This window comes from Astatotilapia calliptera, chromosome 8, assembly GCF_900246225.1.
Source record: "Astatotilapia calliptera chromosome 8, fAstCal1.2, whole genome shotgun sequence".
Classification (NCBI taxonomy): Eukaryota; Metazoa; Chordata; class Actinopteri; order Cichliformes; family Cichlidae; genus Astatotilapia; species Astatotilapia calliptera.
Window position 1 is genome coordinate 11211979 of NC_039309.1, and position 236168 is coordinate 11448146.

General features: G+C 39.8%; 15 protein-coding genes across 27 annotated transcripts; 7 read left to right on the forward strand and 8 right to left on the reverse strand.

Moving 5' to 3' along the window:
- Positions 1–24083: 24083 nt before the first annotated feature.
- On the reverse strand, positions 24084–28838 carry fbxl15 (F-box and leucine-rich repeat protein 15). 2 transcript variants are annotated; one of them, XM_026178621.1, is made up of 5 exons: positions 28683–28838; positions 28190–28349; positions 27597–28099; positions 27270–27473; positions 24084–27141 (listed from the first exon to the last, which is right to left on the reverse strand). In XM_026178621.1, exons 1-4 carry the CDS (start codon positions 28706–28708, stop codon positions 27284–27286), a joined length of 879 nt encoding a protein of 292 aa, XP_026034406.1. In that variant the 5' UTR covers positions 28709–28838; the 3' UTR covers positions 24084–27141; positions 27270–27283. The 2 variants fall into 2 exon arrangements, with proteins under 2 accessions (XP_026034406.1, XP_026034405.1); XM_026178620.1 differs by having other exon boundaries at positions 28190–28352.
- A 1182-nt stretch (positions 28839–30020) lies between these two features.
- gpx9 (glutathione peroxidase 9) lies at positions 30021–31693 on the forward strand. The gene is made up of 5 exons (XM_026178488.1): positions 30021–30223; positions 30313–30406; positions 30915–31045; positions 31190–31320; positions 31398–31693. Exons 1-5 carry the CDS (start codon positions 30092–30094, stop codon positions 31453–31455), a joined length of 546 nt encoding a protein of 181 aa, XP_026034273.1. The 5' UTR covers positions 30021–30091; the 3' UTR covers positions 31456–31693.
- A 606-nt stretch (positions 31694–32299) lies between these two features.
- Positions 32300–38452, forward strand: ndufb8 (NADH:ubiquinone oxidoreductase subunit B8). The gene is made up of 5 exons (XM_026178487.1): positions 32300–32445; positions 32687–32813; positions 32985–33084; positions 37148–37303; positions 38287–38452. Exons 1-5 carry the CDS (start codon positions 32313–32315, stop codon positions 38377–38379), a joined length of 609 nt encoding a protein of 202 aa, XP_026034272.1. The 5' UTR covers positions 32300–32312; the 3' UTR covers positions 38380–38452.
- A 190-nt stretch (positions 38453–38642) lies between these two features.
- On the forward strand, positions 38643–51077 carry sec31b (SEC31 homolog B, COPII coat complex component). 2 transcript variants are annotated; one of them, XM_026178485.1, is made up of 25 exons: positions 38643–38814; positions 39447–39679; positions 40242–40437; positions 40539–40634; positions 41303–41443; positions 41708–41950; positions 42533–42694; positions 43098–43250; positions 43344–43574; positions 43669–43743; positions 43862–43954; positions 44038–44146; positions 44234–44412; positions 44508–44634; positions 44744–44889; positions 45071–45244; positions 45354–45506; positions 45592–45787; positions 45880–46266; positions 46414–46452; positions 47090–47148; positions 47510–47635; positions 47720–47839; positions 47964–48035; positions 49629–51077. In XM_026178485.1, exons 2-25 carry the CDS (start codon positions 39477–39479, stop codon positions 49806–49808), a joined length of 3660 nt encoding a protein of 1219 aa, XP_026034270.1. In that variant the 5' UTR covers positions 38643–38814; positions 39447–39476; the 3' UTR covers positions 49809–51077. The 2 variants fall into 2 exon arrangements, with proteins under 2 accessions (XP_026034270.1, XP_026034271.1); XM_026178486.1 differs by lacking the exon at positions 46414–46452 and having other exon boundaries at positions 38644–38814.
- Positions 51078–56982: 5905 nt separating this feature from the next.
- scd (stearoyl-CoA desaturase (delta-9-desaturase)) lies at positions 56983–65058 on the reverse strand. The gene is made up of 6 exons (XM_026178489.1): positions 64981–65058; positions 64454–64712; positions 63473–63603; positions 63114–63319; positions 62531–62763; positions 56983–59820 (listed from the first exon to the last, which is right to left on the reverse strand). The coding sequence occupies exons 2-6, from the start codon at positions 64689–64691 to the stop codon at positions 59630–59632; spliced, it is 999 nt and encodes a 332-aa protein (XP_026034274.1). The 5' UTR covers positions 64692–64712; positions 64981–65058; the 3' UTR covers positions 56983–59629.
- Positions 65059–65891: 833 nt separating this feature from the next.
- On the forward strand, positions 65892–73646 carry dnajb12b (DnaJ heat shock protein family (Hsp40) member B12b). The gene is made up of 9 exons (XM_026178490.1): positions 65892–66241; positions 69507–69684; positions 69796–69941; positions 70029–70202; positions 70318–70388; positions 70540–70649; positions 71110–71282; positions 71401–71542; positions 71946–73646. Exons 1-8 carry the CDS (start codon positions 66097–66099, stop codon positions 71520–71522), a joined length of 1119 nt encoding a protein of 372 aa, XP_026034275.1. The 5' UTR covers positions 65892–66096; the 3' UTR covers positions 71523–71542; positions 71946–73646.
- A 599-nt stretch (positions 73647–74245) lies between these two features.
- Positions 74246–76081, reverse strand: ddit4 (DNA-damage-inducible transcript 4). The gene is made up of 3 exons (XM_026178496.1): positions 75916–76081; positions 75461–75677; positions 74246–75369 (listed from the first exon to the last, which is right to left on the reverse strand). Exons 2-3 carry the CDS (start codon positions 75636–75638, stop codon positions 74870–74872), a joined length of 678 nt encoding a protein of 225 aa, XP_026034281.1. The 5' UTR covers positions 75639–75677; positions 75916–76081; the 3' UTR covers positions 74246–74869.
- A 1394-nt stretch (positions 76082–77475) lies between these two features.
- On the reverse strand, positions 77476–80215 carry anapc16 (anaphase promoting complex subunit 16). Its single transcript, XM_026178497.1, has 4 exons — positions 80131–80215; positions 79690–79843; positions 78506–78580; positions 77476–78086 (listed from the first exon to the last, which is right to left on the reverse strand). Exons 2-4 carry the CDS (start codon positions 79829–79831, stop codon positions 77977–77979), a joined length of 327 nt encoding a protein of 108 aa, XP_026034282.1. The 5' UTR covers positions 79832–79843; positions 80131–80215; the 3' UTR covers positions 77476–77976.
- ascc1 (activating signal cointegrator 1 complex subunit 1) lies at positions 79884–95941 on the forward strand. 4 transcript variants are annotated; one of them, XM_026178495.1, is made up of 11 exons: positions 79884–79964; positions 80534–80686; positions 80806–80908; positions 81033–81130; positions 81226–81404; positions 81518–81651; positions 83387–83506; positions 83617–83741; positions 84361–84434; positions 86658–86802; positions 95080–95941. In XM_026178495.1, exons 2-10 carry the CDS (start codon positions 80572–80574, stop codon positions 86772–86774), a joined length of 1065 nt encoding a protein of 354 aa, XP_026034280.1. In that variant the 5' UTR covers positions 79884–79964; positions 80534–80571; the 3' UTR covers positions 86775–86802; positions 95080–95941. The 4 variants fall into 4 exon arrangements, with proteins under 4 accessions (XP_026034280.1, XP_026034279.1, XP_026034276.1 ...); XM_026178494.1 differs by lacking the exon at positions 79884–79964 and adding an exon at positions 80232–80308 and having other exon boundaries at positions 95080–95293; XM_026178491.1 differs by lacking the exons at positions 79884–79964; positions 95080–95941 and adding an exon at positions 87662–89317 and having other exon boundaries at positions 80315–80686.
- A 2463-nt stretch (positions 95942–98404) lies between these two features.
- Positions 98405–146417, forward strand: LOC113028322 (testican-2). Its single transcript, XM_026178498.1, has 11 exons — positions 98405–98688; positions 117491–117499; positions 122060–122105; positions 133680–133794; positions 137499–137607; positions 138060–138174; positions 138899–139018; positions 139122–139340; positions 141530–141592; positions 142520–142657; positions 144336–146417. The coding sequence occupies exons 1-11, from the start codon at positions 98512–98514 to the stop codon at positions 144479–144481; spliced, it is 1257 nt and encodes a 418-aa protein (XP_026034283.1). The 5' UTR covers positions 98405–98511; the 3' UTR covers positions 144482–146417.
- Positions 146418–147619: 1202 nt separating this feature from the next.
- sar1aa (secretion associated, Ras related GTPase 1Aa) lies at positions 147620–156821 on the reverse strand. The gene is made up of 7 exons (XM_026178499.1): positions 156741–156821; positions 152655–152727; positions 151804–151923; positions 151134–151199; positions 150061–150164; positions 149824–149955; positions 147620–149730 (listed from the first exon to the last, which is right to left on the reverse strand). The coding sequence occupies exons 2-7, from the start codon at positions 152710–152712 to the stop codon at positions 149614–149616; spliced, it is 597 nt and encodes a 198-aa protein (XP_026034284.1). The 5' UTR covers positions 152713–152727; positions 156741–156821; the 3' UTR covers positions 147620–149613.
- A 773-nt stretch (positions 156822–157594) lies between these two features.
- ppa1a (inorganic pyrophosphatase 1a) lies at positions 157595–161404 on the reverse strand. Its single transcript, XM_026177612.1, has 12 exons — positions 161068–161404; positions 160859–160985; positions 160602–160666; positions 160209–160262; positions 159951–160070; positions 159779–159865; positions 159570–159696; positions 159333–159460; positions 159077–159162; positions 158523–158592; positions 158175–158214; positions 157595–158095 (listed from the first exon to the last, which is right to left on the reverse strand). The coding sequence occupies exons 2-12, from the start codon at positions 160917–160919 to the stop codon at positions 158067–158069; spliced, it is 867 nt and encodes a 288-aa protein (XP_026033397.1). The 5' UTR covers positions 160920–160985; positions 161068–161404; the 3' UTR covers positions 157595–158066.
- Positions 161405–163095: 1691 nt separating this feature from the next.
- On the reverse strand, positions 163096–166853 carry lrrc20 (leucine rich repeat containing 20). 3 transcript variants are annotated; one of them, XM_026177611.1, is made up of 5 exons: positions 166787–166853; positions 164275–164363; positions 163870–164019; positions 163571–163738; positions 163096–163480 (listed from the first exon to the last, which is right to left on the reverse strand). In XM_026177611.1, exons 2-5 carry the CDS (start codon positions 164342–164344, stop codon positions 163344–163346), a joined length of 525 nt encoding a protein of 174 aa, XP_026033396.1. In that variant the 5' UTR covers positions 164345–164363; positions 166787–166853; the 3' UTR covers positions 163096–163343. The 3 variants fall into 3 exon arrangements, with proteins under 3 accessions (XP_026033396.1, XP_026033395.1, XP_026033393.1); XM_026177610.1 differs by lacking the exon at positions 166787–166853 and adding an exon at positions 166369–166559; XM_026177608.1 differs by lacking the exon at positions 166787–166853 and adding an exon at positions 166235–166559.
- Positions 166854–167653: 800 nt separating this feature from the next.
- Positions 167654–171776, reverse strand: ndr2 (nodal-related 2). Its single transcript, XM_026177710.1, has 3 exons — positions 171512–171776; positions 169274–170016; positions 167654–167850 (listed from the first exon to the last, which is right to left on the reverse strand). The coding sequence occupies exons 1-3, from the start codon at positions 171774–171776 to the stop codon at positions 167698–167700; spliced, it is 1161 nt and encodes a 386-aa protein (XP_026033495.1). The 3' UTR covers positions 167654–167697.
- Positions 171777–172756: 980 nt separating this feature from the next.
- On the forward strand, positions 172757–230757 carry pald1a (phosphatase domain containing paladin 1a). Of its 6 annotated transcripts, none has more exons than XM_026178502.1 (21): positions 172757–172954; positions 177094–177137; positions 182970–183167; positions 183370–183472; positions 184433–184612; positions 185027–185191; positions 185278–185438; positions 186037–186112; positions 186904–187058; positions 187154–187250; positions 187437–187541; positions 187885–187980; positions 188065–188199; positions 189085–189201; positions 189541–189720; positions 189864–190061; positions 190373–190513; positions 190606–190677; positions 197857–197997; positions 214963–215118; positions 228968–230757. In XM_026178502.1, exons 1-21 carry the CDS (start codon positions 172952–172954, stop codon positions 229115–229117), a joined length of 2673 nt encoding a protein of 890 aa, XP_026034287.1. In that variant the 5' UTR covers positions 172757–172951; the 3' UTR covers positions 229118–230757. The 6 variants fall into 6 exon arrangements, with proteins under 6 accessions (XP_026034287.1, XP_026034288.1, XP_026034290.1 ...); XM_026178503.1 differs by having other exon boundaries at positions 182973–183167; XM_026178505.1 differs by lacking the exon at positions 177094–177137.
- Positions 230758–236168: the final 5411 nt, after the last annotated feature.

The window sequence follows — 236168 nt, forward strand, 5'->3', positions numbered from 1 at the left end:
GGGACCACTGTCTACTCTACGATTATTATATCCAACCTGTTAACATTTAATACTGTATTGATAGAACCAACTGATTCTGCAGCAGAGCATCCCCAGTCCCTGAGCTCCTGCTGCTGCACCCACAGATATGTACAGCAAGCACTGATACCTTTTTAGTCGGTGGGATTCCCTTGTGATCACCTTTACTAAATATCTACAACCAATCTGATTATATCCTGTTATTGTTTTTGTTCTTTTTTCAATGTTGAAATTAAAATCTAGTAGCAGCCTTCTCATTTCTTTGTGTTTTGTGCTGTTTTACAGGCCCACAGAGGAGGACGGCTCCGAGGCAGATGAGGGACGGGTCCCAGGACGGTCCATCGGCGGTGGAGCTGGCCATCCTGGAGTCCCTGAAGAGGCCACACCAGTCTCCAATGGAGCATTTCCTCCTCAGCCTTGTTCCTGCTCTGGAGAGCAGCTGGTCCTTTTTATTCCTGTCTCTCTGTAAATTCTTATATTTTATATATTTATGTTTAATGTTTTTCTGTTTGAGACTTTTAATATTATTTCAAATAAATGTTTATAATGACTAATGTCTCAGTTCTACTACACAGCAAATGTTGGCACACAACTTGACACATGTAGAATTTATTTCATATTATACTAATGACAAAATATACTGATACAGTGGGATGCAGAAGTTTGGGCAACCTTGTTAATAGACATCATTTTCCTGTATAAATCGTTGGTTGTTACAATAAAAAATGTCAGTTAAATATCATACAGGAGACACACACAGTGATATTTGAGAAGTGAAAAGAAGTTTACTGGATTTACAGAAAGTGTGCAATAATTGTTTAAACAAAATCAAGCAGGTGCATCAATTTGGGCACCACAAAAAAGAAATGAAATGAATATTTAGTGTATATCAATGTGTGTGTCTCCTATATGATATATGGGGTGCCTTTGTCTGGATGTGCTTCCCATCCAGAGCTGCACAGCACAGAGGAAAGTTCCAGCGCTCCTGGAATCCCTCTGTGATGGAGCGCCAGTCTCCAGGTGAAGGCACAGCCATGAAGTCGTCCACTAGACAGTCCCAGATGGACGTCGCTGCCTGGGGGGTGATCTGGCTCACCGTGGACACACCGACTCTGAAACTGAACGCGATGGTCCTGAAGGAGTCCCCGGTGACAAGGAACCTGGACAAAATTGTTCAAAATCAGTATTATGTGTACTGCAGTTACAAAATACATTATTCAAATTCCAAAATACTTTTGTGATGTCAGATATAAATCACAAAACTTAAATCTTACATAAAACATTTTGTAATTATAAGGATAATTACAAAATGTATATTAGATAATATCTAAAACAGTTGTGTTTTGTTTTAACTTTAACATATCATAATTTGATTGGTAGCAACTTTCACTACAGTGAGCCAATCACTCATAATTCCTAAACATGTCAATCAGGTAGGAATGAAGTGAGACATTAATAGAAATAAAGAGTTGTGTGTTGACATGTAGCCCTTTCCTTGCTTAAATCATTAATATTTTTGAGAAATTAATCTGTGATAAGACAGCTTATCAAGATAGAACCATGTAACTAGAGATGAACCAAACTGTTCAGTTTTATCTAACTCTGTTTTAATAAAGGCTGTGACCCCTGCTATAGAGTCTGACAGCTGCAGGGATTATATACAAATATTCAACTATCCCAGAATTAAACCAGGTCTAAATAAAAAGGAGTGAGTATCACTACAAGGTTAACTCAGTGGTGCTAATGCTACAGTTTGATATCAGCAAACACCGAGCGCATACATTGATGTGACACCACAGCCATGCTATCATTCAAACACTGATAACAGCATAAATCGAATTAAATCGGGACTTGATGAGAGCTTCTGAGTATCACTAGAAATATTATAAACAGTCGTCTTTGTACCACAGTTTGCTTTCAGTAAACACCGAGAGCATTCACTGTTAGCATAGCACATCCATGTTAGCAGTGTATAACTGGATGGATTAGCATATTAGCACAGATATCAATAAAGGACTACCGTATTAAATAGTTTTACTAACCTCAGGCAGACGGACAGGCGCTCTGCAGGTGGGATTGAGCGCCTGTAGTTGGTGTTTAAGCGGGCGATGCTGGGACCGACGAGGGAAAGCAGGTCCTCAAACTGGCCGACGGTGATAGCGCTGGAATCGGCCGTCATCCAGGCGCAGCTCCTGGAGCAAGTGGTGAAACTCACCAAACTGCTCATGCCTCTGGAGGACCTGATGGACCCAGGTACGGCGAGGACGTCTTTTACGCCGCTGCTCTGCTCTCCACAGTACATAGAGAAGGGAGACTCTCTCTTCAAGCGCTAGCTCGATAGCTGCCATCTTGCAAAGATACCAGTCTGGCACAACTCCCTCCCACATTCCTCCCACATTTCCGGTTCACGCGCGTCAAAATATCATATTTTGACGCGCGATGGATTTTTCTTGGACACGCGTTGAGACGCGAATGTACACGCGTCAAATTAGGGGCGTTTGGGGCGTTTTATTCGCGTCCATCGCGTTCGGTGTGAACACAGCGTTAAAGGCCGGTCCGTGAAAATATTGTCGGGCATAAACCGTCCGTGGCGCAAAAAAGGTTGGAGACCGCTGATTAAGAGGACCCGAGGGAAGCTCAGAAAGCTAAGCAGAAGTTATTTGGAGAGGAGAGTGACTGCCGTTGGTTGAAAAGAGAGGTAAAAAAAACTTCAGTGGTGTTGCACACTATTTTATATTATTTTTTAAAGTCATTGTTAACCCTTTAGATCCGGTCAGAGCAGCACGCTCCGTTTTGCATAACTATTTTTAAATCCCTGTAGAACCTGGACGTGTAAGCTAGCGCAATAATTTGTTTTGCATATGAAACCGGAGGAGTTGTACTTACATCTGATTCCATCAGCTTGTCCTCGGTCACGGTTTCCTTCCACATATAGCTTTGCAAAAACTGCATAAAAAGCGCTTGCAGGAACAAAAACATAATATTCCAGAAACACGCTTTGTCGATCCGATCAGCTGTTCGTAACACTTCCCACAGTTAAACAGACATCAGCGCGAACTGTCACATGTCCGCCATTTCCTGCCCGAAACCGGAAGTGACGTCATTTTCGCGGAAATTGTAGTTTTTTTACTTGTAGGCCTTAAAAGCCTATACTGGTCATGTTTGACTTTTCTGAATAGTTTCTGGGATGCTTAGAACTCGAATTGCACTGCTGGAAATAGTTTATTTTGATGCACCTGCTGTTTTCTTTGCAAATTTGCATCATAGGATTGTTTTTTCGTTTTTCCTGCAGTATATAAAAATTGATGTATCTCCAAAATAAAACTATGAAGACACTCAAAATAAATTTCCTGTTGTAAACTATTTTTTGCAACTTTTTTGTATTTAAAGTTTTGAAGGATAAGCCTCTTAAATTTCTCCAAGTAGAAATATATGCAAAAAAAACAAAAATGATTTTCAATTTTTTTTGTAGTTTATTGCACTTTTTTGCAATTAATGTAGTTACTATGGACTTAATGCATACATATTATTAAAATATGGGCTATAATAGTTGTATAGCAACTTGAAATGCTCCCACAAATGGCACTACAACATGTAAAAATATAATATAAGCTCTGGCGGACTTGGTTCTATGGTAGGTCTTAAAGGGTTAAATAAATATCGTCAAATAATCGAGATCTCAATTTCAGTGAAAATAATCGTGATTATCATTTTTGCCATAATCGAGCAGCCCTACTGTGCACTACCAAAACATTCAAAATCTGCCTGCCTCTTTTTAAAATTATTACTCCTTTATCATTATTCTTATTATTATTATTAGAAGTCTTTTCCTTAGCCTCACTGGATCGTACCAAAGTTCAGCTATTTTTTCAGCACAAAATATGTTGACTGATCCAAAATGTGATAGGTCCAGCGGTAAGTGTTTGCAGCAGCAATAACAGCCATTAAAAAGTATAAAAATTAGTAAAACTATAAAGATGTGCATGTTTATTTATGCATAAATATGGCCTCTATTTATACAAAAACTATATATGCATCCGTTAGAGAATTCTCTACAGGGTTGAAATGCAAAGCAACAAGCAACTTGCTTAAATAAAGGACTTATAATATCTAGTGTAAAATAACTGAAAACAATTTTGAATTCAGTAACAATCACTAGATAAGTAACACATGACCATTTTTCAATCTTCAGTTTGTCAACACATTGTTTAAAGAAACTATTACAGAAAATATTCTTCAGGCACAGTAGCTTAACGTCATACTGCTTGTTGTTCTTCTGTTTCCTGTCAATCAATTTTGTATTGATATTTATTACTAACAATCTTAGGAAATATCACTTCATCAATACATTTATTTGCACTGCACTGTTGTTTAAAAATGACATCGCGAGACTGTGAAGCAAACAATTTCTCATACTCCATTTCAAGCCAGCTTATAGGAGCCCATTCTAGGAAATTTTCCAGTTGCAAAGCCGAGCTGAGCACTGTTAAGCACCCGAGCGCACCCCGAGCCATTTTCCATTTGCAATAAACCCCGTTTGAAACGGGGCAGAACAACAGAAAAGTTGACTTGTTAACACTGGGAAAAGGAGGAGGACTTGTATGGTCTCAAATGAGCAGTCTGGGGCATTTTCACGCACACTGAGGGGTGGACAGGCAGGGAGGAGGAGGAGGGATGGATTTCCATAGCAACAGTCAAGTCCCCAGCTGTCATGTTTGGGCTGAGATAGGTGCTGTGAGCACAGGGACCACTTAACCCCAGCCGCACTTCAACTTAGGAAGTTAAAATGCTGCTGAGTGTCTGTGCTGTGCCTCACTTAAAATGCAAACTCTATACCCTGGGGAAGATAAGGGGATGCTTCTGAATTAACCCGGGGATACAGGAGCTATGCAGAAAGCCTGCTCTGAAATAATTAACCATCAATGTTTTTGGATGTCACTGAATTATGTGCAAAGAAAACACTGACAGTGAGAGCATCCAGAGAGGCACACAAACACAACGAGTTGCCGGTTTATCGCCGCATCTCACCTGAAATATTTTCACTGGTTAACAATAAAAGAACTGGGATCTATTGTTTAGTAACCCATGTAACCATACTGTCAAAAGTAACAACCTGAGGAGAATATTCCACAGCTGTGAAACATCTTCAAAGGTTTGTATATTTTCTATCTGAAAAGATGTTTTTTGTTAAATTTGATGACATACATCCCATCCTATGCTCACGAATACTAATTCAGTTTTTATTGCAGCTTTTGCTTAAACACTGTAAAAATATGCAGGAGTGGGATAGCTCTAGTCTACTGACCTGTGCTATCAAAATAAAAGCCCTGAAAATCATTTAAATACAATATTCACTTTGAAAATACTTTAGTTCTTATCATTTTTCAACTGTCCACATATTGGATTTAGGCTTTTGATGCTCAAATACACCTAAAGTGAATTGATGTCATGTCTGACACTACAAACCTTTGCTTTGGGAGACAATATTAGCATATAATGTGGGACTTTTTATGTGATCAAACCGACCATTGTAAAGGCACCAGCCTGAGAGGCAGTGAAATATAGATATATCTGATTTCTTTTAAATGTATTTTATCTGAGGCATTTTTTTCAGTAAAGAAAAATTGCTGACATGACATTTATTTAAAATCTTTCAGCCACTAAATAATCATTTATTTCAAATGTCTTACACGTGTAATGTGTTTTTCTTTAAATATGCATCAAGGTTGAATCCATCCCAACTGGCTGACATTTAGATGTGAGATTTGTACCATACATTTCAAATAAATCTGATGAACGTATTCCCAAAAGTCTCTTAATCAAAACAAATGAGTCTTAACACTTTATAGTCAATCTGGACATTCATTTTTGAAGAACAAAGAATTCTTTGACTTTCTGTAGTCTTTAAAGATATGTAACACATTTTGGTTACATTATCAGCTGGATAGTCTGCTGTCTGTTTCACACACACATTCTTCCTTCCAGCTAGTTGCAAACTGTACTGATGGCTGGTTAGAACCTCTTGTTGTTGCTTTATTTGTCAGATTTACCCATTTGTAAAACCTCCCGCAAAAGTCTGGAGATGTGGTGGTTTCATAAATCACAGGTCATTCATTCCAGGGATGAAAAATTAAGAGAGAGAAGAAATGCCACCAATTTTGAGATCTATTTTGCCTTGTTTATCCCAACTGTACATGTGGTGAACTATAAAGTATATGACTTGTTTAAAATAATACTACTAAGGATTAAACTTAAGCATAATTAAGGGTGTGCCTGCTGTTAGTGGTAGCTGGGTGTCGTTCTTTCTTTCTGAATGGTTGGTTGCACTAGAATTTGCTGTTTAGTTTCTCTGGTAGGGGCAACATGCTTTCTTTTTGAAGATGAGAAGATTTTTAGACGGTGGTACAAGGCTTTAAATTAGTAGTCCGAAAAACCAATGACATTATATACATCATTTAGGACTGCTGTATTCGGACGGATGTTTTTCAGTCACTGTTTGGTTAAGCTAGCAATGCTACTCAGAATTAGGGGATGACAATAGTTTGGGCTACAATTTCAAAATTTCTGACATTAAGGGACTGACAAAAATAGCAACTTTGTTAGGTACACCTGATCTGCTGTTCACTAGCAACCATCTTTAAGGTTTACAGAGAATCATCTTTAAAAGACAAAATATCAAGGAAGCAGCAGTTCTCTCTGAAAAAATGCCTTGTAGATGCTACAGGTCAGAGGAGAGTGGCCAGGCCATTTCAAGGTGATAAAAAGGCAGCAGTAACTCAAAGAACCGCTCATATTAACCAAGATGTGCAGAACAGCATCTCTAAAGACACCGAGCCTTGACGCAAGTGAGCTACAGCAACAGAAGAACATTCCTGTCAGCTTAGAATGGGAAACTGAGACTATGATTCACACTAGCTAAGCATCATTGGACAAAAGCAGATTGGAAAAACATTGCCTGGTCAGATGAATCTCAATTTCTGCTGTGACTTTTGGATTGCAAGACTAGAATTTGGCATAAATCAGAAAGCATGGATCTGTTCTGCCTTGCATCAACAGCTGTTGTAATAGTGTCAAGGACATTGCCACACTTCTGTGCTCCTTAGCACCAACTAAGCATTGATAAAATGCCATTATATACATCATTTAGGACTGCTGTATTCGGACGGATGTTTTTCAGTCACTGTTTGGTTAAGCTAGCAATGCTACTCAGAATTAGGGGATGACAATAGTTTGGGCTACAATTTCAAAATTTCTGACATTAAGGGACTGACAAAAATAGCAACTAAGCATTGATAAAATGCCGTAACTTACCTGAGTATAGTTGTTGACCATGCCCATCCCTTCATGGCCACAGTGTACCAGTCTATCCTCTGATAGCTGCTTCAAGCAAGATAATGTGCCCAATGACAAAACTCAAATCATCTCAAACTGGTTTCTTGAACATGACAGAGAGTTAACTGTGCTCAAATGGCTCCACTGTCACCAGATCTCAATGCAGTAGAGCACCTTTGGGATGTGGTGGAAGGGGAGATCAATCTGCAGCAACTGCGTGATGCTGTCATGTTAGCATGGACTCTGAGGAATGTTTTCAGCATCTTGTTGAATCTATGTCATAAAGAATTAAGGCAGTTATGAAGGTAAAAGAGTGCATACTCAAATCAGTAGGATGTTCCTCTATGTTGGGGAAAAATGTTAAAGTGTTATTGCTTGAACATATGAAAGGGATGGCTATTTGTCATAGTAGCCTATCATAGCAGGCTGCAGCATCATGGAGACGGAAACAATAAAACATTTGTGGTTGATAAAGAACAGAACCTGAAAGATTAGAAAAGTAAATTAGCTTAAGATAAAGGCTGAACAGGGAGAAACTGCTTGTCTGGTATGTTCATCTGAAAGAGATGTATGGAACCAGGCTAGCTGTTTTCTGTCTCTTTGCTAACCAAATTTAGCTAGCAGTATTGTGAGACATGAAGGTGATATTAATCTTCCTTTTTATTAAATAATTTAATATGATTACTTTATATCTTATTTTATACCTTCGCTAAATCTTAAATTAAACTTGACTAAAGAGCTAAGTAGAGAGAGATTGTAACATATTACCACCAGGATGACATGTTGAATACAGCATATTAGCTAAATAAGTAAAACCTAGATAAATAGGCAATATCAGCTTCCTCCAAACCCACTGGGAAAAGTGATTTTTCTTTAAACAGAAGTGGCTATAGTTTGAACAGCCAGTTGTCTCTACATCCTCCATGTAACAGATATTGCTCGCGACAGCCCAGACAAAATGTCCCTGTTGTTTTGCAAGGGAAAATGTGGCATTGTCTCCGGATGGCGGTCCCCTTCTGGGTGTGAATGGCCATCTAATCAAGCTCTCCCTTTCACTGCAGCTGGTTTACAGCGAGCAGTGGGCTGACCTCTGAGGGGTCTCCCCCCCACCTCCCTGTCCTCTGGGACCCTTCAACAAGCTTTAGAGGCCAAATGAGGTGTAAGTCTATTAAAAGGGAGTTTGTGTGTAGATCACAGTCCCTCTGGGGGTGGGAGCCTTTGCCTTGTCATTCAGGTGCGGCTAATTTCCTTCTGCTCCACACGCAGACGTGAGGTCTGCCTGTAGTCCTCATCGGACTCAGACGAGACCCGCTGCTAGAATTTCAAATGACAGCATCTTGGAGAGGCAGCAGGTGATTTATTAAAACAGAACAGTGAAACAAAGAGACATCACCATAATGTTATGGATTAACAAAGAATACACTGCGACTCCACAGTGTTCACAATCCAATTCATTTATGAGACTCATAATGGCAGCTCAAATATCACTCTATGCAAATGAGATGGAAGAACAAACTGTAACTTTTTTTTTGCTCGTTTGTTTAAAAAAAGGATAGATTTGGGTGGAAATCACAAGTGATAAACATTTAATCTTTTTCAGAGCCAGAGAAAAAAAAATACTAAAGGAGCTGACAAGGGAAAAAGAAAAAGTAGGAACAAAGCCACCAGCAATGCTTGAGTGCCTGCAAGATAAAATTTGTGGCAAATTGGTTGGAACTGAGGGGTGTGAGAATAACATGATCTTCTTACCAATCAGGATCCTATAAAGAGATCTGCCTATCTCATCTTCTGCTGAGATACTTTCACCCTTGCAACCCCAAACCACAGTCACAGCTGAGTGCAGTAACGTAATACTTGACAGTTACAGTGAAATCAGGACAGTGATATCATTTTCCTTGTGTCGCCTCCATATACCAGCATGCTACATTTGAAATGACACACAAACCGTGAGGTTAAAGCGCTGACTTTTAGCTACAGTTTCAGTGGATTTACATGTGTTGCATATACTGTAGGGGTTGTGGTCTCGTCCAAGGAGTTATTGTGGTGAAAGAGCAAATTGTTACCACGCCAACTCACATGACTCGGTCCAGCTGATCAGTGGTTCAGCTTCACAAGATCACAGAGTGAAGACAACCATCACCCACGTTAAACATCTGCTGACGTGTATGTGCTGAAAACCTTACGCAAAAAGGTCTTACAGCAGATATTAAACTAAAAGACATGTTTACGTTCATGTAGCAGCTACATCACTTTGACAAATTCACGCAGGGTGAATATTTTAGCCATGTGTTTGTGGAGTTTCAGGAATCTGCAGTCCTTCACCCAATGGTCTCAAAACATGTATTTTTAAATGATATGATAATCAGTTTGACTTAGGATCAAATGCGCAGGTTTACAGAGCCAACACAAGAGCCAAAGACTTAGTTCACCTCTGGAAAACTGGAAGAATTTCTTCTATAAAGTTAGAGTTAATCTTCATTTCTCATGCCTTACATTAGCTCATGAACATGCCAATCACACCAACAGAACTTAAGCAGAAAGAATTAAGGTTCATAATCAGATATCCACTTTATGTATGTGAAGAAAATTACACTGTACTGCACTTTATATAAAAAGTGCCCACTAGACTTGAGAGCTCAAACATGAATCCTTAAACATATTCATGCCACCTCCACAAGAGGCCAATCTGATATTCGGTTGAGAAAGAGCTTTTCTGAATCAAGCATTGACAGTGTTTGTCAGAGGGGACCAGGGTCAGCTGAGCAGCATTAACCTCTGGAAGACCATCTCTGTGAAGTGCATTAGTCACATAGAGGAGGAGGAGGGATATCCTGTAATAGATTATTGACCAGCGGGCAGCGGCCTGGCAGCACCATGTGGTCCTAGCCAGCTACTGACCTCTTCATCACAGATGGAGCAGCCCACCTGCAGTCCAGAGCATGCAGACGCACAATGCACACACATTGATTCCCACAGCACCATACCCCCAGCGACTAATGACAAACACACAAGTAATATTCGCTGTTTGGTTGCAAAACAGTTAGCAGGACAAGGAACCTGAGGGGTATGAAACTATATTCATTCATAGCTATAAAATGGAAGTCCTTGGCTCATCAAATTGAAAGTGGTGGAGAAACAACAATTGCTTCCATGAACTTAGACTACCTAATTAAAGGCAGGCAATTTCTCTCCGAGAGTCACACTCAGGATCTTTAATTGAAATCAAAATGAGTATCGCTGGAACACAGAGGGCAGGCTGGAGCACAAATGGGGGTGGGGATGGACACATCCTTTGCCGTTTTACTGGTCTTGCTGTCAGCTCATGTGACTTTATATTTGATTTGCTGATTGCCAAAAAATAGATTATGAAGTAAGCTTTGATTTCCCCATGGTTTGGACTTTTAACACCCCATGATATGGTTTGTTATAGCAACCCCCCACCCTCCTCCCTAAAAAAAACAAAAAACAAACAAACTAGAGAATAAAACAAATCAGAAGATAAACTGACTTAACCCAGAAAGACAAGCGCATCTCCATCTATTGCCGATATCATCTGTGCTCTGTTTCCCTTTGGCTCAGCCTCACTTTTTTTTAAATTGTTTGATAATTCATCTCCGAGCTCTAATTTACCCCCCGTCGTCAGCACTGTATGTTCGACCATTGTGTGAAACATTCAGCTGATTTTAAAATGAGCTTGTAGCATATAAAGTCTTTCTTCCAGGGAAAGCACCTATTTATGGACATGTTTGCTTGTTTTTCATCAACATTAACCCTTTGGGCAAGTAACGTCCGTATGCTGTCTTTTCAAGAGCAGGCCCAGGAACGTCCTTGGGCAGGAAGTCACACTGTTTTCGTTAGTCTGGTTCCTCAGTGATTCCTGCGGTGAAAATACAAGATAATTAATTGTGTTTTCAGTATCGGAATATGTGACCTATAGTATGGAACTTGTGTTATATCTCTGTGAAAAAATTACCTTGCCATTAGATGACATTTTAAGGTCATTTTACCCTGTAATCACATTTCACCATAGCACTACAATGTGCTGATCTTCTTTATTCATGTTAGAAGAAGGATAGGTTGTAGCTAATCCTTGCGGTTTATTGTTTCAAAAGAACAATAAAGCTGATGATAATGAATGAAAATACTGAAAACACTGATTTCTAAGATCCTAACCGCAAACCCAAGGAGTCTGAATAGGACTAAATTTGCATACTTAGTCATTTTATTAGTGTTTTATTCCGGCAATACACTTGGGTTATTGTAATTTTATATTAGTATATAATAAGAAGTATAGTTAGCTTAGTGTCACACAGTGAGAACTGGGGGAAAATGCTAGCTTGGCTCTGTTTAGAGTATAACAACCACATATAAAATGTTAATCAGTGGGCTATAAAGCTACTGGTAGGCTGTTAGAAGAAGCTAGGCACACTATTTCACCCTGTATTCATTGTTTGTGCTTAGCTAAGATAATTAGCTGCTGACTGTATCCTAATAGTATTTAACAGTCCTCTTATTTAACATGTGACATTAAAGCAAATATCTGTTACAGAATAGTAAAAGTGAAAGTAAAATATTAGGTTCTTGGTGTGGTCAAAGACCAAATATATAAAATAATTAGCTCTATTAAGCATTAGAAAACACAAACACCCACACAGTGAAGCAGGATTGAGAATACGGGGGCTATCAGAGCTGTACACATTACATTGACTGGTGGAGGTCTTCACTGTTTAAGTGGAGCTGCCTGCTGAGGTTTTCCTCCTCGGCTGCAGGCCTATAAGAGAGGTAAGTGGCGGTGATGAGACACTGTCCCCTGTGCCTCCTTCAGCTGCCATTCCCTTTAAATTGAAACAGAGTCCTGCAAATAAATGCTACATTCTGAGCAGGGAGATCGCCTCAAAGTTGCATTTCATATAAGCACCCATTGGGGAATTGGTCCCAGCACAGTCTGCTTTATTCGCTTTGCTTTTTGTTATTTATATGATGAAGGAACAGGGCTACATCAGGGTCATTCAGTCTTCATTTATCTTTATATGCTGTGTTCTGAGGCAAACTACTAAAGCCAGGCTGCCTATAGCAGTGAATTGTGCACCATGACTCCTTTGGTTCTGAATATTACGGACAATCTGATGCTTTCACCTCTTGTTATCAAAATGCATTAGTTTTACCCCTGTTCATTAGCTTTAAATCGTATCTCTCTTTAAGATTAATTGAAGCTGGAATAAAAGAAGATGGGTCCCAAGAGTGGCCCACTGTTTGTTATTCATGTTGGCCTGAAAACGGCAACAGTAAATCCTCCAAGTTGTTGTTAAGCTGGCTGTATTACCATATGTGTGCCATTTCCATGGAGTGACAGACCCCCCTGGATCAAATGGGGACTATTGATCCTGCAGCACTCCATTTCAAGTTAATTGTGCTTGAAATGAGGTGCACACACTCGAGCATACCTGCATTGGGAAGGCTTTATTTATTTATATTTGTGAAGGAACACGTGTCAGAAAAACAGCAAATATTCAATTCACGTCTTATTCAATTTTGCTCAAAAAGCCAGTTGTGCTGAAGTATGCTCAGAAGGTGGTTGAACCAGATTGAATCAGACTTTGATCCTCAATAAGGCCAGAGTTACATATGACTACAGGCTGCTGTGGAACATGTTTAAGCAATACGATGCAGGGACTGACCGAAATAATACCAGCAGAGTAATGATTTAACATCATCAGAGGAAAACAGCCTCATTAGTTTGTCACTTTCTCCCTTGTCTTTCCTCCCAACGCCTTTCAGCTTTAGAGGCTCTTTTCCCGGCTGGAGACTGAAGTAAACATGGCTGTAATATTTCAGTAAGGGTCAGGTTATATCTGGCCTCCCCCTGACCCCTATTCCCTCCAACACTAACAAAGTGGGCTTTAAGGTAACCAGGCATGAAAAGCCAAGCAAAGAGGCTAGAAATGCTGGAGTTCCTTAGCAGATGTCCTGCTCAGCCATCAGTGTGATCATGTGCCAGATTACGACTCTGAATACACACCGCAGCCGTCAAATCATTTACCCGAGTGCAGCAGCTGAAAGACTGAAAGTGGGAATTTAAACTGAAAAGAAGACGCAGGGGGTTAAATGCTTCAAATATAATCAAATCTGAAACAGATCAGATCTCACCCTAAACATATTCTCATGATGTGTTATATAAGCCCAATAAGAAAAAAGCTCCACGTCCTGCTGTGTAAATCACAGCAAATTCAGTAATAAAAGACTGTACTGAAAGGAAAACATATTGTGAAATGAAATGAACTGGTGGTTAAAGGTGGACTGATCATTTACAGGTTAAGGTAGCTGTGGGTGTAATTCCATATTTTCTACAACACTGGCAGCCACAGCCTCACTGACTGTCAATGGATGATATCACTGCTGCCTCCACCAGCCCCAGGGGCTCTGCATGGGGAAACAGCACAGCACCATTTATAGAACAAACCCCTCCCTCGGTTTGTTTATGAGCCTATTCTTTTATAATAGTATATATAAATAAGTGAAACTGTGTAATGGATCGCATTAAACAGGCAGGCATATTGAGGCAGGATTTAATTTGCATGCCAGATTAGCTTGCTATTGGTTGGGGCAGTGCCGTAGGGCAGTCTATTCATTAATAGGATCTAGTCTCTTCAAATCCATTAAGTCAATTGAACCCATACATAATCTGATTTCAGAGGCACCATGTAAATGTTAGTGATACGCCTGTTCCAGGACAGGCCTTTGCACTCCCTTAGGTGAAGTGGTGTGTTGGTATTTGTAGGAGTGAGAGGGTGAAAAGAAGACCAAAATCCACACAAAGTATAACATGTGTTGCTACCATATAATAATGGTATCCTAGCACAAAGCAGCACACAGGTGATAAAACACAAGAACTTTTTTATTTTTTATTCACTTCTGCTACTGTGAATGGGGGGGGGGGGACACACTGCTAACAGTGCTACAGACCAGCCAGGACCAGCATAAGAAAGAGGCTGCTTCTCCCATATAATCTAAGATAACATCAACAGTCAGTCCAGACTCATTGCAAAAATACAGTGCTTAACAAATTTATTAGACCACCAAAAAATGTAAGTTTTATGCCACAGCTGCCCTGAATAAACAGTATTGGTAATTACCAGAATAACTTATGTTTCTGTAATGGTTAATCCACCAGTAATATCTTTAGACAAAATGATATTTTTAATGCTAAAAATTGCTTTCTGACCAAAAAGTAGAAAAAATAGTAAAATGCATTATTATTTTCTGATCAGGATGCCAAATTAGAGTTATTTACTTCTATCTATCTATATGTATACAGTTCAAATTTTGGTTTAAAAAAAAAATGTGAATTTATTTTATTTTTGCCTGATAAATACCAATATTACTTTAGTTATCAACAGGTTTTTTTATTTCTAGAATATTTCTGCTTCTTGTTGCAGGTGGTCTAATAAAATTGTTAAGCACTGTAACTTTGTCTGTTATTAGGGCTCATAAGAGATTATGTCAGTAGCACACTAGGCACACACTAGGTCATTTCAGATCACAGAGTATGTGTTGTCTTACAAACAGCCCGATTCTGTTACAGCAAGAGACGTCACATGTAACAAATTTTGTTGGCGCTGTACCAAATTTTTGGATTTCCTGAAGAAAAAAACTAAGGCAGCTGAGCAAAAAAATAACTGAAACCACCTAATGCATATGCTCTGGTGTAGAAAGCACAAGGCAAACGCTTTTTGTATCTTGAACTCTGCAACCACAGACCATCAGAGGCAGTGACTCCCAGCCACGTTAACAAACTCACGGGTGATGCAAGGGGGGTCAAGATGACCTAAATCCTTGTTTGTGAGGCTGGCTGGTCAGAACTGAGGAGGGGAACACTGCTGGAGGCACTCAGAAGACAAGCCTCGACATAGTCCAGGTCATGCCTGAGTGACCCGACTAGCCCCAGATTTACACACTGTACACACCCCAGCATCTGGGCCAACAGGGAGCTGCGCATGCACGTGCACGCGCACACACACACACACACGGACCCAACACACTGATACACATGCAGACTGTAGACGTGTAGAGAGGACAGGGACTCACCATTGGGAAATCTATACAGCTTATAATTGGGGGAGGCTACAGAAGGAAGAAAAGAACCATAACAAATCTACACAAGGGTGCATGAGGCTAAATAGACTTGAATGTCTAAAAGTAGACTCAAAAACTGGAGTGATTTCAGGAGAGGGTAAATATATATTTGAAGGCGGGTTATGAAAATGATCTAAATATATCCAATCCATCAAATGTGACACTTACATTGTCTCCAATCTTTTTCTTGGCATTGCTTCTCAGCTTGTTATAATTCCATTTTCTTAATTGTCATACAAAGAAAAAAGTAGCAAAAGTAACTAGTTATAGGTATATAGTGCAACATTTTAAATGAAGACTATGAGACAGTTAAATATCCCTCACCTGAAGACTCAAAGACTTCATTTACAGTCCTTAAACTGTACCACAGTGATTTCTGTGTCAGAGGATTTGTCACCGCTGCTGTGAGGTCTTCCTGCTTTTGAAAACACACAATGGGGGAAAAATTAAATCCCTGGAGGAGGATTTAGGCACTTATATAACTCCCCAATTATAAAGTTTTTTTTTTTTTTCTTTACGAAGCCTCAGTGCCCTCCCTTCTGTTTATATGACTCACAAATATCTAATACTGAACTGTGTATAATGCCAGTATGCCCACATGACTGCAGAAAAGGCTCTTTCGCTTTCTGCCCGACTGAGTCAGGCATAATGGGAGCCTTGAAAAGCTGCAAGCTTAAACCAGCACAGTCTTGACAAAGCCTTGGTGGCTTGCTGGGAGGCTGTGCATCCTAGGAAGTTGCCAAAAAACTAATTTTCAAGAGCACTCAGCATGGTCTTAAAGCTATCTAATGGAACCACACCCCTACTGGACGTTAAATACTTCACTCCTGCATGGGCAATTTGCTGACAATGATGAAGGAAATCACCATGTCGGCTATTAACATTTAAAAGAAAAAAACATAAGAAGCAATGCAAATAACAGTGTCTAACACCTCTAACAAATGCTACATGACCAAAAGTATGTGGACATCTTAATATTACACTGAGATCCATCCATTCCTTTTCCTCTGCTTATCCAATTTATGATTGTGGTGGTCTAGAGCCTATCCTAGCTGTCACCCGGTGAGGGACATGGTGCACCCTGGACAGGTCACCAGTGTGGAAGAGGGCTGATATTAAACCCATATTTGATTGGTAAACTTGTTAAACTTGGATTAAGAAGATTTTGGAAACAGGCTGCAGATATTTTTCACTCACTAAGCTACAAGGGTTTCAGCAAGGTCTGTTACTGATGTCTGGCTCTTAGTCAATGTCCCAGTTCAGACTGAAGATGCTGAATAAGATTGAGGTCTTTTTACGCTTACCATTTTGAATTTATCATCTCAGTCTCTGGTTTTACACTATCTAACACAACATAGTGTCAGTTTTGTAACTTTTGCTCTTTATCTGAGTCAGAAAGAATTACAAAGCAGGTTATGATAAATCAGTGGCTACTATATGAGCCCGCACTGTTTCTCAGTTTATCAGTCAGATCCACCCATCGTTTGTCCAGTTTCAAAACACCCAGACTAAAAAGGCCAAAACACTCAGCTTGAAGCTCCATGATGGGACTTCACTTGCTACTTAAGGCTCTAATACAACATCCTAATGTGATTTAACCAAAGAGGGTTATCATGTTAGATTGTTTTTCATATATATTAGGATACATGAAGTGGTTATTGCATCTTATTATGTCTTGTATTTCACTCAAAAAAGTATTTTTAGAGTGATTGCAAAAAGCAGCTTGTTTCTGAATCGAGTTCAATTTATTTCTAGATATATACAAAGCTTACTGAGAAACATCCCTATTACCCACAAGCCCACCTCACCCCCACCGAAAAAAATGAAGAAAAGGAAAGCCCTGAACAGTGAAAATGAAGGTTCAATTCTGCTGGTCACTCCGAATATGGATGTATGTCGCTACAGTTACAGGCAGAAACAAAGCTAATACAAGTTAGAGTCAGAAATAATCCCAGCCTAAATAAAACCATCAAATAAAACCTTGAAAATTAAAATCATCTTGTCCGCAGATAGAGCTCAGTTGACGAAATTCATACATGATCTAAACTTTTGTTCGACGCAGGCCTGGTCAATGTGATTCATGTGTGAGCATATTGTCAAAGAAGAATATTTAGTATTTTTCTTCCTTTTTTTAAGGACTTACTTTTTGATAAACCACAGTAACACTAAGTCATCGAGCAGTCCAGGCCCCCTCTCAACCTTCAACCTGCTGGCTCAAACCTCCCTTTGCCCTCTTCTTATATTTCAAGTCACCTTGATGTACCTGTTTTCTTGTCTGTGGGTGGTCCGGCTGGTACTAAAACAAATTCCCTTCCCCCCACGCTGGCAGATCTCAGCATAGAGTACCTGTTTATCCGATTTCAGGAAACGGCTAAAGCTGCCTGCTTGTTGTGCAGTTTATGTCTCTGGTATGAGAGGCAGGAACGGATCAAGGGTGGGCACATGGGTGGAGGGGATCATTCAGCAAAAAAAGTCCCCTGGCCAGGCCTCTGGACCACCTAACCTGTGGCTTCTATTCCTGACCCTATAATGTGTGTGTGGGAGGGGGGATATTACCATTTCGCAGACAGTGCTTCCCCATATTCCCTGACCCCACAGAGACATTACAGTGGGCAAATATAAAGCAGGGCTTCATGAAGCCTGAGCTTATCTGGGCTCTAAAAGTATGTGAGACATGCCTGGGAACAAAAGGCCGTCTCTCAGCCTGGGAGCAGGCCAAGGGGATCTCTTTCAGCAGCCACAGATTGCCCTGTGTTTTCTTAATTGACAGACCCAGGCCACATTTGATAGAAATGACATGCAGCTGGCAGGCAGTCCTGGCCGTCCAGGTAGACCACCTTTCAGCAGGAAAATTGTCCTCAATCTACTTCATAAAGATGTTCGATGGAGGTCTCTCAGGCTGCGTCCTAAACATATTGTGCTGTGGTAGGTTCACCTCACTGTGGCTTACACCTGCGTGGGAAAACTTGGTTGCTTCAGAAAGTGGGGTCAAATTCCTGTCTGCATGTACTCCACTAATGGGCTCGGGGGCAAAATATTAAAAAGCATGTAAAAGTCAATTTTTTAATTATAAAGTGACCAACAGTGGCAGCGATTGTCTATTCTTATTCTAAACATCCACATTTTTAAAAATCCTTTTTACTCTATTACATGCATGTTTACTACATAACCAGATTCATTCTGGTATATGTCATGTTATAGCTACTTTTGCCACATAAATTCAAACTGTCTAATCTATACTTTGCTTTGTTTTAGTTTGTATCGTCCCATCCTACTTTAGCATCCCAAGACGTTTTATTCAGCATTATTTGTTTTTGTTATTACTTGCACTTTGTGGATCCTAAACAACATTTTGTTGGACGGTTGTGTAGTAAAGCTACTTCTTACTGCAACTAAATGCTGGATTACAGTGGATGTATGAGAATACTTGAAGCTAAATGTTCCCCTTTTTCCAGTCTAAGGAAAGCATGTCCTCAGCTGGCCAGAAACAGTAGTGCACCCTTTCCCTTTTTTAGACCTGTCAGTCAAGCCTTAAGGATGGAGCTGTTCTTTAGCTTTGTTTTCATATTTAACTTTCAACTTATACTAAAAGGTCAAGCAATTTTTGAGCTATTTTGTTGGGAATTTTGGGGGAGGAAACTTATTATTCTTCAAAATGAACATAAAAAACATCCGGCAAAGACATAAGTCTTGCACTTCTAAATAAATTAATTTCATAGTACAAAAATTGACTTTTAAAGGATGAAACATTCTTCTTAAAAGGTACAGTACTTACTTGATTAACTTAATTATTATTATTACTTAATTATTTACTTGCTTCTTGGTATTATCTTACAGTCTTATTATTTATTACTTGTAAAATATTAGTTGTGTCTCTTTGATTCACTGTTTTTGCCACCTATTTGGTCAGGATCAGTCAAAAAAAAATACATTTTTAAATCTCAGTGATGCTTTCCTGGTGAAATATAGGTTATAAAAAAAGATTCATCATTAAACTACAATCTCATAAGTACAGTACATAATACAGTATTTACCTAAACCTAAACAATCCATATTTATGCAGTGAAATATTATGAGATAAAGTCGACACGGGTATCGTCCTTTTAATTGTATAAGGATCCCAGAAGTCTAAACCTAGATTTTTCATCCAGTTGTGGAAGGTTTTCTCCATGAGGTTTCATAGTAATTGGCTGTGTTAATTGCTGGTTGTCGGACTTGGAATTTAATGAGTATGGTTATTTTTTATTGTACACAGGTGAGTGAGTGGTTTCATTTAATGTCTGACTGATGTCTTCCTTTGTTCTCTGGGCTTTCTTGAAAATTAAATTTACCTTAGCAAGACTGGCAGTTTAAAAGTTCAAAACACGCACTGATATTTTTAGTCTGTGTATGCGTATTATACATTCACATCAACAGATGGAGTTAAATAGACCTCAACAGTTCTGAAAACTGCAACCACAGTGATATGCCAGTAATGGCTAAACGACAAACAGAAAATGTCACAATGTCTTTGTCGCCGCACATATTGTCAAAGTCTCCTGTGTACATTTAGAAGCTGGGAACCCCAAACTCCTGTACTCCACTGAGAATAAAACTGAGCCATATGGCCTCCATGTCTCAAGCCCCCATGATCCACCCAGGCTGATTTCCCATCCGGTGTAGAAAAAAGGATTTCAGGGTGCCAAACAGTGTTGGTCCCCCGTGGATATTATTGGGCCATGGAAGATAAGGAACTACCCATCCCAGACAGCCAGTTTCCATCAGCAGATAAGAGCTGAACCTCCACTGATGCACTACAGGCCTGGTGTGCTGTGACTTTAATCTTACAGCATTCATCCAGTATTTTCTTAGCAGCTCATTATGAATATTGTTTGCAAATCAATCTATTAATAGTGCTTATATAAAAAAAATTTCCTATCCTCTTTTACTACTTGAAGCCATATTCTTTCATTTATTAATGACACGCTGTCTTCACTTAAATATTAGACTAGAAAAGTTTAAGTATTTTATGTTCAAATTCAGTTGCTAAAGAGATTTTTACAGCTAAACTTTAATACTTTAAAACTATTAAAATATATATATTGGCATTTATAATCATATCAACTAGATAATTTTGTGTTAAAGTAATTTATTGCCTTGTCCAAGAGTAATTGTTTTCGTCAATCCTAGATGACAACAATATCTCCTCATCTTAAATTTGATACTTTAAGGACAGAGATATGAAAACCTAATCTCCTTTCTAGCATACGTTTCCTTCAGTCCTACTCTTGGATTATTATTTTTTTTTAATCTAAGAGGCCCGACAAAGGGAATTTTTAGGAGAGATGGGTCACAACTTCCCTCCCCTACTCCTACAGATGCTGGTTGGTTAATGAAGTAACAACAAATTGGGCCGCACACTAATTTGGAGTGGCGTTTCTTGGCCCCTCTTGGCCCATAGAGATGTGTTTCATTTTCTTTTATCAGTGATTCAGTCATGTGGATTTACGCATGGACGCCTCTGTCTCCCCTGATCGCTGTGCTAATGGAAACTTCGTTAATGTCATTAATCTACGGGCCGAGGCATGTACTAAACACATATTTTGCTGTTTGTGCTCCATTTGTCAAATAATGCTAAGAGCCTCCTTTATAGAGAATGAAGCAAGGCAAGAGAAATGAGACAGAGGATGCAAGCACTGTGAGATGCCATGGTGATATTTTGCTCTCTTTTTTTAAAAAATAGTCCATGTAGCATTAATCTAATTATTCCTTCCAACGTGTTGACAATATCAAGCTACAAATTATCATATTCACTCAATTCTGTACAAATTACACACACGCTGGTGGTCTGCACAATTCAAATCTCTAACCTTTGTGAAGTGTATTTAAGTTACCTTTTTAAAGTCAGATCTTTGTCTCCCTCCACAAGAAAAGATGAGCGAGCCTCCAGCATCTTTCAGCGTCCACTAGGCATAACAAGATGTGACCTGTGATTACGCCAGAATGCTGAACTCTGATCTCTGTTGCCTGAAGGACACAAGTTCAACACAGTTACTTACAATTTAGCAGCTCAGATTAGTCAGAGGGCAAAATGCTCCTGCCAAGATGAATCCTCATCATGCATACTGTATTCTCTATTAGGGAAATCAGTGTGTTTATAGTGCAGCCAAATTGAGCGAAGCTTTAAAAAAAGGCCTCAGTCCAAAGAGAGGGATAGGTGGGATAAATATCACATGTAAAGCCCAAGAAGTGGCTTTCTTATCGGTTAGATTTAGCTGATAGTGTGCAGGAAAGTAGTGAACTTCATATATATAAATAAAGAAGAAGAAGAAGAAAGAACAAACATACTGACAATGTCAGGTTCACTGTTTCTGAGCACATGTGGGCTTTGATGAGTGGTTATAAAGCTGAATTTGAGCTCAGATGGAAGAGTTGCTGGGTTAAGTCAGATGAACTTGACTGGTAGGTTGCACGAATTACCAATCAGAAAGACAAAGCCTGGAACAAAGATCCCTTACAACATTTACAGTATTTAGTTACAGCAGAGGTCACTGATACAACGAATATTTATTCTCATTATCTGTTATATTTAGATTTTATACTCATTTACTATTTATTTACTGTTTCAGTCTTAATAGTAGTTCCCATGTTTGATCAGTTTCTCCAACCACACAACAAAAAATTTTACATTTGCATTGTATGAAGCAAAACAATTTGCACATTTTTTAGCTGGACTATAACAAATATAATTAATCTAGTGCAAAACTGTTGTCCTTAAAATCTAAATCTAAACTATATATAGTTTGCCACAATCACTCATTTTACAACACAGCACCACAAATGCTGACTGTATAAATCTAATCCCAAACACTAACAGCCCACATTCTCCAGGCAAGTAGTAAATCGCTGTGAGTCACGCTCGCCGGGATGCTCTATTCATTGAAGAAAATGGCAAAAATGTCTTAATGAAGAGATAAACTATGTGAGTTCTAACTAGATGACCATGTGCTTCCTGTCCAGTCTGCAGCAAGGAGTGCAGCAATTAAGCAGATGCTAATGGGTCTGACAGGTCTGAGTCCAAGGAAAGCTTCAAATGTCGCTTCAATTGGATGGTGCACTGAAGACGTCTTGTGTGGCACCGTCATTCACTCCGCTCAAAGGCTGAAAATTCAACAGTGCCTAGCTTGATTCTCCACACTACAGTCTTTTTTTTCCATTAGTCTCACATCCATGCCACACATATGAACTCTGAAGACCTGGTGATTTCATCGGGATGTTTCACAAGTACATCAACACCTTCAAACTCTTCCTAAAATGAGCCGCGCAGATTCTAACATACATGTTTATTCATGCTGAATTTTTAAATCCAACATTATTTCCTGCTTGGTTGATCGACATTTTGATGGCTACGCTCACAAAGGCACTTTAATGTTGTCATTAGTTATGCTTCTCTGGTGGCCAAAAGATGGATCCTTAAGTCCCAGGATCCAATAAGGTTGTATATGAATGGTTGGAGGAGATAAACTACATCAAATAAATGAAAGAAGACGAAGGGAAAAGGCCTGTTAATTAAAAATATGAAAATGAACAAAATCTCTGACACAGTATTGGTCCCATCTGAACAGCTACAGTAATTCTCTCTTCACCTCATATGAACTTCATTTAATTAACAGAGGGCTGAAAAGTATCCTAAACCAATTTCTGATTTCTTGAGCAGGATCTGGTTTTCATTCACGCTGCAGATGAAAATAATATTCTGCATTCAAGTAAATAACTACAAATATTCCTGGATACATTTAAATGAACTTTTATTACTCAGTTGACTGATGCTGTGAGTGGATTTTTTCACTTGTTCTTCCCAATTCATACGTGATTTAGCTTAAGTATTTAACTCAATGCTTTGGGGATAGAGCACAAATGGGAAACATTAGTATAATGTCAACAGACGCATGCATAAAAGTACAGTGTAAAACATTGTGAATTCATAGAGTAAATGTCTGTTACAGGCTAATGAGGCTCAAATTGCAATAACAGTGATATTGTTTCTTTTACAAACATTAATTTAAAGAACAATTAATTAAGTAACTCAACTTTTTACAGACATCATCTGTTGTTTTAAAACTTGTTTTACTTTCTAGGATTGCTGATTTGTATACATATTTACTTGTTTTTAATCACTCCTTACAGTGAGCATTTAGAATTTGGGTAATGTTCATGCCACTAGATGTATGTGTAGAAGGATGGATGTGTGTTGCTACAGTAGTGAATTCTTTTTTTTATTTTTTCTGAGTGATACTTCCTTACCAGGAAATCGTTTGCGCCAAGGATATGATTGTCTCCAGATCCTTCAGCAAAAGGAAAACAAAGACTGGATCTTTGTCATTTTAATGTACTGTAAAAACAAGACAATCAATAAAAATTGTATACTGTGGCTAATTTGTCTGTTTGCAGAAGGAAGCAAATAATAAGAATCTGGATTATTGTAAATGAATGGTTCCTGTCATTTCTGTCAGTGTCAGAGAAAACATAAGGATGAAAGTAATTCCTGATTATACTAGTATGAAAGCGGGATTAGTTTGTGTTTCCAGATTTCCCTTACACAGAAAAATCAGAGACAAATATAAGAGAAGATGACAGCTTTAATTGGTCTGTTCCAGTGAAAACATCTTGACATGGCACAGTTGGAACGGCACAGGTGTAAATAATACAATTAATGGTGACTGGATTGCGTTTAGCTGCTTCACTCTCAGGTTAAAGGGATTTTGTATGGCGGCTTCCGACAAAGTCAAGATCAAATAATGGAAACAGAGAAGTCCTGAAAGTGCATTTCAAATATGCAAAAGCAGGTGTGACTTCAAAATTTGGCTTAATTAGTTAGTCCCTGGCAATATTAGAGAGCAATTTGAATATTTAGAATCAGATTCAGGGTGAAAAGATTGCAGTGCTCAGTCTGACAGACTCGAATCTATCTCCTGGGCCCAAGATTTTTTTATTATGTGGCTATTAAAACTTTTAATAACTATCTAAACTGGCACTGGCCATCTAGAACATGATTTTGTTTTGCAAAACGAAATAAACCATAACTAGAGATTCTGAGAACTGAGCCATCAATAATACCCGTACATCTATGTTTTCTGCAATAGCATTTAATAATGTCTGCTGTGAGGAAGGCCTCTGTTTAATCCTTGTTAGTTAATCAGCTGCCACAGCAAATATAAATGAAACTCAGGTATTCTAGTAACAGGTAAGTTACTATGTCAGCAAGGACTTTAAAAGCAGCCAGAGATTAAAGATGGATTTATTCTTTGTATTAATAAGTACAATATATTAGCCAATGCCAAAGGCTAAAACTGCAGCAGAATGAACCAACTTCACTCCTGTGCCTTGGTATAAAATGATCAGTTGCTAGTGATCAATAATTTAGACAAGTGCCAGATTATTGACAGGAAGACAAAATATGTTTGGCTGCCTATGTTTGAAAAATCCCCCCACACACTCAATCATTAGAACTGAAATTGCTCCGCGGTATATGATATCGCAGCAATGTTTCTTTCCCCCCCTGCAGATCAATGCTAATTGAGGTCCTACATGATGAATGTAGTCTGAAATGTTTTTAACCCACTGACTGCTGAGCAGCAACAAACATAAGCAACTGCTGGGCTAAGTTAAGGCTGAAGGTGGGTATTTTGTCCTATTTGCATATATCAGGATACTTCATCTGTTCTGCAGGAGAAGTAGTCTTAACTCAAAATCTTGCTGAAAGAAATTCTCTCTCTGTTTGCCTAAATCTGGATGTTTACACCACCATATGCAACATGAATTGAAATTTCAAGATTTACCTTATAACTAATGACACAGTGAAGCCTCCGCTGAGGGACAGCGATACAATATGATGATCAGCACAGCCAACAGAAGGATGCCGGTCGATCCCTGAAGCCCTTCAAAAGCAACTCTCTTGGTGCAAATTCAGCTTGTGGACAGCACACAGCAGATGGGGTAAACCATGCCATCAAGTGGAAAATAGACCTGTTGTGTTGTCACGGAGACAAGATACAAGATACAACAGTCTGCCAATTGGACCACCAGAGGAAACTGTAAGGGGGATTTTTAACAAGTAGCAGTAGCAACAATATGAAGCCTTTATTCTTAACTTTATATTCACTGAGTCAAAGAGCCTGTTTCGGTTTAAGACAGACTTACCTGTCAAACACAGTTTCTGCTAAATTTGAAAAAGATAGAACTGGTGTTTTTCCTGTACTATTGATGCTGTAGTGGGAAATTTAACACCATGCGCTTTTTCTCTCATTTCATGTTCTGTAGTGTAAAAGTCAAGCAAAGAGGATTAAACTGACAAATATCCTGACTCACTGCTGCCACCTTGTGCCGGTGAAGGGAAGAGGCCAAGCCACTTTGCAGTCATAAAATTTTGTAGCGATGCCATTCACAGTACGGAATAACATATATATGAGCTCATCTACACTGATTTGAAAAAAATACATAAATAAAATGTGGGCCTGGGCATTTTCCCTTTATCTTAAACAAGATATATTTTCGTTATTTTAGCGTCTGATCCCACAAAATGTAATTCAGATAGTTTCAGCTCACTTTATTTAATATAATTATAAATTATTCACATCAGTGGCAGGAAAGCAGCACTTTTTCCCTACATGTAAAGAAGGAAAAAACGAAACTATCCTAGTACTATCCTGATTTCTTTTCTTTTTTCATAAAAAGAAGCACTTGCACCAAACAGGTATTTTCAAATTTATAGGAGGCGGTAAGGGCGTAAACAGACAACTCCATCACAGCAAAGTCAAGTGTCATTTTTGGCAGTATTTCACAATTTAATAGTACTTCCATAATTCATAGGCCAACAACATGTCAACAGGTCATTTTTACAAAAGCCATTTAAGGGATTTAATGGGAAATAGTCATAATAAATTCTTATACTTATTCAAAAGCTATGTATTTATTAATATTATGAATTAAAGGGGAACTTCACCCACATCACAGAAAAAAAAAAAAATTCTACTCATTACACTGTACATGTAACCATGCAATTCATCTCAGCTTTCACTGGGAAATTGTTGACAACAGTGAGATTTTACAGATGATCCTGAGGAGCCAGGATCATTTCTGGAAGACGTTAAGTAAGCACCGGAAACAAAACTGCATCCACTTTCCTTGTTTGTTGGTGGCAGCAGAAGACGCAGAAGTGGAGATAATAAAATCGGAATAAACAAAACAAATATTTACACAATTAAGTGGTAAGTGCGAGTATGCTTTTTGTGCGATTTGGTTGAAATGAACCTTTAAGCTGGCACACACATGCAAAATGAGATGTTTAATTGAACTCAAACATTTTTTTTTAATGTTTCCAAATGAAACATAAGGTGACAGGTTGGTAAAAAAAAGAAAAATTCCACTGTACCTTGTTTATACATTATACCCATCACACCAAATGATTAAGTAATAGTGCAGTGGTTTCTTTTGTACACGAGGCAGCAGTTCTTAAAAGTACATGGCTTACTTTACTGATGATATTTTCAAGTCCTTCTTAAACATGTATCATTAATCACATTCCACAAAAGCTTGAGTGCAACACATTCGTGTGTTCTTTAACTTTCTCAGAGCAACACATGCCCATGTGATGCAGATGAAAGTGAGATATGAAGACACCTGTAACACAATAACAGGTTGAAATCAGTCAGTCTTATCTGTTATTATATTTATATAAGTTATATAAAGATGATTGGAAGGTATATATATATATATATAATTGTGTATATAAGGCCGATTGTATCTACCTTCTATCAACTTGTTATATCTGGAGATTGATGAATGGTGCAAATCCTAGCACATCCTGCAGAAGTACAAGTGCCCTCTGTAAGGGCGGCTCAACATCAATCACTACATTGCGCTTCCGTAAAGGATCGAGGCTAGACTCTGTCACATTGTGGCAGTGATTCACCTTCAGCGACTGCAGCTTTGGGCAATACTCTGCAAGAGTCCTGTGAGCACAGCATGCAGAAGATTTTATGGAAGGGTGAACAAGTGAGCTAGTTGATAACAAAGCGTGGGAAGGAACAGCTCAAAGTCAGTTAGACTACTCTTTAAAATAAGATATCGCATACCTGATGGACTGGTTCCTGACCCGCAGGCAACCTGTCAGGTCCAGCTGCTCCAGACCCCTGCAGTTCTTGGCCACCTCCTCCACTGACTCATCAGTGATGTTGGCATTGACTGCCAGCGATAGAGACCTCAAATTTGAACACTTCTTGGCCAGGTAGCAGATGGCATCGTCCTTCAGCTGGCGACAGGCGGTGAGGTCGATCGACTGCAGCCCCCCGCAGTGGTCAGCCAGGCTGCGCAGGGACAGGCTGTCCACCCATTCGCAGTGTGCCAGGCCAAGGTGTTGCAGGTGCATGCAGCTCAAGGACACAGCCACCAGGGAGTGGCGGGTGAGACATGCACACCCGCTCATGTCCACCCTTTGCAGATGTTGGTTCTGGCCAATAACTGGCAGCAGTTCCTTATCGGACACCCAGTCTGAACAATTCTGCAGTGACAAGTTCTGCAGAACTTTATTGTCTTTTAACATGGAGCAAAATGCTTCCCTGGGAATGCATGGTGAGGTCTGTAAATATGACATAAGAAGAAAGAGGGCAGCCTCCTTTATGAGCATGTAATGCAGCTGGAAATCACGTCATTTCTTATCAGCACTTACCGGGGACAGATGAAAGGTCCTGCAGTTGGATAGGTACACCTTAATGAGGTTGTGGAACTGCTTGCTCACCCTCTGGAGGCTGACAAGGTGTTGCAGCGGTAAATAGCACAAAATATGTGGAACAAGTACATCCTCCCAGGGCAAGTCCAAAAGATGGCATCTGCTGAGGAGCAAACCTTGTTACAGATGAACTTTGATACTTCGGCGTGCTGATGCAAAGCAGTTTAACGGAATTATAAACACAGTTACATTTCAGCAAGCGCTTTGACAGGGAGACAGAACAGCAATTAACATTAGCAATAGATAACGATATGGCAGCTTTGTCAAGGAGATGGGTAGTTTATAGAAAGTTAGCAGCAATCAATAAATGGGAGCAGCCATCTACATTTCAGCGACTTGGAAGCTATCGCTGTTAGCCGCGAAGCTAGCATGCCGGGGCCACGAATCCAGACCGTTTTATACGCAAAATAAATCCCCTCTGAAAAGCACTTACGTTCGCATCTTAGCTTCTTCATCCATTATGAACCCGTTATGTTACAGTACGTTTCCACGAACATATCATTCTTCCCATGGATGACAAAATAAAATAGTTTCCTTTAGCATCTTCTAAAGCAATCAAGGTGTAACCTAAGCCTGATGGTGCATTAACGGACAGTCAGAAGGATATAGATCAATTTAACAAGAGGCTCACCAAGTGTCGCCGAGTGATGTAAATTTACACGTCAAAGAAGGAAGTAGTAACTTACGGGGGAAACATTCAAACTCTTATAGCAACTTAGAGCTATTGCTTTTCTATGAATTTGTATTTGATTTTTAATTCATTCGTTTAATGAATCTAAAGAGACCCAGTTCTGCACGGTTGCGCTGTGTTGTTAACTAAAGTAACAACTAAAACACCATCCTATCAGAGACTGTATTTTTTAAACGTATTTACAGTGTGCTGCACTAGAATGCCCGAGAATTAACATCTTAGCTTTGATATAGTCGTGGCTTTGTGGTTTACAGGGAGAACTTGAACTCAGCAGTTGTAATTTTCCGGGTTGACGTCAATGGTAATATTCAAAACAATTTATAGATTGATTTGCCATAACTGTAATAAATGAAAACTTGTTATTGATTTTTCAAGATCTCTGGATCTTCTTACAATCAAATATTTAGCTCATTTCATGCGCATTTCTTAAAAATATTATATTGATTTTTTCCCCAGTTTAATACAGTACCTCGAAGTAAGTTACAAAGTAACATTTATGAAGAGATTATCAACAAAAGAAAAATAATGTACTCACTTCAAACACAAAAGAAATAACTTCCATCTTGTAATTGTACAACTCTATACAAATTTGAATTTGAAACAAATCCATGCACAAAAAACTATATCTAAAACCTGTCCTGGCACAGAATGTAGAACTAGTTGTTGAAAAAGTTGTTGAAAAAGTACAAATAAAAGTAATAGATCAATTCAGCCATGAGAACTTGCGCACCCCTGTTAATTTTAACCCTGTTACCATATCATACAATAATCAAAAATTGTTTTGTTAGCCCACAGGGGCTTACTTTATTAGCTTTGTTGTAGTTTGAAATATCATATGCATACTGTTTTTAAGCAAAGATTTTCAGATAATTACTGCTAAAAGCAAAGATCCATATTTATGTTTAATATGTACTTTCCTGGTTGCAGTTGGCTGCCTATTACTTGTTACAACCACATGTTTGGTATACAAGTGTTGAACAATTAACCATGTTGCCTGCTCACCTCTGGCCAGAAGAACAATGAAGTCAGTCATGCTGAACAATTGCTGACCCATGAGTTGTGTTTCAGTGGATGAGACGAGCCAACAGGCTAGTTGAGTGAATACTCACTCTTGACCGACTGCAGTCACATAGACAAGCTAAAGAACAAGCATGGCAAATAAATCAGTCTATGATTTCTCTTCTGAGACCCTGCATGGACAGCCGGTTCCACTCAGTAGCTACAGAGGTAAAGTGCTTCTCATCGTCAACGTTGCAACATTCTGAGGGTCAACAATAGAGGAGGTAATATTCTGCAAGAGTTGACTGATTACTGTCAGACCACATTAACTCGTTATATTGAAGGCGAATGATTTTATGCCTTGTTCTCCCAGTACCACCGACTGAATGCACTCATGGAAATGTTTGGCCACCTCAATTTCACTGTCTTAGGATTCCCCTGCAACCAGTTTGGTCTCCAATCACCTGGTAAGGTGGATAATAGGGACCTGTATTGTTTTGTTATGGGAGCTTTGCATGCCACACTTCAAAACAAACCAGATTTTTTTTTATCTTTAATTTCTGATTGATTGCCCCTCGCAAACAGAAGGTTTGAACAGCATGAGACTCTGCAGAGCTTGTTCTTGAAATGACCATATTAAGGACATTCCCTGTCTTTCATATGATACAGAGCACACAATAGAATAAAAAAAACTTTGTAAAAGTTTTATTTAAAACAACGGCCATATTAACTTGAAGCAATGAGCAACTATACTACTACTATTATCCATCATTGTAACGATATAGAAGTTAAAAGTCTGCTTATAATACATTAATCTATTTGTACTTAAGGAATCTAAAAACTCTTTCCACCATATACAAGCTCTATTAGATGCACTGTGGATACTTTAATTAACAAGTTATTTTAAAGACAAGGTTTTGAATACACACGTGCAAAAAACAGAAGTATTAACTTTTTTTACGCTTGTCTGTGCAGAGGTGAATCATGAAATGCTCAATATTTTGAAGTATGTCAGACCTGGTGGGGGCTTTGTGCCAAAGTTTCCCGTCTTCAGCAAGGTTGAAGTGAATGGTTTAAACGAAGATCCTCTTTTCACCTTTCTGAAGGTACATTGAGTTTTATTGGAGGCTGGAAGTTATAAGTTCACTGAATGGATTTATTACCCATATAGTTTATTTTTTTCCTATCAGCGCTGCAGGTGCTTAACCCTGAAAAACTCAGATACCATGTCATTCCCTGTTTCACCACAGGAATCTTTGCCATTTGTCAACCCTGTTATTGGAGACATAAAGAAATTCTACTGGTCTCCGATCAAAGTCAATGACATTCGCTGGAATTTTGAGAAGTTTCTCATAACTGCAAATGGCATGCCCTTCAAAAGGTAAAGCCATAGACCATGAGTTAAACCCTTCATGTGATTTCAATTTTACTAAGTTCAGCATTTTCCCTTTGCTACAGGTATGAACTTCACTGTCCCATTGTGCAAGTGGAAAAAGACATAGCAGAACTTCTCTGATGGATTGTTTCAATATGTCGCTGGTGGCAGAGTGACGATCCCCCAGTAAATGCACAAGTGCACCTGAGCTGGATCTGATGGGAAGAGGAACGTGTCTTGGAGCTTCAGTGCATTCACTTTGAGAACAAGTTCCCTTCTGCCACTTAATGCGTTTTCATGTCACTGCCACGTTATTCTTTAATGTGATGGTGTCTGCTATTAAAAAAACAGATGTAAATAAAACACTATATGAAAAATATGCACATGGTTATTGTTACTTTAGTTTGCCAATAGAATTTCAGTATTATTTCTACATTTAACATATATTACATTACTAGACTGTCAATACAGATGAATCACTGTATAGAATTTATTAAAACTGCGATAGATAAGCAACTTGTCCAGGTGGTACCCGCTTTTCACCCTATGACTGCTGGAAAATGGAAATGGATGAATGGATGGAGTTTTGTTCTTTGTTGTTATGACTCCCCCACTTTTTTATTTGATGGAACTTCTAATACTCAAAAACACCGGTTTTGTGAGGTCTAAAAACAAATAGTTTGAATGTAGCTTAGTACGTTTTAAATTGTATTAAATCTTCATATATGTTTTTATGTATAAAACAGTTTTAATCTGGTAATGACCAGAGAAAACAATATTCTTTATCATTGGTGTATAATAATGAACTAACATAAAATCAAAATACTTAAAACTGTGTATAAATATAATGTTTTAATATATGTGCTGAAGCACTTTGCATCAGTGGTATTAGTGTGTTACTTTTCAAGTGCACTGGGAGTGCACGGTTATTTACCTTTATTTACAAATTGTGAGTACGGAATTTTTCCTTCTGCCGAACCGTACTTGAAATCTTGCGCATGCGCACTTCAGAGTATGTCGAACAGCAGCAGCCAGTAAACATGGCTGGTGTTGGTTTCCGACGGTGGGCCCAGGCTCTGTCTAAGGGAAAGGGGTCTGGTATTTCAGCCCTTTTGTCGGGATGTAGAGCAGGTTAGTTGTGTCTTAGTCTGGTAGTACTGTACAATGAATTTCTCTGGAGGTGTATATCAGGGTTTAACGTTTTTAGCCTCCTATGGACGTAACCTTGACATGCTAAGGTTGGCTTAGGCTAGCTTGGCGGCTGCTCTTCTATGAGGGTGCAGGCAGACAAAATAAAATTCTCATATTTCCTTTTTTGAGCCTGCGAGCTTTGACTGCCGCGATTTCACGTATGCATTTATTGCTCTTTCAGCCTCCGGCTTGTCAAAGGATAGCCTGCCTGGGCCATATCCGAAGACCCCGGAGGAAAGAGCTGCAGCTGCAAAGAAGTACAACATGAGGGTTGAGGACTATGAACCATATCCCGACAATGGAGAGGGGTGAGCTTTAATTTTAACAAGTCTCATGATTGTTGTTGTAACTGCTTTTGCCGGTACTGCTAATGTAGACGGCGAAAATGACTGTCCAGTCCATTCATTCTTATAACATTAAGTCACAAACAAACTGTAAGATTTCAAAGAAAATAATGAGCAATTACTGTGTTTTTGTAGCTTTGGTGATTATCCAAAACTGCCAGAAAGATCTCAGCAAGAGAGAGACCCCTGGTACCAATGGGACCACCCTGACCTGAGGAGAAACTGGGGAGAGCCGGTAAGATACCGACTGACATTAAAAGCTATTGTTGTCCTTTTTCTGAATAAATCATGAGTATAATGATGATGGTTCATACAGCAGTTGATTATTTGAAATGCATTGCAGTAGTAATTATGCAGTTTTACCTGAATAATTGTGTCTAGGTTGTCTGAGTGGAACACAAGTATGTTGCTTTAGGTATTTATGCACCAATAGTGCTTGCATGTGTAGTCAAGCCCCCAAAACACATTTCAAAACAGAAAAAACCCTGTCTTTTATTTATGATGTTGTCATTACTGAATTGTATTGTTTTTAAAATTAAAACTATATATCCATTAAATGTAAGATTTAACAAACTTGTCCATATAGAATATTTCTTTCAGATATTTAGGCTGCAATCACACTAATATTTTCTAGCATGAGTTCAGATTTTTTTTTTGTTAATACTAACATGAAATATAATTGAGTGAGGTAATAGATGTGGGTGTCTCTCTCATTATGTCTAAAAGTCTTAGTTTATGCCCACCATAGGCCTTTTCCAGGAAGCAGGTTAAACAAACTCTAGTCTAGTCTAGTCTCTGGTGATTAACTCTGAGATTGACAGGTCTGGGTTGTCAGTTCCAGAACAGCTGATCAGACTTAGTTCAGTCAACTAATTCTGAGTTTAGCACGTGTATGAGTAGACAAAGAAAGAAAGACATCATCGGTGTAGCTCTGGGGCCTGTTCTTCGTACCTCGCTAAGTAAGTTAGCTGGATTAGATTGTTGACGATTTCGCATGATCCTGGATCGTTCGGTTCCCCGAAGCTCATCCGGGACTTGCTGTCATAGCAACAGAGCCGTAAGCGTAAACCTGCTCGGGAGCAGGTTTACTTTATGTAAACAAGATTAGATCGTGGCCACTCAGGTATGTCCGCTTCATTTATACGAAAGCAACAGCGATATTCCACCACTGTTTCACCATAAATAAATATTATCAATGTAACTAAAGATAATGCAGCACCTGATCCTTTTATTGATGTCACACAGATACATACAGGTCATTTCCTAAAAAAGGGAAATGTACTATTAACATTCTATTACATGTATGTGATTATTACAGATGTAATTCATATTTTAGAGTAGTAATAGTAAATTACTTCGTGTAATCAAGATGAGAGACCACGGCTATAAAAGCGAAGGTGGATTTGGGAAGTCTGTCGCAGCCATGTCCTGTCCGTATACGCGACCAACCCATTGCGGAAGGTGCAAGATTGATAAGGAGAGTCCTCAGAATTCAGCGTATATTGCGGGATAGACAGGATCCTTTAGCTCAGCGCGACAGTGTGCTCATTGAGAGATATCGATATTCCCGTGAGGGTATTATTTACTTAACCAACTTGTTGACGAGGGGGTGCAGGACCACCACCTGTCTTTTTTTCCTCTGCCCTTTTCTTGGTTGCTGTTATGAACAAACTAACAGAGTATTACAGGCCAGTATTACCTTGCCAAGAGACGAAAAGCAATCTAAGAGATAAATATTACCATTCTGTAGAATACTCCTGTATTCCACTTTTACTTGTTCCCATGTTCTTGTGGGTCCTGTTGTGGCTCTAATGTGAAAGGGGATATAATATAACATATTATAATATAATATAATGCCATATGATATTGGACAATATAGTGTCATATGATAGATCTACCCTACTGCCTACTGGTGTTGGCCAGAGGGGCCGATGGCGCGATATGGCAGCCTGGCTACAACCGTAGCTGCCTCCACCAGTGTGTGAATGTGGGAGTGAATGAATAGTGGTATCGTACAGCGCTTTGGGTGCCTTGGAAAGCGCTATATAAACCGAATCCATTATTATTATTATTATTATTATTATTAAATTACCTACGAGTTTGATTTGTCAGCAACTTTCTGCCAGCCCTCTCTCCTTGCTTTTGCAGCCTTTGCAGTGTTCTCTTGCGTTTTAATTAAACTCTGAAACTCCTGAAATCCCGCACTCATGAGTTCTTGCTCTGCTGCCGGAAAATACCGTGCACGCCCCTTCGACATTTTCGCCGACCAATCAGCGGGTTGCCGATCAATGTTTCTACTATTGATGCGTAGCCCCTTTTACGACACCCAGTGATGTCACATTACTGCGTCCAGCTGTACTAATCGTCAACAGCAGGTGTGTTTGGGGAACCGGATTAGCGAGCTCACGGTTAGCGCGATGGTTTGGTCTTGGATGTGTCATGTGATCTTGGATGTAGTGAGCGACGTACGAAGAACAGGCCCCAGATATCAGGATTCACCTGGGCAACAAGTAAATAAAGAGCATATCTGCTTTAATGTTCCCCAGTTCCACCATTTATGGTCTAATCTAATAGCAGCCTTCACTGATAAATGATAACTCTCTTATGCCCATAGCAGACATTTACTGATTTATAGTTTATAAGTAATGCTAGCTGTTTTACATTCAACTCAAAATATGGAGGGCAACCTTACGAGTCCATAAAGAATGTTACGTTTTATCAGTAAACGCAAACATTTTATGAGAAATATCTAAGATTTTATAGAGCTATACAGGCCTAATCCTGTATGGGTGGAATTGTGACATTAAAAAACAATAATTCCTAAAAGAAATTTAATTTGTAGTTCTAAATAAATTCTAAATGCATTTAGGACATTTTTTACTCACTTTATGTCTCGTCCACAATGTTATTTCTCTCTCCACCAACGTAGGTTACAATTACATTAGTATGACCTATTATGCAAATTAGGCAATGATGTCATTTAGTGACTTTTAGGACAGCCAATAGCAATTTTCCTTACTGAGGAGTTGGCAACACTGCGTGTGGCTCCTGACTACGGCAACCGTAATGCTCCGGCAATCCATCAAGCAGTGCGCCTTCATAGCTTACCAAAGTCGTACTAAAACATTTTTTGACAGATTTCTGTGCGCCGTGTACTACATAAAATTGGTTCGAGGTCAGTAAGCACAGCCAGAATTCATACATAAGGCACACTGTTGATTTTTGAGAAAATGAAAGGATTTTAAGTGTGCCTTATAGTGTGTAAAATACGTTATACAGAAGAAAAGAATATATCGCGATATATATCGTTACCGTACATGCTTCAAATTATACCGTGATATGGATTTTAGGCCATATCGCCCAGCCCTACTGTCCAGCCATACAAATGCACTTGGATTCAGAGTCACTTCTACCTGGATAAACCCACTTAGAGTGATTGAGAGGATTTTAAGTAGAAAATGTGTTAAGGTTCAGACTCTGAATTTCAGACAGACATTTAAAAAATATTGTTTGATATCATTTAATAACTGAACCTGTCAACACATTTCACAATGTTCACGGTTGACTGTAGCTCAGGAGGTAGAGCAGGTCATCTACTAATTAGAAGGTGGTTAGATCTCTGGCTGCTCCAGTCTGCTTGCCAGATATCCTTGGGCAAAATACTAACCTAGAAAGCAATTGAGCATAGAAAAAGCTGCTCATGTAAATGGGTGAATGAGGCATGCTGTATAAGCACTTTGAGTGCTCAGCTAAAGAAGAAAAGCACTATATAAGAACCAGTTTGTTTACCATTTAACACAGAATGTCTGAAGCCTGCATTTTAAAAAGTCAGTCAAATGCATGTAGTCTTAAACACATTTCAATGATGAAATGAAACCAAGTGTCATTCAGCTGATTCAGGTACAGCAGGAGGGAATGAGTCAGAGAAGAAAATCTGCGAGTGAGCAGGATAGGTTTAAAGAGTATGTTACCATGGTAATTGAATCAGAGTTTAAGTTAACTCTCTTTCAGGAACAGAAAACCTAGATTTGCACAGATTTCTGTGTTTGTTTTTTGTTTGTTTTTTTAAAAACCCTCTGTTTTAGTGAAACCCGTTTCTTGTGATAGGGCCCAGGCTAAAATGCAACTAAAATGAGGTCAGCACCATTAACAAGGAACTGTGTTCAGTTTAGCCTGGCTGAGACCCAGCTCTCTTTGCAGAATGCAGTTTTCTGAGCTGTCACAAATTGACTAAAATTATAAAATAAGCAATTTAAGATTGCGTTTGAGAGTTAATCTGTGATTGTTCTACCTCTTAGATGCACTGGGATTTTGATATGTACATCAGGAACCGTGTGGATACATCTCCCAGCCCTGTGCCATGGTCCACAATGTGCAAGCAACTGTTTGGTTTCATTGGGTTCATGCTGTTTATGTTTTATGTTGGAGAGAAATTTCCAGCATACCAACCTGTTGTAAGTACACACCTTAATGCAAGAATTCGGTTTTCTTTGTTTTTTTGTTGGTGTTTTTTTTCCCTCACTGTTACAATTTTCAGCAGCTTAAAAATGGCTGGATCATCATTCTTTCAATTTTATAGTTTAGTTTAGTCACTATTACTTACTCTTTATGGTTTCCTTCTTTTTTATTCTTCTTCTTCTTTTTTTAAAAAAAAAATCTAAATGTCTCTGACATTGACATGGTGTCAGAGCCAGATACAGAGTTAGAAGGATGGACCCCTCTAAACCCCCAGAAAGCTATTTCTGTTCATCTAGACCATAGGTGTCAAACTCTGGCCCGCGGGCCAAATTTGGCCCACAGCCTAATTACATTTGGCCCGCGAAGCCATACCAAATTACTATTAGAGCTGGCCTACTGGTATTATACAGCTAATATATATATTGTTTAGTATTAAGCTTTGCTTGTTCCATATTCAGTTTTTCAGCAAAACGTGTTTGAGCACATAAGAAAAGATTCATTCTTATATCTGGAGGAATAAATATATTTCAAAAAATACTAACGTTAGCCCGCGACTTTGTTCCAGTTTTGAATTGTTGCCCACTGTGTATTTGAGTTTGACACCCCTGATCTAGACGTTCTGTTATCAGTAAGAAAAACATTGCATCACTTATCCAAGCGACTTCTTCAGTTTGATCTCAGTCTTATCTGGATGGTTGAGCATGGATCAAGGCAATACCCCTAAACTAACCCTAGTTAATAAAGATTTCTTATTAACACTAGATTCTTTTGCAGTCTAGTGGCCAATTTGATGATTGTTGATACAGAGGAAGATACTAAACGTGGCAAAACACATGATCTCCATAATTATATTTACTAAATATTTTATTTTCAGTAATTATATAACAGTGTATGTTAAAGTTAGAATCACCTTTTCTGTACAGTAACACTGTTGGTGTACAAGGTTTCATTAAAGTAATTGTCTTTTGTTTTTTTCCAGGCACCGAAGCAATATCCCTTCAATGACCTGTACTTGGAGAAAGGAGGAGATCCTGAAAAACAGCCTGAAGAAGTCAAACATTATGAATTATAATCACTAAAATGTGATTCTACTTGTGTGTATATATATTTCTGTCAAGAATAAAGACTTATGTTCAAAGTTAAAAGTTTGTATTTGCGTGATTTGTTGTTATTTATGTCTGTAAAGAATGTTAACTTGCCTTCTTGCTGTTTTGTTAAATGTTAATTTTCGACTTTTGATAAAACAGAATAATTTTCAAATGAAATGTACTCTTAGCAATGAACATGATCTATAGGTGTAAGTCTATACACTTTCTCTGGTTCAGTATTACTGGGTTAACTTCAGGTTACTGTGAGGAATGTCCTTGTCAGCTACCGTACCGTAGTGACAACACGGCAAAGCACTTTGGTCCGACTCCGGCTGTGGTTGAGCTGGCTAGCTTGGCTGTAAAGTAGCTCTCGAGTTTGTAGTAGATGCGGGCAGTCAAGTTCTGACAAATAAATTGACGTAAGTTTCTCTCAAGGCCATATTTATCTTTTTTGGGCTGAGTTTTAAGGCGCCCAGTGGTCCTTTTTGTTAAAAACATGCTAACTGGGGTGGTGGCTGTTGGCTAGCTTGCGTGCAATAAAGATCTGGTCCGTTTGTGCACCGGAATTAAATAGCCCGGCGTTAGCTCGGGATTTAAAAATGAGTAGCAACGTGTATGAGAGGTTAATTTAGCATTAAAACAAATATAATGAGATCATTACCAGTAGAAGAATCTGCTCTTACAAAGTTATTAACCGACAAAAGCTAACGCTACGGTTTCTGACACATGATTGCTAAATGCTAATAAAAGCTAACTACATGTTATGTTAGCTTGCCTAAAAGGGGGCTTAACGATAGTTTAATTTAGAGGATAACTACATTCATTTCATTGTGATAATTAACATATAACTTTGCACAACCGTATTCGAAAGCTAGATTTATGTATAGACGATTAAGTTACTGCTGTTACAGGTAATAGCCTGAGGTACTCTGGAAAGTAAGAATATTCGAGATATAAATGCGAATTTTGTGTTATTAATAAGCCAACATTATATATTTTAGGGACTGGGATATAGTGTAATTGGTTTAGCGGAGTCTGTTCTGCTGTCCAGGATTTGGAATTTGAACACTTGTAGAGGAAGATGAGGCTGAAAGAGATCCAGAGGACTGCCCACCAGGCGTGGAGTCCTGCCGGGCACCATCCTATATACTTGGCCTTGGGAACAGCAGCACAACAGCTTGATGCTTCTTTCAATACCACAGCTGCTATAGAGATATTTGAGATGGATTTTTCTGACCCCTCACTGGACATGCAGCTCAAAGGGTCGTTGGCAACTACAAACAGGTAACGTAAAGAAGAGATAAATGATGACCACACAAGACCACACATTCATGGCAAGAGTATAAGCCACTGATTGTTTCCACACAGCCTATATCAGCAACCATGGAAAAGGTTTACCACGTTATGCCGCTTTGATATGATTATTGGCTCCCTGATTGATTCGGTTAGTTTTATCACAAGCTGCAGACAGTGACTGTCACAGAAGGGACACTTCATGTTGTGACTTGCCCGTAAATTCCTTACACTGATAAAACTGAATGTTTTCAAATGGTTGTATCAACAAGTAAATTCAGGCCTGCCAGTTAATTTGATACCACATAGATAAAACTAGTGCAATCTTAAAATAAACGTTTACTTATTAATAATTAAATTAATGTTGCTCATTTGCTATCTTTTTAATTGTTCTCACATCTTGCTTTAGAATCATTCTTCCATTTTTTTTATTTTTTGAGATATTTAGTGTAGTTATTTGTTCAGAAGACAGCATGTTAAAGAAATAAAGCATATAACCTTTGTAGTATGCAGTCTATGACTGGGTGCTAATAACTTGCTATGTCATTTATAGGTTGCATAGTATAGTGTGGGTAAATTTTGGAAGTGGAGCAGATGGTACTGGAGGAAGGCTGGTTGGTGGTAGTGAAAATGGAACACTGACTGTCTATGATCCAGAGGCAATAATGAACTCCAGTGGGGAGGCTGTAGTGGGACAATCTGACAAACATACAGGACCTGTCCGAGCATTAGATTTCAACCATTTTCAGGTAAATAGAAACCTGCTAGTGATTTCCTTTGTCATTCAAAGACAGTCGGTACAGACGTCCCTCTGTGTTTCAGATTGATGTTTTAATTTATTAATTTTTAGAGTAACCTCCTTGCATCAGGAGCAAATGATTCAGAGATATACATCTGGGATCTAAACAACTTCAGCAGTCCTATGACTCCAGGAGCAAAGACACAGGTGAGTACATGATGGGATCACGTGGTTTGTCATGGTGTTGAAATCTTATTCTCTTCTAAACCAATGTGTTTATAATGAGTCAAACCACAATTCCCCAGTAAGTAGGTTTTGACTTTTCTTTTTCTTTTTTTTTGCCTTTATAGTTTTAATATCGGTGAGAAACAATGAAATCACAAGAATATTTTATTTGTGGTTGTATAGTTATATAATACTTGCTTGCTAAGGAGTAAATTTAAGCCTTGGTGTCTATACTTCTTACCAACATTTGGGTATAACCTTGTTCTCCTCAGTATCAAGATAGCTGAATAAAACATGTCTGCACAGGCTGTCTATATTTCATGGGAGTCCTTGCTGTTAGAATAAGCCATGGTTACATAATATTTCCATAACAGAAACAAACAGTGTTTGCATGGCATTTGCATTCCTGGGTGTAATGATTGTGAAGTTCTGGCTAATACTGATGTTTTTCACATAGCACTTTTACCACTGGAAGCATTCCAAGTCTATGGCAATCAACATGAATAGTGTCACCCAGTACTTATTTTTTGCTCATATGTCAAACCGTCCCTATATGCATATAATCATGAGGGATCTGTTGTAGTAAGACTCACAGGTAGACTTGTTTTTATTTTAGACTAACAACTTTTGTTTTTTCTTTTCTTTTTCAGCCTGCTGAAGATATCAGTGTAGTCTCATGGAACCGGCAGGTTCAGCACATCCTGGCCTCTGCTAACCCCAGCGGGAAAGCAGTCGTCTGGGACCTGAGAAAGAACGAGCCCATCATCAAGATCAGTGATCATAGCAACAGGGTTGGTGGCTTAAATAAAGTCCAGAGTTCCTTCTGTAAAAGTAATGAAATCATGTGAACAAGTCAAAAAGGCTTATCTATCATTTTAAAGCAACATGTGTTGAGACAAGACTATTTGTAGAATGCAAAATCCCACTTTTATCCTGTTTTGCTCTGGATGCTCAGTAATTTGACTCATTTGTTAATCAAAAATGCAGATTTTAATGTTGCATCCTGTAGAAATGAACTCTCATATTTTTAACTCTTTACTTTTATGTGATTTCAGATGCACTGTTCAGGAATGCTCTGGCACCCTGATGTGGCCACTCAGTTGGTCTTGGCCTCTGAAGATGACCGACTGCCAGTGATCCAGATGTGGGACCTTCGCTTTGCCACATCACCTCTTAAAGTACTGGAGAACCATACAAGGGGAATTTTGTCTATATCCTGGAGCCAGGCTGACTCTGAGCTCCTGCTTAGTAGTGCTAAAGACAATCGGATCCTTTGCTGGAATCCAAACACAGGAGAGGTACACAATCTTAATTACTGCTCATGTATCAGGGATTCTGCAATTGTTTGGCAAGCCTCTAAGCTACTGAGCTATTCCACCTTATTAGGTTAATGTTTCTCTTACAGGTTTTACACATATAAACCAGCTGTTAAAGACTATAGTTTTCAAAGTTAAAAAAAAAAACCCAGGCAAATATTATGACGTAATATCATTTTGCCTTTTAAGCTGTCATCCATCCACTTATGGGATAAACTACACTTGATCCTTAGTTGGTAGGCTAAATGACTGCTGTGTGTGAAAAGGTTAACCTTCATTTCATGCTTTACCCTGATATAGCCTTGAAGCAGGAATGAAGCTAGAGTCTGTCTTTCCTTTCTCACTGACTGCAGAGCTGCAGCAATACAGCACCACTGTTGTATCTGTGACACATAATTAGCTAAGTACCTAATATACAACTCCCCAACCTACCTCACCCTCAAGCTAGTTGGAGCTGCTCTGGTAACTTTGTGGCAAGAATCCTGTGTATTATGAGTGAATAAGCCCTCATTGTTGTTACCTATATTTGTTACTCCAATCATAAAAGCTGTGTCTTCTATTCAGGTAATCTATGAGCTTCCAACAACTAACCAGTGGTGCTTTGATGTGGAGTGGTGCCCCAGGAATCCAGCGCTGCTTTCAACGGCATCATTTGATGGGAGAATCACTGTTTACTCTGTGATGGGAGGGAGCTTGAAGGCTCAGCAGCAGAGCACAGCTGAAAGAGTAATGTTTGCTCTGTCTTTAAAAGATTTTGAATTTAACTGTGTTTGTATTTACGGTTTTATTTGTTTAAACCATGTCTGACCTCCATTGTTTGTCCACAAGATGGTGCCCATGTAAAGCACTTAATATTGACTTATAAACACGTTGTACATTAAGTTTGAACGATGGCTATATCATAGTTGAAAGCTATCACATGAAGCAGGGTCACAGCTAATTATATTTATTCATTAAAATGGTTGATTGATCATCAGCTGTTAAAAATTGCTACAAATATTAATCAGTTTCACAACAGAAATATTGAGATGTTTAAATGTCTTGTTTGTCTGCTTGGTCTATGAACTATTTATCAAAATAGCTGCAGTCAGTTAATTGTTTCAACATTTTTTTATGTTTTATTTAACAGATATCATCCTCATTTGACACAATGGATCCCTTTGGTACGGGGCAGATGCTGCCTCCTTTGCAAGTTCCTCAGCCTCAAGTGCAGGACACCATAGTTCCTCCTCTCAAGAAGCCACCCAAGTGGGTGCGCAGGCCAGTGGGAGCTTCCTTTGCTGTAAGTGCAGCATTTAATGTTTTTGTAGCAATTTTCTTCCATTAAAAACAACAGAACAATTATCTTTATATATGATCTGTTTTTGTTTCTTAGTTTGGTGGAAAGCTGATCACATTTGAGAATCCCAAGTTGCCTCCAGTCCAGAGCCCCCAACCCGTCCCTAGACAAGTGTTTGTGAGCCAAGTTACCACAGAGACAGAGTTCCTACAGCGCTCTAGGGAGCTGCAGACAGCGCTGCAGTCAGGTTCCTTCAACAGTTACTGCCAGGCTAAGATTCAGAGCTCCAAGTCAGATGCTGAGCAGGACATATGGAAGTTCCTTCTGGTTCGCCATCCAGCTACTAAAACCTAATGTTAAATCTGTCAGTCAGTTTTGGGTGTTATTATCCTGTATGCTGATTCACTCTTTTAATTTACAGGTTAATTTTGAGGATGAAGCCCGTATTAAATTCCTTAAACTTTTGGGGTTTAGCAAGGATGAATTGGAAAGAAAGGTATCATGGCTCTTACTTGACTGTAGCTAGTCACTGATATTTAACATTAACTTTAAAATTTCTGTGAATGCACTGGTTCTCTAAATCATATCACATACTTCCTGTTGTGCTTATTCAGATTTCAAAATGTCTGGGGAAGAATTTCCAACCCAATGGACATGGAGTGGATGCCAAAGATCTGGCAGAAAAGATGCAGCGACTCTCCACTGAGGTCCGCACTTCTGCAAATGTACGGTATCTATTTTCAAGCTGTGTGTCTCCTGTTCCATTTAAAACACTCTTTGTTATTTTCAGAGGTCTGATGAAGCAGCTGAAGCTAGAACTTCAGGTTCTGTGTCACCAGCAGATTTTTTCAGCCAGACCCCAAAGGAAAACTCTAACTTTCAGATCCCAGTGTCATGTGGTAAAATTTCTCCTCTGAAAATCTACTGTTATCTGATATTTACTTGTGATTTTATGATTGCATTGATTATCTCCTTCTGTTTTTAAGACACCGATGGTTTGATAAGTCAGGCGCTGTTGGTTGGTAACTTTGAGGGAGCTGTGGATCTGTGTCTGAATGATGGTCGCTACGCTGAAGCAATCCTGCTTTCTATAAGCGGAGGAGAAGAACTGCTGAAGAAAACTCAACAGAAATACCTAAGCAAACAAAAGAATAGCATCTCAATGGTAAGATTATGATTAATAGTGGTCCAGCTCATACAACCACAATGAAATTAATGTTTTTCCTGAATGTATACCTAACGTGTTTGTTCCAACTGCAGCTTATATCATCAGTGGTGACCCAAAACTGGAAAGACATAGTCCAAAGCTGTGAGCTGGACAACTGGAAGGAAGCTCTCGCTGCTCTCCTGACCTATGCTCACCCTGAAGACTTTGCTCGCCTGTGCGGTTAGTATCCACCTTATTCATACCAAATCTACCTGTGCTCATGGTATCTGTTCTAATTTCAGTCCCTCTATTCAAAAAAATTGTAATTTTCTTTTATTCATCATGGTAGATACACTGGGAAGCCGGTTGGAGTGTGAGGGTACAGAGAAGCGTTGCCTGCAGGCATGTCTGTGTTACATCTGCTCTGGAAACATTGAGAAGCTAGTGGAATGCTGGGCCTTGTATAGAGACTGCTCTTCTCCTCTTGGTCTAGAGGTATAATCTTAATATTTGTTCTAATCTGCCTCTAGCAATGATGAACAAACTCTTCTGCTTATTTGAGCAAAGTTTTAATGAGTCGCTGTGCGCTTACTGAGATGATTCGGGGGTGAAAAATAGTTACAGTTACCTGCCAGCGAAGAATCTATTAGTCTAAAGGCATTTATTTGTGTTTCAGGATTTGGTTGAGAAAGTCATGATGCTGCGAAAGTCCATTGAACGTCTCCGTAACTGTGAGGTGGCGGTCCAAAGCCCAGTCCTGGCTGAGAAGCTAACCTGTTATGCTGGCATACTGGCTGCAGAGGGTAGCTTGACCACTGCCCTGAGCTACCTGCCTGAGAACTCAGACCAAGTAAAATAGCTATAAATGATTTAATTATTAATGGCACAATTCATTTTTCTTTGCTTTGTTTGATTTGTAATAACTGCATCTGCATGTTTGTCCAATTTTGTCTTGTCAGGCTGGGATCGTGATGCTAAGAAACAGGCTGTTTCACGCTCAGGGAGAGGCTCCTGTCCAACAGCAACCTCCAAACACCTTCAACAGAGTCAGTGTGTCCACTGCAAAGCCCACTCCTGCTGCTCCAACTCCTGCATCAAAAGCACAGTTTACGGTATCAGTTTGTTAGCAATACAATGAATATTAAATATATTTTCCAAAATGAATTTGTATTTAATTTGTATTCATTTGTATTTTAGAGTCATTACCAGCCCTCTCCTGCTGCTCAGATGACTGCACAACAGCAGCCTCCTTTGCCATCGGTTTTTACCCCTCAAGCTGCTCCAACCAACCCTGGGCCTGGTTGGTTGGAGCCTTCTTCTCATGTACTGCCACCCAGTACGACCCGCCCTGCCCTGAGACCCTCCTACCCCCAACATCCTGCTGTGGCTCCAGGTTTGACCATTTGTAGAATATTTGAATTTATTTGTATTTTTTGCCCTTTTTTGTTTCTTGATATTATGGCAATCATTTGTGGCTTTTCCCAGGTTTCCTTCCTCACCAGCCATTCCAGCCTCAGTCACCGTCCACTGCTGGACCTCCAGCGTTTCCACCTCCAGGTCCTTCTATGCCAGCTGCTACTTTATCAGGGCCTCAACTGCCACCTTCATCGTCAGCTGCTGGAGGCCTACCCCCCATGCCCAGCCCCGGGGTGCCACCAATAAGCTTCATGCCACCTACCTCCTCAGGCTTTGCACCACCTCGCTCCCAGCCTGGAGCCCCGGTTCCAGTGTACCCAGGAAGCCTTCACAACCAGGGTACTGCACCTCCGTCTGTTCCCTATGTTCCTCCTGGATCTGGATATCCACAGGGTGGACCTGGAGCTCCTGCTGCAAAGCCCTTCCCAGCTCCAGTGGTGGCTCCTCCTCCTACTGGTATGAGATCACAGCTACATTGTTTCCTGACATCGTTCCACATTTTTTTAGTCATGAATTTAAAGAAAGAAATTACAGAGGTCAGCAGGAATGTATTGCTCGTGGTGATTTACATCTGTTCCGCTGTCACTCCTTTTTGACTTGCAGGATACTTTCCCTGGCTGAATTCCCAGTGTGACAACCAAGGTGACAGGGTTAGGGCTGGATATGGAATAAGGGAGGATCAAACAATCCATTCAAGAACCAGAAAAAAAATATCTGTGCAAAACAATATAGTATCCCTAAATTAACCTCAAAGTTAATATGCGTTGGTTTGCAATCCATGCAGATCTTCTCCATTTGTCTGGTTTCTTGATGATTGTTTGTGTTACCCTATATTGAAGGGAAATGTAAAGACTTACCTGGTGTATTTTTTATATGTGAGCTCTAAATGAATTTTCCAGACTCAGACAAGACTGTAGATGATTCTGTGTCAGGCAATTAAAGATGACGCGCATATATATACATTGCTATTTGAAATTAAAGCATAAGTAGGACATTTTTAAACACTTGCAGCTGCTACATAATTAACCTGAAATAGACTCAGTATGATATTCATAGAATTTTTTTTTCTGTTTTTTTGCCTTTGAGTGAATAATGCTGCCTGAAAATTTGCTTGTTTGTTTCTGCATAAACTGCCAAATCTGTATGGCTTGACTTGCAGTGTTTTTACCACCTGGGCCCAAAAAGATTGTCTCTTGTAGACAATCCTTGGTTGCTTGAGTGTATCTAAACAACGGATGTTAGTAATTCCTTAATAATTGTCATTATTCTTCTGATTCAGGATCTCAAGAAGGCTGGAATGACCCACCTACAGTGCGAGGTGGACCCAGGAAGAAGAAGGTAAGCCTGCATTTCTTACTGTCAAAATACTGTTCTGCTGTATGCTTGCAAATGTAGTAAAAGCAGCTATATTGTTGTGCGGCACCACGTTCCTTTGAGGAGAGCATTGTTATTCTCTCGAGAGCTCACTAAACTAAACTAGCAGACTCTCTTAGTTTAGTTCACCCTTATTGAAAACTCAAGCACATTCACATTAAGCACTTCTTCTTTCTTGCAGGCAAGAAAGGCAGATGAATTTATGTTACACCAACAGTTTAGCAAAAATGTAACAAATGTGTCATTTATTGATATACCAAAACTAAACTGCTTGGTTCATTGTTTTTTTCCTCACTCATTACAATATACTTTGTTGTATATTCAGGTTCCTGATAACTATACTCCACCAGCCCCCATCACAGCACCTGTGATGAGATTCCCAGTGGAGGCTGCTCAGCCCCATGACAACACCCAGGTACCCCCTGGAGCCCCTCAAGAGCCCAGCGTACAGGTTGGTGTCAAACGAGGGGGCTGTTTTGTGAATTCTCAACAGTAACACCTTGTCACCTTATGTTTCTGTGCTTGTGTTATTCAGCTCCTCCAGCAGCTGCCATCAGAGAAGGTGCAGCAGAAAGAAATCCCTCCTGAGCACATGGTTCTCAAGTCCACCTTTGACAGCCTGGTGCAGCGCTGCCAGCTAGCTGCAGGAGACCCAGTAAGTTCCACAGTCTGTAGCTGCATCTAGGTTTCACAGTTTTTCTGGTGCAAATGTTTTTGTTGATTGAAACAAAATTATTTTGTTATTGGATACAAAGTGACAAGAAGTGTTTCTCTTTCAGCAAACTAAAAGAAAACTTGATGATGCTGCCAAGCGCTTGGGGCACCTGTATGATAAGCTGAGAGAGCAGTCGGTAAGGATCAGAAGTGATCAGATTCAAAAATAATTTTTAAAAAATTGACAGAAAAACTTGACTTTAAAAAGCTGCTTTTAAATGATACAGTGCAGTTAGAAATGCATTGTGTACTTAAACAGAATCTGAGGTAAAAGTTGATAAATCTCAATATCACTTTGTCTTTCTTGATATTCCCTTTTTGTCTGCTTAAAATTTTGTTGTGAGGGTAAAACCACTGAGTTTCTTCTCACTATGTAGCAATGACTTAAAAAGATCAAATGCTGTTTACATTAACCTGCCAAAACCACAAAAACAAAAAGCAGGTGTGTTTCTATGGGTGACATGTTTGCACCATTTCCGTTTTGACCACCACAAATAAAATTCAGCTGACTCTTGTTGCATTAATAGATATCACACTCTCAACCTCAGAAAAAAGGACATAAAACCTGCATGATGAGCTAAGCCTTGTCAAGGGCCACCACTGTCATAGCAATGCTTTGTTTATAATTCTAAGTCAGTGCTGTACAGTGGAGGTGCACTGCATTACCTGAAATAAAAAAGTGCTTTTGTCAATTTAAGAATAAATGTTTATGGATATATACAATAAAATATTAGGTCTTTAAAAGGTTTGAGTTAAATGAACATGCCACACACTTAAGGTCACCTATTTAAAGACTAAAGAAAATGTTTAAACCATTGTGTACTCACTACACTGACAATATGAAACGTACCTGGATCTGTTTAATCCATCTCAGCAGGTAATTGTGTACGCTAACCTGCCAAGTGCTTAACGTTACCTTGAATTTTTAAAGTACAATTTTTTTTACAAGAGATCTAAAAGCTAGAGTGCATGTCAGACATCGGGATGAAGTTGTAAACCTGATATTTTTACTTGTTATGACTTTTAAAAAAAGGACCCAGGACATGCTCTACTTGAATCCAATGGCAACTAAGGGCTCAGCCAGTAAAAAAGCATAGTCTTTGTGAAGATAGCTGAGAAAATGATCAGTCTTAGTCCATTATATGTATTTGTAACTAAGCAAGCGTCAATTTGAGTTTACTGATGTAATTGTTGCTATCAGTGGGCACTCGAGATGCTCTAGGTAGAATGCAATACAAAGAAATAAAGTAGTAAAACAAGACAAACTATGCATTTACAGTGTCCAGTAAATGGGGATAAAACCAGAATTAAGTATGCAGTACAAGCTAAACATTTTCCATGAGCACACCAGTAAACAGATTCGGGGGATCTACAGGGATAACTGTTTACAACACAATTGCTATTAATAGTTATTAACATGAAAAAGGATCATAGATGAATGTTAATGTTCCTTCACTTAAATCATATTTATTCAACATCATCGCACTCTGCATTTTTCTTCAGTCATCCACCTGCAGACACCTAATGCTCCCACCAGGGGGGGTCACTTCACAGTTTAAGAACTACTGTGTTTACCATGCTGAAGAAGTGGGAGAAAAAAGAAAAGATAGAACTTGGGATTTGCCGTTTTTTGTGACTTAAACTGCAACAGTAAATTAGATTTTTCACAATTTTCTCACATAGTACAGTAAAAACTTTAAACATAATATAATTTCCCTACTGCCTCTCAGCTCTCTCACAACATCCTGAGCGGACTCCATGAGATCAGTCGCTGTGTGGCCAGCCAGAACTACCAGCGGGGTTTGGAGGTCCACACTCAGGTGGTCAGCAGCAGCAACTTCAGCGAGATCTCCGCCTTCATGCCGATCCTCAAAGTAGTCATGACTATCGCCAACAAGCTGGGCGTGTAACCTCCAGGTTCACCACCAACCAGACTTCAGTGTTACCATATTGTTGTATATGTATTTATTTCTTTTTGGCCTGATGACTTGCGTCAATAATGAGAATAATGGCTGGTAATATTACAGATCGTGTTCTTCATCACTCCGTACAGTTTCCTTGCCAGAAGACTTGCCTGATTTGGGCAGTGAGGTTGGTTTTTGTAGAGAGTTGTCGATGTTGCTGTGATAATTTTACAAAACAAGAAAGAGGAAAAAAAAGTTGAATGTATTCCAAAATTTGTGATTCTGTGTACATTCAAGAGTTGATGTAATATACGAAGCAAGTGGTGCAAAGTCTGAATTGAGGTAGTTTACAAAGTGGTGCATTTTCATATTCCATATTACACTGCACACCAGTGCATATAGAAGTCCAGTTCAGCATTAGAAACAAACATCTTTGACTAGGAACTCTCATCTCCAAAGGTCAGACTAAAAATCATGAAAATAAACTCTGGGCTGCACTTACTATCCACCCTGTCGGTGTTCTTTGTGTGAGGGAGGAACAGGCTGACACGCTTTACTCGGTGTGTATAATTTTACAACAACAACAACAACAAGCATCAACACGTTTAAACACTGTAACATAGATCTTACTGTTCTCTACACTTGCTGTAATAGATTGTTTCCAGTTCATTGTGCCATGTGTGTTTTTGGGCCAAAGTACTGCAGAAGAATGTCATAGAGTGATTGTAAAGTTTTGCTGTTTTATTTCCTCTTCCACACTTTATTAGCACTGGTACAATATTTCCTGATAGCTTGTGTGAACGACTGAAGTTTTTTTGTTTTGTTTTTTTTCTCAGTCTTGCTTCAGTATGCATGTTAACTACTTCCCCTATTGCTCACGGGGCAGCTTGTAAAACAAAAGTACACAATTTTATGTTAAACTGAACATGAACTAACATCCCCTCTGTGTTAGCCACTCCTTCTGTTAAAGATACACTATTCCTCTTTATCCAGGCCACATCTTATCCTTTCATAACCTAAAGTTCCTATTTTTAAATCATACAAGTTTTAGATTAGATCATAATAATGATATGACTTAAAGGATTTGACAAAACAAAGATCTTAAGAGTTTTGTAGCTGAACATAAAACTTTATAGTTTGGTGTGTTGTGGCAGCAGAAGGCAGTGAAGTGCCTCAGTGTGCCCATTGTGGTTGCACAGATATTTATACAATCCATCTTGCTTACTTTATTCATTTCGGTATCCTTTTTTCAAATAAAATTTCACTTAAAAGGTTGCACGTTTCTAAACATTAACTGTCTCCTTGTTCATATTCAATACAATTTTTTTGTCCTTTTTCTAGTGATCCCTGTAAGGGAGGTCATTTGCCTGTTGCACCAACCCTCTGCATGACTTCCTTCACTACATCCAAGAACTTGTGTGGTCTTCTTTTTCCCTTATTGTCTTCCAGCTCCCGCTTCAACATCCTTTATCCAGTATATCCACTATCCCTCTTTGCCTCCAAACTCTTAAACCGGAGCTGTCTCTCCTCATCACCCCCAGTGAACATCTTTAACATCTTCAGCTCTGCCTCCTTTCTCCAAACCATTCTCCATAGCTCATCATTCTACTATCTTGTAAAGCTTTCCTTTCACTCTTGCTGCTGTCCTTCTGCTGCAAATGACCTTTAATACTCATCTCCACCCAGTCCACCTTGTCTGCATTCTCTTGCACACACTTCATTGCTTTGGAGGGTTGATGCTAAGTATATAAACCTCTCTTCCATACTGTCACTAGAGATCACAATGTCACTGGTACCTACGTCTAATAAGGCAATGACATTGTGGTTTAGCAAAACAGTTGAACTCTGATCTCTTTAATCGGTGATCTCCTCACTCCATCTATCTTATTCAAAGTATCCACAGTCACAGGCCGGCTGAAACCTATCCCAGCTGTCATTGGACAAAAAGCAGGGTTCACCTCGGACAGGTCACCAATCCATTGCAGGGCTAACACTTACAGGGACAGACAGCTACTCACGCTCACATTCACAACTACAGCCAATTTAAAATCAATTAACCTCACCTCATGAATGTCTTTGCACAATAGTAGGATGCCAGAGTACCCAGACTGAGCGCACAGAGAAAGAGAATATGCAAACCCCACACGGAAACCAGAGACGGGATTCAAACCAAAAGACTTCTTAGTGTGAGGGAGTAGTGCTGCCAATATAGTGTCTGAGTCCTTTACTCGTGCAATAAAAAAAACAATTTTTTTTTATTAAAAAATTTATAAAAAGGTGCTCCACAGCTTCTTGTATTGCTTCATGTATTAAGTCATGTTGTGTATTGTGTATACATGACTTTTAAAGTTGAAAACTGGTTCTTCCTCTGATGCTCACTGTTAAATTGAAAACAACCATCAATATGTGTTGTCATACCAACATTTACACAAAAACTAAACAGTTCAAAGTGTTATTCACTATTTCAATATATATTATCCCACTTTGGAAGAGAACAATGAGAGCAAATATTTAAAAGTTTGCTGCTTTTACATCTTAGAAGCAGTTGTTTTCACAGTGTGCTATTGTTATCTTGGTTATCTAAGCAATTTTCACTATGAACAGCAGAGGGCTCTGTGTAGCGTAGTCAAGCTGCTCTACTGAAGGTAAATATGGGTGTTTATCATGGTGCTTCCCGCATCAGTGCCCTCAGGTAAACTATTTTAGATGTTGATCCGTTTTCCTGTTTGCAACAAAGCACGTGAATGCATCAAAGTCTGCACTTAACGATTTGGGGTTTTTTCCCCCTGTTTGTTTGTTATCTGACCCAATTTGCACACTTAGAGGAGCGTTACACAACTCATTAAAATTCACTGCAATCCGCGAGTGTTCAGTGTCAGTAAGTTTGCAAGTTGGCACAGGTGTTTCACCCGCCCTTCCTCTATGGGGCCACAGGGATCAGAAGTCAGGATCACGCCCTCTGATTGGTCGCTCTCAGTCAGATGCTGCGGGACGTGCGTGGTGTGAATGTTTTGGGAATTTGTACTGGAGTAACCTCGGTCATGTCAGGATAGTGTGACAGTAATATCGTGCAATTTAAACCACCCCACATCACACCACAGAAGCGTGCTGAGTCATGACGTGCTGAGCCTTCACTGGTAACTTAGGTTCAGATTTTAGTAGAGCTGCAATGGGCTGACTCGAATGGATGCAGTCATGCAGGACGATGACATGGATTCATAGTTAATAAAATTATGATGCCTCCAGACGCCACTCAACTGGGATTTCGAAGTTACACTACTTTAGTCCTCTCCCAGTCCCATTTAAAAATATATTCTTTGCATACTGTTAAGAAGAAAAAACACATAATCCCTATCTGCAAACACAAACTAGTTCAAACCCTGTCTACCAACAATTATAATTCTGTCATTGTGCTTTTCAGAGGAAAAATATGCTTTTATTTTACTCTGTTTTTCTTAACTATTGTTATGTTACAGAGACACATTAATAGAAAATATAATCAGACAGTATTAAGTATATGGCACAACAATGTTCAGTATTTCCAGTGTCTGTGACAATGCATTGTCTCTCTTTTTATATGTAAGAGGTGAATGCACTTGCATTTTCATTATATCATCTGAATTAAATAGCTATTTGTTATTTTAAACACACACACACACACATATAAATATATAGTGTTTGTTAGTTTGTCGCTGTGACCATTCTTTTGATTTAGCTTTTAGTTTTTGTTCCTAGTCTGTTAGTTTTCAGTCAGTCCCGTCTAATTCCTTGTGTTTTGTTTTGCTTCCCTTTAGTTTGAAGCTACTGTCTGTATTTGTATTTATTCCTGTCTTATTTTGGTAGTTACTCGTCTCTAGTGACTTGTGTTTAGTTTGGCTTCTACTGCCTCATTTGTCTTCAATTACTATCACCCGCATCCACTTCTGCTAATTACCCTCATGTGTATGAAAATATAAGCGTTGTCTTCCCATCAGTGTTTGCCTTTGTGTCTGCTAACCTCCCTTGTGTGTTTCTGGTTGTGTGCACTTGTGTGTCATTGGATTTCACCACTTTATTTATGAACTTTGCTTTAGACTTTTTGTACAATAGCCAGAATAAACAGATTGCTTTTTATTCACCCAGTCTGCCTCCTGTCTGTCCACGCTGTGATGATAAGAAAAAATTAGGGGCAAAATTGGAAATGCAGGTCTTTTACTCGTGTCCCTTTGGCCGGTCCATCTGAGGATCGAAATGAGCAGGGGCTGGTTTGCAATTCATGCTTCTAAATCAGGAATGGAAGATGGTGGAAAAAACAAAATAATCAAATAAAGACTGTAAAACTTCAACATTTTATTAGACTTTTTCCATAATGTCATGTGGCATTAATACACAAACAACATAATGACACTTAAGAGGTTCCAACCCTTCACTTACAGAGCAAATAAAGAACAAAGACAAAAAAAAATGCATAAAATTGCATGATTAGATTTTGGAATCACTCTTTTGAGACACATACTCCTTAACCTCGTACAGTCTGACATGTTAAACTGGTCTCTTGTGACCACACTGGTCCTACATTCCTCTCTGGACTGTGGAAATCAGGCAGAGGTTATATTTGACTTGATCACTTATGCCAGCAGCACACTGGATGAGTTCTTTGCCACAGAAGCCCAAAGGCAACCAGGAACATGCCATTCCCCAAACCATTCCAGCTGGCTTCTTCACAGACACTCGCACTTGGTTAGGGTTATGGAGTATGATATCACTGGAGACAATTTAACACTGCGATGTCAAAAACCTTCATTTCGACATATTTTAAACTCAAAATGAAGTTGATGTACAGATGTGGTCAGAAGGGTCAATACACTCATAATGGGCATGAATGTCCTTGTATTTGAGCTTTTAAATGTTTATTTGAACAGTTAATTTTCTAAGGTGTAGTGGTTGTATAGCATATGTCTTTATTGACTTAAAAAACAATAATTGGGTGAACAAGTTTGAATTTCCTTTGGATTTTCTCTAATCCACAGGGTCAAAAGTATACATACACCCCACTAGGATCTGGCTAAATGTCTGCAAACTGCACCGTGACCAGACACTTTTGGTAGCCCTCTACCAGTTTCTTATATAATCCTAGCTGCATATTTGACTAAATGTCTTGGCAGAATTGGTAGTGGTCTTTTAAATTCGTTGGTTTTCTTCAACAGATCTGGCTTTTAAGTGTAGACCACAAGGTCGGAGCTTTGGGAAGGCCATTCCAGAAGATTAAAGTTAGCATGCTTGCCAAAATCAGTTTTGATTTGTGTTTGGTCTCAAGTTTCAACTATCTAGCTGTTAATTTGAGGTGACGTTGATAAATTTTAAGTTAATCCTGCTTGTCATTATTCTCTCCACTTTGTGCGATGTACCTTTACAGCAAAACAGCCCAGAGCGTGATGCTACCACCACCATGCTTGATAGCTGGTACACTGGTCTTAGGTGTGAAAGCCTCACGTTTACTCATCCAAACATATCTCGTCGCTATGGCTAAATAGCTTAATTTTTGTCTTGTCTGACCATAAAACCTTTCTCCATAAGGCATTTTGCTTGTTCATGTGGGCATCTGAAAATTTCAGTTGAGTTTGAACCTCTCAATTTTGAAAGAGAGACTTCCTTTTTGGTCAGCACCCTTGCAGTTCATGGCCATATAAAACTGGCTTTACTGTGGACAGTCGCACTGATGTTAAAGCAGTTTCCATCTCACAGCAGGCTTGAGCCTTGGTGGTTCCTAGATTGTCCCTGAACATCCTACCCAATTTTCTTTCATCTGAGCGCAAGAGTTTAGACCAGGGGTACACTCCAGGCCCTCAAGGCCTGGAGTGTACTGCAGGTTTTAGATCTCACCCTGGGTCAGCACACATGAATCACATGATTAGTTCATTACCAGCCTCTGGAGAACTTCAGGACACATTGAGGAGGTCATTTAGTCATTTAAATCAGCTGTGTTGGATCAAGGACACATCTAAAACATGCAGGACACTGACCCTTGAGGCACCCACCCCTGGTATACACCTTGGCAGTGGTGACACATGTGAATAACTTGTATTTACATATAGTTGTTTGAAGACACCTTTCCAACTTGTGTAAATGTTCAGTTCTATTTCTTAGATCCTGACAGTCTTGGGCTTTCATTGTTCTGATTGTTAGTCGATCCAATGAGTGCTGTCAAACAAATAATTTTTAAGAGAAACTACTAATGAGAAAGCAATAAACCCTGGCCTTGTCAAGTTAAGCAACACTGAAGCACCTTTAGCAGCACTTATTAAGATTTAAATGAGTGTATGTACATATTTGTATGTATATTTTTTAACACTATGTGGATTAAAGAAAATCCAAAATAAATTCAAATTTGTCCACCCAATTCTTAATTTATAAAGTCACTAAAATATATGCTGTACAATAATTCCACCCTGGAAAATGAAATCATTCGAAAGAGATTATTAAAAGCCCCAAATTATAATGACATTCATATCTGTGATCAGTGGATGTAAAACTCTGACCACAACTGTAGACACAGACAAGGCATTTAAATGTGTAATCCTTCATTTCCAAGAGTTAATGGACAGATTTAAGATTTGAACATAAATTATAAGATAGATTTATACATTTGGGGCGTAGCTAATACATTTCCCCCTCTCATAAATCAATTTTATTTTATTGACTATTAAATGAAGATCAGAAAGCCCAGTGGCTTCTGGTAATCTTACAAATCCCAAAATATAAATTTTACCATGACGTGAAAGAGAGGAGATCACCAATTACTCACTTTCGAGGTTAAATCTATATCGCTGAGACTAAATCTCTTCAATGAGTGCTTAAGGTGTTACTTATTATTTCTCTGTTACTTTAGTGAAGGATTTCAAGATAGAAGACAGCAGTAACAACAACGAGAAGCATTTTAACTCCATAAGACGTCCTTATGGAGTTAAAATCTTGAAAACCAATTCAAAATATCCAGGAAATGTTTAGAAATCACAGGCGTATTTAGCTTCGTTCCTGACACCAACTACAAAACCATTCTGAAAGCGAGAACTAAGTATGTGTAAACCAAAATGTCTCATGGAACTACTCTAAATGTTTGGCATGCACAGCGCAAATTTATTTAGAATCATAAAACCCAAAGACACAGAGAGTGAAAACAGAAATAAATGAGCAACAACTGTTAATGGAATTACAAGTGTATTGAAAATATTGTGAATTTATTTCAGATTTTTAATACAGTAGACATTATCAGACTGAAAACAGCTCGACCCCTCTCTCTCCTCATTAGGAAAACGCTGCTTTTGGTGCTCTGGCCAGCCGGCGTTGTTGTAATAGTATATAATGCCATCTGTTTTGGTAAGTGCTCTAATGATGTCCTCACGACAGCACCTTTGTTTTAAGTTTTTATGCCGAGATGCTGTGATGAGTTGAGAGAAGCTGGCACCATCCATCTATCAGGGCCCAAGTTAAAGCTAAAGTGCGAGACCTTTGGATAGTAATTAATTTACATTCACGGAGCTGGGTAAGCCTAATGGATAAATCTGTTTAGTCAAATTAAAGGATTAAATATCAAATATAGCATTAGCTCAGGAAGCCCAAACAAGATGATCCACTGATATACATCTAACTTACAAATACATGGATCTTAAAGCCAGTTTTCAGTTGCCGTCTCTACAACAAGCAACCTACTTCCACCCAGCTCCTTTTTCATACTTTTGCAATTGATGGGTGCTCCATTTTATACTGGGAGTCTTACTGCTGGTCTGCCTGCTTTCGGCTTTCACCACCCATGGCATAGCTACAATGACAAAGCAATGGTGGAAAACCCTATGAAAGCCAATGCGTTCATGGGCAGGATCACAATCTCAAAAAAAGGAAGAAGTGATCAACGGCTAGGGCAACACAGATCGCCACAACTGCTCTCACGGCCATAAAAGGGAAGCAAAAGTTTCGCACTGCAGCTTTAAACCTCACGATGTAACATTCTCGCCAGCTTTTCATTTTGTACCGGACTCTTTTACGCTTAAATCCTATCCTCCGTTTGCATGTACATTTCCTCAGTGTTGCCATGCTACGTTTGCCTAAAATTAAACATGATTTTAGGAGAAAAACAATGTTCCACTCAGTGTAAACACGGAACTCAGAAGTCAAATTTGTTTTGCGGTACTCGAGCATTTTTGACTCAACTGACAGGAAGCGAAGGAATGGATGCAAGTCATAAGGCATTAGGTTGATCCTGACTCTTAAGAACAAATGAACAATTGCTCCAGTTTTCAGATTTTTTTTAAAGATATATTTTTACAAGGCTGTCAGCCAAATATTGGAATGCAGAAATATTTTTATCAGGTTCGAACAATATTTTCTTTTGCTTTTTTTTTTGAAAGTCGATAAGAAAGAAAAAACAATTAAACACATAAATAATCTACGCATTCCACACATCAGAATCAAAGATTAACATGAACACTGATGCACCTAAAATTCTGAAATAACGACCTTTGTAGCACATCAAAGGGAAACCAGACCCTGTTCGGAAATCAACGCGGCGCCAACGGTTCTGATGATCCAAAGCGATGCAGCTCCACAGCACGTTACAAAAATAGACGCAGTTCTGCCTTCACAGTCACCGACACAACACCTCACTACAACACCTACTACAGTATATCGCCATGCATGGGTGACATGTTGTTTTGTAACGCCAGAACTGCCACATGACTGGCTGCTACACCTATCAGGGAGCTCTATGCTGCAGATGTTTAAGGACAAAATAGTCACACAAGTTGGATAAAATCAGTTAAGCAAAAAGCCGCTCATGCCACAATGTTAAAAAAAAAACAACTCCAACAATCATGTTATGCAAAGAGGCGACTTAGTGTGCTCTAGTGGACCACAGAGATGGTTGTAAAAATGTTGTCATTTGACACGCTCTTGGCACTAATGATATATTCATCCAGCACCCAAAAACTCAGTGAAATTTTTTATCTTTCTAAGGTAAAGTTACAATTCTCATTAACTGCTTACGCTAAGCGGCAGTTTCATTCTAATGTTAAACAAATTCCCTATATTATCGCGAGAAAACTCCGTCCAATTATCGCACAGCTAATCTTTTTCAAAGTGCTTGAACTTTTCTCAATAGATATCCAGTGTAGATTTCTGCTAAAAGCAACCACAGTGTTGCACCCTGCAGGTTGTGTAAAGCTTTGGCCTACTGGTTGTCAGAATGCTCAGGCTAATAAGAAGGTCTGGGTTCCCTCAGTATTCTCTCATATTTCATTAAAGCAAGCATTTTATTTATTTTTTTTTTTTTGCAAAAAGCAAAACAAACATGACCTCTCACCTCTTCATTTCAAATCTAAACTGCTCAGAAATTAAATCTATTTATGAGAACAGTTGAAAACTTGTTGTAAACTACAATAAAGGCAACACTCTTGAAGCAGTAATGTACCTTAACAGTTAAAATGTTACTCCATATTTAAGTGCTCCACTCCTTGTCAGTTTTGAAGAATAATTAATTCATACTTACATAAAAATGATCGGCTACATAACTGATCTTGCATGAAGAATGCACACCAAAAGTGGCAAAACAGCGGAAAATGGAGGTGACTTTTAAAATGCATCTAATTCAAATCTGAAACATCTTTTTTCTTTTCATCTTGAATAATTTGTTTAGTTACAGCTACAAAAACCACAAAAACAAGCAAAAATGTGGTCAAGGCCCTTATAAAGCTGACTTTAATCCTCAGAGAATGAGAAATGTATAGCTGTCAAAGGACTGTGGAATTTCTTCTTATCGGTCGTTTTGCCTTGAAGCTGACCACAGTTTAGCGATCTTAGCCACTGCGGTCTCCGGTGCGCTGTATCCGAGCCAGGACTAGCTCACGGGACACCTTCTTGCAGTCTTTGGCCAGGCCCAAGAAACACATGAAGTCGATGAAACAAGTGGTAAGGTTCAACTTGCAGCCAAACTCGCTGGTTGCATAGTCATATGGGAACGTGTGGTGATAGTTGTGAAATCCCTCACCTGCAAAGCACAGGAAACAGGAATGAACGATTAAAAAAACATGTAAAACTGGATTTCAGTCAAAAGCCGTCTTTGCAACGCGTTCCATGTTTTCAGTTTTCAGTCTTTAAAAGAAAAAGAAGATTCTTCAACTGTTTCACTGCTGGGATCTGTGTTTACAGGTAGCCTGTGGTGTTGTCACAGGTTTTGGGTGGTTCGATACCACTGGCTGTGATGTCATTACTGCTGCTCCCACCTGTCTGCTTTTCCCACCTGTAAAGTCACCTGAGCCGCGCTTCCCTCCTTTCCATTCTCTAATCATTCCCTGCAGTATTTATAATCCCACCTCACCCACTTTTCAGATCGTCTCTGAGCTTTGTCGGTGTTTGCCTGCTTATGAGGTGTACTACAAACCAAAATAAAAGGGGAAAAAAAAGGCTGTCAAACCAGAATTCTAATGTTTATAAGTTCGGTTTCATTCTTCTCCTGATGATATTCCCTAGATGCAAACCTGCTTCAGCCAAACCATGGTAATACCACACAACTAGAGAGTAAAGACGCAGTAGCACATAGGTCCTTTTTTAACTAATACTGCAGCCAGCAATTCTGAGCTTTGAAAACGTATTGATCTATTGAACAACCCGACCAATATATCAACCGCCGATCTATCAGCCAATATTTGCTATTTGGCTGATAAGGAAAAAGAAGGGACAAGGGGAAACACCCTTCAATCATGAGTGGTGATCTTACATAGTTTGTCCACCTGAAACTCAATTTCCCTGTTGGCTACAAACATAACCAGCTGATTAGAGCAGAGCTCAGTGTATAAACAAGAAATTTACAATTACATTTATTTCCGTTGTCATATTATCTTAGTAAATAACTAGACTAGGCCTATACTATACTAAAACTATACCTAAAAGCACATCTTCATCATCATGTTATCTCAAGCTGAAAGTTGGAAAGCTCTCATGTGCTGCTGCAGCGAAATAAATGTTTCAGCCAGCAGTGCTCTATTTTTATTCCTCCATGACCTTTTTGGCTCGAGTTTAGTAGGTAGTCCTTGATTAGCTAACGTTCCTTTTATAGCTGTATGCACAAAGCCTGATGAAGAAAGACTGGGTTACCCAAAAATGTTGATAACAGCGTTTTTTTATACCCTTTATCTTTATCTTATCCTATTTTAGTGTGTGTTCAGCCAGCTAATGCAACTAAAGCTTGGCCATGTGGACCTTGCCTAAAGGTTGTAGAACGTCTACAACCTTGTGAAACATTTTTCCCCCTGAAGAAAAACTTTTTTTGCAACCACGTAGCTTTGTAGTGATTTTGTCTTCCAGGCTTTGACTGTTAGGAGTTTATATGGTTTTATGCACATAAATTCTACATTTAAATTCTATTAAATTCTTTATGAAAAACTGATCAAGAGATTGGCATTGGCCTTGTTCACCAATATAAAATGATAGTCAGTGTCGGACAGCTAACTGCTGCATTAATTCAGTTTTGCACTGACTAATTGTTTGAACCTGGTGTGACGAGCTGACAGCTTTTAAAACTGTTCAGTTATTTAAAGGAAAAGGAATACTACAAAAAAATATTGGAATCGACTAAAATGCTTTAAATGTTAATATCATCCGAGAATTGCACAGCAGTTGCATCCCTAAAATAAACAATTCAGAAGCAACTGCAGGAACAATGACAGACTGTGGTGGTATATTGGTGACATCGTGTGATGTTCCCTAACAAAAGATGACTTTCTTCCCTGCATAATCATTACCAAAGATACAGCTGCTAAATTGTGCCTCTTCTAAAACTAGACTTAACTTGCTATGGGGTGAATAGCTGGGTGCCATCTTAGAATATCCAGCTCTTTTGATATATCTATCGGGTGCTCTTTGTCACTGCACTGCTGACTCCTACTGGTTGAACAAGGTGCATGCATAGTGAGGGGAGGAGGTGGACAAAGTGGTAATCAGGTAAAAATCGTTAATAAAATAGGTTCAAATCAAGTATGTACTTTTTGTTTTTAAACATTTTATCTACCATTTAGCACATCTGGTAAATAAAATGTTTACATGGGCCTGTAAAAGTCGTTCCTTTTGTTTTAGTTCAATTCAGTCCAATTCAAGTTCGTTTATATAGCGCGAAATCACAGCAACAGCCGCCTCACGGCACTTTATACTGCAAGGTAACGACCCTGCAGTATTAAGGAGGCATTCCCAACAATCGGAAGATCCCCTATGAGCAAGCTGTCAGCGACGGTGGGAAGGAAAAACTCGCTTTTAACAGGAAACCTCCAGAAGAACCAGGGAGAAACAGGGAGTCACGTGCCACGACCGTTTGCGAGGTGAGGGGACAGAGAAAAGAAAAAAGAGAAAGCATAGGAAGACAGGGCAAAAACAGAAACTATAGGGGAGAGAGATGATAATCACTGGTTAGCAAATTTGTTTAAGCATAATTGGATGATTTGACTTTTACTGCACTGAACGCTTGACGCAACTGTGCAGTCAAATAAAAGCAAAACGAGGGCATGTATCATGTACAATGTAATTACATTTGCTCTGAAGGTGACGCTATACCGAAGTAACAAACTTACATTAAAAATCTGGCTTTTCTTCTTCAATTTTACTTAAAAAATACTTAAAAATATCCCTATACAAGCATTCGCTGTCCTGTGCTGTACATTCTGGTGTGTAATTTCTGCCATGAGCATGTGTTGGGGTGTTGTTCATACCTATAGCACTGAAAGTGACAAACTTGTTCTCTCTGGGGTTGATGTTCTTGTCATAGGGCCTGTTTCCCCACATGTGGGCAGCGCTGTTGACCAGCCAGGTAGCGTTCAGCACCAAGGTGTACCTAAGCAGAGTTGGGACGAAGTAGGCCACCCACAGAGACTCCCCCCACAGGTACCAAGGCACGATTGTTGGGATAATAAAGCACATGACCAGCACGGAGAGCTTGTAATACCTGTTGAGGAGATAGCGAGAGTAGGTATCAGCAAAAAACAAATTATTTAAATACAAAAACTCTGTTTGCCAGATAAGAAAATGCTCACTTTTTTCCCCTTTATTTCCACTTGACCTATTTTCCATTTAGGCCTGCTCTCCGTGAATCTTACGTTAGTAATTGTCATCTTGTTAAACCAGAATGACTAACACAGCTTGCCATTATGAAAACATCTCCACAGCAGTACTCTAACATTTACTTATATTTATAGAAACTGCAACACTACTGTCTTGCTATTTGCACCCATTGCACTTTGTTTTTTTTAGCAACTAGATGCAGTGTGAAGTCTGAACCTTAATCATGCCACTTACTTCCTCTGAAACATGACAACTTTGTCTGTTAGCAGGTCGGTGAGCTCCAGCTTGCGTCCTTTCTCGATCACATCAGGGTGTTTGCGTACCAACAGCCAGCCGATATGAGAAAAGAAAAAGCCACGGACGGCATTGTGAGGGTCGGCGTCTGTTTCCGAGTATTTGTGGTGAACCCTGTGGTCTCGAGCCCATTCAAAGATATCATTCTGTGGTTTGGAATTAAGATCAAGATTATGCACACTGTTGACACAGCACGGTACTTATAGTGAAACAAAAGCTGCTATTATCTTGGCTCCAGGTCATAAGTGTGTGTTTGTATACTAAAAAGATGTGTCAGCAGAACAGTCATTTTTGCTTGCCTGAAATGCCATGGAGTTAGCTACACTGAGGAAAATCCTTAAAGGTAATGTAGCCTTGTAGGATCTGTGACTCCACAGGCGATGCGCTCCTGCAGTGACTCCTAACGCACTTATCAAAAAACAAAGTACAGCTGTGGAAAGAAACACATGGGCAAATTAGTTTGACCTACTTTTGTGCTCATGTCAACAGCACTTTGTTGCAGATGCTGCACACTGCAGTGTTTGTGCATTATTTTCTGCACAATTGCACTGTTATTGTTAGGGCTGGGAAGAACATCCAGCAACAAGTGACAGATCACGAGACAGATGCGTTTCTGTTTTTTCCCCCCAAATAGCATAAATTGTTAAAGCACTAGAGTATTTGTTTACCACAATCTTTATCAATTTGATCCAAAAGGCTCTTTGGGATTTGATTAGATTTTGTGCACAATTTCCCTCAGGTCACCTGGTTAGCACTGGCCTGTCTGTTTCCCAAGGAGATTACAGTGTAAAGCTGTGTCCTTTACAGTGTAAAAGAAGCCAAATCTAATAATAAAAACATTTCATGGTTGAGTTCATGAAAGACTAAAAGCTAAAAGAGTTGTGACACAGCAGTGAAGAAACTGTATAAATAAAGTGCAGTTTATGCTAATTATCCAGCTATTCTTCATTTGTCTACTTGACCTTTATTTTTAAAAAACTGACATTAAGGAGGCCAGTTTATTTTCCTGACAGCCCATCTTAAAGGTACGTGCTGTGACATGTAATCTCTGATGACTTTATTCCTGATCTATAATCCTCCATCTCCATGAAGGATGCTGGGAGGATCAGATATATGCAGCCGCCTATTTGCATTCACCACCGGCGAGAAAAGCAGGGCGTGCTGCTGACATAACAGCTGTTGATTTGATAAAATATGATTTCCACTAAATAAGTAAACAAAACCAACATGCAAAAAAGGAGAAAAGGGGGTGTAACAGGCAATTTTCTTTTCGCACTTACACCAAAGCAAGGTCAAACGAGATGCTGAAGGTACGACGAACACGCCGTACAAGGCTCCTATGTGCAACAGAGTCATCAGTATGACATTTTTCCATACGATGATCCGGGGAGGTTTTGGGCCCTCTTTCTCTTTGTACGTGTGATCAAACGCGTCTTCTCTGGCGCTCTCTGGAAGAACATCCCCGTTGCTGGACTTGCGCTGCTGCTGCTTGTTCTCTAACGCCTCCGCCTCCGTCATTGTGGCAGCGGTGCTGTGATGCTGTGAGCGGCAAACAGAGGAGAGAAGTCAGTCGCCTCGGCGCTTTTTGTGTGTAATGGAGGCTGTTTTGTCAATATGTTAATTAATTTTGTGCTGACTAGCCCCGGCAGGCTAGCTGCTTGCTGGCTGGCGCTGTCGGAGGATGAAGAGGAAGACGGTAGCGACGATGCTGACTTATAAAGCGGTAACGCGACGCTCCAACGCGCCAAAAAAAAAAAAACCCTGATGAAACACCTGTGGGAGGGAAAATTTTTACTCAATAACTCACCGAAGATAGGCAGAAGGGCAGAAACGAGATAAACGGAGGACAGTCTGCTTGACCCAAAATTACAGTAACCCAGAAAAGGGAGAGTGATAGCTCCGCAATGAGAACTAGAACTCGTGGTGTGGCCGACCAATGAGCGCTCGCCTGTCGCCTCTTGCTCGGGCTCTGATTGGCTGTTTGTTTATCTGCTGTTCACCTTTTATTCATTCTCCGGTTTGCCAGATGTATATTTGCCACCTCTGGAGACTAGCCGATCTTGTTGCTGTCTAGACATGCACAAACATTGAACCGTGTAACCGTTTTCCTTTTGAAATCAGGCGTGGAGTGAAACACAAGCACTGTGTTAATGATGCAAGTGGAACAAAACAAGTTACTGTACCCAAACCCCGGCAGTAGAGCCCCCTCCCCCTTGTCCTCCACCCACGTAGGAAAATAGGATGCTTCATCTGTTACGTCATCCCCATTCTCCGTCTATAGAAGTTTAATTGTGAGATACAAACTTTCAATGTGCCCAAAAATAGCATAAGCTGCTGAACACCAGAAAAAGTATTTTAGGCATGACGGGAAAAAAAACAACTGAGTCTCCATAAACACTGCAGAACAGGTCGAAAAGGCTGTTTACGTCACCCTGTGAAGAAGAGCTTTGACTCTGCTGCAAAATCAGAATCAGAATCAGAAAGGGTTTTATTGCCAAATGTTGAGCAGGTTTACAACATTAGGAAATTGCAGATACACACTGCATGGCCAAATTAAGGATCACACGGCCCATATTTACCCGGGCGAGGAGCAGAAAATGGATGGATGGTTGGACGGATGGATAAACACACCAATGGGTGTTCACCCTCTTGACCTACATTTGAAAAAAAAATGGCAATCTGTCGCCATCTAATGGTGAAAATGGGGCAGCGCACGCAGCCGATACTGTTGATTTTCTGCAAACAGGGCTCACCTATTACTAAAATCTCCAATCCCCATGCACCAGCAGCAGACAAAAAAATAGCACCACATTGATGAATGCATATCACCGACTGACTGATACATATTTTTTTTTCCTGCAGCATCTATCTGGCGTCATCATCAGGCGCCCGTATTTACTTCTGGTCCAGTTAGTTGCTGCTGATGCCTGCTGCGATGGAGGTAAACAGGGACGAAGCGGAGCGCTGCATTGACATTGCAGCGGCCGCCTTAACCAACCAACAGCCGGACAAGGCGCAGAGGTTCCTGGAGAAGGCGCAGAGGCTCTTCCCGACAGAGAAAGCCAAAGGTAAGTCAATATGGGGGGAAAGGGGGAGGGGGGCGCACATTCAGCTGCGAAGATGCGCATCATCACCTCCACAGCCTGCAGCATCACCTGCACTCCTCATGAGCAGCGCATGTAGCCAGGGCCTTTGATAGCACTTAAGCTAGCTGGTTCATTTATGCAGCTTCTGCGTTTTCCCTCATTCTTTTTTTTGTACGAATTTCACTTTAAAATGAAGTGTCTGCAGTGCTTTAATTTGCTTTTCTAACAGAAAGCTAAGCCTTTAATTTAGGTGAACAGGAGTGGACTGGGAGAAAGGTTAAATAAGTCCTAGATGTCCAAGATTACTACATGCTACTTTCCCATGATCATTTCAAAAAATATTTTTGACAACACAGGTATTATCCTTCTGAGCTCGCCAATCTACAAACCGGATTGCAAAAAAGTTGGGACACAAAACAAATTGTGAATAAAAACTGAATGCAATGATGTGGAGATGGCAAATGTCAATATTCTATTCAGAATAGAACGTAGATGACAGATCAAAAGTTTAATCCGAGAAAATGTATCATTTCAAAGGAAAAATATGTTGATTCAAAATTACACGGTGTCAACAAATCCCAAAAAAGTTGGGACAAGTAGCAATAAGAGGCTGGAAAAGGTCAACTTGAGCATAACGAAGAGCTGGAAGACCAATTAACACTAATTAGGTTAATTGGCAACATGATTGGGTATAAAAAGAGCTTCTCAGAGTGGCAGTGTCTCTCAGAAGCCAAGATGGGTAGAGGATCACCAATTCCCACAATGTTGTGCAGAAAGATAGTGGAGCAATATCAGAAAGGTGTTACCTGGCGAAAAATTGCAAAGACTTTGCAGTTATCATCATCAACTGTGCATAACATCATCAGAAGATTCAGAGAATCTGGAACAATCTCTGTGCGTAAGGGTCAAGGGCGTAAACCCATACTGGATGCCCGTGATCTCCGGGCCCTTAAACGACACTGCACCACAAACAGGAATGCTACTGTAAAGGAAATCACAGAATGGGCTCAGGAATACTTCCAGAAACCATTGTCAGTGAACACAATCCACCGTGCCATCCGCCGTTGCCAGCTGAAACTCTACAGTGCAAAGAAGAAGCCATTTCTAAGCAAGATCCACAAGCTCAGGCGTTTTCACTGGGCCAGGGATCATTTAAAATGGACTGTGGCAAAATGAAGACTGTTCTGTGGTCAGACGAGTCACAATTCGAAGCTCTTTTTGGAAATGTGGGACGCCATGTCATCCGGACCAAAGAGGACAACCCAAGTTGTTATCAACACTCAGTTCAGAAGCCTGCATCTCTGATGGTATGGGGTTGCATGAGTGCGTGTGGCATGGGCAGCTTGCATGTCTGGAAAGGCACCATCAACGCAGAAAAATATATTCAGGTTCTAGAACAACATATGCTCCCATCCAGACGTCATCTCTTTCAGGGAAGACCCTGCATTTTTCAACAAGATAATGCCAGACGACATTCTGCATCAATCACAACATCATGGCTGCGTAGGAGAAGGATCCGGGTACTGAAATGGCCAGTCTGCAGTCCAGATTTTTCACCTATAGAGAACATTTGGCGCATCATAAAGAGGAAGATGCGACAAAGAAGGCCCAAGACGATTGAACAGTTAGAGGCCTGTATTAGACAAGAATGGGAGAGCATTCCTATTTCTAAACTTGAGAAACTGGTCTCCTCGGTCCCCAGACGTCTGTTGAGTGTTGTAAGAAGAAGGGGAGATGCCACACAGTGGTGAAAATGGCCTTGTCCCAACTTTTTAGGGATTTGTTGACACCATGACATTTCACCATATTTTTCCCTTAAAATGATACATTTTCTCAGTTTCAACTTTTGTTCCGTGATTTATGTTCTATTCTGAATAAAATATTGACATTTGCCATCTCCACATCGTTGCATTCAGTTTTTATTCACAATTTGTTTTGTGTCCCAACTTTTTTGGAATCTGGTTTGTAGCTCAATACTAAATAAATACAGAAATACAACATTCAGCTGAATAAAAACAGAAAAGTGATCAATATAGCCACACATGCAAACAAATGTACTATATTTATTGGTGTGAAAAAGGTTGTCTTTTTCTTGTTTTTGTGTTTTTGTATTTTTTTTGTACATTTGTGCCACTTACATGCTTCAGATCATCAAACAAAATTCTCTGATAATTGAGTACTTCTTGGAGTACCAATAGTACTCCAAGAGCACATCAATGGCTCATCCAGAAGGTCACAAAATTCTGTGGACTGATGAGACAAAAGCTGAACTTTATAGAAAGGTTGAGTGCCTTTGCATCTGGCATAAAACACACAGCATTTCATAAAAAGAACATCAGACCAGCGATCGGTTCCTGCGTTGAAGCTCAATCGCACAAAGTAACTGAAAAGCAACCAGCAAGTCCACCTTTAAATAAAAACCAAATGAAGGTTTTGGGTTGGCCTAGTCAAAGTCTGGAGTTAAATTCTATTCAGATACTGTGGGATGACCTTAAACAGACCATTCATACTGAAACAATTCTGCCAAGAACAGTGGGCCAAAATTCCTCCAGAGTGATGTGAAAGATTCATTGTGAGTTATCCCAAATGCTTGATGCCAGTTCTTGCTGCCGTGGATGGCACAACCAGTTATTAGGTTTAAGGGGCAATAACTTTTTCCCACGGGGCAGGTAGGTTGGTTAGTTTTTTCACTTAATAAATGAAATCCTGATATAAAAACTGCACTTTGTATTATATTTGAGTTATCCATGTCTAACATTAAGTTTTCTTTGATTCTCAAACATAGAAGTGGGACAAATGTGCAAAACAAATATGACATTAGGAAGGATGCAAATACTTTTTTGCACCACTATACATGGTGGCATGTGCTTGTGCCCAACTTTACCTCTTCTTAGATTCCTGTGGACACCCACATACACCCCAGATACGCCTTAGACCATGACCCACCTCACATATAAATATAAAACCTGTTAAAACTGCAGCCACAGCATATCTGAAAATAAAATAAAATAAATAAAGCTGCAACAAGCAGACAGATCCTCCAACAAAAACTATATTTAGTTTAATGATTTTCAAACATAGCTATAGTTGTATACTCTGCCCCCAAGAAGCTCTTATAATACCATTGAACTTGATTGCTTGGTAGCTTTACATCTGCTTGATGACATGGATAGTCCCACTATCGAACATTTTGTGTTTTTAACTGCTGTTGAGTACTTGATAGAATATCTTTGAACATATCTTCTAGTATTGCTGGATGTAATAGCAAAGAATGGATTTACACCCAGACAAGATATCCATTCAGACTTCAGCGGGGTGTCGGAGCCTCGACAACGGCAGAACATAAAGGAGAACGCCAGACCTGAAGAAAAGCCTGCAGAGTCTTCAAAATCCTACATGGCTGATCAGCTAGAAGCTGTGAGGAGGTACGTAAGACTGCTGATTACATAAACATACTGTTGGTTAAAATAAACTCCTTGATGGGTATATTGACTGCAATTGTGATTGAAATTTGTAATCATGTGCTCTCTGCACAGGATAAAACAATGTAAAGACTTTTACGAAATTCTCGGGGTGTCGAAAGATGCCTCAGAGGATGAACTGAAGAGATCATATAGAAAACTTGCTTTGAAATTCCATCCAGATAAGAACAGCGCTCCTGGGGCAACAGAGGCGTTTAAAGGTAAGACGGTGATTAAACTCATCCAAGGTTCATATAGCACTTACAGAAAGCAACTTATAGCAGCTTCATGTTCTAACTTTCCAACAGCTATTGGCAGCGCGTACGCTGTTCTGAGCAATGTTAACAAAAGGAGACAGTACGATCAGTGTGAGGAAGGGAGAAGACATCCTTCCAGACACGGCCCAGACAATGGAAACTTTGAGCCAGATATTTCACCTGAAGAGCTCTTTAATATGTTCTTTGGAGGAGGTTATCCATCAAGTTAGTCTCATAGTTTGGTGTTTCCATATAATGCATGTGAGACGGAGTATTTTAATTGCAAATATATATTTCTGTGGTGCGTTTTTTATGTGCTAAATGTGTTAAATCAATCTAGGCCATGCTCACGTATACAATAATGGGCGGATGCGTTACCAAAGGCGGGAGAGAAGAGAGCGACAGCAAGATGTAAGTTTGATACTTAAAAAGCTAAACTGTAACTGTATAGAGTTGTTTATGTTTTGCCTGCAGGGGGAGACATTTAGTCATCTGCCATTTTACAAGCTGAGGCTTCTCTCAGAGACTGTGCGTGTTTGTTTGTAATGTGTTTTTTCCACAGGGAGGTCTCGCCCTCTTTGTGCAAGTCATGCCCATCCTCATCCTGGTTATTGTGTCAGCTCTCAGTCAAATAATGGTCAACAGCCCCTCCTACAGCCTCAGCTTCAGGCCGTGAGTGTGATCCTTGTAACACAAGAATCTAAAGTAACACAACTAACTGTTGTTCTGCAAAACTGCGAGGGACTTAGACAAAAGATTATCTCTATGTTAGCAGAATCCAACCCAGGTTTTTTTCACGGTACTTGTGCTTTCACTCGATCTTTGCATAAGCTGGGTGGTTGTGTTAGATTTGCCTTCACAGTATTTGCCGTTGTTTCTGCTCGTATTAATTTGCTGCTACCTCTGTTAGTTCCAATTAATCACAGAGCTCCTCTTGTTTGTGCTGCTGTCATGTGTCTTGTCCCGTTCCCAGTACACTGCCTTTGTGTGTTCAGATATACGCCTGCAGTTTCGGGCCCTGCTTTAAACCATTGTCAGCAGTGACTCATGTTAAGACAGACAGATGGTGCAAGATCTGTGCTGCATTCTGTCATATGATAACACTCCCACACTCTGGCCTGTTGTCACGTAGGTCAGCAGGTTACTCACAGAAGAGGCTGACTGAGAACCTGAAGGTGCCATATTATGTGGGGGAGCAGTTCTCCAAAGAGTTCACTGGTGTGAATCTGAAAAATCTGGAGCGGACGGTGGAGGATGATTATATTTCCAACCTTCGCAACAACTGCTGGAAAGAGAAACAGCAAAGTATGACAATAAATGATTCTTATATCTGAATTTAAGCATGAGTATTGGTGTGATTGTCAGTGTCATTATCAGTGCTGAGATCATTTTTTAATTGTGTGTGTGTGTTTGTTTTTTACAGAGGAAGGAATGCTATACAGAGCTCGCTATTTTGGGGACAGCGATCTATACCAAAGAGCACAGAGGGCTCGCACACCAAGCTGCGCCAAGTTGTCCGAGATCACAGCTTCTTTACATGGATGAAAATGCTTTCATGATTCAAAGCAAGTTCTTCAAACTCTGAATATTTTCTCATTTTGGCACCAGGGATGGGGCAAAAATATTGACATTCCAATATATAGCATTGATTCCCCTTGATTAACTTAGGGTTGCAGGAGGGCTGAAGCCTATCCCAGCTGGCATGGGGCTAAAGACTGAATACACAACCAGACAGACAGCCCATCAGAAGGCTTTCCGCTTGGTTATCCTCTGTTTTCTCAATACCATATTTGGCTTCAGTATGTCAATACTTGTATCATGCAAGCACATCAGACCAATTTTACTTACCAGAATCACAGCTTCATGACACTTGAACCTCTAAAAAGAATGGTGGTAAAGTCAACAAAAGTCAACCAGCTTGCTGTGAAGACGTTTTGAAAGAGGCTTTTTTTTTTTTCTTGTCTCCAGGTTTCCAGAATCACTACAAAAGATTACCAGTAATTTATTAAGATGCATTTCTACAATCTGGAGGCTGAAGATGACTCAACAAGGAGTAGACCAGCACCACTCGTCACCAAACAGATCACACAAACTAACTCAAACAATTTCTGTGGAAGTCTAGTATGTGGTAAAAAGATATAGCGTTAATATAGTGTTTTAGAATGGAAATGGTACTTAAAATAGCTTGCTATCCTCAAAAAATGTGGGTTTGAAAAACTTTAGGTTACTTGCGCAACTCTGGTTCTCAGAAAAGCATTCGTTTCGATGGCTCACTATGCGATGCTCCTCCTTGGGTATTCCTCAGAAATATTTATTTCATTATGCCAATCCTGATTGGCTGATGATCGTAACAAACATGTCATTCAGAACCAACCACCCTTAAGTAGCTTGCACAAATAAGCTATCTTTATTCAAGATAAGCTAGGCAGCTAGCACCCAGTTAGCTAACACTCCTGTCTGTGGACAGTAAAGCTGGCTAGCCTGTATTGCAGGTTGAGAGACTGCATAGTAGAGGTGAATGATACAAATATCGAATGTATCGATATCAACACTGTGGTATTGGATCGATACTAGTATGATGGTATTCATACTTTGTTTCTATCCTCTAAGTTTGGTATGTATCCCACTGAATTGTGTTAAATGAATTCTTTTGTTTGTGTATTTTTCCATTACAAAAAATACCATAGTATAAAAACAAAACTATTTTTTTGTGGGGACTGTTACATCTATTTTATTTATAGCCTATAGCACATTTAAACAACAGAAGTTGACCCAAAGTATTTAAGAGATAGGCACATATACCAAAAACACTGTTACATGAAATACATGAAAAACTGGAAGTTGTGTTGACAAATTATTGTGGAAAATAAAAATCATAGTGATTTGTGGTCATGAAAACATGTTTAGAATTTGCTAATTTGATGAGGATGTGATCACCAATCAATTAGGATTGGCATAATGTTTCTGAGTACACAGGGAGGCGCATTCCATGTCTAAACGTCAAAACGAATACTAAGAATGAGAACCTCCAAGCACTAAAGAAAGAACATAAAGAACACTTTATATTTGTTTTCGGGGGGAATGGTATGAAAACAGACCATACTTAAGTTATATGTAGTCATATGGATGTTATTTATGTAGCAATATAACAGATGCCACATTGAATGCCACCTTGATTTTATGCTGTAATTCAATGGAGAAAAGTTTGAGGGGTTTTGATTTTAGATGCACATTCTCAGACTATGCAGTAGTAATCTAATACGTCAAATGTCTAGGCTTTTTAGACACTTGAACACCTGAAATTTGTCTTATTCTGCTGTGTGTGAGATAGCCACTAGGACATGTCCCTGTCACTTTACCTCCTTTAAATGTATTAAGGGCAAACATGTAGTACAACTTCACAATAAATGCCATGAGAATGAGACGTGGCGATCCACAAAATCAGACTTTAACCAGTTCAAGTTGGGAACTGTCACGTCTCTACTCAATCTGTCGGAAAAAGCCATTTTTTGTCTCACTTTTTAAGTTTATAGTATGCTACTTATTCTTTGTATTATTTCTTGGAGAAATAGATTATAAAGAGAGGATAAGAAAACCATACAGATCTTGTTCACTTCGTTTTTCCACCATGTTTTTAATTCTAGATGAAAATAAACATGGTTGCTCAAACGTGCTAAGTGTGACTCTCTGCTTTGAACAGAACAGGCACAGAATGGGAGATAAAAGCTCAGTCAGCGCATTTGGCACGTACAGTGTGCCGGCCGGCCGGCTTACAGAGACAGGGAACTAGAGACAAGGCGGCGTGCACGTTCAGCTCTTCAGTGACGTGCAAAATGTGCCTGGCAGGATGTGCAGCGTCACATTCTTTCAGCACAAACACACTCAGCTGTTTTTTTTGCAGACTGCAGATGCTGCACATCTGATTCATGACTTTGACTTCTTCAAATTTCACACTAGCTTTTTTTTAGGTTTTTAAACTTTTGCGGCATCGTACATGATGTGGCTTTAATGGCTGCCACATATTCCTGTCAGCTGTTCTGCATCGGAATACCGTTAACCACTGTACCTCACCGCACCAGCTGGTGTGCTCTAGTGTAGTTTGCGTTTGTAGATTTTGCAGACTGGGTTCACATATGCACGCACATTTGAAGACTTGATGTTCATTCGCTTTCTCTCATTCTTAGATCTCTCCTAACTCTGTCAGCGAAGTCAACTATGGATCATTTGGATATGAAAGATTGAATAAATAATAATAAGAAAGAACAAAATGTTAGAAAACAATAATTTATTTGCATTCGATAAAGGTACAAAAAAAAGTTCACTGAGTATTTGAATATCAACCGAAGCAGGACAGGGCTGCACAACACAAGATCAAGTTACATTTGTAATCTTAGCCGCGGCTTGCAAAAACAATGCACAAGGCAAGCAAGGGTAGGCCTTTCACACTTCACAAAGGTTACCAAATGTTCTCTTGGTGTACCACTTCATCAGGCTTTGTCCAATTCAATTAACTGTCATGTATAAAAAGAAAAAGAACACAATGAACTTCAATAATAACTATAACAATATAGCTAGCTGCCGTTGTTTAGTTTCAATAGAAACTGAGGTATGCACTTCCAATACTTGTAAATGCCATGTCACCAGATATAATATGATGGTTACATGTTGTCATTTTAAAATCTGAATGTCAGTGAGTGAGTATTAGGAGCACTGCCTGCTCCAGGTACCATAAAGTTCAGCCCCTTTACAGTGGGAACAGTAGACTACATCATGACAAAGTCCATCTGATACACTTCAGAATGCTTCATATACATGTAATTACAGTAATAGGCCCCTTTGTGAGCTTTTATTGTCCTCTTGTCAGCATCAAAGCACATCAGTGTTTGTATTACTTAACATTCCTCAATTAGAAGATCTTCAGAACTATACAGCTTCTTCTTGATCACACGGAAACCAGTGCTAAGTTTAATAGCTTGTCTCACTACTGGAGTAGAAGGCGACTTTGTGCTAAAGAGTCCTTGAATTTTAGGCCAAAGGCCGCCCGACTCTAGCCTCAACACCAGAGCAAGCTGAAATGTAGGGACAAGGTATGGGTCCACAGATAGCTGTCCCATGCTCTCACAAACATCCCCTTGCTCAACGCAGAGGTCAATGAGAGCCCCTCTTAAACCGCAGGGCTCACTAGCTGCCAGATGAAGGAGCTCTTGTCCAATGTGCTCCAGAAGTTTGTCTGGAATGAGCAGTTTTGTACATCTTAAGGCACAATCTGTGTCTTTAGCTTCTCTCAGACTTCGTGCAATCAGGTCCACTACTTCTTTTAAGAGTGTCTCCTCCATTGGATCATAAAACAGGTCCTCATTGAAGGCACACAAGTCACTTGAGACATCTGAGCCTGTGTAAAAGCAAGAATGAGTTAGAACCTGAAACTTGCATACAGAAGAAAAGAATCATGAGATGTGAGATGCCTATGCAGCATTGCTTACCTGAGTCTGAGAGATCACTCCTGCTGCTATTGTTGGACCCTGACTCCATACTCCTGCTGCTGGCAGGTGTGCTGAAATCAGTCAGTCTTTGAACCAGTTTGCCCCAGGACAGCCTTCTTCTGTCCACTGGAGAAGGAGGTGAGCTGCCGATGTCAGTATATGCAAAGAGTTCAGGCATGGTTGTCCTCCCTGCAGTATCAGCTGCTTATGTGGTCAACTGTCACAGGAGAAACAAAGGCAACAGATGAGCACCCAACTACTGCCGTTAATTCCACGTTTAACGACTTAATTAAACATACATATCAGGCTTTTGAGGTATAGCTTTCTGCTAAAGATATGAACAATAAACATTTTCAAAAAGAACACCTTTTTAATTTGACTGCAGCTAGAAGCTGTTTCACTGTCAAAATTAGCTGTAAACTAGCAAAACCGGCAAATAAATTAATTGTACTTACTCGTTATTTAAATTCTGCGTGGTTCAAGGTCGCGGTGGATGTTTAAGATGCGTAGTTTTAACGGTTATTGTCTGCAATTTGTATATGGAAACTTCTTTCCTCTGCTCTTCTTCTCTTTCTCTCACCAGCTGCCAAGCTCTGCAGTCTGTCCTGCAACAATGTTTATATATGTGGGCTGCGAGGCCACGCCTGTCTCTCCCTAACCAGCCAATCAAAAAGAGAGGCACGACACCAGCGCTGCTTCTTGCCTGGTAACATGCCAGCAGAGAAGAAAGACAAACAGGAGGGGGAGGAGGAGGGGGGGGGGGGGGTGGTGGGGGATGAATAGCAGACCCTAGTGTTATGGATATGTTTCAGGGGACTTGAGTGGGCTTGAAAATGATCTTGTTGTTTCTTTGTTTGATATCTTATGTGGGTATTTGGTAAACCGTTTTTCTGTATGTGCACCTACATTTTAACAGAATGTAGGCCTGGATGAGCAGGTTCAGTGTTGCAGTGCACATTACGTCACCTGTTTTGCTAAACCATTACATCAGAATTTTTTATCTGGCACACAGAGATGCAGAGAACACTCAGTGCGCTGTGCTCAAGGCAAAACAGATAATAAAAACGGCTATGGGACACCTCTTTCTACATTTACCCTTGAGTTACAAACAAAAAGACTGCACAGAAATTACATATGTTATCATCATCATTATTATTAGAGTTATTTAGCAACGTTCTATGCAGAAATGCGCCGGGGGGTTGTTATTGTAGCATCTTTGCACCATTTATTACTTCATCACAAAAGATAGCAAAGTGTTTTAAGGCATAACACAAACTGTGTATGAGAGTAAAAACATATAGCGGATTTGTTAGAATGCAAAAGCAAGTTATTTGTGTCGGGGCCATAGGCTACATACTACACATTTTGCTCACAGCTGTATGTTGGAAAGCAGCCAGAGGCTACGCTGCATTTCTGCACATGTGTAGGCGTGGAATACACTGTACTTTGTTAGACAGGAACTGAAATACATAAACACGTGTAGGAACACTATGTTCTGAGGTGGGTGCTATAAAAAAGTTATCAGAAATCTTTAGCAGGGGACGTGGAGTAAGAAGATTTAGTAGCTTGAGTAAAAACAACAAAAACTATGAGAAATCACTTTTTAATTGGATTCTCAGAAAGTGTGGCCAGAAACAAACTAGAAAAAGAAATTTAGGCTCCAGCCAGAGGTGTGTCCTGTTGTGTTCAGGGCTGTCCTGAAACACTCAGTACAGTACAGTACACTCTGTACACTCCCACCCTTCACTTGCTTGAAGACAATCATTCACTGAGGAAAACACCAAGTTTGCACGTTTACTCACTGTCACCACAAGACAAAAGTGGCACGGAAAACTGCACTGATGGGTTTCAGACTTTAGCTCGTTCAAAGAACAGAATGAACAACAGCAATATCAAAATACATACCACAAAAAAAGCAGCACAAATACTTTTCTATCCTTGGATTTAACAAAACTTAACACAGTGAGGTGGAGTTGGACAAAATACACACCAGGCAAAACAAACAGCAACCAATGTGAAGAATGTCCCAAGTCTGATTTTATTTACAAGCTCTCTTTGTTTTGTTCCAATTGCTGGTGGAGTAAGGACATACACAGAAAGGAGAAGAGACCAACAGTGCAGCAGGCTTTATGTTTATAAGTTACATTGGAGCCATTTGGAAACACAATGCTTCTCTTCCAGGGATTTAATACCAAATGTAGTATTTACATTAACATGAAGGCTAATTCCAATGAGAGAATCATCTTGAACAGCCTAAAGCAGATGGAAAATCTGTTAACTTGTGAATTGTGTAGTTACTAATTTATAAGAATGTTGTTGACAAGATTTTATTTAGTATGCTGGGTTTAATGTAATAAGTGATAAAATAACACATCTCACATTTGGGATCTCCAGATAACACTTTTAAACTTATGATACAGAATACAGAAGGAATATCATGTGTAACTTGAAAAAAAAAAAGGTTACATTTTCCTTCTATTTGGCTGATTAAATAAGCAAAAGACATCTGAATCTCTTTAAGATGGTGTGAATCCCAATAGCTGTTCAATAGGTTTATACCGCCACTCGTCTGCTTCTAGCTCCTCCACCAAGCTCGCGAGTTTCTCCATTCGAGACACTTGCTGATCTGTAAGAATGGACATTACTCATTAGTATACCTGTTTCTATTAGATCAGGGGTGTCAAATATAAAGCCTGGGAGCCAGAACTAAAGATTTTAATTCGGCCCACATGGCTTTAGAACAACTGAAGGTGGGCATAAATTTTAGCCTTTTATACAGTTAAAATGCAGTTAAATAATGCTAACCATTTATATGATGCCAACGTGATTAAGTAACGGATCAAAACAAAAAATGTGTTTTTTCACCGTCTATATATCTCGCAGGGATTAAATTTGTAGTTACACTGTGAGAAACGGGAGTTTCACTCATCCAGCCCATTTAAGATGAAGGTAGGCTATATGTGGCCTGTAATGTAAAATGGGTTTGGCACCCGTATTAGATCAACCAAGACTAATGTGAAGCTATGCAAATATAGTTAGACTTACCATGTTTAACCTGTTTCAGTGTTGAGGCCACTTGGTAGCTGAATACAGACTCGCATAAAAATCTGTCAGAGCCATCTAAAAAGAAACGTAAAATGAAAAAAAAAGGTCAGTCAAATAAAGAATTCTTATTCAAGCTTTCGTCTCCAGGGTAATAAAAGCCAAAACATAGATTTCAAGCTACATCAGAAAGAGATCTTAAAATATTTCATATATTTATGACATAAGAAGTACAACAACAGTAAAATACAGCTAAAATAGTTTTGGGTTTTTTAAAAAACATTACAATGTCAAAGCCTAAGAGACAACATCCATTAGTATACACTCAACCACCATTTTATTAGGCACACCTGTTTAGCGGCTTGATAACGCAAACATGCAATCAGTGAATCACGAAATCAAGAAATGCTGCATGGTCAGATGAGTCTCGATTTCTGCTGCCACATTTTTAGGGTCAGAATTTGGCGGGACCAATATGAAAGTATGGATCCTTCCTGCCTTGTATCACTGGATCTCGCTATTGATGGTCTAATTGTGTGGGAGATATTTTCTTTCTTGAGTATGATTTAAATGCCACATATTACCTGAGTATTGATGTTGATAATGTCCACCCCATTATGAGAACGGTGTACCCATTTTCTGATGGCTGCTTCCAGCAGGATAACACACCATATCACACGACTCAAATGATCTCAAACAGGCTTTTTGAACATGACAATGAGTTCACTGTATTCAAACTTCCTCCACAGTCACCAGGTGGAACAAGAGATTTGCATCATGGATGTGCAGCAACTGTTTAATAACATCATGTCAATATGGACCAGAAACTCGGAAGAATGTTTCCAGCACCTTTGTTGAATCTATGCCATGCCCCACACAGCTTAAAAGGCTTAAGGGTTTTGCTTTATCTTAATTTGTCTACCATGTGCAAGAGAAAGCTCTTGATTGTGAAGAAGAGCGGCAGACTCTGCTTTGTAGTAACATATCTTTCTTAAATACTTTAGAAACACAGGCACATATATTCTCAGTGTTATACTAAAGTTGGCAGATATTATGATATTAAGGTATTATGTTGCAAACCTCCTAGCATTATATATGATTTTCATATGATTTCTATTTCCTGGCTATTTGGGAGCATTTGGGCAGCTTTTATACAAGTACTTTTATCCGGTTTTCCTTCATCGTACCTTCCATCATTTCCCCTGCGCCTTTTGGATACGTATAGAGGACTTTCCTTGGTGGGATGAGCTCGGAAGCACTGAACCCAGAGCCAGTCACGGAGCTGCCGCTCACTCCTCCCGCAGAAGAGGACGAAGAAGACGCGGCCATTGCCTCGATAAACTTTAAACAACACACACAACAACGACTGTTGTTACTACCAGTTTAATGTGTCAAACACAGATAAAGCAAGGTGGTTCGTGCTCTAGTAATCACAAAGGCTTTTAAACATCCAAACCAACCGGTAGGGGTTAGCTTGGAAGGACTGTTTCACTATTTTTAATGATACAACATTGCTAGCAATAAAGCTAACTATTCTGCTTATACTGTTGATGATAACCACCCAGCAGAAATATTAACAAATATAATATGGCATTAAGTCTCCATTTTTATTCAAAAGTACAACTTACCGTCGATGTCACAGCAAATATAACAACTTAAAATCCAGCCAGTTTTTGTTGTTTTTCAGACGTATACCAGTAGTTTACGACAGAGACCGCATTTTACGTTTGTCGCGACAGGGGGTTGCAGCTATCGCAGATTTTACAATCATAGGGATGGCTCGTCTCAGTCGTCTGTTGCTAAAAGGTTGTTCAATCACTTTTGTAGATCTGTTAACACATTTTCCGACACATTTAAAACGTCAATAACCAGGACAGTTCCAACTAGCTAGCTAAATAAGTTTTGAAAGACAGACTTTGTTATTTTATACAATTTTCACTTAGCTGACAAGCTAGTATATTATCTATTAAGTGTTTTTGACGTCACCAAAAGTCACCTCAGTATCGCCTGAACCGTCGTTTCTGTTGTCAGATTTGCACAGGTTTGCTAACACTAGCTAGTTTACCAGTATGGATGTCTTACGTCCTCCTCTTATAAATATAAATGGAAGAATATACCGCAGGAATATAATTAAGGAAGAGCATTATGAGGAAGAGGAAGAGTTTTCTTACATGGGACCACCAGGTAAGTCGAGAACTATCCGCTAACAGGTAAAATACATGTTTGTAAGAAGCTCCAGATAATGCTTTCAGATTTTAGCACAGTTTCTTTTTAAAAATGTGAGTATATTTCTGTGTTTCTAGATGATGAAGAGCTTGGAGAAGATGAAACCTGTGATACCCACTTAATTGAACAGAGTGATAAAGGATATCGCTGTGCCATCGATGTCCCAAGTGTTCTTTACAAGTGTGTCATCAACAGTAGACCTTGCTTTGGTTGTCCTTAACCTTTCACTTTCTGAAAATAATACAAGATTCTGTAAGCAGCATAACGTCTGTCTGTGTTTCTCTGTTTTCTTTGTGTTCTGTAGATACATCATTGGGAAAAAAGGAGAAACGCGTAAACGTCTGGAGTTTGACACAAAGACGTCTATTAACATCCCAAAACAAGGAGTGGAAGGGCAGATTGGTGGGGACTAAGGGCAAATGTCACTTAAAAACTGAACAGAGAGCAAAAGATATTTCCCTTCACTCATTTCCCTCCACTCTCTCATTGTGTAACAGTCATTACAGGTTCCACCAAAACTGCAGTTTCATCTGCTGTCACTCGGGTGGAGGTCCTTGTTGAGAATTTCCGGAGGAAGCAGCCCTTCACACACTTTTTGTCATTCCCTTTAAACGACTCAAAAATTCAAGAGGGATTCCTGAGATTTAAAGATGAGGTTTTGAAGCAATGTTCACAGGTATCTTCTGTAAAAAGGAACCAAAATATAACTGGTGATAGTGAGGGGCAGTTATGGCAATGTATTGCTTAAGGAGAGCATTTTACACCATTAACAAATTCCATGTTCTGTAGGATCATGGAGTAGAGGAAAGCATATTTCAGAACCCTGCAAAGCTCCACTTGACCATCGGCACCTTGGCTCTGTTAAATGAAATGGAAGTGAGAAAAGCATGTGAACATCTCCAAGAGTGTCAAAACTTCATCAGGTAAGGCTCGAACAAGGTTATTGCATTATACAAAGCACTTAATGATTTTGGTGTATGACTACAAAAGAAATTGCACTGTGAAACAGAATGAAATGTTAAACATAAGCGATCTAAAAATAAGTAAATAAAATAAGAGCAGTAAAAAAAAAATGTATATGTCAAACAATCACTGACTGAAAAATACTAACATTATAAAATGAAACACAAAATTATAAATTATACAACAATCAGTAAAATAATCCTAATAAAATAATGTCACACTAGTTTATAGATTTAAAGAGCCAAAACAATAAAATTGCAAAACAAAGTAATGTTTAACCTTCCTAATGAAAATCCAGGGTAAAGTTTAAAGATTTCAACATTTCCAGCTGCTGTTCCATTGCAAAAAAACTAAAAGCTGCCTCCCTTAAAGCTTTTGCTGTGCACTTAGGATCGACTAGCAGAATCCTGCTCGAGAACCTATTTGTTCATATTGGTTCATATTTTCAAAACTTATGTGGTTCTTTAAAAAAGGAGAAAAATCATTTAAAAATCATCTGTAACTGTCAGTCTTATGGGTTGGTAAAAATGTTTTGTTCATTGGTGTATGCTTATACATCAGTTATTAGTTACACCTTTCAAGCATCCTTTTTTGTTTTCAGAGTGGCCTCTGAAAGCAAAAAAGTGGCCTTCTTCATGACGTTGATTCAACAAGGTGTTGACAACATTCCTCTGACATTGTGGTCCAGTTGCTGCAGATTTGTCAGCTGCACATTTATGAGAATCCATCATTCTACCCAAAATGGTGAAATGGTAAATGGCCTGTATTTGTATAGCGCTTTACTAGTCCCTAAGTACCCCAAAGCGCTTTACACATTCAGTCAGCCACCCATTCACACACACATTCACACACTGCTGATGGCAAGGTACATTGTAGCCACAGCCGGCCTGGGGAGCACTGACAGAGGCGAGGCAAAAGAGTTTTATTGAATTGGGTTCTATTGACTTTGGAGGGCAGTGGAATACAGTGAACTCAACTTTGTGAAACCAGTTTGAGATGATCAAGCTTTGTGACATGATTCATTATCCTGCTGGAAACAGTCAGCAGAAGATGGGTACACTGTCTAATAAAGGAATGGACATGGTCAGTAGCAATTCTCAGATTGGTACTAATGGACCCAAAACGTGCCAAGAAAACAGTAGCCAAACCACTACACCATCACCAGCCACTGTATACAAAGCAAAATTGATCCATGCTTTCATTTTATTTACTCTGATTTGAATATCGCTGGACTCCTCAGACCAGGCAACATTTGTAACATTTTGTTGAGCACATGCGAATTGTGGCCTCAATTTCTCGCTTTTAGCTGACAGGAGTGGCACCCAGTGTGCTCTTCTGCGGTTGTGCATTCAGACATGCTCTCGGCATTGCTTGGTTGTAACTAGTGGTTATTTAAGTTACTCTTTCCTTGCTGTCAGCTTGTAGCAATCTGGCCATTCTCCTCTGACCTCAGGTATTGACAGGAAATCTTTATGTAAATTCAGTGAGTTATGAATGCAGTGTGTGGACTGAATTGTTGCATCGTTGTTAACTTTCTGACCAAGTATCTCCAGCCTTATTTCTGAATAGGAGAACCTGTGTCACTGTACTTTACTACCTTGATTAGCTGTTTACATACCCAGACAGTTTCACTTATTTAAAAAAATACAGTTTGTGTTACACTACAATGGTTTTCTTTGTCTGATTTTTCATTAGAGACATCACTGAAGGAAAACCTCTCCCACTGGAGGTGACAGGCATAGAGTACATGAATGATGACCCAGCAGTGGTGGATGTTTTGTATGCGAAGGTCAATGTTCGAGATGGATCTGACAGGTTAGTACATCAGTGAATAGTTAAATAACAACATTACAAATATCCAACATTTTACTGTTTTAACTTTATTTCTTTAATCTCTGTTCTATTTTAATGGAATCACATTATAGGTTGCAGGTGATTGCAGACAGACTGGTAGAGCATTTTGTCTCTGCAGGGCTGATGGTCCGAGAGTGGGACAGAGTAAAGCTACATGGTACTGTGATGAACACTCTGTTCAGAAAAGACTCCACAGGTAAAGACATAAACACACACATGCCAGCCTAACTCGCACGAAGGCATAGTAGAGAAGTTATTGAACTGCTGGGATCGTATTGATTGCTGCCACCCAGTGGATGTTTGCCAATTTTCCCTCATTATCTTTTGGCTTGGAGTGTAGCTGCAGTGACGACAAAGCAGAGTCTTGACCAATTCTGACAACAAAATTGTGCAGAGAGGAATTGGGGAGGCAGTTCTCTGTTTGGCCACAGTTCTGTTTACGTGCACTGAGCTGCATGTTTTCCAAGTACTCTGACAAAAGCTTCATTCATTTTGGACATGGATCAAGTCCAGGAGCAGTTCTCAAATTTGTACTGGGCTTACCAGGAACACAACACAGAGACTGTGCCACTGCTGACCATGTTTACCGCCTTGTGGATAAGCCCTATTAAAATTTAGTTTTTTTTTCATCTTCTTAGTCCCTATTTCACAAACTAATTTTACTAACTAAATGTCCTTGATTTTGCTCGTACTGTTGTAAAGCCACTGACAGGTTCAAGTAAACATGTTAGTTTATCACTGAGATAACATATCTGTATCTGTGTGTTCTGTGCTTTATTGATCAGCTTGTTCTTTACACTCTCGTGTTTTTACAGTGGAAGATACGGGCGCAGCAGGACGTCAAACCGTCAATGAAAGAGAGGCTTTTGATGCCAAAAACATACTAAAGGTTAGTTGAAATTTACTACTGGATTGAGACACATACTCACTTCTTGACTGCAGTTAATAACAATATGGTAGGCAACAGCACTGGGCGGGATGGAGGTGCAGTGGTTAGTAGTGCCAACGCCACAGTAAGACAGGTGCTAGCTTGAGTCTCCTTGACTCCTGAGGCTTCCTTGTGGCATATGCATGTTCTCCTTGTGCTTTTCTCTGGGGTCTTTGGCTTCCTCCCACAGTAAAAATTGTTTTGGGTGGTCAAAAAGCCTAGATAAGTGCTATATAAAAGCCAGTCCATTCAAAAAAACATTTTACTGTATTGGCACAATATGCATAGTTTCAATTGGGGAAAAAATAAAATACAGTGTTAGAATTTTGTGTATATACTAATTGGGAAAATGTATAAAAACTCTAAAATGCATAAATAAATAAATACAAATGCATCTTAATTGCTATGTTCAGGAGCTTGCAGCAATATTACACTATCCAATTGATGCAACATTGTTTTTGTTTAAAGTATATTGTGTATAGATTTTCCAGCTGTGGTTGACTTGTCCATAGCTCGTCCCATGTGATCTTGTCAGTTAATTGCTTCTTTGCTCTTTTAGTGAAAAAAACATGAAAATTGAGAGTATTGTATTGATTTTTGGTTCTGATTTACATTTATCTTCTTTAGGGAAAAGGTGTTTTCATTTCACCTGGGACAAATCAATTATGTTCTCACATTAGTTGTGATACGAGCTATGTAATTTAACGTTAAACCACCTGACCTGCTTCACAGCAGTCCAGGCTCAAATCGTGTTTAGTTATGACTTCATGTCCAGTTGGGAAACACTGATGCACTCTTGTTTTGCCACCTTGAAACTGAACCAGTAATAACAATTACCTCATGTGCTTCTCCTAGTGTGATATGTCAAAATTGGTTCCCCCCACCTATTTTTTTTGTGTCACAGCTGTAGACCTTTTATATTAAAAGAGGAGTGAGCCTCAGGTCTGAAAAGTGAAGCCAACCTCGACTAGCTTGTAATTTTTAAAGGGGTTTTGAGCAGTAGTTATTCAGGGTTTCTGATTGTCCTTCAAAGTTTTTTTTGGACATTGGCTATATAGGAATTTTGTTAAGCTACTTAACACTGGCCTATGATTCAATCATAAAAGAGGTTCAAGGAATGAACAAGTGCTGCCTACACATAACAACCAATATTCAATTGCGTCTTTAGGAACTTTGTTAGAAATTGCTTCTCGTAAAAACACATTATTTGTTCCAATTTCTTTAATTCAGTCTATGAAAAATTCTAAAAATAACAGTTTGACAGGCATAAAATAATATTTTGTACCAGCAAGGTGGTTCCCAGTTAGGTACTAGCCAAAAACCTAGCATATCTCTGCCTGGTAAGCAGTGTGTCCTTAAAGAATCTTAAGAAAACTGGACAAAGTGAACAAAATAAGACGTGACAGGCCTAAAAAAGTGTCTGCAGCAGACACTGAACACTACATGAAAGTGACACTTTTCAAAAAAACAACTTGCCAAAATTCTAAAGTTGAGGCTTCAAAGTGAGCCCACAAATTAATGTGTGTTTCTATGTCCATCATTTATATACAGTCTGTGCTGACTGACTACTGAAAACCTGCTATTTTGGCAGAAATATTAGGGAACACTACTTAAGAATGTACTTTATTAGCAGTTGTTATTTTTGGTTAAAAAATAAATAAATCAATAAAAATAACGCACCAGTACAGCTCAAAGACTCTTGGTTGTTTGTGTTGTTTAAAAAAAAAAACACTTGTCAGAGTCAGGTTGCAAAAATCTTCCTGGTGGAGTTTTGACAACTGAAATGCGACACTGGAGATGAAAAGCTCTGACATTCACCTTCCCCTCCTCTACAGAGAAGGTCTTTGTTTGAATAACAACATTGTTGCTGCTGTTTTTTTTTTCCTCTGGAAGTGACACAAAGGTAGCAGGCAAACACTCAGCCACCTATAAATATGATAATACCATGTTTGCGACAGCTTACCTTGTTTTCACAATAGAATTTGACAAGCAGTTTTTAACTTTCTAACACAGTGCTGACTGTTTGATGTCAACACAAGTTGTCCTGCTTTGTTGTTTCACACGGTTGTCTGAAATAGTCTTGACTGTATGTATGTAAGTATGGATGGATGGATGGATGGATGGATGGATGGATGGATTGATTGATTGTTACAAGTTTATGAATTTAATGTGTTTTCATTACAGAAATTTGATGCTTATTGCTTTGGAGAGTTTGAGCTGAATACTGTCCAGCTGTCCCAGAGATATTCAACAGACTGCACTGGATACTACAGCTCTGCAGGGAGCATCAGCTTGTCTTGAGCTCATGCAAGAGTGAGCATATACTGAGGTGGGAAAATTAATAAAGTTTATAGCTTTGAGAGCACTGCAGCATTCGTGATAGTTCTGTCCAGTAGGTGGCAGCATAGATTGAGTCATTTGGCTGTTAACAGAGAGGTGGAGATTGGGTCATGGTTATCCCTTTAATAGAGAAGAATAAAAAATATTAGATGTACTTTGTAAACCACAGTGCCCAAATGAAACATAAAAATCTAGTTAAATGGAATTTTCAGATACTTGTTTTTATTTAGTTTTTAGTTTTATTCCACATTTTTTTGGCCTGGTATATTTATCTGACAAGTATTTGAAGATAAGATTATACATTAAAACATTTTCTCTTTCATGTATTCCTAAGGACTAAAAAGCTCATAAAATGCATACAATTTTAATAACTTTTATATTTATATCAAATGAAACAGAAAGTTACAGGAAGAAGACACTCTTATAATCCTGATCATTGTAAAAATGAATAGTTTATGAAAATTAATAGGCAATTTGCAGTTACTTCAGCTATTTCTGTAATGGCCAAAGTAGCTACAACAGTAGCTGGCTGCTGTCAGCAGGATAGTGCATAGTTTATACTGCTGTAGTGAATCTACATAGAGCCAGTGACGTACCCTATGGAAGTGGCCAGTGCTGTTGCCAACATTTCTATCTGTATTGGCTTTGTCGACGGGGATGTGTAGTTATATCCCTAGGGAGGTGCATATCAGGTTACAGTGTAGGGTTAGAGAAGGGTTTGTTGTTACAAAATACCTATGGTGTTGATTTTACACAGAAATATAAATACCAAATTGTGCCATGCCACAAAGCTCAAAACATCTTAGTGGTTTCTTAAACATGACAGTGAGTTCACTGTTTTCACACAGTGACCACAGTCACCAGATCTCAGTCCAATAGAGGACCTCTGGGATGTGATGGAAAGGAAGATTGGCATCAAGTATATGCAGTCTGTATCACCTGCCTGATGCTGTCAAGTCAATGTGGACCATAATCTTTGAGGAATGTTTCCAGCAGCACAGTAACAATTTCATCTAAATATTTGGCTTAAACAATTTACAATCTTTGCATCTTGTTCATGTTTACACTTTACACAGCATCCCAATAGATTCAAATGCAGATCTTCTGCCAAACTGGCTTCTATAGCTGTCCAAACACTGGTTGAATTTCATGCTGCTCTAATCTCTTGCTTGCAGTACTCTAGGTCATAGCCATGATTTACACCTTTCCTTTCATCCTTTCAACGCACTGCCTCATGAAAGTATGAATGCATCACCGATATGATCTTTCAGACCTTTTTTTCTCCTCCAGCTTTTTTTTTCTCCATCATTTTTCTTTAAATCTTTGCCTTTCCCACATGAACCTTGTCTTCACTCCCGACTGTCAACAGTGTCAGTGAATACAGACACTTGCTTTTGCCGTCACAGCCTTTTTTTTATTTTCGCTTTCCCCTCAGCTGGCAATGCTCTCTGCTTGGAATGCAGGAGGGTGATTGCCAGGCAGCCAAAAGTTACACTGATAAAAACAAAGGGGTCTTTTTGTTTGTCAGCTTTGCAACCCTGTCCTATCCACCCTCCCATCCCAGCAGTGGCATGATTTTCTTTTCTTCTCTTTTTTCTTGAAGCTGCTTGCACAGATTCCCATGCAGATTTTGTTATTGGATATAGACTAGCCAGCTGAGCTGCCCATACCCTCACTATTTCATTGTCTTGGAGTGGGATCTTTTCCGACCTAGGACCTGGGACCTAATTAATCATGCCCAGAGCTCTTGACAGCATGCTTTTTAGTGGGTCAGGATTGCATCCAACGTAAAAGCACTCCAGCTAATAACAGAATTCTGACACTTGCCAATACTATTTCTCCTAAGCACAAAAAGAAAGCATCACAAGGCAATTGAAATTTGATTGAATTCATTGAGACTATGCCTCTGTTTTTCTTTTGGCAGGGACATGATTGAGGATGTTTTGCACAGATGTCCGCATTAATGATTGTACTGAAAACACATGAGGAAACATACGTCATCCGTAGACACGGACTCTGAAGACAGATACGATTTGTCCTGAGACTTAATATAACGCATTCAGACTGACTGTTTATTTAAATGGCCATATGTCTTCTTAGCTGTATAGATCGGGAGCATATTGGATTATGGCTGCAATGAAGGAATAATTTCTCACTATCAGACATTCATATTGTCTTGATAAATTGGTTAATTATCTATGAAATGTCAGGAAATTTGGAAACATGGGTAACATTTAGGATGCCAGATTTAACATTGATAAGTTGGAAGCAAACATTTAGTAAATGGTTTTTGAAACTGTAATTTAGTTTTAATTAAGTTAAAGGCTTCGTGTTTAATATTTAATAAATTTTCAGTCTGTTTTCAGCTATAAATGTGTCCAAGTAAGAATTTGCTCACAAAAAGATTGATAGATTGCTACATTGTATAGATTATTTAGCAAATGTTTTTTATGTCTGTTATTTATATAGATAGGACATAATATAAAAAGTTGCTGAAAAAATTATTACTACAGTCTGTCTTTAAATCACTTGATTTCTGTAAGGCTAAAGTCCCAAAAAGGCCTAGAAGACCGGTCAGTAAATCCCCTGCAACCGTCACTCTCTAGGGAAAAATGTATATCGACCAAGTCAAGGTTGGAGACAGTTGCTCGTTAAAACTGGTTGCAAGCAGTGAAAACTGTGACCAATTTCACCTTGTGTCTGCCAACAACCTCCAGGAAGCACTTGCCACCAGCCAAAGAATATACATTTTGCCCTAACCACCAGTGCTTGCCAGATGTTTGCCAATAGGTCTCTAGGACTGTGTGACAAGGGCCTAATGCTCCAATCAAACTAGGAAAAACAGTAGTTGAAGATCGTGGCATGATCATGACTACTCAGCCTGCGATGGTGACCAAATCTCCAACCACTCGCAGTCAGTTGTTCTCTTCAAAGAACCTTTGGTACATTAGGTTGGCAATAACACAAAATCAGTCTGCTAAGAGTTTCTAATCTGTTGCAATTTTTTGCAAAGCTGTTGTCTACACACAGAGACAAACATATTAAACAGAAATATCTGAAACAATTGTTTCTTGACTGGACACAGTTACACATTTTTCAAAAACAGCCTTTATTGTACTGCTAACATTCCTAGTAATGCCCCATAAGGTCCTAGTCAGAAAAAAATCTTTATTTTGGCTATGAAACCACATGTCATATTTCCTACACCATGACACCCTGTTGTCACAACGTAAGCAATTTTACGTTTCATCTGAGTGGTCAGAATGTCACGGCTTATCTGTAAACATAGTTAAATGTGGCTTTGCATGTCCGTGTGGGTGAGCTTACTTACGCACTGCCCGACATACATAGTTTTTTCTGTCTCTGCCACATCCCTCTACCTAATTAGTCATCTCCGCAGTCCCTGCAGTGAGAACATCCAACTAGACCCTTAAGATTTCAAAACTAGCATGAGCCAATTTAAATAAGACTGATAAATGAGACCCCTGCGTGTGTTGGTGTTACCAGCGACCTCTTTCCCTTTGTGGATCTGCGTCTCTATTTCTAACGATCTAAAGGGACAGAGGAGATGGGATTTTAATTAAAACGTTACACATTTTAGCTGTTTATGCAGGCATGTGTGCATGTGCTTGTTTACATGCACTGATAAGCATTTAGAAGGGCGGTAAACGACACCCACTGAAAATGCGCCTTTGCAGTATAAAACAAGCTGATAAAACCTTATTTTCCAGCCAATTTGTTTTTGTGATTTTTAAAAGGATTGAAAGCAAAAGCAATCATTTCGTTGCGCCTGCAACACTTTTAGAACTTGCACTGAACTGTTCAGTAATAAGAAATTCATATCACATTTGGTAACTGAAGTCTTGTTATCTTGACCAAGTATTGTACCCCCCGCTCCCCCAACCCGATTTGCATAGTTAATTTCATGGCAATGTTCAAAGTAGCCTTTTTAAATGCAAAAGCCAGTTTTTAAATGGGTTTTACTTGATCACTGTCAGTTTTTTTTTTTTTTTTTTGTTCTTTTCTTTTTAGTACATTTCGGATTTTGATATTCAGAGCCACACTTTGGAATTTTTCATAGGGTAATTAGAAATTAAGCTTTCTTTCCATATGGAAAGCGTTAACGTCTGCTGGGGGAAAAAATAGATTTTGGCTGACAGACATGACCTTTAATACAGTAGATATGTTTGATTTGCATGCTTGGAGTAACTAATGACATGCATCAAATCAATTAAGTGCCTAATTACTTTTTAAGGTCACAGTAAGGTTTGCTCAGTGTACACTCAGACTGATACAAATAATATTTTAAATCAAATATGACATATCGAAAGGTGGTTTGGGCCTTTTTGTGACGTGTATTCCTCTAACACACTTGAATCCAGTTGTATGAACTTATTCACTTGTGTTCACGGGAAGTAGAAAGGTGCTCTATAAACAATCCTGCTAGACAAAACTGAAATTTCGAAACTGGATATCATTATGGGTGAAATATGACGGCGTGCCTTTTTTAAACTCTCTTATGTTTGACTCTCCAGTCGTGTGTCACCACCGACTGAATTTCACACTGATCACTCTGTCACTAATAGACGTAAACGGGGCCTTGATGGAGAGCCAAGGCTAGAGTATTTGAAATGTCTAATATGTGTCTCTAGCAAAAAGGCAGGTGATCCCTGCACCAGCTCTTTATCATTCAGAGTGCTGAGTCTGGAGGCTGCCTGCAGCTGTCCACGTCTGTTTACTGCTGGAGGCATTCACAGAGGGAGGGAAGGCAAAAAGCCTAAAGTGTTTGAACAGTAAGAAGTCATTCAGAGCTACTGTTTACTTTATGTACACTTAGCACTACAAGATTTTAAAATGGGGATTATCATCACCAGTTACATTCTGTTACTTAAAAAAAAAAAATTATACTTTAAGCTATGAAATGTCAGGAATTGTTGAACATGTTGCATATAAGGACCCAAATTGCCTCTCAAAATCTAGATATGTTCCATTTACAGTAATATGAAAGAGAACAGTCATTAAATCCTCACATTTAAGAAGCAGTAGCTAGTGAACGTTTTGACATTTTTGTGTAGTAAATGATAAATGATGAAACGTTTGGCAAAGGACTAAATCTACCAGATGTTTGACTGATGTGTATACACAATCAGCAGACACGGTGGAGATGACCTGCTGAAGTTCAAACTGAGCATCAGAATGGGGAAGAAAGGTGATTTTAAGTTACTTTTCAGAAACTGCTGATCTGCTAGGATTTTTCTACACAAGCATCAGTAGTGTTTACAAAGGATAGTTTGAAAAAAAGATAAAGTATCTAGCAAGCAGCAGCTCTCAAAAATATCTTGTTGATGCCAGAGGTCAGAGGAGAATGAACTTACTGCTTCAAGCGATAGGAAGGCAACAGTAACTCAAATAACACTTGTTACAACCAAGCTATAAAGATGAATATCTCAGAATACACAACACCCCAAGCCTTGAAGCAGGTGGGCTACACCAACAGAAGACCATACCGGGTGTCACTCCTGTCACTTAAAAACAGGAAACGGAGGCTACAATTTACACAGGCTCACCAGAAGACTGGAAAAAATGTTGACTGGTGTGATGAGTCTCGATTTCTGCTACAACGCTTGGATGGTAGAGTTCAAATTAGGGGTAAACAACATAAGAGCATGAATCCATCCTACCTTGTATCAAAGGTTTGGGGAGGAGGTGGTGGTGTAATTGTGTGCCAGATATTTTCTTGGTACACTTTGTGCCTTTTGTCTACTTACCGTGTCCATCTTGTCTTCCGAATGTTACTTCCAGCAGGATAACACCACTCCACAAAGCTCAAAATGATCTCAATGTTTCTTGAACATAACAGTGACTTATCTGTGTACAAATGGCCTCTACAGTTACCAGATCTCTATCTAATAGAGCAGTTTTGAATATGTGATGCTATTATGTCAACATTGACCAAAATCTCTGAGGAATGTTTTTAGCAACTTTTCGAAGTCTAGCCACAAAGAATTAAGGCAATTGTTAAGGCAGAAGGGGGTCCAGTAAAGTATTAATACTGGGTTGACTGGTGACTGGAGTACTTGTGACCTTCTTCTTCTTTTAAGATGTGCAGCCCAGTGCTTCATGGTCTATTTTTATGAATGATTTTTGAATGAATATATCTGCATATTAGGCCAGGAAGGAACAATGAAAGCACTAAGAGTCAAAGGAAACTGTAAGGTGGTGTTTCATAAAATCAAAAATGCTCAAGGTTGCTAAACTGTTCCGGAGAGCACTGCAGAGGTGGGTGAGTGCTGTTACTGTATCACTAGAGCTGCTTTACAGAACTAAATAATGTAATAACACAAGCACAGATGATGGTCAACACTCTTATTTCAGCACTAAATGCGAAGGATGCTTATACAAAAGTTATAAATGTTGTGTCATCTGTTTATCACGCAATGTGAAATTCCTTAGTGCATCACTTAATACTCAATTGTTTTTTTTACTGTTAGTATATAAAAGTGCAGCTGATGGGGATTTGTTATTTATAATAGCCGGTATAAGCTTAATAATACTGAGTAAAAATGAAACCCTGTACTGAGACCGAACGTGTCACAGTTCAGAGTATTTGCCATCTTCTGTTTATTGTGCACGTTTAATTGAAAAAGGTGCTACACTCTCTTCCACCTCTGCAGCAGCTGCCTGCAATGGAAAACAGCAGCTTTCAGTACTTGCCAGGAAAAGGCAAACTGCTGTCAGACTGCTCTCAACTAACTTTGCACTTTTAATAGCTGAGTGACCCAGTTTGAATCCTATTGAATTAAATCTATACACATTTATAGCAGCTCTACTTACAGCTGTAAGTCACTAAGGATTACTTATTAAATGTCTCCCCGTGTGGTTTATTTTCTCAAAATATCTTCTTTTGATGGGATTTCCTGTCCATGATCCTGTTTACAGGCTATTTGCTTTTTTTTTCTTCTTCACCGTGTCGTTGGGTACCTCCAACTGGACATACACAATTCACACACACACACACACACAAAAACAACCACAGAGGGGACCTTTGTAAGAAAACAAGTAGTTTGTTACTTTATCAATATTTCATGCCTTAATGCCCTTTACTGTGGTGTTAGGGTCCCTTTTTTATTTTTATTTTCTGTACATTTGTATTGCATAATTGCATATGGGCATGAAGTAACTGACTTAGAAAGTCACCTGTACAGTAGTGTGCAAAAGTCTTGAACCACCCATCATTTCTTTATATTTTGCTTCCAAGGAGAACTATCTTGTATTTTTTTTTAAAGTGGTCGTGAGCAAGGGTTCTCCAGGATCTCGGAAGGTCTTTCAAAGTTTTTCTTTGGACATCGGCTGCTTTTTAAGCAACTTAATGCTCACCTATGAATCATTCAAGGGTAAAAGAGCAATTTATTCAAGGGATGAGCCTGTATTGTCCACACATAACAGACAACTTGGCAATAAAAATACAGAATTTCTTTAATTGAATCAACAAATGCCAAAGGTAACACAGTTTGACAGGCAGACAGTTTTTGCACCAACAAGGTCACTCCCAAAGTGCTATTAACTGAAAACCTGCCATATCTCAGCATGATGTGCAGTGAGTCCTTAAGCAATTTAAGGAAACTGGACAAGTGGAGGGTGGAAAAGAAGTGGCAGGTCTATATAACAATCTAGAGCAGATGAACAGTATCCAAAACTCATGTCCTTAAGAAACTGGAAAAGATCCAGCAAAGACCTGACACAGGACCTGAGAGGTGCATCTGACCCTGTTTGCCAAAATCTCATTGGAGAAGATGTCAGTGAAAGTGGCTGTCAAGAAGCCATTGTGTTGCCAGTGGCAACAGGTCTTGCTAAGTGACACATCCATATTTAAAATTTTTGCTTCAAATCGTCATCGCCATACATGGAAGTACAACACTGAGCGTGTAGAGCCATCCTTAAAACACAGTGGAGGCTCTATCATTGTCAGGCTGTACGGATGAATGGATTTATAAATGCAGAAAATAGTTTAATCAAACAATCATACCAAATACTGACTTTCAAGCTTGTTCAAATTGTATGTACGCTTGGACACATTTTAAAAAGTTGCTTCTCCCATTTTCTTAGGAAAATAAAAAGACTTTAAAAGGTGGCTCAAGACATCTGAGAATTTATAAGCAAGTAATGAAAGAAAATCAGCAGACTAATTTTTAGATGAACATAACGGTCAGTTGCAGCCCTGGTGGTGCTTTAAAGTACAAAATTCATCTCTGATTATGTGTTGCAGGTCTTTGATGAACACGACAGCAGGATTGGAAATGTTAAGAAATGCTCGCTGATGAAGAAGTTCTTTCCTGACAGCTGGACACGGACACGACGTTACAGCATCTTTCCTGAATCTTATGTTGAACTCATTTGGAAAATTAGGATTTTGGTTGTTTTCTCGTGCTGTATATTCTGTTTTGATTTGTCAGGAATAAACAAATGTCTTTTCCATCCAACCATTGCCTTCTGAAATGAATTGTTGTGTACCAGAAATTCCTGAAGTGATCTTTACGGAGCGGTTACATCACTTATAACCAATGTACATCTGTGATAAGGTCCAAAGCTCCTGTTGAGCTTCACAAGCTGTTTGTGAGACAGAAAAGAGACGCGTTGTTTACATTTGTGGATGGGAAATATTAACAGATAAGGAAGCCTTCAAGTTTTTTGCTGCATGGAGTCTTGCCTGATATTGAAATGAAGCTTCCCGTCCCTCTGCTCCTTTTGTGTAGACTGATTACACTCGGTGGAGGATTGATATGGTTTATCTGCCTAGAGAGGAGCAGGAGGAACCAATGCCATCAGCTAATCCCTTTACAATTAAAGGCACTCTTCCACAGCGTGACTCTTGATGTGTAGAAGAAGATGTTAAACAAGTTGCATGGAGCTGCTTTTATGTTTAAGATGCAAGAGGCTTCACATTGTGCTTTTTGATATGTGTGATTATACAAGTTTTGGTTAAATGAGCATGAATATTGTCATGTTAAGCACATTAAAGAGCATTGTAGTCTACTTTACCGTGAGCTCTGTTCTGTGAAAGGCTGTAATAGATGTGATTTGGCCATGTGTTGATGGCTCTGAATAACATAAAAGGGTTTATATACATACAGCATTGTCTTCTTGGTTGGTATATTTATTTTAAAGTGCCTCTTGTCATCAAAAATGACTATAAAACATCCAACAGCAATAAATATTTCTTGGCCACAGAAGGGTGTGAGAGCATGACACTTTGAGTTAACTAACATGATAATCTGAGGTGTTTCTTCACATCTGAGTAAGACATGTTTCTAAGTATTTGATTTTCAGAGAAGTAAAAACACTCGGACCCTGTGTTGCTACTCGTATATAGAAGAGCAGCACTCTTAAAAACTGTCTGCAATTAAAATAAATAAAAAAAAGGCTCTTTGGAGTCTTTTCCCTAAAGCCTGTTATCTGAACCAATGAACAGCTCTCATCAGCATGTTTTCTATTTGTTTTTTTCCCTTTCATTCACATTGAAGATTCCCATAGGAGACTTCCTTTGCAAGGATCCAAAGAGATGCTTCCAAATAACCTCTTAAATTAAAAACAAATCTTTAAAAGCTAATGGTGCAAAGCAGAATAGAGTCTTTAAATAATTCTAGGTGACCCAGATCAGCTGTGTAACCATTAATCTGCAGCACATTCATCCAGAAGTGAGTAATGACGACCTCTTGATTAATACCTCATGTCCACCACCTTGTATTCCTGATGTGCGCAGCAGGCTGGCACTGTGGGACATTTCTCCTGTTGCCCTTGCATCGCAGTTCGTGAGCTCTGCACAGTCAGGAAAGCCTGCGACTGCCACATCAACTATTTTGATGGCAATGTCAGAGTTGGTTTGGCCTGCTAAGCAGCATCCCAGAAATGTGATCCTGCCCCCTGGCTACTCAGCCACGGACAATATTGGTAATCTTAAACATAAATGAATCTGAGCAGAGGGCTGGATTAGGTTTATCTTCATGGGGATGGGATGCACAGCAGAGGGAGCGAAGGAGGAGAGGGCATGCAGAGTTTAGGCAGCAGCAGGAATAACGTGGATAGACTTAAGATGATGTGCAGCTACAGCAGAACTAGAGGTCATAAAGAATGGGGGATAAAAGCCGCAACGCAACACATTTAAACTTGTTTCGTTCCACAGTCCATCTTTACAACATCATTTGGTGCAGGCAGTCAAACCAATGAAAGTCTCAGCATTTCAACATCAGAAAGGTTGATTTATAATTATAGATTAAGCTACTAGGAAATCTATATGCACAACACAATAATGAGGCAGCTAGTGTTTCCCATGTGTTGCTGAAGGTATATAAAGTATATAAGTACGCTAACTCATAACTTCATAAAATCACTTTGGCAGCACAAATTGTTACATTACTCAATAACAGTTGAGCGTTTACTCAACACAGTTCAAAGAAATGTTAAATTTCCAGTGTACTGTATTACCAACCTGCCATAGCTAGCAAAGGCCCAGGCTCGTCTGCAAACTGGTTTGTGCTCATTGTCCATGTATCTGAGTCATCTTAGTCTGAGATTGTGGTTGTATCTTATATGGTCATCTCTGCACAGAAGCACCACCCATTTGCTGTTTTAACCTTCTGTCTGCAATGGGCAGCCAGTTAGAGGCAAGTTTTAAACAAAGCGTAGCCAAGACAAACTGTTTCACTCAAAGGCCTGTTCACTACACTTCTTGTCACTTTCATTTGCATCAAAGCAGATGAAATTGATTCACAGAGGTTTAAGCTTTCCAGGTGGACAGGCTGAGATGCCTGATGTTTAACTGACTGTGTGTTACGCTGTGATGATTGCTTCCTTCATTTGTTCTTGTCAGAGAGTTTGATAAAAACAATGGCACCAGTCTTCATTCTGTCAGTTAACTGAAAAGAGGGATACCCGGCACTGCTTACTAGCACCTTCACAAGTCAACATTTAATAAACTTGAAAACATCACATTCAGGTTTTGGGAAAAGGGAATAAGTTGCGAATCATGAAATTTTCTGTAATGACACATCCAATATAATACAATAAGCATTGTTTTGAGTCCATTTATATCTGATGTCACATTTTAGAGTGAGATAATATATGATTCTGACATTGGCATCCTCTCCCGGTGCTAATTTTAACATAAATGAAACCTCGGTTGATATGAGGCCGTTTGGGACTCTTCAGTGACCACTGGTAGTCCGAGGAACCATGTTGTGGGCACTAATTCCTTATAATATCAACTAAATTGCAGCAATTTTCCTCTCATTTCCTTTTCACTGTCTGAACCCAGCTGTAGGCGTAGGCTAAATGGCATTCTTCCAGAAAACATTTATTCTACTTGTATGATTCATTTACAGTGTGACTGTTAGGATTTCTGAGTGTGTGAGTGTGTGTTTGTGTGTGGGCTGAAAAAGTAAATCAAACAACAACAAGAAGACGCTGACATAATGATTCAAAGTGAGCACAAATAAATGATTAGCGCAGGATCTAATCTCCCCATTAACTCTCCTTCTCCCTCCCTCTCTCCCTCCCTCTCTCTCTCTTTCTCTCTCTCATTTCCATTCAGTCTGTTGAGGCAGCAGCAGCAGTCTCGTATGTGGCTCATTGGCTGGAGGACAGCGGCAGGAGCAGCAGCAGTAGCAAGAGGATACATCCCAGACCACACTGCCCGAGCACCATGGTGGCTGTGAGAATCATTGCTTGCCTGTGTCTGCTGGTGGGCGTCTCGCTCCAGGTGGACGTGAAAAGTGGGAAAGAGGCAGGAAAAGCCGGGAATTTCATGGAAGATGAGCAATGGCTGTCAACCATCTCCCAGTACAGCCGTAAGATCAAACACTGGAATCGCTTCAGAGACGTGAGTGTTGCATTTGGTGTAATTAACACAAGCATGCGTTGTCGTGTCTTTAGCTCTTCCTATACTGGGCTTTCAGAGGTGTTCCCTGTGGAGAAAGCGCAGGCTGGTTTCTCAGGTGATTTTTGCGCACAGTTAACTGTCAACCCGAAGTGCACGTATACCCAGTTTTATCAGTTTGTGCATGAGAAATACTTTGAAAAATGAAAGTATTTACACATGATGCTAGAATTTAAGCTTAGACTGAGGTCCGAATGAATGCGCGTGTGTCCGTGTGCGTGCATCGATCATGAAACCATTCAGATTCATTTCACCCTTCTTCTTTTTTATTTTTTTAATCCTATTCGATGTTATACATTTATTGCTTTTTTAATAAAGGGGGAATGCCAACTATGTTATTGCGTATACCTGCAGTTAAAACTGACACTTTTCGTCTATGGACCGTCTTGCAAGTGAATGCAAGTGAATACGGTAAAACCCAAAGGAAATCTACGACATATGGTCTCAAAAGCTATTTCCAAGCTCCTTCTGGGTAACTGTGATACTCTGAACCGTATCTCTATTCATGAATTCCCATTGATCTGCCATATTGTAAATGTAGGGCTCACAGGTAGGAGTCTTCCTGGGCTTTCAGACTGAAAAGAAGCACAGCAAGCCATCTCCTGTGTTGTCAATAAATCATAAATAGAAAATATCAAATATTAAAAAAACAAGCATGGCCAATGCTCAAGAGTAATACTCCCTAAAGCTGGAAAATAAGTGATGAAATTTAAAATATCTAAATTTTGAAGGCCAAAATTTAGTCACATTGTTAATAAAGCTGGAACTCCATGATTGGTAAAAAAAAAAAAAAAAAAAAAAAACTTTTTAACGCAAAAACACCATTTGCAGATTGCAGCTAAACAAATATGCTTTATAAGGACCAAAATAAATACTATTTGAAGATAGTGCCTTAGATTTCCACAAATTTCAGAGAACTGTTTTGGAATTTTGTAGATTAAAATATTAATCACGAACATAGGCCTAAATGCAGGGTAACTGGGTAAGGTTACAGCAACCATATACATTTTGTGTATATGGTCCAAGCAACCACACCAGTAATGGTACATCTTGACACGTATATTTTTTGTGACGGGATAGGTCTACATTTTCACGAAATCCTGCTGTGAAACTTTTTAACATCAACAAATGATGCACCTGATAAATGCAGGCTCTTCATCACAGTAGTGCAGCTTCCTGTAAATCAGATTCGTGCTTATTTATTTCCACCACTGCCAACAATACACTGATACAAAGAGATATGATAAGAACAGCTATCTTGTTGTAAACCACAAAGGAGACAGGTGTGAACCAATCCAGATCCTTATAGTGGGCAAATTCTTCTGTCTTTTGTGCCATTAAATATTTGAAAGCTCAGGATGAGAAAGTCGTTTTAATGTTGGTGGGTAATGATGAAGGTCTCATTTTAACTGAGGAGGACTGGGTGGAATGATGACAGTGATGATGGTGCTTTCACAAATGTATATTTTTTATTTTTGTGTGTTGCTTTTTGAAGCTGAATATAAAGTTGGATTCTATCTAACTTTATCCCATCCCAGTATCCACAACTGGTACATACCAGCATTGATTACCCATTGACTGATTACCCATTTGACAATATTAGTTCTTTCTTTCATCACCAAATTACAAATCCCACCCACCGTGACTGGTGGTGATTAAGGACAAATGCTGACACTCAAGCCAATATTGATTCTGCTTATAGGTCAGATGCTTTATTGATTCTCCTATTGATTCCTGATCAGTTGTCTGTTGCCTGGGAAAAAAGCAGGCCATTACAGGCCTCTTTTAGGTTTATTAGCTGTGATGATAGGAAAAAAGGCACAAATGCATGCATAGGCTCAACTTCTTTGAGTTCAGTGCAATTGTTTTGCAATACGGTTGTGTTAGAAAAATATGGCAGCATTTCTATTGGAACTGATTGATCTTGGAGGCGTACAGTTCCAAAGGTTTGGACTATGTGGAACAATTTGGCAACTGGAACCTGGTTTCAATTTCAGTCCCTGGCAATAATAACTGGTCAGAGCATATATAATCAGGGCAGACATGTTGAACGAAGGGAGGATGTGCACAGCACTCAGATCACTAGCTAAAAATAAGTAAATCCTGTCTCTATAAAGGTTAAGACAGTTTTACAGCTGTTGATTGATTGATTGATTCAGTGCTGTGGATGGTCTGAATCGCTGCACTTTGTGTTGTTGCTGTGAATTGTCTTGTGTTACACTCTGATGTGTTTCTAATATTAAATCCTCCCTCAGTGATATAAATAGGAAGGTTGATATTAAAACATCTGCAGCCAAGAGAGGGATACGTGGGCACTGGGGGAGACAGTTCGCTTATAAAGGGTCAGGAGCCTATGACGCTGGGTGTGCCACATGGTTGCAATAGTCACTGCCAAAAGACTGAACACATGGCATAAATCAGGATGCACGAGATCTCTGAGGATGAGTTGGTTAGCAACGCTTAGATCCAGGCCTCTACCTTGACAACCGGACAGCTGTTTGATCTCACTGCTGAGAAATATCACCTCAGACACATAGTCTTATCAGAGTCTGCCAGAGAGAGAAGCTTCAGCACCTCTGACCATGTCTGGTGACGTGCAGGAATGTGTCCGACTGGAGAGAATTTGTAATTGAATCGCAAATTTGTGCTTTCATGCAGATTTAAATATTATCTCCACGGGTGTTTGGAGGAGTTCGGCTCTCCTGTTAGATTGGATCAGCGTTTGAGTGACAGATAGGGTGAACAGAGCGATATGGGGCCTCTCTGTGGGCAGTTAGCAGCACGTCCAGCCATAGTGTGCAGAAAAGATTTGACATGAGAGTCTTCTTCAATCTATTTGAGTTTAGCTTGAGTTTAGTTCAGTAAAAGATTGTGTAGCAAAAGATTGGTGAATGCCTTACAGCTAAGGCTCACTCCAGTGGTTCTCAAACCGTAGAGCAGGCCCTACTAGCGGGGAATGGACCACGAGGAGAAAAATATCGATTGAAACTGGGTTGAATGGAGAGTATTTACAAAGGAAAAAAAAAACCAGTTTGGAGTTTGCAGATGCTACTGTGCTGACCTTTATTTCACTGCAGTTTAACTTGGATCCTTTTTATGGTTAATGAGTCGTGCAAATTGTGGGATATGGGGCATGAACCTTTTTTGGCTGTGGATAGGGTATTCCAGAAACAGGTTTGAAAACCAGCAGTATAGAGTATACTCTACAAGGAGTATATAGTGTCTATTATTGTCTCTAGCATAAGCCCATTGGGAAAAAGGTTCATGACATTTAGGGAAGGACAATGATAAGATTTCATTGATATCAGTGTGATTGTTGATTCTGCTTAAAGGTCAGATTCTTTATGTATTCCTGATGAATTTTTCAGTGTAGAAACATTTTTTCAGCACAGCAGTGACAGCTGTTTTATTATTTCTCACTCTGAAGTGCAAGTCCACTGTAGAAAGAAAGTTTGCATTTACTTTTCACAAGCCCCTTTCCTTGAGTTCAAAATATAAGCATGCAGAACATTTAATTTAATCTCAAAAGTAAAAGATGTTAATGTTGCAGTGATGTGAGAAACTTTATTTTCATTTGAGAAGCTTTAATTTGACTATTTGGGTGTAATTAAATTAAAGACTCGATGATAAAAATTCTCAATCCTATTTTTGTTTTGTTTTTTTCTTTACTTCATTGTCATTATTATTTAAATATACAAACATCCCTTTTGCCAAATCCTCAGTGGAACAATCCAAGTAGAATGTTGAGCAAACTGAAAAATAGAAAACAGAATAAAATTAGTGGAATGCTTCCTTAATGATTCCTGAATAATTCAGTCATTTAGTTGTTTAAGCAGCTAGTCTTCATCAACATTCACTTACACATTCACCGGTCACTTTATTAGGTATATATGTTCAACTGCTCGTTAATAAAGTTATCTAGTAATCCAAACACATGGCAACAACTCAACAGTCAAATCATTTAGGAAAATAACCATGGCCAACATGTTCAAACAGGGTAAGAAAGGTGATTTAAGCAGCTTTAAATGTAGCATGGCTGTTGGTGGCTGACAGGCTGGTCTGAGTATTTCCACTCCTGGGATTTTCCCACACAACAATCTCTGGGGATTACAGAGAATGATCTGGGAAAAAAAAGATCCAATGAGCAGCAGTTTTCTTGTTGCGGCGACAGCTTAGAAGAAAATAGCCAGACTGCCTATAACTGAGAGGAAGGGTACAGTTCACATGGGCTCACCAGAATTGGTCAATAGGAGAAAATTGGAAAAAGGTTGCTTGGTCTGATGAGTTAATTTGGATGGCACAGTTCAGGTTGCTGGTGGTAGTGTAATGATGTGGGGATATTTTCTTGGTACACTTAGGGCCCTCCTATTGTTGCTGACCATGGCTATTTCTTAGCTAAGCTCTTAGCAGATGGGGGTGTGCATAATCGCATAGGGATGGCTTGAGCCCTTGCTCATTCAACCCTCTTCATACATTTGTATAGAGGCACCTCATCCAAAAAAAAAAAGGAAAAAAAAGAAGGTAAATTCAACCACAGCACAGGAGGAGATACTGTAAGCAGCCAAGTTGGCTTGGTTCTACTCAGAGGAGACTATTCTCTGCTCTGTCGGGCACTAAGACGTACCATCTGAAATGCGAAGGGGCTGTATTTGTTTACTAGCTGTCTTGGCAAACAGGAGGTGTGAAAACAGCAAACAGGAATATTCATTCCTGCATCGAAATAAAATGAAACAGAGTGGGGAGGACGGGGGTCACCATGTGGGCTTTATAAACCAAGTGGTGGGTGGTGTTTCAATTGGACCAGCATGGAGATATAATGAGGAAACGTTGAAAGGAAGAACAATAAGAGCAGCAGATGTAGAAGGTATACACAGGATGTTATACAAGCTCCTTTATGACAGGCGTCAATGTCGAAGCTGTAATCATGACATCCTGCTGGTGTCAAGATATCAAATCTCCCCTGCCCTCAGATTCGCACAAATTCAGCCACACAAAGCAGGAGAACAGGTTGCAAATGACGGCGCACAGCTTAATTAGCCCACAGCTTCGATTAAAAAAAAAGAAGTCTTTGAGCACTTGTCGTATTTCTTCATCGCAACACAAGTTTCACTTTGCATTCTGGTGCATTCGGATGAATCTGCTCAGTGGGAGCTCAGGCCATCACTCGCGTGAACAATACTGCGCTGTTCATTCCCAGCCAGATTCCTTACATCTCTCTGAGCAGTGCAGAGAGGGACCTCATTAAGTAGCCATGCAGCCTTTCAGCCAACCACAGAGGGCTGTTTAAAGTTTGCACCTGCTCTACTGCCAGCTTTGTTTTTAATGAGGCTAAATTGCCACATATTTTTTTAGGTAAACGGCTCTTCGGTTCTTTTGGTTATTGAGGTGGTCACAGTGAAGAAAAATATGAGGGATCATTAGCCTTATTGTTGGCTAGGAATTCATTTGATTTACTACAGTGATAAGAGCAATAATTAGATAACTGCAAGTGCTACTCCAATTTTACCCAAGCCTCTCAGCGTGCTTAAATCTACATTTTCAATATTCATTAAGGAATGCCTGTAGAAAGGGAGAACAACAGTGTTTTATAAACCGAACCAGCTCGAGCTTCAGGGCAGCAAAAATAATTTCTTTTATTATTAAAAATCTGTTTATTATTTATAAATGCAGTGTGTTTAGATGTAGACATGCAATGAGCTCAAGTGATGGTTCGTCTGACATACCTGGCAGTGTGTTTGTTAGTTACAAGTTTCAAGCTCAAGTTTTAATCCACACAATTAGTTTGATTCAAGCTGTTCATTTGACATTTGATTAGACTTCAAAAGTGCCTTTATGAGACTTAATAAACCAAACAATTAATCAATCAACTAATCAAACTGAAAAAAATAATCAGCACATTATACATGCCGTCTTCCCTTTTGGAGCAATGGTGGCAAATGTTTTGCAGTCGGAGGGTTGCAAAGCGGTTTGCAGGTGGGCAGCAAATGTAGACCAGGCAAAGCAACTTGAATAGCTTGCCACATATGAGATTTACAAACAGGATGCCTAAAAGGGTATGATATGAGCCATCAGCTGGTTAGCAATAAGATCAGTAAATCTCCTGGGGTTGTGGCTGAGCGTTACTTTTTGCACTGCATAAACTAATACTTGTTTTATTCCATATTCAGGCAGTCTCCTGCAATAAATTAAATAGCTGTTGCATAGCTTCTTGGGTTAACTACTTTACTCCATGTGATTAAGATTCAAAGGGCTGATCAGGAACAATTAGCTTATGACCCACTCTTATGGTGTTTCCCCCCCCAACTTTGTTTAATCTAGTCTGAATCAGTTGATGATTTTGTACATTTGTAGCCTTTTAAAATAAGATAACTTTATTGTCGTCCATAGGTGAAAATCATTCTGTATCAGCCAGCTGCTGTCATACTCTGAGAGCAGGCAGGACTCAATCAAAGACCCAGAATGCAGATTGGTCAATTTATTGACAGTGATGTGAAAAAAAACTATTTACATTGTATTTTAAAAAAGGGAAAACATCCAGGGTCTCTATGTACAGTATCCTAGCCGACTGTCCGATAGATTCCACTTCATCTTTAGACTCGATAGCAAAATAGACTTCTCTCTTTCCAACTCAAATGCACAAATCCTCCTCAAGGAAAACAGTGCAGGCTCCTGGACAGAAGAGAGAATGGTGAGAGGTGCGTACACACGGACTGTGATTCGTTTAATGCTCAAGCACCGACTGATGGGATGTCCTCAGTATTTGAAGGGAGCCGACTGATCACCAGATAAGGAGCAGGTGAGTTGATGTCATGTTGCCATGTCGGAGAGTGGGGACCAAGAGGATCCTGCTTCTAAAAGGTAATGTGTTACAACACACACCGTTCCTTCCTGTTTTCTCTACCCTTTATAGAAAAGGGCTGAAATCATCACTAATCAACTAACTCCAAATAGCTGGCAGCTGGACTAGAATGAAATCTCCACTCCCACATAGGTGTGGCCTCTATCTCACACAAAAACACAAAAGCATCCAATAATTGAAATAGAAAATATGCCAACCTGATGTTTAGTGGGAGATTCTCTCAATTATCCTACCATACCATTCACAACACATACACACACACAAGCAGAGAGAGAGAGGTGGAGAGTGAGAAAAATTGGCAGGAGTACCAGGAGGACTGAAGGACTACGACATCTGCAGCATCTAGAAACTCAAACATCGACACAAATGAAGACAAAAACCCTAAATGGACACACAGACCTTGGAATAAGTAACAATTAATGAATAATTTAAAAAACAATTAACCTCAAACACCTCTCCCCTTCTCTGTCATTCAGTCACAAGCTGATCATTTATCAGTTTAACTGACAGAGAAGCAAAACAATATTTATGGCGGTTATACATAAATAAGGGCACCCTGTACCTCCTCCCAGAGTTTATCAATGCAAACTCAGAGTATAACACATGTGAGGGGTCAGAATAAATCTCGACAGCCAGCCAAACTGTAGTTTGTTCACGTTCGAAGTGCGATTACACGTCCACAGAGTTTGATTTAAACCGACTAAACAGCACAGGTGCGAAAACGCTCATAATGTTCTGCGACACAATGCTTGCTTCTCGTCAACGCTCACACATTACTGTCCACTGAGCCAGATTTGCCCATTTAGCAGCTGGATCTGGCCATGGGCCAAGTCTTCATATTTATCTTTATCTATTTTGTGACAGGCCGCAACAAAGCTAAGGTGGTGCTGCCTAGCATAATCCCTCTGGAGTCACTAATGGCTTGTGAAAACCAGTGTTTGACTACTAATTGTGCTGCAGCAAACAAACTAATGCTTCATTCACAGATTAAAGTCATTCTGCGAAGCCGATGAGCCGGCCGCTGATCCTACATCAGCACAGCTCCAAAGTGAGGGTTCTGATAAATGCAAGTCCAGGGCTCACCCTGTTTTTTCTGCGTATGAACGGCAAACATGATGCTGTTTCATCATGACACTGAGCTCCTTTACTTAGCTCAAAGACACACTGCCAGCTGTGGGTTTTTTCTGCTCCTGTCATCAACCTCAGCCATTTATTAGCCTCCCACAGGATTTATGCTCCTGCGCTAACAGCCAATGTAATTACGGATATGAAAAATTAGAGGAAGAAAACAGTATGCAATTGCTGGAAATATGATAATGAGGCCTATTTCCAGTTAAAAGTGAACGACAGAGCGAGGGTTGAAAATTAAGATGAGACAAACCATAAACGTTAAACGAGCTAATAGTTATCCGTATTTCCTCTGCTGTGAATCTGATCAGCCTATCACATCAGCTATCTGTTTTTTTTTCTCGTTGCACACTAATGAGATCAAAATGGCAGAAGTGGTGGAATGAGATGCCTTTTTGTCCTCTTGTGATTACCATGCATGTCTTTTACCGGTGCCGAGGTTTGCTGCGAGTGTTTGGGGCTACTCAGATTCGACTCATAGTAGGAGGAGCACCACCGTTGGTGATTCTTAATTGAGTGGAAAGAGTGCTTTTTTTGTAGTTGCTCTTATGGAGGAGCACTTATCACTGGGTAGCAAGAGAAAGACATTTGCTTTTTCATAAAGATCTTCTGAACAGTCCAAACATGCATTTTAGTTTTGTTTTAGTATGAGCAAGAGAAAGCAACTTGTTGTGTTAGGTGTAGATTAATGCGTCTCATAATGGAGCTTGGCTGTTCCTACAACGTCAGTGTTAACTCACATCAGCAGCGATCATGGCCTGAATTCCATCTTTTTTAGCTATTAACTTCGCTGTGAGTTGCTGAAATGTCGGGCTGAATAATTAGTTGTTCCAAGGTTCTTCTGCTGGCTCTATTGTTCATGCATTATTTATAGTGGCATCTGCCTGAGAGTTGTCTCTGTACTGGTGAAGCTCCTCTATGCCTGCTGCTCGCAGAGCGACGAATGCTGCCACTCTGCTTGTGTGTCTGTCTTCTCTCATGGCAGGCAGGGCGGCACACCCAAAATTCAACCAATGATCAATTTTTAGCCAAAAGAAGAAGAAGAAGAAAAAGTCTGATACCACTGCTTTTCTCGAGTCTATAGCAAAATGTGAAAGTCTGGGAAAAATCATAGAGTTAATAATAATAATAATAATAATATTAATAATAATAATGATTATGAAAAGTCACTATTGCTTTTCACAAGGGGAGAATGAAGTTTTTCCTAAATTTGATGGCAATCTATCCAATAATTATTACTCCAAACTGTTTAATCTGTTTAATAATCATCAGGAATCTGTAATTGCTCACAAAAATTGACTCCATATATCTGAGCTGTGGACCAACTATGAGTCCTTGAGCATAACATTGCCATCCCTGCAGCTATGCTGGTAGCCAGGATCACAAGCAAAAAGGAAAACTTAAAATTAAGCAACAAAGGGAAACAAATTTAAAAAGAAAAGAAAATCAAAACTAGACCCTGCATGATTTTAACAGGTAATTTGTTTCTGATGGAAATGGCTGTGTTTTTGTTCAATGTGTATCTAATGTGAGATCCTCCCCAGAGATCATTTTTATTCAGTTATATCTTTAGTTTGGAAAAAGATAATTGACACTTCAGTGCTTTTTGCAAGATCTCAATTCACTAAAACCCATTGACTCATGTTTTCAGGGACATGAGTATTATTAATTTTACACTTTCAACAAACAGGAGTCTCAGTAACTGAAAAAATACAGCCAGAGTTCAAGTAGAAAAAAAGCAGTTCCTCACATATTCACTGGAAACTAGCTTCCGAATCACACGTTAAAATTCACAGCTTGAAGCAGAAATTAAAAAGGTTTACAGCTTAGCAACACATTTGTTTTCTCTTTTGCTGACTATTTTGTTTTGTATGAATCTCATTTAAATTGTATTAAGGCTGGATTAATGGTGTTGATGCTTTAAATGACAGACGAATACTGATACAGGCGGCTATAGTATCTAGCTGTCTGCCAAATGGCACTTCAGGTAGTTTGAGTCACACTTCTTGAATGCATTTGGGTTGTTTACGCCTTTTTGGAGTGTTTTTGTCTGAATTATCTGGCAAGTAATTTGTTTTTGTTACAGTTAGTTGTACTAACAGGTGGTTGTCATGTCTTTGTTTTCAGTAAGTACAATCTGGTGTTACTTAATATTTCATTTTATAGCTGTTCCCCTATAGCCAGAGAATGGAAGTAATATACTTTTGCATGCTTTTCTATATTTCTCACTTCCACCTATCTTGACAACCACAACTAGAGTCAAGTGTCAGATGGGAAAATGTAAAACTACAATAATTATAGCCGGGCTACTAGTTATTACTAGTTAATAATACATACAAGGATTAAAATACCACAGATCCAATATCCCAAAGACTGTCTGTACTTTAGATCACATGATAACCAGTTTACTGTCTATTTAAAAACACACTCACTGTGGCCGCTCACTTTGAATTGTATAATAGCTTTAAACACTAGCCGTATAAAAGCTGGACAAATAAAATATAATGCATGTCCTCGCAGACAAAATAAATGATGAGGTTGGCATTTGTCTCCGGGAAGTTCATCCGCCAGTAAACTACAATAAGATCCCTCTCTGTTTATCTGAACAAATCTTATTGTACACAATGTAAACACTTTGGATCGCTTCACCTGCTGAAAACACTCTCCAGTAAGAATGCAGTAGTGGGACCTGTTATTTCTGTGTATTGTACTAAACCTGGGGGGAAAAAAAGCCTACACAAATAACAGTGCATACATTAGATAGGAAAAAATACATTAGGGCTACTGAAAAGTGTTGTCCTGAATATATTTAGGTCTGCCTACGGTGTTTTTTTTTGTTAATATATTTTTATAGATGTGTGTTTGGGGCCACCCCATTATTGTTATGAATTGCCTAGGTCCATGCTGCACTAAACACATGCTCCAAGCAAACACAGCTGTATTGCTTATGTTCAGTAACAATGGGTGTAATAATGCAAGGTTCTCAGGTTCAACCTGGCATTGATAGATTCTTTGCTTTAGGCCACAAATCATTCACTGTTGAAACAGCAGGGCAAGTATTTTACAATTAGGCCAGGCAGCTACAAAAACGTAGAGGACATGCTCTTGCCTGGAGAGAATCTGCTTCTTTTGCTGTCTTGAGTATGTTTTATTTTCATGTTGGACGAGATGGGGTTGACTGCCCCGGAGCCATACTGGGGAGCAAAGAGAGCCGAGCCACAGAGAGGTGTCAAGGACATGCTTGCAAGGCCTACGATCCCTTCTATATTCAAGCTGTATTTAGTATGTGTGGCTTTTGGAAGATGTATTTATTGGTGTGTGTGAGAAAGACAGAGACTGTTAATTCATTGAGTTGGCGGGGTAATAGATATACACTACAAAGTCATAATGAAATGACCTTAATCAAGCAAATCATATAGCAGGGATAGAGAAATGAGCTAAAGCACTAATAGCTTTTTTCTCAGTTGAAAGAACCCAGCAGAATCTCATTTATAGCGTGATGTAGTCCTTCCTACAGCCATAACGCGACATCTCAATGTGCCTTCCTGTTTTACTGTAATATCCCATTGCCATTGCAGAGATTAGTACTATCAGCAGCCCCAACAACCCAATTTGTTCTCATTGCCATGGCAGACGGGGGGAATTAAATGTAATCAGCCAGCTAGCATATTTAACTTAGCTACCCCTGCAGATCCCCGTGGCATTTCAACAGGAATGCTTATCATAATTATCTTCTCTTAACCATGCTGCTGATTTGTAAACTTAGAGTTATAAAAGAGTTCTGCAGCTTCAGCATACTTGTCAGCGGACCCAAATTATTTCAAACGGAAGGCACAGTTGTTAAAAATTCGGAGACGGCAAATAAAGTAATAATCACAGGCAAAGATAGATGGTAATAAAAAGTATATTGTAATCACAGTTTTCTTAGAGGTTTGCAGAACACACATGCTGACAGTGCATTACAGTCCACTCAAATGATTGCACAGCTGCTCAGTACAGCATAAAAAAAAAAGCTTTACACAGATTTTTGGCTACTGCATATCCGTCCAAGTAAAAGAAAATTATGTCGGTATTTTTTTTTCTGTGTGCAAAAATGTTTGTTTGCCTCTTCTTACATTCTGACTTTCCTAGTCAGTCTGTTTCACTCAGCTCCAATCCCACTGGTTTGTTTTAAAGACATAAATCTTCTAAAACAAGATAGCATTCCATCATTTCACTCCTAAAACACCTGAGCGCTGTAGCTTGTAACAGCTGTTTATTGAAGTCTATTTTCATCTGCACGTCAATACACTTTTGGCATGCTCGTGAGCGTGTTAACCTGGCTCAAAACCTCTGAGTCAGCACTAATGTTACCAGCTTAAATTCAGATTATTCTGCTTTGTGGTCACTAATGGTTGTTCAGGTCCTGCAGGTTGGATTAAGGTAGTCAGCAAGCCAACAAACCACAGCCAGTACTAATAGTGATGAAAAATGATCACATGCATGCACAGAATAGACACAGCTGTGGAGATTGTTGTAGATGGGCTACTTTTCCTATGGAATTTTCATTTTTTCACATATTTTTTAAAGGCTAAACAGCATTGCTCACTTACCTCCCTGGATTGTACTTTAACCTAACCTCTAAAGCAAGAGTGAATATGTTTAGACAGCCAGGAAAAAGCAGTTTGATATATTAACTTAAGACTAAAAACATATTTCAAGTAAACTACTGTAAAAACACTGTAAATGATAGAGAAAGTCATGGAGTCTTTGGAATAGTAATTCTTCTACTGATAATACACTTTAAAAAAAATCTTCTGGGACATAAAGAGAGATACTGTATCTGGAAATGCATATCATACAATTTCCGAGGATTAAACTAAAAGACGCAGTGTTGAATTTTCTCCTCAAAACTGTTGCTTAATCCTTGAAAATGTCCAAATCAATGAAAAGCTTGTATTTTAAGTAGTGAAAGCTGCAAGGCATGTTTTATTCCTCCAGACAAAAAAGTCGGGTTTTCAGAGTTTATTGGCATGGAATTTATTTTCTTAGCCTCCCCCACATCCAATATTGATTTAAGCTCCCGTGGTAAAGTTAGGGTGCCAGGACCAAACAAGATTTAAGCTCATTCATCTGTTTATGTATGCTGATAACTTTTTGTGTTTGCCAATCAATACCGATGAGTCTACCTACTACAAAGTGAAAATAGCTCACTGGCTTTAGATATTTTGGTCTCTGTGGAGCCGCATGCTTCAGCTCGTCTTATTATGGGTTTTTTCTGCTAATATTGTATGCAGAAGCAGCATAGCTCAGCACAGGAAAGACGGCCCTGCATAAGCTGCAAGCTCCCTGGGGCATATGTGTGTGGAGCTCAACCTGAAGGCTCGCCTCTTCTCTTTCTGCTTCTTTGTTTTGCAAATGGGGTGGAAGGAGCGATAAGATGATGCAGAGACTGTTCTGGGGTTCTGCTTGGCTCAGCAGTGGGGCCCAACAGAATCCATTTTCCTGCATCTGTGCTCTCCTCCTCCTCTCCAATTACTGCATCTCTCAGAGCATGCAGTGCCTTGATTCAACCATGGAGCCTCTACTGCAGAAAACCGAGCCTGACCAGTGTTTGATGTGTCACTTCATCAGTGATTTGAGACCACAGCTAGAGGGCTCCTGAGAAGAAAAGGTTTATTTCTGTGATGCAACTTCCTGAAATTTTCATCTTATTAGCCGACGGGAGAAGCTCTTAATGTTTTTCAGACTTTTGTTTCAGGGTTGAAATAAGTCTCCTTTATTTTTGCTATAAATAAACTAGAAAATGTTTTTGCCGGTTGGTTAAATTATCTGCATTCATCTGCACGAGCTGATCTCCTCTCCTCACTCATCCTTATTACTTCTGCATTTCAGCAGCACCGTGCGAGCGTTTCAGATGGATGCACGCTTGGCACTTGCCTTTTTTTTTTTTGTGGCTCGGGAAAAGAGACGTGCCCTTCAGTGTGTAGAGATGGCTGCAGATTGTGCTCTGTACTGTACTGCATTGCAGGCAGGCGTCTTACCTTGTGAAACAATACGCGTCCTTTGCCTGCAGGCCCCCCGAGCATTCCGGCTCAGATGATCAATTTGATCCAGCTCTGTGTTGCTGGGCTGCGACTTAATCCCATAATGCCCTGGTATTTTGCCGCAATCAAGACCCCCCCCCCCCATTTTTCTCTGTGGATTTCTTATTTTTGTCTTTGGAGTGTGATGAAAAATCTCATGCTTCTTTCATAGAGTAGACGGTATGTAATCACCCTAAACAAACTGTAATGCAACCAAAGATCATGTAAGGGTCTGCCAAAGTGAAAGTGATTTGAGGAGTTGTTGCATTTAAAACCACATAAGTTGCCATGTGGGATCAGAGGGGATGTGAAAATATGTACTTAGCTGTTGCCTTGTGATTTCTGCTGCATGTTTAAGTGAAAACGGAATGTTTTGCCACTCTAAAGTCGATGGGTTCGGGCCGTAAGGCTCACAGCGTCATTTTTGAACGCTCTAATGCATTTCTAAGTGTTTCAGTCTGTGGTGGGTCTTCACCATTAGTGTCTCGCTCATTTCTCTGTCATTCTAAAAGACGGCAGGGTACAAACAGAACGAGACATTACCTCCACCACTTAGGCCCCAGCGTGCTGATTCAAGGCGCCATAATGACATGGCAAAGGCAAGATACACTCCCGCTGCTCCCCGGTAACTACAGAGACACGGAGGGTGGAATGTAAAATTACGAAAGCCTCCGCCTGAGTGCCCTTTTGCTGCAATTTAAAGTAGGTAAGGAGACATAGCTAATTCGGCTACATTAATCAGGCAAAGCACATTACCGTGCAAAAGATAGCTGGAGGAATGACGAGCCGACAATGTCCTGCCAGTCAGCTAGGCGGCGAAGACTGAGTGATCTGATGGGATGACACAGCTCCAGCACAGTGTGGAGCAATCAGCTGAGGAGAGCCTCTTGTAGTTCTTCGTTCATTACAGACATGAGCCAGATCACTAGTCCATCCATCAGCCTGTGTTTATCCAGTCGGCGGCAGAGTAAATGACTTCATGAAGCTGGATAAATGACAAGTGGGGGAAATGCAAAATGTCCAAGTCATCATTTAACCTCTAACTCATATCCTGCTGCTTAAGTGATGTCTTCACTGCAAATATCATCTTCAGAATACCAATAAGGAATACTGTGGAGGATGTAGCATGCAGTTATTGCCCTGAGAGTGAGGGATTTCACCTGGAAAGCAGAACTTCCTAACTAAAAATTCCTGATCAGTGTGTCTGTTTCTGAGTGAACGGCGGCAGACTTCGGCAGAAGGCGGCGCTGAGACTTGTTTACTGTTGATGTGTAAAGTGTTGCATCTGGATCTAAATAAATCAAAAGTAAATATAGTTAGCGATAAACATGCTGATTGATGGGATTTTTAGATTTTTGCAGGACCACTTGATTTCCAGTCTGGCCAGACTGTACCATCAATGTCAATTACATGCAGATGAGCTGCAGCGATGGAGCAAGCAATATGCATGCACCATGATGGATCTTTGCAGTGGTGTAGAATAGATGCTAAGATCTCTCTCTTAGAGCCCACAAACCTGCCTTCCTTTTTAATAAATCTTCTATTTGAACATAAATACTCTCGTCATTTTTGGATTACTGCGCAGTATGTAGTCTGTGTTAAAAGTGTCAAGGCTGTAGGGTTTGCCACTGAATTGCACTTGACCGCAGACACTCGACTTGCGTGAACTTTACAGATGGCTCTAAATCTCTTTTTATGATATCAATTACACAACACTGAGTGTCTGATGGTAATCCAGTGGCCTTTTTTTCTTCCTCAGCTATGAGCCATGAAATCTACTTTGCCAAAGATACCCATCTTAAATCACGAAGTATACATTTTAAGACATGTTAATCCCATAAGCAAAGACTCAAAACGATTCACACCACTCAGAGCTTGCTAGCTGTGACTGCCTATTCCTGTAAGCCCAAAAAGCTGAGATATCACAGACATGTTTGAGTTTTAAAGGTCAGCAATAAAACTCTGGATCAATTCAGAGTAAAAGTGTTGGATTAGCAATGTGCAAGAGGTTATTTTTATGAAGGTGGAGTACAGTTAACCATTTATCTAAATAAATCCTATGACATTCGCAGTCTGTTAGCTTTGCTTTGTAGCTTTCTTGGGGAGAGATTCTCTCGTTTTCACACTCTCTGACAGTTCTGTTCTGGCAAGCTCTTTCTCCTCGAAATTTGGTGCCATTTTTATTTTAGGATTATCATGTTTGGTGAAGCAGCCCTGTGATGGACAGGCGACCTGTCTGGGGTGTACATCTGGGACTGGCTCCAGCCCTACTACAACCTATAACTGGTTAAAAAGCTGGATAGATGTTTGTTGAAGCTGTTTTTCTTCATTAGCTTAACGAACGCTGATGCAGCCATTGTCCTACAGCCTCCAGATGCCATTCTTGTGGCTGGTAATGTCATCACATGACCCGATGCCACTTTCTTGGTGCCGTATGACTATTTTAATCACATGAAATCACATATTTGTTTATCATTTCACATTTGTTGAAAGTAGGGTGACTACGGACACTCCTAACACTAGCCATTCTGCAAATGTTGCATGCACGTCACATTTTCAAACATCCAAACTTATGTTTTTTTATGCTTTTTATATCCCAATATCCTGCCAAAGTAAGTTCAGCTTCCCTCTATGGTTTGGCATCACAGCTCAGGACAAGGATGTGCATGCATGCTACCCATTGCAGCAGCCACACTGATTTTGGTGTCATTCCTCAGGACATGAGTCTGCACTTGTCTTGCACTGGTGATGTTGGGGCTGGCTGGTTCAGGGTTAGCAGTGGTATTTATGTCCCCAGCAGACGGGCTCAGGCGACATGAGGTAGACGTTAATTCAGGAGAACGCAGTCAGGCTTGCGGCCAAATGCTGTCAGCCTAATACCGGCGAGCAGTCCAGGGGGAGCAGTCGCAGCATCTGGATAGTCAAGCTCCATTAGCCTCCTGGCTCTGTTTTACACCGGCTGCATTACAGCCTTGTTGACAAATGGCAGAAGAGGTGGTTTGTGTGATATGAATCACATAACTCAAGGGATCGCCACCATGAATATCACACCCTCTTGCTCCCTGATCTTTCCCCTCCTCCTTCCCTCTCGTCTGAGCTCGCTCTGAACTGCAGCAGCCTGGCTCGGATTCAGTGGGACAGCATTAGCTCTCAACCTTGGTGAAGGACTAAAGACAGCCTCAGCTTGGTGTCCTTGCTGTCACACTGCTGCTGAGAGACGATAAGCACTCCAGCCTTTAGGACATTATGTCGGGCTCCCGTTGGTCCTGGCAGCACTGTGAGCTGGGTAATTGCAGCAGACTTGAAAATAATTAATTAATTGTTACATGTGATGCTTTTACAGTCTTGGAATCTTAGTTCACTTGTTTTCAGATTTTTTTTTAAATCATATTCTACCCGGACACTTCCCACATGTTTGCAAAACCTGATTTCGTGCCTAATTTAAACACTTAGCAGTTATTTCTGCTCGGTTTATGTCGCAGTGTCAACTTGAAACTTAAACGATTCAGTTATAACCTTCGAAATGTCATGCGAAGATGCAGATCTGAAAAAGGAATAAAAAAGTCATTTGATACAGCAGCGGGGGTGTTTACGATTCACACGACACATTATAAGTTTCTTTTTCTTCTCCTCTTATGATTCCCTGCAGAAATTCAGCCCATTTGGAGGATAGCAAAGAGCGATATTGCTTCTCGTATATGTAGCACCAGGACATTTTCCTGCCACCGGGAAAGTATTTACTGTAAAGAAACTGTCTCCGAGGTGAAATCTAAAGTCCTGCTGTGGACCGGTGATGAATTCTTACCTCAGTCTTTTAAAGCCTTTTCGCTGGCTTTTTGGCTTGTCCTTGTGAGGCCTGTAAAATGTCCGTGGTGATATATTAAGATGCTGTCACAGCTCTGTTAAGTAGACAGGTATGGCTGTGGGTGTGTGAATTAGGTATATTTTACAGGGTTGAGCTGCTGAAATAAACCATGCAGTGCTATATTTCTTTCAAACGCAGCAGAGCGCTGAATGATGAAACACACGGGGAAAGGCTGTGGTGGGTATTGATGTGTAATGCCCTTGGACCGAAGCCAAGACGGTAAAATGGAATGAAAGGAAAGCAGTCACTCCCCTTTTAAGTCAAGGTTGTACTTTACAGAAGCTATATCTGTCTGTGTTGTCACTGCTACGCTTAGTAAATGTTCTGTGTGTGTGTGTTTGTGCGTGTGTGTGCTGCAACTATAAAAAAAAAAACTCCCATCTAAATCACATCCGTCTGTTGACTTTGAAGATTCCTCCACCAATTTGCCTGTATTTTTCCAAGGTTGACACTATATGTCATGGCTTATCCATAACTTCTGAGCTACAGGAAGCTGGCTTTTGGCACTTGCTTGTAAACATCCAGAGAATGGGCCCTTAGTGTTCAGGACGCCTGCCAGCTCATAGAAGTGGCAGCTGATCATCCTCAGTTAATAGGCGCTCATAATCCTTTGTGAATGTCTTATGTTGTCCCCGGAGAGGAGTGAGACTAAGGCATGTATTTGCAATCAGAATGCATTAAGGGCTGACAGTTTAACTGCTGCCATAACTGTTATAAACTCTTTCTATGTTAAATGGAAGCCTGTAATGAAAACTGAAAAGTGTCTTTTTTTTGTCTCTAACAATGTCTCTCTTTTGTCTCCCTCGCTGCTGCTTTTAATCACCACAGGAAGTTGAGGTTAGTGTCTCTTTTGTACTTTTGTGCAACGCATTGTTTGTCTTTGCTCTGACACTTTTTACACCCTTGGTTTCACCTGCATGATAGCTTAGCACTTATACGACATCACTGTTAATAGTAGTGATTTTTTTCCCCCTTTCAATCCAGCTCCATTAGTGTGACACAAATACGATTAGAAAAAATGGCTAAAAAATATAAAATCCAATTCGAGTACAGACAAAGTCAAACACACTCTGAATAAATAATATTAAAATAATTTGAATTGTGGTTCATAAATAGAACATTTTACATCAAAGTTATGTCAAGTGGTTCTATACGACCATGTTAAATAAATCCTAAGAAACAGTTTACATTTATTTGATTTATTCATGTTATCACCAAAATGCTATGTTTTGGCAGGTTTACCTAATGGCTTTTTAAGTTTCTTAGCATGTTTTTATGTTCACCGCAAACCGCTGTGGCCTGGCGTTAGGCAATGAACAACTGGTCGTGCACCTCTTGATTTTCCTAACCTGGCAGGTTGTGCCGCGGCCGCTGCAGCTGCATTGAAGACACGAATCATCGTGTTGGTTTTTGCTGCCATTTTAATGATATTCTACTACAAAGCTCAGAGATATGCAGATATAAAGTGGGAAGTGTTGCAACAGTTTGAAAACTTTTTGGAAAAACTTTTGCAAGTCTGTGCTTCTGGTTTTGACTTCTTTTCTTCCTATATCAGTCTGAAGGCTGACACCTATAGTTCAGGAGAAAACTGCAGCGGCTTCCTGCACCTTAAGGGTGGGCATACTTAGAAGTGACTCTGTAGTGTGCAACCGCTTTTCATAACTCTGTTCAGTAAATCCAACTAAAGGGGCTTCTTTAAAACCAAGAGTTTTAATGAAATTTCATTTTCTTGAGTGAAATGCATTCTTTAAGAAAAACAGTAGAAAAACAGGTATAAACACTAACACTATCTCTTTACCTCCTCCCTCTGTACACTGTATTTAAGCCTTCAGCTATACTTGTTCAGCTTGACTTGAGAGCTCAGTCTTCGTGTCCCCTGAGCAGAGTAAGACTGAGCTAAACTGAACAGACCTGATCCTCGGGGTCCTCTCTGGGCCTTGTGCCGAGTTGTAACTGCTTAATAGTTGATCCTCTCTGTCCTGACACACAGAGAAATGGGTCAGCATGGATACAGCCTGGGGACGCAGAGTTTTTATTATCGTTCCAGCACAGTGCCGCCGGGGACACACTCTAAAAAAACAGAGTTGGTTTGCAAATATTCCCTTTGCACCAGTGCAGCAGCTAAGATAGTTCAAGTCCTTTTATGAGATACAGCTTGCTGAGGCTTATCTTGCACCGTTTACTTTATGTTAGAAGCTACTTCTGCAACAGTGAAGATGAGTTTGGCAGTTCTTCCCTGACCTTGCTTAAAGCTAAAGAAAAACAAATTTGGCTTGAGGTTCACATATTAACTTCTTATAGATATAATGTCACAAAGTTGACATTTTTCATGACAGTAATATGAAAGCTTTAGAAAAAGAAAAAGGACCTCCTTAATCCCACTGACACGTCTTCCGAGGAGGAAGCAGAGTCTGGGGATGAGGGGAATGACCCGCCAATTTCCGGGGGCGAGGTCACTGAGGCAGTTAAACAACTCCTTGGTGGCAGAGCCCCTGGTGTTGATGAGGTCCGCCCCGAGTTCCTGAAGGCTCTGGACGTTGTAGGGCTGTCCTGGTTGACACGCCTCTGCAATGTTGCGTGGAGATCAGGGGCAGTACCTGTGGACTGGCAGACCGGGGTGGTGGTCCTCATCTTTAAGAAGGGGGACCGGAGGGTGTGTTCCAACTACAGGGGGATCACACTCCTCAGCCTCCCTGGGAAAGTCTATGCCAGGGTGCTGGAAAGGAGAGTTCGTCCGTTAGTCGAATCTCGGATACAGGAGGAACAATGCAGTTTTCGTCCTGGTCGCGGAACACTGGACCAGCTCTTTATCCTCTCCAGGATACTTGAGGGTGCATGGGAGTTTGCCCAACCAGTCTACATGTGTTTTGTGGACTTGGAGAAGGCATTCAACCGTGTCCCTCGGGGTGTCCTGTGGGAGGTGTTGCGGGAATATGGGGTGTCTGGCCCATTGCTACGGGCCATTCGATCCCTATATAACCGTTGTAAGAGCTTGGTTCGCATTGCCGGCAATAAGTCGGACTCGTTCCCGGTTGGGTGATGGGCTCTGCCAGGGCTGCCCTTTGTCTCCGGTTCTGTTCATAATTTTTATGGACAGGATTTCTAGGCGCAGCCAAGTGGCGGAGGGCTTTCGCTTTGGTGGCCTCAGAATCTCATCTCTGATTTTTGCAGATGATGTGGTTCTGTTGGCTTCATCGGGTGAGGGCCTCCAGCTCGCACTGGAACGGTTCACAGCCGAGTGTGAAGCAGCGGGAATGAGGATCAGCACCTCCAAATCTGAGGCCATGGTTCTCAGCCGGAAAAGGGTGGAGTGCCCACTCCGGGTCGGGGATGAGTTCCTGCCCCAAGTGGAGGAGTTCAAGTATCTCGGGGTCTTGTTCGCGAGTGATGGGAGAAGGGAGCCGGAGATCGACAGACGGATTGGGGCTGCAGCTGCAGTAATGCGGACGCTGCACCGGTCCGTCGTGGTGAAGAGGGAGCTGAGTGTAAAAGCGAAGCTCTCAATTTACCGGTCGATCTACGTCCCTACCCTCACCTATGGCCACGAGCTGTGGGTAGTGACCGAAAGAACGAGATCGCGGATACAAGCGGCAGAAATGAGCTTCCTCCGAAGGGTGGCTGGCCTCTCCCTTAGAGATAGGGTGAGAAGTTCGGCCATCCGGGAGGGGCTCAGAGTAGAGCAGCTGCTGCTCCACATCGAAAGGAGCCAGCTGAGGTGGTTCGGGCATCTGACAAGGATGCCCCCTGGGCGCCTCCTGGGTGAGGTGTTCCAGGCATGTCCCACCGGGAGGAGGCCCCGGGGCAGACCCAGGACACGCTGGAGAGATTATATCTCTCGGCTGGCCTGGGAACGCCTTGGTATTCCCCCGGATAAGCTGGAGGAGGTGGCTGGGGAGAGGGAGGTCTGGGCCTCTTTGCTTAGGCTGCTGCCCCCGCGACCCGGCCCTGGACAAAGCGGATGAGGATGGATGGATGGATGGATGGATAGAAAAAGAAACAGTTTTTTTTTTTATCCTGTTAAAATCTTACGTGCGACTTGTGATGATACATATTTTGCTAATAATGGAGCGCGTTTTTAATACTTTGTAATTTCCTAGCTCACAGAGAGGACATTTAATGCTTTAGTTTTATAAGCTGTGTTGTAATGCTTTTCATCCTGTGGGTCCATGTTATGGCTTTAAGTTTTAGTTTTAGTTCAGCGTGACGGGCAGGTCTAAAGTCTAAGTTTTTATCAAAGAACCAGATATTTTCTGTCATAGTTGTGCTGTACTGATTATTCAGCAGAGAGAGCTGCATGCTAATCCAAGCCTTAGCAGCACTCCAACTATGAGTCACGCACAATCCTCTGTGAGAAAAATTAATCAAGTTTTATTTCCAAAACCACGGTATTGCTTCTCCAGTTGTGCATTTTCTTTATAAACACTGAAACATTTTGTGGTTTAAAAAGAAAATAAGAAGAAGGGAATACTTAAATTTCTGTACAAACCCACATTTTGGCTTTTTCAAAAGAATATATATTTTTTTAACGATTAGATCTGGAGATTTGTAAGGAGACAGTCAGCCTGATCTCTCCAGGGGAATTCACACTAAATCTGAGACCTTCAGAGCCAAAGTCACCTCCAGAACAAATCCCTGACAGGGAACAGCCTGGAAAGTCTGGCTTGATGATCTCAGGCTGGCTCATATAAGACTAAAATTTTATTTTATTATGAAATAAGAGAAGCATAAACTCTCAAGAGAAATAAACAAATATATTATTATCTCAGAGTCTGAAAAAAGGTTGATTTAATTTTTTTAATTAAGAGCAAGCTTGTTACTGAATTTGTTAGGGTTTAGTTTTTTTTACCAAACCTGTACCTAGGGACAACAAAATGGATATAAAATAGACACCACAGCAGTGCAACATGTGGAGCCAGATAATAAAAATATGCAGAATTTGACTGGATGTTGTGCTTTTGACTTGCAATAATATATAGAGTATAAAAGAACGTCATCAGCTAAAAAGTACAATTTAAATAGCAGTGGTAATAAATAATAACCTCAAGGTGAAACCACTGTGTTTTTGGGCCTTAGGCAAACTCTTTCTAGTTATTATTATTTATATTACTTTTAAACCTAGGGCTAAAGAGCTCCCAAGGTTTTGTTGGCACCATTATTTACTTTTAGCATCTTTACTCTCTCTTTTCAATTACAATTAACATGAATGAGATGAATGTATTTGATTTAAAGTGCCGTTCGAGTTTCCATATAATTATGCATTTCTCTTATCTTCCCTGATTATTTCTATTATTCTGAATTTTAATTAAGCCTCTAAAAATCCAAGAGCAAATCTCCTTTATGATGTTGCCTGGAATAAATTATTAAAGCCATTAATGCAAATATGTTTTTTCCTTGCAGGATGACTACATCAAAAACATGGAGGAGAATGTTGGTTCTGATGAAAGTAAGTCATAAAAACTGATTTTATCTGATTGGAAAGGATTGTCTTTGAAGAGCTGAGGATTGATGAGTGGTTTCATTTAAAGCCTATTGTCTATTTCAGCTTATGTGTATGGTAAAGTACAGCATTCAGAGACAATTTTCACAGCTCAATACTTCATATTGAAATAATGAAAAGCTAAGTGCTCTTTGCCTTTAGCCATCTCCTTTAGACAATGAAATGGTGCAGCACACGCTATCAAAGCACCAACTTCTTCTTTTAACTGCGACAGTTGTCTGAGGTCATCCAGCTCGTGGTGAGCGCTGGTGTGAGGTGTCAGAGATTGTGAAGGGTGAGAACACAGTTGCGATTCAGGAAAGGAGAGACCGAGCCTTCAGTCAGATCCATTAGTTTGAAAAGCCTGCTGTAATTGCTTTTGTTGCTGAGGGCTCAACTCAGAACTCCCACCAGGCTCCATTTTTCTCCGTGGGGTCTGTTCCTAGCTGAGAAAAGAACTTCAGCTGTGGAGGTGGAATAGACAATTTGAACATGAAGTTCAGTTGTGTAATGTTTCAGTTAAACGCTGTTTTGTTTTTTTTCTCATAAAAGACTCCTTTCCTCCGGAAAGATGTTATAATCTTTGATATTTCATAAGATCATTGGGGAATTGCACATTAGGGAAAACAGTGGTTGGAGACTACGGCACGTACAAAATTATTGCAACCGTGTGAAATGAACTTGTGATCTCACTGCCTTTTAAATAGTTCCTTTAAAGGGGACCAAGTCTAAAACCTCTTGCTTTTTTCAAATTGACTTTGGTATGTCAAAATAGCAATAAAAAAGCAATAAGATGGAGTCTGTCTGCTATTAGTTCATGATTGGATGGGATCAAGTTAATAATTAATTACAAGCTCTTTGTTATATACGGAGATTAACTATGTAAATCGGGGGGGAAAAGCTGCACTGATTCATCCGAGTGTTTTGAAACTTTACTTACATTAATCTGATTTCTCTAAAAAATTTCAGGCAGAGAGATTATTTTTAAGCAATAAACAACATAAATGTGTAATATAGGCCATATTTCTAAGTCATATTTTTGAAGAATATTAAAGTGTTGCTCAGTAAACAGGTCATTTCTTGAAATTAATATGTCAAGGTTTATGATTCATTGATGTTTTGTCCAAATGTTATTCATTGTCAACCATAAGTCAACCATTGCTATGTCAGGTTGTATCTGCCTGACCTTTAAGTTTAAATCACAGCAGATTAGGTTCCTGTGCTTGTTTTAACAAAGCAGTCACTCTCATCTTAGCATACAGGAATCCCTTTAAGAAGGTCAGGGGAATAAAGTGCGGTATGAATCATTTCACAGGTCAGGGTATATGTGCACTAATCATACACGCGCTTGCTAATTAGCAGCTCCTAACAATGTGTTCTAGCTGCAAGGTGAGAGTGGGAGGTCGGTTGTAATGCCACACCCACGCTTCCTCTAAGGAAGAAGATGTGAGAAGAAGCAGCTGGAGATGTTATCCCAGTCATCTGTTCTTAGCCTACAACAAGGGGAATAACTAATGTAATCTCAAGAAAACGCCTCGCTTGCTGTAGTGTGGGCGACTTCTATTTGAATACCATTGATTTCATCCGCATCACAACTCCCTTTGGGACTAATTCTGCAGACTTAATTGATCAGAGCTCTCTTCATTGCAAATTCAACAAGACAGCAAAGAACTCCAAGAAGGTGTACCTGCAAGCCCTGGGTAGAACAAAGGACCTAACCGGAGACTTTAGACACCTCTGGTGCCTTTTTAAGTGAGCCAATTGAGACATCAACTCAGCTCCACAGACTGCTCTTTATTCAAGGGCAGTTTTGAAACAATAAGCTGCCCACTCGCTGACTCTGATTTAACAGAGGAGCCTCATATTCAACCTTTATTTATGCTGAACAATTAGACTACTTTTGTCCCTTTACTGAAGCATTTTACTAATTAGATTAAGAAAAAAAAGAGAAAAAAAGGTGGCTGTGATTACACGTCAACGTGTACAACCTCAGGAAATTGTTCAAGCATAATGTGTTGTCAAAGAAAACTGAGGTGAACTTGTGGTTTGCATTCTGTGATAATCGTGAGAAAATAAACGTAGCTGCGAATTGCTCTAACTTGGCAATTAAAACTCAGAACATGAAAGAGTCTTCTAAAATGAACTTAAATGGAAATCCACCAAAACGGGACAGTCTCTCTTATGATTTACTGTTTCATGCTTTAAATGTCCGGCAGCCCAGTAACACACTCTCTGCAGATTTTATTTTTTCCCCAGAACCGCTAAGGTACTTTATTAAATGTAAAAGTAATGGATGATGACAGCTTTTGATTGATGAGCCTGTCCAACTGCAAGGCGCCATACTCGGTGAAGAATTCAGATGCGAGCGCAGACAACAGCGGCGACGCTAATCGTGGATAAGAAAGCAGCTGGAATGGTTTTGATTGCGGTGTAATAATAATAATAATAATAATCTCTGATAGATTGCACGGGGGCTCAGTGCAGTTGCGTCGCTTTTGTTGACATGATTATAGGAGGATTTAAAACCCATAATGGCTCTATCACATCCTGGCCCTGAACTGAATTCTCGATGCAGCATATTCTAAACAAAACGAGTAGAGCTGGAAAAGCTACTTGATCTTCACTGCAAATTAAATCTAGTGTTTAAATTTCATTTTTCACATGTGGGAGTTGTATATGAGCGCCGTATGACAGATGTGTGTGATTTTTTTTAGCTGCTGCTTCGAGGCAGTTACACAGCTAGATATATGCAAATTGTGCACAAGGGGAAATGCATTTTGCTCAGGTCAGTGCCATTTTTAAAGACATGACAATAAATAACAGGAGAACTACAAAAGGTTTTCATAAGGACTTGACATATGAGCGGGTTGCACATCATTATCTGAAACAATACCATTATCTTCCGGGCTGTGCTTCTGTAAGGAAATGCAGCGAAGTAGTGTGTGACACAGTTTTAGGTCATGGAAATCGTTCACCAAGTTCATTTGTTTCCTGGCAACCTTGTTTAAGATGAATCCACCAGCTACTTTAAAACTGCTAGAGTCAGCAGTTATATAGTAACAATGATTTTGTGAAATGTGACACTGTCATTGTAAATTTCCGCCTATTCCATCAGTATGTGGGGCATTTTAGCATCTATCAGATCTTTATGTTGTTTTGTAGCCTGCAACTCTGTTTTGCTTTGCTGTTACTGATGTTGTTTACCAGATGCCACAGCAGCCAGCTGTTCTCAAGAAAAAGGCTCTTTGTAAACCCTTGTTACATTATTTTCCACCAAATGGGAGGCGGACAAATTTGGCAATTAGCTGGTAAACATAGTGGAGCTCTAGGTGGCCAGACCTAAAAATTCAGCTGTTTCTCTCACAAATTGGTTGAGACCAAAAGGGACCTAAAAGACAAGTAAATATTGCACGACTCTGGGTGTGCTAATGTTGTGCTGTTTATGCTGGATGTGCAATTAACCTTCATCCTACCAACATATTTAACATACATGAGCTAACAACTGGGTGCCTGAGCACCCCAAGAATAATTTATTGCAAGAAGCAATATAATAGCAAAATTATAATAAAAGCAAAACTTATTTTATGTTCAAATCCCTCATCTGTCTTTCTGTGTGAAGTTTGCATGTTCTCCCCTTCTATGCATGGATTCTCTCAGAATACTCTGGCTTTCTCTCACAGTCCAGAGGGGTTAGGTTAAGTAATGATTCTAAATTGTCTGTTGGTATGAATGTGACCATGAATGGTTGTCTTGCTCTCTATGTTGGCCCTGTGATTTGTCCAGGGTGTACCTCACCTCTCGCCTTATGACACCTAGGTTAGGCTCCAGTGACCCCAATATAAAACAATTGAAATAAGAGATGCACTCTCCCCAGTGTGTCATGGATCTGCTTTGGTACCGCCATTACGTGGCTGAACCCAAACTAATTCAAACTCTCCTTTTGATGTGTAGAAGTAGTCGGCTGTAGAGATGGACCGATCCGATATTACGTATCGGTATCGGTCCGATACTGACCTAAATTACTGGATCGGATATCGGAGAAAAATAAAAAATGTAATCCGATCCATTAAATATCACGAAAGCACCTCACAAAACTTGCAACACGCCGTAACTCACCTCAGAACGTTAGCACGTCGGAGCAGTATGCATCACGTGATAGAGCGGCTGTGGCATGCGACCTGTCGGTGGTCTGGATAGCATTTGGAGCTTCGCTAGCAACCTGGCATTTCATCTCCGACAAAGTTATCCCCGAGAGAAGTAAAGCAAGTGTGTAAGTCCATCTCTGAATGTTTGTAAAGCATTCCCACGTTAAGCTTAACGAGCGACTGCCTCTCGCTCTCCTGCTGCTACTTCAATCATGAAACTGCTTAACGATCAGCTGATCGGCTTTTCTGTCGCGAGTCTGTCTCTCTTGTTTGTTTTTGGCCCACTTTGCACCAGAAAGAGGAAACCAGCGGCTGAACAACAGCAGCACGTTTAAGCTTGATAAGCTGTTGTTAGAATGTATTTAATATTACTTTCTACACCAGGATCGTTTTCTACTTAGCTGACCCTGGTAACTGTGCAGGGGCGGATCTAGCAAAGTTTAGCCAGGGGGGCCGATAGGGCATTAACTGGGAAAAGGGGGCACAAAGACATACTTTTCTTTCTTATTCTCATTTAAAATGTCGAGCTTTTAATAAATAATTATCTGACACCCAAAGTTTTAATTTGATGTAAAACGAATAGAAGTCAATTACTGTATATAGTGACTATTAAGTCTAATATATATACCCTAGTAAGCTATAGTACTTTTTCCTTTGGGAAGGTACCATCTGTGCTGTCTGCAATTTTGTTGAAGAAAGATGTTGAATCTATTTAATATTTCTGTGCATTTTTTTTCACACTGCATCAAATTAAGGTTGATTACGTCGATTAAGCATCATGAGGTGGAGCGTGAGGGGTGGTTCCCTATTTTTTATTTATTTATTTTTGTTGTTGCTGGGAGTTGGAACCCTATTAGTTAGGTTGCTTAATATTTACGCTAAGTACTCTTTAAAATACCAGAATAGGGAGAATGGTGTAGGTCTAAGTTTATTAGATTGATCAGTATTGCTGAACTATGAAATATTTTTTTTGTATACAGGTATAACAGAATAGCTTTAGTGTAGTTGTTGTTTTAAACTTGAGTATGAACTTGCAGACTTGCAAAATGCAGCAAGATATTTTAAAAAACAGTTTTGTTGATTAAAAAACACTATATCGGATTCATATCGGTATCGGCAGATATCCAAATTTATGATATCGGTATCGGTATCGGACATAAAAAAGTGGTATCGTGCCATCTCTAGTCGGCTGTACTCTGAATCTCTTCCAAATGACCTCATCCTATCTTCTAAGGCTTAGCACAGACTCCCTACAGAGGAAACTTTCTTTCAGTCACTGCCCACAGCTCATGACCATATCTGAGGGTAGACACGTAGATTAGCCATTAAATAAACATATTTGCATTTATGCACAGCACTCTTTTCACTGTAACAGGTTGGTACAGCATCTGAATCTCTCAGACAGCGGTTCTAGCCGGGGAGGTGATGCGATGCTTGAGCTGCGAAACATGGAAGACAGGGTGGACGACCTCTGTCTCTTGGTGGGGGGGATGAAAGCCACGACAAACTTAAAAGGGGGAGAGACTGGTAGAGGAAGAGGTAGCGTGAAGACATGGTGAGGATGGTGTTTAGACCGTTAACAGATAGAATACCAGTAACAAAATCAAGCTGGATGTGGGACCAGGGACGTCTCGGAATAGGGAGGGGCTGAAGATGCCCTGCAGAAAGTTGGGTGGAGGCCTCGGTCCGGGCACAGACCTCATGAGCAGAAACAATCTCACGGACATCCGACCCACTGACTGCCACCAGAGGACACGTCGGAGGAGTTGGAGGGTCATATTTGGGTCAGGATGCCCCGAGAGCAGGGAGAAGTGTGCAAAGCCTCCTGACGACTTTGGGAGGGAACGACCAGCAGGAGTTTTAGAAGGTGCTGGTTCAGCAGACAGGGCAGCACAAATGGTGGAGTGGGAAAACTGTCTGGAGAGCGCTTCCACCTTAGCGTTTTTGGAACCAGGACAATAGGCAGGATGAAAGTTGTAGGATTTAAAAAAAAAAAAAGAGCCTAAAGAGCCTGTGTGGGATTGAGTTGCTTGGCTGTTTGAATGTGTATCAAATTCTGATGGTTGGTCCAAATTAGGAGTTGTTCTTTTGCCCCAAGAAGCCAGTGCTGCCACTCCTCCAAGGCCCACTTGATGGCCAGCAGCTCCTGGTCCCTGACGCCATCTTGGTAGACCAGAGGAATCTTATAGAGAATGGACTCCGGAGCGGGCGTTCTGTGGGAAATTTTCTGGTCTTGGGAATGAGACAACAATACAGACAGCTGGGACTCCAGCCCAGGATTTGACAAGACAACAAGGAGATGTGGGGGCCATGTCGAAGAACTGCTGGAATTAACAACTGCTCCTCCAGAGAAGGGAGGAGACGGAGGAGTTGTAGATCTTTGGAGCTGGAAGGGTTTAAAATCTGAGTATATTGCACCCTTAACCCACAATCTATGGGGTATGCTTAGTAATTCTGTCCATAAATATTATGAACACAATCGAAAAAGAATCAAAACCCACTATGAACCAAACTTTTTACTGTTAATCTCAATCAAGCTCTTACTACGATTATACATGGATCAGAAATGACTAAAACCACATTACAGTCAGTTATATCACACAATTTGCAGGGCATGCTGCCATGTGACAGGAGGAGCAAACAGTTGCTATCCTCCTGTCTGTTTTTGGAATAAAGGTAACACTTTTTAAAGAAGATTTTCCAGCTGAGCAGTGAACAATCACAACAGCAGGTGGAGTTTTCCTCACTCCAAGGAGGGTCATTGCTGCTTGGTTTGGGGCTTGCAGTGTAGCAGAAACAGCTCTCCTTCCCATGTGTGGCATGACCAGGGTATGTCCCAGCTGGGGACAATTTATAAAAAACAACACACATTTTGAGATATGACAAAAGATAAACCTCTGTGGTCTACATGGAACCCAGTCGGTTAAGAAATCACACTAAATGGTAACACATTTATTTTTTTATAAGCTTGCTTCTGTTACCCCAAAGATTCCAAAAATACATTATTATATCTTTCATAAGCTTTTTTATAATTTTACAACTATCTAACTTGAAAATTCCTTCCTCTCTTTTCTAACATAAATCCTGTCACTTTTTCACAAACATGAGACTCTTATTAAGTCTCCTTCTGTTATATGGTTTGCAGGTGTAGTTTAGTAAAAAGAAAGTAGATCCTACACAAAACTGGTCATAACATGGCTGGTGACTTTTTTATTGTTCTTTTTTCTGGTTGTTGATGTGTTTTAGTTTTTTTTTGTTTTTTTTTTATTATCCTGATCATGATTTCTCAAAATAAAACAAAACAAAAAAAAAAAACAGGCATAGGTGCCAAATGTATGTGCCACTTATTTAGATTGTAAAAGAAAGGGAACATATCTCCAGAACTGAATAACTTAAAACAAAACAATCTAAATGGCAAAAATTGCACTGCAGGTCGAATGAAAGATATTTAGATATTCTGTGTGCACCTGTTCAACTGCTGGTTAGCGTAAATATCGAATCATCCAGTAACATGGCAGCAAATCAATGCATTCAGAGGAGAACTGCAAGACTGCTTTGAGCTGACATGTTTGAGCAGACTCAAATAGCCAATTGTTACAACTGAGGGATGCTGAAGGGGCTACTATTTGCGCCACATAATTTGTGTGTGTTTTCTAGTGGTTTTTGTTGTTTTTTTGGTATCTCCTACCAAACATTTAGCTGGTGCAATGCATAGTTCACTGCAAAGCCCATAGCTGTGGTTTCAGGTGCTTTCAGGTCATAGTGAATACTCAGATGCTGAGTGGGAACAGTTTATGGTATATTACACCAGTAAAACAAACCAAATTCTGCTTCCTGCCTCCATGAAAGTTTCCTGATAGTAACCACTCAGCAAATACACAGTGACAGATGATGTAAGACAAACCAGACAAAGCCTGGGGAAAACTTGAATGATGACTTGTGCTAAGGAGAGCTGATGTGACACATTGAGTCATACTGAAGATATTAGATAGCTTCGCTTTTTTTTCTTTATTGTCAAGAAATAGTCAAAATGATATATGGGGTGACAGATTGGGGTGAATTTTGTTGAGCTTTTATGTCCTAAATCAAAAGAGAGGCTGGAGACAAATGTACTACCAGCAGTAGAGTCTGTCTATTATTCAGCTGCTGGGGTTAAATAAAATGACAGAGCAGACTACCTGTTGGACCAGATGAAGCGAATAAAAGTCAAGTGGTCACAAAAAGTGTTATATGGAATGACGGAAAGTTTATGAGCTTTCGCTGCTGACAGAGTCTTGCTATCTGTCTTCGGGCTTCTCTGCTGAATATAAATGCTATGTCATGAATTTCCACTCAGCAGAAGAACAGTTTGGACAAATTGGTTTGTAATTCAGTTAAGACAAACAGCAAAAATAATACCAGCCCTATCCCACTTGTATTCATTTTCTTTTCTTTTTGGCTATTTACAAGTTGTTGCCCTTTGAAATGATAATGCATCTGGAATCCTGCTCTACTTTGAGGTTAGTTTTTGTTTTATCGACTTCTGTTGCTCGAGGGAGTTTTACAGAACGGCAGAGTGTGTAATCTGGAGTCATGTGAAGATGAACCAGGGGGATTTTTCTCCTCGTGTTTTAGATTCTACTGCACCTGCAAGTAAATTTGTTTTTATGCAAAGTAATATATAACAAAACATTCATTCAGTTAGGAAAATCTCAAAATTAAACTTGTAAAAATATGCCCCAAACTCCTAAGCATATTAATGACTACAAATGTTTATTCTGCAAGTGTCTCCATATCATTTCAGTCGCACATGTATGTAACAGCCAGTGCTTTTTTTCTGTTGTTTTTTTTTCTAAACTGTGTGTGGTACAATATGACACCAACACAACATGATCATGCCCAGCTGGGATGGAGTGACTAATGCCTTTCAGCTCATTTGGGCCACTGAAAAAACATCTCAGAAAAAAACATCAAATTACTGTTTTAGAAATTCTTAGAGCCACACCAAAAAGTAATCAAATGTCTTCATCTAATTTGTTGTCAACTAGAATTAAACACAGAAAAAATATGTTTTTTATTTAAAAAAGGGGAGCATGACCCAGGTCTTTAATCTAGACATTGTGTTTTATATATATCTGGCTTATATCTTGCATTGTTTAAACAAATTCATCCCACCAAACACAAGCCAATATAAATGCCTCACATGTAGCAATACTGCAATCTTCCCAGGAGCAAGGAAAAAATCCCTCCCAGGGCTGGACTGTGCAGATTCCTCAGTCAGACCTAAGTTAGTCTGTTAAATATTAAAGTTCATGACTGTAGAGAAAGACAGTCATGAAAATGTATGGTTTGTTTCAAAGGTTGCCAGGAGAGCTTACGTGTGAAAAGTTGTATCTGAACAAATCATATGTCCATAAAACGTCTGGAACAATGTTCTTTGGACACATGAGACCAACATGTTTGGCCATAATGCACAGTTGTTACGCAAAAACAAGCAAATCAACACCTCATACCAAATATCAAGCATGGTGGTGGAGGCGTGATGATTTGGGCTTCTTTTGCAGCCACAGAACCTGGACACCTTGGACATTATGCTCTTTACATACTACTGAAATGGGTTATATCTTGCAGGTTTTACACATCCCATTCATCCCACTAAATATAAAAGCTTCAGATATAGCTTTTACTCTCACATCTTGTGACTGGATTGGCATTTTAATGGCGTTTGGAGTCACTGAGTTGATCATGAACTCCTCTGTGAGGCTGTCTGTCCAACAGCTAAAGTTCGGTGCAAATTAGGCAGCAGGAAACGATCCTACGCACAGCAGCAAATTTAACAGAATGACTCAAAAAGAAAACAGTAAAGGAGTTGCAATCCAGATCTCAACCTGATTGAAACACAGCGGCAGAACGTTAAGAGAGCTGAGCCTAAATGATCCCTGCAAACCTCATTGAATTGACACAATATAGTAAAGAAGAGTGGGCCTAAAACTCCCCAACAATGATATGAGAGACTGATAAATACAGAACATCACTACTTCAAATTATTGCTGCTAAAGGTGGTTGTACGTAGAATCATGAGATGTACCTGGTTTTCAAAGGACCCTATGCAGTGTGAAAAACTCTTTTATATGACTGTATCTCCTGAAAAATAACAACAACAAAATAATAATAATAATAATAAGCCAATAGGACCAAACACATTTTCTCTGAAACAGAGCGTACATTGTGGAACAAAGGCCTGTGGAGGACAAGCTAGCACAAAAGTGCTGCCAGACTCTATTTTTTATTAACTACTGTCAGCAGCTTGGTCTCCTGCATGGTCTTATAGTACAAAAACACCACAGGCAGACAGTATTTCTAGATTCTCTGTGAGTTGTCTTGTCATCCACTGATTCTATAAAAGTACAATGTTCCCTCATACTTCCCTAGCATCTAAGTATTACCTAGTCGTGGGATTTGCAGGAATCTGGCTGGCAGCCACCTTGTATGTTGACCGTGTTGACTACAAAGCAGCTGCTCGAAGCTGACTCAGGATTTCACAACTTAAATTTCTCCTAGCGACTGCCGACTGCCGCTTGCCACTCACTCTTAAATTTATCTGTGCCTTTGAGTTTTCCCAGCTCGCTCCGGCAAGGCGTTAAATGGACTGGGACAGTGTGACATCCACTTTCGGATGGCATTGACCATTGGCTGAGAAAGGTGGAGGACACAGTTCTATTTCCATCTCAGTCTATTAGAGGGAAGGAGACTGGCATCGAACAATTCAACTCCCTGAAGATAGAAGGAGACATTAAGGGAGACAGCGTGCGGAGGGGAAAGAGGATAGAAAGAATGGGAACGTGGAAGACAAAGATGGAGTGTGTATTTCTGTGTGAGAGAGAAAAGGCAAGCGGGGGAGAGACAGTGATAGGTTGACATGGGGGAAGTGAGATGTGACAAGCTGAGAGAAAGAGATGCTCAATCAGTGCTGTCAGGTTTTCTCGCAATCACAGACAGCCTGCAGTTGGAGACTGCAGGCTGTACTATTGATGATAGGCTGCCTAATGACAGCTAGGCGCCCAGTAGTGCTGACTAAATAATCAATGGACTCATTTGTTCACACTGGTGGAATATTTTTAAATACACATTTCATGATTTTTATTGTATACGCCTGTGTCAGAGAGAGGTTTGTGAGAATGGATCATTTGAAATGGCGCAAGAACACAGAACTTGATTAAAGCAGCTTTGTCTTTTTGTGGGGTTGCAGTGTTTGGTATAAATCTACTGAAGGCATGCTCCTTGTCAACAGTAACAAAAACAGCCGGTAGCTCTCCATTTGTCTGCTGTAGGTGACCGAAATAGAGAATGAAACTGCAACACCTTAGGTGTGAACGACACCATTGGATTTTCACTCTTCGTGTTTTTGTGTTTGCAGCCCTGGACACCACCAAGGATCCATGCCAGAATGTGAAGTGCAGTCGCCATAAGGTGTGCATTGCTCAGGGCTACCAGAGGGCCATGTGTGTCAATCGCAAAAAACTGGAGCACAGGTAGGAGGAGCTGCAGAGCTTCGATGCTTGTTTTTTTTTTTTCAAACGTGTCGTAGATTTCCAAGTGGACAGGATGATGTCAGCAGTTAAAAGCACTAGAATTATCAGGTGAAGAGTTAATGAACAAAAAGTAGCTTTTATATAATGTTTGAAAAATTCATGGTTAAATAGGCCATCTACCAATCTTTTACTGTCTTACTCTGCATTGTTGCTGCTGATTTTGGACTTTCTTCCAATGTTCTCAGATTAAATTCTGTAGGTTTCGGTGTACATAGGTCATTTGTAAATCACTATCACCTTAATTTTATTGTCTTGAAAAAGGGCTATGTAAATAAAGCTTTAATTATTGGCTAATTGATTGGCTAACAAATTTAAGAGGCTCTGTGAAGTGCCATGAGTGGAGCTTAAACTCTCCTGCTGAGCAAGCTCTAGTTAGAAATGGCTCAGGACTTCGGGAGGAAGATTCACACAAGAGAAAGTGACAGAATGTCCAGGAAGTGTATAAAGTTGAGTGAGAATATGTATTAATACTTGTAACGTCAACACTTTCTTGGTGGAAATGACTAAAACCTGGGCAGCTGGTGAGTGGGAGAAGAGATGAATAAGAGCAGGTTAAGAAAACAAGTTTTCAGCTGAGACTCACGTGTTGCTGGTATTTGAAAGAATTCTCAAGCCCACTGAAGGTACTTTTAAAAGTTGTTTTCATTGCCCACTGCAACACTGACATGTAGAAAACAATCTATGAGTTACAACTTTTAAATGGAAATAAACATCCTCTGTGTTGTTTAGCAAAAGTGTTTTTATTTTTATGTCTCAAACAGCTTTAATGACATTTATATTTTGCACTGCTTTAGAACAGGAAAGTCAAAACTGGCCTGGTAAGACTCCGGCCAATTGGATGACTTTGGAAAAGGAAGGCGGGCATACGTTTTGGAATTTTAACTGTGTTTTTATAGGTTTTTACAGCTTTCCTTACTGATAAAGACCTTCCCCGTGGCCAATTTCACTACAGTATAGAATGAATAGATAAACAAATGACGGAAAAGTTCGTTTTTCACTATCGATTATAGAAATTTATGGGATTGCTTTTTCTTGTACACTGCCTACAATGGAATATTTGGCTTATTTAGGCAATAAGCTATGAGAACTTTTAAAGTAATTTCACACATTTATTTCTTACAATTGAAGTTGTGCTGATAGATTATTTCAGTTACTACAGCAGCATTTCTTTATCATGAAGAAAAACTGAGACATTATGTTGAAATTGCATATTGAGATATCTCAAGGATTAAATGTGTAGTTTAAATATCTTTTACAAAAACAGAAAGGGGAGTTTCACTGGCCCAGATAAACGTGAGCACTATGTGGTCCTCAATGTGCTTTATGAAAGTCGCCATGGAGATAATACCAGAATATGAAGCAAAAGGAGAAAGATGGTTTGCGCTGAAGCTCTGAAATTAGAGATATTAGTAGATATGTTAAAGAAAAAATGGCAAGAGCTGATCTTTTAAATGGACCCGTGTTGTCCTTTTCTAAATCAGTACGAGATACTTTTGTCACATATTTCAGAGCACTATATGCTGCATATAATAATAGTCGTGACTTATCTTACATGCACATCTGACTGACAGAGCACGTAGCTGCAGTTGGTTAAACATTAGCCACTTGTATTTGTAATATTGCGTTATGGAGCTGAAAGACGAGATCTTTTAATCATTTTTTGTACCAGATACTTTGATCAAAAGCAGTCCTAGGGACAATTTTGTAATTTTGCCAATATAGTGATGTGTCAGTAGGGTTTATATTCTGATTTCAAATGTTGCCCTCTGCACAAAGACCCTTTAGTTGTCTGTGAGAAACAGCGAGAAGCACTTATCTGTTCTCTCACCCATTCATTCCACTTTCTCTGAAAAACAAATGAGCAGAGTTGGAGGCTGAAAAGAATTAATGGAGTGAATTATTACTACCTGCAAAGTCTATCTGCAGCGACAGGCATTTATCTTTTTCAATAAAGTGCTTCATTTACAGAGTCACTCCAGAGACGAGAGAGACTGTGTCGAATAATGGGTAATAAGCAGGAACGCAACCGCACTAAACCGTCCTAGCATCATTAAGTAGCAGCCGCAGAAGTCGTACAGCAGGCCCTGTGCTTGTGCCCGCCAAACATGAAGTCAATCAATGTGTGAGGGCAAAGCAACCGAGGGGGATTTCATGAACGGTGCATCCAAATATTAACAGGCACATTATGACTTTCTAGCAGTTATAATCAAAAGCGCCTTGTGGTGTTTTGTAGCTTGCAGGATGTATTAAATGAGACAGAGTTGTAATGAAAACAGCTTGTTACAGAAGATTTGTAGCTATGTGTTTGACCTGTACAAGCCGGCAAATATTATAGGGCCAATTCATCCAAATTAGAAAACATATTCACTCACTCTTTCAGATTTATAACATGTAGCTATACAGAAAATTTTCTGTTTTTTTTAACAAGGATCTCAGAAGTTTGCCCCTGAGCTTTCTGGAATGGAATTTGTTTTGTGTTGCTCACAACTTTGAGAAATCCCACCTAATGCATTCAGCAGCAGTTGCTGCTACATTACATTTCACACACTGTGAAGACTCTGTTGTCCAAGGAAGTTTAAATGCATTCAAACTTAATAGAAATAAGACCTGAGGAAGAGGAATCTGCGGTTGCTGGCAATCCTTTTCCAATTTTCATCAAGCACCTAAATCAGATAAAAATGTAGTTGCTTGAAATGTTTTGTTCAAAAAGTAAATACCTCCAGTGAAATACTATGAAGAAGCCATACTTTGAGTTTAAAGCTACTTAACTTTTAGTTTAGCTGTAATTATATGATAGATAAAGTATCATACAGTAGAGGCTGACTAACTTATTGGCCACTACTGCCTCTTTGCTGATCTTTTTTATATGCATTTGTAGCAGCCGATAAATCAGAAGAAGAAACACCCTTCAACCTTGTTATGAGTTTGCCCACCAGGGGGCACTCTTGTTATAAAGCCACAAATACAACAACCAGCTGGTCCCAGCAGTCCAGTAGAGGATAAATGAGTAAATAAATAACCAGACTTAAAACATTTAAAAAAAAAATCTGTTTATATTTTGTGTGTCTGAAAGAAAAGTATTGGCTACTATATAGAAATATTGGATTTTAAACAGACATCTGGAATTCACCTCAAAACTGCTAGTCTTCGGTGATAGTTTATGATTGACTAAAAAGTGAATAGCTGTGAAAGTAATGGCATCAGCTTCAGCTGTAAGATTTTCTAAGAGCAACATGGCAGTCAAACAATCCAGAATTGGAACCGAGAGAATTGCCCCAGATCACTACTTCCAGAGTGAGGGAAAAGACTTTTTAATGCCTTACTTTTGGACAAACATGAAGATGTTTCTTTTATCTGATGTGCTTGCTGATTCTGTGTATGTGCATTTTTATGTCCTGACCAATGAAATTAAAGTAGATTTAGATAATGCTTTATAATATCTGCCCCAAAAAGTGCTCAGATTTGTTTCAAGATGGTGAGATTTCTAGAAAGACTTTAATTTGATCCTCAGAATGTTAGCGTGCCATGCTAACATTTAGCTCCAACTACTCGGTTAGTGAGCTGTGGCTACTCCCAACTTGTGTTCTTAGAGTCAGAAATGGACGGATACCTCTGATATATTATTTTTTTGCGTTGGATTTCAGAGGCAAACAGTCAGGGCAGATGGAGGTGCACGAAGGCAGCTGCAAGCCTTGTCCTGTGGCAGCCTCCTCACCTGTGTGTGGCTCTGATGGACATAACTACGCTTCAGAGGTAAAAGCACCCACTCAACATAATTGCTTTATTTGTTTTTGCTTTATTACCAAAAACACGTGACATCATTTTAAATAATGAGATGAGGCCAGTCAAGCGCTGTTTCCTGCTACACTGACATATACGTGGGTGAAGCAGGGCAGCACAATTCATCACTGTTAGCAGGAGGATGAGTGCAAAGGCACAATGTGGCCAAGTGATTAATGACTGACGTCGCTTTGAGCGCATCACTGTATACTGGCCAGTGCCAGGAAACTTTATTGATTTATGTATAGTTTTTAATTTTGACCTTGCATGAGAAGACAGCAAAAAAATGACAACTCAATTTTGCTGTGTTTCTCTAAGTGCAGTGTCTCATCTGAATGACCAATCTCTTTTCCTGCGGTCACCCCCATAAATATTTTAACTGCATCCTCCTCTCTCGCTCTGTCTGTCTGTTTCTCTCCTTACAGTGCAAGCTGGAGCAGCAGGCTTGCCTCACAGGCAAAGACCTGAGCGTCATGTGCTCCGGATTTTGCCCTTGCTCCACAGCCTCCGTTTCCATAACGAATGCTGACACAAAGCACGGCAAGTGTCTTTTCTTCACCTCCTTCGTGTTTGTGCATTTCAATTTTGGGAGCCAGCATCATCGCTGTCAATCTTCGTGAGTCAATAATTCAAAAAAGGAAAGTTATGATGCACTGTTGGCCACACACGCATTCTTCTTTATGGATAGGCCTCGCAGAACAGCTCAGCCCGATGCTTGCTCAATATTTGGCATCAATACTCACCAATTTCAGAGATTACTGTTAGCTGAAATCCCCCCCCCCCCCAACCCTGTGGTTAAACTGGTCTTTCAATCATGTACTAATTAATTATTTAGAGTGTACACTATCTATGATTGCAGCCAAACAGTATTGATTGTCTAGATTCTTGAGCATGTGAAAATGCCGATTGATCCAACGAATGAAATGTTACTCCTGCTTTTCGTCTGTAGTCTTGAGTGAGTGCTTAGCTACTGAGAGTGGATTTCTGTTGGATAGCAGCAATTTGCGGCCACAGAGTTAATTGCGAAATAATGTTTTCTTTGATTAGCACATCACGCACTTAAATAAATCACAGTGTGAAAATCCAGCTGTACAGCTCAACAACCACTCTACTGTGAGGAAAATCTGTCCCTTTAGTTCTGTTCACTGTAGGGGCATTATAAAGCAGTACTGAGTCTGTGCTTGCCTTTAGGGAAAGTGACTCAGGTTGCTGTTAAGTGTCTGCCAGGATTTTGAATGTAGGAATTTCCTTTTTCCTCCTTCAGAGAGCTGCACTGGGCAGGACCTGGCAGACCTGGGTGACCGTCTGAGAGACTGGTTCCAACTCCTTCATGGAAATGCGAAGCAGAACAACTCTGGCAAGCCTGGAGCTGGCACCGCTTCAGGTTAGAAACGCACGAAACAGCTTTATTCTCTGCATCCTCCAAACTTACGACTCAATTGTGCAGACAGAAAGAAATCAAAGTAAAATGCTTTAATAACCAACAGCACTGGACAAGAGCCTGGTGGCCAGCTGCAAGGACTCCATCGGCTGGATGTTCTCGAAGCTGGACACCAACAACGATCTGTATCTTGACCACGCTGAGCTGGCGGCTATTAACCTGGACAAGTATGAGGTCTGCATCCGACCCTTCTTCAACTCCTGTGACAGCTACAAGGATGGGAAGGTCTCTACAGCAGAGTGGTGCCTCTGCTTCTGGAGAGAAAGTGAGCAGATTGATTTTCTCTGAAGAAGCACAGAGAGCGGAGTCTATTTTGAGTCAAAGCTCTAAACGGGTGAAATAAAAGCTAGGTTAATCAAAGGAAACACTGGGTATGCACTGAAGTGATGAAACGGGCTGCTCATGAATGCTATGAAGTGTGATACACAAAATCTGTTAAAAAACAGCATGATATTCTAAGTCAAGGATTAAGGATTAACACATTGAAATGTGGCCACATATTGGAAGGTGGTAAAATAAATGTATCATCAATCTGTGACATTGGGCGAGAGGTGGCATACACCGTGAACAGGTTTCTAGTTCATCACTGTGCCAACAGAGGAAAAGAGTCATTCACACTCACATCCACACTCATGGCCAACATTATTCTGGGAAATACTCTACAGAGTGTTCTGCTAAAAACAGACACACTTAGCATGTTGTAGTGGGGGAAAGCAAAGAGCTTTTCTTAATCCAGAGTTTGAATATTTTTGCACTTAAAAAACAATAACATTTAACATGGTGTTCTTTAACTTCATCTACATACTTTAAAGCACAAGGTCCTCTTCACTTTAGACTTTGTCAGTTTATAAGATGTGTTTGAATCTGTTTATTCATCACTAAACTGTAGACGGATCTAAGAAAACAAAACTCCCCATCATGATTGGCATATCTCCTGCTGTCCAATTTGGGACTGTTTTTGTCATGTGGTGTTTCTGTCTTTGACCAATTGAAGGTAATTCTTCATGCCTCCCTAAAGCTTGCCCACAAATGAGTTTTGTCTCTCTACCTTGTTAAAGAAAATGTATTCCTCACTTGGTTTAACCTCAAAAGCCTTCTTTAGCTGTCAGTATCTCTCACTGCTGGTCACTACCATAAAATACAGACTGTATCTAAAAGATAGACATCTGTATTTTCTTTAATTGGCCAGCAGGGGGTGAGTCGTGTTGTTGTAAAAAGATCTGATTTTATTCTCTACAGGGTTCATGGGAATGAACCCTCAATTAATCATTTCAAGCCTTACTGAATACATCATTATGTTTATTTCCCATATGGAAAAGAAATAGTAAAAACTTATATGATTTACTCATGAAAGTGGCCACTTTCTCATTACTTTCATATATTGTTTTAGTAAGTATCCAAAACATACAAGTTTCATTTATGTAATTTTTCAAGGGATCTTATATCTGTTTTCACTCTTATATGCTTTTCATACAAGTTTCACACAAGACAGATACAAACTTTATAAGATTTATATATATCTTTTCCATATGGGTTTGTAAAGTACAATCTTCTTTATACTACAGTAGTAATTAATAACACATAGATATTATTTATAGAGCTGGACAAGGTTTTTTTTAACTATTTCTGTTTAGTCACAAACAGTCTGTACTGGTTTTGAGCCATTGCGCTCTGATCAGTAAGGTTTAATGAACATGTAATCACAGTAGACTCAATTAACGTGGAAAAACGGAGACATTTTTGTTAAAATTCCACTTATTAATATAAGTAAATATGCATTAATTTTCTTGCCTGGCCAGCTTGAGGTCAAACTGGGTTAAAAGAGTTTGACATTAATGAGGTGGTGTGCTCAGAAAATTTTTCAGAGCTTGAGGATCTTCATAGATGCTATCTCACACATAACCTTACCTTCAGCTACCCACACGTGCCCCATCTGACCTTTACTAAGCAACAGGATTTTTCTGGGACTACACTCATTTGCAGGCTGATTGACCCATCGATCAAGTGTTTAACCTGCAATATATTACTCTTTAAGCTGTTTTTTAAAAGCACAGCACATTTATATATTTTCTCCTTGCGGTGTGACTTGATAATAGAGTAAAGAAGATCTAATAATGCACCTAGTTTTGTGCAAACACAAGAGCAGCTCTGTGAAGAAGTACAGAGAAAGGTTTATCGGATTGGGGGTCAATACAAAGTGTCTTCTTCTTTGTTTCCATTTCTGTCTGTTCTTGAGGTTCAGCTTGCTTTCTTGTCACTCTTGGGCTACATCCATATGTTCTTTCAGGCAAGTTCTTGACAATCGATCATCCTCAAGGGAATGAAATATAAGACTTCTTACGCAAATCGATATGGACAAAAAGTGTAATTATGAAGAGCATTGATTCAGATAAAGTTTAGGCAGAATACTTTTAGGTATTGTCTGTCATCACTTTTCTCATTTGATTCTCACAGAGCCGCCATGCCTTGCTGAGCTGGAGCGGATCCAAGTGCAGGAGGCAGCCAAAAAGAAGCCGGGTAAATACATTTTTCATTACAATACTGTGCTGTTAAATATATATTTGAAGGTTTTTAACCACTACGCTTGCATAGGAACATATGTTGAGCAGGATCTTGTTGCTCTTTTAACTCAGATCCTTTCAAAGACATACAGCTCAGCCATCAAGCTGGTGTGTGCCCTCAGATTGGCTTTGAGTCTCTTGGTGAACTTATGTAACAAAGCACTGGAAGCAGCAGGCAAGAAGCTGTAGAAGGTTCATTAAAGAGATCACAAGCACACGGCTAGGATTAGGCCCTAATCAGGCTGGGGGGGGGGGATTAGGGGGCAGCACTTGGCTTTGGGAGAGAGCAAGGCTGACACAGAGCAAGGCCGTCTGGCCCAGCAAGAAACACCACGACACAGGCTCTACATACTGCGTGCTCAACATACTGTACAACACAGCGGCTTTTCTTTCTTCAGCTCCAGACCTAGAGATTGGTTCTCCAATCCCTGAAGCCCACTCGTCTTACTTATTGTGATTGGTTTTTTTTTTCACAGAATTGGGGTGGGGAGGGTTGGAGCTTGTTAGAGAGCTTTGCTTTGGGTTTGACAAGTGTCCTGAGGGATGCTGAAACAGTGGAGCTCTGTCACAGAGGCTGTCACTATATTTTTATATGCCACTCTGGCAATAGAAGGAAACACACCACATCACCAAATCGTATCCACCAAACATATGTGTGTTTGTGTAAAACAAACAGGGAAAGTTTTCACTGTCTCCATGGCATTCTCTGCCAAAAAGCTGCCTCTCTATCCTAACTGATGGTCTTATCACAGGTTCACTAAAGCGTGCTGGCATTCTCGTTTGCTGCACTCATTTCCAGCATCAGTATCAGGCAGCTGTGTGTGTGCTCAGGGTATCAATATTCAAGAAATGGCTGCGTGTTTGTATGTGTGGGTCTTTGCAGGGATGTACATTCCCAGCTGCGATGAGGACGGCTACTACAGGAAAGTGCAGTGCGACCAGAGCCGAGGGGAGTGCTGGTGCGCGGACCAGCACGGTGGAGAGATGATGGGCACCAGAATCCATGGCAACCCCAACTGTGGTAAGAGGATGGCAAACAAATACTTTCAATCTCCATCTCTTGAAGTCGTGTTTTGTTTAAATCCTTAAAGTTAGGTACTTATCGCAAGTAAGATGATTTTAGGCAGTTTCTAATGAAAATCAGCTTTATTCAAATAGATTTCTCAAGCCATTTTTATTTTATCTCTTTTTATTATTGGTAAACTTGAAATTTCACTTTTCATATTTAAGATTAGACAGGTTGTAATTTTCTCCTTACATTTCTATAGTTTTCCATTTGTTTTTACACGCTCTGAGCTCTCACTTGCAAACTTGAGAAGTTTTTACATTTTCTGCAGTGCAGGAATTAATTGCTTCGCTCATTCAATCCCTTTGTGGATTTTAGAGTCAGAAGAGCTGTACCAAATTATTAGTTTTGTGTCAGAGGAAGAAAAATAGTATCCAAGATACAGTCAGTACTGCTTGTTTTGTTTGATCAAAAGTCAAAATCCAAACAAAATCAGCTACCGACAAGAAAACAGGCAATTCAGCACTAATGGAAAACAGCTCTTCCTGCAGAAAAATACAGGTCAATTGGCTGGACCAGAACACTGTCCAGAGTATTAGAACAAATCTCTTGGATAGGTTTGATAAGAAAAATAAAGAAAATGCAGATTTATGTGTACTGAACCAAAGATACAACAGTTTCTGCTTGACGCATGAAAAAGTTTGGACAGGCGAATTGTTTATCACTACACTATCTTATAAGGGTCATGTATCACTGGTATTCAATCTATTAACAACAAATATGGTAGGAGCATATTTGAATCCTGGCAGGCGGGGGTGTTCATCAGTTCTTTTTATTGAGTGAAAATATGATATATATGCATTGTATGGAGAGTCTTATTTACCATCTTAATCATGCCGTAGTAAAAGAGTGGAGTGATTTCTGCTGCAACTGAGGACTAGAAGCAACATTTTCTCTCATTCTATTTGGCAGACCAAGCAGTGACTAAAATATGGCATTTGGGCCAGATCATCAGGACTGAGCTCTATGATGGTGATTCTGTGTAGCTCCAGTGTTGTACGCAGAAGCAAATGTGCTTTCAAACTTGTTTTGCATGTCTACAGATGATTTTTTTTATCTTTCCCCTACTCCAGATTATACTGATTATTTGTTATGCTTTTAAAGTAAAACACAATAAGCCAATAAGATAGACAGGTGCACTCCAAACATTTATGACTGGTTATTTATGTGGCAATTAATAGATTCTAAAACTATAGCTAAAATGGTTTTAACTAAGCCTACAGTAAGGCCTTGAATATAATTTCCATATACATGAGTCCACTAGGTTCTGCTTTGGTCTGAGTGATGTTTCATCATCAGATGGAGAGCTTTAGTGTCCTTGATGTGTCTGCATGCTTGCCAATTTTCTGTGATCATGCAGACTTACCCAGAGAGACTTTACATTACAATGCACCAATTGTGAATATGCCCCAGGCGGCAGACTTCAGAGACATATAACAGGAATGACTACTCGGCCATCAAGTCTCCAGCTGTCTGTGTTCGTGTATGCAAGAGAGTAAAAATCAAAGCTTTAGTGACATAAAATATTGTTCTTATTTCAGGAAATAAGTCCTGTTTGTGTTGTCGTGTCTGTGTGGTTCTTGTTTTTTTAATTTCTTTCTGAAATTAAGTTGATCTGATCCACTTTTTACAGATGAAGTGATGGGATATTCTGGAGATTTTGGAAGTGGAGTGGGATGGGAAGATGAGGAGGAGAAGGAGGCGGAGGACAACGGGGAGGAGGCAGAAGAGGAGGAAGAGGAGGAAGGTGAGGCAGATGATGGAGGATACATCTGGTAGAACTGTGTGACCCCTATATGGAGAGCATGGCTGCTGGCCTGAAAATCTACAGAGACGGCTCTCTCCTAAAAGCTAAAATTTATGGGGTTCGTGCTCGGGAGGTACGGGATTGTCCTGGTGGGATGTGTAGTGCTTGGCAGGTCCAGTGATGAAACGATGACCAGTTTTTTTTTTTGTCTTAGATATGTGTAATTGCTTCATTCTATTCTCTGTTTTTTGAGCAACAGAGCTTTTTTGGTTTGTTTTGCTGTCCTGAAAACCAGGACCCACTGACTACTGCACCATTGGTAGCTGAAGTCCATCAGAATTCCTATCTTGTTCAAGCGCCATCTATGCATATAGAGATTACCAGTAATTTTGTATTGTGTAAACTGTTGCTTGAGTATTAGAGTTGTTGTCCCACTGGAATGACTAGAGATCATTAAACAAACAGTTTGACATTTTGGGAAATAAGCTTATTTATGGTTTTTTTGCAGAGGTTAGATGAGAAGCTCATTATCACAGGAATAAAGACCAGGGGAAGACAGTTGCTTTGATCTTTCTGTATAGAAAAAGAAACAGCCAAACATTTAACATTCATCCTAATAGCCTAGCAGGGAGCTGGACTCAATCCCAGCCATCTAAAGGGGTCTCCAGTACATCACAAGACCAAAAAAGTTAACATTTATATCAAGTTTGTTTGAACCTTATTTTAAAAAGCGCTAGGGGAAGAAACAGTCTGACACATCATTTTCTTTTTCCCACTTTGTCTACAAATGAAAATGTGATAATTACTTACCTTAAAAAATGCTAATGCCTGGGTCAGGATACCTTTAAAAGTAGCTACACTAGCTGATCCTGTCTGACATGAAACAATCTGACAAATGGACCAGTAGTGATCACATTAAGAGAATTATAGATCTGCTTCTCCCAGTAGCTCTACATCTGTTTTGGTTCCTTCTCACCACTCTCATGACACCATTTCCTGTCTCCGAGACACCTGAAAAGCAGGCACTACCTCCTGATCAGCACCAAACAGCAGATATACACATTTACTGTAGCAGCTGGTGATAACAGTGGAGCATTTAGCAGCTAAAGGACCAGATATTTCCCTTAGGAGTTGGTAGATCAAAATCACACAGTTACTAAAGCAGAGTAAATACTGGATTTACATTTGCCAGAAGATAGTCATGAATGTGATAAACGCTAATATTCTATCATTGGTTATGTAAATAAGTTCACTATGTCAGCTGTGCCCACAGCTTGTTTCCTCTGCCTCGGATGGCTAAACAATTTCACAGTAATTCTGATCTCCAACTTGCCTATTTAATGCTTTTTAAGTTTGCTTTCCAAAATGTCAAACTTTTCCTTCGAAGCAGCTCAGCACAATGTAGTTATGTATTTCCAAACTGATTATGTATATAAATCAAGTGAATCAACTGTGACAGAAGCTTAGAGGATTTCAGGTCACTATGGTTTCAAACTATTTTTGTGAAGGTCAAAGCAGTTTTTAAATTGTACATGTTTTACTATTTAAGTGGATGCACAGAACTATATACAGTACCTTTATTCCCAGATGGATTATTGAAAACCTTAAGAATGTACTTTAATGACCCAAACGTCACCCACAGTAGAAACCACTAGTCGCTGTCCTCTGCTGACTCTGAAATCATGTCAAAGAATGTGACACAGATATTTGTTTTCTTTGCAACTTGAAATACTGTATTTTGTGTTTCTAAAAGGAAGTGTGCATTACTTGAAGTTCTGTGTGTATACTTGAATTTACACTGTATTTTTTTTTTCTATGAAAATATTGTTGCCATGTCTTCATTCTTGCTATCGATAGGCCACACATTTGTTTGTTTTTAGTATTGCATGTTAGTAAATAAGAATTTAATTCTTGGCTGAGCACTTTACTAATAAAGGCAATGGAGCCAAGTCGTATGTTGACTTTTATTCTTACACAGTATATCACAGATTAAAATGACCACTTAGAGACGGATGTGTTAGGAATCGTAGTGACGGTGGCACCGAGTCACACGCTGTCTTTCACTATATTTGATTGTGAGTATTTTTAGATGATCCTGCAAGACATGCAAAGAAAACTGTGCTCAGGTGCCTGTGGGGAAATTACTGTATAAGATAAAGCTAAATTAACTGTCCTCATTATACTGGGAGAAAATAACCTGAAACTTAGCCTGCCACACACAGCCATTTCTGCTTATACTAAATCATGAGCTGGTTGTGTAAACATGAATAGAACTATGTTCTTATCAACTTTCCCCAAAATAGTGCATGAAACACAGAAGGCTGTCACAGCTAAGGCATGCTAAAGCTGTCAGTACATTTAATCATGTTTAACAAGGCATTGACAAAAACCAATGTCATCATGCAGCCTGGGAATATTTACAGACATATTTGGGTCCCACCTCATGCTAGAAGAACAAATTACAGCAGCTGGCTGCTAAATGAATGATAAATGTTTAAGACGGCACTGTTTGAGGTCAAACGGATTACGCAATTGGGAATGAATGGATCTGAACTTCGTTACTTAGCAATCCTGCTCAGTTAAAATCCTTGGATCAAACCACTTTATTGTGAATAGGGTCTGACGAATCTAAATGCAAGCGTCAAACGTGCAGCGATTTCAAAGCCAGGACTAAAAAATTCAAAGTAATTTCTCAGAAAAGTGACAACCAGTGAATGGCCAAAAGAATTGAGTTAATGTGGTCACTTCTCTTGGAGAGTATTAGAAGTCTGGCAGCGCTCTGAAATAGCTGCAGTCTGCTGATATTACGGGGTGCATCACCATAATTAAGCCTGGAGATAAAAGCATTAAAGCCTTGCTACACGTCGATGAGTGAAAGGAAAATTTCCGTGATGTGCTTCGGCTGAAAAAAAAACCCATGACTGCATCTGCTTGAGTTGCTTGGGGTATTTAATGACAGGTCTGAATCAAAAATTACTCCAAGATTACCAGCTTGGGGCTTCATTTTGGCTGATAACTTAGACACACACACAAAATGAATATTTAGGAACCATCTGTAGCAGCAGTCCCGAGTCTTGCGATTCTATCCCCATTCTTATTTTATTAGTGAAATAATGTTTTTTTAATCATTACAGTTTGGAAAGGAGGTTTATTACTTCTTGTAATAACTATATTAATAATTCTGTTTTGTAATTGTATTCCATCTGGAAAGATCAGGTTTCCCAGTGGCATTAAATTAAAAGTTAAATCCTGGCTCCAAAAATCCATATTTATAGCAATTCCACCTGAAAAAGGAATACTAGCATGTGAAAACCAGTGGAAAAAGAATCAATCAAAGAGACAGGGCCAGTTTGGTCTATAAAAAGCAGGTTTTATTACATGTCAACTGCTTATTAAGTAGATCAAACTTTCACATCGTTCTGTGTGGGTGATGTTATTTAACATGAACCTATATTCACTGATAACTGCTGAAAATATCAAATCCAGTACTATACAGTTACAAATAAGTCCTTCATAGTGTTTTTTTCAAGGGCAGTAACTGTACAAGCATTTACATCAGTATTATACATAATTTACATGTGTTCGGTAAGTGGTACACAACGCTGTTGAAAGGAAAAGCAGTTTGTTAACACGCATGCTACATTTTAGTAAACAAACGAGACTCCCTGTATGAAGTCTGTTTTTATACACATCTTTTAATCTGGGTTGTAAATATTCCTTCACATATTAATAAACCACATATCTAAACTGTAAACAAGGGCTGCTGAAAATATGGTGCAAAGATCACATGCCTCTCTTCCTGTTTTTGTACTTCATGTTTCTCGTAATGAGGATATAAATGTATACAGTGCGTTGTAAAAAATTAATTAATAAAAATCAATAAAATATTTTCATGCATCGACTAAGAAAAAAAAACAAAAAAATGAATCAAAAGCAAACTTAAATTTCAAGTATGCTGAATAAGATCAGATTAATTTGTGTAGTTAAGCATGTAAACGTTTGCATGTGCACTCTTGTATCTTTTCAGACAGTCATAAAGTACCTGCAACACTTGAACCTGGGTAGTTATTGAATTTAATTTATATCTCAGGCTCTAGATACAATGAATGAATAAATAAATAAATAAAACCCTTTTTTCAGTCTCTTATTCAAATATTGCTGCTTTAACTTGGACTTTTTTCTATGCTTGATTCAAGTAAGACCATGAGGAAATACTGAGCAGAGAGATGAGACACTCTTTTAGTGGGTGCTGGTTAAGACGAAGATGAAAAGACTCAAAAATACATATATTCTTTCCTAGTCTGACCTATATTCTATGAGGGATGGTTTTTTTCTTACAGTCTTTGCAATATAATAAAGCAAAGGACAGCTTTTTTATCTTTCAATTCTATACTGGACGGCCCATAAATAAGTCGGTCCTCCTGTCAAATTAGCTGCCTTCAACCCAGATCTCTACGCGTACAGGTTGATTTCACAAAAACCAACAAGCCAGCTTCATTAAGATGCCGAAAGCAAGCAGCACATTAATCACAGCACACTTATCAACATGATGTCTAATTTCACTCAGTGTACGCCATCATCTTTTCATTTAACAATTTTCACCTTTCTTGATGACCAAAAATGAGATTTTTATGTTATTTTGGCTCAGCACTCAGCATTGAAGATGTTTTTTTGTTGAAGTCCCAACATCTGGGCCTGTTAATCCCAAGTCATTAGCATACATCTTTGGCTTTATGTTTTAAATGCTAAGGCTGTGCACTAACAGACAAAACGAACTAAAAAATATCTTCTGTAGTTTCTTATTTATCTACAAGAATCTGAAAATCTAAACTAGACCGTCTTAATGCAATTAGCTAGCCCCTCACGATCCCCTTGAGCCCTTCTGTTTCATCACTCGCTCACTACTAAATTCCAAGATAAACACAGAAGTAATGCAACACTGAACCGTGCATTACTGCATAATGCATGGCTGTAATCTGGTATAACGCAACCTAATTTATATTTCATGCAACTCAATTGTCTCTCAAATTAATAACACATTTAGGACAGTTCACGTGGATTTAGGAATTAAAATATTCTTAGTAGTAAGACCTGAAATTTGGATGGGCTGACACTCACTAAGGATCAAACTTCTACATCCTTTTTGGTTAAGCTCATCTCTTTGTCAGTCGATATACTGTGATAACCATCTGAAACCTTCCCCATAGCCTTGTTTTTTCAACACGCTGCACATGAAAATCTCCAGGGGTCGAGCATTCAGCTCCTTCAGCAACACATTTCCCTGTCAGTTACAACAAGGATCAATTAGAATGACGATCATATGTGCTCCTGCATATTTCTGTGAATTAAGAAAGAATCCTCAAGACATGCCTACCTTCCCGGTAACTTGGCCATCAAGAGCAAAAGCTCCTCTAAGTCCTCCTTCGCTGATAGCTTCGGGGCGGTCAATTTTATTACCTAACACCAACACTGGTACATTGACTATGGTCTCATCTGCAAGGAGAGCCTAGAAAAAATAAAAGAGAGACAAACTAACCAGCAATCCATTGCTAACACACAAAAACAGTCCTGTGTGGTGGAAACCGTTTGTAACAGCAATGTTTAACCTTACATCAAGTTCAGTCTTGGATTCTGTGAGTCTGTCATGATCTGCACAGTCTACAAGAAAGACGACTCCATTCACAGCTGGCAGGTAGTTCTTCCAAACTCTTCGTGCTATAAAGAAGGGAAAACGGCTGTGAATTAGCTGCGATTGCAACAACTCAACATGAGTCTCTGAAATGCAGCAGTCTAACTATAAACCTTTGAAAATATAATTATGTCCTTTCTCCTGTAGAGAAGCGGTAGTTCACACATCCTCACATCTAAATACACACAAATACAGATTAACTATTTTCAGCTAATATGGCTAATTACGCCTCAAGTCAAGTTTAAGCTGCTTGCCACTAATAGCACTGATAAACAGTGTTACTTATCTAATTTTAAAGTCTAATTAGACAGCAATGGACAGATGTGGAAATAGCATTCTAATTTGACTGTACAAATCAAATATGGGTTTTGTCTTACCAATGGATTTAGATCATTTGGATAATGATTTTCAAATGAAACTATAGAGGGTTAGTTTTCTCTATATTTATTTTTAATAGCACTGGTACAAATTCTAATTACAATACATCCTGCCTTTAAATTTTCTGTTGACATGCGTACAATGAATCAGATCACTCAGCATTCATGTGTGAATGCATGCGCTAAAAATATCAAATTGAAGAAAAACAACAGATCAGTGTGACGGGGGTCTACAGAGACATCATGTGGCAGCCATGTGCACTGATTTGTCAACCTGTCAGTTTGGTTATACATGTTTCTGATGACAGGAGGTGCTACCGTTGAAGATAACATAGGCAGCAGTCACTAATCTTCAACTTACAATAGTACAAGTATATTTTGTGATCTAGTAAACCCGTTTCCTCTCATTTCTGTATTTAATAAACGTTAAAACCAAATGAATGGGGCGATGTGAACACATATGCTAAAGGTTTGAGAATCAATCAGATGCTCTAAGCCCACAGAAATGTAGTGTTGTTGCTATCCTGTGCTAAATAACTTAAATAAATAACACAAACAAAATAGATACAAAAAATTCAATAGCGTCTCACTGCCAGCAAAAATGGAAATAGATCTCACCTTGTACATGTCCTCCGAGATCAAACGTAGTAAATGTCATGCCACCGATTGTTAGCTCTTCAGAAGCTTTGTGTGAAAGAAAATACACCTGAGATGTTTTCGCACATGAGAAAATTTGAGATGCACAGACAGAGGAATGTCAATGACATGCAGAGACCTGCACTGCTAAAAGATGATGTTAGACTAATCGCAACTTTGAGGCCACAAATTAAAGGAGCCCCAATGATGGTGACATACAGCAGGGTGGGAAGACTGCCAGCTATAAAGTAATAGGCGGGGTCACTTTATGCAAAGATAAGGCTTAAAGGTGTCAATCGCTTAACTAATAAAGACAATTTTTTACTATTACACAACACATAAGACAGTCTATATGACAGGTGACACCTTTATAAGAGAATGTATAAAAGTAATAAAGTATATGTTGAGGAACACTACAGTACACTATCAACACTTTAATGAAATACTTGCATCTTAAAAATAAATCAGCCATTATCTATTTACCATATAATAACTGTATAAGCAGCACAATAACAAGGCCAATATCACATGGTTTTAGGAGCATGGTATTTTTAGAAGACAGCGCGATCACAACCTGTGGCCTAATATAAAGAAAAATCCAAAACCTGGAAAAACAGCACATGGGTAATATGCACTCTGAGTATCCCCTTACTTGGATGCAGTGTTGGAACGTGCTGCCCAAGCCTGTCATCTTTCAGCATGTGTAGGAGCGTTGTTTTACCGGCATTGTCCAGGCCCAGGAAAACTAGCTTCCCACTCTTTTTGTAAAGACCTGAAAGGATTCAGAAGAATTCTTATTTTATTCCACTTCACGCTGCGCTGCAGCTCTATCACCTCTGAGTTTGCTGGTCTGCTGACCTCAGAGAATGAGACGGGACATGTGGGTGAAACAGCTCAGACAAGAGCACGACCATTAAGGGACTTAAAAACAAATAAAAGGATATTAAAAAAATCGAGCGGCTACATTTTGCACCAGCTGGAGGCGAACAATTGGAGGCCTGGCTAATTTAAATAAAAAGTATATTATAGTTATTAAAATGTGATGTTTAAAAAAGCATGTATTACTGTTTCAAGGTTGCACAAAGTTGACAGAAGAGGCTTGATTTTTGACAGCAGCCTCAAATGTAAAAAGCAGGATTTTACCACCGTGTTTACGTGAGAATGGAGCTGTACAGTAGGATCCATTTTCCGACCTGAATTTGTGATTATAGTGCTGTGGTGAGTTTTTAACCCAGACTGGAACACTTAAAGAATTGCATGCCCATGTTTGTAAAGATTTGATTTCCAAAGCTATCTATATGTTGGAAATCTTGCTACTATAGGTAGTTTATATAAGCTTCAACCAGATTGATTAACTGGTGTAGGAGAAGTTAGGGAACAGACATATATGCATATGCTGTGATCATTGTAGTAACATGTCAGTGCCTGAACAAAATGCACCAAGCTTAGGATGGGAGTACTTAGAATGGGGTACATCATTTCAGAGCAGCACACAGTACTCACCTAAGAACTGTAAAATACTACTAAACCCCCTGTAGATCCAGTCAAATAAAAATGACATCCTGACAGCGTGCACCTAAAACAAGAAACAAAGCAGTTTACTAGACAAATTAAAATATGAAAAGCATAGAGATGCCAGCATTATGATGCAATGTTTACATATTTTCTTAAGAGCATAGTGGGTTTGATTTGTTTATCTACAGTGGACTGGAGACTCCAAGCTTATCGATTTCTTTTAGCAACGTTTCCACATAGCAGAGAAATGATGTACAACTAATGCTAGTGGAGCGGTTATAAGGGAGTCTATAAGGATTCTGACCTACACAGAATCAATAATGGCATCAAATAAATTTTATAAACATACATCAACATTTATGTAAGTAACTCCCAATACAATGTTTAAGCAAAGTAGTATTTATTGCAGGATTTCTGATTTGCAAAGAAACATATCTTTCTAACAGATGCCATTTTGGCTGGTCAAACTGAGTCATCATACCTAAAATTGGGCAAGTAATAATGTCTGTAAGAGCCATGCCAAAAAGTGATTGTCTGCCAAGTCTAATATCAGTGGTCAGCAGACTGCAAACACAATCTCCGAGAGCCCTTCTCATAATATCAGGGGACTTCAATCATGCCTCTTTGGACTCCACACTGCCCACCTTCACCCAGTATGTGACCTGCTTAACCAGAGACAATAAAACACTGGACTTACTGTATGCCAATGCTGAAGAGGCATACAGTTCATCACCTCTCCCTCCACTGGGCAAATCTGACCACAACCTGGTGCACCTTGTCCCTGTGTATGAGCCCTTAGTGCGCAGGGTGCCACCAGCCACCCGCACAGTGCAGAGATGGTCAGAGGAGAGCGAGGAGGCTCTTAAGGACTGTTTTGAGTCGACTGTGTGGGAGGTGATCTGTGACGACCATGGAGAGGACATCGACAGCCTTACTACATGCATTACTGACTATATTAATTTCTGTGTGGATAACACCGTACCTACCAGGACTGTACGGTGTTTCTCCAACAACAAACCTTGGATTACCCCAGAAATTAAAGCTGTCCTCAAGCAGAAGAGGAGGGCCTTCAAATCCAAAGACAAAGAGGAGTTGAAAAGGGTGCAGAGAGAGTTGAGGGGACTGATAAGGAATGGGAAGGACAGCTACAGGCAGAAGATGGAGAACCAGCTTCAGCAAAACAACGTTGGTGAAGTCTGGAGAGGCCTCAGAACCATCTCAGGCCACAAACAGCAGAACTCTCTGCCTGGGAGGGATGTGAGGTGGGCAAATGAACTGAATCATTTCTTCAACAGATTTGATTCAACCATGAGACAGTCTACAACATCGGCTGCAGACTCACCCACCCCCACTGCTGCTGTTCCACCTCTGACACCTCAGACACTTCACACCTCCTCTATTCACCCTGCTCACTCCCCCCCACCCCCAACAACAGCATCCAATACACACTCAACACAAGGCTCCAGCCTGTCTCTCTCAACCACCCAGGTTAGGAGGGAACTGAGGAGGATTAATGGCAAGAAGGCAGCGGGCCCAGATGGCATCAGCTCGAGGGTCGTCAGGTCCTGCGCGGACCAACTGTGTGGGGTGATGGAGCACCTCTTCAACCTGAGCCTGAGGTTGGGAAGAGTCCCACAGCTCTGGAAAACCTCCTGTGTTGTACCAGTGCCAAAGACTTCACGCCCCAAGGACCTCAACAGCTACAGGCCGGTGGCTCTGACATCCCACCTGATGAAGACCCTGGAGCGGTTGGTCCTGGCTCAGCTTCGGCGCCTAACAAGCTCATCACTGGACCCACTTCAGTTTGCCTACCAGCCTGGCATTGGCGCGGATGATGCCGTCATTCACCTCCTACATCGTTCCCTCGCTCACCTGGAGACCGCTGGAAGCACTGTGAGAATCATGTTCTTTGATTTCTCCAGTGCCTTCAACACTATTCTTCCCTCGGTTCTGAAGGACAAGCTGGAGAACTCTGGAGTGGACCATCACCTCACTACCTGGATTTTGGACTACCTCACCGACCGACCACAGTATGTGAGGACTCAGGGCTGTGTGTCGGACAGGGTCGTCTGCAGTACGGGGGCCCCACAGGGAACGGTTCTGGCTCCGTTCCTCTTCACCATCTACACTGCAGACTTCTCCCACAATTCCACCCAGTGCTTCCTGCAGAAGTTCTCTGATGACTCTGCAATAGTCGGCCTCATCACTGATGGGGACGACAAGGAGTACAGAGGACTGACTCAAGACTTTGTGGACTGGTGCCAGCTGAACTACCTCCAGATCAACGCCAGTAAAACCAAGGAGCTGGTGGTAGACTTCCGCAGGCACAAGCATTCTCCACTGCAACCACTGAACATCCAGGGTATGGACATTGAGGCTGTGGACAGCTACAGGTACCTTGGTGTTCATCTGAACAACAGACTGGACTGGACTCATAACTCAGACGCCCTCTACAGGAAAGGGCAGAGCAGGCTGTACCTGCTGCGGAGGCTCAGGTCGTTTGGGGTGGAGGGCCCACTCCTGAAGACCTTCTATGACTCTGTGGTGGCTTCTGCTATCTTTTATGGTGTGGTCTGCTGGGGCGGCAGCATCTCTGCTGGGGACAGGAAGAGACTGAACAGGGTGATCCGAAGGGCCAGCTCTGTTCTAGGATGCCCTCTGGACCCAGTGGAGGTGGTGAGTGACAGGAGAATGGCGGCTAAGCTGTCATCCCTGTTGGACAACGTCTCCCACCCCATGCAGCAGACTGACAGCACTGAGCAGCTCCTTCAGTGGGAGACTGCGGCACCCACGGTGTGGGACGGAGAGATTTCGCAGGTCTTTCCTCCCCACTGCTGTCAGACTCCACAACAAAGACTTTAACTGAACAAACACACACATCCACACATGTGCAATAACACTAAGTGCAATAATCTTTTCTGGCATCGTTGTATTTTTACTCAGTTGTATATAGCATTCGTATTCTATTTTTATCTTATTGTATATTTTTATTCTATTTTATTCTACTGTATATAGTATATTATTTTATTCTATTCTGTACAGCTGTGTACTGTATTTATTCTTATTGTATTCTAATTTTTGCGTCATAACTTTTGCACTGTCCACTTCCTGCTGTGACAAAACAAATTTCCCACGTGTGGGACTAATAAAGGTTATCTTATCTTATCTTATCTTATCTTATCTTTGCTTATATTGGTAGTGAACAGGATTTACAAAGGAAATATATATCAAATAAAGAAATTTTGCAAGTGTCTTTATGACTTTGAGTTATTATACCTATTCTGTGTTCTACACTGTGCTCAATCCAGACCTTTTTGGCCACTTAAAAGATCCGTATACAACTGTTTTTGTTAGCATTTTAGCAATTTATGCTGTCCTCTTGTTCAAATTGTCCTTGAAAAATACTTTTTTATGTCAATTAGAATTTTTACCTGGATAAATAAAAAAAATCATATAAAGTGACTTTGCCAAAAGCTGATTGCAGCTTCTACCATGTGACAGGAATTTTTCTGGTTCAAAATTACTTGATATCATTCATTAGAGATATGTTTAACCATTATTATAGGTTAACAAGTCACTTACAACAGCTAATCCCTTTTCGGCACTGGTCGAAATGAGTCTACAGCTCATAACATGAGGCATCGATAGGGTTTTTTCATATCTGTGACATAACAAACTGTTATCTCCTTCACCCACAGGTGTAGCAAGGCAACTAGCAGCGATGCTACCCATCTGTACCTAATGAAATATTTACAAAGACTAATTGTTAGATCTGACTTAATGTTTCCCCATGAAACGAAAGCAGAAACAGTGGTGCAGTTTTAAAGGACACCGCAGTATTTAGCTTCCTGCTTCGGCAAGTCTTGTGAAAGATTACCCTGGTCAGCTAGTTAGCATTGACATTGTTAGCCCCGGCTCTTTCTAGAATCTGACCACAAGTGGGTCAAGACACTGTTTAAGAAACGAAAAACCGCGAGTGAAACCCAACATAAGAGACAGCAACACCAGAACAGGCTGTTTCCCATTGACTTGTTAAATAAAAACGACAGTACTCTCTGAGTTTAGCTCGCTTACCTGCAGCACTGACAAGCTGACAGTTCTCGGTAGTATCGCTGGTCTCCTTGGAAACAGTCAATCAGGGGCCTCCTCTTCTTCCTCGTGCTTTAGAGTTTATCGCATGACTTGCATTGGTGCCCCCTCCCGTCGACCAGACGCAACCGATGCTGCAAAATGTGCTATTAATGTGTCCTGCGCTGTGAAAAGGTTACTATTCTTAAAATTTCAGAAGTTTTTGTCAGTACTTTCACTTTGTTCTGTTCTATACTTATACTGAATTGAGAAGAAATTATTGTATTTATACTCTTATACCTTTATTTGGCAGCTGTTGCAGCTTGTTCCTTTACTCATAAAGTAAGACTTTACAAGTAAGACTCTACCCATAAATACTGTGCTTGTAAAGTCTGCTTTGCTCCAGTCTCAATGAATAATTTATAGCTCAATAAAACTCTAGCCTTTCGTCCTGGAGTATGTTCAAAGAACCCAAAGCAGGGCTTAAAAACGAAAAACGTTTTGCAGACTTTCACAATAAGGTGATATCTGTTGCATTGCTCATTTTTAAGGGGTATGCTTCTCGTTTGGGGTGCAAGAGCTCCCGGGTTTAGATATGCACTTGTTCTAGCAAAAGCAGGACACAGCTAGAGGTAGTCTTTGAATATCTTGACCATATTATAATATTATATAAACTATATTTAGTGTTTCACCATATCTGATTTAAGTTACACATACATTATGCGCTAGGGCCTCTATTACTTGACCGTTTAGAGCACCCTTTATTTGCAAGTATAGTTTCTAACCACACTGTAAATGCCTTCAGTTCTTATTGAAGTGACTGTTTAATTGCAGGCTGCAGAAAAAAACAGCATGAGACCTTTTCACTCACAGCTAAAGGCTTTAATAGGAAGTCATTTATAATCTTAAACAGCTATTACATCTTAGGAACAGTACATACATCATGTAGTAGAATTGTCAATATTGTCATATAACCCAATGAATTATTGAATGTAAGACTGTAGAGAAATGGGTTTATATGCCTTTTATCAAATATTAAAGAAGTTTCTTTCTGTCTGTCTTAACAAATGCTGTTATCCACTTTAGAGTCACATTCTTTTGATAAACACAGGTAAATGGTTTAATATAGCATTAAAGTTAAATGACAAAAAATAATGAGAGCTTTCATGTGATCTGGATTAAAAAATAACCACATCAGCCAATGAAGGTTGAACAACCAGGCAAGTAAATGTTATATGAAATAAGCAAGACACATCAAATCCACAGGAATCAAGGAAGGAGGGATATGGGAAGGCTTCACATATTTCCTGTTTCCACCCAGGCTTTACCTTCTCACTTGTCATAGTAGAACCATTTGTCAACTGAAAAAAAGTAAAACATAAGATTTAAGTTCCATGAGGCAACAAAACAGAGTTGCTGCAAATATCTATAAACACCCACCTGAACTTGGAATAGGTTCTTCAGCTCCAAAAGCACATGCCTGTAAGCGTGATTAAATGGTGATATATTTATTTGCTTAACTAATCACCTTTAAAGTTCACGAGGAATACATGTGCATGTCATTAATAGACTAATTAAATGCTGCCAAGTTCTCAGGGCCTATTTTCTGTTTTACAGGAAGCCATTAGATGCTGGTTTCTTTTTGATCTCAAAAACATTACTCTTATAGAGAGCAGCTGGAGTGAAATGAAAGAAACTGCCTTTAGCATTTCTCTGTTTCTAGTTTCTTCACTAATCAAATAGGAAGGTATGAATGCTAACATGAATTTAAAAATAAAATGGACTTACAGATTTAACTACTGCCTCGGCATCCCCAGCAGAGCAGCAGAACGGACTATCTGAAACGCTGGTGTTCATGCTAATCAAAGAAAGGAAGACTTTTTTAAATAGAGCAATTTTCTGCCTATACGCATGTCTTTCTCACCCCACAAAAAGTGCACATATTTACAGTGTTTACTTAGTGTTTTATTTGCTCCAAGAAACACATTACCAAAGCAGCTACAGTGCGGTGAAAAAGTATTTGCCCACTCCCTTGTTTCTTATATAGATTGGGTAGCATATTCCTGTTAATAAATGAAATTGTTTAATGCATTTTGCATTCCCTCGGTTTGACTCAAATTAAAGTTTGTTTGACGAATAAATCAGGAAGGGGGCCAAATGCTGTTTCACAACACTGTACATTATATTCTGTTGTCTTCCTGCTCTATCATCTATGCAATGCACAATCATTGGCTGGAGAAAATTAGGGCAGGAAGTGCCTCTAATAGTATCTGTCACATAATGTTGCTGAGCTTTATATTTGCACAAAGCATTTTTTTTTTCAAATTAATCAACTTGTTTACCAGTTTAACTCGCCGGCATTGGTCATCTTAGAAATCAGTGCCTTCCAAAACTCATGTGTGCTCTTCACTGTTTCAATGGCAAAGTCCTGGAGAATACAAAAGAAATACAAAATCAAAGATCCCCAGCTATATGTCTCTAAACTGAAAATGTAATCATGTATGTATTGGGATGGATTCAGTATAGCTAAAAATATAATATCAGAAGTGTAGTCTGATTGTCAAACCAAGACCTAGACTAAAATGCTGAACGCTGTACCCGGTCCTTGAACTCTCCGTTAAAAGCAAACTGATTTTCAGGTTTCCCATCTGGTACTTTGTATCTTTTAAACCAATCAACAGTTGCCTCCAGGTAGCCGGGCTTAAGTCGCCTCACATCATCAATATCTGCATGAAATGGAGAAAATGAAAAAAAAAAATTAATTCCAAAAAGCTTGCACAGTCTTCGCGTATTTTCCAGCAACATAAACAACTTTAATTTTTAAGTTATCCCTACTGTTAAAACTGCCAGCTTCTGGGTCCTCAGTATTGATCACTATGACCTTCCAGTCTGTTTCACCCTCATCGATCAAAGCCAGAGTTCCCAAAACCTTCACTTTGATTACTTCTCCTCGAGAGCACACCTGAGGATTAAAGATACTGTTTTGAAAAAGCTGCAAAAAGCACCATTTCAGTAAGTCTCTTCAGCCAGACTTGTTCCAGTACCTTATTTCCTATGTCACATATATCGATGGGATCATTGTCTCCGCAGCATCCTGTGTCGCTGTCCTTGTGGTTGGGGTCTTCCCATGTCTGTTAAGGAGAAGTGTATGGGGTTAACTGAATGGAGACATGGCCTAGTTTCCTGCTGTACATATATCATCTGAGTGGGACTCGCCTGCGGTATAGCTCCATAATTCCAGATATAACCTTTATGGGGAAACACATTTGCTACATAACGAAGATTGCCCTTCTTCACGTCTTGCTTCAGTGGATTGAGAGGATCTTTAGTGGCAATCTGTGAAACAAAGACATTAAGTACAAAAATAAAAATAGAAAGAAGCAATGACTTAGATTGTAGTCACTACATTACCACAAATATGGGAGGGATCTTAGAAAGCAACAAATACATATTTTTGCAAGATATGTTATGTACCTCCATCTTTGCATTTGTCCACCTTGGAACTTCAACAATGGCATGAAAAATATTCTAAAAATGGTAAGAGACATAGCCTTGTTACTGTCGTACCTGATGATGAATTCTCCTAGTGGCTTATTGTGCTACTTATAGACTGGCATAATCGTTATCTAAGGTAGGATACAGATCATTGCACATATGCCTAAGGAGTTTCAAGAGAAACCCAGCAGCTACCACAGTTTTTGTTATCTATTCAGTGATTTGTCTAAATAGTCAAAATAAGGACATATGTATTTAAGAAATGTGAATAAATTAACCTACAAGGCAAAATACGGCACAATCAGCAGGTTTTCAATGATATAAGTTCTTCTCTAATATCCCAAAAGACTAACAGCCACACATGATGCTCACCTCTGCTTCATTTGCATAGATGGGTACATCGTGAAAGGGAGAGATGTATTTGCCCTCAGAGTTTTCTATGAAAAGAATTACACAGTTTCATCTCCCTATTCAAATAAATAATATGGGATCTTTACATCTACTTAACAGTAGTGCTCCTGTAATATACTGCTACATGTTATGCAAGCAGCTATTACACTATACAGAATCCATGAAGGAATTATTTCCCACAAACAGTCAAACTAGTTCATTCAAAGAGCTGTGCTTACTGAAATACACCCTGTACTCCTGGGTGTTCGGCCTGCCCTTCTCCTCGATGGTAAAGCTCATGTCTGCTGTTGGTTTAAACCCCTCCAAGTGTGGTCTGTTCACTAATTCAGCAGGACTAAGAAGCTCCTGGCAGACAGGCAGTCATGTAAGACAGGGGAGCAGACATGCGCACTTCTTAAGCCTATGGGGTTAGAACCCAGACAACTACCTGTATTTGACAATGGGGCTGCTGTGGGAAAGGCGTAAACACCTGGTGACAGATCCATGCTGGCTTCTGCCTGTTCCTGTATGGCTGCTGTGTTCAAATCACACCTAGCACTGGCATCTGTAGCTTACAAAAGTAACCCGTGTGAAGCAGAGTTGCTCAGAATAGTAATCAGCAACTAATCCTTTCTGTTGCCACTTCTCCGTGCCTGCCACATGCATTCTGCAGCACAGACGTGAAGTTTCTGCCTTGTCTGTGTGCGAAGTGATTTGTTTTCGAGTTCCCCGTTACAAGCTGTGGCTCCTGAGAGTTCTTTTCACAGAAAAACAGATGGAGCTGACAGGTGTTAGCTGTAAGCCAATTAACACAGCAGGATTAGGTGGTGTGCAGTGTTGTGACTTCTTACATCTCAAGTTTCACTTTAACTGTTCGATAACATACTTATGAGCTTGTTTTCGGAAACACTGAGAAAAAATATTTAAATTAGTTTTGATTTTTGCATGCTTATGTAATACATTTGAGCACCGAGTCCTATTCTACATGAATGCCTTTAAGTTTTTATATTAATCTTTTGTACCAAAGTTTAATTTTTTTTTTCATTTGCTTGTTTTGTTTTGGCTGAACTTTTTTATGTCACTTAAATCATGCATTTCATTTATATATTGTTATCCAAATAAAAAGTAGTGTCAGAGTAAAAGTGCATTAAAGCACCTTATGGGAAAAAAGGAAGAAAAACACAATATACATGTGTGGGAGTAGTCTTATATCTTTGTCGTGCAATTTCTATATTAAAATCATGTAACTGTACAGTTCTTTATTATATATAAAGTATTAACTTTCAGCTATTTAGATGAAAAATCCTGCTGTAAACCTAACTAAAATGTGCAGTGCCAAAAACTGCTTAATATAACCTGTCAAACTGCACAATAGCACTAAAGAAAGTATGCTCCTCTGCCAATAGGTAAGGTAATTAAAACACAGTGAATTAAAGAGGAGCGTGAAGCTGAGTGCGAGGTCACACTCTGGGAAGCAGACAAGTCACGTGGCACTGAAAGCTTGCCACCAGGCTAAATGTCCCAAGAACATTCTCCTTTGGCAGACTTGTAGATGCTGTATCTGATGACTTCTCCCAACAGAAATTATGTGTATTCAAACCAATTTTCACCCTAGAAAAGGTTTATTTGGATTATTCGTTCACCAGATCTTCTTGGTTTTCTAATGATACACGCAGACTTGAAACTCTGCGCTCAAACATCAGGTGAAATAATCCAGACTCAGCAGGGATGCTATTTAAAGTGTTCTTGAGGAGTAAAATACTTTGAGTTGCTCTTCTGAGCACCTGTCTCCGTCTTCTGGAGCTTCTATTACAGTTACAGTGAACTGGAATTATCCAACTTTGAATGTGGCTACAATACCTTCAGGCATCTTGAAAGGATGTTATTCTGTGAGCTCCTCATACTGTATCTACCTGTGTGAGAAGTACCTGCACTCAGAGGGTGAACTACAGACGACATTCTGTGTGTACAGACTATTATCTTAGCAATTGCTTTTCTCTTGCTTGTTTAAATTATTGCTCCAGCTGTAATCTATGTTCTAGTCCAATTCTTTAGATTTTATGTATAATATTTAGCCAAATGTTTCTTCTTGCAAAACATTTTTCAGGTGCAATCTTAGCTTCCAGTCAGTTGTATTTGCATAGCCAAGTGCTTCACTAATACAATACAATCTGTACTTAGATCCTTGATTTGGATAAGAAAACACTCACCCAAAATGGTAAAAAAAAAAAAAAAGAGAGAGAGAGAGACTTGTGAAACATTAAAACATTTAAAAACAATCCTGAACACTTTTGTACTTCTGTGTCATTTAATACAAACTCAGTATTGTATATAACATAACCATCTCAGCAAAGTCACCATGTAAAAAAAGGACAAATACACAGAGACTGCTTAGTTTTCAATGTATATTTGTTTTTTCCCCTATCAAAAAGAATAAATAAGCCATAATAAATATATAATTTGAAACAATGTCAAATGGTGTATCAAGAATGAGTGATTTAATTTCCAGAAGTCTTAATACCAAACGCAGAGCCTACAGGGTTCCCAGCAGCATTGAAAAGTCAAAGAAAGAGGTCTCCGCACAACTCTGTTTTTGTTGCTTGTACAGTATAATGATATCCTGAAGTATTTTTGTCCTACCTGTAACACAAAACTAATTCAATTTAAGCAAGTAAAGGCACACAGCTCCATGCTACAGGAGGTGAAATACATTTATCGTGCATTTTAGGACTCTGCTGTTGACAAAATGTCAAATTTATGAGGAGACTGCAGAGCTGACTTTGTGTTTGAGTCCAGAGGGTTTGACTTCACATTCAGCCACTTCAGCGATGGCATGTCAGACAACTTCTCCAGTGGTACTTCTGTAGAGGAAAATTTAAAAGACAAAAAGACTGAGATGTGTAAATATGTACCTTTCTCACAAAGAGGATACATTAACAATTCTTTTTTACCAGTAAGGCTATTTCCCTGAAGATCAATACGCTCCAGTGTGGCTATTTCAGTAAGCTTATCAGGGAAGATGGAGAACTTGTTATTAGCCAGGTTGATGCTGGTCAGATGCTTCATTTCCGACACAGAATCGGGCAGTTTGGTGAGCACATTTCCTTGCAGGTCCAGTTCTGCAAGGTATTTCAAGACACGAGTAAATCGAAGGGTCACTTGGCTGTTTTTCCCATCAGAGCACGAAGACATTCTGTCAACGTTTGTGAGGTGAATAGCATGTGAGATTTAAAAAAAATACATCATTTACCTCTGAGCTGAGTGAAAGTTGTAAAGAACTTGCTAGAAACGACCTTCATCTCATTGTCAGCCAATGTGATAACTCGGATGTTTTCTGTGACAGTCCTCAGGACTTTGAACACACCGTCTGGGAAAGAAGCTAGCATGCATTTTGACAGGTCTGCGGAGAAGAAGAAGAACATAGTTATAAAATAATCAAACATTAACACAGTGTAAATCTATAATTACTCTGATAATTACACATGATTACTTACTATTCTTATTATTACATTCTGGCATTTCAAGTTATGTAGCAGTCAACTTTAAGCCTATGTCGCCACCTGCTGGTACTATCTCTGACAACAAATTCATTTATATGCTCTGAACAAAGATTAAGTGAGAGACAAAGGAAAGAATATGTTAAAGTGTATCTTACCCACACTATCTTTTCCCTCCTCTACAGTAGCATTAATCCTCCGGGCCACTTTTGCAACAGCCTCAGCCATTTTTCTGCTTTAACTTTTCCTAAGAGACATAATACAACATTACACATACCTCCACATATAAATGATAAGATGATAAAATAGTAACTACACTATCAGTCAAAGCTGCTGCCCATGCTGACATCCCACTGAAGTCAGCACAACACAGTCGACGCCTGTTTTAAATTTAGCCACAGGCTAAAAATGAACCTTCTAAGGCTAAATCTCATTAAAGATTGCTAGCACTGATAAATGTCACACTTTAGTTGTTTAACGTGGACACACTCCAAATTTTTGTGCACTTTTGGTTTTAAGTACATTAAGGCAATTTCTAACAGAATTTAATGTAAAGACCTGACCTGCAAGTGTATTAACAGCACAAAGTCAGATGGATTCATATTCTTCTTCATATTCTTTTCTAGCTTAATAAACTTAGTACTGGCACAATATTAAGGTCTTAGTTCTTTGCTTATCTACATCTACATTCTGAACTGGTTGAGTTTTTATAACTAGTTATGTTTGTTTAGCACTAATTCCTACTCAAAAAAATGATCAGAAAATAACTAGCTCTTCTCATATATTGTACTTTCAAGTACTCCACTGATGAATATATTTGACATGTCAAGAGTTTTTTGTTTTGCTCCAGTATTCACAATTTTGAATAAACAGATTAGAAATTAATATAAACGAAAGACAGCTCAGGTTAAACAGTTGACTTGTCTTCTTCTTTTGACTGTTTTATGGGTTGACACAGTGGATCATCTGCCTCTATCTCACCCTACTTCTTGCATCCTTCTCTGTCACACAAACTCTCTGCATGCCATTTTTCCACTACATTCATAAATCTTCTCTGTGGTCTTTCTCTTTTACTCCTGCCTGGCAGCTCCACATTCAGGTATCCCTACCATCTTATAAACCTTTCCTTTCACTCTTGCGGCTATCCTTCTGTCACACATCCCCCCTAACACTGGTCTCCACCCACACCATCAAGCTGCCCTTGCTTTTCAGCTCTCTTGTCCACTGCCTGTTCTGTTGCTTTGTTTGGTTTACCACAGGTATTTAAAGTCATCTATGTTTACTACCTTTACAGGTTCGCTGTTACACCCGTCTCTCTCTCACATGTGAAATCTGTCTTTCTTCTATTGACTTTCATTTCTCTTCTCTCTAGTGCATATCTCCACCTCTAAATAATCCCTTCCAACTGCTCCCTGCTCTCACTACAGACCAAAATGTCATCTGCGAACATCAAAGTCCAAGGAGACTCCTGCCTGACATCACCTGTCAGCCTGTCCATTACCACTGTAAACAAGAATGAGGCTCAGAACCGATCCCTGATGAATCACACCTCTGCCTTTAACCCATCTCTCACTTCTGTCACACCTCACCACTGTCTTGTTGTCCTCATACATGTCCTACACCAACCTAACATACTTCTCCATCACTCCTGACTTCCTCTTAAGACTACCACAGTTCCTTTCTTGGCACTCTATCATATGCTTTCTCCAGATCTAGAAAAAGACACAGTGCCGTTCTTTAAATAAAAAATAATAATAATAATTTGAAACTATCTGGTAATTTGTGGTAAATTAAAGACAACTCATAAAACATTTGTTACATTGAATTACAGAGTGTTTGAGAGAAATTCAACTTTTGCCTTTGCCCATTATTAAAACCCATTAAGTCCTCAAAGTGGAAATAGTAACATAAAACCCCAGAAACGCTGCTTCGGTTGAGCCTTCACGAAGATCGCTTTTCACTTCTGGTTAACCATAAAGCTAGTAAATAAAGCATGTATGCTAACATAAAAATCTTTAGACTTACTTCAGACCTACACTACCAGACTAATATAAATTCACCGGTTGACAGACATATAGATATGCTCTGTGTCATTGAAGCTATACAAAAGTCACTTACCTCAACTAAAAGCCTGCTAGTGTTACCAAAACGTGCAGCTGCCGGTGTTAGCTAACTTAGCTTCAGCTTCTCAACCCACCAGGCAAGTTTAATGAGTGTGTATTTTTAACCAGAGGAGAGGCTGGCTGGCTCACCTCTTTGCTGCTGCGCTATTTTTTTCGGTCAGTACGATACGTTAGCATCACCTCATATAAGCAAAGAAGTTATCAAACAATGCAAAAGCAAGTTAATGCTTAGCTTCGGTTAGGAAAACATGAGCTTCGGTTAGCTTGCTAGCTAACATAAGTGATATTCACGAGCGTCAGTCCTGCGCTTTGAAATTGCAGAACACGAAAATTTAAAATATAAAACAAAAGAAATAGCGTCATACACGAATTCCATGAGTAATAAGGCGCAGATACCACAACTAAATAACTTAAACCATCTTTAAAATTTATTGAACACGTATAAAATATTTTTTTGAATAGTTGCTGGTTAATTCAACTATAATTAAATAGTTAACCACATCTGCCTGAGTGGAAACTGACATTACGAAGTTAAATGTTGTCTTACCTCTGAGTCCTGGTCAGCTATTGCCAGTCTGACCTCTGCCATAGTCATGAATCTGGCAAGTTCCTGGTTAGTCAGTATTTTTTCAAAGGATTTGAATACAATGAGCTCTATTGCTTTAGAAGAATAGAACCTAGTTTAGCATTGTTACAACAAACTGCAACTTTAGAGTGTTGGCTGGATATTCCTTTTACAATGCTATATTTTCAATGTAAGAGGAATTTGGCAGTCACTTACTGTAGATGACTGAAACAGCTAGAAAAGTCTACCTATTTTGAGTGTGAGTGCTTTTGTGAAACACAGTTCACACACAATCCTGTTGCTAAACATAAGCTTCACCATGCTATTCGTCATGAAACTGTAGCATCTTAAAAACCAAATACACCACATAATTTTAAACCAACATAGCAAAATACATATTAAGGGTGCAACATGTACATATATGTAATTTTATTTTAATATTTACAATAATATAACAATATAAATAGCCATTATAACAATATACACAAATGGTAGTCGACAATAAAACTGTGCTGAAATATTAATCAACATTACCATTAAATATTTACAATTATAACAATTGATAATTTAAAGTGAATGAACTTCCGTTTGTGACAATAGGTGAACCCAATTTTTGAGTTCACATTTTGGTACATCTCAAAATGCAACTATTCTTACAAACCAAAGCCTACATCACACATCAAAATGTTGTCTTCGTGCAACGCTCCGACACAGCCTTGCAGTGCTTTCTTCCTTCTGTATAAATGTTTTATTTTATTTTGTTTTGTTTTATTTTATTTTATTTTATTTTATTTTATTTTATTTTATTTTATTTTATTTTATTTTCAGAAATTACTTGGTTCTGTCAAAATTTCTGTACAGTGTTAAGCCTGCTCTGCAGCTGGTTTTAGCTTTCACTGGCACCCGCACTGATCCACAATCATATCCTCGTGGTGTCGAAGGAGCATCTCTCCATTTTCATAGTACAACATGCTCAGTGGGCTCATTTTGGTTGGTGCACAGCAGGGTGAGGCCACTCTGTCAGGGTGGAAATGCTTCAGGAGACTCTGGAAAAAGAAAGAGAGAGGCTTTAGGCCAATTGTAGATAACTGCAGTTCTATAAAGAAATATAGTAATAGCGTTATCCTATCTTAGCTTACTGACATACTGACCCACTTACTGTCATCTGATATTTGCTATTCTGCTTTTCACTTCATTTAGTAAGTTGAACATTTCTGTTCATTTAAGCTATTTGTTATATGTTTTGTTGTTTTTAACGTAACATTTTGAACCACTTTAAACCACAGACGTTCTGATAAAAAATGATATCTTGTTTTACCCTTTTTCATAGTGTGGAAAAGGAGTACTAACAGATTTGTTATGATGAAACGCTTCAAATCCTCACGTTTTACTAAATTAGCAAAACAAAAAATAATAAAACAATTATTATAGCCCTGCAACAGACTGGCAACCTGTCCAGGGTGTACCCTGCCTCTCGCCCTAAGACAGCTGGAATAAGCTCCAATGAATGAATGAACAAATGTAAAAAAACAAAACAAAAAAAAAAACACACAAAAAAAAAACCTAGTAACTACGATTCATATTTGCATAGTGTTTCAAGTATTTGAGATACTTGTTTTGTCATTTTGAAAGTAATTGACAACACTTTTGGGTAGAAAAACACAGGAATAATTTCCTTTTTTTAATATATAGTTTACCATTACTGTTCTCTACTGTTTGTGAAACCCCTTAGAGAGGCCCTCCACCCTTTTTCTTCAGTCCTAACTGGTGTCAAGTTAACATTGTTAAGACATCCATCAGACAGCCACCACCACACACTTGACCAGTATGTAGTGCATTTTCACAATGATATGTCTCTGATCTAACACATTACTGTAGCTAAATGTCTCAATTTTTTCTTTTTAGTGAACAAAAAACATTATTACATTATTACTTACATAATACATTACATTACATAATTAGATAAACATTATTTGACTCAAGAGCCACTGAGGACTTCCGGTAAATTGAGTTAAGTGGTATTTTTGCTTGCCTGCAGATTTTTCATAGTTGTTATCATTTTTGATCACATAAAGTTTATTTTATTACATATTAGTCTGAAGTACTGTTTCCATAAGTTGTACTTTAGTGGTTTAGCTACAGTTCAGCCGCTTCCATTGTGAAGTAATTGGTATTTTTATTAGATAGATAGATAGATAGATAGATAGATAGATAGATAGATAGATAGATAGATAGATAGATAGATAGATAGATAGATAGATAGATAGATAGATAGATAGATAGATAGATAGATAGATAGATAGATAGATAGATAGATAGATAGATAGATTGTCCCTATCCCAAATTGTCCCTGATGCATATATCTGCCAGTGATTGTGTGCATATGAATTTTTAAACGGTCTGCATACAATGTTCCTATGATGATAATATGAATATGTGTAAGAACAGAAACTCTAGATAGGCACTCACCTGCATGTAGGCATGATTGGTTGGGTTTAAGTCTTCTCTCAGAGGACTAGGGCAGGAGCCTTCACAGCGGTAGGCATTGTATTTTTTAGGAAAGACAATCCAGGACCCCCAGCCAATCTGATTAAAGTCGACATGCAGGTCCACTTTGCGACAGAGCGATTTTTCACTCACTCTTTTGAACAGCTGTGGGGTTCTTGCTGTTTGCTCTCTCTGGCCCCGTTTGCTCCTTCGCCTCTTTTTGATTTCAGCAGGGGAGAAGAACTTGGATTGTTCAGCTGTATGGAGTAAGCTCGCTTTAGCCTTTGAGTTTTCATCAGACCCTGTGTGTGAGAAGACAACCAGCAAGGCCCGGTCACTCACATCCTGGTCTTTTGTCAAACTTGTTTCATAAACAGGCTCATCGGGAAGAGGCAGGCCTCGCTTTTTCTTTATCACTTTCCTTCTTCTTGACACTCGCTTGTGTCGAATTCTTGTTGTTGATTTCTCTTTAAGCCAGCTCAAGAGGGGATTTGTCATGTTGAATACTTTCCAGCTCTGCGATGATGTGACTAGTGACGATTCTGTGAGCAGTGCCAGCAGATGCTGATCCTGGTCATGGTGGTGATACACCTCCACACTAATGTTGGAAACATTCATTGTCCAAGGTAGCTTGATTCTCAACTCTGCTGCCTGGATTTGTTTGTCAGCTCCCAGCGCATGGAGGTCAAATGTCGCCACCCAGGATCTATGTCTGTACTTCAAATCTGATATAGCAAAAATGGAAGAATTAGCATAATTGAAGAGCACTTTGTATGACACAGATTATAATGACTGATTGTGTGTTACTGATGCATGTAAACCAACAAACAACCACCTGTGCGGGAAATGAACCCCCCCAAAACATCACCATTATTATATTACCAAACATTAGATTGCTTTCTTTCCCTCCTCACCACACAGGTGGTAGATAGCTGCAACTTTGTGAGCCTGGTTTTGCTGGAAATCTATTCCTCTAAGCGTTTCTCCTCCCTTAAAATCTCCAAGTTCTTTTGAAAGGTGATCACCGAATTGTTAAAGGTTACTTTTCTGATAATGTAGGGTCTCGCCAAATTAAATAAACTTATGGAAGGTATAAGTGCAACATATATCTTAACTATGACATGACATTTTCAGTGTGCAGCCTGTAACAGCTTTATTAAAGAAGATGCAAATCAATAAGAAGGCCTACAGCTTCAACCTTATATGTTTTGCTGGTTTAGTGGATTTAATCAGCCAACAGGAATTATTTTAACCTAAAATGTTTTTTTGAAAGTTTATTTACCTCATAACAGAAGTCAGATAAAATCAAAAAATGAAACCTTTAATGAACATGCAGGCTCATCTGGTGAGAAAATAATAATATATGTCATCTAGAACTTCGTGATTAGGGGATTTCAGTAATCAAAGCTGCTTATGCTTTTCCCCAACATAACCCATTCATTATGCTACCCATGGACACCCTGCTCTGCGCCCACATCTGTAAAGAGACCCATTGTGATTCTAAACAGGTGTGGTTCCGATTAATCTAAGGGATGAACGGCTTTAAAACATTTAACTTTTGCATTGTCCGCTGCCTATTGAGTTCGACTCTTGATCAAAAGTGCAAACCACCCGCGCTATTAATCCACTCAAACCAAACACGTAGCCGAAACCAATCACTTAACACATCCCTGCTTCTCACGGCTTCTGCATATCCTCTGTCAAACAAACAGGTAGTAACTCTAACACTTTACCGAGATGTGAAATTAGATTCTGCAGCAGGGATTGGGGGGTGTCCTGTGCTGGCTGCTTGTGCCACCGTTAAATCCAGCGCTCTAATTTAATCAAACCAAGTGCGAAAAAGAACTGAAGGAGGTTGTTGATTTGACTAAGCAAGAGATTTGTATAGGGGGATGTCTGGCGAGGTATCTAATCAACATCACCTATTTAGCGAAGAAGAGGTTTGCTTTGAGAATTAGAGAGAATACCGGCCTTTTCACACGCTGATCTCTGCATGGTTATTCACCCCCTAAGCGGAATGTGGATTGAAAACCTTTGAGGTCGTCTGGCACGCAGTGTTGACAGAAAAACTAAACTCCTTAACATCTGAGAGGATTTATTAATGGTAGAGAAGACATCTGACCCGAACCAAAGCTATAAAACACGAATGTCAAACGATTCCCTGCACGTTTCTGACAAACAAACCAAATATTTTTTATGAAGCAATGAGCCAGATCTTACTTTTAGCCATCATACTCTTCACGGTGTCCGCTTGTCTTGCGGCATCTTGCTCCATCGTATCCATAAGACCGGAAAAATTCGACTTGAAATTCCTGTAAAGTTGCATCATGTAGCTCGGCAGGTGATATCCAGTTCCTCGGTCCATCACGGCAAAACGGTGCAGCGGCCTCATAAACACCCCATCGCTGGATTTATGAATCCCTTGAGCCAGCAGCGCCAGCAAAGATGCATGGAGCGCAACACCCAAAGCTCCCCATGAGCGCATGTTTTAGGTCGGTTAATGACAAATTCCTCCTCTGGAAGAGCAGGGGAGCCTTATATACTCTCACCCACCCCCTTTCACGTTTAACAAGTAGCTGAGAACATTAAAGGAAATTGACATGAGTCCTCAAGACTTGCTACCTGACAGCTCATCATCTATTCAATTGGTAATGAGGCGCCTGGGTTGGTGTTTACAAGACGCACAGGTTTTGTTTGCACCATGTTCTTTGGGCTTCTGCAGCCTGACTCCCCATTCTCAGACTAATTGTTTCATCTGTTTGGTTTGCACTAATTGTTAGGCTTTCCCATAGTCTAATTTAGTCTACTACGGGCCCCTTGAAATGCACATCAGGGACAATGAATGGGCTCTATTACCCATCAGGCATGTCTTCGTACAACAACAACAATGGCAACAGAACTATTAATGTTAAAACATCACTGCAACCAGTAATATAGGGAACGCACATGACATTTATACTACATTTATTATGCATTTGTTAATAACTTGGCCTAATTTAACTTCTAATTATACCTCAAATGGCCTTTTGTGACAAGAATATTACGATAAAAGATGGAGACGGATAAAACAGGCCTACCACAAACTGAGATAAAGTCGCTGGAAACTTAATATAGACCTCTGGGACACTATCAAGCAGCACAGATAGAATGAAGCAGGAAACACGTCTTATCTCGCTCATATTTAACTTTAAGATGTTTACTTTTAAAGCTATACTATTATATAAAGCTCACTGGTGTTTTTCTGGTTAGAATTCCTTAAACAGCGTATTAATTTTATTTGTAATGTTTATATATAAGCTTTCATTTTATTAATAGTAGCTGTATACACCTATTATAAGAATGCTTAATTTCAAAGTGGCATAACAGCAATGAACCTTTTAAATCTTCGCAAAGTTTGCACGTCAAAAATCTTGGTTCCTGCATAGAGCATCTGTGGATGGTTGTCGCAAACTGCGCATGCGCTATGCGTCTCCATTCACATAATGAAATCCTTTTCCTCGAGAATCTCCCGAGAAAGGATAAAAATTAATGGATATTTTTTATCCACCTGTATAGTTAAAAAGCGGTGCACTTTGTCGACAACGTCTACACCGGAATTACCGAGGTCCGAGGTCTGTTTTCCTAACTGGCCCGTCGCTTTTTCACCTACCGTGTGCTGAAATGGTGAGTAGCTTTAAAGTTTACGGGTCTTTTCTTGCACGAGTCATGGCAGCTAAAAAGAAAGTTGGCACTCGTGCCGTTTTTGGACCCCAGTGTCCCTCTAGATTACAATCTTCAACAAATATGGATTTTGGACTTTTGCTTGGACTAGACTTCCGCAGTGAAGGATATTTTCATGATGTGCTTGTGTGGCTGATGGGGCATACATGTGCTTGGCACCCCCACCCCCCATCTCTCCATGCCTGCACTGCATTGTGCATTCAATCTGGTGTTTTGGGCGCTGACAGTGATAATTAATAATAATAATAATAATAAAAACAAGTTGTGCAAAGCACGATAGGCAGTTGGGGCTCATTACTATGGAAATGCATAAATGGATAACCGTTAACTTATGTTTTTATTTGCTTATAAAAAACAAACATTTTCTAGGATGTCCTGATGTGTTACAGTGCAACGATTACACGCGCATGAAAATTACATTACAGTACATGCATGCAAATGATAAAAGGTTTGAGAAAAACAATGTGTTATGCTCTGCGTAATGCGTTTGCATCACTTATGCAAAAACTGGATATGTACTAATAATAGGTGTGTTTTATATGTTAGCGCTCATAAGACAGGAAAATGAACCAAAACAAATACTTCTACATACAAATACCACTAACAGAAACCTAATCTAAAACCACGTCATGTATTTACATGTGCATTTATAGCATATACAGTATATAATAGGCAAATAGTGACGTCATGCTGCATCTGCGTAAGATTTTACTAGGCCTGATATAAAGCACATGATGTTCTTTGATTTATTTTGCTTTGTGTCAAGGTCTTTGTTTACTTTGGTCCTTCCAGCTGGTTATCCTTTCAGGCTCTTCTGTTTATATCGCTTTACCTGATGTCATGGGGGGTGGGGTTGGGGGGTGGGAGTGGCGATGGGGTGCACTGAAACTGCCTCTGATTGACTCGATCAAACCACGAGTATCAGTTAATCAAGAGTGATAGAACGAAACTCCTGGATGATTGAGCAGCCAAATACTAAATGGTGAGCCTTTTAATCTCAGTTTATCTTGATAAGAGGGCTGGATGAGAAACTTAACTCCTACGTGCAATTTTAAAAGTTGTTTGTTTGGACATGCCCCACGAAAAGCCCCCACTTTGTTTCCAAAATGATTTATAGTAGATCTGTTCATAGGGATTGAGAAATGTAAAACAGGTGTTCAGTTAGGTTCAAGTTTCCTTAAGTCCCAGCGCTGCTTGTTTTGAAATTGATTTGGATGCATATTTGCAATCATTTATAAGAGTATTTTGCCAAGGTCAACTGAGTCAATACTGAGAGGGGCCAAATTCGGGATGGGGTGTTGCGGGTCCCAACTCTCTTTTCTTATTTTCTGAAGTTGCACAATAAAATAGCTGTGACTGTTCACCTTCCCCATGTTCATAATGAAACTATAAATAACAGCTGACTACAATAAAACTGCTAGGACTTAATCAAATACTTATAATCTACCATATGCATGTTTAGTTATACAGCCCGTTACTATCTACATAAATTAAAAATGCAGTGCAGGTGAAATAGTCATAATATGCTTTTATGTGAAAAAGAAAGTACACTTTTTTCAGTTCTAAGGTCTTAGTGATCCCTAAGACCTTAGAACTGAAAAAAGTGTACTTTTCAGTGAGGACATAATTAAACATGATCTGGTCCTTTCTAAGTCTTCAAACGAGGTAAATACATGCTCATATGAACAATAAAAATTATGTATTACACTGTGTCAAACTAAGCCAAAATGCAGAAGCAGTGTGTGGAAAACTACCACACTAGCAAACTAGCACACCCCATGATTCTGTAGCTCTTGGGTTATTTTGTGATTTCTCTGAGCATTCCAGGGTCTGACCTTGGGGTGAATTTGTTGCAATGACCACTCCTGGGATAATTGGCACACCAGCTTGTTTTCTACATTTTCATAATCTTTATAAATTACTTAACCCTCCTTCCTCTTTTGCATTGTGTTAACAAACAGCTGAACACCAGCAGACTGCCAAAAGTGCTTTTAGAGAGAAGGTTGCTAATTATCACTTAATTTTTTATTACAAGCACCTAATCATCTTAATTCCATTGGAAGCAGTAAGGCTGTACTGCTTCCAATGTTTTGTTGTTCCTTTAATTGTATTTACATAATTTTAAGACCTGCTAAGAAACATTCAAAAATGTTTTTGATCTTCTTACATTCTAAGAAAAATTTGATGTAAAAAAAATTTGATAATATCAAAATATTTGAAGGCATGCCTTTCAGTAAATATAATTTTGGTCATATCCAAAGTTACCCAGAGGACATTTGATGTAAATTAATTAATTTCCCAGTGGGCACTGTTTTCTGATTGTGATTAAATAGTTGTCTGAATGAAAAGAAGTGTTTTGGAAATTAGATAATTATCTAAATGCAGTTGTTAATTCTTACCACAAGGTGTCATATTTGATCAATGGACTCAAGAGAATATTGCACTGGACGTCCACCCAGAACATGCCAAGGTGTATTTGTAATTAGTTATCATTTCATCTTCCCAAGAGCTTTGAGCTGCTGATTTATTTTTAACTTGACAGTGATTGATTAGGGAAACATTTTGATTTGGGAACAGTGTCCCTGTGCTGTGAGAAAGATGAAAAGACTATCTGAAAGCATTAATTTCATTTCTAATGTGTTTGGAAGCTTAGAACTTGTCTCAGGTGAAATACTTCTTCCTTCCTTACAATTGCTCTTACAAGTCTCTTAGCAAACTGTGTGAAAATGTGCCTAGGCTCATTAGCTTTATGACAGTTTATTACAAAATCTCCCCCCCCCCCGAAAAACAAACGAATATTTGTTACTTCTCACTTCCTGGGTGGATTCATTCATGTTTTGAGGTTTGCGGGCCACGGGAGGGTTTGGTTTCACATTCACTGTGTTGCAAGAACGTCAGAATCTTTGGCCTGCGCGGCTGCAGGAAGGAAGGAACAGGTGTGGCAGCAGTAGATTTTACATCCATATCTCGAAAAAACCACTTACCACTTTTGCAAATCAGCTTGATGTGGACATTATCTTGTGACAGATTTGTGATCGCACATACTTTTGTAAGAAAACATTCTCATATGCAGTTCACTCAGACGATAAGCCCGATGTTGTTGGCCGTTTTGTTTAATAATTTGGAGTCCTAAGTGTAAATCTTACCCAAATGGGTAAGTTTGGCAGAATTTCGATACAGGTATTTTGCAAGCAGATGCTGTTGGCTGTGTTCGTGCCTTATTCAAATCTTAGGATGCTTGCTGTTTGAACTGACATACCCTCAGTGTTATGACTACAAAGGGTACAGCACGCAGGCATTTACAGCTAAAACTCAAGCTTAAATCTAAGTATTTGCCCAGCTGTAAGCTTGTTTACTTTCGGCATGACATGTGTTAACTGCTAATGAATGGAGTAATTAGCGCATTGCAGTGAATTAGGCTTATGTTGTCGGTGTTGCAAGTGTACCTTACATTCTACAGTGAGGGTTTACTGCTGCATCTGCTCGTAATTTGTGTAAGAAGTGATGGTTTAGTTTGATACAGTTGCTGAAAGGTCTGTGTGTTCAGAAGGTATTGTGCTGGCAGGAGGCTCCGGTTTATGATTGGATGGCGAAATGGATGGTGAGTAAGCCTCTGGGTCCGCCTCCACATCCTCTTCACCCCCCCCCCCACCCAAACACACACACACACACACGCACGCACACACAGACACATGCGCAATCAGTTTCATACACACACAAATCCCAGCAACCTTGCACCTCATGTGCAGGGGATGCATACAAAAAAGTAACAAACAAACCAACAGTGGAGCCCCCACCCCCCACCCCACCTCCCTGCACACTCCCGTCTTTTCCTACTCAGTGGCTGTCTGGGATCTGTCCTTACTGAAGGACATGTTCATTGACTTGCTTTATAAGGACATGTTAATGATGCAAGACTGCCGCCTGCTGTAGTTTGATCAGGAGGCAGAGACACATTGCCTCACAGAACAGACAGAGATGCCAGTGGGGATGTCTGAGTGAGACTGCTTGCCTGCCGGAGAGCTGTCATTTTGGTTCTTTTTAACCCATTATTTTCTGTTTTGTGATTGTGTTTCTCTGAGACTCGTGCACCTCTCGGACGGTGGAATGAGCAGCTGAATGTCAGGTACAGTTGTCATACTTTGCATTTTCTTTGTTGTGACACTTGACTCCTTTTGCTGGTTTGTGGTCGCAAAACGTGTCATCAGTATGTTTTCAAGAGGTACAAAAGAAATGGCATGCGCTGTTCTTTAAATGCACGCTGTGATTTTACATGAGACTTAAGAGATGTAAAATATCTTTTTAATCTGTTTACAACATTCTTTGATAATACCAGTCATGGCTGACATTCACATAGCTACATGGACTGCATTCTTAATGGCATGTGACGCCTAAGCTCTCCTCTTAAGTGTTTATCCACTCTCATTCTTCTGCCGGAGTGGCCAGCACCTGTTTGAAATGATTCAGACACCCTTGACCATCTTACAAAATGCTGCTCAGTCAAGATCTGTTTGCACTTACACAAGTTTAGCACTTCAGCTCGAGTTGCAAGCAAAATGTAACATGTTAACAACTCAGTGTAAAATCTATCTGCTGTCACTTGAACCGGCAGATCTGCCAGAATATTGTGGCCAGACACTGAGGTTTACAAAAAGTGAAAACCACACCACTGCAGGCTTGAAATAAGAAGATATTATTGGCACCTTGAGATGAAATAAATTACAGACAGGGTTTTTAAAAATAGATTTGGAAACCCTTTTTAGCTGGAGCTCACTGTCAAGCTGTGATGAAAGCAAGAATGCACAAGGCTAAAGGTTACTCGTGATTTATGTTGTCTCACTGCAGTAACAGAAGCAGAGTTTGTTTGTGTCTCAGTGGATTTTCAGCTCTTACTAGTGCTACATGCTATTTCCTTTAGATGTCGTCCAGTCAGTGTGTGCACCTCGGCTGTCACTCTGGATGCTAACTCTTGCAGTGGAAATGCTATTTCACACATTTGATCAGATTTGAAAATAGCATCCTCTCACCATGCATCAGCACGCAACTTCTTTTTACCACAGTGTGCTCTTTCTGAGCACATCGCCGGGCCATTTCTTTTGTACAATAATTAGCAAAAGTCACAAGTTGACACAAATTCACAATGAGGTTTTTGGAACAGTTGAAGGAAAACACAAAAAAGATTTTTTGCAGAGGAAGCACTGAGCTCATTTCCGTGCAGAACTGACATTTTAGGGCAGGAACTAGCAATGTCCTGTGGAATCACGCCTGCAACCCTTAACCTCGTTGGTGAAATATGCGTACAGCTGCAGGGAGGAAGTTTCAGAGAGTACATGTAAGCGTTTCCTGTCAAGGTGTGCTTATGCTTCCTTAGCTTGTGTGGGGGTGTGACTGAGTTTGGTCGAAGGGTTTTCTCGGTCTAGCCTGTGATGAGAGAGAGTGGGACAATGTGTCATTGTTATTATTAAATAAAATTAGCATTCAGATGTCATACTTTAAGTTAGTGCACAGAAGATCAGATGGTTGATGGGGATATTGTGTGGCTATTTCCAGACACGACATGACTGCATTGCACTAAATCAGCTTATTTTTGTGTACCCAGCATGCTTTTAGCCTAAACATTTTCAGACTGAACGAGTGGCCTCCATGGAGACCAGAAAATACACAGGATCCCTGATTATGAATTAGGTGATGCCAATTTGTATTGAATTTAGAATTTTAATGTGGCTTTTGTTGACACGCTGGCGGCTCTCCTCTCAACCTCAATGTGGGAAGTTGTGTTGAAAGATCTCCTGCGCACTACAAAGTGATACCCATCTCTCTTAAACCCCTGCATCTCGTATGAATAAAGGGTGCTCTGCATCCTTCCTCGGGGCCACCAACAGATGCATCCTGCAGCTGCAAGCTCCTTCCTGTCTGCGCTCAGACCCTTTTGTCTGAAGACGTTGCTACAGCAAAGTTGGGACACCGGCTGAATTTAAATGGGGCTGTCCTGAATGGAGCAGTACTGATAGGCTGGCAGTAGCTTCTGGTTTCCATGGTCGTAAGCCCACTATGCTGTCTTTGAATTTAAATATTAGTGCCGCTGGTTAACTTTCACCAGCTGATCACAGCTTTGTTGGCAGATTCCTACACAAACACAGAAAGCTGAATTCAAGATTATTGTTTTTGTTTGTGTGTGCATTTACTTATTTCATTGAATTCCACTTATCTTTCATCGGACCCGCACACAGTGCAGCATCAGTGCAGTGCTTCAGTGTGTGTGCAGTACTACTCTGGTTGATGTGTGGGATAAACAGCCTCTCTAATGAGTTGCCTTGATTGGCTTGCCAGTAGGATGTTTATGACTGAGGGCTATTTCTACACAGGCCTCCACCCCGGCTGCCCGCCTGGGGGCGGAGACCAGGTCTGCCCATGCTGAAATTAGTGCAGTTGAAGAGCTGCCCTTGCGTCTAGCAAGAACGTCTGTATCAAAGTGTGTGCACCGTGGTCTTGCAGCAGTGGTGACAGGCTGCAAAGTAAGAGAGCAGAGCCTACAGTGTGACCATTAACTTGCTGAAAAGTCAAAGCAACGTATCACGTATCCTCAATTATCAGATGTTTCGCAAACAACCACATCACATATGCGATAAGATTTAGGAAGTTCTAGTGCGTGGCTGAATATAATGTGAGAATCAGTTTTCAGTGTTTTATGGCCTTCCACTAAACCACAGAGCCATGCATAACTGTGGTGGTGGGTAAAAGAAACCTACTGATTAAATGCCCTTAAAGGGACAGAGATTGAAATTAGTCTGTTTTTTACCCGTTACTTTAAGAGAAGAACAAAGCAAAACTCGTTAAGGTGAACGGTTTGCCTTAAAAGTGTTAAAAAGACCTCTCTTAATGACACCTTTGCTTGTTCACACTAATCTGCAGCAGGCCTGCAAAATGTGCTTCATTTTTCATCGTGTGTCGTTATTTTGGAATCAGATCCATGTGATGTCCAAACCATCAGCATTCGGAGTGCTGGCTATGTCTTTCTACTACTGTCAATTTGGCTCTTTTACTATCTCTCCCAAGGGCTTAAATGCGCAGCAACAAAGCCACCCCCCTTTCCGTCTTCGTAGCTTGTATACAGAATAGTGGGGTGGCATGATGCCACAGTATTCCTAGCTTGAATGCTCTGTAAAAAAATGGGCATATCTTACATGGATAATCCAAAACTGGCAACACTTTTACATCTGCTACATCTTGTGGTATACTTGGGCGTACAATGTTTACCACAGCTTGTTTCTGTATCATTTATGTAGCCTACACGTCGAATTTGCAAGTATAGATTGGTTCATGCCACCCTTATTCATTAAAAATAAAAGTTTCAAAGGAAAGAGAAGAAATATTGCAATTTCCTGCTAACATAAGCAAAAATTATGAGATAAAAGCAGAAGTTAAAAAGCTTTGAAAAAAAAATGAAAGTATTTCTGTGGATCCGCTTCTGTCAAGTGAATAATAAAGTTATCATTTCATGTGTTGTCCGTTGGAAAGAGTCAGTTGTGTGTTATCTTTGTGCATAGCCTGCCCATGTGAAAGAAAGCTAAGCGTTAGCCATCTGGCTGCCAGATGTATTGCTACTTCCCCTGGTCTCCTCCGTTGAGACTCCAGTCTCCTGCATGAATCTATTCCCCAACATCAGTCAGGAGACGGAGCAAAGACGAGGAGTACGTTGTCTGAAAAGTATAACTTCTGAAGTTTTGCCTGAATGCCAAGCAGCCTGGCACTTTGAACTCCCACAAGGGGTGTTTCCCTCCGACTGGGGGTGGGTGAGTGGATTCAAAGAAGGAAGATTTCTTTTTTTGGATGTGATGCCAAGTTCTCACACTCCTTTGGACCATGGCAGAAAGAAAGCAGCAAAGAAAGGGCTCTGGAAGCACAGATTGCACTTCATCTCATGCGTAAGATATTATATTTTACTGAATTGTTACGCCAAGGAGTGTTTTTTGTTACGTTTCCTGCGGTGGCCACAAAATTATGCTAACAGAGAACCTTTTGGTATGTGACGGGGACTTAAATAGATTTGTGAAGCTGCTGGAGCACAGCATTGAAAACTTGGCTTCCTCCTATTGAACTCGGGCAGGGCTTCTGACTCTTTTGCCTTCAGTCTTTTCCCGCAGCTGTTATTTGATAGAAGCATAATTACTGAAATCCTATGATTATTTGAACTCTTTGAACTACAAACCATTTATACTGTACATTAAAAAAAATCCAAACCAGGAAACACGTTGTGCTTGTGAGAAGAATCTTTCTGCTGAATCAAAAAGTCTCCGAGTACAAGGCTTGACCTACCTTCTTACCTTCAGAAGCAACAAAGAAGACAGTAGCTGTGACTCATGCGGCACTTCTCTCACCCACAGCCTCTCTGCACCTTGAGAGCCCACTCTATTCAAAACTGATGATCACACAGAGGTGCTTTGAGCTCAGCTAGAAGGCTAAGCTTCCATACGGCTGAACTGTGTGACATTCGGTAGATTTTGTGTTTGTTGGATTCATTCTCTCTGATTGTGTTTGGGGACTCAATGTATTATTCTGTTCATTTAAGTTAGGGGTAATAGGTTCCCAGCCAGCTGTGTCTTACAAGCGATGTTAATGAGCACTGATGGTGTGGCCTGCTAGGCTGTCAGAAGTTTTGTTTGTTTATCTGTAGAGCTCCCTGGAAAGCTTGGTTTTTATTCAGAGGAGAAAAGGTTTTGTTGAAACCTGGCTGGCTCTCATTGGAGACTCTGAACCCCTACCACTATGACCACGATGAAACTGTAGAGAAATGAAATTAATGGTTAAGCCTAAAAAGGCGGATTTTATGAGTTATTGGCTGAGCCTTGCTCTATGCATCGGAAAACTACCACTGATAATATTTTTCATAATACATGATAGCTCAGCTTATTTGATCACATATCCTGAATACAATTATACTGCGGTTTTTATGTGATAAAACAATTTTTTGGCTAAAATAAAAGCAGATTTTTTCTATATCCAGCTTTGAATGCTTGCCATGTAAGAATTGCAAAACTGCAATGATAATCAGAAAAAATATAGTTCAACATGTAGATTCTTTCAATCTGATTATATGTTAAGAGCAGTGCCATCCAAACATACTGATTACCATGGCTCTGGTTAACCATGTTAAAAACCTTCCAAACAGACCCTTTGAGATCATAATAGCCTTTAACCGTGTTTCCACTTCTTCTATATTCTACAGATATGAGAATGGTACCGGTCTTCTTATTTAGCACTCACAAAGATAGCGAATCCTCTGGCGACCATGAATGTCAGTACCTAATTTCCTGAAACCCTAAATAACCTCATGGCAGCACTGTATCAAAACACAAGAGAGATACAGAGAAGGCCTTTGGGGGCCAATATAACAGACCACCGTCAGTTTTAAGAATTTTTAGCCTTGTTGTTTATTGTTTATTGTTTATTAATTCAGATACATTTGAAAAATCTAATAAAGTGCATGGTTTTGAGCAAATCCAGTCCTCTTTTGCCCTGTACACATATGGCCTACCTGCAAGCAAGCAAGCAAAGCCTGCTCAAGTGTAACTCGTCACACCTTTTAAATGTATGTATTTCTTTATTATTACAGGAACTTCGCTGTCTGTCTGTGTGTCACATTTAATGAGCTCACTGGTGGGCAATCCTCAGCCGTGATGCTAGCGTAGAAAAAAATGTTTCATGATGTGAAAAATAAAAAAAATCTGCATAGTAATTCAAAATTCTATTTATGTAGCATACGCTGGTGAGTAACACTTTTTTCTAACCCATTCCTAGTCTTAGTGTGAGACTAGTACTGAATAACTTTTCACACCTTAAGTATGTTTGTAAATGATGTCACTCTCCAAATACACACTATTGTATGTTCCGCCGCTGTGTGCGTGCGTTCGTGTGTGATTGCTTCCTGTTTCTAAGTCCACTGCGATGCCATTTACAGCAGCTTGTGGAGCATGGGTACAACTGCCAGTGCCGCACCACAGCCCGTTTCTGTTGCGTCGCCGCTTGAGAGTGTCCATGGCAACGCGATGGCTGACAGCAAGCAGTCTCTTTGCATGAGCCCCTTCCAGACAGTCAACATCCACAACAACAAGGCCAAGTCCATCATCACCAACAAAGTTGCACCTGTCGTCATCACGTAAGTCCCTCCCCGAATCTACGTCCTCACAGTCGGGTGTGAAACCTTTTTGATCGCTGAGGTGACACCGCCCTCACCCTCCAGCCACGGTGTTTGCCCCCGTTATCATCTCTTTTGTCAACCCAGGCCAAGCAAATAGCAGCTGATAATTAAATTGGCCTCTCTGCACCATCCACACCTTGTTTTGTGTTTTGCATTGCAGATATAATTGCAGACAGGAATTTCAGATTCACGACGACATCCTCAAGACCAACTACAAAGTCGGTCGGATATCAGACACTCTGCCCGAGCACTACCTCGTGCAGGTAAGGGTGCCGTGCTCTTCTTGTAGCTGCGACAAAGAACAACACTGTCACAGCAAGCTGTGGAGTCATCTCACCATTCTTTCTTTTTCACATTTACATGTCCAAATTGCAGAGTGGTGTAGGAACATTGTCATGCGCTTTTTTATGATCAGAGGCAGCCATTAAAACGGGAATGTTGTCACCCTCCTCTCAAGGCTTTGATCTGCTCTGTCAACTGTGCTGTGGTAGTTCAAGCATGCAGTGTTTTGTCAGTGTTAACTCACAGCTCCTTTTATATGTGTAGAGAGGTCAGGAGTTTAGTCTTGAGAACATCTCCTTAAAAAGTGACTTCCTTTCTTTCTACCAGTAATGTTTGTCTGAAATGTTATGAACGCCTAATACCTGATTAAAACTTGATTTCTGGGGCTGATGCTGACATTGAAAGTAGTAAAACTACTAATCAATCTTCTTTATATATTTATATACTTGTATATTGTGCACATAGGAAGTTAGAGCTCTTTTTAAAACAGTAGATTTGATATTATTCCTCTGTTAACTCATATTGATATAACAAATTGAAATACCAACTAGAAATGGGAAAGACACGTAAATATGTATATAATGTAAATATAAGAAGAATCTGGAAAGTCCAATGGTCATGAGGGTGTCTGTATTTGTTGTTTCAGTGCGTTAAGCTCTCTGGATCAGTGCAGGGAACAGGTCTACTAAAGATCTGGGCGGGAGGGCATAGATTGAACTTTCTGAGACGACACAGTAACCGCACGTTATCTTTTTGGTGTTGTTTGCAAACACAGAGGACAAAAATCTAGCTTAATCTTGCAGCGATGACACAAAGCACTTCCACATGTAAACACCGTGTCAACCACTGTAATGTTTACTTTGCTACTCTCCCAATGAAGGCTGTGCTGGAAGTTGGAACAGTTTGGCTCAGTTCAGATTTATATGTGCTCTCCTTTCCAGGGGGAGTACTTCATGGTCCAGGATGTCTACAGCAAGGCTGATGTCCTAAACACCACGGGCAGTTATGGGGTGCCCAACTTCCGCCAAGTGAAAGGATCCTACCCCCTGTATGGCATGGGTCAGCCCAGCTTGACTGGGTTCAAGCAGGTTCTCCAGAGACTCCAGGCGCAAGGACAAGAGGTCACTGCTATAACTTGTGCACAATTTCACTGTGCTCCTCTTAAGCCTTCGATAGGTTTCTCTGTAGATCCTATTTTCCTGTGCTGGTGCCAGTTTAGCTCTGCCTGGCCTCTTTCGCTCCGTGTTGTCAGTAAATATTTGAGGAGTCAAGTGCTCGGTGGAGGCTGTGGCTGGATTGCAGAACTGAGCAAACAGAAAGTTGTGGTCATGTGCGCCAGTGGAAAATGAATCTTTCTACTTAGAGCAGCTAGAAACCGGCCGCAATTAAAATGAAATTGACAAAATTATACATCGGGTTTTTAAAACTCTGTATTCATGTGCTCAGTGTCATATGACGAGAAATTGTTTCCAGCTATTTTTAAAAGTAGTGTCGTTTTAAGGAGGAGGCCTGTTTTCCCATATTTCTTCCTACAGGAGGTTATATTCGTCTGTGTAAGAGAGGAGCCCGTTGTTTTCCTGCACAAGGACAATGACTTTGTGCCATATACCCCGAGGAGGAAGGAAAATCTACATGAGAACCTTCATGACCTGGAAAAAGAGGAGAGGGTGGAAAGCCTGGAGCTCACCATCAGAAAGGAGGTGAGAGACAAACTCATGCGTAATCCCTGATTTTTTTGTGTCATTTGCAACAGTACTAAAACTCTCCTTTCATCCACGCTCCACAGCTCCATGACTTCGCCAAGCTCAACGAAAACGTCTTCTACGTCTACAATGACATCGAGTTCTTTAAAGACGAGCCGCAGAAGATATCTATCACGTGCGAGGAGGACATCCATGTGACCGAAGAGGTCTACAAGAGGCCGATGTTCACTATGCCGGCCTACAGGTTGTTTACATTGTTCCTTTATTATGCCTGAGCTCCTCAAGTCACACGCACAAGTTTACACGAAGCAGCGTGCGGCTGCCTGCTGCTGAACATGCAGGGAAGGTTATAAATAGTGGTGCTTGTTTGTGCAAAGACTGGTTGCCCTGCGTTTTTTTGGAAACGAGAAGAAACGGGGGCGTAAAAACTACAGATTGAAACATCCTGTTTGCAATCAGATCTGCGGTGTCGGCTTTGCTGAGATGTTGTGAACCGCTCGCTGCGTATCCAGGCCAAGAGAATGTATTACTTCCATAGGAGAGCCCTAAAGCATTTACTCTTAATCTTTATGTTTCGTAAACGATAGGATGTTTTATTATAAATAGATTCAAAGTGCAGGTGTTTGGGCTCATCCTGTGATTCAATCTCTCCCATCATCCTTTGCAGTTTGCCGGAAAAGGCATAGTTTCTATCTGATGAGATTAGGAAACACAACATTAGGGAGCTCGGCTGTAAAGTCTTAAGGTTATATGTTTATGTGCTCTGACCTACATAAGGGCAGTATTGACACAACATACACAGGGACGGGTTCAACTCTGGGTGACAGTGTGTTGTTTTGCAGGTACTACAGACTGCCGCTGCCCACAGAGGGAGCACCATTGGAAGAAGACTTTGACGCATTTGTTAACATACTCAGGGTAAGCAGATGTAAAAATGCCAATCACACTACAAACCCAGCTGTTACATAGTCCTTTTTTGGGCTTGTTTTTTATATTTGGATCTTGTTCTGATGCGCCATTAAAGTTATTCATGGCCAGAGCTTTGGAGAGCGCCTGGAGTTTTTCACTGAGGTAGTGAGAAAGTAACGCTAGCTTTTTTAATCCACATGTATGCCATTATCTGTCCTGTATGTGTAATCAATTATTGATAAGTCCCCCAAAAGAAGGCAGTAAGGACTCACTTCATGTCCATTCTTTGGTCATCCACTTTGTCTGGTTTCCGTCCTTCCCTTCACTCATACAGGATGTTCTTTTATTCTTGTTGTGACCTTTTTTGGAGTGGCTTGCAGCAGCCGTTCCCATTCCCTGTGGTTTGAAAGCGGATTCATTTTTTCTGTTTGGATCAGAGCTTTGTTTTAGTAAATCTTAGTCACTCACTGATATTTCCAAAGTGATCAATTCAATGCGGTGAGCCGGATATCATTGGTTTGATGGCCCCAGATGTAGAATTTTAATGGATAGCTTCTTGGAAACGAATTTGATTTCTCTGTAAACTGACATTTTCCAGTGCAAAGTATGTATTATCTATCACGTGACAAGTGGGCATCTCGTGTCCTACGTTAAAAAATGCACCCTATACAGGAAGTACCCTACTATTTTTGGTAGTAAGAGCAGATCTGTTGCACAACTTGGCATTTGGGACTTCTGACATTGTCTTCAATTCATGTGTGAAAATAGCTTAACTCTCATCTATGTGCATCGTTTTCCAGGAGAGCCCAAGCTTGTCTCTGGGCCCTGGTGCATCCCAGAAGCTGCCTGCTCTGCTGTTCAGTTGCCAGGTGGGCGTTGGACGCACCAACCTAGCCATGATCCTGGGCACGCTTGTCATGAATCGCCTCAGGGGTGATTCACAGCCTCCACCCCAGTAAGAAGTCTAGATCAAATAGAAAATCAATGACAAGTATTTATTAATTAATTATTTTTTTTTATAAAGGCAAAATATTTGTTTTGTTTTGTCAGAGTTGAGGAGCCAGCTGCTTCAGAACCCAGACCACTGTTCCAGGTGATCCAGTCTCTGATCAACAAGCTGCCTAATGGACAGCAGGTCATGGAAGAGGTAAAGCTGATAATGTCTGTCTACATAACAATGATTTGAAAGAAAAAAAATTATAATAAATTACACGTAGGTCCCAAATAAAGATTTTATGCAAAAACAAGAGGTACAGAGTATTTTATTACCCAAACAGGTATTTAAAAACAAATTGTTCATATATGTGATTCATTGTCTTTTTCTTCTTCACAGGTTGACCAGGCGATTGCCCTGTGTTCAGAAATGCACAACATAAAAGAAGCAATATATGAGAACAAGAGTAAGCTGGAGGGAATTGGTGAAGATTATCAAATTCAGGTTAGTAATGATATAGATTTTTGAAGTTTGTAACTTGGAACTTCTCTTTAAAAGCAGCAGCTTGTACTATAAATGGCTCATAAACTGCTCAGTTTATGTCCTGCTTAATAGAAGACATGTGAGAGCACAATCAGCCTTGATAAACGTCTTTTACCAGTGAGAGCTCTCGAGCTGATAGAGGACTTGAGAAGTTGATATCATTAATTGATCTCTTTCCTGTCTTTCAAGAAATAAGCTTAATTATTAAAGCAGGTTTGGTTAAAGTGTTTGACTAGAAAAATTATAAAAACCTTGCAGAAGCTGCTACTGTGACCAGATAATCAAGCTTTTATTCCTCTCTTAGGGAAGCAGTACCAAAGACTACTTTCTCAACAGAACAATGCAGAGCTTGGAGCGATACTTCTACTTGATTGCATTCAATGCATACCTTCATGAGCAGGTAAAAAGTTTTTTCAGCATACATGTCTTCTCTGGGACCATGAAAAAGTAATTGTAAGTCGTAACTATGTGTTGTTTTTTGCAGTATCCTCTTGCCTTTGTGTCGAACTTCAGCCAGTGGATGTGCTGCCATGCTTGGCTGTACAGGTTACTGGCCTGCATGGATCTATCAGAGCTGTCCGCTCCGGCAGAGCTGGTCACTAAAGGAGCCCGAGTGCTGGTGGGAAAATCAGATTATTATATTTAACAATATCATTGTTGTTAACATTGCTGATGATGGGGAAGGATGTGCTCTTTGCTCGCATTTCATTCAGAGCCTGATTTATAGGCTATTTTTCATTGCAGATCTTTTTGTTCGTGTTCTGTAAACTTTTAACTTGAAAATGTCAAGCTGTGTCCGTTCTTTCAGTTATTGTGATTTTATAACAATGCAAATAGGTAAATGGTCATTTGTAGCACATTGGTAAATGATTAAACCTCATAAAAACACCACTAGGTTTCACAGAACACATTTACAAGAATCAGTCACAATCCATACAACATTTAGCCACAGGCTAAAGACAGAAAAGTCACCAGTGCCACTAAGGCGACACACTAACTGACCAGGTCGCTAGGTTTGTGTGGCTGCGCTGAGCAGATGAGGATTTGGGGCAATAGTGCGTCATTTAATTCCTGTTTTTGCATCAGAAGCTGTTAAATAAAACGCATATTTCAGATATAGTTTTGAGACATGTTGGCAGACTGAGCTTAAAAGAAACTGATAAAATAAGAAATAATAGAAATATTGAAAAGTCTGCTTGTTTTGAGTTGCATCATTGCTTGGATATTTTTGTATGTAGCTGAAATTCTCAGTCTATGTCCTTGGCTAGCTTTTTCTTTGTAAACATATTCCTGAACAAGTTCCCTAAATCTGTTATGATCTAATCATCATCTCCCTAAATTTACCCCTTTAAACTAAATACATTTCCACATAGAAGCCACCATGCTAGCTGCTGGTATGAAAACACATTTCATGCATTCATCCAAGATCCCTCATCTGTATTTGTGATTATCTGTCTTTAAAAGCACCGTATATTACATGCTGTGAATGACTGTGTGTGTGCAGGTTGCTGATGAGTACTTGGCTCCTGACGTGCTCAGCACAGTAAAAGAGATGAAGGCGGTTAACTTCAGACGAGTGCCCAAGATGCCTGTTTATGGAGTGGCTCAGCCAACATCTGAGGTGCAGCAGATTATGTCCTACTTTAATCAAAATAAATGCAAGAAAAATGGGAGATTTTTTAATTTGATCCAGAAAGAAAGAAATGTTTTTGTAATCTTTGCTATAATTACTAAAAGACACACTTTGATATTTTAGTTGTCTTAAAATAAAATCATTTAAACATTCAGCCGACAGTTTTGTAATAGTTATCATCAGTATGCATTTATGCAGTCGGATTTATTCATGAGTACAAACAGACTCAGCAGAATGAGTCATGATTACTTCCCACTCGCCCACCTCAAGACGCTCACACTGGACTTCCAGCTTCTTGCCCTAATCGTCTTAACTTGCTGCGTGCAGGCTACTGGAGCTGTTTTGGCCCATCTGACGGATGAAAAGAGGAAGCACACCCACGTGCTGTGGGTCAACCTACAGGAAGAGCTGGTGTTAGAAGGAAATGGCCAGATTTTTGCTGTGAGGGAGCCCACGTGTCTGGACCAACACATCTCCATCCCCTCATCTGACCCAGAGCTGCTAGAGGTACAGAGAAAATTATTATTTTTTCTGTCTTTTTAAATGTTTTTCATGGTTTTTATATTAGGTTGAATAAATAAAGAATGTCCCAAGGATTTTAGTCTGTTCTTCAAAACAAGTGAAAACATTTCTGTATCCTCCTCCTTTAGAAACTGGAAACATCCCTAAAGGAGGAGATTCTGCAAGCGCAGAAGTGGCTGGAGGTGATCCTTGAGCAGGAGAAACAGATGAAGATGTTTAAAACCTGCCTGACTGTTCAGGAGATCTTCAACCAGCACAAAAGCTCTCACCAGGGCCTTGTCTGCAAACGCATCCCTCTGCCAGACTGCAGCGCACCCAGAGAGGAGGTAATGATGTGTCAGCCTGTGCGTGTAAACACGTGTGTGTACAAACACACGCGTCCTTTCAAACATGCAGTCTCAAGAGGCAGAAACAGCTTCTGGTTCATTTGATAGGTGTTTGGATTAAAGACAGCTGAGAATGATTAAGACTTTTGCTCCCTCTAGTGGTTAATAATCGTAGAACCAGATTTCAATTTGTCAAAACTGTTTATGTGTTATATTTAATATTTTTTTTCATTTTTTTCATGTGATATCAATACAAATCTGCATAAATAAAGACATATTGTGGTAATATTTGTATGTTTAACCATCTGCAGGACTTTGATAAGCTACTGGAGGGCATGAAGAGCTCCTTGGCCGAGGATTCCCACTCAGCGTTTGTTTTTAACTGCTCCAATGGCAAAGGCAGGACCACAACCGCTATGGTCGTCGCCGTTCTGACTCTCTGGCACTTTAATGTGAGCTGAATATTTGAGTTGTCTGCATGTTTACTGAGAGCCACTCTGTATAAAACCACTTCAACTAATAAAAACTTGGCTTCCATTTGCAGGGTTTTCCTGAGTTTGCTGAAGATGAGATTGTGAGTGTTCCTGATGCTAAGTACACAAAAGGAGAATTTGAGGTATGTGCACTTTAAAAAACAGTATCTTCACCAACTTGTAAGCGCATAAAAACATCTTGAAGTTTCAATTTCTTTGCATAATGAACACAAGTTTACATAAACTAAAACAGAGAATTTGAGATTAGTCAGCAGCCCTTTGAATTACCTGTATTACAACAATATATCTGTTTGGAAATTAACTAATTTATTCACTCAAAACTGAGTTGTGATGAGGTGTTTGAGCTGGTATGCTGAGGCCAGTTAAAAAATACTCTACGAGTCCTGTGGTTTATTTAAATGTGACTTTGCAAACTTCAGAAGAAGATATTTTCTCCTGGAAACTCTTCCAAACTAGTCATACTCATTTCGAGTCATTTTCCAATTGTGTTGTCATGAACTATTTTTTTTAACATTTAATATGTTAACTGTTATGAGCAGTCTCCGAGTGGTCTGACCTTGGGGTGAATTTGCTAAGATCTACTCTTACCTGATACGTGTTCTGCTGTTGTGCTGAATTTACAAGATAATCAAATCTCGACAGTCAAATGCAACACTTGAATACTTGTTTAAACACAGGTTAATGAAGCTAGAACACCTGTAGGTGAGATGTTTTTGGTTGTGCATGCTACTAATGGAATCAAAATACACTGGGAAATAACAGCTATCTATCCGGGTTTTAAGTGATGACGTATGAACCCTGCGTCCGGGTCCAAACTACTCTGTGTTTATTACAGCTCTGGTTTTTAACATGTTTTAATGCTTTGTATCTGGTTCTGTTCAATCTGAACAAGTCCCTAAAAAAAGTCATGACTGTCGGCCTCTCTCAGTTTTAAAACCCTACGATGTACCATAACTACAGCTCACCCATGCATTGGTATATTAATGACTAACCATGTATTGTGGATGGATTATCTCAGTTGTTCTCCTGACTGAAGTTTGGTCCGTTTACAGCATCCTGTCATGCGATTGCATTTGTCCTTAACCATCAGGAAGCTTTTATCCTCCAGCTTCACTGTGTTTATATATCACACTAACATAGCTGTGTTGCTAGCGATCATGTAGCACATCATTATATACCAGCTACCCCAACTTCAGTAACCCTACAAAAAAGGTCACTGCTGTTTAGTTTTCTGTCTCTTTCAGAAATCCCTCAGTTAGATCATGGTATATCATGTTTAGGTGGAAACTAGTGAGCTAACTTCCTGCTAACTTCTAACTCCATGAACTTTAACAGTGGATGCCTGGATGTTAAACTTAATTCTTACACCTGGTAGAGCAGCTACACTGATCCAGCTGAAAGACGAAAGAATGAAATCAGTTTGTAACTCTCAGTGATGCGGCAGTGTTCATTTGACTTTGGGACCTGTAGCGGAGTTTGGACTGGTGTTCTGACAAACCATCCTATTTGGCAAACCGTCCTACCCGTAGAATAATTTTACGACGACGTCTGAAAAATCATCCTACTTTGGCAAACCGTCCTACCGATAGAATAATCATCCTACACGTAAAATTACCCGCTCCGAAGCAAAAAACCTTTGCTTATTTTAAACACTATTTAACTACAATACAAACAGTTAATACATACTCATTTTTTAATTTCAACTGTCATACTAAACCAGTAAAATCTGGAACACACTGCATTTAGCGTTTCGTGTATGCCAGCGTGTCCTCCAATTGGACATGAATAAAACTCATGAAAGATCCTCGTGGCATCGTCCTTGGTTTTTACTAGAGATACCACTTTTTTATGTCCAATACCGATACCGATTTCATAAGTTTGCCGATACCGATATGAATTCGATATAGTGTATTTTATAATCAATAAAACTGTTTTTTAAAAAAATATATCTTGCTGCATTTTGTATAAGTTCATACTCAAGTTTTAAAAAACCAAACACTAAAGCTATTCTGTTATACCTTCATGCAAAAAATACTCTGCACCCAAAATATTTCATAGTTCAGGAATGCTGACCAATCTAATAAACTTAATGCTCTGATGATTCAGATGATTCAGATGATCTTCATGTTTCACTCGCACCACATATCCAAACCAATATCATGGCCCAGCAGTTTGCACGGCTGTGGCTCCAGCAAACATCAGCTGATACTAGAAAGTAATATTAAATAAATTCTAGCAACAGCTTATCAAGCTTAAACGTGCTGCTGTTGTTCATTCACTGTTTTCCTCTTTCTGGTGGAAAGTGGGCGATAAAGAAACAAGAGAGACGGGACTTGCGACAGAGAAGCCGATAAGCTGATCATTGAACAGTTTCATGATTGAAGTAGCAACAGGAGAGGGAGTGGGGAGAGAAGAAGAGAAGAAGAGGCAGCTGTGCAGCATAAAGGCAGAATAACTTCATCTTTGTGTCTAAGGTCATGAGCTGGGTTACGCCATGTTGCAAGTTTTGTGAAAGTGCTTTTGATTGATTGATTGATTGATTGATTGATTGATTGATTGATTGATTGATTGATCATACTTTATTCATCTCGAGGGAAATTGGGTTAAGGCTGCCAGCTGTGCAAGCGCCATCTTACCCTTCCGACCATACATACATTACACAAACATCACATGGGGAAGACAGGTCAGAGGGGTATAACATGGAAAATGCACAACATGAGGAAAGATAAGGAGAAAAAAATAACTCCCTCCAGACTGAGCTCCAACAGGGAGATCAGTTTGAGAACAGAAAAAAACACCTCTGCACATAGCACATGAAAAAACTCCTAATACACCAAAGAAACACATGACAAGCAACAGGGATGGGTAAAGGGTGAGAGACAGCCAGTGTAGACAGTGCATCCGGGCCTGCAGCATTTTGTCATAGTTACATCACATTTTTTTATTTCTCCCCGATATCCGATCCAGTAATTTAGGTCAGGATCGGGCTGATACTGATACTGTATATTGGATCGGTCCATCCCTAGTTTTTACTAATCTTCTGGTTCCAGAAAAGAGTTGTCCATCTTCATCAAAAATATTTACAAATGAATTTAACCAAATATATGAGTTGTTAGTATTAACAATAAATTTCTGACCATTTAGTCTGAATTTTGAGACATATTGTCCGAGGTTTTGCCTCTGAGCCTTGTCATAGCCGGAAGGTTAGGAGTCAGCAGAAATGAACGAGTAAATCTCTTCCCATTTCTTCTCAATATGTAAATAGACATTTTCTTTTTAACTTCGATATGTGCAGCAAACAATGCACATAACCTATTAAATAACCACATTACCTAAATAGACTTAACATACCATACAGATATTAATGAATTAGAATTTAATAGTCTTATCACTCAGCAAGAATGCACTGCAAACTTGCTAACTTTGTCGGTAACATCAAATTTGTCCAAAAACTTGACAGCAGACTTAACCAAAGCTGCAAATTCGACAGTTTTGTGCAAAAAGCAGATAAGGATTTCACTTTAAAATGAACAAACACTCAAAATGGCTTAGAAAATCAACTATCCACGTCAATAAAGTGCTAATACTTACCTATTTTCCAAATATGAAAACGGAGTAGCGTTAAATCACAGCTGGTGTTCTGACAAATCATCCTACTTTGGCAAACCGTCCTACCAGTAGGATAATTTTACGCTGGCTTTTGACAAACTGCCCTACTTTGGCAAAACGTCCTACTGAAACAAAGTCTATTTATCAAAAGAGTTGAGATAATTTTCTTTTGTCTAAACTTGTTTTTTTTTGTTGCTAAAGCTCTGGCAGTTTCTAGTTGGGCATTGTAATGCTTTTTGTAAACATCTCCTGCCCCCATGTGGCCATTTTAATGAATCACATCACCAGTATGCCATGCTGTCTGTTCACAAAGAGGTACTGCACACTTCTCTTTAGTTTTTTCTCTCCACATGTGATTGAAATCTTTGGCCCAGCATAGCCAAAAGCCGAAGCTTTTCTTTACTGGTCTGAATGGTGTCTGTGAATTGGAGCCTCTGGCTGTTTTTCGTGATTCAGAGTTGTGACAATGAATCAGTGGTTGGAACCTGCTGCCTTAGTCCATAGCATTCTAAACATGAACGCACAGAAAGAGGCGATACTCGGCAGGCGCACAATACCACATGCCAATCACAGCAGCATGTCTGCCGGAGTTTCTGGGATACACTGGTTGGTCACCACGGAAACCTTGTCTGCCTCCAGTGTAGCCTCTGAAGAAAGGTGCTGCTACGTCTGTGAGGTCCAAAACATTACGCAACAGACGAACTGGCATGGAGTTTAATAATCCTCTCCTGGTTTGATGTCTTGCTTGGTAATCCTCTGATCCCCTCCTCAGGTCTATGAAGCACCTTAAAAAGCATTTACACTCAGCAATCCTTTTTTTTAACAGTTCCCCAAAGCCCCTGTAAACTGAAACAGTGACTCTTTGTTTATCTATCTGCAGGATTATGCAAAAACTACTAGGCCAGATTTCATGAAAATTAATGGAGAAGTGGAGAAAAAGAGGCAAAATAAGATCCTAAAATATTGCATTTAAAGTTGCAGAATAAGCTCTTTAAGTGTTCCTTCTGTTAATTTTTTTTGTATTGCTTTTTATCCCCACTTTTGTTGTTTGCCTTGTGTAAAGCATTTTGTAACAATGTCTTGAAAAACTGCTATACATAAGGTATTATTCATAGGTCTTTATAGCAAGTGTGTAGGGCAAATGTTCCAAAACTGAATCCTATAAATTCCATTCCATCATTCAATAAAAAAGCACTCTACACATTCAGTTCAGCACCAAAGGACATGAAGAAAAGGTTAGCATTGGGTAATTACTTATAAATAAAATCTGGAAGGAATTGCATTCAGAAGATGAACCTGGTATCAAAATGATGATACAGAGGAGACATTTCATATGCCCTAACTTGCTTGGGCACCTTACTGATAAAACCCCATGAAAGTTTATCTAAAAAACAGCGTAACTGGTTGAGCCACCACTGGCAACAAGAACTGCTACAAGGTGTTTTTGATAATTGTCAATGAGCCTTTCACATTGCTGTGGAGGAATTTTAGCCCTCACTTCTTTGTAGAATTAATTTAATTCCACTTTGAAGGGTTTGCAAGCTTAAAAAGCCTGTTTAAGGTCATCAAATCATGTTCGGCTACATAACCCAGGTGCGCTTGAGCTTTAGGCCACAAAGTGATAGCCAGACTTTGTCCTTCAGGATTTTCTGGTAGGGAGCACATTTAATGGTTCCATCAATTACAGCGAGTTGTCCAGGTCCTGAAGCAGCAATGGAGCACCAGATGATCACACCACCACCATGTTTGACTGTTGGTGTGATGTTCTTTTTTATGAAAAGCTGTGTTCGTTTTATTCCCGATGTAATGATGTGACTCAAACGTTCCAAAAAGTTGAACATTTGTTGCAGTGGTTTTCTCATTGGAACTCTCTCATGGATGCTGTTTTTGGCCATTGTTGTTGAGCAAGTCTTAAGATGTTATTCTGGGTTCTTTTATGACCTCCTTGATGAGTCGTCGATGCGCTCTTGGAGTAGCTTTGGTAGGGCAGCTGTTCGTGGGAAGGTTCGCCACAATTCCAAATGCTGTCCAAGTGTGGATAATGACCTATCGTGGCTTTGTAACAGTTTCCAGGCTGATGTCATTGACTTCTCAGCTGTTCCCGCATGTCTTTAGATTGTGGCATGATGTGTTGCTTTGTGGGTTCGTTTAACCTACTCCACTTTATCAGACATCATCTGTATAAGTGATTTTTAGTTTCAACAGTTCTAGCTATAATCAGTTTTCCAAAAAAAATATGATTGATCACAATTAATTAATGATTTAACAAGAGATGCAGTTCGTGTTTCACACGTTGCCAGGCAGGTTTAGTTAGCTTTCATCTTTAAAAAACATGAAATCGTCATTTAAATATTTCCATTTTTTATTTGCTCAGGTTATCTTTGTCTTATATTAAAATAAGTTCCATGATGAAACACGAAACATGTAATTGTGACAAAAACTGAGAAATCAGGAAGGGGTACAGCTGTTTTTTGCAGGACCGTGTGTGATAAGCCATTGTATTTATGAAATATTAAGATAACTCAAAAGACTTTCTTAATAGGAAGGTAGAATTAATTAAATTTTTTAAACAAAAAAAAAAAATCAACTAATTTTGAGGGATTTGATTGGAGCCACTATGGAGGCAGCCTTTAGTGATCCATCTAGACGCTAAAAAGCTATAATATTTTGTATCTTCACTATTTGAAGAGCCATTAGTTGAACCCAAACATAACTCCAAATGAATGAAACCTCTAACTCGGCAGCATCATTTCATCAGGTAAAAAGTGAGACTGTGTCAGTATTAGCTAAAAGGCTCGTCTGAATCAACATGAGCTCAATAATCATTTTAAGGTTTTTCATCTTTGCATATTTTATGTAACAGGAATTAACTTAGCGTGTTGACCTAAAAGGACAGACAAGCCTACTTTGCATTAAGCAAACAAACCATCGACCTGTAGTTAATTAAAAGGCATGTTAGTTAATATGGGACTGATAACAGGTCACCTCTTTTTGTGGTGTAAACTGGCATTCTTTGTGTATTTCGCCAATGACTCTGAATAGGACAAAAAGTTTTCTCCCTATTTTTAACTTTGTATTCATCTTGATGTCATTGTTAGTATAAAAGTCACAGAGGGGCTACAAACAAAGTTTAGTAAGATGGCTTTTAGCTGACCTGCTACACAGCGCTGTAGTTTTACATCATCCAAACATGGTGATGGAAGCATTCCATATTTCCACTAGGTCAACACACAAATCAGCATGCTGACATACATTCACAGCAACGTTTCATTTAGGTCAGGACTGACAGGCCGTGCTCTAAAAACTAAGCTGTGTGTTGCAAAAAGAGCTGTTAGTTTTCTTGCTGCTTAAAATAACAAGAAGACTAAAAGCTAGTCATAGTATTCGTTTTAATGCTTTTTCATTGCAGTGATGCAAAGTGTTGAATTTCAAACACAAATGCAGAGTAAAAATAACGTATTAAAGCACCAATCCCAGTTTTATTTGAATGAGTTAAACAGCTTTCTACAATGTTGTTTAAAAAGAATCTAGTTGCAGTATCATGCTGATTCAATAAAAAAATAATTCTTATCTGTCTTAGGCGGGTGTGGATTTAGCCAGTCTGGTTAAATATTTCAGTCTTATCATAACTTCAATATCTGTGTTGGAAACGTACTCTAAAACAAGGCTTTTTTATTTTTTCTTCTCTCCAGATTGTAATGCAGCTGGTGCGTCTGCTCCCTGATGGCCACAGGATGAAGCGGGAGGTGGACACGGCCCTGGACACTGTCAGCGAGACCATGACTCCCATGCACTACCATCTGAGAGAGATCATCATCTGCACTTACAGACAGGTACGCCACATTACTCTGTCCTAAAGACACGGGGCATCCATTTTTAGTGAAATAGATCTGAAACATTTTTCTTTCTCTTAGGAGACTGAAACAAATCGGCAAAAATGTCGATTTGTGTGCTGTATTGATTGTCGGTGTAGTTTTGCACGTGGTCCATAGATGGCAGCACAAACTAGTTTTTATAGCTTCACCTTAAACCCGCAGAGATGAATGAGAAGGATCCACTGTGCAACTCGGTGAACTTCCTTTCAGGTCTTAATGGAATAGAGTGGGACCAGAAAAGGCAGGAAATGACAATATTATGAGCTCTTTATCTCTTGATGAAGAGTAATGGTCCACTTGGTGTAAGGTTGCATATCCTGTGGCTCTAATCTGCTTTCATTGCTACTTGCATTGAATGCCTTTCAAGAAAAAAAGACCCTTTAAAAACAAGAAATAAGGAGAAAAAAAAACAATATGAAAGGTGTTCCATGCAAAATATAAAGAAGACAGAAGCAGTTTGTAAAAGGGGTTTCAGGGTCTGTCCTCATGCTGTGCTTTAGCTATTTGTAATGCAGTCAAATCATGGTGCCTTTGTGCACTGTCAGCTGTTCCCTTCATGCTGGTTGCACTCAGTGCTGTCTCCACATTTTCAATGGGCCTCGTTGTCCGATTAAATCTGTCTTTCACGTGTATTCTCTGCCTGCTTGTCACTCTGTGGTGTCAGGCTCCACGGAAAAAAAAAAAAGATTCCCTTCAGCTCACTTTATAATCGTTTGGATCAATGTAACTGTATATTTGGATTGAACTTAGTAAAAGTGCTCAATGTAATTTAATTTGCAGTTTAAATTTGTGAGGTAATAAAACTTGAGAATAAAAAAAAACCAGGAATAAAAACAATGCGTTCGGCATGTTTGTTAGCTTTCACGTATAAACACAGTTGGTTTGAAAACTCTACATCATAACTGTAGCTGCTGATCATGTGGGCACACTGCTAAAAAGATCTCCCTCGGGGCAAGAAACTGCAGTCATATTTCAAACAAGGTCCTGTGTTAGCCAAACGTATTCAGAAGAAAAAACAACTGAACAAATGGCTGCAGGATTTATAGCCCTGCATTGAATACTAATACATCCTGCAGAGTAGTGGGCAACGGGGTTTTTTGGAGCAGGTAAGGGTTTATTGAAATGAACCAAAGAGAAAAGACTTCAAAACTAACTAAGTGATAGTCAGAGCTACATAAAAGAGTAAAGAGTAAATGGTATTTGCATTTCATGCACACCACATACAATAATAGCCTTTTATGTTTTGTTATGCTTTGATTAGTGTACTGGTTTTAACTTTTCTGCAGGTAGTATCATACGGTATCATTGTCACAGGAGTAAATGATGGCCAGTCTGAAAAAAGAACCAGAATGTTGTTAATCAGATTTATCCTGTAGAGCTGCCACAGTGGACCTCAGATTGGCACTGTGTTCCTGTTCCAGCGTTTTTCCTTCTGCCTGAACCAGCAGGCCAGGTGATAAACAGTGCCAGATGTGGCTAAAACTGGCAGGCAGCAGCAGACTAAAGAGGGGGGAGAGAAGGGGGGGAGCCCCCATTCCCAAAACACACGCACACATACACTCTCTCTATCCTCACCTCCCCCTCTCTTAAAGCACCCTCCTCTCCTTTTGACAGTGGTTGGAAAATATGTCTTTGATAGAGAAAAACTATATTTACACTGGGACACAAACCATTCACCAGCTCACAGAGGGGCCTGGGAAGAGGGGTAAGGAAGGTGGGTGGAGGCTTTGGGGGGAGCAAAGGCTAAGGGGATGTCTCTTCTCAAAGGGTCTGCAAAACTGCTTCTGCTGACCAGACTTGACCCCAGGTTGCAGATGCATTCTGCAACATCAGGGTCAGCGCACTCCAGAAGTTTCCCCCTCACTTCCTCTGTCTTCTTCTTCTCTTCTTACTTATCTCGTCTCGTCTCCTGCAGCCGCTGTGGCCTTGATTTTTGTTGTCCAGCTTAGTTTTTATTAGAAAATCACCTCTGGCAATTTGTGTACACTGGAGTACACTTCAGTCTTATTTGGATTTAGTGGGGCTTTTTTTTTAACAATTTGTTTATCACTAAAGAATTATTAATTTATATAGTCAAGATATAATTTCTGTCCACCCTCTGGCTCTGTTTGTTTGTTTGCCTATTGTGGGCTGCATCGTGGTTATGCGCCTTATCTCCGAACCCCATTTCTGCCAACGGTTATATGTCTCAAGTTCATCAGTTAGCTCTTCAATTCCATGCTTTACCTTTCAGACCCAAGACTGCAGGTTGCATAACTTTGTCTGATTTATAGGTCCAAGCAGCTTAAAAGAGTGACTTCACAGAAAATGTTATCACCGAGGATCACTAAACTCCATCCACTCCATCGAGATGGTATTAAAGGGAAAGAGGAGTGAGTGGCAGAATTGGAGATTGTCCAAAAACCCAACCCCTAATCCATATTGATTTTTTTTTCCCACACAGGTGGTGAGAAAACAGAGATGCACAGAACTAGACTGAATGAGTGGCAAATCAGGCTCCTTTTGTGTGTTCAAAGAAAGGCCCTCACGGTTTGGACGGGGCAATGGAAAAATATTTCTAGGGAGAGGAGATTGCTGTGAGGATTTTTTTTTTGAGGTAAGGTAGTGAATGTCTTTAGGAAAGAAGAAGGGGGAGTAACTGGCTAAATACTCCAAATTCACAGAGGTTGAAGGGACCACCGCAGGCACTGACAGGAGGATTAATTTTTACTAAGAGCACAGGATTAGTAAGAAAGAAAGTGAAATAACTAGTGAGCTGAGGAATCCTGCTGTAAGGTTAAAGCAAAGATTCTTTGCTTTGGAGTTAATATTGTGCAAGTTTGAACTTCAACGTCACCTATCTCTTATACTCTTTTGGCTCAAGGGTACCACTTGACAAAAGTGGGGAGCCCACCAGAGTGAGATGCTTAAAGAACTGAGAAGAAGCTTCTATTTAGATCCAGCGCGAGGTGGGAGGTCCGGAGGTTGTTTTTATTAATAACTTCCAGCCTGATTAATGACATATATTATTCAGCAGCGACTGTCCACAAAATTACAGATGTGGTGACCTTATTGTGCAGACACTTATTACACAGAGTTGAGATATAGCTGTGTAAATGTGTGGAGATACACACTGAGGGAAATAACGCATGTTTGGGGAGTTTCTGAAGTTGTTTGATGAGTTATGTGCGATTGCTGTCCTTCACTTGCTATTTAGAAGCTGATTTATTTTTAAAGGATTTCCCATGGTTGTAAATAACTGCGCATTACAATCCCTTATATGTTTAAAGTGTTTATTAAAGTCTAGCTAGCAGCTAGGCCTGCATTCATCACTGATTTTAATATAACCTCATATGTTACAGCCACTAGGGATTTATGCTTGTCGTTTATAAACTGAAGAGAGTAGACTGATTTTCACGTATCCTTGCGAGTGGCAGCAAAGAGTTGGCTCAGTGATGACTTTAATGATCTTCTTGTACGTGTCTCACTCCCTTTCAGCAGACTACACTCCCTTTGAATGATGATTCTGAGGTATTTATAGCCATACATACTATGGTGGGTAGAGTATATGCAGGTTTTTGTTCGCACCATGTGCCGTGCCAGGTGACTTCACTGATTAGTATAGAGGAAAAAGTAATGAGTACAATCACCTGCTGCAGTGCGTCATCGAGGGGAAAAAAAGCAAACAGATAAGTATTTCCAGTGAAGGATTCAGCCACCTGAATTATATTCTCAGACTTTTTATAGCTCTTATATTATTCTTATATAACTTTTGCGGCTTACTTGGATTTGTTCAAAGTTTAATTACATCTTTACTTTGTACTATACTGCCCTGCTGTGTTTTGTAGACCTCTTATTTGAATCCAAAGCCAGCAGGTTTTCCGGCATACTTGATTGTAAATGTTATTTGCAACTGGATAAGACTCTGTAATCACAGTTTCTGAACTGTGCACTTTCAGTTTTTTGCCATTTTGATAAGTTAGTCATAAAGCCTTCATATTCTTTCAACTGCCAGCATCTGACTATAGAGTCTGTCTAATGTCCTTTTAAAGCCACGAGAGCACATGGGAGCTAATTATAAAGAGGATGTACAGTGAGTTAGGATTGTTTGTTCTACTTCTACTCATGCACCACCTTTATCTGAACCAAAACTTGTGCTGCTGATAGTGACGGTGTTTCTGAGGCAGACTTACTCTTTCTTACTCATGAGAAGCATGAACTTGGAATAGTTTCCCAGATTCTCCCAACAGTGTCCAGAGTTCATGTGGGAAAACAGCTCATATGACCTCCCATTAGATCAGCCCACCTACCTGAAATGCAGTTCGCAAGGATTATTGAATTGCATTAGGCTGATATCAATTGTCTTGATAAATATCAAGTATTCAGCGCAATGAAAGCGCACTGTAATATGACCATAACGTTGAAACAAAGAGCTTCTTAAAAGAAAAACATTTGTGAAAGGGTTTGTTGCCAGTCTTTGCATACACTTAAAGACACACAACCATTTACACTCACACCTGTAGCCAATTCAGAGTTACCAATTAACCTAACCCCACTAACTGCATGTGTTTGGACTGTGGGAGGAAGCCAGAGTACCTAGAGTTTTCTGGCCTGATGGTGGAATTAAACTCAGGACCTTCTTGCTATGAGATAAAATTGCTAACCGCCACACCACTATGCTGCCTTATATTAGATAACATTCCCTAAATTAACTACCACATTGGATATTACATCTATTAGGAGTAAACTGGCAGTATGTAAGATGATGCACAACATTATAGTGACTTTTTTTGTTTTTCCCACCTGTTGTTTGCATTTTGAAATTCAATATTGTATCATTATTTTGTTGTCCGATCCCTGAGCAAAATATATATATCTCTTTGTATCGCCAGATGTTTTATATTTTTTCTCGTCAGCCACCTGTTTGCTTCAACTGCCATTTCACGCTGGGCAGGTAGTGTTAAGCTGTGTCGTGGGAACTGTGTGAGATGTGAAAGCAGGCAGCTCACCGTGGTATTTACATGAACCAGCACAGCTTCTGTTTTTTTGCCGGCTAACAAAAACATACGGCCGAGGGAAAGCTGCAAACAGCTGCTGGGATCGCCATAAGGGAGTTATTTCATTTTGTTACTAACTTACTGTAGCATTAAAAACTGATAAGCTAATTAGTTTCGTTGGCATACCTTATAAACACATCTTGCTATCACAGCCCAGCTTTTAACATAGTCTTTCTCTTACAAATAAAAAACTGCTCAAGCAATAAATTGCCTTGTTGCTCAGTTAAATGCCTTCTACAGTTTTACTGCGACAGGTTTGTTTAATCGCATAAGATCAATATTCCATGGGGGCTAGCCTGTTGTTGTAAATGTAAGATAGATACGGCTCTGTACTCAACATTCATACTTTAGTTTGCTAACTTTACTGTATAATAAAGGTGGTGTTAGCGTTATTTATTTTTCCTTTCTTATCTTGCAACCTCGACCAAACACTGCATCTTATCTTGTGTCTGCTCATTTCACTTGCTCTAATAGAGATTATGCTCTGCCTGAATTTACATGCTGATCAGTAACGATTATTACTGTTCAGCATGCTTTCACCCTGAATAACTGAACTACCCTCGTCTGCCCTTTGCCCCGACTGTCCCTCCAGTCTCCCTCTTAATCGGGGACAGTGCATCAGACCTGGGCACCGCACAGATGGGTTACATCCCCTCACACACTAAACCTGTCGATGCCTCAGGCCAAAAGACCAGGAATAACTGCCTCCGAAGCCATGCAAGCGTGCTTAAGCATGCTCCCAGTAGCTGTGGTCATGGTCTGTGTGAGTTCCAGCTCAGTCCCAAATCATTTCATCAGGAAAAAGTCCACCTTTCTGGCATTTGCGCCATCTAGCTACTGGCACTGAACAAACTGGGAACGCAATTTCACTGCTGAAGTGACTTAAATGCCAACCATGTGGATTATGCAAGAAGTCGTTACTGGGTCGAGTTGCTCCGGGAATCAAACTTTGAGAATGCCCCACTGGGGAAGCCATGTTTCATACATGAAGACAGTTGTGCAGCAAATGAATGCAATGTCAACAATTGCATACCTTCTCCCACAGAGCCGTCACAATCTTCATAGTAAAAAGCATTTTATACATGCTGGCAATTGAACTCAGATGCATTTCCTAAGGTATGGACATAAAATACGTTTAAGGCATATAATTTAAAAAGGTTTGTTTAGTATGCTGGCCAGCTACACCCGGCTGCTCTGATCTCATAATGGCTCTTTGTTCCTGTAGCAGTCGTACATAAAAGTAAGTTTAAGTAGTGCTGCTGCAGACATCCTGTGGTTGCAGTGTAATAGTCAGATTTGCTTAAAAAGGTTCCAAAGTGAGTGAATTACCTGTGTGCCAGCCATAATAATAGCCAATAAAAGTTACTCCTGTGCTTCCTTTTTTGACTTCTTTACAATAGCATACAATGGTTCATAGTTAATTGTATTCTAGCATTGTAGTGTCCAATGAAAGTGAACAATCAGCATGAGTTGTAAACGATGCGTATCATTCAAATGTTAATTCCTGCTCCTGATTTTTTCAGCATTCAGCGATAGGATATTAACCCCACTGGTGAACTATAAACATTACACCGCAGTAGTAAAATTTGCTTCTAATAAGGTTGTAACCTTGCACGAAGAACAAAAAAAGAAGCCCGACAAATACAGATTATGAGTCTTTGCAACAGTTATGTACTCATATTGGGCTTTGCAGTATTGCCAGCTTTTAGGGTTGTCAGAGAAAGTCTTAATAAAAGCAGGAGTTATACTGGATCATCATTTCAAGAGGAAGAGAAAAATATAAATAGACAGAACAAGCAACTAATAGCTACGTGGCATACATTTCATTTCCTTTAAAAAAGGTTGTGATGGCAATATCATAATATTTACTTGGTTGTCCTATTAAGGAGCTTAGTGTAAGTGCAGTCCTCATGAATTCTTTTCCATCAACGTTGAGGAATAGTGAGAAGAAAAAGACATGGGAGGTCACTATTTGGACTGCAACCTGTCAGTCGCGTCTCTCAGACGTGTTGAGGGGAAAATATGTGGTTGTTCCTTGTTTAACTGAAATAAATATGACCTTCCTGAAAAACAGGACACTGTCACAGATTATGGCTTCTGATCTGTGTCCTTCTGTGCATCTTAAGGGTGCTCAGGCCCAAAGAAAGTGGCTGTTTTCACATTTTAAATAGTAATATGAGGTTTTAATCCCTCTGCAGTGTGGTTAGCAAACAACGTGGTCTTTAAAGCAGCTTTGTGGCTCCCTAACAAGGAGAAAAAAAAACCCCCTCAAACATCAATTACATCAAAATGCTTTCTGTTGCTGACTAACATCAATGTAGAAGGTCATTAGTAACTAAAAGTACAAATTTGATTAAAAGAACTCCAATTAGTTTGAAAATATTGAATGTCTGTTTAGCTAGCTCAACAACATAGCATCTTAATGCCTCACTATTGGGTTTGCGTGCATAAGATATTGGGTAGCTCAGTAAATGATCAGTGTGGGAGTCACCACTTGTGTTGCCAGGCATGTGCACGTACAGAATGTACCATAATGGGTGTGGTTATTGTGGGCAGATATTCCAGTCTCTGAGTAGGCCCTGCTGATGAGCCCTGTCTCCTCCTGTGGCTTCTATAATCTCTGCTCCCCAGACGAATCATGTATTTCTGCTTGCTCTATTGTCAAAAAGATTGACCTTGCTTAATCAAAAGCCTGTTTATTTTGCATTCTTTTCTTTAGTTCTCCATCATATTAATTCTGTTTTAAGGTGTAATTTGGGGTTAAATTCCTTTTGATTGTTAACTATAACTGTTATAGGTTCAGTGTAAATGTCAAGTAAAATAAAATCTGTATTGTGATACAATTAAAAATCCTCATGGATTGTTAAAGGCTAAATGGAAAGACTGAATACCGATATATATGTACTGTACAATATGTGGCTTGAAACTGCTTTTAACTTCTGAGTGACTGGGAAAAAAGGAGGATTAGAATCTGTAGAAACCATTAACATAAAGGCACCTTCGTCTCCTCCTCTCTCTGGCTGCGGCATGGGTTCTTTTCTGTTTTAAAAAGGAGTTTTTCATATTATGTTGATCCAGTCCTGAGACTGGAGGCCGAATGATGTATAGCTTTGATTGTTTTGCCATGGCCAAACTGGCAGAGGCTTTCTGGATGGATGCTCAGGTGTTCATAAAAAAGTGCAAGTTAAAAAAAGGTTCTGAGGCTCAAGCAGCCTAAAGGAATATAAAAGAAATGCATTCATATACTTCTCTCATTTTTACATCTACTGGAGGATGAATAAGCGTGGTTTTGAAAAAAATATACCCACTGACCACTTTGTTAAGTACACCTTTTCAGCTGATTGCTAATGCTGAATTTTTAATCAGCCAATCACAAGGCAGTAAATCAAAGCATTTAGGTATGTACACATAGTTATGACAACCTTTTGAAGTTCAAATGCTACATTAGAATTAAGGTCATTTAGTTGATTTTGAACGTGAGATGTTTTTTTATGCTAGATAGACTTGCCTGATCTGCTGGGATTTTCCCTCAGAAACCATCTCTAAGGTTTACAGACAATAATCCGAAAATATGAGAAAACATCCAGTGACCAGCCAATAATGTCGTGCTGATACTTGAGGTCAGAGGAGAGTGGCCACACTGCTTTGAGTTAATAATAAGGTAACAATAGCTCAAATAAGCAATGTATAACAACCCAGGTCTGCAGAAAAGCATCCCTAAATGCACAAGGTTATATGAAAGATATCATAAAAACTAAACCAACCAATAGGCTTAGAGCAGATCAAAGAGTTAAGTAGTTACAATGTTACAACTCAGATATCTTATAGGACATATTAATTGTTATTCTAATTAGATCAAGGTCTAACATACCAACCTGCCTTACTCATTGTAGCCTTGTGAGCATTATAACTAACATATTAGATGTAAAAACATGCTTTGTGCTCATGTTTGACTATGAACCAACCTCTAGTGAATTCTAGATGGTGGCATCTGAGAAAAGGCAAGAGCAATAGATCTTACTGGGGATGACTTTCTAATGCAGTCTCTTTTGTGTGTATGTGTGCTTATCTACACAGACACACACGCCACATTTGTTTGTGTGTATAAACAAAGAGCCTAGTTTAGTGCAGCCCTGATTGTTAGAGGACATGGTTTGGATACCCACAACATTGTGTAAATCCTGGAAAGCTGGAGCTTTGTTGCGTGTCCTCATATTGTTTCCTATGTATTTCCTGGCTCTACTTCTACTATAAAAAAAGAACATAAGACTTCTTTGTCTTAATTTCTGTTAGCATACATTTTCAGTAAGCTGTGCCAACAACTTTCAAGTTATCTTTTAAAACATTCACCTGGATGGAAAGCAGTTTTGTTAAATTGCTGTCCGCCTCTGGTTTAAAATCAGCATGTGCAGCCTGCTTGACTTTGAGATGTCTGTGCATTGAGTTGAGAAGCCGTGTGTAGGCTGCCTGTCCACTTGGACAAGTTGGAGTTTGGCTTAGGATTTGAGTGGGAGGTTTTTCTTGTAGAATCTGATGAATGGCTGTTTGTGCAAACTTGTGTGGTGAGGGCCAATATGGATTGGCCTTTTTACCCCTGCAACCCCATCAGCTGGTAATTGGCACCATATGTCAGACAGGCAGACCATAATATGCACTTCTCAGCTTGGTCCTTACCCATATGAGTCAAGAGACAGGTCAACCTTCAGCACTGGACTCCCAAACTAGATAAGTCATGCTTTATTAAAAGTTAAAAAATACCAGTGTACATATTTTGTTTTGCTTGTTTTCTGCTGAAAATGGTCAAAACCCACAAATTTAAATGTTTCACTCGTCACAAACCAGCCTTACCATCACGACTTGTAAGCAGCTGTAACCTAGAAACAAAACCCCTAAAATATTTTAGGTGTTTTTATTACTGTTTGTATGATATTGAACAACTTCAATGTGTGAAGTCATTTGCCTTTAACATGCTCCGCTGGTAGAATGGCCGCTAGTAAGACTAGATTAGTTGGTCACGCTTCAAGAACTATGGATGATGAAGCATCCTAGCTACAGTCCCACAGAGGCCGATGGCTCAGTCGTCTTGGTGTGTTCAGGCCAGTAAATGGACGTTTGAAGACAACTATCAGGACGACATATCCAATAATTGCTTTTCTAATCCTCTAGTAAAAGGGAAAAATCATTTTCAAACTGCTTGATGTTTTTGTCAGGGTTAAGAGACTGTATGGCACGCTGGCCTGTGATGTGTCAGTACTGTCAGTGAGTTTTTGCCTGAGAGATTCATGGCAAGAGATGGACAGAAATTCTATCACCCTGAAAAACCCTGGCGGGCAAAATGTTAGTGGTTTGATAAATGAATAACACTAGCTACACAGTAATTGACTTGCCTGTCAGCCTGTGTTTGTGTGTAGGTGTGACTGGAGGTGCACATTATCACTGTGATTTTAGTCTTTAAGCAAGCACAGATCCAATCATTGCTGCCTCGTGTTGTGTTTAGATTTTCAGATTGACAATTTGACCCTTCGTCGGGAACGTGGGATTGCTCAACATCTGGAACACTTTTATACCAAACCTTATGAGGCACAGTATTTCTATTTACACAACACATAGGCACAGGTCTGGCAGCATATTTCACATGTTGGTGGTGTAACTACAGCTGCAGGCTATGACGCTTATACAGGGATTATCGTGAACCTTTGTCTGAGCCTCGTCTGATGTGTTAGAATTGAAAACAGAGACAGAAAAAACGTGTCTGCTGTTGTATTAAATCACTCACAATCACATATCAGTGCACGTTTCACTTCAGACAATGCAAAAAGAAATTGCTGCATAGAGCTGAAGCTGCCTACAGCACGCACCATCTTTCTAAAGCATAAAGCTAATAAGAGAGACAAAGAATAAAACGCTGAAATCACAAATGCTGTAAAACACAGGGATTCCTCTTATGAACTGCTTAATGCTCCTTTAAAATTCAACACATTGTTAAATTGATTGATGTGCCACTTAAAGAAGAAATGTAAGACATCTGACTCAAAAATGTTAAGCAGGTGTGGTTACAGTGCATTTGCATCCACTTCAAATGTTTAATTAAGAAGCAGAGTGTGCGTCAGATTACCTGAGAAGTTTGGAGTTGTTTTGCTGAGACTTTGTGCGTGCACAGTGGTGGAGTGGCCTCATAGTGAGAAGGTTCTTTTATGGCGTATGCTCGCTTCTTGAGCCCAGGTTTCTTCCCACAGTTCAAAGACACACTGGTTAGGTAAATTGGTGATTCTGAATTGCTTGTAGGAGTGGATGTGAGAGTGTGAGGTTGTCTGTCTCGCTGTAGTAGCCCTTGTTAACCCTGTGATAGACTGCTGACCCATCCAGGGTGAATGACTTACTGAATAGTGGTTTGCAGTAGATGTTTTGATAAATATTGTGGCTATGTTTGAGTCATTTTTTTAATATACTGTGCCCACATCTTGCCACGTACAGCATCTCCATCCTGAATAGTGTATTCCCATCTGCTTCTCTTTTGGATTTTAATTACAGGTCTTATTATTTTTTCTTGTGGTGTTGGTAATTATTATTTGACATTTTTTGTCCTCTGGTATAGATTTTAAGTTTTGGGTGCTATTACAATTATTAAAAGTGTTGAGGAAATTTCCTATTATATTACACTTTTCTTTGATATACTTAAACTTTCTGCAGAGTAACACAAAACTGCAGCCCTCATTTCTTTATATTTTGCTAGAGTAATAGGAGCCGGGTGCAGTGATTTACTGAAATATGTGCAAACACACATGGAAATAAAGCATATAAGACAAAAACAGAATTTGTATAATTTGAATAACCTTGAAAGTCAAAATTACAACTAAAGAAATGGAAAGAAAAGTGTTTTTCTGACAGGCTCTACTAACAGCCTGACGATAACATTTAAAATTGGTTGTTTGGCGTGTTGTCTGTTATCACAACACTGGTTCATCCGTTGAGTTCGGTGCCCTTTTTATGCTTGAATGACTCATAGATCAGTGTTATGTGGTTCATAGTGTTATGCGTTTTTTGTTGTTGTTTTTTTTCAGGTATGTTTTGGTGACAGTGGATTTGGGTATGCATATAGTGTGTTTCACATGCTGTACATGCATCTAACATGACATAACCCAATAAATTCTTATTATCTGGGATACTAGTGCTGAGAAGACCTAGATAAGGCACTTCCAGTCAGGCAGTTAACTGTGTGTCTCCCTTGTGAGTGTTTGTGCAGTAATAACATTTTTTAAACGCTTTCCCACTTTCACATTGTCCTCGCTCAGAAGTCAGCCAACCAGCATTCCTGGACTCTCTCAACAATGGTATGTGTTTGGCCAGTCTCCCTTCTCATTCAGGGCTGAGGATCACTCAGGACATTCATTATTGCACCTCAGCAGCTGGTTGAATTATAGCTTTAACCTCTGATAGTCCAAATGGGCTGACCAGTCACCCCCTTTGTTCTTAAAAACCAGAGATTTTGATGTAATTCTCAGTTACACCCCTTTTTTCTAATGCCATCAACTCAGGAGAAATCTTTCTACTTAACGTGCAATAGCTGGAGAATTTTAAGAAACCTGACTACCTTCTTCTCAACAAAGGGAGCAAGAAGTAGTTCTTAGATTAAAAAAAGAAAAATGCTGAGCAAAGAGTAAAGAATTGTCCCAGTAGCTAAAAATGTTATATACGCAAATCTAAAACCTTCAAGACTGACTTGTTTCCACAAAAAAGCTCTCTTTCTTTACCACAACCTTTCCAACATTGTCTTCTGATGGAATTTCTGATTGTGCTCAAGAGGCCGTCGAACCGCACACATGGCACTGCTGATGCAGACAGACAGATGGCAGCCAGCAAATTAGAGCTCAGGAGATTGTTGAGGTGTGAATTATGTAATCCTTGCAAACTGAGCTTGTGTGTGTAAGTGTGTGTGTTTGCATGTGTGAGTGAGGGAGAGAGACACAGAGAGAGAGAGTCAGTTGCAGTGGTAGGTGCCAGGCTTTGGCATTGTAGTTTTTCAGGCTAAGAAAGGAAATGCTGAAAGCCCCATGGGGGTGCAGGGTGCACAGGGTAATCAGGTTCACATGCGTTCACCTGCCCTCTGGCTGTAGTCAGTGTTAACTTAGGAATATTGAAAAAAAAACTAGGTGTGCATATTCTTCGTCTTTCTTCCCCTTCCTTTGGGGGAGTTGACAAACAGACAGCACATCCATTGTTTGCCTAAGTCTGGTTTCTCCACCACTCTGCTGCAGATGCTTGGAAAACCGGGATCCAACCACAGCTGTTTGGGAATGGACAGGAAACCCCTTTCACCCCCCTTTCTGTCTGCTGCGTCATTTAGCTCTGGAATGATTGCATTATGGTGTGCACATTTCAAATTACCGTACCCAAAGTTTTAGCCCACCTACTCATATTCTCTGTACAGCTCCCTAAATGCCTTTGTTGCACACCGGGAACAGATAACCTTTTAATTCAGCTTCATTCATCAAAAACAAAGACCACTGCGAAAAAGCATCATTAAACCATACTGCACTTCTCCAAGCACTTACTTTCTCTTAACCCCCACTGACATGGTATTCAATCCAGTATGTGCCTGGATGGCAGACCTTGTCACTTTGTTTTCTGGCAGTGCTAAAGGCTTCTAAGTAATCAGAAGGAAGAAGCCAAAAAGGGAAAGCACCTTAACACTGTCTCGGCACTCTGATGAAAGCCTTTCAGCATTCACCCAGCCTATAATTGAAAAAACAACTCAAATAATAAACTTTGAAAGAGATTGCATGTAATAGCTCAAAATCTGCTACAGAGGTCTGCCTTTGTTTGGTCTCTTTGTTTTATGTCTATCTTTAACTCCAATATTTTGTATTTTAATTTGTTCAATAATTACTGCAGGGTTTTTAGAGGATTAGTCAGAAACATAATAAACCAATTTTTTTTTTTCAAAAGAAGAATTTAATTAATACATTCATTTTTATACATTTTATGTCCAACGTTTGCCTGGCTTTCCCTCCTCGAGACAGTGAATTGGATTTGTGAAAATACTGTTTTCTTGTCTCTTGAATAACAACAGGGGAGCATCATATACTTTAGATGATTGCTAAGTACTCTAGTGTACTCTATGAAAGTAATTATCACAAGAATAGCCATGTAACTATTGTAGTTATTTAAAAAGAGTGGAGGTGAAGAGTTGGATAAAACACAGGGGTAAACAGCTATTGTGAAAATTAGGTTGTACCTGTTGATAATTGCATGTTTTGAGCAGTTTCGCCTGATGACTTACCAACTGCCAACTGGTAATGGGTTTCTTCAGCAGATAAAAGGGAAGAAAAAATGGAAAAACATCATTGGGTATTGTATCTGTTGAGAAAGTATATCACACACAGCATGAAGCTGTCTAGGCACAAGTAATTTATGTGTCACCCAAATTGTTTAATTGCAAGGTATTTGAAGGCTATTTAAGATTGAATTTTTGGGTGTTTGGTCTGTTTCATTGTATATGATGTCACAAATGAGCAGGATAGATGCATTTCATCACAATTTAACTTCAAGAAGTTTATATTTTTTCTATATGCATATACGGTTTATATGAATTACAATACTGCATGTTAACACAAAATCAAATGAGTCAACTCACCTCAGTGTTTTTGGTGCTGCTTTTAGCCTTCTTAGCTTGAATCTGCTGCCATTAAAATCTTACTGACAAACAGACAAAGTGAATGACCCAAACCAGAAGTAAACAGAGAGTAGGTATTTTAATTTAACACAGTCCTGTGAAAAACTCAAAACACTATTACTGCTTCCATAGGAATTAAGACAGTAAGTAAGTAGCAGCCAGGTGCTTGCTAATCAAATGCACTTGAGGAAGCAGAACCCAGCACAGTACTTCTTCGGTTTGTATTGGAACAAACCACAAGATTTCTGCAAAAATGTCCTTTGAACGGATGAGACCAAAGTGGAGGTGTTTAGCTCAGCACCATGTTTGGTGAAAACCAAACACAGCATATCAGCACAATTAGCTCATACCAAACGTCAAGCGTAGTGATGGAGGGTTGATTTTGTGCTTGTTTTGTAGCCACAAGATTCGGGCAGCTTGTAGTCATTGAGTACTCTTCTGTATACCAAAATATTCTTGAGTCAACTGTGAGGCCATTTGTCCGATGGGAACTTGGATGTAACTGAGTCATACAACAGTACAGTGATCCCAAGCACAGCAGCAATTCTCTAGAAGAATGGCTGAAGAAAACAACCCCCTCCACAACTAATAGTGCAAACCCTAGTTAGTTAATCTGTACTGTGTCCTGACATTTGTATCCCACTGAAGTTTTTTATACTGCAGGAGAGGGTTAAATGTGCATCGTTCAACACGACTATTATAATTTTTGACAGCTGGTTCTTTGTTTACCAAGCAGATAGCTGAAATCCGCGAATGCTTGAGACCCCCTCTGAAAACGCTTATAAATGCCTATTCTAACAGTTCAAAACCAAATATATCTTAAACTATCATTCTAAACACTTAAATATAATTTCAAAGTCATCTTACAACATTACCCTTAAAAATATACATCTTACAGCTATGCACGAACACTCCTATAATGGTGGAAGCTAACCTGAAAACCTTTAGGAGTTGACTGTGGTCCTGCTTCTTCTTCTTTGGCAGAAAGCCTTAGAAATCTGCTTCCTGTACATCGCTGTTGAAAACTGCTGGTATAATTTTCATGGCTTCTTGAAGACGATGTAAAAATTGGCGAAGAGACAAATTTTCCGTGAATAATTTGGAGTTACGTTCCACAGAAAAAATTGAATAGGCAAATCCGCAAATACCTAACCATGAACAGGCGGGCCTTGGCCATATATGACGTATTATTTGTCAACACTTCACCAAAGCTGGACTTCTAGGACTAGAGTTACTTTAACTAAAGGCTTAAAATTTACTTATTTAATTTTAGAAGTTAAAAATTACCCTTTGGAATACTGATATGAACCCCTTATCCATTATGATAATCTGCTTTTGCTTTGCCTTCATATTAATGTCAGCCTTAATCTGCACTCACTAACCTCTATTACATTTTGTGCACGTATTTTTCTCACAAATCCTTCATTTGAGATTTGATAATTGTGGGAGTGAGGAAACGCCACTCTTCCCTGTGATCCGCAGGCTGCAACCTGACATTTAATTCCATTTGTGATTAAATTAGGGAAGCTGAACACTGTGATATGACAGCTTGCCACTTTTCAGAACAAATTATATGAAACCCACAAAGAATTGAAGATATTAAATGTCTGGCATTTAAAACCTTTGGACAGTTTTCTAGCAACATGTATCTGCTATTTTAGGCATGACACTAATTGAGACCTATTTTATTTTTAAAATGTAAAACTGCAAAAGTTCAAATTGGACTAAATTATTGTGTAGGGATGTTGTGCCCGTTGCAACAAGATTAGAAAACTGTTGATAACTAATCTTCACAAATGTTATGCTGCTGTCGATGCAGTTTAGAGGATATACACTCTATCGGTGAAAGTGATAACTTGATGGAGTTTGTGACTAAACAACGGTGTGTCATGCAGAACTGAAGTTTGTGAGCAGGGATGATAATGAATCAGAAAAAGTTACGCAAGAAATCACTCTGCTGTTCTTATCATGTTTTCTGTCATTGTCTTCTGTAGTTCGGTAAAATTTTGTAAATATTTCCATTAAAGATGTTCCTTCAGTGATTTGAACACTGTGCCTCCATCAAGGCAGATTTGATGGCAAGAATGCTCAATATTATACAATACAATCTAAAAATGGATGCTGTTTACAACAGTTTCTTCCACATTGGTAAAATGTCATGTCCTTTGCTCACTTACCCTAATATGCTTTTGTTTACTCTTTTTTTTTCTTTAGATCAAAAGTGGTAAGACAGAGAAGGAGTGTCAGCAGCTTCTCCTGAAAAGCCTGCAGTATCTGGAGCGCTACATTTACCTCATCCTCTTCAACACATACCTGCATCTAGAGAAGAAGGACTCGTGGCAGCGCTCTTTCACACTTTGGATGGAACAGGTACAAGATTTCTGCCCTGCTTTTACCGTCTCCTCGTCTATACATAAGCATTTTATATACATGAGATTGGATTCGTTTTAGGTCCATCAATGGATTAAAAGGTTTGGTGAGTGAGATGCAAGGAAAAAAAGATTTGTTTGTTTCATGGTTTCCTTCATTCAACAATCAACTGCATTTAAAAACAGTCAGAATATCAGAAGCATTAGTTTGTGAATCTGCTAATGCTAATATCCCACTAAGGAAAACAGTGGTTAGAGCACGATTAATATTGTTCTAACAGAGAACCAGTGACCTTGCGATCTTGTCATTTTTGACATCATTGCTTTGAAGACAGGGACCACTTACAGTCAGTCAGTTGTTGTCTTCCCAGCAAATTTTGTGCGTCAAGATGGGGATAAAACCATAGCAGACTGATAGCAATCAGTCTGCTATCAGTCTGCGATCAGTTTGAGATTGAATGGGGTCAAGTTAGAAATTGCATGCAATCTATTTGTGATAATATAGGTGCAAACTGACTCAGATTGACTGCATTTTGTTGGCAATATGTCTGCGTTTATAAATAAATGGCAGTCATTTGGAAGACTTCTCCAATCTTTGTGAGCGTAATTGCAGTCGGACTGCAGTTTTTTGGAGAGAGGTTGGCTCCTACCAAGTGACTTGTGAAATCGCCTAATGATTGAAAGTGGTCACTCAGAGGCTATGGATGCTGCATGCGTACCCCTCTTGGCAACCAGCTTTCCCAGAAACTACCTGAAATCAATTACTGAATGCAAAAAAAAAAAGTCAATTTGATGACGAGGCAACCACTAATTTTTCCTAGTCACAAGGAGATTACCATTCTGTTCTTAGTCTAGTATAATTGAGCCATTACTGTATTAGTCTGGCAGTGCCTTCAAACATGCAGGTTTTCAAGTCTAATATGCACCTTAGCATTGTTGGTATATAACGCAGTAACATGCAAATGACATTTATCATTAGCCTAATATAGAAAAAGCAGGAAACAGGAAATCAGTAACAGATGTTTTTTTCTGCATGCTCCATTTTTGCACATTGTAAGCTTGTTACCACAGATTCATAATAGTTTTCCTCCAGGAATTTACAAGCTGGTTCTGATTCCTTTGAGGCCTGATTCTTGACACACTCAACCTCATATTGTCTCAGCTCTGTGCTTTTGTTGTCACATTAATCGTTTAGCCAGCTGTGCCTCTACAGTAAAAGTCGAGAATTTATGTGCATTCCAAGCAAACGAGTAGTCTGTAAGTGTTACACAAAACACACACACAGCAATTAAAATTTATTTTGCAATATGTTAAAATCACATAACAGGAAAAGCAAAAACGGACTAAGCAATTTTACTGTGATCAGCCCACGGGTGGAGGATTTTAAATATAAAGGAACATTGTGTTTAATTTATAATTTTCCTGCATTCGGTTTTAATTAAAGATGTTAGATGTCTTGTTTTTTGCCCGCCTTTTCACTAAGCTCTTCAAAAACCTGCAGCCTCCTTCCACGGAGCAGGCATCATTGTCAACGTCACAATATGTTGTGTCCTCAGGCTAAATCATGAAAGTTTAATGTCTAGAATCACCGTGTCAGAATGAAGTCGCTAAAACTTATGATCAAAAGCAATCAAACAAGCCTTGGTCATGTTTGGACATGATATGTTCGACATTGAGCTCAAAGGCTATTTCCCATTCTTCTTCATGAGGAGACAGTCTGGAGGTGGGCCCTGGAATGTTTAAAAATTGCTGAATGAAAATCTCTTCCTTCTTTGTCCTTCTTGGGGTGGATTAGACTCAAAGGAAAAACTGAGAATTCCAAAATAGACTGGAACAATCGTTGTGAAAACAATTGTCACAGAAATATGCGCGGTCAATCGGGGCATATTCTTCCTGTTATGAATAGCAAATATATGTGGTGCATCAGGGTGACTCTAATGGCCCAGTTATGCCATGAGAAAATAGAGGCATACACACTAGGGATATGGAGATACTTCTGCAAAGCTGGTAACGGACACATTAATGCCATTAAAATATCATATAAAAATGATGTTTCTGTATTTTGATGTATAGCTAACCCTGTTGGTAATCGTTGATATTCCAAAAATACCTTCCAAAGTACCTGTTGAGTTGGAAAAATAATAAAAAAAACAATCATTTTGTGCTATTACTTTAAATGTCTACCATACTGAGGAAAATGCACCCTTCAGTTTATTGTATGTCCCAAAGAGCATTTTTCAGATTACAAAAAAGGGAAAAAAAATATGAAGGCTTTCAGTTATTTTTTTAATTAAACTTTACCTTGCAGTGAGATTTGAGGCATTTTGTTTACTATTTAACAGAGAGTCCTCTGGAAGGTTTTCTTTAAATTCATTCTGAAGGGGCATTCACACATGTAGCAGTGTAGTGTGTAGCTACTGCGGGTCCCAATCCTGGATTAATGGGGAGGGTTGCATCAGGAAAGACATCCCATCTAAATTCTCCAGGTGAAGGAGGACACACTGAAGGTTGGTGTCACAAAAGTGAGTGCTAGGGATAACATAACTTGATCTGCTGTGGCGACCCCAAATGGGACCAGCTGACAGAAGAAGATCTTTTTTTAAGGATTTTTCTGTGCAGAGTTTGGATGTTTCACCGTGGCTTGTGGTTCTCTTTGGGTACTAGGGCTTCCTCCGCAGTCTGAAGACTGTCAGATGTATGAATGCGATGTTATTTTTTTTTTTTTTTTTTTTGCCTGTCCCGTTTGGCTCTTTTGCCATCAGAATTGTTGTCTAAAGGCAAAGAAAGATGCCCAACGGATTTATTTTACCAAATTGACCATCCCAGCCTTGCCGTAATGGTCCATTTGATTCACCTTTTATTGTTTATTTTATTTTCACTTACTGAATATGGGACAGACTTGACTGGGGGAAAGAAGGGGAGAAAGAAAGAGGGAAAGAGAAACAGCTGAGAAGAGGGACGGGGGAGAAGGGCAAAAGACAAAAACCAACAGAATGAGCAGAAAGAAAAAAAAAGAAGAAAAAAAATGCATATATCAATCACCTGGGTCACCTGCTGAGAAAGAAAAAAGAAAACTAGCAGAAGAGAACAAGAGTAATAGAATAAACAACATCACAATGATATATGGGAATATGACAGTAAATACTAAATATTAAACATTATTGTGCAGCACATAAGATCAACAGAACACAGTGTGCTTTGAGGTAGGAGCCAAAAAGGGTGTAGTTTGTGGGTGTGATCACCCATGTGTACACCTGTGAGCATGGACGCGCTTGTTTTTTTTAAAAGGTTCCTTCATGTAATGATCTGCTAGAGGGTGTGGGGGGGCCACAGCCCCGTCCTCCAGGGCATGAAGCAGGTATGGAGGAGATCAAAACTCCAGACATCCAGAGGGGCAGCCGCGCCACTGTCTCAGTAAGAGCTGAGGAGAGTCCCAGATGAGGGCTCACTCAGCAGCCGCGGAGCAGAAGCCAGGGGGAGTTGCAGTGACGCGCCCGTGAGCTCCGCCGGCAGCCAGCCGTGCCTGAGTGACCGAGCCCCAGGCCGAGAGGCCGGGGGCACCCCACCTCCGAAGTGGCCCGAGCCACTTACATACAGGCACACACATATACAAACATCCATAAGCGGCCGCCAAGGAGTGAGCCGGTGTGTACCCGGACGCCCATCCCCAGACACAAAGAACCACCAACGCACCGATGTCTGAGGGAGTCCGCCACTGGCAGGGGAAGTGGTGGTAGGGGGAGATAGGCCTCCATACCTTGGAGGGCCTAAGATGTCCCCAGAGAGGTGGCGCCTGACACCCAACCTGACATATAGACACAGACATACAGGCACACACATATACAAACATCCATTCCCACCCTCATGCTCTCATATGCACTTTCTCCACACTCAACCAACGTGGAGACAGACATAAAGAGACGTTGTACACACGATCACACTCCCCAAGCGTACTCTAAGCCCCGGGTCTAGGTACCCTTGCCCCTGGAGGGGGGGAACTGCACCCAGACCCAGGTGGTGTTACCCTTTTCCCTGCGGTGGGGGGAGGCAGACCGCCCCGACTCCGCAGCAGCAGGGAGGCCCCACACTCCAGACCGCAGTCGGACGGCCAACTCCTCCTCCTAGCCCCCCCCGCTCCAGCAGGTCGCAGAGAATGGGGGTGAGAGAAGACTCCAAACCTCCCTCCACCCGCTCATTGTAGTGTTGATGCATGTGTGTTCTAAGGTGCATTTAAAACCCAGGAGGGCATGGAGCTACCTGCCAGAGAGCAGCAGGTAAGCGCATAGTCCCTCCTGCTGGCCCTCAATGTCTACGTGTATTTAACATTGAGAGGTGGGCAATGACGCCAGGGGTGGGGTGTACACCCTGATGGTACTTTGGATTCCGTGTATCGTGCCCACCCCCAAGATCCTATATGTATGTGTAATGAGAGTGTGAGTAATGTGAATGTCTAAGTTGTGGGATAAAATTGAGGCAGGCGATGTTGAATGGTCATCTGTATCTCTGTGTTGGCTCTATGATAGACTGGTGACCTGTCCAGGGTTTACCCCACATTGCTATACATGACAGCGGTTATAGGCTCCTGCCCTCCTGCAACCCTCAACTGGATAAGCGATGAATGGGTTGTATTTTTATTGTCTTTTAACACCCCACTGACTTACAGTGGCAGCTTGTCCACAGAGGCTGTGAAGTCAAAAATAGTTGGGATGAGTTCCATGCAGATAATAAATGTTCTTATAAATTAATTTCAGATTAATAAAAGGATAACCCAGCGTCATCAGGATTTCTATTAAATTGACTTTTTGTCATAATTTATAACGTGGTTCAGTTTGTTAAAACACAACCTTAAAACCTAAGTGATAAGATGGCTGTGGGCCTGCCTGAGCAGAAAACCAAAAATGACTGAGCACATCTATTTAGATGAGCCAGTACAGTAAACTGTCACCTCTATGGGCAGTGGCCAGGTCTAGAAGGAAACAAGATAGGTATATCACAGCCATTTTTCAACTACACCTCTGCCATCAAATGAGCCACAGACTTTTGTTGAGGTCTGTCTGCTTTCACTAGAACATTCAAACCCCCTTTTTGACATTCTAAAATGTAAAGCATTGTCAAGATATAAAGATCAGATAAAATGAAAATTTGCGGGGCTGCATCAACAATGTAAATTTAGTACAATATATGTACTTGTTTTTCTTGTACATTTAAAAAGCCTACACATAGCTCCAGTATCTCCAAGATAATGTGAAAATCCTGGAGTACATGAAATCTCATGCTATAATGATTGATTTGTGTTGCGGAAAATAGTCATTTTTCAAAAAGACAGGCACTTTACGTACTGGGAACAGAGGAAAATATAAATAAAAGCCTGATAGTTCCACAGGGTTCTGTGCTACGACCAGTTCTATTTATATTATACACGCTTCATTAGGCACTTTTATTAGAAGGCATAGCATACATTTTCATTGCATAGCATACATCATTCATGCCGATGATACCCAGCTTTATCCAGCTGTGGAGTCATGTAACACACCAATTAGTTTAACTACAGGATGGTCTTAAAGACATAAAGACCTAGATGATCTCTAATTTCTTGCCTCTAAATTAGGATAAAGCCGAGGTTACTCCCTGAGCCTGGTTCTACCAGAGGTTTCTTCCTGTTAAAAGGGAGTTTTACCTTCACACTGTGACCAAGTGGTTACTCGGCAGGGGTCGTCTGATTGTTGGTGTTTTCCTCTGTATTATTGTAAAGTCTTTACCTTACCAAATAAACCTTGACGTGACTGTTGTTGTGATCAAATTGAATTGAATTGTCACTGATATGAACAAATGGCACTTTTTCAGTTTTTATTATTTAATCCGTTTTAGATGTATTTTACTTTGTGTTGTTAACAGAAAGTGAGATTCTGTAATCACAAGTGAAAAACTACAGACTTGTGGCACGTTATTGATAATTAGCTGATAATTTGTTTGTTGCTAACTCATATCAGTGCTACATACAGTGCAGTGTTAATATGCGGATCACTCCACTGACACTCATCTTAAAGAAAGTTCTCTTTGCTGCTGCGCTTTTGGGAGCTGCTACTTCACATAAATCGAGTTTCCCTGATGACCAGAACTGACAGCATAATCAATGTGACAGTTCCTTTGCTTCATGTTAACAAATTACGCCAAACGGTGGATGATTTCTCTGCATTTTCAGCACTGACATACTCAGAAACTTTTTTGCATGTTTTTTCTTAGCCTTTCTCATTCTCCTACTTACATTTTATATGTATATTTACAGAAGCTGTGAGAAAGTATTATAATATGCAGATGTGGGATAACATTTGACAATGACTGTCGCAGCACCAGACATAGTTTGAGTGACAGATGATATCTGGGAAGTGCAAGTATATCATTAAAATGAATGATGTCACTCCTTTATCACCCCATACATACAAAAGGCAGATATTGATTTAAACCTGTCAGACTCGGGCCTGAGCAGCATTTGGTATTAAGGTGGGAATTAGATGTCATCTTAAAGAGATCTTGAAGGACTTGAAGGCTTGAAGATATTGCAGTGATGTCAGCTACAGCTGTGACGGTAGTGACAAAGACATTCAAACATCCAAATATCTCAGTTTTTTCCTTTATCCTCTTTTTAAAGAATTATCTCAAAATATCAGTATTTCTGTCACCACCATCAGTATTGTGATGTGTTTACTAGCCTACTTGGAGCACAATCTGGCAGTAGCCCAGCCAATCGGCCCCAACCAACCTCGGGGCATAATCGTTAGCCTATCACCAGTGACCGTGGCAGGACCGTTAATGACAAACTGCAGTGCCACAGGCAGCAGTCGGGGGGTCATCACTATCGCTGGTCACGCTTTTGAAGCCATGGTTACACAACCTGTCAGCTCAGAGTGGTACATTCTGTCCTGCATCCTACATTGGCTGTATGTACGTGGGTATGTGTGTGGACTAATTTGATCTCTACAGCCACTAAAAGCAAGAGCACAGTGTTCCCAGTCATTCAGGGTAGCATCCTTTGCTTTTTATATATTTAATATATTTTGCCCTTTTGCTTTTGTCATAACTATATGTTCTGAAGATGAGGATGCTTTCACAATATAATATTACAACTACCCACTATTTCCACAGTTACACTTGTAGGCAGATTTTTCAAGGTACTTGGCAGAGAATTTATTCTGAGCTAGACTATTTCAGAGTTTTCTGTGACTTCATGTTAATCCAGACCGGCTCGATGATATTGAGATATAGGCATAACATTTGGTGCAGGACTCCATGTTCTTCTTCTAGCTAAAGATAGTTCTTTGTGACTCTCTGTGTCAGGATTTTCGGGTTTATTGTGATGCTGCTAAAGAAATTTGGGAGCGATCTGATGCCTCCGTGACATTTATGCATTGTGTGATGGATAAAAAACATAAACGTGCATATTTGTCAAAGTTTTTAAATAGATGTTGCTCACTGGAGAAGAGCCAGAGGTTAAATTGGCACATTGGGACAAATACTGTACTTCATTGGGCAATGGCCATGGCAGCGTATTGAGATGAGAGTGAAAACTTCAGATTAGATTTTGAAATTGAAATCTATGTTTGCTAATCAAAAGTGCGGGCCTTTACACAATAGCTCGACTTGTGTACAGTGCATACCGCAGATGCCTGCAGAAGTAGTACCCTATCAGTCACTCCAGCTGTTTTGATGTGTGGCACAGAGGCCTCCCTGTCCCCCCCTGCACCGGGCTGGTATGTGCAGCCTTTGAGATAGCCGGCTGTGGGAAAGACCTCCTCGCTGCCCTGCCCCCCACCGCTCCACAGCACCATTTGTGAGCTCTTCAATGAAACATGAAAGATATCTCACCAGCAGCTCTGCTTGCTGTCACCCAGGAAGCTTGTCGCCACACGCCAACAACTTCAAGGCCACTTTACAAACAGAGAGCACCAGAGGGAGGCATGATGCTACAGTTTAGCCTCAAATAACAAATCTGATTTAAATTGTTTGACTTTGAGTTTTTTTGTTTTGTTTTTGTACAGTGTGGAGGGGAACTTAATTTAGTTTTGTTACAGTAATGTCCCAGGAATCCATGAGAACGTTAAAGTTGTTCATTTTATTTATAGTTATAAAAGTCACTAAAAGTAAGAAGAGTTACTATAATCCTCAAAATGATTTTTGTGTGGTAGCAAGTAGGGCTGCCACGATTTGTCGACTAGTCACGATTACGTCGACTATCAAAATCGTCGACGACTAATTTAATAGTCGACGTGTCGTTTGAAGCTTTGTAAGATCGCAAAAGACGCAGGAATAATAGCAGGATTTAAGAGTGTAATAACGGACTGAAACAGAAGATGGCAGCACAGCATGTACAAGGATGCCAGCTGCCGTTAAACCCCGAAGAAGAAGAAGCAGCTGTGTCCCAGAATTCATAGCGCAGCCCAGCTTAGTTTCCAACAATGGCGGTAGCTAGTTAGTTTTAATATTACTCTTATTATTCTTTCTGGGTCACAAAATAAACGTTTAACATATTTTCAGGCGAGAATGTAGCTGTGTAAACCTCAAATATCGGCTCAGTTTATCAGGACACCACATATTTTCAAAAGCGCTCCGACGTTTTCGGAGACGTCTGTTACCCACTAGCTCGATAGCTAGCCGGGGGCTAGGTCACTAGCGCCGTGAGAACACCGGACTCCCGGCAAATTGTTTTCAAACCCACCGCCGTCTTTCGCGACTCAGGTTAAATATATATGAGTCACTTAGATAAATTAAAAATGTTGTTGTTTGGCTTTTTTTTTTTTTTTTTTGGTATTTTATTTGTTCCTGAGTAAATCGGTTTGGCTGAGATTAAAGTTATAGTTTTTACACAGCTGAATAAACGTCAAGCAGACAGCTGATTATCAGAAGTGTGAGATGCTGGAGAATATACTCCGGTGTCCTGTTATATTTTAGATAGCAAGGAGTTTATTAAACTTTACCGAAACAATCTGCAAATTTCATTAAAATTGAATAAACTATCATCTTGTCTTTATTTTTAGTTAGCACCTTAAAAGCTTAAAGCTGTAAGCTAATGATAGTTATATAAGAGCAGATGCTGCTGGTGCAATAAGCTGTAGTTTTACGTCCAGTGGATGATGATCTGATTAGTCAACTAATCGCATAAATAATCGGTGACTAGTCGACTATCAAAATAATCGTTTGTGGCAGCCCTAGTAGCAAGTTGTCAGGGTATCACAACTTGTTTTCAAGCACTTTTGTGTCCAGGTGTACAGAGACTGAAAAGGATGTGATGAAAAGAAAACCGTCACAATGTCAGTGTGCAATGTTTTCTGAGATTGAAGAAGATAAATATTACATCTGGAATATCTGGAATTACTTATTGCAGAAGGGGATCGCTATTGTTTCACACTTGCATCTATTTCTTTAATTGCTATGACATAGACACTGTTATATGACCTCAGCTTTCAGTGACCTCCAGCCCTCTGCATTGCTTAATGTTGGTGGTGTGGGCAGGGAATGGTGTGAGCAGTACAAAAGGAAGAAAAAGTGCAGCAACACAGCCTTGATTTCCCCCTTTCCCTTGTTCTCCAGTGATCGTACATCAAGAGCTTCATTCATTCAATCTGCCGTCCTTCAGCATAATTAACAAGATGCCAAATTTGATTTCAGGGCAGTACTACTTCATTTTTCTTTTATCTTGCCACACTAGATTCTACGTTGACTTGTCGTCCTGTCTTTGGGTACAAAGTTACTTTACATTACAAATTATTTGTAATATTTGTATATAGTAATATTAATGAGCCTGACTGTTTTTTGGAGATGGTAAACTAAGCATCCCTACACTTGCTTAACTCCTTAGCCAAAAAACATAACTTCTTCAAGGTACTGGGTCTACCCTGATTTACTTTTTCAGTGACTACCCACATCTTGTGGCTATAGATGATGATAGGAACGTGGTCATGTATTAACCTCTTCAGATTAGAGAGTCAGTTTTAAAAGTACCGAGTGTGTCAGAATCGGACTTTATTAAAGCGGTGCTTAGCACTGTTTCCTCACAGCAAGAGGGCCCTGGGCTCAAGTATAGTCTGGGGTCTTTTTCGGTTTAGGTTCCATGTCTGTGTTCCACATGTCTGGGGGTTCTTTCCTGGTACTCTGGCTTTCTCTCACATTCTTAGCAACACACATGGCGTTTGGTTAATTGGTGATTCTATATCTACTGTAGGTGTGAATAGTTGTCTGTCTTTATGTGTGAGTACTGTGAAAGTTTAAAGCCTGTCCAGGGTGTACCCCTCCTCTTGCCCCATGACAGCTGGGATAAGCCTCGCCCTCCCCCACAACCCTGCACTGGATAAGCAGAAGAAAACAGACAGATGGATTTTGCTGTAAGAGTTTTGTAAGTGGATTCTTTTTTGTTTGCCACATTGAAATTCCTTCTGCTGCAACAGCTGAATTAGTCTGACTGCAGCTGGCATCCACTGTGAAGTCACACGCTTTACTGGATTTATCTTTTTTTTGTAAAACAAGAGAATAATGAAGAAAACTGGATCAACACCAACAGCTTTGACTCCACAAAGACCGTATGCAGTCACTGTCATCCCCCTGATATGCTCTTTTGGGCCTCCCTAAGTTGACGTTTTGTATTTTCTGATGTTTCATACATTACTTATTTAGACAGGCAGGCTCTGGGGTGGATGAGTCAGGCTATGCATGTTAACAGCACAAATCCAGAGATTCATGTGGGCGTCAAATCGACTGACTAATGGTTCCGCTGCACTAAGTCAGTTTCTCCTATCAAAATACTCGTGCAGCTTTTGAACTGTTAGCTGTCCACGAACTCATAGCACACAAACATTAGAGGTACATGACTGCATGAGCTAGTTATTAAAAAGCTGTATTAAGACGGGACAATAGAGGCTACGTGATCACTCATTTCCAACTTAAAGAACCAAGCCAGTGCCGACTGCACAAAAGCAGAAGTTATGTGATATGTATTTAAGGTTTGAATTTTGCATTGTAAGCAAGTAGATAATCCAGACCACACTTTGTGGTGCACGTGTTTATTTCTGCACAAAGCTGGCCGGCTAAGCTGTAATCACTGTTAGTGAAAGGGATATCTTGATACTATTATTCCTCTTCATTGTTCCCATATGTCTTCTTCAGCATTTACCTGACAGCCTACTTTTAAAAGGGTTTCCAGCAGCACGTACGTACAGGATTCCCTCGTAGCCCTGAGAATATGACCACAATTATATTGCTCATTTTTGTTTAGTATGCAAATTTGCTCCCTCAAACACTGTCCTTATTTACCCTGATGTTCAAAAAGTTTCTCTCTCTCTCTACTCCAAAATTTGCAGCTTCCTTGACTGCCTCAGGAGAAAAAGGGAGAGGTTAAATTGGCAATGCGTTTTAGGCCACGTTACTTCCACTGAGTCATTCCCTGGATGTCCTTTAGGGCTATATAGACCAGATTTAGGTTCAGCTGAGTCCTGTATCGATTTCAGTCTCAGCCTGCATAATGGAAGAGATGACTCTGAATGCTTTTGTGCCTTTCAAGGAATCCAGCACAATTTTTCTTTATTACTATTTTTTTTTTTTACATGTGGGAATTGAACTTCACAGTCCAGTGCATTGCACTGAGGCTTCTCCTTCAAAGTAAAATGGGCAAACTGGGGCACTCGTCATAGGGCAGTTAAAGGCTTTTGCAGGGAAGTCGGCTTTGACTGGGTTTTGTTTTTATTTGTTTATGTTGCTTACCTTTATGGCCAGATGTTTCTGGTTGTCTTTGGTGTTTCCCATCAGTCGTAGCAGACCGTGAGTCACTATGACCTACTGCTTAACACCGAACTCTCAGGAGGCAGATATGTTCTCATTCATTCAGGAAAGATTCAGACAAAGTCCACTGAGCATATACTCTTCCCGTGGTGCTGTTCCATTACAGCAGGGATTTGGGTACTTATAAGTGTGGTAATTGGTGTAAATTAAGTAAAGCATTGCACTCAATTAGGCTCACATAAATATTGGACTGCTTTTGCTGTTGACTTCATTCACACAAACACTGTTGGTGGTGACCTGACATGCGAGTTATTGGCTTTAAAAATTTCAAGAAAATCTCCTGCTAACCGACTCTGAAAAAACACCTAGTGCAAACTTCCATTATTTCTGTGAGTTTTAAGCATGGCTGCTATTTATAGAGCCCTACCTGGAAGCCTTGTTCTGACCACTTGCATGTGAACTGTGCAATTTCATGAGTTCAGGAAGAAAATATTGACTTTGTGTCAAACTTACCAGAGCTTCATTTCGTGACTCATTTTGTAATGAGTTACAAACGAAACACGTAATACATAGCACTTCAAGCGTGGAGGAAGAACATCATTTTCTTTCTTTCTTTCTTTCTTTTTGGATAGGGCTGAGATTCTGTGAATTCGTCACTCAAAGTCAGATTTTTACCGTGATGTTAACTGTAATGCCCTGAGGGAGCGTGTCCTTTAGAAACCATGTGAAATGTGGTGTGTGCCTTTGTGCCATGGTGCTTCAGCAGACCGAGGAGGCAGGAGTGGTTTTTTTTTTTTTGTGACATCTAGACAATCTTTTTATGCCACCACCTTTACTGCCCAGATTGAGCTCTCTGTGACTTTGTCCTCTTACCCCAAAATGAAATTCAAGTTGGCAGTGGGGTCACGCTTTTGCAAAGGAAATGAGACCACAAGTGTTCATATTATCTAAAAATGGCCTTGAAAGAGGTAAAGTTTTTGATTTTTATGATTGTGGAAACTTTGAGATGACTGATGTGGACAGAAAGCATAAGGGGTGACTCACTGTTGTTATGATGATTTGAAAAATCGCCCTATTCTTTGAGCCACCATCACTGCTTCAGCCTGACTAGAACATGCGTGGGCATACTCAGGTCTACAGGTACAAATGCTACTTGCACTTATTAAAAAAATAAATACAAGCTATTTATATTGACTTCAATAGCAATTCTTTTTTTTATTTTTTATTTTTTACAAACTATTTGAAGTTTAATGCAATAAATGTGGGGCTAATTAACTATATCCGAGGAAGACTCTTAAATGAATAACTAGTTGTACTCAGTGCCACATGCAATTTTGTATATATTTACATTTTTATATTAAGCTTAAAGTAATTAAAATGATTTACATTTTAAACATCTGGAAGCTTGTTTTGGCTGCTCACTTATTTGCATGGGGTTGCCAAATGAGATGATCTGAGTATTTGAGACTGAAGAGGATGGATGATATGTTATAATATAACTCTTAAAAAGTCAATTCTGCTTCTCTAAAAGGGTACTTTCGTTACTTTCAGTAGTATTGTAACTGTAAAAAATGCTGGAATTAAAGGAGCAGAGCCTGCTATGTTCTGGGAAAAATGCTTGTTCCTACATTTCCCACAATCCAAAGTCAGTAATTCTCAATAATTTCATTAAACGCTTTATTTCCTAGTAAAAGTCCTTGATGACCTTGATGTCATCGTAATGTCATCAGGATTTTTTAAAGCTCCCTCCAGAACCAATGAGGACACTATTCAGCTGATTTTACAGGCTGATTTGGTTTCCGCTTAATTTTTTTTTTTATTGCTCTGATTATGCCTGAAAATAAGTACGGTCTTAATATTTTTACCCAAGTGACACAACCGAATTCTTTTTCAGCCACTTCTCCAAACCCGGAGTTGAGCCCTGGTCTTTCATTATAACAGCTGCGCATCTAGCAGCCATCAGAAACCATGCTGAAAAAGTGGAAGTCCATGTGTTTGTGTGGTCACAAAGGACAAGAAGAGAAAAAAAAATCTTGGCACGCCATATCGCCTGTTCATTAATATTTTGTGCGTTTCTGTGGTAGGTGGCTGCCAGAGCCGGAGTTTATGACATCCTCAACCAGCTGGGCTTCTCTGAGTTTGAAAACCCGAGGGACACGCCACTGGCCAGGCTGCGCTGCCGCTGGCAACAGCAAAACATTCTGTCACTTCCTTTCCGCGGGGAGTTCATCTGAGAGGGGATCACTGTGAATACGCCAAAACAGTACTGTGCTTTTCAGAATAAAAGACATTTCCAATAACATAGTTATGCCTTCTGTATTTACCCTTATTTTCTGTATATCTTCACAACACCTGTTGTTTAATGTTACTGCTTTTTTCCTTTTTTTCTCACTTGTGATGTTAACAGTTTTTAGCTTTAAATCTCAGCAAGATTCTGCTTCTGTATTGGAAGTTGTGCCTTTACATCAGTGAATTTATTAATGTACTAATTTGTACATGTTTAGGTTATTTTTTTTCTTAAAATCCCAGTAAAATTATGCTCACTTGCGACAGCTCTTTGAAACTTCAGCTGGAACTAGAGTTAAATGTTGTTATGGAGGAGGAGATCAGAAAATTCTAACAATTTATGTCACTGTGCATCTGTTCCACTTTTTCAGAAGAGTCCCTATGTACATATGGAAGCTGTCAGTATTTAAATAACTGTGCTGTTGAGTTTTCCAAACGTTATTTGATAAGAGGATTTTGAGCGTTGCAAAGATGCTAAAATATGACAGCACTTATATGTTCCTCTGTTGTACCTGATTTTAGTTTTTTTGTTTTTTTACGTTTGATTATATCTGTCATGATACAGGTACTAACATTTTTATGTGTTACATTTGACTTTGAAGCGCTCTGTGGTTTTTTTTTGTTTTTAAACTTTGTTTAAAGCTGTAAAATTACTTCTGTCATGTGATGTGATTCTGCATTCTTCCTTCTTGTCAAAACATGGTCCACATACATATTACCAATAATGCAAATCCGCCTTCCTACACAGCCTCAAGCTGCTCACCTGCAGCTTGATGCAATAGAAGTCCGCAAAGCTTTAAAGCACCTTTGATGTGTACATTTGGAGGCGTTACTTTTATACCACCTTGGCTTGGGGAGCTTAAATTTATGGATGGAAACAGCATCTGCAGATATTTGGTGTGACTTGGATTTTTTTTTTTTTAAATACACTTAGTGTTTATTGATGTGGATAAATACACCATTCCATAACTGCAGCTGATGTTCATTTCTTCAGTGGAGGGAAACAGCTGCATGATTCACTGTTTAGAACAAGAGTTTAAAGTTGCATTGTCTTTCAAACATTTACATCATTGTTTTCTCTGAATGCATGACAACACCAGATCTGTAGAGTAACTTTAACCCTGCAGGATTTCTTTAAAGTCTTGACATGTTCTTTGTTTGAGCATGTTACCGCTATATTATGAATCCTGCCTTAAAACCAGAAAGATAAGCAAAAATCAAAGGATCAAAAATTATCAATCGTTCCTCCAGATACCTGTCATTCTTGTTTGTTTCAGTGTGGCATTGCATAATGAAAGTGCACCCTTCAAGTTATCAAAAACATTGCAGTGATTGAAAATGGGAAGAAATTTAAAATACACAGTTTGTGTTGGAACATCTAATACCCATCTTTGTGATTCTTGATTAAACGCACAAATGTGGAGGTTGTATACTAAGAGATCCTGATATCTTAGCTAGGCTTTTCATTTAATTGTTTTTTTTTTCTTTTTTAACAGGCGCTCTTCACAGAGTAAATGTCTTTTATTTGCTGTATGTACCAATTATTTTCTTGTTTGGAAGCTAAAATAAATATTTCAGATAGATCTAACAGAGTTTCTGCTTTTGATATCTTTTTTTTTTACGTGGAGAAAACTAAAGCTTATCCATCTGCACCAAGGATTCGGATTTTTGTGTGTAGGAGGGTTTTATGATTTTATTTTGCACACTACTGTCCTCTGTGCCTTGTTTTATTGAAGCTTCTGAAGTCTCCTGCGATGGAGCCAAATGATTGTCTTCCCTCCTCGGTTTCCTTTCTTTTTTCCGCCTTATCTCAGCATCATCTTTTGCTGCAGATACGCACCGCTGAGAACCCTCTCGTATATCCGCGAGGCCTCTTTGTTTTGTGTCGGTGCCAACCTCGGAGAGCAGGACAGGTTATGAGCATCGAGCAGCGTACATTTACCCAAAACAGATGATTCATTGTTGGGCTGAAATCTTAACATATTCCATACACAGTAATAAAGAGCTTAGGCAGATCAAAAGACTAATCTGAGTTGCGTTTTGATGTGGACAGGTAAGGTCTTAATTAAAAAAATATGGTCAGTCTTTCAACAATGGAGGCCTGTGTGAGGATTAAAAGCCACCAGCCGGCACATCAGTGAAGCACACTTGGCTTCGCTGGCCTGCTTTGAAAGTCTGATATCCCAGATCACTTCCCGTCTTGTAAGTGCATAGCAGGCTTATCTTCGGGACTACGGAAGTTGTTAGGACTTTATCACACCACAGCCTATCCTGAATTATTGTAAATGGAAACAAAGTGAGCCAGATTGAAAGGCTTCCTGTAGAGTTTGAGACTTTATGAGCTAATTCATCCCTCTTAGTGAGAGGGTTGGCAGGCCCTGAGGCACAGATAAATTCACCATAACACTTATTGTACACTGTTACTCTTTACCAATGGAGAAAAATTGGCAGATATGGAGAAGGTCTATTCAGTTGCAGCATGTGGCCAACTGGACTCCAGGTCAAGATAAGCCCAGGACATGAGGACCATGCTTGGATGATATAGCGGCCCCTCGCCTTTGAAATTCTTTCCAAACTCATTGAGATACTCCCCAATGTGAAACTCAAGCTAGTGGTTCTGAAGGATCCAGAAATTGCAGCAGACAAAGAGTGGCATTCAGAGGTGAGCAGCAAGAGGGGATGTAATGAACTTCATGTGAAAAGCTTCCCCCTGCAGATGAGAGAGCTGCTGAGGACAGGAGGCATCATGCCGGTGTAAGGGGTTCATGGGTGCATTGCCATCCTCTTTGATTGTTCTTGTGTGTATAAAGGCCGCCTTAAAAAACACCTCGGGAACTCAAGTCTCAAACCTCTCAGGGATTTGATCAATATTAATAAGATTGTTAAGACCTTGCTCTTAAATCTTCTCTGGCAAATACGTGTCTGGGCCTTCATTTACCGTGAGCAATAATACACAATCCCTGTTAGGTTATTACACACACTACTGATCCAGGTAAAGTATCAACTGGCATGATAAAAAGTACTGATTGGATTGATAGTGAGCTTTTAAATGCTTATTCCTATTCCCATTTGATCTTTTGGGATACATCCCCATGACTAAGGCTTTCTTATTTAGAGGCAAGGGTTCAAAGCATGGGTGATTTGTTGAATTGTTGAATGAGTTTAAGCAGACTACATGGAAATAAAAGTAATATAGTGGAGCCACTGGTAACACTCGTTATAGTAAGTCTCCATTAGGTTGCAGGGCATTCAGACGTAACCAAGATGACCTGCTGAAGTTCAAACTGAGCATCAGAAAAGGGAAGAAAGGTTATTAAAGTGACTTTGAGCATGGTATGGTTATTGGTGTCAGACAGGCTTGTGTGAATCTACTGGGATTTCCCACACAGCGAGCGTTTATAGAGAATTGTCTGGAAAGGAGAAAATAGCAAACGAGCATCGTTTTTTTGGGGTGAAAATGCTTTATTGATGCTAGAGATCAGAGGGGAATGGTCAGACTGCTTCTAGCTAATAGTAAGACAACAAGTACCCCTGAATGAGGCATGTAGAAGATCGTCTCTGAATGCATGTTGAACCCTGTAGTAGATGGGCTACAAGAGCAGAAGACCATACTCGGCACTACTTCTGTCAGCTAGGAACAGGAAACTACGTTAAGGCTACAATTTGCACCAGCTCTCCAAAAGTGGACAATAGACGTTTCGAAAGTTTTGCCAGGTTAGATGAGCCTCCGTTTCTGCTGTAAAATCCAGATGGTAGACTCAGAATATAGCGTTAATAACATGAACATTTGGATCCATCCTGCCTTGAATCAATAGTTGAGGCTACTGCTAGCAGTGCGATGCTGTGTGGGGATATTTTACAGTGCAAAAGTATTCGGCCCCCTTGAACTTTTCCACATTTTGTCACATTACAGCCGCAAACATAAATCAATTTTGGAATTCCACATGAAAGACCAATACAAAGTGGTGTACACGTGAGAAGTGGAACAAAAATCATACATGATTCCAAATGGTTTTTACAAATAAATAACTGAAAAGTGGGGTGTGCTTAATTATTCAGCCCCCTTTGGTCTGAGTGCAGTCAGTTGCCCATAGACATTGCCTGATGAGTGCTAATGACTGAATAGAGTGCACCTGTGTGTAATCTAATATCAGTACAAATACAGCTGCTCTGTGACAGCCTCAGAGGTTGTCTAAGAGAATATTGGGAGCAACAACACCATGAAGTCCAAAGAACACACCACACAGGTCAGGGATAAAGTTATTGAGAAATTTATAGCAGGCTTAGGCTACGAAAAGATTTCCCAAGCCTTGAATATCCCACGGAGCACTGTTCAAGTGATCATTCAGAAATGGAAGGAGTATGGCACAACTGTAAACCTACCAAGACAAGGCCGTCCACCTAAACTCACAGGCCGAACAAGGAGAGCGCTGATCAGAAATGCAGCCAAGAGGCCCATGGTGACTCTGGACGAGCTGCAGAGATCTACAGCTCAGGTGGGGGAATCTGTCCATAGGACAACTATTAGTCGGGCACTGCACAAAGTTGGCCTTTATGGAAGAGAGGCAAGAAGAAAGCCATTGTTAACAGAAAACCATAAGAAGTCCCTGTTTGCAGTTTGCCACAAGCCATGTGAGGGACACAGCAAACATGTGGAAGAAGGTGCTCTGGTCAGATGAGACCAAAATGGAACTTTTTGGCCAAAATGCAAAACGCTATGTGTGGCGAAAAACTAACACTGCACATCACTCTGAACACACCATCCCCACTGTCAAATATGGTGGTGGCAGCATCATGCTCTGGGGGTGCTTCTCTTCAGCAGGGACAGGGAAGCTGGTCAGAGTTGATGGGAAGATGGATGGAGCCAAATACAGGGCAATCCTGGAAGAAAACCTCTTGGAGTCTGCAAAAGACTTGAGACTGGGGCGGAGCTTCACCTTCCAGCAGGACAACGACCCTGAACATAAAGCCAGGGCAACAATGGAATGGTTTAAAACAAAACATATCCATGTGTTAGAATGGCCCAGTCAAAGTCCAGATCTAAATCCAATCAAGAATCTGTGGCAAGATCACAAACGCTGTCCATCTAATCTGACTGAGCTGGAGCTGTTTTGCAAAGAAGAATGGGCAAGAATTTCAGTCTCTAGATGTGCAAAGCTGGTAGAGACATACCCTAAAAGACTGGCAGCTGTAATTGCAGCAAAAGGTGGTTCTACAAAGTATTGACTCAGGAGGCTGAATAATTATGCACACCCCACTTTGCAGTTATTTATTTGTAAAAAATGTTTGGAATCATGTATGATTTTCATTCCACTTCTCACGTGTGCACCACTTTGTATTGGTCTGTCATGTGGAATTCCAATAAAATTGATTCATGTTTGTGGCTGTAATGTGACAAAATGTGGAAAAGTTCAAGGGGGCCGAATACTTTTGCAAGCCAGTGTATATGGGACACTGTGGTGTGAATAAGGCACGGCGGGACCACAGATCTGCATTTTGAGCCATCTTTATTCATTCTACATGCATCACACCACAACAACACTCTCAACCCTGCTTCCCCGTGATTTACCACCGCGGGCGGGATCTGCAGAGGCCATGCAGGTGCGTCCGCACGGCACCACAGACCACGCCCCACCACAGACACTTTAAAACTGAAGATCAATCCCATTACCCACCTTAGCATTGTTGCTGACCATGTCTGTCCCTTTATATCAACAGTGTTCTGATGGCTGCTTTCAGCAGGATAACACATGTAAAGCTCAAAACATTTAATAATAAAACAAATAGCCAATTAGTTTCAAGATCTGAATCTAATAGAGCACCTTTGGTATGTGGTACTATGGCAGATTTGCATCATCAATGTACACCTGGCAAATTTGCAGGAACTGTGTAGAGGAATATTTCCACTAAACTGTTGAATCTACGAAGACTTAAATGAGGTCTGAAAGCAAAAGGGAATCCAATCGATACTAGCAAAATGTACCTAACAAAGTGGGTGGCAAGTGTATTTATACTGCATAGTAATCAGTCAAACTACATTGCAAAGTTAGACCTTTATTTCAAACAATACCTGAATGTTAACTTAACAATGTGTATTTAATTTATACAAAGCTTGATTAGCTGATTCAAAGCTGAAACAGAATGCTCTATTTGTTGTGATGCCAAGGAACACAAACAGCGCTGCAGTCATAACTCATCCCATGTGTCATTGTATTTTTGTCCTCTGTTTTAGGCTCAGCTGTGCAACATCAGTCAAATAAGCTTAAGCTGTTAAGCCAGTGAGTTAAAACTATGTTGGCACTTCGGGTGAACAAATAGAAGTTCACATAGCACCAGATTTAGCAGCTATTCTTCCAAGCTGTCTTCAGTTTAGTGATATGTTCTGTATGTTGGAGCATAATTCAAATGTTTGGCAACCTTTAAATATTGTATAAGCTAGTGATTCAATACAGTGAACTTTACATTCAATCACAGAATTTCATTCAATCTTTCTATAGTCACAAATACTTTTTATGAAACCAACCCTTGGTGTCAGATCAGCAACATTCTTTTGTTGCTTTTTGCTTTATTGGATAACAGTCTTATCTATAGACTTGTGACTTAACTTAAACTTTCCCTCATGAACTTGAGATTTAAGACTTGCTCTGACAAACTTGGACTTTGTTGAAAAGATAACTCTGTTTCAGACATGAACAGGTCACAGCAATGCCACATCACTGCCACTGTCAGTGTCAGTGAGTCTCATTACACATGCAAGACTATCAGAAATGCACAGAAGGCTTCTCGGCACCTGGCAGCTGAGACTGACTCCAGCACCCCTGTGACACTAAGATTCATAAGGAGTTAAAGAGATGGATGGATGGCGTTCTAAACATGTTCTTCGGAGACCCAAGATGTAGATGTAAATGAACAGTAATTGAAAGGTAGAGGTAGTATTCCGTGATATGTTTTTGATAATCTAAGGGCAGAAGGAGTAGTTTATCATTGTAGCAGATTCTT

What these genes read in the sequence shown, in the direction of transcription:
- ppa1a (XM_026177612.1), bottom strand. Translation starts at nt 160,919, where the DNA reads ATGAGCTTTACCATCGAGGAGAAGGGCAGGCCGAACACCCAGGAGTAC. An exon ending in GGACAAATGCAAAGATGGAG is followed by an intron (nt 160,071 to 160,208) that starts GTACATAACATA and finishes TTTGTTTCACAG; the next exon opens with ATTGCCACTAAAGATCCTCT. An exon ending in AGAACCTATTCCAAGTTCAG is followed by an intron (nt 158,096 to 158,174) that starts GTGGGTGTTTAT and finishes ACTTTTTTTCAG; the next exon opens with TTGACAAATGGTTCTACTAT.
- ddit4 (XM_026178496.1), bottom strand. Translation starts at nt 75,638, where the DNA reads ATGCCTGAACTCTTTGCATATACTGACATCGGCAGCTCACCTCCTTCT. An exon ending in GAGTGATCTCTCAGACTCAG is followed by an intron (nt 75,370 to 75,460) that starts GTAAGCAATGCT and finishes GCTTTTACACAG; the next exon opens with GCTCAGATGTCTCAAGTGAC.
- sec31b (XM_026178485.1), top strand. Translation starts at nt 39,477, where the DNA reads ATGAGGCTGAAAGAGATCCAGAGGACTGCCCACCAGGCGTGGAGTCCT. An exon ending in TAGATTTCAACCATTTTCAG is followed by an intron (nt 40,438 to 40,538) that starts GTAAATAGAAAC and finishes ATTAATTTTTAG; the next exon opens with AGTAACCTCCTTGCATCAGG. An exon ending in AGGATGAATTGGAAAGAAAG is followed by an intron (nt 43,744 to 43,861) that starts GTATCATGGCTC and finishes GTGCTTATTCAG; the next exon opens with ATTTCAAAATGTCTGGGGAA.
- anapc16 (XM_026178497.1), bottom strand. Translation starts at nt 79,831, where the DNA reads ATGGCCGCGTCTTCTTCGTCCTCTTCTGCGGGAGGAGTGAGCGGCAGC. An exon ending in CGCAGGGGAAATGATGGAAG is followed by an intron (nt 78,581 to 79,689) that starts GTACGATGAAGG and finishes GTTTCTTTTTAG; the next exon opens with ATGGCTCTGACAGATTTTTA. An exon ending in ACTGAAACAGGTTAAACATG is followed by an intron (nt 78,087 to 78,505) that starts GTAAGTCTAACT and finishes CCATTCTTACAG; the next exon opens with ATCAGCAAGTGTCTCGAATG.
- ndufb8 (XM_026178487.1), top strand. Translation starts at nt 32,313, where the DNA reads ATGCGCACTTCAGAGTATGTCGAACAGCAGCAGCCAGTAAACATGGCT. An exon ending in TATCCCGACAATGGAGAGGG is followed by an intron (nt 32,814 to 32,984) that starts GTGAGCTTTAAT and finishes GTGTTTTTGTAG; the next exon opens with CTTTGGTGATTATCCAAAAC. An exon ending in TTCCAGCATACCAACCTGTT is followed by an intron (nt 37,304 to 38,286) that starts GTAAGTACACAC and finishes GTTTTTTTCCAG; the next exon opens with GCACCGAAGCAATATCCCTT.
- ascc1 (XM_026178495.1), top strand. Translation starts at nt 80,572, where the DNA reads ATGGATGTCTTACGTCCTCCTCTTATAAATATAAATGGAAGAATATAC. An exon ending in TTCTTACATGGGACCACCAG is followed by an intron (nt 80,687 to 80,805) that starts GTAAGTCGAGAA and finishes CTGTGTTTCTAG; the next exon opens with ATGATGAAGAGCTTGGAGAA. An exon ending in TTTTGAAGCAATGTTCACAG is followed by an intron (nt 81,405 to 81,517) that starts GTATCTTCTGTA and finishes CATGTTCTGTAG; the next exon opens with GATCATGGAGTAGAGGAAAG.
- lrrc20 (XM_026177611.1), bottom strand. Translation starts at nt 164,344, where the DNA reads ATGGCTGAGGCTGTTGCAAAAGTGGCCCGGAGGATTAATGCTACTGTA. An exon ending in GGAGGGAAAAGATAGTGTGG is followed by an intron (nt 164,020 to 164,274) that starts GTAAGATACACT and finishes TCTTCTCCGCAG; the next exon opens with ACCTGTCAAAATGCATGCTA. An exon ending in AACTTTCACTCAGCTCAGAG is followed by an intron (nt 163,739 to 163,869) that starts GTAAATGATGTA and finishes AATACCTTGCAG; the next exon opens with AACTGGACCTGCAAGGAAAT.
- fbxl15 (XM_026178620.1), bottom strand. Translation starts at nt 28,708, where the DNA reads ATGGATGAAGAAGCTAAGATGCGAAC. An exon ending in GGACCTTTCATCTGTCCCCG is followed by an intron (nt 28,100 to 28,189) that starts GTAAGTGCTGAT and finishes TCATATTTACAG; the next exon opens with ACCTCACCATGCATTCCCAG. An exon ending in GTCAGGAACCAGTCCATCAG is followed by an intron (nt 27,474 to 27,596) that starts GTATGCGATATC and finishes CTGTGCTCACAG; the next exon opens with GACTCTTGCAGAGTATTGCC.
- pald1a (XM_026178500.1), top strand. Translation starts at nt 180,875, where the DNA reads ATGGCAGAAAGAAAGCAGCAAAGAAAGGGCTCTGGAAGCACAGATTGC. An exon ending in TCCAGGCGCAAGGACAAGAG is followed by an intron (nt 184,613 to 185,026) that starts GTCACTGCTATA and finishes TTCTTCCTACAG; the next exon opens with GAGGTTATATTCGTCTGTGT. An exon ending in ATGCATACCTTCATGAGCAG is followed by an intron (nt 187,981 to 188,064) that starts GTAAAAAGTTTT and finishes TGTTTTTTGCAG; the next exon opens with TATCCTCTTGCCTTTGTGTC.
- scd (XM_026178489.1), bottom strand. Translation starts at nt 64,691, where the DNA reads ATGACGGAGGCGGAGGCGTTAGAGAACAAGCAGCAGCAGCGCAAGTCC. An exon ending in TCGTTTGACCTTGCTTTGGT is followed by an intron (nt 63,604 to 64,453) that starts GTAAGTGCGAAA and finishes TTCTTTCCACAG; the next exon opens with CTGTACTTTGTTTTTTGATA. An exon ending in TGTCACTTTCAGTGCTATAG is followed by an intron (nt 59,821 to 62,530) that starts GTATGAACAACA and finishes TGTGCTTTGCAG; the next exon opens with GTGAGGGATTTCACAACTAT.
- LOC113028322 (XM_026178498.1), top strand. Translation starts at nt 98,512, where the DNA reads ATGGTGGCTGTGAGAATCATTGCTTGCCTGTGTCTGCTGGTGGGCGTC. An exon ending in GGCAGCCAAAAAGAAGCCGG is followed by an intron (nt 141,593 to 142,519) that starts GTAAATACATTT and finishes GGGTCTTTGCAG; the next exon opens with GGATGTACATTCCCAGCTGC. An exon ending in CCATGGCAACCCCAACTGTG is followed by an intron (nt 142,658 to 144,335) that starts GTAAGAGGATGG and finishes CACTTTTTACAG; the next exon opens with ATGAAGTGATGGGATATTCT.
- dnajb12b (XM_026178490.1), top strand. Translation starts at nt 66,097, where the DNA reads ATGCCTGCTGCGATGGAGGTAAACAGGGACGAAGCGGAGCGCTGCATT. An exon ending in GAAGAGAGCGACAGCAAGAT is followed by an intron (nt 70,389 to 70,539) that starts GTAAGTTTGATA and finishes TTTTTTCCACAG; the next exon opens with GGAGGTCTCGCCCTCTTTGT. An exon ending in TACAGCCTCAGCTTCAGGCC is followed by an intron (nt 70,650 to 71,109) that starts GTGAGTGTGATC and finishes GTTGTCACGTAG; the next exon opens with GTCAGCAGGTTACTCACAGA.
- ndr2 (XM_026177710.1), bottom strand. Translation starts at nt 171,776, where the DNA reads ATGCGCTCATGGGGAGCTTTGGGTGTTGCGCTCCATGCATCTTTGCTG. An exon ending in GAAGAGTATGATGGCTAAAA is followed by an intron (nt 170,017 to 171,511) that starts GTAAGATCTGGC and finishes TTGCTATATCAG; the next exon opens with ATTTGAAGTACAGACATAGA. An exon ending in CCAATCATGCCTACATGCAG is followed by an intron (nt 167,851 to 169,273) that starts GTGAGTGCCTAT and finishes TTCTTTTTCCAG; the next exon opens with AGTCTCCTGAAGCATTTCCA.
- sar1aa (XM_026178499.1), bottom strand. Translation starts at nt 152,712, where the DNA reads ATGTCATTTTTATTTGACTGGATCTACAGGGGGTTTAGTAGTATTTTA. An exon ending in TCTCGGAGGACATGTACAAG is followed by an intron (nt 150,165 to 151,133) that starts GTGAGATCTATT and finishes CCTTCTTTATAG; the next exon opens with CACGAAGAGTTTGGAAGAAC. An exon ending in ATGGCCAAGTTACCGGGAAG is followed by an intron (nt 149,731 to 149,823) that starts GTAGGCATGTCT and finishes TGTAACTGACAG; the next exon opens with GGAAATGTGTTGCTGAAGGA.